The sequence below is a fragment of the Marmota monax genome, unplaced genomic scaffold (assembly GCF_021218885.2).
Source record: "Marmota monax isolate L192 unplaced genomic scaffold, Marmota_monax_Labrador192_F-V1.1 WCK01_AAM20220418_F8-fsc00018, whole genome shotgun sequence".
Taxonomy (NCBI): domain Eukaryota; kingdom Metazoa; phylum Chordata; class Mammalia; order Rodentia; family Sciuridae; genus Marmota; species Marmota monax.
Genome location: NW_026692201.1, coordinates 6,556,290 through 6,844,647, shown reverse-complemented (window position 1 = coordinate 6,844,647; position 288,358 = coordinate 6,556,290). Strand labels below are relative to the sequence as shown.

At 40.9% G+C, this 288,358-nt stretch overlaps 3 protein-coding genes, 1 long non-coding RNA gene and 2 pseudogenes across 6 annotated transcripts in view; 3 read left to right on the top strand and 3 right to left on the bottom strand.

Annotated features, from left to right (window-relative positions):
• The window catches only part of Arsb (arylsulfatase B), a 183,912-nt gene extending 158,403 nt beyond the window's left edge, over positions 1-25,509 (top strand). The window contains exons 7-8 of the mRNA XM_046427610.2: positions 22,101-22,223; positions 23,372-25,509. Coding sequence (XP_046283566.1) covers positions 22,101-22,223; positions 23,372-23,637 — 389 coding nt within the window. The 3' untranslated portion in view covers positions 23,638-25,509. The remainder of the gene's footprint in view (positions 1-22,100; positions 22,224-23,371) is intronic.
• Positions 6,464-8,437, bottom strand: LOC124081427 (zinc finger protein 639). Its single transcript, XM_046427616.2, has one exon. The coding sequence runs from the start codon at positions 7,983-7,985 to the stop codon at positions 6,528-6,530; it is 1,458 nt and encodes a 485-aa protein (XP_046283572.1). The 5' UTR covers positions 7,986-8,437; the 3' UTR covers positions 6,464-6,527.
• On the top strand, positions 12,274-12,395 carry LOC124082881 (U2 spliceosomal RNA; annotated as a pseudogene).
• Positions 15,763-18,743, bottom strand: LOC131423632 (uncharacterized). The gene is made up of 3 exons (XR_009225439.1): positions 18,600-18,743; positions 17,583-17,661; positions 15,763-16,483 (listed from the first exon to the last, which is right to left on the bottom strand). It is a non-coding gene; the product is annotated as an uncharacterized LOC131423632 (long non-coding RNA).
• A 101,339-nt stretch (positions 25,510-126,848) lies between the features above and the next one.
• Lhfpl2 (LHFPL tetraspan subfamily member 2) lies at positions 126,849-282,265 on the top strand. 3 transcript variants are annotated; one of them, XM_046427592.2, is made up of 6 exons: positions 126,849-127,210; positions 139,250-139,325; positions 170,963-171,199; positions 205,268-205,328; positions 261,471-262,120; positions 278,361-282,265. In XM_046427592.2, the coding sequence occupies exons 5-6, from the start codon at positions 261,691-261,693 to the stop codon at positions 278,615-278,617; spliced, it is 687 nt and encodes a 228-aa protein (XP_046283548.1). In that variant the 5' UTR covers positions 126,849-127,210; positions 139,250-139,325; positions 170,963-171,199; positions 205,268-205,328; positions 261,471-261,690; the 3' UTR covers positions 278,618-282,265. The 3 variants fall into 3 exon arrangements, with proteins under 3 accessions (XP_046283548.1, XP_046283543.1, XP_046283559.1); XM_046427587.2 differs by lacking the exon at positions 170,963-171,199; XM_046427603.2 differs by lacking the exons at positions 139,250-139,325; positions 170,963-171,199.
• Positions 250,606-257,290, bottom strand: LOC131423629 (small ribosomal subunit protein eS25-like; annotated as a pseudogene).
• Positions 282,266-288,358: the final 6,093 nt, after the last annotated feature.

The following is a 288,358-nucleotide window of genomic DNA, read 5'->3' as shown; positions in this document are numbered from 1 at the left end:
CATAAATGCAGGGTTGGAGCACCACTGAAGGGTCAGGAGGCTGACAAAGGAGCTCAGGTGGAACCAGTCAACCTGACAGAGCATCTTTTCTGGGCTAAGTACCACTCACTGTGGAAAGCACTTTGTTTGCATCTTCTCACTTGGAGACTGGAAAGGAGGACAGTGCCCAGGGAGAAGGACATGCCAAGTAGACAAGCGAGCTTTCTGCCTGGATTGCCTTTGTCAACACCTTCTTTACCTTTCACGTTGACCTTGTCCTTGTTCAAGGAGCACCACCCTCCCTGATCCTTCCCAGGGTCATTTGCTTCTCCTTTGGAATCTCCCCGCCCTCTGTGCATTTAGTCATGTAGGCAACAAATGTTTATTCCAGTACTTTGGAATTTTTGAAGTCTGAACTCAATTATTTTCTTATTACCTGCTAGACTGGTTTTTTCATGGTGAGAGTTCAGTATCTAGCAGATATCGTGATCAACAGGATAGAAATTAGTTGAATAGATAAATGAATAACAATATTTAAGTTATTTATTCAAGATTCAATTTAACCCCAAGCATAAGAGACTCTCCCATCAGCCCATTTCAGACCCACGTGACTTAATTTACCGGCGTGGTCATGAGTGGAGGATTCACTGAGTGGTTGTTTTCTGTTTTTTGGTTTACATAGTTAAGTTGACACTCCTGGCTAATGTCAGACATTAACCAACTGTTGACGTTCCCTATAAAACAGGCACATTCTCCGCATACTTATTATACACAATTCAATAATGATTAACATTTGAACTCTGTCTAGGCTGAGCAAACCACATCAAAGCACCTTTTTTTCACTATGACTCTTAAAATATCAAATATGGACTGAGTGAGTAGGTGTCAGAGAAATTGACTTTGTAAACTGAAAATCATAAACTTAGATTCATTTGAAATCTGTCATGTGGAGTGCATATATATAAAAATTATGAGCATTTTGGTTTTCCCCTTGTAGGTAATAAATAACAGCTGTAATATTCCTCCTCACCTTTTTCTGATTAGCTTCGTGTCTGGTGTATTTTTTCTGACACTCTTGTTAACATCGTAAGGATTTCACCAAGGACAGACAGGATTCTAAATAAGGAGTGTGGGTGTAACAGAAAACTTACCTCAGTCAAGTTTGAGTCCAGAAAGGAGGAGAATTTTTAATGGTAGTCAGGCTGCCCTGTTTTACTCTTCCCCAGGTCAACACCAGCAGAGCTGGCAGGTTCCAAAGAGCGGGAGTACCTGGGAAGGATAACGGGCATGTGGGCCCATCGCCCTGCTGGCATGGCTCCCCAGACCCCCTCTTCCCCATGCCTGTGCCCATGTGGGTGCATCCAGAATGCACCCTAGCCACAGGCTTCCACTTGGAGTCAATGAAGCCCAAAGGATCCTCTGGGGGCTGCCAAAGGTGACCCAAGGTGGAGAGGTTAGACAGCTCTCCTTTTAGCTGTTTTATGTAGGGGATGACTGCCCAGAGTTTGTTTGGAGGGAAGATTTGGCCACATAGTCTGTAAAACACTGCTGTCACTGAATTGTGTGATTTCAACAACTACTATTTTAGTAATAATAATAATAAATAATAGTTGACATTTATTGAGAGCTTACTATGTGCCAGGGACACTGCTAAAGACTTTTGATGTAATATCTTATTTAATCCTCAAAAAAAAGAAAAACCTATGAGATTGTTACTCATTTTAATCATGAGAAAACAGAATCAAGTGCCCATGGTTATAGGATTATTAATTAGAAGAGTTGGTCAGGGGCTTGGGCTAAGCCAGAGATCTCAATCCCTTGCAATCACAACAGTCAAGTAGCCCTGGCAGCCTGGGTAACTAAAACCCAACACAGAGATGTTTACTAAGTGCCCGTTGTGGTCAGGCATTAAATGACGCTTGAACTCCACTTAACTCTGAGCTTCACTCTACTATTGTCCCCCATGTCCTCACCTAATTTTGGAAAAGTCTGACAAGCAGAGAGGCAGATAAGTAAGGGTGGAAGGAAAAACTGTCCTGACACCCTCCCTGAGTGCCGGAGCCCATCCAGCGTTCTCCTCGCCCACCCGGGCCTCCCTCCCACCACCTCGCCTTTCCTTTTACTCCCCTCCCCCTCCCGTCTTCTTTCTTGGGTGTTTTCTTTTCGCTTCCCTCTTTATTCCTCCTTGTTGCTCCCTCGTTGCTTCTAGTGGATTCTCCGTTGTCACACCAGGGCAGGTCACAGCCACTCCCACTGCTGCACTCGTGTGTGCCCTCTGTTTTCCTTCCCTAGCATTAGACCTGGGGCCTCAATAAACACTTCACATTTTAATTTTACTTCAAGGGTGTATATCTGAAGACTGTTGAATCCATTCCATTGTTTCCCCAAAATTATGGCTGAATTAGAATCGTCTTTTTGAGCCAAGAACCCTGGTGTTTTGCTGTTGTTTAAACAGGGCATAAGACCAGAAATGGGGAACCTGCCCATAAAATTAATGGCAAGCAAAGTGAGAATCCGTGAGAGCCCTGAGAGCTTACAGTGAGCCTGAGAAACAAATTCCCATGGGGCGGCGGGGATTGATTCCAGTAGTGTGGTCAGATATTTCGAAAAGCCACAAGAAATGTTTATGCTGAAGTTAAAGTTGCAGCAAAAACCATATAATGATTATTTCTGGTGTCTAAGGTTATGTACGCTACAGGACTTCCTGCAACTTTGTGCCCCCACCCACATCCCACTTTACACCCCAACCCCTGCATCATTACCTGAGCCCTGCAAATCGTCATCACCATCACCATCACCATCACCATCATCATCACCATCAAGTGCCTACTCAGCCCTCCAGTTGCATCCTGGACATCATTTCTTTAAGGAGACCGTTTCTTCCCCCCCTCACTAATCTAGGTTTCCCTTGGCAGCTGACCTCACAGTGTTACAGGGTTGGGTGGTCAGGTGACCTAAACCTTGATGGCTGTCCACACCTAGGTTCAACCTAAACTGAAAGGATTTCTTTGGGTTGGTAGATTGGTTTTTGTCTATGTCCCCAGTCTGATGGCAACTGCAGTGGGAATTTGAGAGACCTGTAACTGGGGTCTTGACACCTAGGAGCTCATTTACTCCTCACAGTCCTCCCGTGGGCTAAGCAGAACTTTTATGCTCATTTTGCATAGAAGGAAACAAACAGAGTGGTTCAATGACTTTATAAGACAACAAAAAAGAGATTGCTCTCAACACCACTAAAATGCACAGTGAGTTCTCTGAGTTCCTTTTCAGAACTAAATAGTAGTGGCATAGGGCAGGACACTGCTAAATTCCAAGGAGTTTGCACCTCTCAGTTTCCAGCTGGGGCGGCCATCCATGCTGCTTCTTTAAAATTTTAGCAGGAAAGGACATCAGCTCAGGTTTTGGAGGGTCACAGAAAAATATTATTTTTAGATCCACCATGCTTTTTAAAATAGGAACTAAGGCAACATTATACACACTCACACCCAGCTATGTATGTCTTTACCATGCAACAAGATGACGAGGCCACCTTGACATAAACCCACTGTCACTGGACATGTGAATCCATGAGCAGACTGGAGATTGGACCCGCACGTGGGCCAAGTGCCTCTCTCCAGCTAAGACTGAATGTGCTGTGGTCCCATGCAGAAAGCCAGGCTCTGGGCTGTGGGCTTCTCACTAGCTGGCACAAAAAGGACCTTAGTGACTTGAACTTCACTTGGAGTTTGGAATTGTTTGAACTTTTCACTAGATTGACCAGGAAGAAATGACCAGCCAATCTAATGTTTAGGGTAAATCAAACTTTACTGTAAACTTTGAGATAATTGATTCCCATAATAAGCAAATAGGCTATTCTTTTATAAACTTTAAGCACAAAAGTTGAAGGTGGTTATTGCTACTTAAACCTAAATCACGCCTGTTCACTAAAACCACACCTGACAAGATTCTATATTAGAAAACACATTGAAACTAAGCTTGTGGAAAGATTGGGAGGGTCTCTGACGGTCCATGTGCGTGAGCGTTACAGTAAGTAAATATGTCCACATCAAGCTTGAAGATGGCCTCACACTGGCAGGAAGGGCAAAGGATCAGTGGCAGAATGAAATTTTAAACTGACCTTGGTAGATTATAACAATGATTAAAAAAAAAGAGAGCTCAGTGGAAATGAGTGGCAGGACACAAATCACAGGACAGAAAGAGAATAAACCCTGAAGTGACAAATCATAGCTTTCATCCACAGACACTATTTTCCCCAACCCTATTCAAATTCTGGAACATAAATGAGGGAGCACGTATAGGTCCTCCCCAAACCCAGACCCTAGAAGTGGATTTGTTTTCTGTGTGGTTTTTAGTGTTAGGTTTTATTTCATTTTTCTGATATAATAATGACTTCTGCCTAATTTACTCAGGAAATAACCTCAAAAAAAGAGAGAAAAGACTTGGGAATCAATCTAACAAAAGAGTTGAAAGACCTCTGTAACGAAAACTACAGAACACTAAAGGAAAAAAAAATGAAGAAGACCTCAGAATATGGAAAGACTGCCCATGCTCCCTGAATAGGCAGAATTAATATTGTCAAAATGGCCATACTGCCCAAAGCACATAACAGATTTAATGCAATTCCAATTAAAATGCCAACATCATTCCTCAAAGAAATAGAAAAAGCAATCATGAAATTCGCTTGGAAAAATAGAGATCCAGAAGAGCCAAAGCAGTGGTTAGCAAGAAGAGGGAAGCAGGAGGCATCACAATACCAGACCTTAAACTATACTACAGAGCCATAGTAACAAAAACACAATGATATGGCACCAAAACAGACATGTAGACCAATGGTACAGAATAGAAGACACAGAGACTAACCCACAGTTATCTCATACTAGACAAAGGCACCAAAAATATTCACTGGAGAAAAGAGCTATTCAACAAATTATGCTGGGAAAATTGGAAATCAATCTATAAAAAATGAAATTAATTAAAATGAAATTAAATCCCTATCTCTTACCATGCATGAAACTCAATTCAAAGTGGATCAAAGATTTAGGCACTAGAACAGAGATCCTGCACCTAATAGAAGAAAAAGTAGGCCCAAATCTTCACCATGTCAGCTTAAGATCTGACTTCCTTACAAGACTCCTAAAGTGCAAGAATTAAAATCAAGAATCAATAAATGGGAAGGATTCAAACTAAAAAGCTTCTTGTCAGCAAAGGACACAATCAATAACATGAAGAGAGAGCCTACAGAATGGGAGAAAATCTTTACCACACACACCCCAGTTGTTTATAATCTCTAGGATATATAAACAACTAAAAAAACTTAACACCAAAAAAAAAGCCAAATAACCCAGTCAATAAATGGGCTAAAGAACTGAACAAACACTTCACAGAAGAAGAAATACAATTGATCAACAAATATATGAAAAAAATTTCAACATCTCTAGCAATTAGAGAAATGCAAATCAAAACTACTCTAAGATTTCTTCTCACTCCAATCAGAATGGTAATTATCAAGAATACAAGAAACAATATGTTTTGGTGAGGATGTGGGGGAAAGTGTACACTCATACATTGCTGGTAGGACTGCAAATTTGTGCAATTAATATGGAAAACAGTATGGAGATTCCTCATAAAACTTGGAATGGAACCACCATTTGACCCAGCTATCGTACTCCTCAGTTTATACCCAAAGGACTTAAAATCAGCATACTGCAGGATCATAGTCACATCAATGTTAATAGCAGCTCAACTCACAGTAGCTAAACTATGGAACCAACCTAAGTGTACTTCAACATATGAATGGATAAAGAAAATGTGGTATATATACACAGTGGAATATTACTCAGCCTTAAAGAAGAATGAAATTATGGCATTTGCTGGTAAATGGATGGAGCTGGAGAATATTATGCTAAGCAAAATAAGCCAATCCCCCAAAACCAAAGGCCAAATGTTTTCTCTGATATGCAGATGCTAATTCACAATAAGGATGAGGGGGGCTAGGGAAAAATAGAGTTACTTTGGATTAGGCAGAGGGGAGTGAAGGGAGGGGAGGGGGTATGGGGGTAGGAATGAAAGTAGAATGAATCAGACATTATTACCCTATGTACATCTATGACTATACAACTGGTGTGATTCTACATCTTGTATTCTCAGAGAATGAGAATACAAGATATATATATACTTCATATACATATGATATGCCAAAGTGCATTCCATTGTCATGTATAACTAATTAGAAGAAATTTTAAAAAATAGTGACTTCTGCCTAATTTTTTTTTTTTTTTTTTTAGTTTTTTCAGTACATGTTTCTTCTCAATTCATAAAATTGAACCACATGCAAGACACCAAATTACAGTCACCAAGAATGATTAAAACTATATACTACCATGCAATTGAATACCACAATTAAGGTATAATTACATACTGGAAAATGTTACTTGTTAAAAGGCAAATCTCATGTTTTTAAAATTACCCATTTTAACATCTCAAAAAAAAAAAAAGGTTGAATTTATTATTTCACAAAAACATTATGTAAATCAAAATAAAGAGAATAATCAAGTTGTTTCATGGACTGGAAGGTGACTTATTAATTCCCTTTCATTTCCAAACCTCATCAAGCAGTCACTACATTTATGAGGCAAGTCAGCCGAATGCTTGAAATCTAGATGAATTTTAAGATCTTCAATCTGTCCTGTTGAATATTCGCAATATTGACATAAATAAATCCCTTCAGATAGATGTGAATTTAAATGCTTGCAATATTCTAGCATACTTGAAAAGCCTTTCCCACAGTCATCACAAACATGAGGAAATATTTTAGTATGTTCAATAGCAACATGCCTGTTAACATTTGTATGAAGTCTACTCCGAAAACCACATACTTGACACACAAAGAAGTTCTTACATTTGTCAAAGGTAATTTTGCTTAAGAGGCTGTATTGTCCGTGTTCTCCATTGTTATACTTATCGCTTAGTTCTATTAATTTACACGCATGCTCATTTACGACATGGCTATGCAAGTCTTCTGGATCATTTGTTTCATGTTCACAGAACTGACACAAGTACTGTTCATCACAGCTGTGCTCCTGGAAATGCAGGTAGAGTTCGCTGCTTGAGGAGAACTGCACGTCACACTGCTCACACCAATACAGGTGATCACTAAAGTGGGTGTCTGCAATGTGCTGGCTGAGGTTCTCAAAAATTACTGTCCTGTAATCGCAGTATTTACAAATGTAGGGATCTTCTTCGTGTAGTTTGGCATGTTCAATCAGAAGCATATTGGTAGAGAAGCTTTCCTTACATACTCGACACACATTTGAATCGGTACGTTTATGCTTCAGGATCATATGCTGTTTTAAATCAGAAAAATATTTACTATTGAATTCACAAAGTTCACATTTATAGAGGCCACTGCTATTAGCTCTCAGTAAAGGCCATTTCTGCTGAGCAGTCACATTCAAAGCTTGGCTCTTGTCAAGAATTTTACAAAGCTTAGCTGGTGGTTCTTCATCAGTTTGGTCTTGGAGGCTCTCAGAGGAATTGTTTTCTGTCTCTATGTCATAATCCTCAGAAATGGCATGCACTTCTACAGCAATGGGGACATCTTCAGCGGTGTGAACTTCTATAGGACTCTCCTCTTGAGTTTGCTGGTTGATTGATTCGGGTGAATCACACTCTTCATCACAAATTTCTACATCAGCAGATTTTTCTGCAGAAAAGGCAGTGTGGTCTATAATTCTAAGCACAGGACTGGGAACCAGATAGTTCTGATTTCTGTTTCTGGCCTTGATTCCATCTGCAAATTTTGGCAAGTCATTTGATGTCTCGGTATCAGAATCATCATCTTTGTTGTCAAAATATTTTAAGTCTGGCTGTCTCATAGAGCAGACACTGTAACAATGATCAGAAAAAATCCCATTGAATCCATCTGCAATTCTGCTTATTCCAGAGGAATCTGAATAACGAGAAGGGTGTAAAGTCTTCCTTTTTCTTTTTTTAGGATACTCATTCATATCTTTTCAATTTGGTATAATTCTTAATATTTCAGTGAGGAAAAATGAATTACAAAGTTTCCACAGGTGGTAAAAAAAATACCTCAATTTTACTGATGAAGAAACATACTCAGTGAAAGTCAAGTCAACTAAGAAATGGCAAAACCAGAGATGCAAATACATGTCTTCTGATTCCTGGACATTGAATAACTCTAACTGTATGTGGGTACATCTTCATGGCTAAGCACTGCCACCACCAAGTTACATCTTGTTTCCAGTTCTTTCTCGGCCAACAATTGTAAGGAGAGGAAGACCGTCACCTAAAAAAAACGTTTCCCCGGGCCCCAGCCGGCCCAGGCACAGATGAGGTGGCTGCGGCCGAGCGCGGGCAGAGAGGGCCGCAGGCGGCGGGCGACGCCGCTCAGGCCCTCGCGCTCCAGGGCGCTCTGTCAGGACCGGCCCTCTCCCTCCCGCGCGCCCCAAGCCCGGCCGGCTAGGCCCCAGGCCCAGGCTGCGCGGCCGCACTCACCGCCTCCGACTTCTGCCTAATTTACCCAGGAAATAGAATTAAAAGAAAAAAATACTATTGTACTGAAGAGATGATCATTATTGCAAGACATTATTACCTATGCCATATAGATATTGCAGGGATTAAGTAATCGTATTTTATGTTTATGAGCACATAGTTAAGTGCTTATAAGTATTGGCCATTACTAATTAAACATTACTATCTTTAATGTTGATCATGTTGACTGTAGTTTTACAATACAGCAGACGCTATGCTAAGCATATGTGTGCCTTATCCCCCCGACTATTGTGAAACTAATTTATAGAAAGTGAATTGAGGCATGGGAAGTTCATAAAGTTGCCCAAGAGGGCAAAACTGGTAACATTAACTGTTTTAGTCAGGTTCCTTTTTTTTTTTTTTTTTGGCAGCTGTGATCAAAAGACCTGATAAGAACAATTAGAAGAGGGAAAGTTTATTTTAGGGCTCACAATTTCAGAGGTCTCAGTCTATAGATGGCCAACTCCATTCCTTAGGGCTGAAGATGAAGAGAACATCATGGTGGAAGAATGTGGTGGAGGGAAATAGCTCAAGAAATCACACCAGGAAGCAGAGAGAGATGACTCCACTCACCAGGGATAAAATATATACCCCAAAGGCACACCCCCAATGACCCACCTCCTCCAGGTACACCCTACCTGCCTACAACATCACTCAGCTAATCTTTATCAGGGGATTAACACACTGGTCGGGTTAAGGCTGTCATGACCCAATCCTTTTCACCTCTAAACCTTCTTGCATCGTCTCACATGCGCTTTTGGGGAACACCTCACATCTAAACCATAACAGTAACATTTATCACACTCTCTATATTCCGGACTTAGTACCGAACATCTTCAATGCATCATCACGTTTAGTCCATATTATATTGTGAATTACATACTATTATCCTCATTTTACAAATGAGGAAACTGAGGTTTAGGAGGTTCAGCTGGCCTCAAAGTCACACAGCCATTGAGGGAAGGAGCTGAGATTTGAACCCAAGCAGCCTGCTTTGTACTGCTGTGCACCGTGGCCTTCTGGGAGAAGGGGTGGTGGGACCTCACTTGCATCACACAGTCCTTACCTGCACCTTCATGACTGTCCTAGCACTGCTTTCCTCCAGGGTCAGAACAGCAAATCCTCCTAAGTCCCATTCTCTGCCCATGCCCAGCTCATTTCACTTGAGCAGCGTTTCAGAGAGAAGGTGACCTAGACCATCCTGTTTACCCCTGCACCGATGCTGGAGATTTCCCACCTCCCAGCCCAAGCCCTTGCTTCTACCCCTAAAGCCAGAAGATCCCCCTCCCCATGGAAACTTGGCCTTCAGAGCTGAGGAAGCTGTGTTAGAAACATTCCGTATATTGAGCCCAAACGGTATCATGTACCTTAGTCTCTCTCTGTGCCTTCGTTTCCCTCATTTATAGGATGAGGGATGGGTGGATTATAAAGGGATTAAATTAGATGCAAGCTAGGGGCTGAGGTTGTGGCTCAATGGTAGAGCGCTTGCCTAGCACATGTGAGGCACTGGGTTTGACCCTCAGCACCACATAAAAATAAATGAATAAAATAAATGTATGATATCCATCTACAACTAAAAAATATTTTTAAAAAAAATTAGATGCAAAGTGCTTAAAACAATGCCTAGTCCATTATTACATTCGACAAATGTTAGCTGTTATTACTATTATTTTTATTATCACTTCTCCATATTGTTTCTGCTCCTGAAAGTTTTATAGGATGATTCCAGTCCTTTTGAACTCCCCCCTTTCACCATTTTGTCAGCTGCAGCCTGCCCTTATCTCCTTAGATCCAGGACATGGTACTTGTCTTCTTGATGACCTTGTAGGCTTCATCCTGTATCATTCCGTTCTGACCTACATGCATCGTCAAGAACTGCCCTTCCTGGATATTGCTTAGGGACATCAATATCCTCTTCAGAAGCCAAACTGGTTCTTGCTTGCTTTCATATTAGGGTGGATTTAAGTTTCTCTCTTAATTTCTTGCCAAACCATACACACGTGCTATTTTCTTTGGGCATGAAAGCTTCCTATCTTCTCTGCACTTCCTCTTCTTATTTGCAGCAAAAAAAATTTTTAAAGCATTATGTAATTAAAAGCTCCAATGTTTGGTTATACACCAAAATGTTAATAGCAACTAATAAGCTTACAATTTTTTTTTAATTTTCCCATTCATACTTTTCTGTATTTTTCAACATGTGTATAATAGGATCTGTAATTAGAAAAAATAATGTGTTTTATAAAAGTACAATCATAAACTATTCTAGACAATGATTTCCAAAGAGTCAGGAAGATGCCTTATGCAACCTAGAGAGCAGGGTTGCCTTTCATGAAAATCAAGAGTATCCTTAGGCATTCCCCATTTGGTGAATCCATTGCCTATGACTAATCTGTGTCTTTCAAACTACATGTTACCTCAGACACTTCCTTCAAACAAAAATTAGAAAAATACACTATATTTAGTGGACACCACAGATTGTTGCTTACAGATTGAATTGTTCTGTAGCAATAGAGATGAGAACCTGGACCCCTACTGACCAACTCACCATCCCCTCTCAAGATAGCTCTTGAGGTCTGGAACTCTTTCCAGATGTGGAGAGCTGTGTTTTCCACCTCATTCTAGAGACTTGAGCTCCTTCAGATTTTACTCAGATTAGGAGCACTGTAAATTTACTACACAGTATGTAAGATAGGGATATCCTTCATGTACCCTAAAATTTTCTGCTAATATCCTTTTTTCATGTCCCAAATCAATACATATGGCTAATTCATCTTATGACTGAGTATTTCTGTCTGATCAGAAAGTTTTATTATCTCAGAGGTGGCTTTCAGCTCAGAAGAAAAAGAGAAAGATATATTTGTTTATGCTTCTCTCTTAGTTTTTCCATAGTTAGAAACTCCATAGTTTCTGCCCAGAGGTTAACAAACCCAATGGCCCTTTCTTATCCATCCTGCTAATGGATGGAGTGTTTGGTACTTCTAATTTGTGGTCTGAAACCCTCTGCTCTCTTGGCTTCTGTGATGTCCTGTTTAACCAGTTTTCTTCCTCATATTATTTTCTTCTTCTCTACCTCACTTGCTGACAGCTTCTCTTGGCCCCTCAGTGCTCTGTTTCTGGCTTTCTGCTTTGCTTCAGTCAACTAATCCATTCCCAGGGTTTGGTGGTTACTGCATGGTAGGTGGTATTCAAACCAGTGTGTGCCTTCAGTCTCTGAGACAGGGTCCAGTGCTGGATATTTCTACCTTGAGTTTATCCAACTCCTCAAGTCAGGATGCCTAATGCTGGACTCATATTCTCCGCACTATTTCCTGCACCAGCATCTCTATTCTACCAACATCAACAATATTCTAATCTTAGAATTTTAATTATCTTGCATAACCTTTTTATCATGAAATACCTTGGATTGCACTTTCGAAACTTCTCTTAGATCTCTTTGCTCATCACTTCTTGTCATAGAATTTCAGAACAAGATGGTTTATTACCACATAGTTGTTAACCAACAAATATTTCTTAAATTTAGATCTAGTCCAACTCCGTCACAGAAGTTTTAAGTTTGTTCACCTGCTAAGAAAGCAACCCCTCCTCTCTATCATCCCAACTGTCTATTCCATACACTACCAATTTATTAATGAAAACACCGATTTAATAATTCAATATTTCTTATACATAGAGATACAAAATTCTCAACAAAATACTGACATATGGAATCCAGAAATATATAAAAAGGATTATATGTTAGGACCAATTGCTTCTTGGCCTTTTGGCTAAGATCAAGTATAGTATCTGTTCTTATCAGTTTAATATGTCAGGACCAAATAAGATTTACCTAAGGAATGTAAAATTGGTTTAATATCTGAAAATCCTATATGACAAATTATAATAAATAAATAAATTTTTTAAAAAAAGATCTGAAAATCAGTTAATATAATATACCGTATCAATAGAATAAAGGACAAAAACACAAAATAATCTCAATAGTTGCAGAAAAGCCTTTAGACAGAATTCAACACCACTTCATGATAAAAGCACTCAAACTAGAAATAGAAGGAATCCTATTCAACTTGATGAATCCCATCTACAAAAAAACCCTATGATAATATCACATTTATCTGTGAAAGACTGAATGCTTCCCTCCTGAGATCAGGAATGAGACAAGGATATCTGCTCTTGCCATTTGTATCAGCATTATACTGGAGAGTCTAACCAGGAAGTTTAGGCAAGGAAAAGGAAAAAGGACACTCGGTTAGCAGGGACATAAAACTATTAGGATCTTGTATATTAAAAAACCTAGGGTTCAGGTTTGAATGCTTGCCTAGAATGTTCAATGCCTTGGATACAATCCCCAGCACTGGAGAAGAAAAAAGAAAAACCTAATGAATCAACTGAGAAGCTTTTAAAACTAACAAACAAGTTTGGCAAGGTTGCATAATACAAGAGCAATATACAATAATTATTTATATTTCTTTTTTTACTGATTTTATTATTTTTTAAATGCACGACAATATTGGAATGCATTACAATTCTTCTTACAAATCTAGAGCACATTTGTATTTCTATAGAGCAGCAATAAACAAAGCAAACATGAAATTATGAAAAGGGTCACATTTGCAATAGCATCAAAAAAGAAAAATGGTATTTGTGGATATACAAATGACGGTTAGATTTTACACTCTAAATGGATGAATTGTATCCTATGTGAACTAGATCTCAATAAAGCTCTTAGAGAAAATAATCCAATCTTTAAAGAAATTAAATCCCTCTTTTGTTCCCCTGTTGATTAGAAGAAAAAGTGGTAATTCCTACAGCCCAGTATTTAGCACTTTCTTGAGTTTGTTTCACCCATCTATCCAACTATTTACCTTTGCCTCCTGCAACAGCTACATTACTTGTCCTTCAAAGACACTAAATTGTTGGAACTGTGTCTTCCATTCTTCAGTCTAAAATTCCCATCTGTGCATCCAATTTTTATAGTCATTTCTTGCTTCATTAAGCTTTTCTGTGGATTCACCACCCATGTGCCAAGGCATTGGGCTAAGGCTTTGGGTTGCACAAGTGAATCAGGCTTAGAACACACCGTCAATTTTATTACACTAAAAGTGGTGTGTGTTGGCAGATGGCACACAGGTGCACTTTTTAAAATCTTCTAAAGTCCCGTTTCATCAGTTTTTCCTCTGTGCTTCAGCCATTATCAACTTTTTCCTACCGTGATCTTTTAAGATATTTACCATTAGGCCTCGGTCACATTCTGCCTCATATGTAATACCTTATCCCTTCATCTGTAATACTTAGCTTCCTGTTTAATTTTTAAATTGTATAAAGCTCATGTGTATTCATTTTCTGTTGCTGTTATAACAAATCACCACAAACTTAATAGCTCAAATTGACACCAGTGTCATCCGATAGTTCCATGGGCCACATGTCTGACACAGGCCTCCCGGGGCTGACATCAAGGTGTTGGCAGGACAGCATCCCCTTCTGGGCATTTAGTACAGAATCAGTTGACTTGCTTTTTCTCAGCTTCTAACAATGGTCCCATATTACTTAGCTCATGGCCTCCTTCTTCCACTGTCAAAGAGAATAGTGTTCCATCTCTCTGACTCTTCTCCTGCAGCTAAACCTCACTCTTATCATCACAGAAGCAATATTCCTTGCTTCTGTGGACTCAATAAGATTAGGTTGGGCTCACCAGATAATCTAGAATAATCCACATCTCAGAGTCCTTGCCCTTAATCATGTCCCTTTTGTCATGTAAGGTAACACATTCACGGTTCTAGAAAATTAGGGTGTGGACATCTTGGGGGACCCTTATGCTGTCTGCCTCACCCTATCTTAGACTTCTTTGTATTGCGTAAGAATCTCACACCGTATCAATGGATGGATAAAAAAGTACTAACAACAAAAATGACAGCTGAAACTGGGGTAGCTATATAAAGAGATATAAAGAGTGAAAACATTATTAAAAGGGCTTTTATCCCCAAATAATGAAAACAGCAGTCAACCAGAAGTCACACTTCTAAATTTGTAAGAATGTAACAATATAGTCTCAAAATGTGTGAAGCAAAAACAGACAGAACTAACAGAATAAATAAATTCTCAATTGTGGTGACTTTTAACAAAACTCTCTCCGTGACTGATAGAGCAAACAAAAATGCCCATAAAGCTATAAAAGGTTTGAACACCAAAGTGAACACACTTAACTTAAGTGATTTGTAGATCACTGCACTCAACAACTTTGTGTGTCTGTGTGTTTGTGTTTTAAATGAGACTGGAACATCAAAGATTGACCATGTAGTAGACCATTAAGCAAGTGTCAACACACTGTAATGAATTTAAATCAAATACTGCAAATCTAAAATGATTCTAAAATTAAATGTTTATTAAAAAAAGAATAGATATGTCCTGTGATGGTAGTAAAATCAAATCAGAAATTAGTAATAATAACTGGAAAATTCTCAAATATTCATGTTTTCAAATAACTATTTCAAATAATCAGAGTCAAAAAAGAAATCACAATGGAAGTTAGAAAGTGTTTTGAACTGCACTAATGAAAATACATATTTAAAATTGCATGATAAAAAATTAGAAAATAATTGATAGTATTGAATGTATGAATTGAAATTAAAAAGTGCTAAAAATCAATTATTCAAGAATTACAGAAAAGAGCAAATCAAGCCCAAAGAAAATAGAAATAATAAAGATACTCTTCAACTCCATCAATTTATCTGCAAATGCCATAATTTTATTATCTTTTAATGCTGAGTAATATTCCATTGTGTATACTTACCACAATTTCTTTATCCATTCATCTATTGAAGGGCATCTGAGTTGCTTTCACAGTTTAGTAGTTGTGAATTGTGCTGCTATAAACATTGATGTGGCTGCATTACTATAGTATGCTGTTTTTAAGTCTTTATAGTATAAACTGCAGAGTGGGATAACTGGGTCAAATGGTGGTTCTATTCCAAATTTTGTAAGGAATCTCCATACTGCTTTCTAGATTGGTTGTATCAATTTACAGTCCCACCAGCAATGTATGAGTGTGCCTTTTCCCCCACATCCTCGCCAACACTTACTGTTGCCTGTAAAACTGTCATTCTGACTGGAGAGAGATGAAATCTTAGATCTTAGTTTTGATTTGCATTTCTCTAATTACTAGAGATGTTGAACATTTTTTCATGTATTTGTTAATCACTTGTATTTCTTCTTCTGAGAAGTGTCTGTTCAGCTCCTTAGCCCATTTATTAAATTGGGTTGGTGTTTGTTTGTTTGTTTGTTTTTGGTGTTAAGCTTTTTGAGTTCTTTATATATCCTGGAGATTAGTGCTCTGACTTGTGTGTAGCAAAAATTTGCTCCCAAAATGTAGGCTCTTTCTTTAAGTTATTGATTGTTTCTTTGCTGAGAAGAAGCTTTTTAGTTTGAATCCATCCCATTTATTTATTCTTGATTTTATTTCTTGCACTTTAGGAGTTTTATTAAGGAAGTCGGGACCAATCCAACATGATGAAGATTTGGGTCTATGTTTTCTTCTATTAGGCACAAAGTCTCTGGTCAAATTCCTAGGTCCTTGATCCACTTTGAGTTGAGTTTTGTGCAAGGTGAGAGATAGGGGTTTAGTTTCATCTTGCTGCATATGGATTTCCAGTTTCCCAGTACCATTTGTTGAAGAGGCTATCTTTTCTCTGATGTATGTTTTTGGCACCTTTGTCTAGTAGGAGATAACTGTATTTATGTGGGCTTGTCTCTGTGTCTTCTATTCTGTACCATTGTAAGACCCATGTAATTTTTAAAAAATGTTTTTAATCAAAACAGTACTTGTACACAGTGTGACATCAATCACATCAAACATATATTTTCTTTGTGCTGGGAACATTCAGAATCTCTCTAGGGCTGGGGAGTAGCTCGGCGGTAGAGTGCTTGTCTAGCATGTGTGAGGTCCTCGGTTCAATCCCCTGTACTATGGGGAGAAATATCCTGTTTACTAGCTATTTCAAAATAGCCAACCAGTTGTTGCCAACCATAGTTATCCTAGTGTGCTATAGAACATTAAAAGTTTTCCCTTCTATCCAACTGCACCTCTACACCCATTTACCATCCTCTCTCTACCCACCCTCCACACCCTTCCCAGGCTCTGGTCACCACTATTCTGTTCTCTACTTCTTTGAGATCAACTTTTTATTTATTACATATAAGTGAGAGCAGGCAGAATCAATATAATCTTGATTCAAAAACAAGGAACATTGCAAAAAAGGAAACCATAGGCCAATTTTTGCCTTGAGCATAGATGCAAAATTTCTTTACAAAATATGGATAAAGCAACATATAAAAGGAATAAATATCATGGCTAAAAGGGATTTATTCTAGAAATGCAGTGATGGTTTGACATTTAAAACTCAGTCAATATAATTAATTACATTAAAGTATAAAAGAATACATTCTCATGTAGAAAAGGCATATGCTGAACCTTAACACCCATTTATAATTTAGGGAAAAAATTACTAAATGGAAATAGAAAAGATCACCTTTAATCTCATAAAATGTATCTACAAAAATTTTATATTGAGATCATACTTACTAGTGAAATATTAAAAACTTTCCCCGAAATCAGAAATGAGTCATAAAGTCCTACTATCACTACTTTCATTCAGAATTGTGCTAGAGATTTTTTTCCAGTATCATAAGGTAAGAAAAAAGAATAAAAGATGGGAAGTTAATCTATAGGAAGTATTTTCATGTGACGTGATAGCATGCATAGAAAATCCAAAGAATCTATAAAATTTGGGATTAGAAAATCCAAAAAAATCTATGATCTATAATTGAGAAATAAATTTAGCAAAGTCACTGTAAATAAGATTTTAAAAAGCCAATTTTAAATAGCAAACATTTAGAATAGTAGTATCAAATTATATCAACCTATTATGAATAAACCTAACGAAAGTGTGACTCCAGACAAAAAAATCATAAAACATAATTAAGAGAAAAGTTTTTAAACGCCACGTAAATGTCAGGCTTCACTAGTTTCATTAATTGTAAAACTCAATGTTTGAAATACTCACCCCCACAATTGATCCCTAGAGTCAGTACCATCCTGATCAATATCCCAGCAGGCCGTTTGTGAAACTTGACAAGCTGATCCTAAAATTTACATTGAAAGTATTAAAGGCCCAAAATGATGAAATCAAATCTTGATGAACAACAGACTTGGGGGACATATGCCAATAGCTGGAAAAACTTGCTGTCATTCAACAGTAAATAAGACTGTGGCATTAGCACAAGGACAGACAACAGCCCAGCTGTTCGGGATGGAGACTCCAGAATTGTGCCCTCCGGTGCAGGAACCACTCACCACATGTGACAACTAAAATTAACTAACATTAACTCAAATCAAGTGTTTAGTTCCGTTCTGGGGATGTGGCTCAAGCGGTAGTGCGCTTGCCTGGCATGCGTGCGGCCCGGGTTCGATTCTCAGCACCACATACAAACAAAGATGTTGTGTCTGCCGAAAACTAAAAAAAAAAATAAATATTAAAAAAAAGTTTCTCTCTCTCTCTCTCTCTCTCTCTCTCTCTCTCTCTCTCTCTAAAAAAAAAAAAAAAAAAAAAAAGTGTTGAGTTCCTTGGTCGCAGCAGCCACATTACATATGCTCATGGCCACACGGGGCCAGTGCCTGAAATACAGGCAGCCTGAGTTCAGAACATTTCCATCATCATGGAAAGTTCTACTGGATAGTGGGACTCCACAGACATTCCATGTTCATCACTCTGTGTCGAAATATTGTTTTTGACAAAGATGCCACTGTAGTTGACTGGGAAAAGAACAGTCTTTGCAATAAATGGTATTTGGTCAGTGGAGAACTGAGGAGAGTAGAATTCTCGTATATTGGAATAATATATAGCAATAAAAATGATGAGGTACTGGGAATAGCTGGATCCCAGCAATGTAGATGAACTCACTGACATTATGTGGATCCAAAAGCAGCCAGAAATCAGAGTAACGTATTATATAGTTCCAGTCATGTTAAGTTCAAAAGCAGGCAGAATGCCTCTCCTAGTTAAAATCAGGACAGCAGTTACCTTGGGAAGAGGAGGGAGTACCAAGGCTGCTGGCAGGGCCTTGAAGTCCCAACAAAGCACTGTGCCTTGAGTGGCTGATGTTTTCAGGGGACGGTTTCCTGTTCATCAAGCTGCATGCCTGTTATTTGTGTACTTTCTCTATGGGTGTTATAAAAAAAAATTGTTTTCTAGAAACCTGTAGGATGACACAGAAAAAAAATAATTTCATTGATTAAACAAAAAATAAAAGATGACATTTACCTCTAAAATTTTTAGATAAACAACAGTTTTTAAGTCTGAACATATCAGATATAGGATGTGGACAAATGGGAAATTGCCAATAGGAGAGCTGACTTGTATACATTGTAAAGTTGGGAATGTGTGTACCTTGCAACTGGACGGTTTTAGTTCTAGACACAGACCCTAGAGAAACTTCAGCACCTGTGCACAAGGGGATGTGGACAAGTATTCACTGCAGGATAGCTAATAATAATAAATAATTACAATAGTTAAAACAACCTGAGAGCTGGGGTTGTGGCTCAGTGGTAGAGCACTTGCCTAGCATGTGTGAGGCTCTGGGTTCAATTCTCAGAAGCCCATTCTGTAAATAAATAAATAAATAAAATAACAATATTGTATCCAACTACAATTAAAAATATTTTTTTAAAAAAACCTGAATGCTCATCAATAGGGTAATAGAAAAATATGCTATGTTTATATAGTGAAGTATTGAAGAGGAATATACGCATGTACATAAGAGAAATATATGTATGTACAGTGAATGAGAACGTTGCAGAATATGTATAACACGTACATTTTTAAACTCTGAAACAGTACTGTATACTATTCCTCAGCACATAGTCTTGCTACCACATTTTACAGTGACTGAGCAGACACTGGAGTCAGGACAGCAGCAGCCTATGGAGGAGTGTGGGTGAGGGACTGGGATTGAGGAGGGGGTTAAAGGAGTCTCAACTTCATATTTGTTGCCCAGTTTTTTAATTTAAAAAATTAAAAAGCAGGACTAGGGATGTAACTCAGTGGTAGAGCGCTTGCCTAGGGGCCCTCACTTTGATCCCCAGTATCCCTCCCAGATTAAATTAGATTAAAATTTTTTAAATAAAGTAAGCAAATATAGCAAAAATGCTATCTGTTCCTCCTGGGTTATATTATTCTTTATCATTTTCTCTTTGTTTCATTTCTCAAGATGAAAAACACAAAACTGAGATAATAGTGTCTTTCATTGTTTAGTCTTAGCCTTATTTATTGTTTGGGTGTTTTATGTTCCTGTTGGTGTTAAGAGAAAAAAATGTATATAAATGTAAGTATGATTGAGATGGCTGTTTCCCTTTTCTTGTTGTTTATGTTCACAAAGCATGCTTGTTTTATTTAACATTCTTGGATATCAAAACGTGGCTTTCATTCAAACGTGTGAGGAATAAGGCATGAGGGCTCCCAGTTGTACCACAGTCTGTGTCCCGAGAACCCACTTCCTGTGATAGACAGCCTCACACACTTCCACCACCAGAAGCATCTGTTTGTGTTGGAGCCAAAATATTCACAAACAGAGAAGAAAGAAGTCAAAAAAGATTTTCCTCTTTGGTGCTACAGATTTATTTCTGTGCAATGACTTAAGAATGAAGCTCTGAAACCACCAGTGGTTTACTGGATCAGTCTCTGTATGTGTCCACAGGGTCAATTTCAAAGGCTGACAAAGAACGGGTCTTCTGCCTCTTCCACTGCTAGCTTTCCTTCCTGCATCAAACTTGCATTAAAACCCTGGGGAGCAATAAAATCCTGCTTTGGGGTGAACTGGGGCACTCTCAAAGTCTTTTTTTTTAATTTGTGATGGGGTCTCACTTGGTTGTCCAGGCTCATCTTGAACCCCTGGGCTCAGGCGATCTTCCTGCCTCAGCCTCCCAGGTGCTAGGACTACAGGTGCTCACACAGTGCACCCAGCTTCTCAAAATGTTTTATAAAAGGAAGATAGATGGCTAGTTTCACCACCATGTGGAAACTGCACTTTTATAGACATACCACACACTGTGGCAATTAGTTATTGGGCTGGTAATTCAGCAACCTTCCAAAGTGCTCCCAAGACAATTGCTGTGACCATATTTGAAAAGTTAACAGAGGAATGGTAACTGAAAACAGACTAAATATTATGCAGCTAGGTTCTGAGTTGAGGCTTTGAAATATGCTGACATAGGAATAAAGTGAACCTCCATCCCTTACCTTCATAGATCCACCAGGGTCTTTAACTAGAGTTGAACTCCCACAGCTCCTTATACCCTTTTCCCCAAGGGCAGGTGAAGGACGGAGTTAGCCAAAGAAGGAACTGAGCATGCTCAACCTAGACCCTTTTTGTATGTCTAAGTCTAACTGCATCTCCTAGATATATATAAGCTTTCTTCTCTGCTCTTTGTACTCCCGGGAGTCGAGTGGTTGTCCAGCAAGATCAATGGTGCTAGCCAGGCATGATGGCATACACCTGTAATCACAGCTGCTTTGGAGGCTGAGGCAAGAGGATTGCAAGTTCAAAGCCAACCTCAGTAAAAGTGTGGCGCTAAGCAACTCAGTGAGAGCTTGTCTCTAAATAAAATACAAAATAGGCTGGGGATGTGGCTCTGTGGTCAAGAGCCCCTGAGTTCAGAAAAGATTAATGGTGGTGACGAGGTCTTTCTAAGTCAAGGGTCAGTTATTAGCAAGGTTTCTCTGGCATGGATCTGAGGCTATGTTCTCTCCAATTGACTTTATCAGTAACAAAAGCATTATTTTTAGCCCCATCTGTCTTGCCTCTGCCTATTAATTGGTTCCAAACTCAAGAGGGAGTAGATATTAGTCATTGCTTCTCCTCAGAAGCATGACAATTAATTACTACAAGACCTCAAAATGATAAATTAATGTATTGCGTGATACCAACCAATAATTTGTATACCAAATTTATTCTTATACCCATAGTTATTCTGTCTGAACAGTTAACTGAACATTGCTCACTTACTTTTAGATTGCGTAAGTGTTGTTTTAAAAGAAATATATATATGTTATTTTCATGGTGTGCTTAAATTCTCCTGCCTTGAAATAGACTGCATTAACATATGCATTTTAGAATTTATTACACTATCTACATAGATATAAGTATCTACCGAAAATGTATTTAATTTGTACATTTAAGAGGAAAAAAAACACCAAGATTCAAAAAAGCAACTCACTGTGCTGTAACACAACACTGTTCTGCAATGGCCAGCTGCACATTGGCAGAACGTAGTGATTTTAAGGATGAATTAGTATTCTAATCTCTTTGGGATTTCCTTTATATTTGTGGTGGTTTATGACTGACATTTAATGTAACTATAGCTTTCTGTTTATATTTAATAAAAGATTCATTTCTGTGGTGGTACACACATTTGCACTCCACTGGTGAATAAAAGCTACTGTTCAGCAAGAAGGATATAAGATGCTGATTTATAATGACATGTTCCAATAACAGCAATCTAACTCTTCCAAACTGTTTCTTCTCAGGTCCTGGAAGCAGCATGGCTCCGGCAAAGGATGATTCTTCTCTTCCCGAGTATTCAGCCTTTAACACATCTGTCCATGCTGCCATTAGACTGGGAAATTGGAAACTGCTCACAGGCTTCCCAGGTAGGATGCTTAGCTTAGCCCAGGTCCCTTCCTGCAGTGAACAGGGCAGGGCTATGTCCTCTGGGTAGTACCGTATCTCCAGTCTCACTGAATCTTGGGATTGTATTCCCTTGGCCATTTCTCTGGGAAGGGAGGACTTTATCGCTCTCATTCTAGCCACTTCCCATCTCCTCCTACTTGGCTCCTCAAGGCTCTAGGACCCACCACTCCTCTCACTTTGCTGAGATACCTGAAACATTAACTCATTATTCAGATCTTCTGTGGTCCTCCTGATATGTGCCATAAGAAGACAAGGAATTAGTCAAGGTTTTCTTGTCCCACTCTAAAGACTGTTCCCAATTACACGGCTTCCATTGTTACCATGGACCAAGTCAGCTTCCCCACCACAACATCAAGGAAAATGTACTGAAGTAACTCCTGCATTTTGCAAAACTTATCTCTGGGGCTACTAAATCAGGAGCTAATGAGGAGGAATGGTTGAGATTGTTCCCTCCCCACCCCACCCTCACCCTGCAATTGAGAATTAACTATAGCAGGAGTGAAAGGAAGAAATTCCATTCAAATGCTTCATGGAAAATATGGATTTCAGGTATGTGTGGCTTTGCATCTAGCTAGCAGAGAATCTCTGAGAGCTAGATCAACCAATGGTGTAGCTGGGGAAGGAGGCAGTTTCGGTTTCCCTGATGGTATTCTCTAACATATTTTACAGGGACATTTTGTAAATGGTAGTAAGATGGCTAAGGCTGTGATGCAGTTAAACAGTGCTTATAATGGGGAGGGGGTGTTCTTGGTATTTGCAGCTAGGTAGATCATTTGGAACTGTCCTGTGGAGTGTAGAACATTCTAGCATCACTGGCCCATGTCCAGTAGACACCAAGAGCACCGTCACCCCCCAATCATGTGACAACTAAAAATTCCCCCTCACAAATGTGCACACATTTCTAGATGTCCCTGGTAAAAAAGCAGCAAGACATGTCTCACTAAAGCACCAAATCAGATTCTGAAATGAATCTAGAGATAGCACCAAGCACCACATCTTTTTCAGATATCCACACCCACAAGCCAGTACAGCCTTGTCCCCAGAGTTTCCCCAAGATTAGCAGTTGCCTACAGTGCTTCCCCAGTAAATGATTTTGTTTCTTTGCCAGGCTGTGGTGCGTGGATCCCACCACCAACTCAACACAACGTTTCTGAAATACCCTCATCGGACCCACCAAGCAAGACCCTCTGGCTCTTTGATATTGATCGGGACCCGGAAGAAAGACATGACCTGTCCAAAGAACATCCCCACGTGGTCAAGAATCTCCTTTCCCGCCTTCATTTCTACCAGAAGCACTCAGTGCCTGTACATTTCCCAGCGGAAGACCCCCGCTGTGATCCCAAGGGCACTGGCGCATGGGGCCCCTGGATGTAGGATGTCGGGAGGTTGGAATGCATTTCTCTTGCAACCTGGACCTCAGTTCTTGAATCATGCAGCCTCTTGTCCCACTTGTCCTCCCACTCCAGGTTCACCTGGCCCTTCTAGTGCTCTAAACCACACCACGGAGTCCAGTATCAACCCTAGTGCATTTAAGAAGCTGATAAAATCTGGAATGCTCCTGCCATGGGCTGGAGCTTGTGTCTGCAAGCAGGGGTGGCTGGGTTCATCTGCTCTTGCTAAGCTCCGGGACAGCTGGGAACTTGACATGGGAAGTTCTCATTGAATCCTAGAAGCTGGAGCAGCTGGCTCTTGTTGCCTAGCAAGTCAGACAGTAGATTTCCCTCTGCCAATAACCAGTTTTATTGGAGTGACTCACATTTCTTATAACGAATGAAGGGAGCAGACAAATTGTTAATGGTTCTTTTGGCCGGGAGTTCTGTCTGTCTGTGAGAGATCTTGCTCAGGCCTTCCATGAGAATGACCCCCGTCGGCTCACCCCTCAATTACTCATCTTATCACCAGCATAAGGCCCACTTCACTAAGGTCAACACAGCAAAATACCAACACCTTGGTTTTGGTTTTTACAATAAAGAAATTTTTTTAATACTATATTTTTCCCCAGCCATTGCTCATTCTGTCTAGACTTCCTGTCACCTCCAACTGTGACTCTTTACCTGCCATTCCTTTTGACTTCAGTGTCCTGTGGGAAGGCCACTTTACCACTCCACTCTGAGCACTCCTGAGTTTTGGAGCAATGCTGAGCCTTGCCTTCCCTTTTTCCTATAATACTAAAGCCAGAGCCCTGCTCAGAGAAGGTGGCCAGGTTGCTCTGTGGTCATGCCCAAGGGGGACCCAGGAGAGGGCCAGGTGGAAGATGCATGGGTCCATGGCATCTGTCTGCCAAGGTTTCTCCTTGAGTTGCATGGAGGTCATCATCAATATTGTGGTTTTAACTCCTGATATATAACAAGTTGCACTGCTATTCCTGAGGAGAGACTTGTAATACTATCTTACTCTATAATATATCGAAGTAAGACTATTGGAAGGATATGGTGCTAGAACTAATGACATTTATTTTCTTTACCCAACACCTGGGTTGGCAAACACCTGGCCAAAATGTCCCTAGTCACCCCAAAGCCTGTGGCAGATAGCATGAACTAACTGAGCCTGAATGTTACTCCTGCATCCTTCCAGTCCCAGGGTTGCAGGTAGCCATTAGTATTCTAAGATTGGAGGTCACCACTATTTGACACTTGTTTGTTCTCCCTATTGTACCCTCAAAAGCTATCCCCAGTTTTAGTTCCTTGTTTGCTGTGTATACTGAGGATGTTCTATAGTCAAAGAATTTAAAGAATTTTAAGGAGTACTTTTAAAAATCTATCATTTGAGATTTTATTTTATCCAGGATATAACAAAGTCTCATTAGATTTTCTGATTCTATACAAGGAGATGAAAAGGTTCATGTCATTATTAGTGTATTAATGTTACTTCTTTCCAAATTTGCTTACCTTTAAAGAAGATTTTGTTCATTTGTGAGCTTGTTTTTCTTTGTTACTACATGAGTCTTCCAGATTTGAGGGACAAAATAAAAATAATCATTTTAAATTAAATGATTTAAAATAAGTCAGCTGTGGATATGGGGCTCCTATTGGGATGATGAAAAAGTTCTGCATTGGGGTAGCAATGACAGCAGCACAACATCATGAACCCCCTCAATGCCACTGAATTGTATACTTCAACATGGTGAAAAAGGCAAATTTGATGTTATGAAGACCTTATCACGATTTTTTAAACTTGCCAATTTTATAGTTCATGAATTATACCTCAATAAATCTGTTACATAAATAAATAAATACATGAAAATTATCACAGTGAAAAAAAAATGTGTCATACTTTGCCCTAAGATTATACACTATAAAGTAAGGTGTTGGAGAGAGGTCAAAGAAGAGGTGGAGCAAAAACAAAGCACTAATGGAGAGTATCACCCTGACCATCAATTGCCCTTATGATCACCAAGGACAGGTAGATGCAAACAGCTGTGTAACAAATTGTCCCCAAATTTAGCAGCTTAAAATAAAACACTTTTATTTTTTTATACATAAGATGAGGGTCAGAAATCTGGAAGTAGATAAGCAGGGTGGTTGTGACTCCTGGTATTTTTGACTCAGTAGTCAAGCAGTTGAGCAGGGCTGTGGTCATCTGAACGCTTGGGTGGAGTTGAAGGCTTTACTTCTGAGATGACTCACCAAGGTCTTGGCTTCAGGCCTCAGTCCCTTGATACATGGGCATCACCGTAGGCTGCTTAAAGGTCCTCAGATGGGCAGATTATTTCTAGCAGAGCAGGGAATGTGGAGAGAGAGAGCAAGCAGGGGGCTAGAATGCGTTTTATGACCTGGTCTCCACAGTCGTATACAGCCCTTGCTGTTGGGATGTGGTAGGACCCTTAGTAGGTAGAGCCTGGTGCAAGAAAGTTAGATTATAGGAGGCACGCCTGGAGAAGAATTCTGGAACACTGGTCCCATGACTTCCTCTCTTTTGCTTCCTGGCCACTGTGAGGTAGGGGCGTCTGACACACTTCATGATGTGCGGCCTTGACACAAGACCCAAAACAGTGGGCCAGCAACCGTGGACTGAAACCTCTAAAACAGTGAGACAAAATAAATGTTTCCTCTTTATAAGTTGATTTGTCTCATGTATTTCTTTCAGTGACAGAAAACATGACTAACGTATAATTAAAAAATACTATTTTTTTGTTTTTGATTTTTTGAGTGTTTGCTATATACCAGTCAGTGTACTGAGTTGAGAGGATTAAAAATAACCAGAGGTGATGTTTGTAAAGATCATTCCTTTTTTTTTTTCCCCAGTATTGGAGATTGGACTCAGGACCTTGCTGATGTTGTACAAGTGCTTTACTACTGAGCTAAATCTCCATCCCCTATTCAATCTTAATTATAGGAGGATTACTTTGTTTTCATCTCTTCCATTTTTTCAATATCCAGTCTTTATCCAAACATAAATTATTTAAATTAAGAAAATAAAAAAGGAAGAATTATTTTAGGTCTTTTGACAAGGCACATTGGACAACTAACAAGTGTCCATCAACAGGAAAATGGGATATATAATAGTGGAACACTTTTCAGTTGTAAAAAGGAACTGAGCTCAGGAGGCTGAGGCAGGAGGATCCAAAGTTTGAGGCCAGACTACAACTTACTGAGACCCTGTCTCAAAATAAATAAATAAAATTACATATAAGAGGTTGTGAGGGGAATGGGAAAATAAACAAGGAGAGATATGAATTACAGTGGATGGGGTAGAGAGAGAAGATGGGAGGGGAGGGAGGGGGGATGGTAGAGGATAGGAAAGGTAGCAGAATACAACAGTTACTAATAGGGCATTATGTAAAAATGTGGATGTGTAACCGATGTGATTCTGCAATCTGTATTTGGGGTAAAATTGGGAGTTCATAACCAACTTGAATCTAATGTATGAAATATGATATGTGAAGAGCTTTATAATGTTTTGAACAACCAATAAAAAAAAATTAAAAAAAAAAAAAAAAAGAATCCAGAATCACTGGAAAAAAAAAAAAAAAAAAAAAAAAAAATAAATAAATAAATAAATAAATAAATAAATAAATAGAAAGGGTTGGGGATGCTGGTCAGTGGTAGCACACCTCTGGGTTCAATCACCAGTGCTACAAAAACAAAAATAAGAAAGAATGGAATTCTAATACACTTTACAATATAAATTAACTTTGAAAACATCAAACATGAATATGGCCAATGCCACTAAATTGGTTGCAGTGGCAAATTCTATGTTATCTGTGCATATCTTATCTCAATATAAAAGCAAACACATGGTGGGGGGAGTGCATCAAGAAATTCTGAATTGGGAGAGAAGAGAGCATCAGAAGAAAAAGTAGCTGGGCTGAAGGGCTGTAGCCTATGTTACGGAAAGTAGCTGCACTTTAATTTCTGATATAGATTGGACTTCCAGGTAAGACAAAAACTAATCAATGGTGATGGAAGTCAGCATATTTGTTTCCTTTGTGGGAGGGGAGATTGGCAGAGGAGGAGCCAATAACCTTTTGAGGTTCAGAACATCTTACCCTGGTTGATCTCTACATGGGTGTATGCTTATGTCGAAATTTGTTGAGACATATTCTTGTTACTTACTCTACAGTTTATATCACATATGAAATTTAAAAGTACTTTTAAATAAAAACAAAAAATAAAAACACCTGCCCTTCGAGCAAAATGAATGCTACAATATTTATCTTTTTGTTTTGACAACCAAAATGGGCTTATAAACACAACTGTTTGTAAATAAACATTTTCAGTGCTTCAGGGAATTCATTATTTGAAGAAACCTTTTTGAGAATCCATTGGTAAACACAAGTTTAGGTCTTGTATTTGCAAAGCCTAAATGCATGGATTTAGATTTCCTAAGTTGAGCCTTCACTGTTCAGGTTTTCCTGATGGGTTCACATGCATATGTGAGGGTCTGGCAGAGGAGGATCAGAGACCAGGCAAGCCATACCAACATATCTGGAGGTGGAGCCTCGCTGCCCAAGTTGTTTTCAAAAGTGATTCACATTGCAGAATGTATTAGAATGTCATGCCCTCTTATGGCTAAAAAAAATTCCAGTATAAAATAGTATAATGCTAGTATAAAAAATATTTTATATAAATAAACATAATGTATAAATATTGTGATATTTTATAATATATATTATATATTTTACATATTGCATATCATATGTAATATATATTATATATAATATGTGTTTATATATAAAATAATATATTCTAGTATAAAAAAATATTCCAGTATGCCATGTTTTGTATATCCATTTATCTGTTGATGTGCACTTGAGTTATTTCTCTGATGTGCCTTATAAAAAGATATTACAATCTAATTCTTTACTGTAATGCTCTTTCCAGCCTGATGTAAGAATCTTCTGGCCAATATATCGACTAAGTATATTAAAATTGTTCTTATCCTCTGCAGTGATCACTTGAACTTTAAAATCCATTTTTTTTTTTTTTTGTCCAAGTAGAGAATAGCCATGGTTTGTAGATTGGTTCATTTTTAGGATGTTGAAAAGCCAGTCTGTTCACCCTGACCATCACCCTTATGATCACTAAGGACGGTAGGTGCAAACAGTCTAGAAGCAGTCACCACCTGCCTTTCACCTTTGCCCTGTTGCCATGGGAGACACTCACCTGAATGGCACCTCCCTGGGGCCCATTTAGAAAACTAGAGACATTTCATTCTTAAAGTAATTCACAAGAGGAACCAATCATTGGTTTCCAGATAGTTCATAACCTTTATTACTTTTCTAACAAAGGCGTTAATACAATATCACTGTAACAATTTTTTTTAAAAACAGAAAACATACAACAAAAAATTAATCCATAAACTACTACCTACAGACAGCTCCATTGACCTTTGACACCTCTCTGTAAGAGAGCAATCAAGTGGTGCCTTCCTAAGTTTGTCTTTGTGCCCAGATGAGTTCTCACTAGAGATTTAAGATGGTAGATAAATAAAGTGTCACCTCTTCAGGAAATCCTGATTTTAATCTTATTAATGAAGTACAGATGTTCCTAATATATTTACTCCCCAGGTCTGGGGGTTAACACACACACTCCACCACCTGCTTGCTTTCCTCCATGAGCCTCCAGAGGGCGTCTGGCCACAGAGGGGCCAGTGTGATCAGTCAAGCCAGCCAGCCAGGGGTCTGGCCTCTAGTTCAGATCAGAGTCTAACAGAGTCCAGCAGAGGAGGAAAACACACACCTTCCTTCCTCAGGTAAACAGGTAAGTAATTTACTGAGTTTTTGTTTAATTCAATGAATCAAAACTTAAATTTGCTGTTTGTAGGTAATATGCATTGGAGGTGAAGATGGGATACAGATGCCAGGCATGGTATACCTCCCCAAAACAGAGGAAGAGGGTGCATCAGAGGAGACCCTGCTCCTAGGATGCTCACCAACCATGGAGCTCAAAGGTCAGGGGGCAGATAGGAGAAGGTCCCAGGACAGGGCCTGAAAGAGGAAGGGCTTTGTGGAAGGGCTCTCAAGTTGGACATATATTGCTTCCAGCCTAGTAAGAAAATTCACATTTTTTTTTTTTAACATCCTGAGCACAGTGAGTTCTTGTTACAGAAATCCTTTCTAAAGTGAAAACCTTTGATTAGAGCAAGCTTTGAATCTGTGAGGGAAGTTGCTGGTGGGATTTTAACAGGTTATTCTTTGGTTCCCATAGAACATCTGGGTTTCTCGGTTCTTAGGCCACAGCTTGAGTGAAAGTGTTTAGGTTTATGACATAGGACTGATGGAAATATGTGTCCCGCCCCCACTACGAGGATTCAGGACTCCTGGACACGGAGAAGGGCCTTTCTCAGTGAGGCCTGCAGTGCACTATATCTGAGGTCCAGTGGGAATCCTGCCCTACCGAAAAAGCCACTGAAGCTCACAGGGCTGGAGGAACCCCAGTAATCACCTCAGCCTCACAGGACATTCTAGGTCACTCACAAAGGCCCTTTCACTGCTGGAAGTCAACATGGGACTTATCCTTACATTCTTCACTAGAATAAGTACTCCAAAGCCACGCTGTTTAAGATTGCCATAATGAAGGGAAAACAGTATCATTGGTAATCATAAAAATGCAGGCAATGAATAAAAATTGCTCTCAAACTTGGAGTAGAAACTATTTCTAGTAGAAGAAAGAGAATTGAAGAGTGAATAACCTTTGCACTAAGTGACTCAGTGTCACCAATGCCAGGTCTGTGACTTGGCAACACTGCCTGGAGCCAAGGAACCTCCCAAGGGCAGAGACAGCCTACTTTGGGTTCTGGGTGGTGCCTTACAGTGACTGGTAACCTCACTTCCTAATGTCACCACTCCTCCTGTGCCCTCCATTCACCATTTTCTTTAAGAAGAGTAACAGCTGCACTTTTTTCCTAACAGTTTGTTTTGGTTGTGCACTAGAAATCCTAAAGCAAAGGCAGGATTCTAAATGAGTGAAATATATAAACACAATAGGAAACCAACATACACTTCTGCAATACGGTAGAAAATCACAGAGGATCCCAGGAAGGCAGAAGACAAGAAAGCCAATAAACAAGTTGTAGAGGCAGCAATACACTGAGATGGGATGTTTGGAAGAAATAACTCAATAGTGAGAGGAGAAAAAAGAAACAACATGGAAAGTTTCTGGATTAAGGATTTCCCTGATCCTGGTTCTAATCCCCTTTCCCTAGTTTAATTTCTGGGATTATGATCTCTGGTCCCCTGGATCATAAGGCCCCCTTCCCAATAGACTCCGTGTCAATGAGGCCTGGGATTTGCTCCTATTCTGCCCCACCTAGGTGTCCATGTGGGCTTCATCTGGCTCCAATTCTCCACAACCTCTTTGGATTCTGATTTAGCCCATCATGTACTCCATGTCTTGCTAACTACAGAAGCAGGGGGAAGGACTAAGTTTTTTCGAGAATATACTATATGCCAAACACTGATGACTTTTCCAAACTAAACTTACCTATTAGGTAACTGTTTTTTGCTTTTTTTTTTTTTTTGAACTCAGGGACATTCAACTTCTCAGCCACATCCCCATCCCTATTTTGTATTTTTATTTAGAGACAGGGTCTCACTGAGTTGCTTAGTGCTTTGCTGTTACTGAAGCTGGCTTTGAACTTGTGATCCTCCTGTCTCAGCCTTCCAAGCTGCTGGGATTTCAGGTGTGCACCACTGCACCCAGCTGTTTTTGCCATTTTGCCATTACTCTCCCATGAAGTTAGTAAGGCAGTGAGTTGGAATTGCAGCCAGACTTCTCTTAACCCAAAGCCTCCACTTTCTATTGTGCTCCTCTGCATATAAGGACCCCCTTGTCCCTTTCTTTCCTTCCCTTTGTCCTGCATCTCTAAGAACAGAACATAATCTGTAGGAAGTCCTGTTTTTGCATTTTCCCCAGGGAGCCTGTGGTGAGTGATAGTCAAAGCTAGAGTTTAAGAACATCAGCATCACAGAGGCTTGTGAGGAACGGGGAGCAGGGGAACCCAGGAGTGGACTGATACTGCATTTAGCCAAGAAGCAATTACAGCTGAAAGTACAAAGGAGTGGGATGGAAAACCCAACTGGGGGCTTCCAAAATAGAAAAAAAAATTTTTTTTGAAAATAAAATTTACTAATGTTTTTCATATACTTCATATGAAAATCGCCTTCCCACAGACAGGTCACAGAGGTTGTTGACCATCTGTGCCCTCATCTCGGTGGAGCAGGGACAAAACATAGAGCACATGCTGATCTGGAAGAAAGGTAAGATTTACAGGTGGATTCTTGAAGCTCTCTCTGGCTACAGATGATAGTGCTGGCTTGAAAATGAATTGAATATGAAGCTAGTTCTGTGGCCAGTTGGCATCCACCCCACCTGGTTTTTAATCTTCAGTTGGCACTAGTTACCTTCTTGATGATTCTGGAGGAGGACCAGGTTGTTCCTCTAAGGAGCTCAGACTACTCCCCTTCATGGAAAGTCAGCAGGACCTCATTCACCCTGAGAGGAGGAATAACAAATAACTCAGCTAGGTGGGATATTTTTAAAAGTTCTGTTTGTACTAATTGATCTCTAGGTGTCAGAATGAATGGAGGTAAATCAGATGCTAGCCTGCATATGTAGACTTTCTTGTAAAGAATATTGCTTAATGTCAATCTTCAGTAGTGTAAGAGATCAGGCCATAACAAAGCCTATCAACTTCATCAAAAAGCATACATATGGTGGCATACACCTGTAATCTCAGCTACTTGGGAGGTGGAGGTAGCAGGATCCCAAGCTGGAATTTGGAAGCCAGCCTGGGTGACTTAGCAAGACCCTATCTCAAAATAAAAAGTAAAAAGGATTGGGGATGTAGATCAGTGGTAGAGCCCTTGCCTATTATGTGAAAGGCCCCCATACCACCACAAAATACATATATGTATGTGTGTGTGTGTATATATATATATATACATATATATATACATATATATGTATGTATATATATGAAAATATGTTTTTAAGTATCAGACTATATTACTTGCTTTACCCCTAAAAGTGGTAACTTCACTTCTAGATGTTTCAGAATGTCTCAGTAGAATGTCCATCTTTAGCAATATTGAACACTAGCTATCCTTAATCCTTAGGGTTTAAAGGAAAACCTTTACCTAGGGAGGATTTGGGGGCTTGAGTATGCAAATCTTCTATCTTAAAACTAGAAAATAAAGAGTATTGCTTTGTGAGGATCTCTCCTTGAAAAGAGGAACAAATACTATGTTTAGATTCAGACAGTATGTTTTGGTTTGAAATGCTCTGTAAATTAAAGAAGTCTCTATTGGTGAGCATGGCTTGGGTAGAGAAATGCTTTGATTTCTAGTTAGCTAAATGTTGTTGCCTTAAGTAAAAAGTTACATAGTTGAGCCATAACTTTTACTGGTGGGAAGAGAAATGCCATCAAAAGGTAAGTTCTTGCTTCTTGGCAACAGTCCTGGGGAGTCAGCTCCTGTAAACAGAAGCTGAGCTAGGGCTGCCCTAGACTTTGCTGGTGATGGCCCCAGCACAGGCCACCTACTTAACATGCAGAGCCAAGCCAAGGTCCAGCTAATCCATCCCCAGGTAGGGGAAATGGACTGTCTCAGGCAGAAAGGGCAGAATGGAGGAGCAAGCAGTTGGCGCCGCCATCAGCCTTTCCTCTTTGGTTACTAAGGTTTTACACATGATCTCACCAGTAACTTGAACTTGACCTTGTTTTTACCACAGTTTTGTTGTTGTTGTTGTTGTTTGTTTTTTAGTATTTTTTTAGTTGTTGATGGACCTTTATCTAATTTATTTATTTATATGCGGTGGTGCTGAGAATCGAACCCAGTGCCTCACACATGTGAAGCAAGCACTCTACCACTGAGCCACAACCCCAATCCCTACCAGCAGTTAATTTAAAATTTTAAAATTCTTGCTGACTTGTCAGACTTAAAGGTATTACATTATTTTCATTGCATTTCTTTCCCTGCCTGTAGACTGAACTTTCCTACATATTAGTCACTGTCTCTTTTTTTTATTAGCCTTTTGGCCCACCCCCTACTCCCCAAATCTCCCTGGCCCTATCGTAGAGGGGTAAGAGTGGACAGGTAGCTGAGAGGATAGTGTGAGGGACGCCAGCCTTTGGGCCTGACCTACTATCTGTTGGGCCTCCAAGTTCAGATGATACATCTGAGTGGTCACCTGCCTCTGCTTTCTATTCAATCCATGCAATGGTGCAGGAGGTGGGACAGTAAAGAGGTGGAAGGGAAAAGGCCAACTCCTTCTCCTTTCTTATAGACATGTCTAAACTGAGACTTGTACGCCTTCTGATAATAATAGAACACTAATAATCTGGGGCTCCTTCAAAGTGTGCTGCTCCTTTAATACTGCAATATTCTATTATAATAGGTCCCAGGGTGGAGGGTTGGAGAACTGGAGAGGGATCGCCATGGGTACTGCCTGTTTTCTCCTGTGATTCAAGGTCTACAAGTCTGGTCCCAGCTGGCACACCTAACTTGGCAGAACAAAAGCCCTGCTGACTGTCCTTCTTAGAAGTCAGGATAATAGCAACTTGTTCCTTACAAAGCATACCCCTTGGTTTGATGCTGTGCTCACCCCAAGAGCCATATTTCACCCACTCCACACAGACTCCCTGAGAGGAGTTCTGGCAACCACAGCTGTAACTGCAACAGTGGTTTGGTACTTTGGGGGCCTTTCTATGTGGGCCAGCCCATCCTGAGTTTGGATTTACCCTGAGACCCCTGAAGTCCCTTTCTTCTTAAGGGAACCTAAGGGGAAGTGGTCATTGCCCTCTGTATAAATGCCTTATTAAAAATGAAAAGTTTATCACACTTTTAGCCTTTCCCTTCCCAGAATGAATAATCTGGCTTCCTTCAATCTGGCCTCTGTACATTTCTCAGCCTCTGCAAGGCTTCTGGGCCTTAAATATGATGGTCCTGTGGTCAAATCACTCTTCTCTTTTCTCTTGGCTTGGCTGACTCACCCTTTACGTCTAAACCTAAAGGCCCTCTCTGGGACAGTTTCCCTAGCCTGCTGAGTCAGAACTGGGTGTGTCCAACTTGCTCCTCTGGTGGGAGTGGACATCACCTTGTTCTGTGGTATGTCTTATGTCTGGATCATTTAGTGGAATATCTGTCTCATATTCCAGTTCCTGGCACTTGATTCTAGCAGAAAGAGTGTTCAATTTATTGAATTCATAGAACTTACCTATCTTTCAATTATAAGATGGCATTTTAGTCCTGGATTTCAAAGTCTGGCCCTTGCTTCAAACCCTGCCTTCCTACCTGCCTGTGGAGTTGACCCTGCCCCCACAGTGGCTCTGCAGTGCGGCCTGTTCCAGAGAAGTCTGTATCTGGAGGCTTGGCTGTCTTCAAAGGCCCTGTCGGTCTCTGCTGGAAGGATTTGTGCACCTTCATCAAAGCAGGGCAAACCATTACACTCTCCAGACTCCTGAGGCGACTTTTGTTTACCCTGGGATGTCCTCCAAGATATCAGCTCATGGCTTCAAACACTTTTTATGGTCTCCAGATTTGGATAGACTCAGATTTTCCCCTTCATCTTCCAACCATTCCCTAAGATTTTCCTCCTTTATTTGTTCATGCTTTATTACAAATGCTTTTCCATGTGTGATTTTCCCTACAGAAAACTGGCCTCTAGCTCACACCAAATGAGGAGATAAGTCTTACAAATGCCAAGGACTAGCTGCAAAGGGCAGATGGCATGTTTCCTGGTGCTGTTTGGTTATCAACCACTCTCTACAAAGGTTTTCTCCTTCCACACCATGGGAGTGGATTGTTTTGGGGGGATTAGATACAATGAACTAGTGGTATCCTTGAGGAAAGTGAAGTCAGAAAAAAAAATGTTAAAGATACGAGTTGGGGTCAATAGAGACACAAGTTTAGTCGTCTGGGTGCAGATGAGGACAGACTGCATCTTGGTGAAAAGTATAAGGCACAAATGTGTCCAAGATTTACACATTTACATTTTTTGAGTACCTACTATATATGCCAGTGTCTGGCACATTATTAACAGAGAGGCAACGCATGATCCTCATGCTCAAGGTGCTCCCAGTCTGTAAGGACAATGAGAATACAGAATGGTGGGTGTTGTGTACAGGTAGGAGGCACAGATAGGGGCAGCAGAACCATTTCGATGGTACTTACTTTTGGTGACCTGGTATTGCTGGTACTGACATGGCAGTAGGACATAGGAACCCATTTTTTAAAATTTCTATCTTCCAAAAAAGAAAAAAAAAATCTAAACCTAATGATCCCAGATGTCTTAGGTAGTCATGAAGTTTGTTTGAGATTCTGATATTTTTCTCCCAGCTGTCCTTAGGAGTCAAGAAAATGGTCCCCACACAATGCCCCCTGCCCACCCTAATTATCTATTGCTGTGTAACTAATTGCCATAAAATTACATCTAAGAAAAAAAACACAATTATTTATCCCAGTTTCTGAGGGCCAGAATTCAAGTGTGACCCAGCTCAAGGGCATAGTGATACAGCCATCTCAAATAATTATTAGGTGAGGGGTGGGCAGGATCCAAGAAAGCAAGAGCACCCACGACAGAACCCTGATCATTTGTTACTTCATCTCTCAGAAATGACACCCCCTTACTTCTGTCACATCTACCTATTGGAAGTCAGTCACTAAGTGCAGCCCATACTCAGGGGAAACTGGGGTCAATCTTCAGACTGCCTACTGTGCCCCTCCACCCCAATCCCATTCTCTTCCCTATCTCATTGCTCTTCTTCCCAATTCAGGATGTGCTTATGAAAAGGACTAGTGATTGCCTCCCTCTTTTGTGTCACTAGGAGTGTGGAATATCCATAAATCATTATAGGCCATGATGATGGATGTGCTTCTTGTAACGGAAGCACAAGCCCTCAGCCGTGCCAGCACACCCTCCTAGAGAGGCCAAAAGCCAACGCTGTTGCACTGAGGAGACAGGTAGATTTAAAAAGAGGTCACTTCTGAAGCAAGTGGCTAGAGGGGAGCTCTTCTGTAAAATAGGACTTGAAGCCTATTCCTTGATGCTACTAAGTAGTCTGGTTGGGACTCAGAAAGTGATATCACAAAGTGTGGTACTCTGGCATGCTGAATACTTTGAGATGAAGGAAAGGGGCTCAGAAGCAACATCTTCCTGACCTTCTCCTGCCCTGCTCCCTCCCCCAAGGCAGGCCATAATCATTAGAATCCCTCTTCCCCAAGGTGAGTCATTTGGGGGTGGCTTTCCCCTAAAGCCAGCCATAAAATCTAGAGGACATGGTAGCACACACTATAATCCCAGCTACTTGGGAGGCAGGAGGATCACAAGTTCAAGGTCAGGCTAGGCAAAACTTAGACCCTGTCTGAGACAAAGAGAGAGAGAGAGAGAGAGAGAGATCTAGTAGTATTTCTCCATCTTTTGGTGTAAGAGCTTCTGTAAAAAATATTCTCTGACTTAGGTTGTCTGATAGTAGGTCATAAGACACTTATTTAGAAGGGAACTTGCCTCATACTGGGAGGAAGGAAGCCTGGCCACACAGAGAGGTGGAGAAGAAGATGAACAGATAGGTGTTGCTGACCCCCCACCCCCTCATATCCCCATTAGATCACACATTTGTGTCCAATCACATTTCTACATTGCTGTCCATTCTCCATCAAACCTAATCATAAAAACAGTTTCCCTGAGTCTTTGAGTCTTCAATTCTGAAGTCTCCAGTGTCACATTAAACTATGTTTAAAGAAATTCATGATGCTTTTCCCTTGTCCTTTGTTATAAGGCATGTTGGCTGTGACCCTTATGATAGGGGAACAAAGGTATACCCCATTTAACCCCCATGTCTGTCATCTTCTAAAAATGCTCACAGTTCCCGTGAAGGCTCAGGGCTGAAGATCTGTCTTATAGAAGAGGACAGTGTCTGCCCAATCTCAGGGCCCATATGGTCACAGAAGGTGTGTTAGTTAGCTTTTAGTCACTGTGACTAAAATATCTAACAAGATCAACTTAGAAAAGGAAAAGTTTGTTTTGGCTCATAGTTTCAGATGTTCAGCCAACTCCATTGCTCTGGGCCCAAGGTGAGGCAGAACATCATGGCAGGAGGGCTGCGGCACAGGAAAGCTGCTCTGTCCATGGCAGCTGAGGACAGGAGAGAGAGAGACATAGAGACAGAGAAGGAGGAACCAGGGGGGCAAGATATAATTCCCCAGGGCACAACCCACCCACCGCCCCCTCCCCACCCCGTGACACCTCCAGTTTCACCTGCCTAAAGTTACCACCCAGTTAGTGAGTTAGTCCATCAAATGGATTAATTCACTGATTAGGTCACAGCTCTCATAGTTCAATCATTTCACTTCCTGCTCACATAGGAGCTTTAAGTGGACACCTCATATCCAAACCATACCAGAAGCCAAACTGCCCTTGGTCCATTCCCCACCTTCCCCTCTACACATAGCCACCCCCCAGCTGCTTCCTGGCTCCTCTCAGCCCCAGGTCATCACCGTCTTCTGTGAGCTCTCTGCTGGCTCCAGGTAGTCCCTGCCTCCATCTTAGCTGGGACACAGTTAAGGTATAACTCCTCCCTAGGGACTGGGAGAGGGCCCTGGTTATTTTAGTGTTCAGTATCAAACCCCACAGTTAGCAGGTCACATGGGAAAGCAAAAGCTGTTACAACATAATGTCAACTGATGATTCTAACTTACCACTTTCACGGAAGGTATCCCTATGCATGCACTATTCTAATTAAACCAGCTTTCTTCTAGTCATCCAGCTGATTTTCCAATGTGGTAAAGAGGCAGAACTATGATGAGAATCAAATGCACTTTAGTGAGGTGGGGCCGTGCAATTGAAGCGGTTAGTCCCTAGATGAAACCATTAACAAAGAAGGAAGGATCTGGCAGAATTAGAGCAGTCAACAGTGAAGGAGAGAAAATTGACAAGGACATGGCACAAAAGACTGTTCAAAACAAGGCGATTTGAATATCAAAGATGGAACAGAGGCCCTCAGGAAACTAATGAAACTCTTGAATGTTTTTGCAAAAATATTTCTCTTTATTTTCCTGTCTTTGAATACAAAATGAAGGAAGACGTACTGTGTATCATGTCATACTATCAAACTGCTAAGGCAAAAAAAAAAAAAAAAGATTCATTCTTTTTCTAGATTGAGAGTACAATCATACACATCCATTTTGTAAAATTGCTAAAATATATTTTTATGATTTTTAGCTGTATTGAAGATGCACTTCTAGCTAGGCCCACCACACCACCACCACCACCACCACCACTATTTACCATGACATTTTCAAAGAGCTTGGCAGTGAGGGAAGGGATGCGGGGTTGAAGGTAGGTCTAGGGAAGAAGAAAGGATATTTATTTATGTATTTAGTACTGGGGATGGAACCCAGGGCCTCATGCATGCTCGTCCCCAGCCCTGGGAAATCACTTTAGATAGCAGCATCAGGTAACAGGATGTAGTATGTTGTCTCAGTTGTCCCCCAGAGATTCAAAGCTGAGGTCAAAGGATGAAGAGCACCCACACATTCTGAAGAGTGGAGCTAAAGGAAGGGCATCAGCTTGCTAAAGAGAACCTAGGGGTTCATGAGAAGGTTCGGTGAACAGAATTTGTAAGAGGAGCAAGCTTTGCCTTTTCCCTCCATTTCCATTGAGAAGGGGCCCAAGAGAACCTCCAGGTAGGGGGTTCTTGCAAAAGGGGGAGGCAGACTGTTCTTACACTTCACAAAAGAGAAGCTTGTTGAGTGGGAAAATACTTTGGCCTGTGTAGTGGTGTTGTCAGATGAACACCAGGGATCTTGGGAGAGCTTACCACAGTCTCCTTGCCAAGTCTCCTGGAGTCGTGGGGCACAAAGACAGGCGCCTGACTGTCAGGGAGCTCTGAAAGCTGGAGGCTAGATGGAGCCCAGTGGCAAGGTGAAGGGAAAGAGGGATGCAGGGTGGAAGGTGCTTTTCTGCTTCGTTTTTGTTGTTGTTGGAGGTGGTGTTGGTGATATTGGTGGTGGTGGTATTGGTGGTGGTATTGGTGGTGGTGGTACTAGGGATCGAACCTCAGGGGCACTTCACCACTAAGTTACAACCCTGATCCTTTCTATTTTTTTTTTGTTGTTGTTGTTGTTTGTTTGTTTGTTTAATTTTGAGAGAGGATCTCACTACATTCCTGAGCCTGGCCTTGAATTTATGATCCTCCTGCCTCAGCCTTCTGAGTCACTTGGATTACGGGTGTAAGCCACTGCACCTAGCTGTTTCCACCATCTGAAAGTATCAAAAAACAAAACTGCAACCCATAGAGTTTGGAGATTGAATTGACTTTTATTTGTGATCCCAGAATCAAGCACATTCCCTAATTTCAGTCTCCTTCTGATGAGCCGAGCAGAGGAGTTTGGCTTTGTAGGCAGAAGCAGCCAAAGAAAGCAGAGAAGGGAACAAATCACAGATTGATGAGCACCAGATTACTTTAGGTGACTTTCAAAGCAGAGGGGACTTCCTTATCAGGCCAGCTGAAACTAACTTGCTAGGGGATTTGGCTGTTATCTCTCTCTCTTCTGGGTTCTGGGAAGGTTGGGTAAACAGCAGCTGTTGGTGATGTGGAACTTTAGCATGAGTGACTCTATTTTGGATTGTCTGTTGCAGCCTACTGAAGGAGCTCAGTCCAAATCAGTGCCCTCCTAGACATTTTATTTAACTAGAGATTAAAGATGAATGGGTTCTCATGGGCCAAGTGATAGACAGAGTTATCAGACCAGTGTTCAAGTTGCAAAAAGGATATGAAAGGCATAAATGGCATTGGATCAAGGAAGGAAACTGTGACTATCAAGTTAGGTGTCTCAAAAATAAAATTTAAAAAGTAGGGGTGCTGCTGATGTAGCTCAGAGTTACAGCTCTTGCACAGCATGCTTGAGGCTCTGGGTTCCATCTGCTGGTACTAGTAAGCAAGAAGAAAAGAAAAGAAGAATAGAAAAAAGAATGATTGAGGGTTTTAGCCCCTGACTTTAGTGTGAAGCCCTAGCCCTGGTGTTGTGTTTAACATTAGTTTAACATTAGCCACACAAACTCTGGCCTATGGTAGGTAGATCTGAGACTTAGATCCAATAGATGTTGTGGCCCCCATTCCACGTCTTCATCAAAGAACAAAGGAGATAGATATGGGTGCAGACAAGTGATTAGTGGAGGGCCAGAAAGGTTATAGTTTACTGCCTTCCCAGTGGGTGATGAGGATGGTGAATAGCAAAACCATCTTATGGTTCAAAGTGTTTGTATAAACATCTCACTAAAACAACAAGCCAACCAGGTCTTCTGATGCCAAATCTGGGTACAGCCCCCAGGTTCTCTATTACTCTTGGCTACCCTGACCTAATTCTTTCACCTCCCGTCACTTCACGCAGCTAGATCTTCCACAAAGTAATCTTTACCCAAACATTAGCCCAAGTGAACACATAGGAGTTTTCACAGCTTGCAATGGCTTGAATGTTTGAGACCCTCCAAAATTTAGGTTGAAACTAAGCCCCAATGCAGCAGTAGTAAGAGATGGGGCTTTAGGAGTTGATTAGGCCCTTCCCTTAAGGATGGAATTAGTGTCTTATAAAAGGGCTAGAGGGAATTAGCTAGGCCCTCTTTGCCCTGTCTATCACCAGGTAGCTGGGCTGGAGACCTGAGTTGGGTTCACAAGAGCTGGCTGCACCAATAACTTAGGAAAAGAGCGAAAGAAGCACACAACACACAGAAATACCTTCTGCTTGCAGGAATCAGGGACAGCTCTTGACCTTACAGGTCCATTGGAAAGAGAGAGTGAGCCACCTGAAAATCCTCTATTTCTTGGGGAGAAAGATATTTGAGAAAGTTCAACCCAAATAAGGCAAGGGATTGGGTTTCAGAAGGTTTCTTGGTGATGTCCTGCTGTCAGCAGATTTAACTGACATCTCGGAAAGCCACACCCATCTCAGGTGCTGTGTGGGATCAAAGGCCGAGCGAGCAAAAAGGACCCATATGTCACATAGTCCAGTCAGAGTAGCAACATCAGTCCAATCCTCTCACACGCTCAAATGCTCACAGCTCACACACACAGCCAATGGCTGGCTCAAGATACCTGTCTTCTCTGCCATTTGGGGACACAACATTCGTCCCCTTTAGAGGACATAGCACCAAAGTTACAGCATGGAAGCAGACACTGGGTCTCCACCAGACATAGAACTCACCAGCACCTTGGTCTTGGACTTTCAGCTGCCAGAACTTTGAGAAATAAATTTCTGTTCTTTATAAGTCAACCAGACTTCGATATTTTGCTATAGCAGCAAAGAAGAATTAAGACACAGTGGCCACCATTGAGGGGATCCAAACAACAACTGGCAATTTCTTGATATTTATCTCCGTGACTCAAACTTCTATGCCATCTGTGGGCAACAGCTCCAGCTTGGCCAGCCAATGTTCAGGTTGACATCCTTTCCAGATCTGTCACGGAAAGGGAGACCCATGGTGCCTCCTGGCTATAGACAAAGAAATATTCTTGATGTGGGGATTGACTTGTGAAGATTGGTATTGAGGACACTTGGCCAATTGTCCGGTTACATTTCTTATGCCCATTTAACTCCCAGAGGAATTGGGATGTGGTCGTGTACCATCTGTCTCTCTGATTCCCTGATATAGTTGGCCCCATGGTCTTTTCCCTGGACATTCCTCTTCTCAAGTATCACCATTACGACACATCTGTTGGGGGTTATTAGTGCATGATGTAAAGGGGGAGACGCACAGAGTTCAAGTTGGAAAAAGAAGGTGAAAGGCAGAAACTGCGCTGGATCAAGGAAGCAAACTGAGATTGTCCATTGAGAGGACATTTTCCCACTTTGGTTCAAGTCATCTTCAATGCTGCCCTGACAAAGGAACTTCAAAAATGTTTCAAGCAGCTTATGAATTAAAAGATGCTCTCCAGGTCAACATTTGTCTGGGTTGTACATTCTAATGTGTTCGTTCAAAAGTTGGTTGTGGTATGGCCATAATCTATGCAGTCCTTCAAGCAGCACTCTAAAAATGAAGGTCTTCCAGCTGAGATGATAAAGTATGCATCTTTAAATGTGGATACAGAATCCAACTTTGTGCTAACTATCTTCAAACTCTCCAATCCAGAAGAAGATGGAAGTTTTTTGACACTAAATCAACAATGCAGTTAGAGGTCAGAGGTTCAGAAAAATCCAAAGTAGTTTAGGTTGGACTCGTACATTCAAGGAGTCGATCGTTTTGACCCCAGAGTGAAGTGCAGTTACTGATGCTGCTAGGGGAGCTCCACAAAGAAAAATGGCTTTGTTTTGAAGGTAGCAGTTTTCCTGGGTGCTGTTCCGATATTTACCTCAAACAGAGGCATCCTGCACTGAGCAATCAATAAAATGCAAGCCTGGATGCAATTCGTACTCAGGGAAACTATTCTGAATAACCAGAACAATTAGTCCAGGAAATTGTCCTAAGTGCTGTTGCCATTTCTTTCACTTTCTATACATTTCAGCAACAAACCCAACAGTCTTGTCTGGACTCCATGTTAAATGTCCTGGACCTAGAATTGGGCTCCGCAGGTTTGACGTGGTGCTGGAATCACCTCTCAGCAATACCACCAGACTAGGTCTAACCTCCCTATAAGACAACTAGTAATATAATAACCCCTGTGCTGACCTTGGGGTCACATGCAACTGATAAGCTATGACAGGGAGTGAACAAAATGTTTTTCTCCAAAAATGTTAAGATTCTAATTTGCTCTTTTTTTGTTTGTTTTTTCTCTGACAATATCTCCTGAAAGAAGCTTATCTTAGTCCATTTTCTGTAGCTATAACAAAATACCAGAGGTTGGATGCTTTGTTAAAAAAAAGGTTTATCTAGCTCACAGTTTTGGAAGCTAAAAGTCCAACACCAGTCCCCACAACTGTTTGGCCTCTGGTGAAAGCATGTGGTTGCATCACAACCTGGAGGATGGCATCATAGTGGGATTGTAAGCAAGAGAGAATAATCACATGGTGAGACAGGAAGCCAGAAAGATTCAGGAGCCATACTTACTCTTTTATAACAACTTGCTCTCACAGGAACTAACAAGGATCCTGCAAGCCCCTTCTGAGGGTGATGCTCCCACCTTCCACCAGGTTCCACTGTCTCAACATTGCCATACTGAGGACCAGTACATGAACCTTTAGGGGATACACTCGAGTTACAGCCAAACAATAGTAAGGCCCTTCTGAATGCCATGGTGTGCTAGAGAGGTATCTTGGCATCCTGACTTTTGAGATAAAAACTAGTACAGGCTCATTTGACATTTCCTCAGGTCCCAGTAGACACAAGACATCCTGGGTATATCAGAGGCTCCTAATCTTGGTCACTGAGAACACTGCCCAGCTCCAGGGTGACACTGATGCCGCCCAGTCTACATCTGAGTGGTGTCAACAGCTCTCTCCTCTCATGAAAGCCACACATGAACAGAGATTCGGGTTGATTCCCCTCTTAATTTTAGAAGAAAAGAAAAACATGCAGGGTAAAGACCCATGTTGCCAGGCTGATCATTTGGCTTTTGCCTAACTCCTGACCTCATGAGAGGTGGAGGACAAGCCTTGGTAAATATTAGATCAGTTTTTCCTTTTTGTAAACACAACCTGAAAAAAATGTAAACCAGCTGAGTTGGCAGAGTCTTTGCCTGCCCCCAGTGCTGGCGTCTATAGCATCAAAGAAGGTTTACTTAGTGGCATTTTAACTTGGGTTTCCTGCACATTAATTGGGAAGAAGGTGAATTGATAAGTGGAGGATGGAACTGGGCTTTCTTTTACACAGTTCACCCAAAATAGTGCTCTTACAGAATGTAGTGAGGCTTTGTGTAGAAGACGGGTCTCGGGGTAGAAGAAACCTCATACCACAAAGTCCTGGCTGTATCCTCATTTGAAAATGGTTTGTTTCCCTGGTCCTCAGCCCTGAGGAAGATATAAGACTGGCCTGACATTTCAGATAAGGTTCTGGGATAGCAAGGTTTTCTTCTCCAAAATTAAGGTGCTAAGAAGCCAAAGGCATGGTTGCTCAGGTGACCCCCTTGATGACATAGACCACTGCTTGTATTTGTGGCTTTAGATAGTTTGAGGCTCTTCCTTTAGGTGTCATATCCTATGGCTGATTCCTCTACAGAATATAGAGCACATGATGTACACACTTTCTCAGTCATGCTGTGGCACAAAGTATGTTTAAAAGATTAAAATTCATTAAGTTGTTGGGACGCCAAGATCTATTGCTTTTATATCTAACCCAGGGAATGCCGTTATTTTTCTCCATCTAAATCAGCCTGCATACCTTCATTACGCACCTTCAAGGAGGGCAGCGCTTCTGTTCAGCCTCACCTCATGAACACTTCCCTGCTGTCCCTTGCTCTGGGAAAACTTCATTAAGGAGATAGCAAACTGTGTGAGATGCTAATTAACAATGCAAGGCAGGATGTAATAAGTGCCAAGTGAGGAAGGATGGAAAGATCTGTTTTTGGTTCTGAGGATTGAACCCAGGGGTACTCTACCACTGAGTTGCATCCAAAGCACCCCCCCCTCCTTATTTTCATTTTGAGACAAGGTCTTGATAAGTGGCAGAGTCTGGCTTTGAATTTGTGATTCTCCTGCCTCAGCTTCCTCAGTCACTGGGATTCCAGGTGTTTGCCACCACAGCTGACTTGGAGAAATTTAATGGAGGAAAAATGAAGGGAAGGTGAGAAACAAGGCTTTCTCTTTCTATGGGGATACTGTCTCTGTCTCCAGAAGGAAGAATCTGGGAGATACAGGAAAAAGAATTTTAGCTCACCAATAGAAAGAAACCAAGTAACCATCTGTTAGGGGCTGGAAAAGGACTTTTTAACATTGAGAAAACCAAATAGCCCAAGACTGGATTGGGCCTACAAAACATGACTGCAGCTTACTCAGTCTGGACCACCCCCCAGGATCTGTACTGGGCCTCAAAGGATGAATGGCCTCTAGCTGGGTAGGCTGTCCCTCCCAGTGCTCCCAGACTAACCACCTCCTCATCCTTGGAAGAGCCCAGCCTATAGCAAAGCCACTTCTATGACAACCAAGGCAGGGACACTTAGCAAAGAATCCAAGATGGGTGTATTTGCAGTATACTTAAGATGTATGTATTTCACTGAATGTAAGTTTTACCTTGAAAAAAGTCTAGATAATGATATAAAGAATGAAAAATATGTCTATCCCATGTTTAAAGTAAGATGGCTAAATAATGGAAAAGACATAGATATGTGATAAAATATACATAGCAAAATGCTAGTTGTAGCACCTAGGTGGCACGTTTATGGGTATTTACTGTACAGTTTTCAGCTTTTCTATGTTTGAACATTTTTAAAATAAAATGTTGAGGGAGAAATCTGTGTAGCAGTGTCAAAGATGGTAAATGGCTTTTGGTTTTCACAAACTGGGAATACCACAGAATATTTTAATGCAGGGTTATTGAGCTCTCCCTGCTCAGTGAGCATTTTGTATATACCATCTCATTTATTTATACAAACACCTATGAAGTAAGTACCATCATCTTCACTTTGTAGAAGGGCAAACTGAGACACAAAGAGGTCTACCCAGAGTCAGGATTTGAACCAGGTCTGACTAACACCAGGACCCAAGACCATGACCCCTGACCACACTGGACACACAGATGAGGACACTGTGGACTGGTACCCAGTCTTGACTGGGAGGAAAGAGCTCTGCATTCAGGGGAAAGTGGGGAGGACAGAGGGACCACTGCCTGCCAGAGACCGCCTGTCCCTCCCTCTAATAGGTTTCCTATGGGTTTGGTCCTTTAATTGTTCATGGACACCCAGATTGCCACCTGGAAGTTTTATGCTGGGTTCATCCCACATTTTTTTTTCTTGTTTTTTTTTTTTAATTTTATTTAAACAAGAAGATATTTGACTTGAAGGGAAAACTCTAATATTCTTCTTTTAAGCGTAATTTTTCCCTACTTAGAGACAGATTGCTGTACATGTAACAAGTTACTTGTATAAAAGTTATAAAATTTATCCTTGCTTTTATGATGATAAATAAAAAACATTAAAATTCTCTAATCTAATGAGGTCTGCAAGAATTTGTCTGTTTATTTGTTTTTGTTTTTTTTTTTTTTTTTTGGTCTGTTTGTTAGAAAAATAACTTAGTGGAATATAAACAGCTTCATGAGCATGCTCCAATGTAAGAAAAGGGTATTTTCACAAAGCAGTAATTTTTCTCACCCATCTCCATCTAATATTAATCAAAACATGCTATTGACAATTGTTATGGTTTGGATGAGAGGTGTACCTCAAAAGCTCATGTGTGAGACAATGTAAGGAGGTTTGGAGGAGAAATTATTGGGTTATGAAAGCTTTAACCCAATCAGTGAATTAATCCCCTGATGGGAATTATTGAATGGTAACTGAAGGTGGGTGGGGGGTAACTAGAGGAGGTGGGTCATAGGGGTGTGTCTTGGGGTGTATATTTGGTGAGCTGAGCAAAGTCTCTGTTTCCTGATCATCACGTGAGCCTCTTCCCTGCACCATACTCTTCTGCCATGATTTTCAGTCTCACCTTGAGCCCTGAGGAATGGAGCCATCTGTCTACAGACTCAGATCTCTGAAACTGTGAGCCCCCAAATAAACTTTTCCTCCTCTACAATTGTTCTGGTCAAGTCTTTTAGTCACAGTGGTGAAAAAACTGACTAAAACAACAATCTAGTTTTTGTGTATGTGTGTTTTTTTAATGTGGTTGCTTATGCACATACACCAGTTAGTTGATTTACAATAAAGGAATGGGGAAGGGGAGATAAAAGAAAGAGAACTACAGAAGTACCCAGGATGTTGTGGAACCAAAGGGTGGTTTCCTAAACAAGACTGTATTCTTGTTTGTAGGAATGGAGTTCTGGAATAACTCCGTTTTTATAGACTCCTATCTGGTAGAACATGCCAATCATATCTTCAGCCTCTATTTGCATGAAGGAGGTATGTCTGTTTCATTGATTGGCTGTCCATCAAATCAGAATCGACCTGTCTCATTGACTAACCTTGTTCACAGTCGGCTCTCATGAGCTCACCAAGTAGTTGGGTACCTTTTAAACTATACTACAGAACCATCCTGCCCAACCCATGGTCAAAATCAGCTGTTTCCAGTCTCCACTCCTTCCTTGGGCTTTTTGTCTGCTAGGCTGAGTACCCAGGGGTCTTCTCAGCTGCTGTGCTTCTCAAAAGAGGCACTGAACTTTTCCTCCCTGAATGAGTTTTATGTCTTATTGTCCCTTGGAGTTCTTTCCAGTCATTTGCTGAATGTATGAAATGGGAACAAGGCTCTCCTAATCAAGTCCTTGAGGTAGTTTTCAGCTCCCTCATAGTTTGCAAAAAAGAAAAAAAAAGTCATTGAAAATAAAATACTCTAACCCCTGCTATTTCATTTCAAAGTCCCTACCGCCCTACATACTTCTTGTGTGAGTTGTGGAACCTTTTGCAATGACCCCGGGGAGCTGGGCAATCAGCCCTGGGTGTTATTTCTCAGGAGAGCCTTGGAATCCCAGCTCAGGCCCGGCCACCTGCAGACCTCCTGGGTTGTACAACTCTCCTCTGCCATCTGCTTAGTGCTCAGATTCAGCTTGTTGGGGGCTTCCGTTGCTTACTTCCCCTTTCCTTCACTTTTTAAAAGGAAGGGAGGAGACTGCTTTCCAAATCTAGAGAAAAGGAATTAGATCCCAGCTGGGGAGCTTGCCCACCCGCACTCCAAGAGTTCTTGGGGCCCATCACTGCCCTGGAATAGAGAGCAGGAAAAAAAAAATTTTAAGGAATTTAAAGTTCCCAACACCAAGAAATGATAAATGTTTAAGGAGATGGAAATGCTAATTACCCTGATTTGATCATTATGCATTGAATATATGTATGAAGTTATCATACTGTATCCCATAAATATGTACAATTATGTGTATAATTATTATGTCAATTAAAATTTTCATAGTTAAAAAAAAAAGAAGCAGTTTAGAAACCAGTGCCAGGGAGTCAAAAGGAAATTTCTAACGGCTGGACCTCTGGGTCTTTGAAATTGGCCCTCAGATAGCCCAGAAGTCAGGCCAGCTGAGGAAGCATGGCTTGTTCTAGATTATTCCCTATAGGGCCCCCGAACCATGGTCATCACAGGGTCACTGTCCTGTTTGAACTGTGGAGGTGTTCAGACTTCACCAGATCACATGGTTCCAGAATGATACAGGTAACAAGGCTGTCATTGGGCTCAGCACATGGGATCCCTCATGCTGGACTGAGTCCTTCAACTCTCCCAGAACATTCCATGGAAGACCCAGAATTGTACTCAGCCCATAGAGCCTTCAAAGCCTAAGAAATGTGAGGTCAGAGGTAAAAGACTTAGAAACATGGGAAGGAATCTTAGGGATGTTAAATCCAACCCTTTTTTTTTCCTTTTTAAAATTGTGGTACTTATACATAACATAAAGTTTATCATTTTCAATGTTACACAGCTATCACTACTACCTGTTTCCAAAACTTATTCAACATCCCAAACTAAATTTGTAGCCATTAGACAATAGAACCTTCTCCTTTTAACAATGAAAAAAAATTTAAAAAGGACCAATACTGGCTTAATGTTATATAGCTAGGACAAAGATCTACAATCTTGGAATCAAAATTACACCATCTCTTACACAATCTGAGTCCTTAAAATAAGGATTTAGGACAAGAGTTGTAGCTCGAAGGCACAGTGCCTGCCCAGCACAGTTAAGGACCTGGGTTCTGGGTTGAATCTCTGATACTGCAAGAAAAAAAAAAACAAAGGATTTAAACATACACAGACACATACACACTTCCCCAGCACTCACCTGCTTGTTATGAGGGCCACACTTTCAGAAGGATGTTGGCAAACACGCACAGGATATGGAAGAACCTAGAACCTTGATGTTTATAAATGGAAAAAATTGATGATGGGGAACTCAGATGCTGTCTTCAAGGTTCTAAAGTATAGTACGGAAAAGAGACTCAACTCATCTGGTTTCAAAGGGCAGGACCAGGATGGAGGATGCAAGTGGCAGTAAGGTCATTTCTATTGGAAATGTGGAAGGATGGCTTGATAACTACAGCTGCAGGTGCTGAGCTCCTGGCAGCTAGAGGTACGCAGCAGAGCCACTGGCCACTTGTCCTGGCCTGACATGGGAGTCACACAGTTGAGAAGGTTCTAACTCTGTGAAGGAGTGGGGAGATGATGTGAGAGGCTCTTGGATCATCCTACCCCGCACACTGCTGGGCTGAATGTGGTAGGCTGGAGTCCAGGAACCTTTGATGAGAAGGTGCTCACAGAAGCTGATGATGCACAGGAAACAGTGCTAGAATGGCTGGACTGTGTACTCTCCAACCTACAGGTCATGACCTGACACGAAATTAATTTAGTGGGAACACCTAGCAATTTTCAAAAATGAAATAAAATTGAATACAACATATCAGAATATAACACAAAGGGCAAGGGCCAACAGATGTTTAGCAAGAAATACTTTGGGCTATATTGTGTGTGTATATGTCTGTACCAGGTCAATATAAAATGTATGGTTTACTATGGATTTATTTATTTTTTTAATTTAAAAACTAAAAGCCACAAATGGGTATGGTGGCTCATGCCTGAAATCCCAGGTACTTAGTAGACTGAGGCAGGAGGATCGCAAGTTCAAGATCACCTGGGCAACTTTTTAAGACCTTGTCTCAAAATAAAATTAAAAGGGCTGGGAATGTAGTTCAGTGGTAGAATATTTGGCCTAACAAGTGGCAAGGCTCTGGATTCAATTCCCAGTACTGTTAAAAAAAAAAAAGATTAAAAACCACTGCTCAACCACACCACTACTTGATGCAAAGCACAGAACAGAAATGTCCAGTCTTAACAACGGGTTACAAGTTTCTAAAGAAGTCACATGCCAAAATAGGTAATAGTCTCTGGACTTGTTTTTGTCTGAAGCTCCCGTCTTGGCCCAGCACTTGGGCCCTTAGGGTAACAAAGTACATTAATTTAGCCAAGAGCATTGTCAAGAGGTGGAGAGAAGAGGGTATTTGACTTTTGTTAATCTTCCCTCTTGTTAAGGAATTGTGAAATGAATTTGGGTCCCCAGAGATAAACCTCAAAGATAGAAAAATAAGGGTTTATGTAACCCGTGTGCACACAAAGCACCCTGATACCCAGGTCTCTTGTGAAATTATTCTACTCCCTCATTCCTTAATCCAGGGACTTTGTTCTCCTTGGGACAGGACTGTGCATGCATGTTGGTCAGATTCCCCTGGAGGCTATAATTAAAAGGGAACTGCTAAGAAGTTCTAGAGACGGTTTTGAATGAATAAGCAAATCATGGAGTGCAACTTTTTGGACCATACTGCACAAGAGGATGTCTGTAGTAAGACTGAGAAATAATTATCTATAGCATAAATATGTGGTGTTTTCAAAACTAAGGGACGCTGCCACCAGTTCTATGATGACTCGCTTTCACAATGCAGGGTGTGTACAGTGGACCTGTTTTTTGTAAAAACAATATCCCTTCCTCATTCTGAAATCAGCATGAACCTTCCTCTACTTCCTATGGATGGTCCTCCCAGTCCTGCTACCCACTACACATGGTTCTAGTGTAGATGCCCATGACAGTATCTTGCCCATCCCCTTGTTTTCAGTGATGGTCCACAGAGAAGGCAAAAGATCCAAGTGAGGTCAATCAAGGTCTTTTCCTTATTCTATTTATTCCATAGAATAAAGCAATAGACAAAAACTTAGTCTTTCCTATGGGTTGCTAAGCTCGGAAGCCACAAGTTGGAGCTGTCTTTGGAACCATTCTCCTCTAGCCATTGATAGAGTCAGAGAACTACAAACCTGATGTCAGTCATGATATTTGCAAGGCCGGTTCTAATTTATCCTTCCCAATTATGTGAATGAACATATAAGAAGATGTGAATTTGTATGGGTTTTATTTGTCTTTTGCTTAAGTTAGTGTGAGTTGGTTTTTGTAATTTATACCTGAGAGAACTTCTTCAGCATGTGTATAATGGAATGGGTACAGAATTTAGAGTGAAAAAAAAACCTGCGTTCAAATCCTAGAGCCAGTTTTTATAACTGTGTTCAAAATATCTAACTTGTCCACACCTCAGTCTCTTTATCTGTATAATAGGAATGAAAAAACATGTCCCTCAGGGTGTGTGTGTGTGTGTGTGTGTGTGTGTGTGTTAGTTACTGGGAATTTAACCCAAGGATGCTATTATGATTTGGATGTAAAGTGTTCCCCACAAAGCTCCTATATTAATGCAGGAATATTGAGAGGTAAAATTTTAGAATATGAGGGTCCATCCTACTTTGAATGAACTAATGGAGTGGTTTTAGGACATAGATGGGGGAAGTGTATCTTTGGGATATGTCCTGGAAGTAGTTTTCATCTTCACTGTGGTCTCCTCTCTCTCTGCTTATCAGCTGCCACAAATACAACAGCTTTCCTCTACCACACTCTTCCTCCATGATGTTCTGCCTCAACTTGGGTCCAGAGCAGTGGAGTCCGCTTACCATAGACTGAACTTCTGATACCCTCATCCCCAAATAAGCTTTTCCTCCTTTAGGTAGTTCTTGTCACATATTTTGATCACAGCCACAAAACACAGGTGTTCTACCACTGAGCTACACTCTTAGCCCTTTTATTTTTTACTGTGAGACAGGGTCTTGCTAAGTTGCCAAGTTGGCCTCAAACTTGTGATCCTCCTGCTTGGAATTACAGGCATGTGCCACTGCACACAGCCCCTCAGAATTTATGAAGTTTCAATGAATTAATTGTGTGGAAGCGATTCATATAATGATAAAATGTTGCCCAAGTGTTAAAGATATTTTTAATCCAATCACCTTTCTTTTTATAAAAAGAGTTTCCATCATGTACCTTGTCAGTCAGTATGGTATAGCCCAGGGAACTGCTGTTCTGACCTCTATCATCATAGGTTGTCATCAGAGAAAATCAGAATTCCAGTGCTGATCATTAGTCACTGTACAACTTTAAACATACGTCTAACTTTTCTGAGCTATACTGTTATCCTTAATAAAATGAGATTTAAAAAAAAATCTGCCTTGGAAGGCTGTTTTTAAGTACATGAGGGTAATGTAAACTTTCTAGTAAAGCTCCCTGAAATGGGTGAGCTAAGGAGCAAGCAGTGTTTCTTTTCCTTGAACCACCCCTGACAGGTGCTCTGAGTTGGTGCATGGCTAAGACCGTGGCTTTATTTTTCACCAAACAGGAAAGAGGAAAGAACATGGACAAGACTCCTCCCTGAGGGCTCTGACTTGAGGGTGGCACACTCTTGCTTACCTTTCTTTAGTGAAGAAGCAGTCACAGGAGCTCACCTGGCTTCAAGGGAGTCTGGGAAATGTAGTCTCAGGCTGGATAGCCATTCTCTAGCTACACCTCTCAAAAGAGAATGGATTTTGGTGCAGGGCCACAACATAAAGAATAGAGATAATGCATGTAAAATGCTTAGACTGCTTTCTGAAACAAAGTATTAGTATATATCTTAGTAGTTGGTATTACTAATTCTCTCATACAATAGGAATTAGCAAAGAAAATTTTTTCTCAAGTGAAGCCACAAAATGACCCTTTCTAGGAAAAATGTACTGATCTCATGATCATAATCTGCCAGTTTCCCTTGGCAGCTCAGAGCACATTTCTCAGCCCTTTTCCCTGAGTCTCCATTCCTCTGCCCCAAAGAGCTTCTATAATGCTCCCTAGAGTGACAATCTTGAAAGACAAGTCATGGAGACAGTCAAGTCCCATCTGCTAAAATGCCCCCTTACTTTTCAAATGAGTTAAGAATGGAAGACAACTATAAAAATGATGGATGAACATTAGATTTGCTACATTTCCCAGCCTTGTTTTGGCTGCACTACAAATTCATGCACATCAATGTGGAGACCCTGGGAGTTTTTGTGTGTTAACTCTGGCACTGACTCTCTCCTACCTTGCTGGCAGACTGTTGGGAAGGGGGTGGGTAGTAGGCACCTGGTGTAAGAGGATAGCTGAGATTGACTGATGGAAAACCATCCAATGTCATAAATAATGCAGACCTAAGTCCCATTAGCTATGAAAACCTGCAGCAAGAAACTAATGAAGTCTTTAATTATAAAGTCCTAGTTATTTCATCTCCCAAGGAGGCAGGCCTCCTAATAAATACCCTAGCAGAGGCCAAAAGCAAGGGGTGGGCTGTGTTGTATAGCTGGTGGAGACCACCCAGAAGGCAGAGATGGCAGAGCAGCCAGAGTGTGGCTTATTCATGACCTCAGCAGATGGAATGCCAAGAAAATGGCATTCCCCACTGCCCCTCTCCTGTCCCTTACCCCATCCTCTGGACTGCCCAGAAGCTTGCAAGGAATTGGGCCACCGTTAGGACAGCCTGCCTGCACTTGGTTCATCCTCAAACCTTACCTGGCTCCTTACCCACCTTTGAGCATCTCCATGAGTAATTAACTAACAAAGTCACCCAGGTGAATAAGGACATGGTTTCTTCTATCTTGCTTGCTAGTTTCCACCTGTGACCAAATGCAAGCATTGCTATGGAGGGAGGAAAAAAAAAAGAAAAAAGAGGGAATGCTTCTCTCCCCTACATGGAATATGAAGAAAGATGGGGGAATTAAGAAGCACTTTTTATATACATCTGGTTTGGGAGAAAGGGGACCTGCTTAAGACTGTGTGTACACATACAATGTAAGGTGGAGGAAATTCTGATCACCTGGGCTAATATTCTTTTGCTGAAAGATCTAGAAACTTGAAGCCAGGTTACATTTACTTATTTGTTTCTAGTTTGACTGCCTCACAATATTGCCCCTCAGTTTTCCACTTCACTTCACTCATCCCCAGAGAACTCAATTAATTGCCTTGTTACTGACACAGTTCAAATCTCAAGTCCAAGAAGTCTGTCTTCTGAAGACAGCCATGGCGTTTGGCCCACCCCAAGCCTGTTTTCCCAAGGATGGAGGGAATCAGTACCATACTTTGGAGGAAGGCGATCAAGAGAATGCCATGTCATTTGAAAATCAAAAGCTAGGTAGACTGCACCATAAGTTTCTAAGGTAAGTTCCCAAAGAGAGGAAGCCTGTGTAAGAAACTTCAGAGTCCCACTGGGTGGTATCCATGGAAACTGCAGGAAACAAAGATAACAGGCCAGCCTTATTCCAGGCCTTGGAGGCTGCCCAGAGTGACTCTGAGCTAATCGAAAGTGCTCAGCAATGTTCCTACACAATCTGTTGAGACACTTGCAATCCTGGAACAGTTTTTGCTTTGGCCTGGAGCCTCAGAATCCATCCAGCCTGTGATTAATTGCAGGAAAGATCCTGGGAAACAGATCAGGAATAGAAAGTGGTTTGTATCCGTGTGATCATTAAATTTGATTAAAAGCGGGACTTGGCTAGTTACATTTTGAAGACATTTTCTAAAGCAAGTTCTAAAAACTGGTTCCCAGCCTTCCTAACCATGAACTCTCCTTGATTTTCCAAGTAATATTTTGAGGCCACGTTACACATAAGGGCCAGAGAAAGTGGATCAAAGTAGCTGAGTGGATTGGGACCTTGCAGGTGGTAGTGTGGGAACAGAAAGAGTTCCAGGTTAAGGCAGTTGGTGAAAACCTTCGTAAGTATCAACAGCAATGAGTGGCTTGTCTCTGTTTTAGGAAACAGCAGCATAAAAGCAAACCTCAATTTACATGTTGGTTATCTCTTGCAAATTCATATGAACCAAGTTAAGAATTTATAACATTTCCCCCCCCACCCACACACACACACAGTTGCAATGCCAGAAATCCTGATATTTTCAGTGTCACCTTAGATGACAGTTTTTCTGGAAGACTTTTGTGCATCCACCTGGTCTGCTCTGAGGACCACCTGTCTAGGTGCCCTCTAGCATCAGAATACACCCAGTTCATGCTTATTATGCTCTTATAATTTTGCTCCCGTATCTGTACCCTTATGCATGCTAGGCAAGTGCTTTACCACTGAGCCACATCCCTGAGCTCACTCTTATTCTCTTATTTTTTTAATAGATGATACCCATTGTTCTCTTCTCCCATTTTGATACAACAGTACACCCAGCATGTGACAATTCCTAATCATTACACAGATTCCCAATACTTCTGTGGGAAAATGCATTTTGGCTTCCAATTGGGAACTCAGATCACCAAAATTATGTTCAATGGAGATGGTTGTATTCTGCCATCCTTCCTTCTCCGACTCTAAGAGAGGGCTCTCATCTCTTCTTTATACAATACCCCTGTGCACAGTATATAAAGAGAAGTATCACCTTGGGTCACAGCAGAAAGGACTCTATACCCACATTCACAAGCACAGCACTTGTATCCTGGGGAGCATTCCTTGAGCAAATAGTTTTGTATCCTAGGAACCGCTACTATTCTGTCCTTTTTTTAAAAAACTAACAAAACAACAACAAAAAACTTTCTCCTTCTCCCTCTCCTCCTCCTTCTTTAAAAAACGGGAAATAAAAGACAGTTTTGAACTTTTATTTTTCTCTTGTAATAGTCATTAAGAATGCTTTGTTCTCAGTCTCTTTTCAATCTGCACTTGACCAAAAAGAAATAGCTATTCCCATCCCTTTGAGAGCATCTGCGTCTTTTTAAAAAATACTCTTTCCTTTGTGCATTCCTTAGCTTTGCTCTTGCCATCTTGTGATATGCCAACACAATTCTTTCCATCACTAGTTGCATTTGCTAGGGGAAATTTTTGTCCTAACAGTCAGGACTGTGGACATTTTTAACTACTTAACTGTTAGCTGATGACATTGTTTGTTTAGGGCAGGAGGTTGGGAGAGAGCAAAGGTATAAGAAAGTAAACTGAATAAATAACAGGAAAAGACAAGTCTACCTTGAAGGCAACACCTACCTCATTTACATTTAAGAATATTTACATAGCCAAAATACCATAAATAGTGAATATTAATTTAAACAAAATATAATTATTTGGAAGGATGAGATGTGGGGAGAAGAGAAGGGATTTATTTTAGAGGGGTGGCATATGGAAGGTTTAAAGACTCAAATTAAGCTCATCTAAGTAGAAAGTCAGTAGATAATGCTCCACATTTTAAAATTGAGCATTCCCCTTATTTTGATATATGTTTGTTCATTTTATGAGGACTGTCTTAACTTTATTTGTCACTGGGACAAAAGCTGAAGAAGAACTATTTAGAGGAGGAAAGATTTGTTTTGACTCACAGTTTCAGGGGTTTCAACTCATGATCAGCTGGTTCCATTGTTCTGGGCCTGAGATAAGCACAGCATCAGGGCAGAGGGGCATGATGGAGGAAATCTGCTCAGCCTCTGGCTTCCAGGAGAAGAGAAAGGGAAGAAGGAGCAAGGGAAAAGAAATACCCTTCTAGAACACAGCCCTGTGACCTACTTCTTCCAAACGTGCCCTTCTGCCTACAGGTTCCACATCTCCCAGTAGTCCAATCAGCTATCACTGGATTAATCAGCTGATGAGGCCAGAGCCCTCAAAGTCCAATCACCTCCCCCAAAGCCCCACCTCGGGACATTGCTGCACTGGGGACTCAAGCTTTCAACACAAGAGTCTTTAGGGGATATTCCAGATCCAAATCATAACAATATCAAAAATACTTTCAAATGTCCATTATGATTTTTTCTTCAATCCAGAGATTATTTAGAAGCATATTTCTTAGTTTCCAAGCATTTGGGGGTTTTCTAGTATCTTGTTACTGATTTCTTTTTATTTGCAATTGGTTGGAGAGTATATGCTACATGACCTCAGTCCTTGGAAATTTATTGAGTCTTACTTTATGGCATACATATATATTCAGTTTTTCCACATCTGCTTTCAAAAAATATATACCCTTAATTTGTTGGCTGTTCTCTCTTGCTACCAAGTTATTTGTTCATTATATTGCTGAAGCCTTCTATGTTCTGCTAATTTTTGTCTGCTTGTTCTCAGTTACAAAGTGTGTTTTAAATAACACTTTTGCCAATTTTCCTATTTAGTTCTGTCAATTTTTGCTTTATAGTATTTAGAAGATATTTTTATGTGAGTATGAACTTAGAATTGTCTTACCTTCCTATGAAAATGTACATTTTATCATTAATTGTACCTCATTAGAGATGGTTTAATGATACCCAATATCAATCAAACAATACTCATTTTCATTGGCATTTATAATGTATTTCTTCACCTATATATTTAATTTCAACATTTTTGTCTTCATAGATAAATAGATCAAGTTCTTATAAGCATCATTGAACAGTTTTTTTATGCAAGTTTGAAGATCTTGACTTTTAATTGCCTCATTGCCTTGTGCACAACTACTGCTATATTTAAGTTTATAATATTTTTAAGAATTTCGTCATTATTCTGATTTGGTCTACATTCTTTTTTATCCTTTGTTTGTGTGTTGGGGGTTTTAAACATTGTCAATATTTCATTTCTTTCTCTTTCCTAGCTTGAAATTATATCATCTTTTATGTGTAGATAATAAATGCGTTCTTCACAATTCAGTTTTGTTATTTTCTTTCTCTTCCTGAATAACATAAGGATCTTAGTATATTTTAATTCTATTCATTCTACCCATCGCTTATATGCCATCATGGTCATATATTTTAATTCTAGACCTATTATTAATATGCCAGTATTAGGCTAGAGTAACATTTTTCAATATTTTCTTGATTCCTTCACATCTTCAAACTCTATATTTCTTTCAGCAAAAATAATATCCTTCAGTTTAAGTCAGCTAGTGACAAATTATCATGGGTTTTGTTTGTCTAAAAAAATATATTTCATATTCATTCTTAATACATTCATAGTCACTTTTTTTCAATGATTTAAAGATAACATTTTATTGCATTTCTGTTACTCTGAATGTCTCCAGCTATGTGAGACAGTAATTGACTGACAATAGCTTGAAGAATGAAATCATAGAATTTCAGCATAACTTTTGTGGTAGAAATGCTACCTGGGCACATACAGATCAAGCACTCCTAATTTCTCCTAGTAACAGTCATTTTACTAATAAAACCATAGGTACCAGGCACTAGAAATAGAATAGTGAAAAGTTAGACCTGTTCCATGCCTCATAGGATTCATGTTCTAATGAAGAAATGATTTTATAATTTTTTAAAAAAGGGTACAAAAGTTATATGTAAGTATACAAAAAGGATATAACAAACAAGATAATTAAAGGTCGTGCTGTATTATCAAGGAAATAAACAGGATGATGTGAGAGATTAAAATCAGGAAGGACATTTTACACAGGGAGAAAAGGAGTGTCCAAGGAAATCAGTCCAGCATGAGGGCTGAGACTAAGCCAGTCATGTACACATCTGAGGAAAAGGAAGTCCAGGCAGAGGGGACAGTCACGGGGAAGGATGGGGTCAAGGATCTCAAGGGAGGCCATGCTGGAGTAGAGAACAGGAGAAAACCAAAGAAGAGTTTGGGAATGTGGGAAAGGAATTGGGTTTTTTAGGGACTCCAAGAACTTGGTAAAGGTTGTAAGTGAATCTAGTCATAAATGAGTAAGTTGTCAGTGTGTGTGACTGCAGTGATCACAGGATCCTCCCTACAGGGCCAAGAAAAATTTGCTGGGCTTGATCTCTTATAAACTCTATAAAGGTCTGTTGCCTATGACAAAGTCACCAAATCACTAAACCCAAAGTCAGGATACCTGGAGGATGGGCCTCAGCTGTGTTTGTGGTAGAGCAGTCTTAATGGTCCTGCCAGCCCATGCCGTGGGGCTCTTACCAAGTCTGGATGAAATGGTGCTTGTGAAAACACTTGTCAACAAGGGAGACTGCATGGACACAAGGAGTAATTCCTTTTATTTCCAACACAATTTATCTCCTGTGATGAATGATTTTTCCCCCTTTTGTCCTGGAGATCAAACCAGGGCTTTTGCAAATGCTAAGTGCATGCTCTATCACTGAGTTACAACCCCAGCCCCTTAATGATTAATGACCATTTCAGAGAAGCAACAGGCCATCTGGGCACCCCACTGTGAATTTTAAGGGGAAAATCAAAAAGTCCCACAACTCCATGAGGATAAGGGGAAGGCGGCATTTTCTTGCTTGGATTTTTTTTCTCCATTTCTGAGGGGCTGGTGTCATGCACAATACTAGACCTGGGCTCTGATTCCTTTTATCTCAGTTCTTTCTGCCCATAAGGACTCACCTCCACCAGGTGTATTGCCTGGATCTGACTACCTAGACCAGGAGGCAGGAGAACAGGGTTTGGTCCCTGTTGTCCCTTGGTGACCTTAAGAAAGTTACTTACACTTTGATGGATAAATTGTTCATTTGCAAACAGAGCTGATGATCTACAAGGCAGTAGTTCAAATTATTTGTGTATTCCTTAAAATAATTTGAAAAGCTGCTTTCTCCCTTTGCAGCTGCAAATATATGTAATTTCCAACACATAATAAACATGGATATTTTTAAAACCTTGCTACATCATTCTTCAACTTGAATCCAAACAGCCATTTTATACCTACCACTATTTTTTCCCCCTTTGGCATACTGGAGATTGAACCCAAGGCTGCTTTACCACTGAGATATTTTAAGGCAGGGTCTCACCAAATTGATGAGGGTCTCCCTATATTGCTGAAACTGGCCTTAAACATGGGATTCCCTGCCTGGATATCCCAAGTAGCAAGAATTATAGGCACGTGTTGCCCTGCCCTGCTCTACCATCTTCATTTTAAAACTGTATCAGTAAATTATTCTTTAACATAGAAATTTTACATTGTCCTTTCCCTTTCTTCTTTTAACTGTTTTATTGATGCATTATAATTTTACATAATAATGGACTTTGTGGGGCTGGGGATGTGGCTCAAGCAGTAGCGTGCTCACCTGGCATACGTGGGGCTCTGGGTTCGATCCTCAGCACCACATAAAAATAAAAAAATAAAGATGTTGTGTCCACCAAAAACTAAAAAAATAAATATTAAAAAATTCTCTCTCTCTCTTTAAAAAAAATAATGGACTTTGTTGTTACATATTCATGCATACACATAATTTGGGCAATTCATTCTCCAATGCCTCCTCCCCTGTGCTTCCTTCTCTCGCTCCCCCTGGCCCTCTCTCTACTCTATTAGCTTTCCTTCTATTTCATGAGACCTTCCCCCCTCCTTTTTTTCCTCTCTAGCTTCCGTATATGACAGAAACATATAACCCTTGACTTTCTGAGTCTGGCTTATTTTGCTTACAAACACTGTTCCTGTCCCACTTAGTTCTCTCTTCTATTTTAAGATAATCTTAGCCCTGGTAAAACATATCAGATGCTTAAAAGTCTTTATCTTTAAACCACTTGATCATTCTTTGATGCAACAAAAGTTCGTAAAATTAAAAATTAAAAATATTTTCTTTAACTGTAAAGACCCAAGGGTAAAAAGAATTTAAATGGGGTTATTGCCACAATTGTTTTGACAATTGGTTTTAAAGCAAGTTCAGCTATGTGTGGATGAGTATAATTTATCACATCAATTTTCTTTTTTTTTATTTTAATGATATTAATGCTGAGGAAAATTATTTGTAAAAATAAGTTCATGGCAATGGAAGGAATTTTCTTATTGCAATATCACTCATTTCTCTGAAGTCCTCAGCTGTACATAAAAAGTGGCCCTCATGATCTGTTATCAAAATAATTTGTAATGTTCCTTCAGCTGATGATTCTATAGGCCTTCTTCCAATTTTTTTTTCTTAAATGAAAAGCTTGAAAATTAACATTTTGAAGAATTGGATTTGTAAAAGGATTTATTTCCCAATCTTTAAAGTCACTAATTTACTCAAAGTCAATGACAATATTTTGAATTTTTCTTTTGTTTGACATCTAGGAGTTCTTTGCACTGCAGACAGTGCACCAGAATAAAATGCAAGACGGGCATTTCTCACTTGTCTTATGTCACTTAAGATAAGGAAGGCTGGGAGAGAATTGAGTGAGAAGCTAGAACTAGCCTGGCAAGGTGCTTTCCCAGACAGACGAATTTTAGGTAGATATTTTATATCTGGAAACGGATCCCTTAACTGCCTAACCCATGTACATAGAGCCTGAAAAGAAAAGCTGGCTGAATCTTCAGGATTACATATTCCTCAGATTGAAGATCTATCTCTAATTTCTAAAAGTTCAGACAGAGTCAAATTAAAGCAAGACCATCTGCTTGCCAGGCACATTGGCACATATCTGTAATTCCAGCTATTCAGGAGGCTGAGCCAGGAGGATTGCAAGTTCAAGGTCAGCGTAGGCTCCTTTGAGATCCTTTCTCAAAGTAAAATAAAAAGGGCTGGGGATATAGCTAAGGAATGGAACATACCTTAGGTTCAATCCCCAGTACTGAAAAAAAAATCTGCTAGAAACTAATTTTTATGTTAATGTTATTTATCTATTTTTGATCAAGTAATACATTGATATAAAATTTGAGGTGTTAAAGTAATAAATACAGTGAAGTCAGGCACAGTGGTGTATGCCTGTAATCCCAGCAACAAGGGAGGCTGAGGCAGGAGGATCACAAGTTCAAAGCCAGCCTCAGCAACTTAGCAAGGCCCTAAGCAACTTAGTGAGACCCTTTTTCAAAATTAAAAATAAAAAGAGCTGCAGATGCAGCTCAGTAGCTAAGCATCCCTTGGTTCAATCCCTGGTACCAAAAAAAAGAAGGAAAGAAAGCTATAAATACAATGAACCTCCATCCCATACACCCACTCTGTCTCTCAGCTACTCATTCTCTTCCCCAGGGAATAGAGAGAGAGGTCAGAGGTTCCTAGTATAATTACAAAGATAATCTTTCTGTTTATGCAATTAAGAACAGATATTCATTTCTTCTTCCTCTTTCATGGTTGCCACTGTTTTATACATTCTGCCTTGTACCTTTTTGTTGTTTTGCTTAAGGTTTTATGTTGGAGTTTTTTTTCATATCATTTTACATATACTCTCATTCTTTTTTGGACAGTGCACTATTCTGTTGAATGTTGTAGTGTGCTTAAATGGGTCCATATTTATGGCTTTTTAGGTTTTTTCTAATAATTCAATTTAAACAATGCTGTGATAAATATGTTGTATGTGTCAATATGAATTTGTGTGAGTATGTTTATTGGGAAACATCTACAAGTGGACTGTCTGAAGAAAGCACTTGAGTTTGTATTATTTTGATTAGACATCACCAAACTGCTAAGCTCTAAGGCAGATGTACTGATTTCCTCTACCAGGACCAAGATAGGAGAGAGTCTATATTAGTTATCTATTGCTGCATATCAAATCACCACAAAACATAGTGACTGACTTCAAACAACAGTCATTCCATGTCACTCTACTTCTGTGGATTCAGATGCAAAAGCATTTGGATGGACCATTCTGGTTTGGAATCTCAAGAGGTTGCTTTCCGATGGCAGTTTGAGCTGGATCCTTCTGAAGACTTCTTCACCCACACATCTGGGGCAGGAGTGGGAATGGTTGAATTGCCAGGCAATGGAATATCTGGAACCAGTTAGGTAGCTCTTTCTATCTCTGTGGTCTCTCCATAAGATTTGTCCAGGTAGGCTGATTTTTTCCCATGTGATTCAGAGCTCCAAGGAAATCTGAAGGTGGTGGTTGGGGGGGGGGAGAGAGAGAGAGATATGTGCAGCTGGAACTGGGTCCTTTTTATGATATAGCCTTTGAAGCACGTTCAGGACTAAAAGGAAAGAGAGGTGTCTGGAACGTGCAGTTTAAGGAGGTGTTCTTTTCTATGACTGAATTTGAACTTGTATGACCCTGAGAATGAGTGCACCTCTCTTGCCTTCCCCTTGTCCTGGCCCAGCTTTCACATAGCATCCTGACACATAGCATCCCTTCCATACTGTCCACCAAGAAACCTACAGGATCACCTGGGTGCAAGGGAAGGAGTCCTAGAGAGAAGGCCTCCATCTTGGTGGGAATAGTGGAGGTTCGTCCCACTGAACAGAGAGCATGTTGGGTGTATTTCCTCTGATGAGGAAATGGTAGATTGTTTGTATATCTGTTTTCAAAAATAAGCTTCTTTTTAAAGTGTAATTGAAATATACTATTAAAATAGCATTTCTCTATGAGGGAGGTAAAAATCTATTGAGGGTTTACTTCCTCTTTGTCTATCTCCACAGTTTTTGCCCATTTTTCTATTTTCTAGCATATAGATATTTTTCTACAAGAATTTGAGTGTGTGTATGTGTGTGTAGAGATAGAGAATGTGAGTTACAAATACTTTCCAGTTTATTATTTACCTTTTGACTTTGATTATGATCAGTTTTCCATGCAAAAAATCATTTTTGCATATTATTTCCTCATTTTTCCCACTCCGTGTGTGTGTACACAGGTGCACACATATGTATCTATTTGGTCTGTTTTGATTTTTTACCTTTGATATATTCAGTACCGATTTTACTCTAAGTTGTGAATTAGGGATCCAGATGGCTTTTTCAATGGCTACCTGGTTGATTGGAAATGTCATATCTATGATACCAAGTTCCTGAGATCTATGTTTACACTGCTTTCATTCCATTCATTTATTTGGATCATTTGTATGTGACAGTGCCACAGTGTCATTAAGTATTGTAGATGTGTGACATATCATTTAATAAGACTACTTTCCCTTATTTATTTTTATGGTTTTGTTGGTTCTTCTTGTTGGCTTATTTTTCATGAAAACAATTTCTTAGGTTAGTTAAATGTTACTGGTCATTAGGTGATTAGGATGAGTGAGTATCACTGGGATGTTAGGGATTTTTTCTGAACATAAAAGAAGGAAATGGGAGGTCACCGGTCATCCTAGAAAGAAGGCTGTCCTTAGAAGGGAAAAATTCAATCTCAAATCTATAGAATATTTTGAGGATTTGATCCAAACTATAATGATACTTGAAGAGAAATGACACAAACTGATAAAGATGAATGAGGGAAAATCCTTCTTATATAATCCTTTCCCTATTTTAAGAATTTAGATTTTGGTGTGAATCCTTGCCCAGCATGCATGAGGCTTTGGGTTTGATTCCCAGCACTGCCCACCTCCTGCACCCCCCGACCCAAATGAAGATGTAATGCCAAATCTCTCAATGTAATTTCTCTAATTAGGAATCATACATAATATTTAATTGTTTACCTGTGGCACTGTTTCCACATAATTTGGCTTATTTTCCTTACGGTAAAAGAGAAGTGAATGAGACTCAGTCATAAAGGATTTATTCACCAATATTTTAGGTTTTCCAAATTTTTCAACAAACCAATAAATCTGATGAAAATCTCTAAGAGCCACTTTTTGTTACTTTTCCACTTCAGTTTGAGGATTGTAAACACATTTCTATGTTCTGACTAATGTACAATAATATTTAAAGCACAGGACTTGGCTTATATTGGAAATTTCCTGTGGAAGGGATCAAAAGCACTTTGCTATTGTTCTCTTCCCATTCTCCTGGGATACTTGGAGATCCTGCAGAGTCTCTTGTGGTAGATACCACAAAAAAATGTTCTGGATTTGCAGAGGTTTCACTATTATTCTTTAATAATGGGTCTCAGGATTTCAATTGAGGGAAAACCCAAAGCTCAAAAGTTCAAGTAAGGGACGGGGTAAGGGGGTGTAGCTCAGTGGCAGAGCTCTTTCTTAGAATAAGTGAGACTCTCAGTTTCATCCCCAGCAACACACACACACACACACACAAATTCAAGTAAAGCAGGAATAAAAATCAAATGAAAACTGAAATGTAATGACCTTATAATGGATTGAAATTGTGGTCCAAAAGGAAATGCTATGTATTAACCCCAGCACCTGTGAATGTGACATTATTTGGAAATAGGATGTTTGCTGTTGCCATTAGTGTAATGAGCTCATCCTACATAGAGAGCAGGCCTTCCACCCAATGATTAGTGGGTTACAAGAGAAAAGAGAAGGAGATTTGACACACAGACATGCAAGTAGAGATTAGAGTGATGTGGCTACAAGCCAAAGATCAGTAAAGATTGCTAGAGAACTTTGGAAAGATAGAGAAGAGGCATGGAGTGTGTTTCTATAGTATGATTTATGGGTGTCCCAAACCTTCTATCTCCAGATAAATTGTCTTGCTCATGGCTGTAGCTATAGGGTCCAGAGCAGTGTCTGGCATGTAGTAGGTACTCAGCAAATATTTGTTGGCCCGAATGAATGAACAAACCTATTGCTGTGGTTGCTCCTTTGCTTTCCACATCCGGAGTCTATGGACCATCACACATGCTGAAATTTGACGAGGCTCCAGAAGGGACCAACCCTATGATACTGTATATTCTGTATTTCAGACTTTCAACCTAGAGAACTATAAGAATATATATAAGAATATAACTATATACAGAGAATTATAAGAATAACTTTCTACTATTTGAAGCCATACAGCTTGTGATGATTTGTTATGGAGGCCACAGAAAACAAACACAGACAGTTTTACCAATCAAGAGAGGCTGAGGAAAGGTATCTCCAGTCCCCTAGTTCATCCCTGAGACACCACCATTCCTTACTGTCCTTTTTTTTTAGATATTTATCTTTTGTAGTTATAGTTGGACACAATAACTTTATTTATTTATTGATGTGGTGCTGAGGATCGAACCCAGGGCCTTGCATGTGCGAGGCAAGCGCTCTACCACTGAGCCATAACCCCAGCCCCTTAATGTTCTTTCAAGATGAAATCTCAGCTGACCTCAGCTATAGGGAGATTCCCGGACACAATGCACCTACACATGAGAAAGCAAAGAACATTCACTTCTAGTTAGTGGTTTCAACTCCAGGTCTCAGGCATAGAGCAATTCTAAAGCAATTTCTTCCAGTCTACATGTGAAGGTGCTGGGGGTGTAGATCAGTGGTAGAGCACATTCTTATCATCCCCATGCCAAATAAATAAATAAAATCTATACTCTGCTTATAGAACTGCTACTTGTATTTATCAAAGCAGGCCCAAAGGATTAATATATGAACTATTAAAATGTCACTTAGTAGAAAAGTTTTAAAAATCTTTCTGCCTCGGAAATATAGCAATTCTTTTTCTTTTCTTTTTTTTTTTTTTTTTCTAGTACCAGGAACTGAACCTAAGGGGATAACAACTGAGCTACATTCCCAGCTCTTTTTAGTTTTCATTTTGAGACAGTGTCTGACTAAGTTGCAGAAGCTGGCTTTGAATTTGTGATCCTCCTGCCTCAGCCTCCCAGGCTGCTGGGATCACAGGTGTGTACCACCGACAAGCAATTCTTGATTTTTAGATCTCTATGTTGTAACTTAGGATTGTATGTGACATTTGATCCCTGAAAAGGATATTTTCTAGTTTAAGGTAACTGTCGTTTTTTATCCTTTTACACTTGTTATCTCCCGATTCCAGCCAACCATTTATCCCTCACCCCCACCAAAAGAAAGCCTGCAGGCCAGTGTTCTCATTCGGTTGTTTAAAGGGCTTAGCAAAATTATTCACTTGAGAATTCCACCCATCAAATTCAACATTATGGGATTGATGTGTTAGGGAAATTAAAAAGCCCAAATTGGCCGTCTTCCAGTCCCAAACAAAGTCAAGACCAAGAAGTCTCCCAAGGAACAACAGAAAATGGACTACTTTGTGAGTTAAGAGGCCAGCAGTTTTCATTACTTCCCACCAATGCCTCATCAAATTTCAGCATGTGTGATGGTCCATAGACTCCGGATGTGGAAAGCAAAGGAGCAACCACAGCAATAGGTTTGTTCATTCATTCGGGCCAACAAATATTTACTGAGCATCTACTACGTGCCAGACACTGCTCTGGACCCTGTGGCTACAGCCATGAGCAAGACAATTTATCTGGTTTGGGACCCCATAAATCATACCATAGAAACATGAAGTCAACCCTGGAGAAAAGACAGTCAAAGAACCTTCTGGCAAAGGACATAATCACCAACTCTCACTGCCCTCAGTGCTCCCTCTTACAACCATCCTGTTAAGCAAATACCACCAATGGCAGGAACTCAGTGCTTCTCAAATAAGACTATCCCTCTTGTCGCAAAAGAAAACTTTACAAAGGGGGGACAAAGCCTGGGGTCATAGCGCAGTGGTAGAGCGCTTGCCTAGCGTATGTGAGGCACTAAATTTGATTCTCAGCACCAGCACCACATATAAGTTGTTTTTTTTTTATAAAAAGGCCCATTGACATCAACAACAAAAATGTTTAAAAAAAAAGAATAAATAAATAAATATAAAAAGGGGGAGGAGTGGTGCTGTACAGCACTTGCCTAGCATGTGGGAGGCCCTGGGTTCAATCCCCAGCACCACCAAAACCAAAAACCCTGTGTGTGTGTGTGTGTGTATGTGTGTGTGTAGAAAAGGAATGAAACAAAATGTCAATACTTTTCTGGGAGGTGAGGTTTTGAGTTATTGTAATTTTTTGTACTTTTTTTGTATTTTTAATATTTTCTACAGTAAATATGTAATATAAGTAGAATGAAATTTTATTTTAAAAAATCATTTAAAAACGGGTCTTCCATGGTGATTGACTGATCTGCTTTTCACTGTAAAACAAAGGTCTTTTACTTGTAATAAACAACATTCAGAAAATGTTGTTGGCAAATATGCATTCTAGAACCACTCTGTGGTATTTTTGGTTTTGTTTTTTGGTTTCTTTCTCACATTCATTCTCTCCCTCCCCCACCCTTGGTTTTTTTTTTTTTTTTTTTTTTTTTTTTTTTTTAACAAACAACAAGCAAATCTTCATTTGCATCTGAATAGTTTGGAAAAAATAGAGGAATCTACCAATAAACATCCCTTTCCCCTAAAGGATTGCAAAAGAAAGGGGCATTAGGGCAAAATTCAGGGAGAAATTGAACACTGCTTTTTAACGCACAATCACATCCAACTAAAACTGCTTTTCAAGTGTTTGGAAAATTTTCAGAACTGATCAAAAACAGTTGCACATATCAAAATGACCATGTAGAAAACTTAGGTTCTAGGTATAAGATTTAGGGAAATAATGGCTGGAGTAGATTTTGCAACCAATGGGTATCAAAAGAACTGGATTAGTTTTCCAATAAACATCTTAATGTTTTTTTTCCTTAACTCTGTTGATGGGTGATCATCAGAATTTGTTTCCTTCTAACCTGAAGGAAACCATGTAAACATACTGTTTTGATATCACTAGTGGGTTTAAGATCCTAGGGTAAAAAAACAAAACAAAACAAACAAACAAACAAAAAAACATTCAACTCAACAGATTTTAAGACTGGCTTGCTTGAGATGTGGCTTCCAAATGAGCCCTGGGATGGGGAGGGGTCTCCCTGGAGACAGTGGGAACACTTGACCTATCAACAGTGACTGTTGTTGACTTGGAAAGTGCTCTTTGATATAACAGAAGAAAATATTTCAAAACCAAAGTGGGAAGGGGAGGATTGGAAGGATTATTGTCCAGGATTTATGATTTTATGATCCATATTTTTCCCTACCCCAAACTCTAATTTAGTCTTACACAATGATGATTCCTTCACAGTTCTTATGGAAAGCACTGGTTTAAGTGTTACTCTTTGAGGGGAGTCACTTCCTGGACGTCCCTCTCACTTTAGAAGAAAGATAATTTTATGGAAAACAAAACTTGGAAAGATTGATTCATTAAGCTTCATGATAAAATATTTGATATTCTCTAAAATTAACTTTAAGTGAACCCCATGTTGCAGGCTAGCTTGTGACCTAGTGACCCCAAAATGCATTTATCTACTGTTGGACACAACTTCTTGGTGGTTTGGAGTGTTCTTTCTAGCAGCCTAGTTTAATGTTCAAAAGCTTAGACTCCCTTGGGTTCAAATCCCAGTTTTACCACTTACCCATTGTACGACCTTGAGCAAGTTACTTATCTTTCTGTGCTTTCATGTTCCATATCTATAAAGAGAAAATAGTTGCTACCTTATGCCATCAGCATTAGGATTAAAAGTGTATAATACATATAAACAATTGAGAACCATGCTTAGCAAACTGTAAATGCCATGTAAGAACCCTGTCCCATGTTAATTTTTGAACTTAGCCCTTTCTCTCTCAAAATGTATGAAAGCATAGCTGTTGTTTTTGAAGCTGACATTATCGCTGCCTAAAAGAGTAAATATTTTCTCTGAGGTTTCTAATTTTGATCAAATAGAAAATCTGGCATTAGAATCAGACTATATTTTAAAATCACAGATTTTTTTCCTATATAGATTTTTCTTTTTTCTGTGTGGCTAATTTTCAAATGTGACATATATGACTTTTTTTTTAAGAGAGAGGGAGAGAGAGAGAGGGAGAGAGAGGAAGGGAGAGAGAGAGAGATAATTTTAATATTTTATATGACTTTTACAACCAGGCATGTTACAACTTTTTTTTTTTTTTGGTCATACTGTGGATGAACCCAGGACCTCACACACCTGCTAGGCAAGCCTCCTCCACGGAGCCACACCCCCAGCCCTTATGATTTCTTTACATGGGATACAGGCTGAGACTGTGTCGACCTTTTTTCAAGGTAACAAAGCAAGGAGACTAAGTGAGACCTTAATCTAAACCTGCTACGGGAATCACAGCGCTGCCCCGGATATCACGTCATCCTCCAACTCACTCCAACTCCTGTTTCCTTTCTTCCTGCAGCTGTCTGTTGGGTGTAGGCCCTGGGAAATCACCTGCTAACAATAACCCCTTTGCCTTCCTGATCTCTGTGAAGATCATTCTCCCCTGGGAGAGGAGAACATCTATTTATTTTGTTATTTGCTTTTCTTTTCCTCCCCCTCCCCCGCCTTCTCTCTGTTTGTTCACTTTTTCTTCCAAATTGTAGTTTCCTTCAACTCCTTCTAAAGTTTTAGTGAGATTCTCTTCTCTTCCATTCCCTCCTCTGGAATTCCTACTTCCTGAATCCTGGTGCTCTGTGCAAGCCCTGCTTTTATTTTTCCTGTGCAGGTCGTCTGTGCAAATCTCTCTAGTTGGAAGGTTAGTACTAATGACTGCGCAACCCCATTAATGCAGCCTCCCCTCTGTGGAAGTTTACTTTTCTGGTTCAGTGTCTTTTACAGGGGAGCTTGTTAAGAGCCTTTATTGCTTGAAGAACGTGCACCTTAGAACTTTTAAGATTTTCTGATTGTGCACAGGACAGGCCTGGCTGAACCATGACAGCGGAGGCAAGCTCTCAAGCTTTGCCAAAAGGCTCTGAGTGCAACCCAGGAGGTCCTGTGTTGGGGATTTAAAAGCTAGTGTCTGCTTAGCTGCCCCAGGTCTGCAAGAAACCATGAGGATGCAGCAAGCCACAACTGGATACAGATGCAGTACGGCCAATGTTGAGGACTGCATCAAGGTCAGGGCCCCAACAGGGCTGCTGTGAGCTTGAAGGTGTCCTTGCACCAGAAGTAGAAAAAGTACCCTCTTCCAGATCCCCATTCTGAGGGAATAAAAATCTAGGAATGGGTCCCTATAATGGTGACAACCAGACAGACTTGTTTTTAGCTTCTATCCTAGCAAATAGCATTTATAGGAAATTTGGCTGTCCCCAAATCCTTTCTGCATCCAGCAGAGACTGGGGAGGGGTCATGATCCATTTCTGCTAGAGTGCAATACCAGTCACAGATCTGAGCAGCTCTCAGGGGCTAGGTTTCCTGCCCCCGGCTGGGTTTCTAGGCCCACTCTATATCAAATGCTTCCTCTATAAAGCCCACCCTGGGAACAATAGTGCCACTTGGGTGTCACCGGACTTGTGTTTCCACACAGGGGATCTCTTCTGCAATTGTGTGTGTGTGTGTGTGTGTGTGTTGGGGGAGGGGGCGTATATCTTAAGGGAGCTAGAAGCTGCTCAATGAATGTGGAATCCCATTAGAGAGCTCTGGAGTCAGAGGGACAAACCCAATGACCCTACCACAGGGCTTTCACCCAGGGTGTAGGATTTCTAGATCAGGAAGAACCAGATGAAGTATCCTCCCATGGCCAGAAGTAGCCAGTCCAAGGAAAGAATGTGCATTTCCCATCAAGAGGAGGAAAGGCATCCTTGGGGTTCCACTAACTCAGGCCCAGTCCCCTAGTCTTGCCTAGTCTTGGAGAGGCCAAGGGTCCCCAGCATATACACCCTCAGAACAGGTTCTCGCTCCCTAGCATGGCTCTGGATGAAGTTGGCCTCCTCTTACTTCCTGATTCTTTGTTATCAGGACTTCACACCATCCACTCACCGGTCAGTACAGTCATCCCTCAGGGGACAAGTGAGACTGCGGCTTTGTTCCAGCCTAGTCTCTCCTAAATTAGAGCTGAACAGGGCTAGTATCAAGCCAGTGATGTAGAATTGCAGCAAGAGTAGCCAGAGCCCCTCAGGCCTGGGTCTCCCTCTTCCCTGCTGGGCACAGCTTATGGGAGACCGCCATCAGCTCTGTGATTCCACACCCTGAGTCACTGCCACCCTCTCTCCTGGGCTGCAGATCTAGGAGGTAACATCCGCTGATCAGTCCAGTACCTGACTTTCATGACACCCCTGCCCGCTCTCGCCCTCAAGAGTCCTGTCTGATTTTCTGATTTCACTTGCATCCTCACACAGGTGAGTGTGGCAGGTGTTGTCATCCTCGTTTTACAAAGGAGGAAACTGTGGTGCAGGCGGAGGAAAGGACATTTCTATGGGTTGATGGTGGGTGAGCAGCAGGGATGGAACAGACCAGGATCATCGGGCTCCAAGTTCAGCCCTGTCCTCACACTTAAATAAATGTCTCTGCAGCCAGAGCTGGTGCCTGGGGGCAGGGACTGTGCTAGGTCTTCCCTTAAAGCAAGTTTCCTCTTCCCTCACCAGGGCAGCAAGCAACATGGCACTTCAGTAAATATTTATTGAATTTGAGACTCCAGGTCCTTCCTCTCATTAACAGTAGGAAGGAAGATGGGGAGTGGGGAGCCCGTGAAGGCAGGAGGCCAGGGAGGCAGATCTCTCCCAGATCTGCCCAGCCAGAGCACGTCTTGTTCATTTATTGGAAGAGTGTTTGTTCCTTGGACAAATGTTTCATGAGCTCCGATTCACAAATACACAGGCACATGGATCTTTTTCATTTCCTCTTACAATATACAGAATTATGTTGCTAAAAACCCCTTCCTGCAATCCCCGGAGGTGGGGACGGTTTTATGTACTGATAGAAATCTTGAAGGCAACTAGTGAGGCTGAGATGATGCTCTGAGCCTGTGAGATCACAGTAAGGTCATTGGTTGCCCGCCCCTTTCTCACTTTACCTCCTCCTTGGCAAACAAACAGCAGCATGTGAACATCCTGTAAAATAGTCTAGGCTGCAGATTCTTCAGCTAGGTTCAATTCCCACTGCATCCTTGCTGGCCAGTGGTTACAGCTGTGCACCTGCTAAGAACACAAGGCCCTAGGGGCCCACGTCACATCCCAGTTAAACCATTTCCCAGCCACTTTGAATAAATTACTCAACATAAATCATCTTCCATGATTGCTGAAAGGGTCAGGAGTAATTTATGTAAACGGTTGACTCAGGGCTCAACACCCTGATTATTTTGTATAGTTGCCATTGTTGTTATTGTTAAACTCCACCTCTAATATTCTTTCTTCTATCCAGGTGACAACTAGCAATTGTAAAAAAGGAAACAACAAACTCCTAAGGTAATCATGTCCTCTTCCTGTTAAAAGTCCTTTTGCTTTTTATGTATTTGTCTCTTAGCATCACATCCCTCTTCTCATAATTAGCCTACATAATGAATAACCACAAAGCCTTGGTGACATATAAGGTGAGCATTTTTTGCTTGTGCGTTTGGTGGTCCCCTAGGCAGCTCTGCTGGGGTGACTTACACATCTCAGAGTCCGCTGACCCTGGACTGGGTGAGTGGACTCTGCTCCTGGGCCTTTCTTCCTTCATCAGGCTAGCCTGGCACATTCCGAAGACATGGCAGAGGAACCCAGGAGAGTGAGTGGAATCACACAAGCACTATTTGATCCTATTTGGATGTTGTTGCTGACATTCCACTAGCCAAAGTACATAGTCATGTGGCCCAGCCTGGTTCCAGGAGTAGGGAAATGGACATCTCTTTAGTGAGAGGTAAAGGATGTTGGATATAAATACCACTCTCATCCTGGTCCCAGATGGCATTAGGATCACTCTGCAGGGAAGATAAGCTCTCCTGATGGCAATTCCAACATAGTGAGAGTGTACAAGTCAGATTTTTTGAAATATTTTTTAGTTGTAGGTGTACATAATGCCCTTATTTTTATTCATTTATTTTTATGTGGTGCTAAGGATCGAACCCAGTACCTCACCCACGCTAGGCAAGCACTCTACCACTGAGCCACAACCTCAGCCCCAACAAGTCAGATCTTCATCTCCATTAAAGAGCTACAAAGGTCTCTGGTTAGTGTTTAAAACAAAATATGTTTACCACAATTGTTTCTTGTTTATTTATTTATTTGGTGGTTTTTTGTTTGTTTTTTTTTTTTTTTTAGGAAAGTATTAGGAGACAATTCTTCATGGGTATATCCCTCCCCCTTTATGTTTTATCAGAAGAGGCATTATCTGTGTCAATGTAAAACAAACAAACAAAAAAAACTACTCTGCTTTAAAAGAAAATACTTTGAACCAAATATGAATGACCACGCCCATTTTGGATTTGAATTACTTTGAATGACATGTTTCACTATGGAAGAACTTTTATAGTCACAGAACAAGGAAAGTCATAAAGCAATAAATTTCTAATTACAAAAGCCAGGGAAATCTCTTCAATAGTTTTTAGATATTATAGCACCTTAGTTTTGAGACTGGTGGAGGCTAGAGATTTAAAAAGCTTAGTGATACATTCTAAGAAGTTTATCTACTAGTTACAAGAACATTAGGTCAGATACAAAAGGTACATGGCTATTAAATGGCCTAAGATACCCAAGATAATCTTGGCTCCTCGCCTACAAGATTCCATCTCTCCACCATCATGATGTTTTAATCAGCTAAGCTTAAATATTCTGCAGGATCTTGAATATAGATTCAGCTTCTTCAGAGAGCTTCAGTTCACAGCTGTTACTTGTTCCTAAATATATTTTCAAGTATGTTTGTTTCATTTGCATTGATAGTAGGGAAGCTGTTTCCATAATAGCTGTGTTTCCTGTTACCAACCCTGGTGCCTACAAAGGACAGCCACCATCAGACTTCTAAGACATCTGTGCCTCCCTCACCCTCTCCTGTCACCACACTGGTGGGGGAATGTTCCTTCCACCACTCTGAAGGACAGAGTTCAATGGTGGCTCTTGTGGTCTTGTAGAATAAGTCTATTCCATCATTCCCATGTATCCGAGCTTTTGACCTCTTCATCAACCCTATGCTAAGCAATTCTAGCATTTCTGCCTTACTCAAGTGTATTATTTCTTAGTGAAAGAAAGACAATCTCAGGTTACATACTGTGTGATCCCAATTACATAACATTTTTGAAATAACAAAACCATAAGATGGAGAACAAATCAGTGGTTGTCTGGGGACAGGAATGGTTTGTGTGTTGGGGGTTGTGAGGGGGATGGTGGAAGGGTTGTAATGAATGCAAACACAAAGAGAAAGCAAGAGGTTCTTTTGTAGTGATGAAGCAGTTCTGTACCTTGTCTGTGGCAGTGATTACACACATCTTTTAATGGGATAAAATGACAGAGAATGAAATTTTTATCTATACAAACACCTGCACAAGTATTTTTGTTGTTTGTTTGTTTGTGGTACTGGAAATGGAATCTAGGACTGCTTTAACACTGAGTGACATCTCCAGCCATTTTTATTTTTACTTTGAGACAAGGGCTGACTAAGTTGCTGAAGTTAGCTTTGAACATGTAATCTTTTTTCCTGAGCCTCTCGAGTAGCTAGGATTACAGGTGTGCACCACCATGCCTGGCTTGTGCATTGCTGTTTATAGCAGCTTTATTCATAATTGCCAAAAATTGAAGTTGACTATGCTATTCTTCAGTATGTGACTGATAAACTTTGATATTCTAGACAATAAATTATTATTTTGTACTAAAAATTATTTTGTACTAAAAAGAAATGAGATCTCCAGTCATAAAAGACATTGAGGAGACTTAAATGAATATTACTAAGTTAAAAAAAAAAGTTTATCTGAAAACACTACATGCTGTATTGTTCTTTTTTTAATTAAAAAAATTTTTGTAGTTGTAGATGGACAGAATGCCTTTATTTTATTTGTATATGGTGCTAAGGATCAAACCCAGTGCCTTGCACATGCTATGCAAGTGCTCTGCCACTGAGCTACAGTCCCAGTCCCTGTATTGTTCTTCTATAGGTTAAGTATCTTATCCAAAATGTTGAGACCTGAAGTGATCTGGATTTTGGAATTTGGAATTTTGCATCCATACTGGACTGGGGTATCTTGGGATGGGACCCCAGTCCCATAATATAAATTTATTTATATTTCGTGTATAACTTATATACACAGCCTAAAGATAATTTTATGCAATACATTTAGTGCAATGATATTTTGACCATGACCCATTACATGAGTTCAGGTGTGAAACTTTCCACTTGGGGATTTTAAGATTAGGGATGTTCCAATTCACAATAGCTAAACTGTGGGACCAACCTAGATGTCCATCAGTAGATGAATGGATAAAGAAAATGTGTTTTATATGGAATATTACTCAGCAATAAAAGAGAATAAAATCATGACATTTGCAGGTAAATGGAGAATATAATGTTAAGTGAAGTTAGCCAATCCCATAAAACCAATGCCAAATGTTTTCTCTGATATAAGAAGGCTAATTCATAATGGGGTCGGGAGGGGAAGCATGGGAAGATTAGAAGAACTCTAGATAGGGCAAAGGACAGGGAGGGAAAGGAAGGGGACAGGGGTGTAAAAAAGATGGTGGAATGAGATGGACATCATTACTCTAAGTACATGTATGAAAACACAAATGGAATGAATATATTTTGTATACAACCAGAGAGGGTGGGGATATTAGGAATGCTCAACCTAATCTTAAAATCTGAGATATACATAATATTTTGGAAAAGGAAAAACTATGGAGACAGTAAAAGAATAGTGATTGTTAGGAGTTTTCGGGGAAGGAAGGGATGAATAGGTGTGGCACAGAGGATTTTTAGGTCAGTGAAACTGTTCTGCATGATACTTCAATGGTGGAGATATTGTCTGTCATTATACATATGTCTAAACCCATCGAATGTGCAACACTAAGACAGAACCTGAATTTAAACTATGGACTTTATTTAGGCAAATAAATAAATGAAGTCTATTTTTTAATTTGCATAGAACTACTTGTGAACATGCACACACAAGTGCGTGCACACACACACACATATACATACATAAACACAGAGAGATATCAGTTTAAAAAAGAATGGAGACAGTAAAATGTATAACTTAGTTAGCAGTGATGTTCCATTCCCTGGCTTTGATATTTGATTGTATAGCTATAGGATGTTATGTTTGGGGGAAACTGGGAAAAGAGTACATAGGACTACTATTTTTGCAACTTCCTGAGAGTCTATAATTATTTTTTAAAAAAAGATTTTTTAAAAAAACAATTAACTCTTTAATTAATCTAAAATACTTTGTATGGGTATGATGCAAGACTCCACATTGATTTATATTCACATGGTCAACCAGTATTATATCTTGTTAATTTTTCCCTGACCCACTAGTTTGTGGAAATCCCTATGGGACTTAAACTCTTAAACATCCTGGCATCTCTTTCTCTTTAACCTGACACTTGTACAATGGTTCTTGACCCTGTACCAATATCATACTGTTCTAATTATCATAGATGATAACATTAGTTATTGATTATTGCTCTTACTAATAATAAAGAAGTGGAGGAGGAAAAAGAAAATTGATGTTCTCTGAGTACTTACTAGGATCGACACTAAGATCTTCATGTAGATTATTGTCATTTAATGAGAGGTGTCATAGCTGGCCTGTAGGATTCCCAAGGCTTTTTTTTTTTTTTAAACCTACTATAACATCCTGTCTCTTCTCTAAAAAAAAAAGACAGCAGTCAGGTGTGGTGGTGTGTGCCTGTAATCCCAGCAGCTCTGGAAGCTGAAGCAGAAGGATTGCAAGTTGGAAGCCAGTCTCAGAAATTTAGTGAGGCCCTAAGCAATTTAGTGAGATCCTATCTCAAAATAAAATATAAAAAGGGCTGGGAATGTGGCTCAGTGGTTGAGCACATCCACTGAGCACAACCTGGGTTCAATCCCCCAGGACCAAAAAGAAAAAAAGAAAAAAAAGACCCACGACTTATTTTACCTATTTATTCTTCTAGTTCAACTTACAAGATCATTTGGTCTTATTTTGAATATAAAATAAACACTTGATGCTTTGGTTGCATATATTGACATTTATAAATTAATTTTGAAAAAATTAATTTCTTAGTTGGGAGCATTGGCACTGTAACCCCAGATGATAGGGAGGCTGAGGCCAGAAGATTGCAAGTTTGAGGCCAGCCTAAGCAATTTATTAAGTCCTTGTTCCAAAATGAGAAATTTTTTAAAATGGCTGGAGATGTAGTTCAATGAATAAGTGCCTGCCTAGCAAGATCAAGATCTTGTGTTTAGTCCCCAATACCACAAAAACAAACAAACAAACAATACAAGAATCAAAGAAATAAAGTTAACTCTCTTGTTAACATTTTCCCCAAATTGTTTTCCATGCTGAATAAATTTTTTAAAAAAACAGTATTTAAACAGTCCACCACTGATAGACATTTAGATATTCACCCTTTCCCTATTACCAGTGAACATACCTCCTTATATGAAAATCCAAAATCCAAAACCAAATGCTGACATGATGTTCAAAATGTTTTTGATTTTGGAACATTTTGGATTTTTGATTTTCAGATGAGGGATCCTCAACCCGTCTTTGCAAATACCCCCAAATCCAAAACACTTCTGATTCGAAGCATTTCAGATCAGGGACACTCAAGCTGTATAAATATTGTGAAAAAGAGTATCCTTACACATATTTTTTTTCACATGTGTGCAAAAATATTTATACATTAAATTCCTAAGAGTGAAATTTCTGGAACTTCTGGAGCTACATTTTGGTACAATTATAATTTTGGTGTTTTCCAAATTTTCTTCTACCACCACCACCAACAGACCAGTGCTCATTTCTCTGGGGCCCCTGTCAGTTCCAATCTAATAAGTGAAAAGAGTATTTTATTATAGTTATAATTCTTACTTCTCATGTTATGAGTAAGGGTGATCATGTGTTGCTGACCTTGTTCTTAACCACTTATAAAATGCTTTTTTTTTTTCACTAAAGGATTGTTCCTTTGGCTTCTAATATGAACTGCAATTTGCTCCATTCCCAATCAAATATCTCCTATATTTTTTCTAGTGATTTCTAGTACTTTTCAGTCTTTCAACTATCAGAATTTATTTTTGTTTGGATGGCTACCAGTTGCATATATATGTAAAAAAAAAAAAAAAATATATATATATATATATATATATATATATATATATATATATATATATATATATATATATATTGTGTGTGTGTGTGTGTGGTGCTAGGGATTGAACCTGGGCCTTTATGCATACTAGACAAGCATTCTGCCTCTGAGCTACATCCACAGCTCCTAAAATCATTTTTTAAATGAACCACTTTTTTCCCTACTGATTTGAATTGCCAACTCCTCTGTGTGTGTAAGTTTCTGTTGTGTTTGAGTCTATTTGTGAGCCTTCACATCTGTTTCATTGAACTCTATGACCCTACATGTATCAATATCACACAGTTTTGCTTATTACATTTTGAAAATATATTCTATTAAAGGATAAGGTTTATGGTCTAATTATTTTTCCTTTTCAAAATAGTGAAATTTTTTTTGTTTAACTGTTTTTCTGAGAACACACCTAAGGCAGAGACCTGGCTTTCGCCCTCACTTATGAAATTTCTTCCCAGGCCCTAGTCTTCAAAATCAGATTCTCTAAGTCCTTGCCCTCTGCACATTTAGAAGGTGGGTGAGCAGAAATGGAACCCCCTGTATCCATTTCCCTTTGGCGGGGACTGTCCTAAAGGCTTCTCCCAATAGTGTTTCTAGATCCATCCTCCCCTGGACCAGGCACAGAGTTTAAAGTACTTCTCTTGTTCAGGTTCTCAGAATAAGTTCTGAGGTTTGATGTTTTTCTCCAACTAATGTCAAATAGCAGGCCTGTAATTTTTCCCAAATTTAAGAATATTTTCCCCTGGCTTCCCAACTGGCTCAGACTTGTGAAAATATTCTCAATTTCAACTTCACTTCCTCTAACATTGTGCAAGACAGTGTGTGGCAAACCCTCAGAATATTAAACGTTTCTGACATTTTCACTCTGATGTGCCAATTTCTCATTCAATTCTTTTTTTCCTTTTTATGAAGACAAGTTAGAAGGTAATCACTCTATAACCTTTGGCTTTGTTGTTTCTTTTTCTTTTTTGTGCTACCCAGTCCAATTTCCTTATCTATCACTCTTCTCTATTGATTTTGGATGGTTCAGTGTTTGCCTTTGTGCTTTGCAAAGAGCACCATTGATTTTGAATAGATCTAGAAACGTTGGGAACTTCTGGCAACATAACCAATCTTAGTGCTTCTACTAAAAGCATCGGACATTGCCTTACAGATGGGTTTATTGTCTCAGTCTATGATTATGAAAATAAACACTGCTGACAGCTGTTGGCAAAGACCTTCAGCGTTGTCATCTGACAATTTATGACGACAAGAGCCAGGAGTGACCTGTAAAATGTCCTGTTGAACCACTGATGGCAAGTATGTACTTAATATCAGCTCCAAAAAATAGGATATGGAATAATGGAAAGAGAACGTGGGATGGAGAATTCGAATGTGGTGTGATGTGCTCTGGCCAGGTGGAATTCCTCATGAAGCTCTGGAGAGAAAACCTGCTGAATAACTCATAAAGAGAACATTATAGCACACAGACTATTTTGGATTGTTGCTAGATGATAAGGGCCAAAGAGAATGTGGACTGTGAAGACTCCCTTAGCCTTTTACCTTTATTCTGTGCAAATCATCCCCCAGATTTTTACCCAATCCCTGGAGCAGATCATATGAGAAATTAGGTGGTGAAAGGACATACATTGGGAAAGAATGATAAAAAAAATGTTAGTCGTCCCCTGGCTGAATGACCAGATGTTGAACTGTTGAAAATTGCCTAAAAATATGTAGGCAGGGTGACGGGGAAGAGCTCAGGCAGCTTCCCAGTGACAGAGATGGGGCCCCAGCACAACTTTGCCCAGGAGATGTTTAAGGTGCTCGCTGCTCACCCACGTAAAGCTGCCAGGTTGACCTGCCCAGCCAAGTGTCCTCCCTCTCTAAGGTCATCCCCACCAGCAGCTCTGCAGGTGGACAAGTAAGAAGGAGCTGCTCCTCCTACAAAGCACTCATGGGCTAAAGTATTCGAGGCTCCCAGAGAAAGGGACCAGACCAAAATAAGAAACGCATCTGCCCTTTGATCAGCAGGTGAAACCCAAGAGAGCATTTATTTGAAAATGGAGTTCTTATTTTCTTGGGCTGTGGAGCACAGTTTAGATTTACCTTCCACGTCATTTCATCATTTACTGACGAAAGCAACAGTAAATTCTACCATTCTCATGAAGGGAAAATCTTAGTAGCAACTAAGGAAAGTGCTCACATGTGTGGGAAGGAATGAAGAAACGGGTGGCTAACTAGTGAGGGCTGGGATGATGAGTCACAGGTCTGGGAGCTGATTCACCTGCCACTCAGGCAAGACTCTGTCCTTGGCAAACCCTGGAAGGGAGAAGGAACATCATGGACATTCACCCGTTTCATCCCAGGCTGCTCAGTCATGGTATGTTCTGATTCGCTCGTGCCTTGTATCTTCCTGGATATTCAGGGAAAGCCAGGGTCCTTTGTCCAGTTACAAGTCAAACATCTTTTTGAAATCATCTTATTCTTGATTGCCATCTGATGGGTCATTTTCATGTTAGTGAATTTATGTGTCCTGGGCTGACCTTCTGTTATGGTTAGATATAAGGTGTCCTCCAAAACTCCTGTATTCATGCAAGAATGTTCAGAGATAAAGGGATTGGATTGTGACAGTTGTGATCTAATTAGTTAATCCTACTTTGAATGATCTGACTGGGAGTTAACTGTGGGCAAATGGGGCAAGGCTGGAGGAGGTGGTGCCCTGGAAGGGTATTCTTCCCTGTGGCCCCTTTCTTCTCTCTCTCTCTCTCTCTCTCTCTCTCTCTCTCTCCGTCCCTCCCTCCCTCCCTCCTTCCTAAATATCATAAGGTGAGCTGATTTCCTCTGCCCTTCTAGTATGATGTGCGCCTCACCTTGGACAAGAGCAATGAACTCAGCTGACCATGGACTAACCTTCTGAAACTATGAACTAAAATAAACTTTCCCTCTTCTAAGTTGTTCTTGTTGGGTATTTTGGTTCTAGTAATACAACACTGACTAAAACACCTTCTAGCCTCCTGGCTCTTCCTCAGCCAAAGTGGCCCCATCTCCTCCCAGTGTATTGCATACCTTTGGGGTTGGGGGCTGGATGGGGGAGCAGATCAGGTGTGCTCTCTCCTTTGGTTGAGCACATCTCAGGCTGCAATTTGCCTTACCCAACTCTCTATCCTTATTGCGAAGTGACTCATATTTACTCTTGGTGGAGTTTTTGAAATCTCATAATCTTATCACATTCATTTCAGCTTATCCACAGTTTTTATCTCACCCAGTTTGAGTGAAAGAATATAGAAATGGGATCACCTAGGATTAATCTCAGTTCAGGGAGTAAAACAAATCTTCTTTAACCTAATAAAGGAGACCTACCAAAATCCTATTGAGAATGGATAAATAAGTAGATGATAGTATGTTCTCATCAGTGAAAATGAATGAATTATAGTTACACAAAATAAAATGGATAAACCTTAGAATAAATGTTGTGTTAAAAAGAATTATGTCCCAGAATCTATCTAGCTACTTTATAAAGATAAAAATCTAGATAAATAGGCTGAGGATGTAGCTCTGTGGTAGAGTGCTTGCCTTGCATGTGTAAGGCACTAGGTTCAAGTCCTAGTACTACCAAAAAAAAAATTAGTTATATGACTAGATAAATATCACAGGGGCTGGGGATATAGCTCTGAGCTGGGGATATAGTTCTGGGCTGGGGATATAGCTCAGTTGGTAGGGTGCTTGACTAGCATGCACAAGGCCCTGGCAGGGTTCAGTCCCCGGTCCCACATAAATAAATAAATAATAATGATATCACAGTAATATGTCTGAAACACTGAGTATGTATATTAGTTCCCCATGGCTGTTATAACAAATCACCACAAACTTGATGATTAGAACAAAAGATTATTATTCTCTCACAGTTCTGGAGGCTAGAAGTCTGAAATTAGTTTCACTGAGCTAAAAATCAAGGTGTTGGCAGGGCTGTGCTTTCTCCAGAGGCCGCAGGGAAGAATGTGTTCCTTGGTTTTTCCAGCTTCTTGTGGCTGCCAACATTCCTTGGTTGTATCACTCCGGTGTCCAATGCCATGGTCACACTGTCTTTTGTCTACCCAAATCTTCTGATACAGTTACAAATGTCCTAATAAAATGGACCCATTATTAGGACACTTGTAATTGCATTTAGGATCCAATGGGATAATCCAGGATAATCTTCCCATCTCACAATTCTTTATTTAATCACATCTGCAAAATCTTCATCATGTAAGGTGATATTCACAAATTCCAGGGATTAGGATATGGATATCTTGAAGGTCCATTGTTAAGCCTACCACTACACACACACACACACACACACACACACACACACAGCATTTCCTGGAATGATACATACTAAGCTCAGAATCAGTGCTGGAACAGACCTACCTGTACAGGCTTGCAAGAAGTAGCTGCCCTTTTCTTCCCATTCTACACATAGTTACTCCAGGTTTGCAACTTGAAATCAGTCACGTAGGGGCACTTGCACTATGGAAATCAATAAGTACTGCAAATCAGAGCTTTTTAGCAGGGAACTGGCTTACTCTGTCAGACATACAGTTACCTTCTTGGTGGGTAACATAGAAGGGTGGGTTGGGATTTGATAATGCTCTATCTTTTAAACTGGGTAGTATGTTAGCAGGTATTATTTTTATTATGTTTTGAACTTACATGGATTTTATACATACTCACAATATTGATTTTTTTTTATTTAAGGGAGAAAGAGAAGGCCACAGAAAGTTTCTGATATTTGCATAAAAAAATAAATATGACAATACCAAGTTCTGGTGAGGATACAGGGATGCACCTCCACTGCTTGTGGGAGTGTAGAATGGCACAGACACTCGGGGAAGTGGTATGGGAGTTTCTTACACAACTGAACAAACTCTCACTATATAACCCAGCAATTGTACTCCTGGGAATTTATCCTGGATAAATGAATTTTTCTGTCTACAAAAAACCTGGACATGAGCCACATTGAACCTTTACTTTTCATGGCCCCCAAACTGGAAATAACCAAAATGTCCTTCAATAGGTGAATAGATAAATGAAACATTGCATTTAGTTATTGACACACACATACAAAACTTGGATAAAAAGCCAGTCATAAAAGGTCATAGATTAGCTGGGCATGGTGGCACATGCCTATAATCCCATCAGTTCAGGAGGCTGAGACAGAGGACTGCGAGTTCAAAGCCAGCCTCAGCAACTTAATGAAGCCCTAAGCATCTTAGTGAGACCCTGTCTCTAAATAAAAATATATATTTTTTAAAGGGCTGGGGATGTGACTCAGTGATTGAGCACCCCTGGGCTTAATCCTTGGAACACACACACAAAAAAGGGGGCCACATTCTATCTGAATATTTGTATTACATTCTCAAAATGACAAGATTATTGCTATGGTTTAAATAAATGTCCCCCAAAGACTCATGAGTTAGAGCTGATGTTACTAGGAGGAGGTGGTGGAAGCTTTAAGAGGCAGGGCCTGGTGGGGGGTATTAGGTCGTGGCGGGTGCACCCTTGAAGGAGATGGTGGGATCACAGCCCTTTCCTCTTCTTCTTTTTTGAGTCCCAGCTGTGCCGTGAGTGAATTTGCTCCCCCACACATTCCTGCCATGATGGGTTGTCCACATACCAGAGGCCTAAAAGCACAGATCCACCTGATTATGGGTGACTGGAACCTCCAAACCTGTGAACCCAAACAATACTTTTCTTATTATAAACTGATGATATCAGGTGTTTGTTACAGTAATGGAAAACTGACTGACACAGTTACAGATGGAGAACAGACTAGTGATGGTGAGGGATTATGGATGGCAGGGAAAAGGGGTAGTATTTGTAGCTCTAAAAGGGCAGCTTACAGGAGATCTTTGTGGTGATGAACTATTCTACATCTTGATCTAATTGTAATTTCAGGAATTTGCACCTGATGAAATGGAATAGAACCGTATACATACATTATACCAATATCATTTTCATGTTTCTGATAGTATTCTACAGTTACATAGATATAACCATCAGGGAAACTGGGTAAAAGGAACAAGGGACCTCTCTGTACTCTCTTTGCAACTTCTAGGGAACCTATAATGAAATTCACCCAAATTGAATAAAGGTAAAAATTTCAGAATTTTTTTTTAAAAAAAGGTGAAAATGTGATTGTTTTTATACCGCCCTCATATACAACACCTAACTTCGGTGGCTAACATCTCTGGTTTCTTCCAGGGTCATTCTGCCAGTTGTTACCACGTGAGCATGATGTGAAGTGTCTGTTTCTTCTGAAAGTCTCCCCTAAGAGACCTTTCACCCTTTCTCCCCATCTCCCTGGCTATCTGCTGTGTTTATGCAACTTCTTTCTTGCTCTCTTCGCCACACCTTATCTAGAGAAACCACACCCTAATCTTCCTATCACACTCTGTTCATCAGAACAGGTAGCAAGCAAACACAGTGTTTCTTCTGTATTGTGACCTACTAGAACTTTCCTCCTGTACAGCCTGCTTTTAAATCCCTGTTCAAACCTGCCTGGCTTCTCGTTATCACCAACTCTAACCTTGGGGCAGCTATTTAAAAATATTTTCTGACCAAAGCAGCCCGCTGAATTTGGTGTATTCTTTCTCATTCTTTCATTATCATATGTGGACTTTCCCTAGCCAGATTGCTGAAAATAACTCTGTTTCTCTTCTCTTCCAGTAAATGATTTCTAAGATCAATAACATTCCCTGAACAGGCCAGGGAATTCCAACTTTGACAAAACCATGGGTAGAATGAAGGAGGGAGGGACTCAGAGATCAGGGACTCTTGCCTTAGATCCTTCAGATACCTTGTCTGAATGTAGGGATCTTGCGCCCCCACATACCACACAAGGGATGCTACCTGGTACTAGGTGCCTGGGCGAGATTTCGGGCTACCACCATGCCTCCCACCATCTTCTTTCAGTATTTCTACTGATTCCTACTGGGAACCAGTGTCTGTTGATGACATTTCTACTTTTTGTCTATAAGCTTTTCTTCTTTCTGTAAAGTGATTTTTAAAAAATTTTTATCTGTATGCTCAAAGTTAAAGTCATACTGTACCATACTTGTGAAGGAGGACAGCATTCCTCTACCAAATACTTCATCCCATGACCCAGAGACAGCAACTTTGATCTCTTTCTTCCATTTCTCCTGATATTTGCCATACTTACACTTCTATTACAGACTTGAAAATGTTGGACATTGTCTCTTGACATTCTAACTAATGATGAGAATTCTACCCTCTTGCTACCTTCTCTAGTACAATATTTGCCCTACCCCCAATTCAATAGCATAATTCTTTTTGTTAAATTGATATTTAGTTTTTTCATTTTAATGTTCCTAGGTATGGCAAATAGTATAGTATTATTGTATTTCTTCTCTTTGACAACTTTTTGTCTTACCTGTAGTTATTATTTGCCTTTTCTTTTTCTTAGCTTTGACTTACTTGTCCCTGTGCTTTCTGAACTCACCCACAGAACTGTAAAATGACTCTTAAAAAACAATTTTCTCATGGTAAAACTTCTCAGATTATCTCACCAGTTTTTAAACCTGGAGGTTACTTTCTGGGACCCTAAAGTCTTTCTAATAATCAGGCTGGTTACTCTTAAGACCCACTGCAAAACCCTCATTCTAGGATTTTTCTTTTCTTCTTTCCCATATCATGTTCTGTGCCAGTTTGGTTTCCTCGAGAAAGAGATACCAAGACAGAGTTAAGAGTATAAAAAAGTGATTGAGGAATACTACCTATGAAAGGAAAAAGGAAGAACAGGATTAGCAGGGGAGCTGTTCACCTATGTTGCAAACCTGACAAACCAGCACAGTGGGGAGAGCCAGTGCAAGCAATGTCCTTTAGAGAGACTCTACGATGGGTAGAAATGGGCAGGTCCTTTTATCAACACTGTGCCCAGTTGTTGACTAAGGGCCACCCCAAGAAGAATGTGACCTTGGTTTGAAAACCAAGGCAGATCCCAAAGGAGTTACTAGCTAGAAGCTGTCAGCTGACCACACAACTTTCAGTTGGGTGGCAAGTCATTTTCTCAAGGGAGTCTGAGCAGTGAATTTCCAGGTTGGCATAGATCCCGGTTTGTGAATTCCATGTCTTCTTTTCTATTTTGTGCCCTCATTTTGGCAGAGTCCATTCTCAGTCGTTTCTCGAAAGAACACTTTGAATATGAAGTGTTTGAGACCTCGAATGTCTAAAAATGGCATTATTCTATCCTCATACTTGACATTTTGGTTGCATAGAGAACTCCACCTCCTTTTGACATAATTTTATTGACACACTTTGTGGTCTTCTGGATTCTGATGTCCCTGTTGATAAAGCTGATGCTGTTCTGTTTCCCGTTCCTGGGAGTCTCAATTTTTACCCTGCTTTTTTCTCTCTCTGAAAACTTTAAGGCTCTTCTCTTTATTCCGAGGGTAATCACCACTCTAAATTAAAACTATGTGACTTAGTGAGTCCTTTTTATTTATTAGATTGGACACACAATGACCATGTTCAGTCTGGTGAATAATGTGTTGAGAAATATGCTGTATTACCTATTTAGTAATTTTCTTCATTTAATTTTTCCAGTCTTTCTTAAACTTCTGTTACTCAGATGTAGAAACTTTCTGTATTGACCTACAAATATTTTTGATCTTTTCTTTCCAATTTCCTATCTTTTGTCTTTCTATCAACTCTCTGAGAGAGATTTCATCTTCTATGTTTTTGAATCTTTAATCTTGGCTATCATGGTTCAAATTTTCAAGGGCATTGTGTTAGTCAGCTTTTTGTAACTGTGACCAAAATACCTGATAAGAACAACTTAGAAAAGCAAATATTTATTTTGGCTCATAGTTTCAGAGGTTCAGTCCATGGTCAGCCAAGTCCATTGCTCTGGGCCCAAAGTGAGGAAAAACATCATGGTGAAATGGTGGGCAGAGAAGCACTACTAACCTCATAGAGGCCAGGAAGCAGAAAGAGAGGGCCACAGGCATACCCTCAGTGACCCTTTTTCTCTAGCCACACCCCACCTGCTTACAGTTACCACCCAGTTAGTCCATTCCAACTTGGATGGACTGATTAGATTATAGCTCTTACAGCCCACTTGTTTCATCTCTGAGCATTCCTCCATTAACACAGAAGATTTTGTAGGGGGGCACCTCATAGCTAAATCAGAGCTGGCACTTTTTCTGATCTCTGATTATCCACTCACAACATCCTGTTCTTATTTCATAGACATATTATCTCTTCCCTATCTTTGAGGATATTAGAAATTTGTTTTAATTCTCTCTCTGTTATCTCTATTTCCTCCAAGTTCTTTTATTATGTATGTTTTTTTTTTCTCATGTTGAAGGTTTTGCTTAAATACTTCGTGATTTTTTGTTGTTTGATCAAGTTTAAAACTGAAATACTGTAGAACCCATTGAAAGGTATATTGGTGGGGCTTTTAAATGGTAGGCTCTGCCGTCATTTTGTATTGCCATGATAAAATACCTGAGAGTGGGTACTTTATAAATAAATGAAGTTTATTTAGCTCACAGTTTTGAAGTCCAAATGCATGGCACTAACATCAGCTTCTGGTGGGGGCCTCATGTGTCAGGAATTCATGTGAAAGACACAGAGAAGAGCAGGGTCATGTAGTGAGAGAAGAAGCAAGAGAGCAAGCAGAGGGAGGCAAACTCACTTTATAACAACTGGTTCTTGAGAGAGCTGACCCACTCCTGTGAGATGGTTATTAATCCTTTCTGAGGGTGGCACTCCATGACCTAAGCACTTTCCAGTGGACCTACCTCGTAATGACACCACCATCTTTCAATTCTGTTACAATGGGGATTGAGCTTCAGGCGCAGGAAACTTTGGGGCACAAACCATATCCAAACCAGCATTTTCCTTCAAATGGGGCTCTGGAAATGTCAGGATCTATAGGTCTTTTCTCTGGAATTTTAAAGTTTCTTCTATAGAAAAAAACCCTCCAGTTTCTGCATGAGTGCCCCAACCCACGCTGCTATTGTTCTGAGCGCCAGGAAGGGAGGGCTGAGGCACTCTCCACTTGTGCACTGATTTTTACTGTCTCCCTGTTTTCAACAGAAGACAAATCCTCTCCTAGGATCTCATATTCTGGAATGAGGAGACTCTAATGTTCAAATTTTCCAGAGAATAGCCTGTGTGGTGGCGCGCACCTGTAATTCCAGCTACTGGAGAGGCAGAGGCAGGAGAATCACAACTTTGAGGCCAGCCTGAGTATCTTAAAATAAAATTAGGAGGCTGAGTTTTGCTTGGGTGGTAGAATGCTTACTTAGCGTGTGTGAGGCACTGGGCTCGAATCTCAGCACTGCATATAAATTAATAAAATAAAGGTCCATAAACAACTAAAATATATACATATATTTTAAATTTTTAAATTAAATTAAAAGTGCTGTGTGTATAGTTCAGTGGTAAAAGTGCTTGCCTAGCATGTGTGAGGCCTTGGGTTCCATCCCCAGCACCATACCCACAGTCTCTCTCATCTTCTCTCCCTCATGAATAAATGTCTAATTTATTTATTTATTTATAAATTAGACATTTATAAATGTCTCTTCCTCCAGAAGAAGGAAGAGGAGAGGTATGGGGTGGTGGTGGTAAAAGTCACAGCATTACAAAATTTCTTTCTATAATTTTCCACAGTCCCCTGTTTTCATTTCCATAATTAACCTACAACTTCTAAAGTACCTAACACTCAGATTCCTGAGACCTTCCACGTTTCTGTGGTGTGAATTGGCTCTACTCTCACTGGGCCTCCTGCTGTCAGCACTTGGATCTTGGGTTCCTCAGCTCTGTTCTATCAGTCACAACTCCTATATCCACGTCTTCCAAACCTTTTCTACTTGTAAGTGGAACTTCTCTACTTCTAAGTGTCTCCTTTACTTGGTGAGGGGGTGGTGGTGTGTGTTTATCATATTTATTTTTACTGATGGTCTTTCAGACAGAAGAGATATAAATGCATGTTTTTAATGTACCATGTTTAATCGAAAATCCCTGACATGAATTACCATTAATCTTACCGGAAGATGCTAGTCATTTCCCTTTGCCTTTATTCCAATTCTTGTGAACATTCAAGCATCCCTGTGACACATTTCGGGAAAAATCACAGTTCCAGCCTCCCATGGCTCACTGGCAATGCTGTTTCCTTAATTATCCTAGATGTGACACAGTGTTCTTTCTGCAATGGGTATGTTAGTCAAGATCCATTTGGTTCTTTTCCTTGCTCTCTTGGCAGGTGTTTTGCTATAACTTCATTTTGTGATTCATATCCCAGGCTTTGGTATTTAAGGGCAGAATAGGAGTGATTGCTGTGTAATGTCCTAACTTCTCCATAGAAATCCAGATCATAAGCCCCAGGATTTTTAAACTCAAAGATGAAGGGCTGGCTGCTTAGAGAGAGTAAATGTTTTCACTAAAAGCATAAGAACAATCTTTTCACAAGCACAAAAATGTGCTTGCCTCCCACCTTTTCCAAGAGCCATAAAATTGCTCAGAGTGAAAAGGACTTCAAATGTCCAATGGAAAACTCAGATGGTGTTTAGAGCCCTGCTCCCCACTCAGCCCTCAAGGGGCGGAGACTGTGCTTGCCGCACCTCTGGGAGGGAAACCTACTCCCCCTCTAGGCAACCCCTTTACCTTTTTTGTCTTGACTCTTCCTAGTTTTTCATCTACCACTGATTATGTGCCCAGCTGTCTGCTAAGAACTTTGCAAACACTTCATTCAATCCTCACCACAGCCCTAGAAGTGTTGTTACTCTCGTTTTGCAATTGAGAAAATCCAGAGCTGTACTGCTTGTCTAGAAGCACAGCCAGACAGCGCAGCACCAGCAGGTGCACAGCAGTGGGTCTGGATATGAGTCCTTGCTCTATTTATTTTTTCTTTTGTCAGCCCATGATAACCCCTCCCTCGAGTTTCTACCCATCGAAGATGTTTTTATCCTTTGGAATCATAGGGTGAAAGCCAATCCTCTCTTGTACATGAGCACTCTAGCTATTTCAAGATGTTTATCAGATGTCCATTCTACTCCAGGCTAAAGTTTTCTAGGGGGAAAAAAAATGAGAAGAGAAGATCAATATCTGTTTTAAAAGTATTAAGTGTACTTCTCCCTCGGTTTCTAAGCTGCTTTCCTACTTGAGGCTCTGGTTCAAACTTCATAACAGGACAGGCTCTGGATCTTCTCAGGGTGTGGTTGGAAGCTGCTGCCCAGGGATCAGCTGTGACTCTGCCCTACACCCACCTTTGCAAAGAATCAAAATGCGCCTGTATGGGCCCAGATCACCCTTGACTTCCTGGCATAGCCAGCATGTCAGCCGCTAAAGGTACCCCACTTTTAATGGACTTCTTTCAGGAAGAGATCCAGCCAAGTCCCAGATCAGTAGTAATTGCTTAAAAAAAAAGGGGGGGGGTCTTATGGACTTTGTTGTGTATCATTAAAGTAGCTTCAAATTATAGATTCCACATTGAACAACTGCATATATAAATCTACCTAGATTGCACAATTCTTTATTTCCAAGTAGGTTTGTTTCACTGTGCTTTTGCCCAAATCTGTCTGATCATAATTCCTAGGAGAACCAGTGAGGTGGTGCATGCCTATGATCCCAGGGGCTCAGGAAGCTGAGGCAGGAGGATCACAAGTTCAAAGCTAGCCTCAGCAACTTAGTGAGGCCCTAAGCAACTTAGTGAAACCCTGTCTCAAAATAAAACATAATTTTTAAAAAGGACTAGGCATGTGGCTCAGTGGTTAAGTTCCTATGGGTTCAATCCTTGGTATTAATACTACTACTAATAATAATTCCTAGGAGAGCCAATGTGAATTATTAGTAAACCTTTCTCCAAGGGATTCTCATGAGTTTGAAAAGAAAGCATTGCTCTGAGGAATTCATTGCCTGAAATTCTATTCCTTGTATGTATTTAAAACCTAGGGGGCTGAGAAGGTAGAATGCTTGTCTAGAATGTGCAAGGCCCTGGGTTCAATATCTAGTACTGCACAAAATTAATTAATTAATTAATATTAAATTTTTTAAAAAATTTAATTTGGAAGAGAAACAGAGTTCAATGAAGTTTCTAATGGTTAATTTTATGTGTCATCTTGGCTGAGCCACAATGCCCAGATATATGGTCAAATATTATTTTGGATCTTTCTGCAAGAGTATTTTAGATGAGATTAACATTTAAATTGGTGGTTTTTGTGTAAAACAGATGCCCTCCATAGTGTGGGTGGGTCTGATCCTATCAGCTGATGCCCTGAATAGAAAAAAATGATTGCTGTCATGCTTTCAACCCCTGTCACGAGTGAATCCTATAGCATGTGACTTTGAACTTGAATTACAACACTTGCTCTCTCCTCAGCCTGATTGCCCATCCTTCAGATTTTGGACTTGATAGCCTTAGCCCTCATAATTTTATGAGCCAATTACTTGAAATCAATCTCACTCTCTCTCTTTCTCTCTCTCCCTTTTGGTTCTGTTTCTGGAGCATCCTAATTGATATTAAAGTCAAACTTTTTTTTAAAGGTGATAAATCAAATAAGAGCTACTAATCTCTTTTTGGTGACTGGCTGCTGTTTTAGAAACATTTTGAAATATTTGCATCGCAGAGGGGAGTGGATAAAATATTGGAAAAGAAAGGAGGGGAGTTGTAGTATGCAGAAGGGGTCTGGATGACAAAGTTAAAAGGTAATTACTGCTGGACACTGTGGTGTACGCCTGCAATCTCAGTTACTCAGGAGACTAAGGCAGGAAGAGCGTAAGTTTGAGGTCAGCCTGGAATACAGCAAGGCCTTATCTCCAAATAAAATTTAAAAAGCGGGGGATGTAGTTCAGTGGAAGAGCGTCCCTGGGTTGGATCCACAGTACTACCTCTAAAAAGTAATTGTTGCTTTAGGAGTCAACAAAAAGACTGTGAAAACCTTGCTTTAACCTTGCTATGAAAAATAGCCCATAATCAGATACTTCTAGAAAGCAGCAGGGGCAAAGACTGAGTTGGGCTTTTTTTTTATTAGTCCTCAGATTAACCGTGGGCCTTGTGCGTGCTAAGCACATGCTCTACCACTGAACTGCAACCCTAGCCCTATTTTTAATACTAGATTTTTAAGTCAGACTGACAGATAATTTACACATGATAAAACTCTCTTTTAAAGTAGAATATTGCATGAGTTTTGGTAAATGTATAAACTTGTATAACCACTATGACAATTAAGATGCAGAATATTTTATCACTTTGAAATTCCCCTGAATTCCTTTTAGTCAATTTCCTTCACCATTTCCAACCCCTGGCAATCACTGATTTGTTTTCTTTCAGAACTGTATACTTTTAAATTTTCTAGTTCCATTAAATGAAGTCACACTGAATGTGGCTTTTTATGTCTGACATCTTTTACTCAGCATAGGTTTCTAGAACTAGGTTCATCTAACATGGTTGGCATGGAATGATAGCCTCTCCTTTGTGTTGCTGAGTGATGTGCATGTATCCATTTATCCATTCACCAGTTAATAGACATTTGGGTTGTTTCCAGTTTGAGGCTATTATGAATAAAGTTGCTATGAACATTCCCATTCAGTACTTTTGCAGACATGCCTGCATTTCTCTGGGTAAATACCCAGGAGTGGGATTGCTGCCTCATATTCTAAGCCAACACTTACCTTTGAAATATATTGCTCAGTTGTTTTTCAAAGTGGCTGGATCATTTTAGATATGAATCAACAATATAGTGCTGAATGTTTTTGAAAAACAAATTCATTGTAGACAAATATACAAACACTTTTGTTCTGTGACATCAGCACCGACATAGAGTCAGTTTTGTGAAAAATAGTAATTAAGAATGCTGGTCCTGGAGTTAGATTGAACTGGGTCCATTAATGATTTCAACAAAATTGCTTCTGTAATTTTGGGTAGGTTACAAGCCTATTTCTTTCTTCCATAAATTGGAGATAATAACAGATCCTCTCTGCTTAGTGATGTTATGAGGATTAAGTGAAATAAAATACATAAACTCCTAATGCAATGCCTGATACATAATTTATGATTAATGAAAGTTACTGTTGGGCTGGGGATATAGCTCAGTTGGTAGAGTGCTTGCCTTGTATTCACAAGATCCTGGGTTCTAATTCCCAGCACCACACAAAAAAAGTTACTTTTATTATTTTTATTACCTTCTTTGAATAGTGTTTGTTGTAGTAGGGTTTTACCATATGAGAATATGAACCATGGACTTAACATCTTTGCCGTTTCTTTTAGAACTCAGGAAAGCCACAATAAGGTGAAAAGGATGTTTTGTCATTGATGCAAGATATTTGTAGTTATTTGGAATGAACAACTGGCAAATCATTTTATATCTTCTCTAAACTTTCTGACTTCAGTTTTCTAATTTGTAAAGCAATAATTCTTCTCCCATGTCTCTCATATATTTAATTATGAAAGACCAAACATTTTAAACTGTAAAGTTTAAACATTTGAAAATTTTAAACTGTAAAGTGCTTTATCAATATTTGCCACCAATGAAAGGTTTAGAGGAAAACTTTCATAAGCTATGATTTAATTAGAAACTTAAGATAAAGGTATCCTTTTATAAACTTTCTGCTTCTACCGTTGACTGGGGAAAAAAATAAGCTGATAGCTGGAGAAGGTTACAAAAAGAATCTTTTGATTAAAATAAAAGATGTAAGAAATGGATATTGCTTGAATATGGTTTGTCCCTTCTGAAGCTTATGTTGAAAGTTAATCCCCAATGTGCTATTAAGAGGTGAGACCAAGTGGAACTTGAAAGAGGTGATTAGGGCTCTGCCTTCATGGATGGACTATTCCAATCATGTGATTAATGATTTAATGAGTTACCTCCAGTGTAGGGCTGCTCTAAAAGCCAACTTCCTTATGCACTTCCTTATCACTGTCTTATCATGTGATGTCTGTGCTGACTGAGGACTCTGCCAGCAAATGCAAATGCAACACTATCATCACCAAATGCAACACTAAACTGTGAACCAGAACTATTAGTCAAAACAAAACAAAAAGTTATGCTCTTTTTTCTTTATAATTTACTCAGTCTACGGTATTGTGTTATTAGCAAAAAAAAAACAAGAGTAAGACAAATACCAAGAAGGCCAAGCTACCACTTATATCCCAAACCAACACCAATATAAAAAGAACATACATAGCACGTTTCACATGCTACAGAAAGTCAACAAGCTGAATTCCCTGAAATAATTTAGTAGCTACAGAAATTTGTCAGTGTACACATCCAAACATCTGCTTATGGTTGTGCATTTAGAGGACACATGAATTTGAATGATGCCACTTGAAGTTCCTTTTTTTAACCTTTAACTAATTAATTGATTGATTTTTATGTGGTGCTGCAGAGAACCCAGTGCCTCACACATGAAGGCCAGCACTCTACCACTGAGCTACAGCTGCAGCCCCTTGAAATTCTTTTTGAGACCCTAATAATTGTACTAAAAGAAGAAGAGAAAAAGGAGGAGGAGGAGAAGGAGAAGCTATTTACACAATGGAATTTTAGACAGTACCAGGAAAGTTTTAATAGAAATATAAATTATTTAACTCTGCTGGAGCCATGTGGGAGAACAAAATATAAAGTACAAAATTGCATTTGGGAACAGAAAGGTTATATGTATTCAGAATGGAAAAGAATTAATTGTGCCTTCCATAATTTATGAGAAGTGCCAGGCAGTTAGCCTAAGCTTCTAAATCGTGTTCTCTTTCTTGGGACCTGGCAACTGAGGGTTTGGTCTCATCCATTTTGTAGAGGAAATCCAATTTTACCCTACAGAAAGGGGAGGGGAATGAAGGAGACCTTTTTTATTATTAAATATTTTTCAGTTGTATATGGACACAATACCTTTAGTTTTTATTTATTTTTATGTGGTACTGAGGATTGAACCCAGTGCCTCATGCTTGCTAGGCAAGCACTCTACCACTGAGTCACAACCCCAGCCCAGAAGGGGACCTTTGACACGGCTGCCCCTCAGACTCATCACATTGATGTGGATTCCCAATAGTAGACACTTAGCATTTCTTATTTAATAAATTACTTTTCTACTAAGTGAAGTTGAGCATTTGTCATAAGTTGGTTTTAAAACTCAGAAGCAATGAAATTTTGTTTTAAATTTGCTAATGGATAAATGCAGTCATCTATTATTTTTTCCATGTATTTAGTGTAGACATTTTGATATTTGCTGTAGTCTGAAATTAGCATGTATGGACACATATACAGAAAACACATTTCACCCAGAATGCAGCCTAAAATGTCACAATTCAGAAGCATTCACTGAACATCACCTCATGACAGTCACTTTCACAAACATGATCACATTTCATTCTCATGACAACTCTGTGGAATATGTATCTACATCATCATACATTTTTACATATATAAAATGTGTAATAAAATTGATATTGAGAAAATCAAGCTACCTCATAGATCCCCAATCCAAGTCTACCTGAATGTAAAACAAGAATACAGACTGAGGGTGTGGCTCAGTGGTAGAGTGCTTACCTAGCATGCACAAGGCCCTAAATTTAATCCCCAGCACCCCCCATCACACACACACACACAAAACCACACAGCAATTTTTACTTGACAGTAAGTCAATGAGCTGAATTTACTGCAATAATTTAGTGGCTACAGGGGAATGGTTTGTCATCCTCCTGGTAATGATAAATATATATGCACATATTTATTTAAAAATTTTTAAGTATATATGACATATATACAGTAAAGATATAAAATGATTAAATATATACCTAAATACACACACACACACAGTGAATAATACACACACATATATATGGTAAGTATATCTGTAGTTGATAAATATACAGTATAATATGTGTATTATATTTGTACAGATGAAGAAACTGTGGCCCAGAATAGTAAAATAACTTTCCCAACATTTTTCACATCTAGGAAGCAGGATAAATGGAATGGAAATTCATGTTCTGCCACATGGAACAAATGTATATCCCAAGAACTAAAGACATGAAAACTCTACAAATACCATATTTTGATATGTGAGCCCCAGGAAAATTTCTGGGATACATTAATTATTCTCTGAGGAAGTCAACCTCAAAAGTGGAACATCCTTCTCCTGTATCACTAATTTCCTTAGTATCCTGACATAAATCTGTAATCCGTAAATATCTCAGCATATCTTGAATTTATTTCTGGTTCCAACCCAGAATGACTTGTGGGATAATAAGTACTATTTAAGTTTATTACCAGTTGTGTTATTTATTCACTAATTGCTTTCAAACATTAGTGTTTTCTGAATATAGGGTACACATTCTCTCTTTAACCATTCTCTCAATATTTCAACAAACTTTGTTCATATCCTCCCCCTTAATTAAGAATATTCAATTTTGGGGGAGGGGTAGGGGGGCTGAGGATTGGATTTAGGGGCACTCAACCACAGAACCAGATCCTCAGCATTGTTTTGTATTTTATTTAGAAACAGAGTCTCGCTGAGTTGCATAGCACCTTGCTTTTGCTAAGGCTGGCTTTGAACTCTCAATCCTCCTGCCTCAGCCTCCTGAGCTGCTGGAATTAGGCATGCACCACTGTACCCAGTGAGAATATTATATTTCTAAGTCTGTCTGAATCTGTCCTTGCCAAAAGCCTCTTGACTGAAGAAATTGACTCTGAGCATTCTGCAGATAAAAGAAAAGCTAATACTTTTAGCTGGGCTCTTTAATAGGCCTCTTACAGTGGGGTGTTCTCTCTCTGCCCTCTGACCTGCAGGTCCACCTCCATACACCTGCTCCTCCCTCTGCCCACTCCAAAAACTGATGATTTACTAGTATATATGAGTTTCACACTGTTAATAGGTCACAATTCTCCTCCCTTTCTGTTGAGTGATATTTTCATCTTAGATAGCCATTACATTAGGAAGAAAATTTTGAGCAGAATCAAGCAAAAGATGTGGCAGAATGAGAAAATGAGCACTTTATTTGACAGCCCAAAGTGTTGTGAATTGCACATGTAGTGGGTATCAGAAAAACCTGTAGATTCCTGGGCTCAATCCCAGACCCACAGAATGAGCATCTCTGGGGTAGACTCCAGATATCCACAATTAACTAGGTTCCCTGGAGACATTCTGATACAAGTGGTCAGAAACACTGCAAGAATATGATGTGATAAAACCTATCTCCCCTGGAAAGAGAAAGCTCAGCTGATCAAAAGCTCATGTTTTTCATGGCCTCTCACTTGTGGCAGAAAATCCTACTTGGCGCATGATTGATTTGAGGGGCTCTTATCCTTCTGGAGAGTCTAAAACAAGAAACAAAACCAACCCAACCCAGAATCTACCCATCTAGTCATATAAAGACTGCCTGAAGGAGAAGCAACATTGGTTTACCTTCTCGTCCAGGATTTGAACTGACTTTTTCAAAAGTCAGTTGAAAAAGATGATAGAATTTGAGATCTGTGAGCTTTGCCTCTAAAGAACACATAGAAAACCCTTGTTTTTTGACCTGAGAAATGCATAACTGTCCCATGCACAATCAGATAATCCCTAAAATGCCTTTCCCCTGGTCTAACTCAATTCAGATAACTGCATTTGTCTGTGAGAAACCCTCAGAGAAAACATTCAGGCCAAATGATCTCATGCCTGAATTTTGCAAAACAATATGTGCACAAGACCAGAATTTATATCTTCCAAAGTGTGCCTTTCCCAAATCTAGCCTCAGGGTGCTCTTCAACAACGTGGTTTCTCTACCACCTCTGAGTCACTTCCTAGGCCTGGATCCAGGGCAGCTTGCAGACCCCTGGCCACCACAGAGGCTACATGAGAAAGCAGTTCTGTTCTATATCTAGGAATGGCGTCTTTTAAAATTATTTTACGCTTATCTCACCCATTTCACTATCCCAGATGTTTTTAAAAAGGAGTTAGCATGGATAAAAGCAATGTGTTTTTTCCCCCTCAAAATAATTAACATTTTCTTATTGTGCCCAATTGAGAGCAACATCAAAGATGTGGTGGTGAAAATGCCTGACAACCCAAAGATGTTAGAGTGGGCTTGAGCAAAACTGTGTAACTGTTTGCTGCCCTGGGGGATTAACCACCTTTGTACTTGCTTTTGGAAGGGAGGGGTAACCAAGCTCTACCTGTTTTGTTTCAGATTGGTGGAAGAAGTGGGAAAAATAGTTCTGAATTGACCCTTCACCTCTGACCCCAAACAACTGACACTGACACTTCTTTGCATTTGTGTATATTAGACAATGTCTTGGTGGTTGAAAAACATAGACACCATTTTCCTAGTTGTCACTTCCAGAAGGGTTGCCCTCTATGTGACATGGAAGATATCTATTGAGGGGAGCAGTCGAGAGTGTTACTCTGTGCCCTGTCTCAGGAGGGGAGGTTTCAACTGTCAGATTTAGTCCTAAAAGTGTCCTGGATAGCCTACAGAATGGGAGAGAATCTGTCATTCATCTGACAGAGAATTAATATCCAGAATAGATAAAGCACATAAGAAAAAAAAAAGACCAAAAGAACAAGCAGTCCAGTTAATAGGTTGGCAAATGAGCTGAAGAGACACTTCTCAAAAGAAGAAACATAATTTGCCAATGGTTACATTAAAAAATGCGCAACATCTTTAGCCATTGGGAAAATGTAATCAAAACTACAAGATTCCATCTCACCTGGTCAGGATGGCTATTATGAGGGAACAAAAATTAGCAAGTACTAGCAAGGATGGAGGTAAAAAGGAACACTTATACACTAGGTGTGGGAATTTCGGTTAATACAGCTATGAGGGAAATCCATATAGAGATTCCTCAAAAAACTAAAAATATGATTCAGCTATATACCACTCCTGAGTATATACCTGAAAGAATCAAAGTCAGCATTCTGTAGAGAGACTTGCATACCCATGTTTATTATAGCACTATTCACAATTGCCTAGTTATGGAATAGCCTAGATAGTCATCGACAGATGACTAAATAAAGAAAGTGTGAGATATATATTTATCTCCAAACACACACGCACACACACACACACACACAAAATGGAATGTTACTCAGTCACAAATAAGAACAAAATTATGTCATTTACAGGAAAATGGATGGAACTGGAGATCATCATATTAAGTGAAATAAGCCAGACTCAGACAAGTATCACATGATTTCTCTCTTATTTGTGGAATCTAGTGTGTGTTGGGGGGGGAGGGCGGGGAGATGACATTAAAGTATAAGGGAGCCTCTTGGAAAAGAGGAAGGGAGGGAAAGGGAAAGTAACAGGGAGGGTAAATGAGATCAAAGTCTAATTATATGCATGCTTGAAGATGTCCACAGAAGAAACAAAGAGAAGCTGGGTCCCTGTCATTCTGTATATTAACATATATTAATTGTTTTGTACAGCTAATTTGTACTAGTAGTTATAATAACTTTAAAAAGTGTTCTGGAGACTGATCTGTGTCCCCCACAGGAAGACACAGCCAATCTGAGAGCTACAGGATGATACCACTGGGTCTCAAAGACTCAACACATGGTCTACTGCAGATACCTCTTCTGGTTTTGTTGTAAGGTCTGAAATCCCACCGTAGGCAATTTATGTGAATTGGTATAAGTCCTCTGTGAGTGGTCCATAAGAATAAATTGGGGGCCTAGAATGTTCTTCCTATAGTCCTATTTTTTTTTATCTTACTCAACGGGTCCTATAAAAATCAGATAATGCCTCCTGCAGAAAGCTATTCCATTATTGGCTCCTGGCCTGTGTATGAGCCCTTATAACCAAATGCAGTGTAGTCACTTCCTGTTTGTGGATAGTATTCTCTACTGGCTTATTCTGTCTCCTTCATTCATTATTGTGACTCCACTGGGCCTGACACCTTGACTAAAGACTTATTTGTTGAATGAGCCCCAGTATCTTTGACTATAAAATGACAATGGTTATAATGCATTTCTGGGTGTGTTTGTGAGTAGGAGATGAGATAATTCATGTCAAATTGTTGGAAAAACATAAAGCCCCTGGTGCAAATGGAAGTCACTGTGTTAGTTTTCCAGGACGCATAAAAGGGGTCCCTGAAAGGGGTCCCTGAAAGGGGTCCCTGAAAGGGGACATACAGACCTTACCCACTTTGAATGTTTTCCTGGGGTCAGTTTTAACTGCACACAGAATCACACTGGGAAGAACTTTGCTCTGTCTTTATGTCAAGATCCTTTGCTCTGTGTAAATCTGAAAGAATTTAACCAGGGGTGGTCCCAGAGCTTATTCATTTTATAGAATGAATAACCAGAGGTTGGAAAGTCAGACACTAATTCTCACAGAATCTGTTTAATAAGTAGTTTGGTGGATAATTGCATTAATTATTAAAGTTGAGAGTATGAGGTAATAAGCAAGAATTTGCTCAGTACCTGTATATACCAGAGTGGAAGGTTGTAGGGAATTATTAGAACCAATGCCAGAAGCTGCCTCCTCTCCCAGGCTGACCACAGCTGCTTGGAGAGAGGTGGTTTGCATATTTTTTATGTGGTTTGGGGGATCTAACCCAGGGTCCTGTGTATGCTAGGTAAGTGCTTTACCACTGAGCTCTACCCAGCCCTGTCTGGACAGACATGGAAAGCGGTGGTTCAATCCTTCTCACTGTGAAGAAGTAAAGCCATGGCTGAGCTATGCTGTTGGGATTGACAGGAGTTTGGACAGAGACTCTGAGACTGAGTCTGTCTTGGAAACATGAACTAGAAGAACCTGTGCACACCAAAGCAAAGAAAGCCAGTCTATCAAAAGACATAGAGAGGAGGCTGCCATTTCACCAGACCTGTCTGTGTGTCAAGGTCAACACTCAGAAAGGGCATTTTATTTAAAACATAGATTAAAATATGCTGGAAATGGAGAGGGTCATAAAGTAACACACTTGTATTTAAGACTAAAAAAAATAAATAAATAGAAAAAAATCACCATGCTTACTTACGGTGAATGCCAGAGTATATAATAATTTGTGTGCTAACACTAGAGGCACTTTCCGACTAGAAGTTCAAGTTCTTTATCAAGATGATAGTAGTATCTTATTAATTGGTAAGCTCATAGGAAAAATTAATTGCCCAAGATAAAATTCAATGTTCTGTGAATGGTGGGAAATGGAGGTAAAAGGGGACTCATGCCAGCCTGAGATGGAGGGGGTGACAGTATATCTGGCTGTGGTGTGAAGCTGGTAGACAAAAGGGTTTCATGGGATGAGGGTGACAGAGGTGGCTGTGACCAACAGTTCACCCATGCACAGCTAAGACTTCAGTGGGTTGTACGTATTGGACATAGTTCTCCTCTAGAGAAGAAAGGACTCACAGGGAAGCTGGCTGCCTGTCATTCTGTAAACACAAAATACTATGCTGCCTTTACAAGACTTGCATATGACAGGTCTTTACATCTCAGGACTTCCTGAAGACTTCCCCCCTGAGTTGATATTTTTATTTTTGTGTTTTTAGTTAAGACTTCAAAGTGCCTCCTCTTTTACTTAAAATCTTCTGTGCTCTTATTCACGTCTTTCTTTCCTTTCCTTGTCTTTAATTTTCTTTCATTTTCTCAAGTATCATATATATTTTCTTGCTTTTGCTTTTCTTTCCTACCAACCCCCTTTTTGCTTTAAAATTTGCAAGAGGGAGGAAGAGCAGGAAGAAAAGATTAACATTAAACAGATTCATGAGGTGGGATGGAAAGGGAGAGAAAAGGGAAATTGCATGGTAATGGAGGGAGACCCTCATTGTTATACAAAATTACATATAAGAGGTTGTGAGGGGAATGGGAAAATAAACAAGGAGAGATATGAATTACAGTGGATGGGGTAGAGAGAGAAGATGGGAGGGGAGGGAGGGGGGATGGTAGAGGATAGGAAAGGTAGCAGAATACAACAGTTACTAATAGGGCATTATGTAAAAATGTGGATGTGTAACCGATGTGATTCTGCAATTTGCATTTGGGGTAAAATTGGGAGTTCATAACCAACTTGAATCTAATGTATGAAATATGATATGTCAAGAGCTTTATAATGTTTTGAACAACCAATAAAAAAAAATTAAAAAAAAAATTTGCAAGCAGAGAGAAAAAAAGGTAACCTCCATCCCCGTGTATCTGCCTTGCTTGCTTTTTGACATGATCTTTATGCCATTGCAATAGTTCAAGCCCACTGCATCTTAGAGCAACAATATTTAAAGTTTAAAAGAACTGTAACCCTGGGGCCATTTGCAGAGTGCTCATTCTATAAGCACAAAGTCTAAGTGCGTTTGAATGTCAGCTTATCTCAGATTCCCATTTGTGGTTCATTTAAATGATAAGTAAACTCGATTTATTGCTCTAATCTTGTACAGACTGAACTCAAGATCTGCCTGAACATTGCTGGTCCTCTTCCAAGTCTACATAAGTTCCAGGGATCACCTCCCCATAGCTCTTCACTGTGATCCAAGGTTCTTTATCTGCCAAATTGTGTATTATGTGGGGAGTTTGGTGGTGCTGGTGGTTTTCTTTTCTGGCTACTTCTTTACATTCATAAACAAAAAAAATAAGCTATGCAATACTCTTCGCAGTAGGTAATCAAATCCATCCATCCTTTCTTTAATTGAATGTTCAGTGCCTGCCATGAATCCAGCACTATGCTTGATCTTGGGGAGGCAGTGACGACACTCACAGAAACATGACAATCCAGCTTCTCTGCGGGGGCTCACAGTCTAGCAGATGTCTCACAATAGGTAGTTATAGGGTCGGGACAGTCCTGAGTGGTTCAGTTCAACACCATCTCCAAGAAGAGGTTTACATTATTCAGAGATTTACATAGACATTCTTTAATGACATCTCATTCTCGCTGTCATTGTTAAATTTGACTGTTTCTTTTTACTCTTAACTGTAAGGAATCCCTTTTGTTTGGCCTTCTCCGAAAGAAAACTCTACATGTGTTTTTGTAGGCAGCTCTCTAGCTGACCTTTCCTATTTTTCCATGATACCACTTATCCCTTGAATGTTCTTTTCTTCAAGAGTTACTGCAGACCTCTTGAACATCCCTGAACACCTAACTTGTCCCTCAGGGGCTCCCTTGATTCTAGTGAGATTAGAGTGCTAGGATATATTCTGAATAAAATGGAAAAGACTTTAAAAAGAGATTTTTAATTTTCAGGGACAGGGGAAATATTTTGTTCTAGGAGTATAATGTGTATCTTTTTAATTTTTTTGAAAATGCATTTATTTTCTCATTAGAGTCAGTAGGTTAAAAGAGGTAAGGAGCTAAGAATTACTCTGTGTGTGTGTGTGTGTGTATGTGTGCGTGTGTTCACGCACAGTGCTGGGAATTGAACCTGGGGTGTTCTACCACTGACCTACACTTCTCCTCCTTTTTACGTTGTATTTTGATACAGAGTCTTGCTAAGTTGCTGAGACTGGCCTCAAACTTGTAATCCTCCTGCCTCAGCTTCCCAAATAGCTGGGATTACAGATATCTACCACCACAACCAGCTAGTAAGGCATTTTTCATCAGCAACTTTGAGAGACCAAACTGGGCTAAGTTTTATACAGCGTACAAAAGGAGGTTAATTCCTGACCTTAGGCAAATGAAAGGCGTCATTATTTAAGCCGTGATGCTATTATAGTTCTGTTTCCGATAGCCCTTTATTGAAGGGTGACTACCTGCTTAAGTACTTACTGGGATTTAGAATCTGACAATGTTATAACTTGGCCTCCATGTCCTGGTTTAGTATCTCATCCCATTCTTTTTTTTTTTTTTGATTCTGAGATCCAGGGGTCCTGTACTACTAAGCTACATGTCCAGGCTTTAATTGTTTGTTTGTTTGTTTATTTATTTATTTCTGAGACAGGGTCTCATAAATTGCTGAGGGACTGGCTGAGCTGCACAGGCTGGTCTTGAATTTGTGATCCTCCTGCTTCAGCCTCCTGAGTCACTGGGATTACAGGTGTGGGCCACTGTGCTGGCTCCTATTACTTCTTGAGGAAACCTTCTAACACATACAAAGGCTAGTGCTTCTACCTTGGGACTGTCTTTGAATGAAGCTGCTTTGCAAATCAAAATTCTCTATTTGAAAACCCAAACTGCCTGCTTCCCAATCCAAATGGACAATAAGTACTATATATATCCCTCATATATTGATCCCTTCTTTCTTTCTATTCTTAAAATTTTACCTACAATTCTATAGAAAGTTAATTACTTCCCCATAGATGTGATCTGGTCATCAAATCTTTGAGAAATGTAACATCAGACTAATTTTTGTGATTGTCTTTGGAGGATGTAGAAACTAAACAAGTCACCCCCAGTCATTCTGGGGCAGGATTCCACAGTAACATCTACTTTGAGTTTCTTTTGCAATTTACAAAAGTGACCAGGACTAATGCTTTTGGACACCAGAAAGCAATTGCCTCCTCCTAGTGTGAGAGAACTAATTGTAGACAGAGCAAGAATCTGCTGTAGAAAGGCTTTCATGTCAATGTGACCAACGCTGGATGTGGGTCATGTGATGGATGGAGTAAAGCCAGCGCTGGGGATCCAAGGCAAGGATATAGGGGCAACTGTGAATTCTCTAATACAGTAACATCCATAAGCAAAGGTAAGCTGCGTGAGTGCAGGACAGAATTTGAAAGGAGGTCAGTTCAGTCTAGGTGAGCAGAGAGCTGGGGGCTCAGAAGTGGGGAGAGGGAGAGATAAAGTCCGTGACAGTATAGAGGACCCATGAGCTGCATTTCAGAGATCTTGAAGACATTGCTTTCATTTGAAGCGAGAGACTGCTTCTGATCTAGGCAGATAAGTTAAGTCTCCAAGGTCTGGATATTAAAAGGACAGTCCCCAGACTTGGACAGTGTGCCAGAAGTGAAAGAAGTGACATTCAGAAGAGGAGCTATCCCAAGATGGAGACAAATGAAAAATCAGGAGACTGGAGCAGGCAGGAGGCAGGTCTGCCGCAGAGAGACAGAGGAACTTCTTGAGTCAAGTTTTAATCATGAGTTGATTCCCTTTATACCTCTTTCCCAAGGTAGTTGGATGTTTTACAATGGCCAAGCTGTGTGCTTGCTGCAGGGAAAGGGTCTGATGGCCAGGAACCCTGCCTATCCTCCAAGCTGTCCCACACTCTGAGGACTGGCCTTGGGGTGGGCTAACTTGACAGAAGTTGACCAAGAAAACTCTACAAAGGTGTCTTCTGTTTGAAAACTGCCTGGGGTGCCTATTTCATCACCAACTCATGCATTTCTGTGATTCCACCAGTGATAGATATTTTCTAAATAGAGGAACCAGATCCTTCTGATAAAACATTCATTGAAACATTCCCACCCTACCGCAGCAGGAAAAGTCCTCCAGCCAGAACATTTGATTAGAAACAAATTAAGAAAACCCAAACAGTCTGCTGGTCCATGGAGTTTCTCTCTCTCTCCTTGATGAGTCTGGGTAGGAGGCCTCCTGGAGGTCTCTCCCCTTAGCAGACCCCATCCAAATGCCAGCATCTGTCTCCTTTCCTGCCCTAAAAGCATCCACCCCCAACCTTCTCCCCTTAATTCACTGAACACCTGCTCTATGAGGTCAAGCTGGAGGCTTGTAAAAGGAGCCTGAAGCACAGCAACCACTTGCTGTGTGCCCACTGTGAGGGAGCCCTGTAGCTGCCTAACACAGAGCTCTTTGAAATGCCAATCCTTACAAGAACCTTGTGGGACATTTATGATAACATTAGTTTTAGAGGGAAGGAAACTGAGGTTAAAGTTGTTCACTGATATTCAGACTTAAGTGGAAAACAGGAGTTTCTAACCCAGGGTTATCTGATTCAAATTAATAATAGCTAATGTGTTAAGTGTCTATTGTGGGCAAAACACTTTTTAAGCACTCTACATGTACCCACTCGTGATAATCCTGAAAAATTATTTTTCTTCTTTCGCCAATGAAGAAACAGAGGCACAAAGAGATTAAAAACCTGTGTGAGATCACTGTTATGTGGCATAGCTGGAGTGGAACCTGGATATGTGATCTAGATGCCTCAGCATGGGAAATCCTGCTTGGCCTGCCTTGGCCTTTCCAAGTGGTGGCACAAGTTACATTAAGTGGCAATGTAGGATGTATGTTGTGATAAAAAATTGAGGTGTTTCTCAAATGATTATAGAAATTTAGGGGTCTCAAAAGAGATGTATGAAAGCCATGAGGATTCCCTCATGGAATGTGCTCTGTGGGTTGGTCAATAACAGGTACAGAAATAGGCCTTGAGGGGATTTAAATTGGAGCAAACAATTTTTACTAACACGAGGAAATGTTTAGGGCATGGTGTTGAGCCAAAAAAGAAAGCTATGTGCCTATCTATAGTACGATCTCAATGATAGAAAAAGATGCATAAAAATTATATAAGAAACTAAAGTTCAGTTTTTAAAAAGGATTTTAAAAGTTTTAAGTCAAGCAACAGTAAAGGAAATTCTTCTTTTTTAAAATGGTAATGAATGTTTTTACTTTTTATCTATTTATTTCTATTGTTTTTTTGTTTGTTTTTAACAGATTTATTGACACATGATTGATAAACTAGAATGGTACATATTTAAAGCATCCCAATTTAAAGAGTTTGGACATATGCAAACACCATGACACTGCAAACACAATAAAAATAATAGATATCCAGCGACCCTCAATGTTTCTTGTCTCTTTTCTTCATGGTAAGAATGATTAATATAATATACAATCTTTAGTGTGCATAATACTATATTGTTAACGATAAACACTGTGTTTTACAGTGGATCTCTACAAATGATTCATTTAGAACATCGGAAACTTTAAACCCATTGAACAACTCTCCATTTCCCCTCCTCACAGTCCTTTCACTGGTATATAGAATAGCATTATTATGCTTTCACCTTCTATGTGTCTACCTATTTTGAAAGGTTCTTATAATTAGACTCATGAAGAATTGTTTTCTTTTGTGCTTCTATCCGTAGTGTTTTGATAGGAACTCTTTGTATTGATTATTCAGTGATTGCTCTACATTAAGTGTACATACCCTGATAGCTGAAGTAAAAACTGTATTTTTCCAAGGTAGTTTTCTAATTATGTAGCTAAAATATTGAAGACAATTATGACCGGGGGAGGTTGGGGGACATAAAAAGAGGTAAGAATATCATACTTGAACTGACAATATTTTTACTGTTTTTAATTTTTTAAAAATAAATGACTGTAGAATGTATTACAATTCTTATACTCATATACAGCACAATTTTTCATATCTCTGGTTGTATATAATGTATGTTGACACCAATTCATGTCTTCATACATATACTTTGGATAATGATGTCCGTCATATTCCACCATCCTTGCTAACCCTCTGCCCCCTCTCTTCCCCTCCCACCCCTCTGTCCTACCTAGAGTTTGTCTATTCCTCCCATGCTCCCCCTTCCTACCCCACTATGAAACAACCTCCTTATATCAGGGAAAACATTTGGCATTTGTTTTTTTTGGATTGGCTAACTTCACTTAGCATTATCTTCTCCAACGCCATCCATTTACCTGCAAATGCCATGATTTTATTCTCTTTTATTGCTGAGTAAAATTCCATTGTGTATATATTCCACATTTTTTTAATCGATTCATCTAGGTTGGTTCCACAGTTTAACTATTGTGAATTGTGCTGCTTTAAACATTGATGTAACTGTGTCCCTGTAGAATGCTGTTTTTAAGTCAGTAAAGGAAATTCTTTATGCTCCTATAGGTTTTTCTTAATTTAGCATAGTTCAAAGTAGATTTTTTTGAGCCCTTCCTGTATTGGCAATTCAGTGACAAAGGTGTCGCATTCCCTGGGAAAGTCTGTGTTCTAGGTGGTGCAGGCTGGCTGGGCTGTGAAGTCTTCTCTCCACCACAGGCCCAGTCCTGGGAAAGTGGCCTTAGCCCCGCCCTATTGCAAACTTTGGCAGTGGGCATAGGGTTACAGTGTACACTCTCCTACCTTCTCCTTTCCACCCCTAACACCTATCACCCAACCAAATTCTTGGCATAGAGATGGAAATTTAGTATTTGTGGACTAAACATACATCTATCCCTTTTACTCAACAACAACAAAAAAATGTTCCTTAAAGGTGAACAGCTCTGTTGCTAATCATTAACTAATAACCTTGAACTTTGTATTTGTCCTTTTTGATGTTTTCCTTATAGCAGTGTTATATGTGCACACCCACAGGAAAGCTTTACTGCCTTTCTGTCTCACCCTTCCACTTTTCTACTTTTGCAAGATAAACAATATATTTTAATGTCACAAAAAACTAATTGATTTGATTTCAGATTTCACATAGGAACTAGCCTCTAAAAACTACCACATGTTGAGTTTTGGTGTTTTATCAAAGAACATCCATGACTATCTGAATATCCATGAAAATATACTTTTTTTTCCCCCAACTACACATCTGTGTAAAACTGATTTTTTTCAGCCAAACAACACTGCAACAGCTTGAATGCAGAGGAAAATATGAGCATCCACTTCTCTTTTGAAGCATACATCAAGGTGATTTTCAAAAATATAAAACAAAGCCTTTCTTACCACTATTTTTTTTGTTTCAGAATTTTTAAACAATTGAGATAAAATTCACATAATATAAAATTCAAAATTGTAGCCATATTTTAAAGTTGATAATTCTGTGGCTTCCAGTATATTCACAAGGTTTTGTAACTGTCACACTACCTAATTTGAGAATATTGTCAACAAGCCAAATGGAAACTCCATACTCATTAAGTAGTCCCTTCCCATTTCTCTCTTCCCCCACCCCGTAGCAGCCACTAATCTGCTTTCTATCTCATTAGATTTGCTTATTCTGAACATCCCATATAAACAGACTTGTACAATTTGTGGCCTTTTCTGGCTGGTTTCTTTCACTTAGCATATTTCCAATGTCCATCTGTATGGAAAAAATGGATCACTACTCCATTCCCTTTTATGGTTAGTATATATTCTGTTGTATAGGAGGAGTAGCTTCTTAATTTTTAAATTTTTATTTGTTGTTTTTAGATATACATGACAATAGAGTGTATTTTTACATATTATACATACATGGACTATAACGTCCGGTTCTTATTGTTGTACATGATGTGGAGTTGCACTGGTCATGTATTCATATATGAACATAGGAAAGTTAGGTCTGATTCATTCTACTATCTTTCCTTTTCCTATCCCCTCCTTCCTTCCCCTCATTCCCCTTTGTCTAATCCAATGAACTTCTATTCTTCCTTGGCCCTCACCCCCCCCCCTTGTGTGTTAGCATTCACATATTAGAGAGAACATTTGGCCTTTGGTTTTTTAGGACTGGCTTATTTCATTTAGCATGATAGTCTCCAGTTCTATCCATTTACTGGCAAATGCCATAATTCCATTTTTCTTTATGGCTGAGTAATTTTCATTGTGTTTATAGACAACATTTTCTTTATCTATTCATCTGTTGAGGGGTACCTAAGTTGGTTCTATAGCTTAGCTTTTGTGAATTGAGCTGCTATAAACATTGATGAGGCCATGTCATCATGTCATGATAGTATGCTGATTTTAAGTCCTTTGGGTATATGCTGAGAATGGAATAAATGGTTCAAATTGTGGTTCTATTCCAAGTTTTCTAAGGAATCTAGGAGGAGTAACTTCTAATGTTCTATAGCACAAGAGGATAACTTTAGTTGACAACAATTAATTGAATATTTCAAAATAGCTGGTAGAGAAGATTTTTTAATGTTTCCAAGACAAAGAAAGGATATGTTTAAGATGAAGTATGTGTCAATTATCCTAATCTATTCATGGCACATTGAAATATCACACTGTATCCCACAAATATGTACAGTTATTATGTGTCCATTAAAAACAAAAATATGTTTTAAAAAAGCTCCCCAGATGATTCTAACATATAGATGAGTTCAACACCATTGGTAGCAAGTGCCACAGATGAGAATAAAAAACCTATGATAAATTTTTGCCAGTAACAAAGTAATAATAATATTCCATTATGTGTGTATACCACATTTGGCTTTGACATTGGGTTTGTTTCCACTTTTTGATTAATGAATTAAGTTGCCATGAGCATTCATCAGTGTATAAGTTTTTGTTTGAACACCTGTTTTCAGTTCTCTTTGGTATGTACCTATGAGTGGAATCATCAGGTTGCATTTTAACTCTGTGTTTAAGTTTTTGAGAAACTGCCAAACTGCTTCCAAAGCAAAGACATCATTTTACCTTTCTATCAGCAATGATGAGAGTTTCAATTCTCTGAATCCTCATCCATGCTGGTTATTTTCTATTTTAAAATTATAGTCATCCTAGTGGGTACAAAGTGATATCTCATTGCAATTTTGATTTCCATTTTCCTCATGACCAATAATGTTGAACATCTTTTCATGTGCTTATTGGTCATTTGTATATCTTCTTTGAAGAAATATCTATTTGGATCCTTTGTCCATTTTTTAAAAAATCAAAATGCTTGTCTTTTTGTATATTCTATATACTATACCTTTATCAAATATATTATTACAAATATTTTCTCCCATCCTGTGGGTTGTCTTTTTACTTTATAACAGCGTTTTTCATGTACAAATGTTTTTAACTTTGAGTTTGTCTATTTTTCTTTTATTTCTTGTGGTTTTGGTATGATATCTAAGAATCCATGACTACATCCAAGGTCATGAAGATTTGCTCCCATGTTTTATTCTCAGAGTCTGATAATTTCAGCTTTTACATTTAGGTCTTTGTTCTATTTTGAGTTCATTGTCTTATATGATGTGAAGTAGATGTCCAACTTACTCTTCCACTGGAGAGTTTCCCATAAACTGATCATGAGATATTGACTGAAAAGTAAGACTTGGGTCAATAGACCCTTGGTCTCTGCTGGCACTTCCCACTCAGTAAATCTATTTTATCATGTTTTCTCAATACAAATAAAATTAAACCAAGAAACAGATCTTTTAAAAGCATTTCCTTACCATCAATTGGCATACAGAATCTTTGGTTAAATTTATTAGAAGAATGATCTATAACTAAGTCAAGGTCTTGCTTAGGGCTTAGGCAATAAACTGTGAGGTGAGAAACCTGGTGATTCTCCTACTCCATCATTACCTGAAATGACCTAAGATAATTGTTGAAGTACCAGAGCCTTAGTTCATACTTTGTAAAATGTTGTAAAACTATCACTGATACTTTTAATGGAGATTTGTGACACTTAGGGTTAAAAAGAGGTAATAAAACTGCTAATTCATTAAAATTTATGTACATAAAAATAACATGCATAAAAATCTGAATTCATTAAAATTCACTGGCATTATTGACTTTGTTTTGCACCATAGAGAAATGAAGGAAGTGAATATATTTTTCTCAAAGTCATTTCATGAGCCTATTGCTTGAAGAACAAATCATCTCTAACATTAAATGCATAACCCATCTTTTACATTAAAATGTTAGCAGGAGACTGGCCTTGTTACCTTCAGGCACTGGCAAATTTCTTCCACTTACAATATCATTATGAGCCTAGGAGCTTTGAGAAGTATTCTGGAGAGAGAGAGAGAAGCTGTGCTTTTGGCCTTTGGCCAGGTTCAAACAAAGAATAAGAAAGATTTAACAATTTGTTTTGTAAGTTTGAAATGTCTCTCCTGAATTCCTTTTCTGTTATCAGTAAACATGGTAGTTGCTTGTCCTTGTGAGGTCTCTGAGGTTAAAAATGTACTTTCAACTATTGTTTGTTTTTGAACAGGCATATCACATTGTTTTTTTATTCTATGCTGAAGTGGCTACTTTCTATCAGGTCAAAGAAAGTTCAGGTTTCTAAGAGAACTTTGAACCAACAGAATCCCACATAAGAAGACAGAGATGGTTGGTGATGGGATTTTGTTTTTAGGGCACTTTTATTGATTATTTTTTCATGTTATTTTTGATCCCATCAGTAATCAATAAATAAAGCATCAAGAGTTGCTCTAAAACTTTATATTGACTTGAGAATCAATAATTCCATTAGGATTTGAGAGACTTTTCTGGCTTACAAAGTTACAAAGCTTCCTTAAAGTAGTAGTTTGTATAACTGCAAAAGAATAATAACTCAAATAGAGTGAAAAATTTTTTGTTGTTGTTATTTAGTTGTTTGCTGACTAACTAATGAGGTGATGCCCATTAGGAATACCAATTTGACGATTGATGTGCTTTATTTGTCTGCAAGGTATATGTCAATGATATTTGATTCAACACAATCTGGAGAAAACTTCTTCTATCAGAACCTAGACTGTGATGTCCCCTGGAGGAATCTGTAGTAACACATTCCATTTGACTCAAAAGTATCCAATGAGGTTTGTCAAATCACCTAATGTTTGTGCAGTCTGAGTTTTTGTTATCTTCTAGTGCCTGAAGGCCTGTTCTTGACCTGGGTATCAAGAAAATTATAGATAGGCGCAACTCCACAATCTTGTGGCAAGGGGGAGGATTTGACACCTAAACTTCCAGGAGGGAAGCTCTAGTTTTGCATAACCTGTGACCCATGGCCCTTTCAACTAATGTGAGCGTATGTCACATTCACCGTGGTTCCATGGTTATCCGGCTATATTGTCCATGTTTGCTGCCCCTGTGGGGCACAATCTGCCGTGCATCACCTAGCCTGCAGACCTGGGCATCACCCTTGACATCTTGTCCTGTAACTGACCACCCAATCAGTGCTGCAAGTTCATTGCCACCATCCATCTTGGTATACATTCCACTCCGGAAGAGAGATCTTTCCATTCATGGTCTTGTTCACATTTAATCTGCCTCCTCACACAGCAGCCAGATCAATCTTTCTGAACAAGATCAAGTCATTCTTAGAATTAATGCCCTCTTTGGCTCCCTAGAACCCTCAATTCAAGCTTCTTCATATAATTCATAGACCCCCTCAGTGGCTCTACTAATATCCACCTCTGCGTACCCCAAGTTAATCTCTTCTCATCCATCCCTTTTCCTCTCTCTGTGTTCTTCAGCCATGTGTTCTCTGATGTTTCAGGGTCTCTATGTATGAAGTCTCCTTTGTCTGAGACTTCTGTTCACTTTGTCAATTAGTTCTTTACCACAATGTCTCAAAACCCAGAAAACTTTCTTTAATCTCATTCCTCTCCCACCACCTGTTTTGTGTTGATGGACTCCACTGGTATTTTTACCTACTTTCAGCAAAGAGCTTTTGCCTAGATTCTTCTCCCTTACTCCAAAAACCTGAATGCCTATAGAGAATGAGGGCATGTAAACTCTGGGATTAACATTGTGTGCTAACTGAATGCTGTGTATTACAGCTATTTAAGTCTGATCCCACTGGTAATCAAAATATGCATTGATCTTCACTGAACTGCTTCCATTCCTGGATTTTAAGCTTTTTGATGATGGAAGCCACGCTTTGTTACCTTTGTATCCCCTTTACATACAGCAAATGGTCAGACAATGTTTACTGAAGTTATTCCTGGTTGTTGAGTACACAACCATTTATCCTACAACTTTTTTCTTTTAAAAAAAAAATTGAGGGGCTGGGGTTGTGGCTTAGCAATAAGTGCCCACCTAGCATTTGGGAGGCACTGGGTTTGATCCTCAGCACCATAGGAAAATAAATAAATTAATAAAATAAAGGGATTGTATCCAACTGCAACTAAAAAAATAAACATTTTAAAAAATGAGAGATGTTTTACATACCACAAAATTCATACATTTTTATACACACACACATAATAGAGTATATTACTCAGCCATGGGAGAATGACTTTATGGCATTTGTTGGTAAATGGATGGAACTGGAGACTATCATGCTAAGTGAAATAAGCCAGTCCCCAAAAGTCAAAGGTAGAATGTTTTCTCTGATATGCAGAAGCTAATTCAAAATAAGGGATGTGGGGGGGGGTGTCAAAAAACAAGAATAGAAGAAAGATCAGTGAAGTAGACCAAGGGGAATGAGGAAGGGAGGAGAGATGGGATAGGGAAAGACAGTGGAATGAATCAGACCTAACGTTCCTATGCACACATGTTAATATACCACAGTGAATCTCACCGTCATGTACATCCACTAGACACTAATTTTTAAAAGTATAAGTAAATAGCAGGAAGACTAGTGGAGGGGAGGTAAGAGGGTCAGGGAGGCAGAGAGTGGAAGGGGAAGTACGGGGGACTCAGAGAAGAAGAAGAAGAAGAAGGAAGAGGAGGAGGAAGAGAAGAAGAAGGGGGGCACCCAGTTCAAAGAGGTTAGGCTTCCCAACATCACCCCCAAAGAAATCTGTACCCATTTCCCCTACCTCAACCTCACTCCAGCTCTAGGCAACCATTAATGTATGTTGTGTCTCTGTGGATCAGCCTATTGTGGACATTTCATAAATAGAATCATACCTCATGTGGTCTCTTATGTCTGGCATCTGTGTTGCAACAGTTTCAGTATTTCTTTCCATATTCTATTATATGTGTATACTATATTTTACTTGTCCATACCATATTTTATCAGTTCATGAACATTTGGGTTGTTTCTGCCTTTGGGATATTACAAATAGTGCTGCTATGAACATTTGTGTATAGATTTTTTTTTGTTTTTGGATTGGGGATTGAACCCAGAGGCTTAACCACAGAAACATATCTGTGGTACTTTTAAAATTTTTTTTACTAAAGAGAGAAATAGAAGAAGATCTTAGAAGATGGAAAAATATACCCTGTTCATGGATAGGCAGAACTAACATCATCAAAATGGCGATATTACCAAAAGTTCTCTATAGGTTTAATGCAATGCCAATCAAAATCCCAACGGCATTTCTTGTAGAAATAGAGAAAGCAATCATGAAATTCATATGGCAAAATAAAAGACCCAGAATAGCAAAAACAATGCTAAGCAGGAAGTGTGAATCAGGCGGTATAGCGATACCAGACTTCAAACTATACTACAGAGCAATAGTAACAAAAACAGCATGGTACTGGTACCAAAACAGGCGGGTGGACCAATGGTACAGAATAGAGGACACAGAAACCAATCCACAAAACTACAACTATCTTATATTTGATAAAGGGGCTAAAAGCATGCAATGGAGGAAGGATAGCATCTTCAACAAATGGTGCTGGGAAAACTGGAAATCCATATGCAACAAAATGAAACTGAATCCCTTTCTCTCGCCATGCACAAAAGTTAATTCAAAATGGATCAAGGAGCTTGATATCAAATCAGAGACACGCCGTCTGATAGAAGAAAAAGTTGTCTACGATCTATATACTGTGGGGTCGGGCTCCAAATTCCTCAATAGGACACCCATAGCACAAAAGTTAATAACTAGAATCAACAAATGGGACTTACTCAAACTAAAAAGTTTTTTTCTCAGCTAAAGAAACAATAAGAGAGGTAAATAGAGAGCCTACATCTTGGGAACAAATCTTTACTCCTCACACTTCAGATAGAGCCCTAATATCCAGAGTATACAAAGAACTCAAAAAGTTAGACAATAAGAGAACAAACAACTCAATCAACAAATGGGCCAAGGACCTGAACAGACACTTCTCAGAGGAGGACATACAATCAATCAACAAGTACATGAAAAAATGCTCACCATCTCTAGCAGTCAGAGAAATGCAAATCAAAACCACCCTAAGATACCATCTCACTCCAGTTAGATTGGCAGCCATTATGAAGTCAAACAACAACAAGTGCTGGCGAGGATGTGGGGAAAAGGGTACACTTGTACATTGCTGGTGGGACTGCAAATTGGTGCAGCCAATTTGGAAAGCAGTATGGAGATTTCTTGGAAAGCTGGGAATGGAGCCACCATTTGACCCAGCTATTCCCCTTCTCGGTCTATTCCCTAAAGACCTAAAAAGAGCATGCTACAGGGACACTGCTACATCGATGTTCATAGCAGCTCAATTCACAATAGCAAGACTGTGGAACCAACCTAGATGCCCTTCAATAGATGAATGGATAAAAAAAATGTGGCATTTATACACAATGGAGTATTACTCTGCATTAAAAAATGACAAAATCATAGAATTTACAGGGAAATGGATGGCATTAGAGCAGATTATGCTAAGTGAAGCTAGCCAATCCCTAAAAAACAAATGCCAAATGTCTTCTTTGATATAAGGAGAGTAACTAAGAACAGAGTAGGGTCAAAGAGCATGAGAAGAAGATTAACATTAAACAGGGATGAGAGGTGGGAGGGAAAGGGAGAGAGAAGGGAAATTGCATGGAAATGGAAGGAGACCCTCAGAGTTATACAAAAGTACATACAAGAGGAAGTGAGGGGAAAGGGAAAAATAATACAAGGGGGACAAATGAATGTCAGTAGAGGGGGCAGAGAGAGAAGAGGGGAGGGGAGGGGGGATAGTAGAGGATAGGAAAGGCAGCAGAACACAACAGACACTAGTATGGCAATATGTAAATCAATGGATGTGTAACTGATGTGATTCTGCAATCTGTATATGGGGTAAAAATGGGAGCTCATAACCCACTTGAATCAAAGTGTGAAATATGATATATCAAGAACTATGTAATGTTTTGAACAGCCAACAATAAAAAATTTAAAAAAAAACTTATTGTACATTATACTGGAATGTGCACTACCTCATTACAAAGAATACATATCAGAGTAAGGTGAGTTTGTTGCATATTATCTCTATTATACAAGGCTATTATTGATCAGCATTTAATACAAATAAATGTATGCAAAGACCTTTTGTATGTTGGCCTAGAAACCTAATTATATTTTAGACCTTCCTATAAACAACTTAGAGTCATTTGTATGAAATAGTGTGTTTGAATGCTATGTTAAAAAACTGTATTTGTCTTACAGCATTGGGTAATGTTAGTATTTTGCAAACAAGAGTAATGAGGAGAAACAGAACAACCGCCTGTTCATCTAAGAAAATAGGGATTGTTTGAGGAGAAGCAAAAGTAAAATATAAATGAATACAAATATCAGAAGATTTGAAAAAGGTAGAAGAAAAGAGAAATAAATAAAATACATTGTAATGCTCATTACCAATAATAAATATTAAGTATATGAAAATAAAAGTGTCATTGATACACACTATAGGATAATGTGTATGTCTTACCAAATTCACAGGAGGCATGAATAGGTACTCAAGTTCACATTAAGTATGATATTAGTAGATGTACCTTGGGGAGATGATTAGGTCATTAGGGTAAAGCCCTCATTAATGAGATTAATGTACTTTAAAAAGAGGCACAAGAAAACTCATTCTCTCCTTCCACCTTGAGAAGACACTGGAGGGCCCCACCTGGAAAACAGCAGACCCACACCAGAGGCTGAATCAGCCTTAACCTTGATCTTGGACTTTGCAGCTTCCAAAACTGTGAGAAATCGTTTTTTGTTGTTTATAAGCTATCTAATTTATGATATTTTGTGAGAGAAGCCTGAACAGATTAAGTCAATATAATAGGGTTAAATTATAATAAATTATTTTCATCTATAAAAATAAAATAAAATAAAATAAAATAAAAATTTTTTTATTTTGAGATAGGGGCTCACAAATTGGTGTAGGACCTCACAAATTTGTTGAGGCTGTCATGAACTTGAAATCCTCCAACCTCAGTCTCTCAAATCTCTGGGATTACAGGCATGCACCACTGTGCCTGACTTTGCATAGATTTTTGTGTGTACATGTTTTTATTTCTCTAGAATATGAAGGAGACAGATTTATGGGTCAGATAGTGGGTTTATGTTTTACTTTTTTGGGGAATTGTAAGAATATTTCTCAAAATGACTGCATTATTTGCAATCCTACCAACAAAGTATGAGGATTTCAATTTCTCTGTATCTCCAACACTTGTTACTATCTGCCTTCCTTATTTTAGAGATTCTAATGTTATCTCATTGTGGTTTGGGTTTGCATTTTCTGGATGACTAATGCTGTTGAACATCTTGCCATTTGCTTACTAACTGGCTGTTTGTATATCTTCTTGCAGAAATATCTGTTCAAATTTTGCCACTTTTAAATTGGGTTGTCTTTTTATTGTTGATTTGTAAAAGTTCTTTACATATTCTGGATACAAATCCCATGAAAGATAAATGCCCTGCAAATATTTTTGCCATTCTGAGGGTTATCTTTTCACTTTCTTGATAATGCCCCTTTGTCACACAAAGATTTTCAGTTTTGATGAAGTCTAATTTATATATTTTTCTTTGATCATTTATTTTCTGGTATCATATCTAAGAGATTATTGCAATACCCAGATCATGAAGATTTACTCTTACGTGTTCTTCTTGGAGTTTTATAGTCTTAGCTTTTATATCTAGGTCTCGATCCATTTTGAGCTAATTCTTTTTGAATGGTATGAGGTAGGTGTTCAAATTCATTCTTTTGCATGTGAATATCTAGTGATGTCAGTTCCACTTATTGAATAGACTCTTCTTTCTCCATTGAAATGTCTTGGCACCCTTTTGAAAGTTTTTGATCATAAATGTGAGTGTTTATTTCTGGACTCTCAGTTCTACTCCATAAATCTGTATGTCTTATTTCTTATGTTTTGAGTATCATTTCATTAAAAAAAAACAGTATAGGAAAGCTGTACTGCTGGCCAGTTGGGAAGGTTGACCTCTTTGAACTGGGTGAAATTCCTTTTGCAAGAGTATGGGTGTGGAGTGGAAGGAACAAACATGTCTATTCGGCACATTTTATATTAGGCATTGCAGGAGATGCTTGCACATAGATTGGAATGATGCTAATGCAGTAGGATAATCCCAAGTAGGAGGCATATTATCCTTTGAAGGTGAGAAAACCAAGGTTTGGATAGGTTATGCGACTTCTCTAAAGCCATTTAGTAACTGGTAGATTAAGTCAAATTCATACACAGACCCTAGGACTCCAGAGCCTGTGACATTTTCCTACTGAAAATATTTTCCAATACTGCTGTAATGTCTATTAGAAGTTATGGACTCCTGAAATGGGAGAGAAAAGGTGAAAATAAAATTTTGAAATGTTACTAAAAAGAGAGAAAGAAAGAAAATGCCCAGTCTGGCTGGGCCCAATTCAGGAGCCACTTGTCAAAAGAAATGAACTTTATTTTTAGAACCACACAGGCCAAACAAAACACCTCCTCAGGAAAAACCCTCAGAGCCCAACTGCCACCACCGGCTTCCCACAAGCCTCTCAACCTCCCCCACTCCTCCTGCTCTTGAGGCCGATTGGCTGGGTCGCATGGGCGGAGCCAAAAAAAGTCCCCCAATGAGCAGCTTGGTAGTCTGAAAGGGCAGGGAAACAGCCCAATGAGCATCATCGCAGAGGAGCCAATCAGCTAGATGTTGCTGGGGCCTCTGTGAGCCAGTCATCAGCTGGCAGTCTGAAAGTTTGCTGGGGCCCCTTTGGCTGTGGCTCTCAACATCATACATCTAGGAAACATCTCTGCATGTAACAAAGAGACTTGAATTCACGAACATCAAACATTTTTCCTCATGACACCTAGAAAATTAAAAAGGCATCTATAACTATTTTGAGTTTTCTAGTAGCAAAATTTCATAGGATATTTAAACAGTCTTTGACAAAAAACTAGTTCACTTTCTTGATGCTATCCCTTTTTCATCTCAATTCCACAGCTTATGTTGTTCTCATTTATATGACCTCAAAAGTGATTGAGCATTATTTTGTACAATTGACATAGTATATCCTTTTCTGCTAGAAGAAAAACTAAAACTAATCTCAGCTGTATGGATTGGCTTTATCCTTAATTCTTGTTTTTGTTGAAAACCTATTCAAGGTTGTTTTGAAATGAACATAGTAGTTATAGTAGTTGAATGAGTTCTATGTGAAACAGTGCAAGATTTAAAACTGAGAAAAATATGTGAAGTCAGTGAAGCAATGACATTATTTTTGCATAATTTGTGTGACCCAGAGATGTTCTATTTTTGTTGTTGTTACCATCATCACCATTTTGAGGGCACAGAGAATAGTTTCTGTGTCCCAGAGTCTGGGTGGAAGTTAAGTTTCTACAATGCAGTTTCAACCATGACAGAAACAGAGTACAGATCATTCTTGCCATCCCTTGTTAATTTCTACCCTCACTGCTTCTGTGGGGCAAGAGGCTATTGCTTTCCCTGAGTGAAGACTCTACACCAGATGCTTAGATTGTCCAGTGTCTCTTATGCAAAGATTCCCATGATTCAATTCCTCTTAGAAGTTACTGCCAGGAAAAAGTTTTCCTGACTTGGACAACTATGATTCTTTTACCAGACCATGAGAACTATATCATTAATTGTATGACATTCTTGTTTTGGCTCTTGGAAGCCCAAAGCTAAATGCAATGCTTGACTGTGGTAAACCAGGATCCTGGCAAGAGGCTCTCTTACCTTCTGTTATGTCAAATAAGAAAGAATCACCCAGATCCATCTGCAAATAGGGAATATGCTTGCAATAATTTTTTTAACCCACAGTAAATAATGTGTCTTCTAACTCTAGCACTAAATGAAAATAAGATGCCCAAACTAGCAACTGCTAGTTTTATGGATTTAACTATTTTCTTTATCTATTTATCTATTTGCTTTAACAAAACACATGAGGCTGCATACTTCTTAAAGAAGTTTATTTTTCTCACTGTTTTGGAGGTTCAGGAGCATGATCCAACTTTTGCCCAGTTCTGGTGAGGGTCCCCATGACTGAATCACATGATGGTATCATGGGAGGACATGTGAGAAGGAGAGATCAGGAAGACAAAGAGTGCTGGGGAAAGAGACATTTTTGTCTCTTGTTCCTTTATATTAACCCCTGTTTTAATAACTAATGAGAGTTCCATGAGAATTCCATTAATTCTTTCTGAGGCCAGCCCCATCAATGACCTAATTAGTTATCACCAGATCCCACATCACAAACTGGGGACCAAGCTTCCACATATGAACCTTTGTGGGGACACATTTGAAACCACATTCAAGCCATAGCAGAAGGTATACATTTTTGTGCTTCTTGTTTCCAGAAAAAGGAATGGGAAAGAGAGTAAAAGAAAAAAAAATTTCTTTGCAGGCAAGATTTTTAAATTGGAGATTATTTTTTTTTAATTGTGGGCCAGATTAAGGACAAGTATTCTCTTCACAGAATAAAACAAACAGTTTCCACAAGTTTTTATTTTGGTGTTGCTATTGAATCATAATGAGTATTTTTAATGAGGGTTAAGAGTATAACCTTCTCTCTTAGGGGTTCTGAAAGCAAAACATAATTTATAATAGCAAAGATAACGCTTTTGAAAGTATACATCACAGACCAGATTCATAGCGCTGTGGTTACACGGGACAAAGGATGCTTTCTCTACATGGTTTTATGCCTGTCATGAATACTGTAAGACAGCAAATTTTCCAAACTTCTTTATATTTTCTACCTCTTCTGAGAAAACAAGTTTGCAATACAGGAAAAATGTCTGTGGGAGAAGATTCAGCATGAAAAACAAGTTGGTTAATTGAATTTGCCCGTTAGATGTTATTCGACAGCAGGGCCAGGGTTGTGGCTCAGTGGTACAGTGCATGCCAGGTTCGAACCCTGGCACCAAATAAAAATAAAAAATAAAACAAATAGAATAAAGGTATTGTGTTCATTTACAACTGAAAAAAATTTTTTAAAAAGATGTTATTGGACAGTTAAGAATGTTACAGATTTTATATGCAACTTATAGAGCAATATTCTGGTAAAATATTCTCATTGTATGGAAATTTCTACTTCAATTCAAGGGTAAGCTTAATTAGATGAGGGCCTGTGGATCTGTTATAGTAGTGGTGACATAAGGAGCAATGAATGGAGCACTTTCTTAAGTTGAGTTTTGCTCGAGTCACATGGAGTCTAGTTTGGGAATTAGGAGTAGGAACACAGACTTTATTTTTTAGGAATAGTTGGTGGACAAATTAAAACTTCTGTTTCATGTATAGAAGAAGAGTGGGCCAGGAGGGAGAGACTGTTGTTGGAAGATGAAAACAGCTGTTTTCCATTTTTTACAGGAAGAGTGCAAATGCCCAAAGTTCTATTCGTTTATTTCTTTTATGATTTAGCTATGGTGAGTATTTTGAGGGCCATATTTTCTTTGGCTGGGCTGCAATGTGGACAGTGTCCTTAACATCCATGAGGGAAAAAGAAGTCTTCTACAGATCATTGAGATGTCTGGGTGCCTGACTTGCTCCCTCCCTGTGTTGTGGTACTGGAATAGCCCCCTGCCTATTACACTTATGATACTCATTCTCAGCTGGAGACATTTTGTCAGCCTCATTCAACAAACAGAAGTTCCTTGATAGTGGGATTTCAGTAAAAATAGGGGACTTTCTTTTGTATTTACCAATTTCACTTTTTATCCTTGACTTAAAAATTGCCCCTTTGAAACAGAAATGAAGATATGATATATCCAAGTCTATTTATTGGTGACTTGACAGCTCATTTCTGGGGCCAAAAAGGTGGCTTCTATCTCACAGAGGTCAGAGCACTGATTTTATTCAGTACAGTCCTTCAAATCTTTGTGCTCAAAATTGCCTTTTCTCAACATTTTTTTGTAGAAGAAAATGACAGATTCTTACATTCAGGGACCAAAAAAAAGCAGAAGAAATATCATTTTTAAGTCAGTGACTTTTCACAGCCCCTGTTGGTGAATTGCAAATTCAGCTAGCTTCCTTGAAGAGATTCTTAGCTTAAATCATCTAGTTTTTATGTAATATTCAAAAAGTAGTATTCAATTTGATTTCCAAATTTGTGTTTAGTATTGAAATTCTTAAAAAAAGTTTTAGTTGTAGATGGACATAATACCTTTATTTTATTTATTTATTTTTATGTGGTGTTGAGGATCAAACCCTCACATGCTAGGCAAGTGTTCTTCTACTGAGCTACAACCGCAGCCCCTAGCACTGAAATTCTATGATCATAACAGTTTTAGGAAATATCAATCTCTCAGTGTGTGTGTGTGGGGGGGATAGATTTGAGAAATAGATTTTTATGAAGATGAATAGCCAAACTTAAGCTAATTAATATTCAGTATGCTGACAATCACAAAAAATATAAACCGCTTTTCTGCTATGAATGTATATTTTATTTAAATACCAAGCTGATTCACTTTCAGAAAGAATAGGAAACAAGGAGTTCACACATGAAAAATATCTAACCCTGCTCATGGGGGAGGGGTATAATGTCCAAAATGATCTGCACCAACAAGTCAGTTCAGAATCATACATTTTAGTCAGGCACCACTGTAATTTTACCTTATGACCTATCCAAGTGGCTCATACTCATTTTCTTCCAAGGCCTCCTTGTCATTTGACCAAATTCTGCAGACACCCTTTAATTTCCTCCTCACTTATGCCTCACAGTGTTTCTTGAAAATTAGATTGAGGCACAGAGTAAAAGTAGCATTCACAATATTCCAAAGTTCCTTCTTTCTCTGGTGATACCTTTCCACTGAACTTAGCAAGTACTTTCTTTTTAAACTGTATCTTTTAGCATCTTTTTCTTTCTCCAGTCTTCCTCTTTCCTAATTTGTTGCCTCGTGTTAAGTATAATTTACCTATCATTCAGACATAATTTAGATACAATTTATCTTATCTTGCTTTGATGGTAGCCCAAATAGCTGAAATCACAGAAACATATAATACCACCAAATGATACAAATATCTAGTGATGCTGTGTTCAAAACCCACATTTCTTTTTCTTCAATGATGCCTCACCAGTGCCTACAACAGTCCCTGGCATATACTGTAGTTAAGTGCTCAATAAATGTGTGGAATGCAGTACAGTCTACTCTGTAAGCTTAGAATTAAGTATGGTCTTCTCTTACAAGGGTGTTTCTGTAATGAGAGCATTCATAACACAGATTAACTCATCCATGACCTATAATATAGAAGGAAAGGATTCTAGTGAAATGGGGGTAGTTGTGTTCATTCAGATGCAAGTGTTCCCAGTACTATAATGTATTGCACCACCAAGTAACAGCAACTGCAAAACAGAGCGGAATGCATTGAGATGTGGAGAACACATGGTGCTGGGTCTGATGCCCATTTGCTCTATGTTCTCTATCGAATTGGTTTGGTCATGAGTTCCAACTTGGGAGGGTTTATGGGAAGAGGGTGCAGAGCAGAGGGTTTTCCTTTTATTGATTTTGGGTTTTTCTTCCCCACTCAGCAACCTCAAACTAATCTTCTTACAATCTCTTCAACAGTTACCTTCATCACTTTATAAAGGTAAAGCCCTATACCTATATTTACTGTAATATTTATTAGGAATTTAACATGGCTCATAAACTCTGCTAGTATGTGTTTTGGAATGGATGCTGTTTTTGTTAATGCTCTGGTTGCAATGTTACATAGATTTTGAGTAATTTATTCCTAACCTTATTTGCCCCATAAGCCCTGTTAACTTGAGAGTGTGATTTTTGCAAATGGGAAGAACACATACATCCTTTTAGGGTAGAAATGCAGTGCTGCAAACTTCATTTTCAATGAAGACAAGTGGGATTTGGCCATGGGAGATGTTCTGGAAAGAGCACCAGCAACTCCCACGTGAATAAAAGCATGGGCCCTTCTATGGGCAGGAGAGGATTCTCTGACAGAGTGCCAGGATCTGAGGCTCTGACGAATGGGTAATATGGGATGGAGCAGTTGTTGCATGGTTTCGAATAGTTGAGTTTTTAAAGAATTTAGAATTTTCTCTGGCAAAATGCCTGAAAGAATTTCTGGAGCAAGAAGTTGACTACCCCCTGTGGTGTTCTAGAGGCATTAACCTGTAGATACGGCAGATGGATGCAAGTGCAGAGAAGGGCAGAGTAGGTAGCCAGGCAGGCCACTGAAAACAGACGGTGGCAGAGGACTTGGAAAGGACGGGTAATTGGAAAGAAGTTAATAGTGAAGAACCAGTGAGAACCCACTGGGGAGGAGAGGGTCCCAAAATTGATTTCTGATCTGGGTCTGTGTGAATCGGGGATAGAAGTATTCTTGACAAGAGGCTGAGAAGTTGGGGGAAAGAAGGAAGTCTGACAGGAAAAAGAAAAAAAAAAAAAGACAAAGAAGGGTCTGCTTGGTTAAGTGCTGTGTCCCAGCGTTTCAACCACAGTGAATACTGGCACTTTAGCTAGGGGCCATTTGACTTTTGCTTCCACCCCTGGGGGCGGTGGTGGGGAATAGTGCGTGAGTCCCCCCTCTCTGGACAAGGATGCCTTTTTAGACTGTTGCGTTTTGGATATTCATCGTTCAAGTTCCGACGGAGGAGGATGTTCCAGGATCCCAAGCATCCTTCTTAGGAATACTCCGTAACTACTGGCACTGAGTTTCCTCACCTAGAGCCTCAGGACACGGAAACTTGTTAGTGGATCTTCCTCTGCAGAAGACAACGGACCCCAGCCCACTTTCCCACTTCGGATTCCTGGGGCCCCTGGACTGACGCTTTGGCAGTCTGGCCGGGGTCGGGGGAATTGCTCCCCGCCCCCAAGGGCCCGCTTTCGGCTCCAGGAGCGCCCCTCTCACCCAGGGCTGCGATCGCGCCGCTCCCCGCCTCTGGAGCCCAGTCGTGCGCACTCCCGGCGCTCGTGGGACGGTTTCTCAAAACTGCCCCCAGAGGTTCCCCGGCCGGGCTCAGGGGACTCTCGCACAACCCCAGAGGCGCCGCTGCCGCCCGGTCGGCGCAGTGACCGCTCCCGGGCCCCTGCGCCCCAGCCCCTCCTCCTGGGGATCCCCTGTCGCCAACACCCTCCCGGGCCTCGCAGGACACTCCCCTACGGAGGCCGGGCCTCGGCTGCTCGCCCGCCCGTCGGCCGCCCCCGCCCCGCCCCGCGCCCGCCTCGGGAGAGCCCCGGGCTCCGACCCCTCCCCCCGGACGCCCGGCCAGCGAGCGGGACTTCAGCGGCGATGGTGACTGGGCAGCGGCGCGGGGCCGGGCCCAGGGCTGGGAGGCTCGGCTACCTCTTTCTCTCGCTGCCCCCGCCCCTCCTCCTCCCCCTGTCGTGCTAGCCCCGGCGGCGGCTGCCCAGCTCGGCGCTCTCGCCTCGCCGCCTCCTCCCCCACGCCACGGACCCTCTCCCTCCCCGCCTTCGCCCCCTCCTCTCCCGCCTACTCCGCTCTCCTCCCTCCTCCTCCTTTCCCGAGCGGCCAGCCGGGGCACGAGAGAGGTGGCAGTGAGGAGGCGTAACGGAAAGCCCCTGCTAGGGGAAGGCTGCGGGCTCTGAGCCTGAAACTGCGCTGAGGCCGGGTGAGTTGGAGACGCCGGGCCCCGCGCGCGCCCGAAGCCTGGCCAGGTGGGCGCCGGGCGGCGCACGCGGAGCCGTCGCGGCCGGCAGAGCCCGGGCTGCGAGCACCGCGGCGGGCGCGGGAACTTCGCTTTGCTCCCCGGGAGCCCGCCGGGCGGGAAGGGGTTCGTCTTCCCACCCGCTGAAGGTGCAGCGGGACGGGTGTCGGATGCCAAAATGGGAAGGGAGCCGTTGCTTCTCTCCGTGCCACAGCTGCCGGCCGCAGAAGTGGAAAAAGTTGTTCCTGGAACGGCGTCTTCCAGGCAAGCCGGCGCGAGCCCAGCTCTACCGCCGCCGCTGGCGGGCTTCGACCGGCGGCGACTGCGGGGCTGGTGGCGCGCGGGTCCTGGGCGCAGCTTGGCGCCGGGCTGGGGCGCGCCTGGCACCGCGCCCTGGGGCCGTCCCGTGGTCATCCCCGCCGGGCCTGGTCTGTGGCGTGTTGGTCTCGCCGGCCACAGACGTCAGCTGCTTCTCTGATCTAGGCTGCATTTTTGTGGGCAGCGCAGTGATTGGGGGTGCGGGCTGGAGGAGGTGGGCGGAGAGTGGGGAAGACCACATCTGGGATGGGTGAAGGGCTGCGAGAGATTCTGTGAGTTTCCAGGCAGTTTTCTTTTGTGTGTGTGTGTGTGTGTGTGTGTGTGTGTGTGTGTCTGTCTGTCTTTTCTCTTCCATTTAGAGGTCCAGTGATCTTTGAATTGAGAAAAACGGAAGGGTTTTCTTCAGTCCGGTTCAACTTTTTCATTATTTCAGGAGAGTCTTGAGTTTGGTGAAAGTCAGAGTAAGGACGAATTTATCATCCGTCCTGGTCCTCGTTCCTACCGGGCCATTTCCTGTAGTTCCAGTTTTCTCTGCTGTGATTGTGCTTGTGCCTGTAGGTTACCCTCCGTGATCCACACAGAGAAGTAGAACCACGTAGACAAGTGTGTGTTGGAGTCAGAGAGTGGAAAGGTGGGGGGGAGCCATAGAGTAACCAGGGTTATTTGATGTGATGTTTATAATCTGCACTTGTTGCATTTGCTTTACTGGCTTGAGAGCTCTATCCTGCCAGGTTGAAGAGGAGTCGGAGGCTCATTTCTTTGGTGATTTTTCTTGGTATTCCTGATTCTTTCCTTTTTGGTTCTCTTTTAAAGGCTAACCCCTTTAAATTTAAGAGAGAGAGAACACATCTTGTTTTAATCAGCTTTTTCATCGCTGTGACTGAAAGACCTGACAAGAACAATTTTAGAGGGGGAAATTGTATTTGGGGCTCAGGGTCTGAAAGGTCTCAGTCCATACAGGGGGACTCCATTGCTCTGGGCTCAAGGTGAGGCAGAACATCAATGCAGCAGAATGTGAAGGAGGAAAGCGGCTCAGGACATGAAATCAGGAAGCAAAGAGAGAGATTCCACGCATCAGCAACAAAATATGTACTCCAAAGGCATGCACCCAGTGACCCACCTCCTCCGGCCACACCTTACCTGACTATGGTTACCACCCACTTAATCCCTATCAGTGGACTAATAGACTGATTAGGTTAAGGGGCTCATAACCCAATCATTTCACCTCTGAATATTCTAGTATTGTCTCATGAGCTTTTGAGGGATACCTCATATCTAAACCATCACCCATGTTAAATGGGAAGATTAAATGTTTTAAAAATAAGATAAATAAAATTGAGATTTTTTTTTTTTTGCTGTTGGAGTGATAGACTTGTTAATAGTCCATGTTCAAAATCTGATGCTAATGAGACATTTAAAGGGTTTAAAGTAATACCAGATAAAATACTATCTTAAAATAGTATTATAGTGTTATTCCCTATGTGGTTGCACAGAGAGCAAACAGCATACCTGTTATGATTTGCAGCAGGTGCAGCAAACATTTTATACCAGGAAAAAGACATTGTGAGTTGTAGGAAAGGAGGGGAACTCATTTGTCTTCAGAGCATTCCAATTAGGAAGAATAATTACTGCAAATGAACATTTGTGAGTGTAATTTGAGTCATGATATGTGAGCCAGTAATTTATCTATAGGAAGGAAGAAGGATCTTTGTAGAAGAGAGCAAAGTGATGCCTTTTGGAAAAAGTAAACGGACACAATTTAATTGATGGCACCTGCTGACAGCAGAGATGGGTAAACTTGAATTAAAGAGATTTGCTCTACGTAGGGTTTGGGTGGAGAAGGGAGGAAAGATTCATAGTAGGTGATGATAGTAAAACTGTGTGTTGGAGTCAGAGAGTGGAAAGGTAGGGGGAATCCTAAAAGCAATATTTATTCATGCTCCACCAGTCTAATTCTTGGGCTAATTCCTTTTTTTCCTCACATTTTTTAATTGGTACATTATAGTTGTACACAACGATGGAATTTGTTGTTACACATTCAGACATGCACACAATATAACAACTTGGCAAATATAATTTCATATATATGTATTTTAATAAGCATTATATGTAGCTTCTCAGATTCATTACTGTAAACAATTGACAAAGTAAGAGACCAAAATTTAGGAGACAGGTTCAGTCTGTTGAGTTCCCAGATGTGTTCTGTTTTAGTCAACTTTTTCACTGCCATGACCAAAAGACCTGACAAGAACAATTTTAGAGTAGGAAAAGTTTATTTTGGGGCTCAAGGTTTCAGAGGTCCATCAACATCAGGCTCCATTCCTTAGGGCCTGAGGCCACACAGAACATCATGGTGGAAGAGTGTGGTGGAGGGAAGCAGCTCAACATCACACCCGGAAGGAGAGAGCTGTGCCCAATAAGACAAAATATATACCCCAAAGGCATGCCTCCATGGACCTACCTCCTCCAGCCACACCCCACTGCCTATGATTCCCACATAGTTAATCCTGTCAGGGGAATCAATTTAATTTTAGTTTAAACCTTTTTATTAACCCAATCATTTCATCTCTATAAACTTTCTTGCATTGTCTTAGTCATGAACTTGTGGGGGACACCCAGTATCTAAACCATAACATAGTCATTTATTACCTGAACCTAGTTATTTAATTACTCTTTGTCTCAATTTCTATGTCCATATCATGTTAGTGGTAAATAGTTTAATAATCACCTTGAGACATTCTTGTAGTTTTATCTTCTCAGGGGGCAGATGCTGGAGGATCACAAGTTCAAGGCCAGCTTGGGCAACTTAGTGAGACCCTATCTCAAAATTAAAAGGACTCGGGATATAGCTCAATGATAGAGGACCCCTGGGTTCAATCCCTGATTCCCTGCTCCCCCAAGTCACCTTGAGGATTAACTGCTAACTTTCATAGAGGACATAGCATAGCTCCTTACCCTAAGTGTCAGGAAATGCTAATGATTCAGTATTCCCAATCCTCAGGAAAAAGGGAAATGTAAAGATACCTGACTTTAGGATATGCAACTGAGTGGAGGCTATACCCATGCTCATGATCATCCACATCAGGAACACCTGATCTTTCTAGAACTTGCAGGCTACTTCCTTTGGCCCTTCCTGATCAGCCTTTTCTGGACCTGCATTTCCAGAGAGTGTGTAGTGCTGGCTCTGTGTGGGTCTGAACTGCAGCACCGACATGACCTGTAATTCCAGGTCTGACTGCCCTTGCAGCGGCAGATTCCCAGGTCCCTTCAAAGTAAACATCCAAATTTCTTTTGAGAAAGGAAAAGGAGGGGGAAAAAAAGCCATAGTTGTGGATATGGTTAAGTGCTTCTCTGGAGAATTCTAAAAGCAATATTTATTCAATGCTTAGTACTCTTAGAAAGATACATACAAGTAAGTAAATATCTAATCTCCAGGATTTACTCCCAAAAGCAACTTTAAAGTATGTGTTGGGATTGCCTAATAGCAAAGTGAACAAATGACATTCTTAGCAAAACAGCATTTTTATAATAAGAGTGAACTAACTATGTTGTGTATTGCTCCTTCTACTTCAGAGAGCGTGCCTGTTTGGTTATTTATCCATTCATTCATCCTATCATTCATCAAATACTGTTGCAATCTCTGTCATTGTCCAGACTCTGTTCAGGGCTCTATTAATATAGGAAGAATCAAGAGTGGGCCTCTCCTCTCAAAGAACACACATTCTCATGGGACAGACAAGCTCTGCATGCCAACGACCTCTATAAGCCCTGGATGCTTTTTGGTTTGGAGGAGTCTGCACAGGGAGACCAGGGTGCTGGGCCTAATTCCCTTCCACTAGCCAGCCTGATCAAGGAGAGATGATCTGGCTGTGGCCGGGAGTGGTCATAGCCAGTGGATCATAAGGATAAGGAAGACCCATTTCTTCCTTGACTTTATGAAAGTATGTATCTGTACATTGAGACATGGCTGAGTAGAACCATCAGCCAATGAAACAAATAGTTTTAGGTGCAAGGAAAACAAACAGTTTAGAAGTGAGACTTCTTAGTCTTAGAAAGGCCAAGGAGTCAAGGGTAGGATCTGATCCTCAACTTACAAAACCAGGGAAAAATCTCATCTGGCTCTGAAATACTTGACTGTTTTGTTGTAGAAGGTGTGAGAAAACTTGGTTCTTCATGCACCTTCAGGGTTGTGGTTTTTTTTCTTTCTTTTTCACAACTTAAAAATTAGAATAATACATAAATATTATGTTTGGAGTCTAGAAGGCTTGAAAAGGTGTAAAGCAAGCAGGGTTTTTATAGTAGTTGCTTGGACTACAGTCAAGGTTAAGGTCCTGTGGGTGGGGAAGTACTTGAGGGTGTGGTGTCTAGGGAGCTGAGCAATCTGAACTTCATCTTGAAGGCTGTTTGGAGGGTGGCTTTGTAGCATGTGAATGCTGAGGTCCCAGTGTGCTCCAGGACCACAAGATGGGCTGGGTGACCAGGAGGCTTGGGGGACAAGGTGAGCTGAGAGGCCAGTGCAGGAATTGTGGCAGGACTAAGCGAAGAAAAGAGGAGAGGCTGACCGTACTACCTGGGCATCTTCTGGGTGGGCTTTCCTGAGAGGGAATTCACAGGCACTGGAGTGGGTCATGACACTTTCCCTGAAGTAAGCAGTTGTGGGAACCCCGTTTTAAAGGGGGAAGATGGTGAGGAATAATGCATTTAGTTGAAATGGAAACTGAACTGTGAGGCTTCTGTGGAGAGATGTGCAGCCCAGCATGAGATACAGAGGCAGGAAGAGAGGTTGGAACTAGAGACAGGTGAATGGAGAGTTCTTTTTGCAGCAATGACAGGTGGTTGCAGGGAGTCCTTTCTGTCTTGCAAATATCATTGAGGTTTACTGAATAATGCTGGAGGTGAGAGTAACTTGTGTCTTTAGGGCTGAAGTCTTCTTTTTAATCCTTTCAATAGGTGTAATGGGATAATCAAGCCCCCCACTTTGGCCCCAAATGACCAGGCTTCTACTGATGTTATTCTGCAGTGAGATCATTAAGAAGGATGTACATAGAATGGTTCTGAATGTGTTGGGTAGCTAGGATATATAACTGAAAAAGTAGATTCCACAGGCACATACATATGAGTTACAGTCTTTGTGTCCTTCCAAATTTATATGTTGAAACCCTAACCCACTATTTAATAGTGTTTATAGATAGGGCTTTTGAGAGCTGATTATGTTTAGATGAGGTCTTGAGGGTGAAACTCCACATGATGAGATTAGTTTTCTTATGAGACAAGAGAGACCAGAGCTTGGTCTCTTTCCTGGCATGTGAGGACACAATGGGGATGATTAATCGTTGTCAGTCTGTATAACCAGCAGTGACACCTCATCTTACCCTTTCCTACTTAACTGGGTTGGAAAGATGTAGAATAAAAAGTTTTAACTGGTTATGTTGGATTAGTGGGATTATGGTGAGTGATTTTTTTTCTTGACTTTTTTATTTCTATGTTTTCTGAAAGTAGCATCTATTTTTTTTTAAATCAGAAGATTTGGTGGGTTGTCTTAGTCCCCCCCCCCCCAAAAAAAAATACCAATGATTTTGGTCACAGTGTTGTTCATCTTACATCTGTGATGCATACATTATAAGGTAGTCTCTGTCATTAAACAGTGAAAATTCTTATTCATTATAAATATAGTTACAAATGCTGGAAGGCTACAGGAATGCAACTAGAATTGGGTGCTGTGACCCAAAGCTAGAATGGAACAGCTTCCTCCAAGCAGTTGGGAAGACCCTGCTCCATAATTACAGTGGGCATGTTTTCATAAACAGCTGAAGTGTGATTTGAGAGATGTTTCTGTCTAATTGATAAGATGTACTGAATTAAATAAATACTGCCACGTTAATTTTTTTTTCTCTTTAATTGTTTAAATGTTCAGTAGAACCCAAACCAGTGAGATCTTAAATATCTCTTTAGCAAAAACTTCCTCACATGCCCGGAAAATTAAGAGGGGCTCCTTTTCCTCTACTGATTCTATTGTTCAGCATTTTCTTTCTTTCCAAACTGAGCTGTGTTGTCAGGGGCACCTGGAGTTCAAGCTTCCTTTCCCCTCCACCCCCTGCCCCGGGCAGGCTGCAGTTGGGCTGAGCTTCACATGTTGTTTTCCAGTTTTTGAGGCATTTGGCCAGTTGTTTAAGGAAGGTTCTACTTCATTGACAGTAGCCCCATTTAATCTTTAGATAAGTGGAGCATAGCACACACTTATTAAGGACAAAATAACTTAACTTTTTTCTCTTGCCCATAGAGATAAAATTTTCTGAAATGCAAAATAACAGATTGGATAGTTGGGGAATTATAGTTTACCAGTAGGGCGTGTTTTGTATTTATAAATGACTACCATCTACATATTCAATGTACAGTTAAGAAAAACATGGTTCATAACTTTAAATCCGAGATCACATCCTTTTTATTTAAATGACCCAGAGTCCATTTTTGGAAGATGATTCCACATAGAGAGAATCATGAGGTATGTCTAGCAGGTACTTACTCTTTCATTTGCTCATTCTTATAGTAGTCCTTCTAGGGTTCCACTGTATTGGAAGTCATAATTTACCAACCTAATTACTGACTCTGCATGGACTCAGGCTGTAATAGGGAGCATGATGTGCCGACTTGAACAGGGCACTGTAAGTCACTTTTGATCTGAGTCCTTTAGTAAGTGGTGTGTTGAGGTTGTCTGTACATTTTTTTTTTCTGACTTGTGTTTAGGTCGATAGTTCTTTCCTCTATTAGTCAAAAATGGGGTAGCATCAAAAGAAGTGAAACTGATACATAGAATAGTTAAACTGTTGTAAAGCCAAAAAGAGCTGTAGCTGGGGACAGTGTGGGTGAAGAGGCCAGCCACAGTGGTTAATGAGAACCCTAGTGGTGGAAAGGGGTGACAGGCTGTATATGCACCTGTGTGGCCAGGTGGCCAGGGAGGGTTATCTAGGATGGTCTGATCAACTATACTGGAGTGAGGGTGGGGTTGCTGCTTCTCGTGACCTGAAAAGTAGACCTGTGGGCTCTAAGAGTATGCAGACTTTCTTCACAGCCACCTTGGTCAACAAAATTGTCATGTTTTAAAAGCTTTTAAAACACTTTTTAAAATTAAGAACTGCCATCTGGTTAGATTTTTCTCTCTATATATATATTTGATCTTTAAAATCTTGACCATGGAACTTCCCATTTATTCTCATAAAATTGTAGCTTTCTCAGTTCTGGCGTGTCTAGCCTGTCCAGATAATTTTGAATTCTGACCTGGTCGTCTGACTTTTCAGCCTTCCTTCTGGGCTGTATGTTGTTCCTCCGTCTATTCTGCTCACTGGACTTTCAGGTCCTTTGGGTTTACTGGTACCGCTCTGCTCAGCCTCGCCTTGTCATTCCCACCAACTCCTCTTAGTAACCGAGGCTGCGTCAGCCTTTGCAGGCAACTGGAGGGCAGAGGGCTGGAGTCTGTGCCAAGATACAGAGGAAGCTAATCATGCCCGTGACCCCGACCTCATTAACATTGTGTTGGAACCCAAAGAGCCAGCATTCCATGGCATTGTTTGACTTTGGATTGTCTCTACTGATTTATGGTCACGGGATCCATATTCCTGCCTTCTAAGGGAGGCAGATATAAGAGCCCAGTGAGAATGGGAGAGACAATTGGTACTTCCTGCTTCTTTTCAACTCCCTAACAATTGGGCTTTGGATTGTCAGCAAGTTATTGGGTTCTGCTGGTGTTGATTTGGCCCAAGACAAACCAGGACTGACAGGCGTGAGTAAAGAGTGTGAGGGAAGAAAGCCTCTTGAGTGTGGGGTGAGGAGGGTAGGCTCAGGTTCTGTGCGTAGGGATAAAAGTCTCACACTGGTCTTCCATATCCCTTCAAGCAGTGCTTCTCTAACTTTGAGTGTGCATTGGCATCACCCAGAATCTTGTTAAAATGCAGTCTCTGATTTAGCAGATTTGGTGGGGCCTGGGAGTCTGCATTTCTAGTGAACTCTCCTGGTGATGCTGCTCAACTTGTGGAGGAGACTGGTATTTTTAGAATCTGCCTGAGCATAACAATCACCTGGAAGCTTTGTTTAAAAAATAGAGTTTCCCGGGACCTACCTTGGAACTCAAAAGTCAGAACCCCAGGGAAGCAGCTTGGGAATACACAGTACTCAGCACCCAGCAATTGTCAGTCACATGACGCTGGGGTAGGAATGAGGCTGCAGAATAACCAGGTGGAGGCTGAGACCTGTAAAGGCCAAACTTTGCCTGTCAGGAGGGGCTGTATCCTGCTACTTAGGGCTGGCCTCTGCTGGCACTCGACATAAGACCTCAGTCCTGGCACTTCCTTTTGGACTTCTAAGGGCTTCCAGGAGCAGCTATGCAGAGATTCCCATAATCCTTAGGGCAGGATGATTTTGGGGGTCTTCCTGTTGAAACATGGTTAAGTTATGAAGTTATGGGGGAGGTATTTTTTGTTAAGTTTTAGTTAAATTGATTTCCTCATTACATGTTATATTCCATAAGTTTAACTAGATAAAGAAGGCTCTAACTTCCTTCAATTAAATCTGCATTTTCCCACACTGTATAACTTTGAAGTTACGTGATTACAAAGTTTTTAAAAGTTGCCCATTGTTTCCTCTGGAGCATTATTCTGAAACTGGCCTGACAGTTGCTGGGTGCTGCTAGACATGTGGACTCCCAATCTGCTTCCCTGGGGTTCTGACCTCGAGTTCTGAGGTGGGTCCTGGGAATCTATTTTTTAATATTTATTTTTTAGTTGTAGTTGGACACAATACTTTTATTTCACTTATTTATTTTTATGTGGTGCTGAGGATTGAACCCAGGGTCTCCCATGTGTAAGGGGAGTGCTCTACTGCTGAGCCACAACCCCAGCCCGGGAATCTCAATTTTTTTAAAACAAAGCTTCTAGGTGATTGTTGTGCTCAGGCAGGTTCTAGAAATACCAGTTTGGAGAAATATCACTGTAGAAACCTGTTCATCTGAGCCTGTGATATTGGCCCTGGCTGGGGCATACTCATCTCTGGAATACTTGGTTGTGAAGGGCTGTCTCTTTCCCACTGGACAACTTCCCTTCTTATCTTGACCTGTTTTGTCATTACAGACAGGCTCTTATCCTTGATAGAACCAAATGAGAGAGCCCTTTGTCAACAGGGTACGGAGTCAGTTCCCTGAAGCCTTTATTTTTAGGAAAGTTTTATAGACACTGATTACTAAGTCCTTTAGGCATTCTCAGAGATATTGGGCTTTGAGCATTGAGCCTCTGCAGAGAAATGTTTTAAGAATATCGGACACTGACTTTTCTCACCTGTTTCCCTGCTTTGGCTCAGACCTTAGAGCTAATGAGCATCTCCTTCTGAACTAATGGATAACCAAAAGTGGGTACAGATGGGCCCCATCCTCCCCGGACCAGCTCTGTTCTGATTTAAGGGAATTGGGAGATTAAGTATCAGCTTTCCACATCATTATATCAGCATTAACCTCCACTTCTATAGATGCAGGATCCATCTCAGCTGCACCCTAGAGGCAAAGTCAGCTTATGAAACACACAAAATGAGAAATGGTTGGTGCGACGGGATGGGCGCGGTATAGCAGGAAGCCTGGGCACCACAGGCACAGGGGCAGGTGGGGAAGCCTGAAAGTTGCAATGTGTGGATGTGGGGTGTCATCCGCAGCGAGGAAGTTGAATTTCAGCAGTGTTGCTTGATGTGCATTGGAGTCCTCACTGTCCCTGTACCTCTGGGGTTCTGTGGCCTGTTGTCAAATCTTGCAGTTCAGCAAGCCACGTGGCCTTGGCAGGAGGGGCACACTGTGGAAGCTGAGTGTGTATCCATTCACTCACTTAATGATTGTACTGATCTGAAGACTGTTTCTTGAACCATTTTTTTTCCCCTCTAGTAAAGGAAAGCAAGCGCTGTGAAACAAACGAGGATGTGAGATTTTTACCTGCATTTCACAGAAATATGCTTTTTCAGGGGAGGGAAACATTACAATTCAAAGACAGATGTAGCTACACAGGGCTGTTCTCAGTCCTGAAGTACTTTATGGCTCCTGGGTGGCATTGGTGTCTTTGTAACCACACGGTTTTGTTCCACACCCCAGGAAGAAACTTGACCCTCTAATAAAACCACAGGAGCCTTCTGGGATAACCTCACTGTTTCATTCCTGGAGTGGTCAGATTCTGTATCTAGGTGGGAGGAAAAACATCAAGAAGGACAGGCATGTGTCCACCTTATTTGAAATTTCTCAAAACCAGTGAGGGCTACATTGCTTGGGGAAATGGAATCCCCCTGCAGTGCCATTTCCCTGTGCTCTAACCAGTTGGTCTTCAGTGCTAGGAACTGATCCAAGCCTCCACAAAACCAGCTTTGTGTATTTTCTTTTAAACAGAAATGGGCTTCAAAGGCCCCAGAGAATGTGAGGACTTGAGAATAGAGTTGGTGTTGGGTTATAAGCTGGGCCAGTTCCATCCTCTGTCCCTCAGAGCTGTCCTTTAGCAAGCATCAGAATCACCTGGAAGAGTTGGTAAAACACAGATTGCTGGGCTCTCCATCTCAGAGTCTCTGAGTCTCCAGGTCTGGTATGGTGGGGAATTTGTGTTTCTAACGGATTCCTAGGTGATGCTGATGCTGCTGATCTGGGGACCACATTTGAGAACCTTTGTGACCCAAGGCACTTATTGACCCCCGAGGGTGTGTTGAGTCAGGCCGACTCTATTCCTGAGGTGGGGGGCTATGGGTGATGTGTGCTGGTGGCAATCACCTCTCACTGAGGAACCTGCAATTTGGAAACATTGGTTCTCTGGAGATGCTGGAGGGAGCCCTGGCTCCACCTCTGATCACGAGGGTCTTCCTTTTGGTCCTCTCACAAGCAACCAGGGATATGGCACTTTAGGTAGCTAAAAAGAGTGGTCATTGCCTTCCTTCCATCCCATTCTGCTTTCTGGTGTTGCTGAAAGCCTCTGAACCATGCCTTTCTCCTATACCTCTCTCACTGGCCTCAAGATAATATCCAATTCTCCTGAAATAACTGTAGGGATTTTTGTCATCTGAAACTCTCCAGTGGTCACCAACCGTTTCTTTTGTGACTCACTCTGTTCTTGCTTCAGGGCATCTCATTGCCTCTAGTATGGTCAACTCCAGCTTTTCAGGGCTCATCTTAGCCCTCACTTGCTCTAGAGAGTTTCTTTTATCTCCCCTGGAATTAGCTGGTACCTCTGCAGAGGTTCACATTTCACCTTGTATTTCCCTTGCTTTGATTCCTATCATCTGTATCAAGATCAGGATTGCTACCTGTTTACTTTTCTTTGTGGATTATAAGCTTCCTGAGGGCAGGGGACCCAACACGTGTTCATTTGTGTGCCGCCAGGCATGTAGAAGGTTCCCGGCACATAGAAGACTTTCTTAATTCTTCTGTGAAATAGATACTACAGCAGAGGAAACTGAGGCATGGTAGATTATGTACCTGGCTTACGATTGTCCTGTCACTGAGTCAAACTCAGGATTCTCACCTAGGACTATTTGCTCCAACCCCTTGGCCATGTGTCACTGGCCAAGTCTTTTGCTCTGAGGCTAAAGATCCCTAACTGTGGTCTGCAGTTCTCTATGGGGCCCATTAAATGATAGGCTTCTCCAAATTAACAGATGTGGCTTTTTCCTGTTGTTTTTCAGGTAAACTTGTAAACTGACTGTTGAGTTCACAGCTGACCTGTACCTTCTGCATTTCATTAAGAAGCACCTCAAACAGGTAAGGAGTTGTTTCCAGGGTTCACTTATGCCTAGGTGACTTGTCCCAGAATGGTATGAAAATGCACTCTGATGACCACCCAAAGCTGTCATTCATGAGAAAGAAAATCCTTGAATGTAGGATATCATTTCCTCTATGAAAGGAGGAGAATGGTCCTCTGCCTCTGTTGTGAGTTACTGGAGATGTTTAATGGATGCTAGTGAACTTCTCATCAATCAACATTCTTTCCTTCTCCCCTTCATTTGGAGCTGTGCTTTAAATTCCTCTTCCTCAAACTGGGCATGGTGGCACACACCTGTAATCCCAGCAGCTTGGGAGGCTGAGGCAGGAGGATCATGAAGTCAAGGCCAGCATCAGCAACTTAGTGAGGCCCTCAGCAACTCAATGAGATCCTGTCTCTAAATAAAATATAAAGGGCTGGGGTTGTGGCTCAGTGGTTAAGTGCTTCTGGGTTCAATACCCAGACCCACCCCCCATCCCCCGCAAAAAATTCTGTTCCTCATTTAACAACCACCCAAAAGTTTACCTATTATTTATTAGATCATCTGAATGAGAGGCACTTTGGAGTTTAGCCTTTTTCCAGCTATCTACTGAATAAATAGCTGTTTCTCTATCCCCACACAACCCCATGCTCTTGTCATGGAGTGCTTTGCTAACTTGTTTGTGCACATCCTTTTTCCTTTAGTCTGTGAGTTCTTTTCTCCCATCTCCCACCTAGCATGGTTCCTGATTGGAACACATTTTCAATCAATAAATGAATGTTTGTCTGAGAAAAAAAAATGCCCTAGTAAACTGAACTAAGGCATAGCCCCCTGACACAGGGAATATCGTAATGTGATTCTAAACCAATTAAGTGATTTGTAGAGTGCCTTATGGATTAATTACCTGTTTGCTTACATTACCACACATAATTGAAAATTACCATAATATAGTTAAATCAATAGGAATTTAGATTCTTATCCCTATTGAAAAGTATAAAAAGTAAGGCTTTTTTTTTTTTTTTCATTATGTTTCTCCTGAATAGTGTAAGTGATGCCAGGTCATAGAACAGTGATGGATAAATGACAATCCATGGCCCTCAGCAACCCATCCTCTTGGCTGCACTCAGAGAGACAACATTGTTAACCAGACCCTGGGAGTCCCAGCATCCCAGCCGTTGGCATGCAATAGGATTGAACATATATCTAAATGCATAGGCAGGTAGGGAGGAAATAACTGACTTCCCCAATTTGGAAACCTAAAGGAAATAAAAATGTTTCTCAGTGGGTTGCGCACTTGCTTGAAACATAGCCTAGATTTAAATAATTTAATGAAAAGCTTTAGATAGGTATAGGATATCATTTCCTACATATATGTTTTTATTTTCTCCATACTTAGTAGGAGGGGGATACTAATTGGCTTGAGGTTGTAGAGCTTTATCCTGTGGAATAGAAACCCCCAGGGTGGTGATTCACTTGAATGGGACCTGGATCACTTCAGAAGTTGGTGGATGGTCGAATTCACTGAAACCTGGGCTTGTATTTAAATCTAACCAAAGACTACTTTTACAAAGGAGAATGTGGCCTTGAGGTTTTGCTCCTGCCTCCTATCTTTTCATTCTGCTCAGATAGCAGTCTGACTCATTGTTCAGCCTTTCCAGTTGCTGTTTTGGGCCTGTGCAGCCCTGGAACAAAGAGAAAGAAGTTGTCTTCCCATTTCTGTGTGTGCTTTCCACAACCTAATAGAGGTACCTGGCCAACAAACACATGTCAAAGCAATCACATATCCATGGTCCTCTACCTGGTGCTGATCCTAGCTGTATAGCCACCTGGAAGATAATTTATGAACAACAAGCCAGTAACAGAAATTTGACTCCCAGCTGACTCCCTCATGGTCTTAAAGTTTCCTAGGGTTTGAGTAGATTTGAACTTTGCCCAGGAATTTCCAGTCTCCATGGAATCAGTTTGTCTATCATACTTGGAAAGTAAGCTAACAAAAATGAAATTAAAAGGCTCAGATGTTAAAATATATGAGTGGGGCTTTAGCCATCTTTGGAATTTGAGATATTCCTGAATATTTGTGTTGCACTATGCCTGAGGTGGCTATGTCCAGGGCCCTTGTATCTGTGCTTCACCTTGCCCAGCACATGAGGAGTGCTTACCAATTTATAATGGCTCTCCGTACCTTATGTTTTATAAAATAGTTCTCCCAGATTTGAAAAAATCACAATGAGATAAATCAAGAGGTTAGGTTATTGGGCTGGGCCCCTTCCCACAGGTCTGTATTCAGGCATACTTCACAGAGGTCTCTAGCTTAATTTTGGCTACTCAACATCATCCTACTTAGAACACCAAGAAGGAGTATAGTTCCTCAGTTCCTAGAGCTTCTGAACTTGGAATATGTCTTTCGGACATGTACTATGGTGTTATTCTTTCACTCAGTGAAATGTTTACACTTGCTAAAGATGGGACTGTGAGTGCCTCATTAGACAAATTTATAAATCAGAGTGTTTTTAATAAAGTTGTTTTGGTATGTTGACCTTGATCCAAAGACACTATCTTGTGTGGTCCCCTTATGTTGCAAGTAGGCTTTGGGAACAATAGGAATAGTGACAACTAGTGGACTCAGCAACTGGTCCACTGGCCTTGGACACCAGTGTTATTATCATCCTGAGTTGTGATTGACAGTTTCTTTTATTGATGAAATGCTGGAAACAGGTACCAATGCTTAAATAAACAAACAGGCTCCAATCAGGATCAGGTTTTTGTTGTTGTTGTTTCTGGGTGAAACCTTAATGATCAGCTATAGTTCCTTAAAGAGGAAGCAAAATCTCCAAAATAGCCTTTCAAGTTTCAGTGCAAAGCTGGCTCCTTTATTGACATCTCTGGGAAAACTCTGCTGTGTTCCATTTCCAGATCTCAATCGATGCATAATTTAGGAACCACTTTTTCCTTGGATCAGGTAACTTGTCAGCTGTAATTTGTTGGCTGGTTTGTCTTATCCACTGTAGGGGTTTTGTTGTTGATTTGAAAAATTTACAGGCTCTTTTTTTCTAGGAAAAGTTGATTTTTAGTAGAATACCTTGGACTTTTTACTTTACAGGACTAGAGGTGTTGTTTTAATCACTTTCATGGCCTCTTTTAGTTAGGAAATGACTTCCCCATTCCTTGGGGTCCTTTTAGGGTTATGGTCCTGAGTTTAAAGGAAACTTTTTAGAAAGCTAATTAATAAAAGCAACTCTTCCCAATAGACAAAGATAGCAAAAAAATTTTCTCCTTCCATCTCTTTTAATGATAAATCACTTCCATTTTATGATTCCTTTTCCCTGTAGATCATTCTTAAGATGAACAATTTCTGAAATTCCGTTTTCTCAGGTTCCGTCTTCAGATCTGGTGAAGCCTTGGTCTGCTTCCGTTAGCCTCACTCATGCCGATGTTTCCCCCGCTTGGTGGTGGTGCCCACTTCTCTTCTATCTCTGCATCCAGTGAGAAGCCCTCTTCCCTTTATGGCTGCAATCTGGAAAAGAAAACAAATAGCTGAAGCTCCCATTGTAGCCCAGCAGGCTGGGGAAAATAGTTCTCATTCTCCTTATTTGTGGGTTCAAAGTGCATGTAACATTTTATGGGGGCGATCAGCCCTCCCAAGGTGCTGGCTTGAGTGGGCCTGTGTTTTCGCCTGGTGGACAATTAACCACGCTGACCTCCTCCTTTGCTTCGGCATTTCTGGCTGAGTTGATGCTAATGCTCTGAGAAGGGGCTGCTGCTCCTTTGAGCAGAGCACCAGGCCAGGGTGGGGAAACATTTGATCTTGTTCAAAGGGGATGTCTCTGAAGCATGAAGATTGAACTGATTGTGACCCCACCCCGAGGAAGGAGAAGCGCCCGCTGGAGAGCAGACCAGGAGGAAGAAGCCCCTGGTTACTAATCCCATTGGCCTGTGGGTCTTCAGGGTCTCATATCTGTTTAGAGGAGAGAGAATTGGGGTGGAAGGCAATAAAGTAGGCCTTAAAGAAAGGGGCAGGGGGTAATTTTATCTAATTTTGTGGTTGTTACAGAGGAATAAAAGACAGGAGATAATTTCATTAGCCCCTGTGAGATCTTTATTACAGTGATATGGCATTTTGGGAGGTGACTGTTTTCTTCCTGGTAAATCTCGAGTTAGGTTTCCACAGAGCCAAGGAGGGGCGGGGAGCCACATACCCTTTAAGTCCCTGTGGACGGGAACGTGTAGTTGCTCCTGTCGTAAGTGGGAGGCTGGGAGCTGCGAGTCCCAGTTTGTGACTGCCAGCTCCTCAGGCACATGATGCTCCAACTGAACCTGAATCCATCAGGCAGGTGATTGCGTCTAGAGCTGGGATGTTTGACCTCTGAGGAAAGCTCATTGATCATCTGTTGCTGACCTGACTAGTTTGGGGCACGATAGTCATCCTGCACATTCTCTAGAGCTGAGCATTGTTCAAAGCCTTCAGCTACATGATGGGAAATTAGCAGAGGAGGGGGAGCGGGTGCCTCGGTGCCTTCTGTTTGCTGAGTACTGTGCTGTTCACAGTGTAGGCTCCTATCTGTTGCTTTTTAAAAGCCCTGCTGGGTTGGCAGGTATTCCTATCCATGTTTACAGAGAAGGCAGTGAGGCAAAGACAGCTCATGTGATTTGCCTCAAGTCTCCCTGGAGGGAAGTGGGGATCTGAATTCTATCCCTGGACTTATAACATTCAATTGAAGCTTTTTGTGTCATCATTAGAAGAAACGGGGGAGGAGGAGGAGGAGAAGGAAGAAGAGGAGGAGGATGCTAAGTTTTTTCTGAGATGGGAAGATGGTGGTGAGTGGACAGTTCTATGTACCAGCCACCAGCTGGCACCATTCCCCAAGGCAGCTTGGTTTCTTTCTGAAGAGGGGCAGAGTGACCAGGGCAGGGAGACAGGGGATGGAGGGGATTGGCAAGGGGAGTGGGGAGCTGTCAGTGTGACGGACTGTCCTAAGCATACTGATGGCTGATTTCTTGAGTGCTTGTGATCGGGAGGGATGGCGGCACCCACTGTCCACCTCCCTCCATTCACGTTCTCATTGTCGGGTTGTTTTCTTGTCTTTAGCATCTCTTCCTCGACTCTGTAAATTTCTGCTTAATATTTGTGAACTTAGCTCTGACAAAAAGAGAACCTCTGTTGAGATGTGATAATAAAAACTGTATTAAGGATTAAAATGTTAAGTAAACTTTCAACCATTGCTTAGGTTCATATAGTTTGTATAAAAATCTGTTTTCCCCATTGATTCAGGAGATATTTCTCCCCCTCTCAGTTGACCATAGAGGCTGTAGATCCCTTCCTTTCTGGTGGGCATGGTGCTCTTAAGAACTCGTAGAGGTGAGAAAGTGCTATTTGTTTTCCTGAGATGTCATGGTTTGTTGAGGGCGAGGGGTAGAGAGGGTAGATCTTCACTGGTTTCACTAATGCTTCCCCAAGTCCCGAGGAAGACTTTCTGCCCTCTGTTCCCTGGAAGCAAGAGTCCTCTAGCTTTGGCCCTGTGTGGTTCCTTTCCTTCAGGACTGTGGCTAATCAGAAGTTGGCTGCACTTCAGTGCCTCTTAAAAGCTTTTCTCTCTGGCTCTGTTCAGGAAGTTGAAGTGCAGTGTCAGAAATGATGTGAGTTGATGAAGAAGAAATAAACAAACCCAGGCAACATGTGAGGAAGACTTGGCAGCATGGCTGCTGTTTTGCTGTAGTTTTGATCTGAAGGAACCAGGTTTCCTCCACGTGGAAGGTTCCTGGGCCAAGAGGCCTGAGATGTGCATGTCCGTTGGTCTTCCAGATTAGGGCACCTCTTAGTCTAATGAACTCTGGGATGAAAACATGTAGTTTATGGTTGGCAGAATGGAGATAAGCCACATGGCTGCAGCCAGAGCTTTATGAATGTGGAGTTAAAATAGCATCTGTTCAGGGGAGCAGAACATTTCAGAATACTTTAGTCCTCTCTGGGCATCATTGCAGAAAGTGGAGAAGAGGAGAGCTGGGAGGGACTTTGTAGAGCTTCTTGTCTGAGCCCCTTATTTCAGTTTGAGATCCTGAAGGACTTGGTGGAAGCCCTGTGAGGGTAGGCACCCTTGTCTGTCTTATTTACTCACCTTCATATCTCTGCTCCCTGGTGTGTATAAGGTGCTTAACATGCGTTTGTTAAGTGAATGAATGCTGGAAATGAAAATACCACTTCTGACTCCCCGTCTAGTGCTCTGAGATATATATAGGCTGCAGAGTCCGTAAGAAGGGGTGCCAGGTAGCTTTTATGTAGTTAAGATTTTCTTTAGATTACATATCGGTTAGAAAATGGAACTGTAATAAGATCTAGCTGGTTTGTTCAGGTTGGTGGTGAGTTTCAGGGAGAGGCGGACCTACTCAGGCTTGGCGGGTAGGTGGCCACATTGCTCTGCACCAGGGACCCCTTTCACATTGGGTTCCATGTCAGCAGTGCCCTGGGGACTTGGGTGCCTCTGCCTCCCTGGAGGAGTTGGGATGACTGTGGAATATGTGGGCTGAAGTTACCCCTCTCCCTAAGCTTACCCTCCCCTGTGTCCCAGTGGCTGCAGGTGTGACTGCGAGGTCCCGGTGTTGGAGACTGTGGCAGCAGGAGAAGGGCTATGTTTTCTACAGGGTATCTACTGCTGTCCCATCCTATTTTGAGAACTTCAGACTTGCTGTTGTGGGCCACAACCAAGGAAGCCAGGTCTTGCAGTGGGCTGTGCTTAGAAACCCATAGTGGGAAACCCGGTGTGGTCAGAGGCCACACCGCTGCTTTTTAGGCTGGCCACTTAAAGCCTTGCCATTTGTTTACCTCCCTTATTTAACTTTCTGGTTAATTCACAAACAAAAAAGAGATTTATGATGACAGTTTAAGGAAGTTTTAAAATTTAGAATAATTATAGGAGATTAATTCAGGATTAAAGGTCGCTAAAGGGAATTTGTAGTCAAGAAAGTTTCTTTAAATTCACGAGTGCTGACCCGAGGAGACATGGCTTTTTGCCATTTGGTAGGTTTAGTCCACGTACTCAAGTCTGCCCTCCCCTTACGGCTGAGAATGTGTCTCTTTAAATGGACCTTCAGGCTTCACCACTTGCCTGTGATGTTTTGGGGGAGACAGTACTTTCTCTGGGCACTGCTATAGTTTGCATCTGGAATGTCCCCCAAAGGCCTGTGTATTAAAGGCATGGTCCCCAGCCCCTGGCACACAATTGGGAGATGGTAGAAGCTTTAAGAGGTGGGGTTTATGGAAGGGGATGTCCTCAAAGAGGATAATCTCTTTCTATTTCTGGTCTTGCCTGTGAGGTTAGTGACTTTCTCTGCCACATGCTTCTGCCATGGTGTGTTTCTTTGTCAAAAGCAACAGGATCAACCAACCCTGACTGACGCCTCTAAAACTATGAACCAAAATAAACCTTTACAGGGCTAGGGGAGTAGTTCTTTGGTGGAATGCTTATACAAAGCCCTGGGTTCAGTCTCTGAGAGCTGCAAACAAAATAAGAGAACCTTTCTTCACTTTAAGCTGCTTTATCTTGGTTATTTGTTACAGTACAAAAAGCAGACTAACACAACTAACCATTTTCATGGGGAGTTTCCGTGCTACCTCTGGAGGTACGGGGGGAACATGGTACCTTCTGGAACCCCCTTTTACTATTTGCCTGACTTCTGTTATCTTTCTATGAACTCTTCTTTCTCCCTAGAAAATATATAGTAGACAGCCCATCTCCTGGTGGTACAGAACACCAGCTGTAGTCAAACACTGATTGAAGACTGCAGAAAGAGCCGGTTGGGTTCCGCCTTTTGCTCTGTATTAAACATCACAGGGCTTCTTGATGTAAAGCTGGCAGGCTTTCTGCAGGCCAGAGGTCAATCTGAGCAGGTCTCCATAGCAGCAAGAAGAGTTATTACTGTTGTCTGGGTTATTAGAACTTGAACAAAAAGAGCAAACTTAAACTCGCTCAGTGGCAAGTGCTTTGTTTTTTTGTTGAGAGGCTTTGAGAAGTGATTTTGGGGCAATGTCCTTATAGTGTGGAGTTCTCGTGGTGGCTATTATTAGTGCTGAGATAGTTATGTGTGAGTTGGTCCTGTTGCGTGGTGCTAGCAGAGTGCTTGGGAAGAGTATAGTAAATATTTACTTGATCCCAAAAAATCCTATGTGCAAAACCCCTATAAATTAGAAACAAATTAAGAATACATACATGCTGATAGTTTATTTGAAAAATGTGGTTTCATTCATTCATTTATATATGGGGATTCTTTTCATCAGGATTCTTGAAGGTACAAACAAAATTGAGGTGGAAATACCCCATTCTCTCAGACATGATGAGCCTTGAGCTTTTATGGAAGGTGTTTTAGAACCCTGTAGTGGAAAACTACAGGTTTGGTATTGCTGTTGATGAAAGCAAAACCTTTCATTTAAAATTTATTTGCCAATTTTATTGCATGTGATACAGTTTCAATACAGGTGTTCTCCCTCTTTCTCTCTCTCCCTCTCTTTCTAAAGTGCTATGTGACTTTATAACCATAGTGACAGAAAAAAGTTAATGGAGAGCAGTAGTGCTTATGTTTACAAAATCAAATGCTGAAATGCCTGGAGTTCTGTATTCATAGAATTCCAACTCACTAAAAACTAATGCTGTTAGCAGATTGGCTTATATCCATAGTTTTCTTATTGCAAAGTGAAGTAGAATGTGTGTACTCCTTAATTACACCCGAAATAAGATATAAATCACTTAAGTACTGTTTTCTAAAGAGTAGGAGTGAAAGAATCAAAGTTTGAGGCTACTTTGCAAGAATTTGCTCCTGTTTTTACAACAGAAATCTGAGAAGTCTTTAATCTTTTCTTCCATTTGTATTTTCTATATTTTCTCTAGATTTCCTTGCTTACTGTGTATACTCTTTTCCCACAACTAGGATAAAATCCCTGATTGTCACCCCCACTTCATCACCCCTCTTGTAAGGCTAGATTCTTGGGGTCTTAATGAGGGGACCAGGTTCTTCCCCCAGCCACACCACTCTCAAAGGAGTCTCATTCTGTATCCTCTTCTCCTTTCTGAATCCTAGCTGTAGTTCAGAGACAGCCCAGCTCAGCCTGAATCTAAAGACTGTGCATTTTCTGTACCCTAAAAATGTCAGTGATTATATACATAGGGTTAGATTTTGTTTGGTAATTATGTAGCCTCTTAACAATTTTTACCAACTGAGAAATAATGGAGAACCTATCTCAGACTCTTTGGAGAGAGAATGCTTGGGAGATAGCTCTTCCCTGCTCCGTTTTTCTCAGTGAAGATGGTCTCAATGTGTGGTGATCCAGCCTTGAGAATTGGGCAGACTTGAGGTCTGATCTCTGCTCCCCACTCAACAGGCTTGTGACATAAAGCATGAGGACTTAGTTTTCTCATCTGTAAAATAGGGATAATCACGCCTATTCTGTGGAACATTATGAGAACTAAATGAGGTAATCTACGTAAGGCCTGTTTCTACCTGGACTTTACATAGTGGGAGCAAGTCAGCTTGGAGTAGTCTGGTACCTCTTGCAAGCTTCTCCCTAATAGTTTCCCTGTGGCTTTCCAGGGTGCTCAGAGTATTGTAGCTAAAGTTGTTTTTGGGCGTGTAGCATGTATTGCTTTTAATTCCTGTCACTCTGTTCATGACAGAGCTTGTTGGTGAGTTTCCTGGTGCCCTGTGCCTTGTATTATTTACCTTTGCTCTAGAGGAAATTGGCATTTATTGGGACTTCCTTTGCCTTTGGAATCAAGGGACTTCTAGAATGTGTATTTTGATGGGAGTTAAAATTAATAGTCATTTAACAAATTAAGTTAGCATTGTGGTCAGATTTGTTAGAGAGAGTGTGTTTTGGGGGTGGAATACCTTCCTGGTGAGTGCCAGTCTTGGTGCTGATCTGCTTTGTGGAATAGTCAAGACCCTACTTTCTGGGCTGATATCTTAGTTGGGAAGGGTGAGGCAAAGCCCCCAGATTGTGTAAAAAAAGTGTTTATGTTTGTCCTGGGAGAATAGCAACATCTCACACACCATTAACAGGCTTGGCCTGCCAGCAGTCCTGTGTTACAGTATTCAGCAACCTAGCAGTGTAATTTATTTTCTTCAGGGAAATGTGGTTTTATGTGCCCTGTATCAGTGTCATTGAAACCTTGTTTTAAGAGGAAAACAGCAATTAATGTTTGGAAATAGGAAATAGCTTTACAAATTTGTGGTGGAAGAGACCCAATAAAAATGACTATCAGGAGTTCCCTGAAGGTGTGTGTAAGAGTTTATAAATGGTGTTTTCTGTCTAGTAACTTGGCAGCTTTTGATTTGTAAGTCTTAACTGAAGTATGACTGCCCAGACAGCTGGGTCTGTGAGGGTATTACGGCAAGGAAGAAAGTAACTGCATGGATACACACAGGCCAGCATCTGTGTCATCTTAGGGACAGGTGGCAGAGGTCGGGGGTGTGTTTGGCCGGAGGAGGCCATGTCTGTGTCATTGCTGCTATTGTTCTCCTGCTGGGAGATGACAGATGGAAGAGCCTGCACTGAAAGAGCAGCTATTAATCTGTAACTCTTGGTTTGCTTGCACCCATGCATAAACATTTCAGCTCTTATTTTAAGAAATGAAAGACCACAGCATGTGGGAGCCACTAAGTACTGAATCCTTAAAGTTGATTCTTGTGTGTGTGTTTGTTTTTAGTATTACTGATGAGTCTGAGTTACCTAAATTAAAAGTAACTTTTTTAAAAACTTTTTTTAGTTTTAGATGGACACACTATCTTTGTTTTGTTTTATTTATTTATTTAATGTGGTGCTGAGGATCGAACCCCGTGCCTCACGCTTGCGAGGCAAGCGCTCAACCGCTGAACTACAACCTCAGCCCCTAAAAGTAACTCTTCATTATTGTGTTAAAGAATGGTTTCATGAAGAGAATTAGTTTCAGACTTTTAGTTGGAGAACTTTTTTTTCCCTTGGTGGTAGTGGGTTTGAACTGCTGTGGCTCTACCACAACAGAGCTGTATCCTCATCCCTTTTATTTTTTTATTTTGAGCCAGAGTCTCGTTAAATTGCTGAGGCTAGCCTCAAACTTTTGATCCTCCTGCTTCAGCCTCCTGAGTAGCTGGAATTTCAGGCTTATGCCACCATGCCTGGCTTTAGCAGGATTCTTTAAAATGAGATATTTCTGTGGAGCTGCAGCATATGTGTGTGTAACTCATAGCAATTAAACTATACATGCATAGTTCAAAACAGAGGGAGAGAAATAACGAAATAATGTGGAACTGCTCAGCAGTCAGCTCAATGAGAGAATGTGCCTGAGAACAGGATTTATCAACCTTGGCGCTATTGACGTTTTGCAGTGGATAATTCTTTGTTGTGAGTGTTGTCCTGTGTATTATAGGAGGTTTAGCAGCATCCTAGCCTCTCCTGACTGGATGCCAGTAGAACCTTTCTCCTTTAGTCAGGATACTGAAAGGTGTCTCCAGACACTGCCACGTAAACGTGCCCTGGGTAGGGAGAGGGCATCACTGTCCAGGCTGCAAACCTCTGCCCTGGTGTGGCAGGGATAGAGGTGCTTTTCAGTCTGTGGCTCCCTTTGAGGATCTTTGAGATTTTCTTTGCAGACTCTAAAGGATGGCTCTGAGCCAGTTAGTTCAGAGCATTAAAGATTTATTCCTCAAGGAGAACAGCCTCAGTGAAATCTCTCCTAGAAGTTTGTCAGGGCTATAGACATGTAAAGAAAAGTGATTGATCCATTGACACAAATCTTTTTTAGCCTTTTCAGTTCAGAATTTCTTGGTATTAATGGTCTTGTGGCTGATTTCTAAACTCTGAGTTTGTTTAATACTATTGTGCTACATCTCTGCTGTTTTGATTGTTTTTTTTTTTTTTTTTTTGGAGGGGGGTGGGGGGAATCATTCTGGTTCCTTTTTGGGCTCAGAGTCCCGAAACAGGCCACTCTGAACCTATTCACTACCAGGCCTAGTATAGCTTACCTTTATCAGGGTTTTTGAATTATTATTATTATTATTATTATTATTATTATTATTATTATTATTATTATTTTTGTAGTATGATAGAAGAGGTTCTGGATTTTAAAATAAAATCTCTCTCCTTGACTCTGGGTGGGCTGTCACTACTCCTGAGTGTGACAGAAGTGTGCCACGTCACTTCTGAGTCTGGATCACGGAAGGGCACACAGTTTCTGCTTTGTTGGCTGGAACGCTGTTCTAGTCTGGAGCTGCTGTTTACGAAGCCTGACTACCATAAGACTGTTATGGCAGAAGAGACCCCGTGCCAGTGGGTAGTCTCAGCTGAAATCAGTCTTTCAGCCATCTCCACGTGTGAATGGAGCCATCTTGGATCCTGGAGACTAGACATCCACCAGCTTAATACCAGCCATGGCCTCTGCCATTGCCACAGGGAACAGCTGCTCCTTGCTCAAATTCTTGACTCATAAATGTGAGTCACTATTAAAAATTGTTGTTTTAGATGACCCCTGGGGGAAAAAAATCAGTCTCTTCATCTGTGTTCTACTGAAAAATTTATCCTAGAAGCTTCTTGAGATGTAGTTTTTTGTTATTCTGAAGATTTTTTTTTCTTTGAAGAATTTCTTTTTGAGAGGCTGAGGCTGTGGCTCAGTGGTAGAGCGCTCGCCTAGCACATGTAAGGCACTGGGTTCGATCCTCAGCACCACATAAAAATAAATGAATAAAGTAAAGATATTGTGTCCAACTACAACTAAAAAAAATTTTTTTAAAAAGAATTTCTTTTTTAGTTGTACATGGACACAATACCTTTATTCTGTTTATTTATTTATTTATTTATTTATTTTAATGTGGTGCCGAGGATTGAACCCAGTGCCTCACACATGCTAGGCAAGCACTCTTCCACTGAGCCACAATCCCAGCCCCTGTTATTTTGAAGAATTTTTAAAGAGTGATCCTACTAATATATAAGTTCTGCCCACTTTGTTGACTTCGGTGATTTTTGGGTATAGTCTATGAAAATATTACCAAATATTTTAATTATAATAAATATGCTTAATGGCCACTATTGAACAACAACAATAAAGGAGATGTTGCTCTGCTTTCATCTGGATGCAAGAGTCAGAGCCCTGTCCTATCCTGTGTTATTGCTCTCATGTCTCAAGGCAACTCTGGACCCTCCCTGAAGTTCATAGTTTGAATATTTTGAAATTATTCTTACAAGGAGAGATCAGTTTGTCTTAAATTCAGGCCTGGGGTTTGTATGCACTTTAAAAGAAGTGTCTAAAAAATGGTAAAAGCAGCACCTGTGCATGCAGAGAAGCACATCTATGTACCTACTAGCAGATATAACAAACTGTCCTTTGGGCTGAGCCAGTGGAAGGAAAATAATTATTTAAATGTGTCTCTTTCTTACAAGAGTAGTAATAGTTTTCATATAAATGTGAAGTTACCGGAACTTTTAAGAAACCCTAGCAATGGCATAATACTTATCATAAGGAGGGACTGTGACACTTCAGATCTTGAGACTGTGTAATGAGTGCTTCTGGTAATAGGGGCTGGCTTCAAGAAAGTCAGGATTAGTAGCCCACATGCAAGGTTTTCCTTATTTGGGGCAGGTGGGCTGGTAAGCTACCTTTTAGCAGGTGGTTCCAAAATTCAAAGAAGTCCAGCTTGTTAGAGATGTGGACTGTTCATCCTGATGTCAATGGGAAGAGTCGGACTCATATCAGGAATGTCTTTGATGTTGCAAAGAGAGCAACAGATATTTTCTAACAAAGGCTATGAAGGATTACCAGTGAAAATCAGACTTCCCTAGGGTTACTGTGAGGATCTTCCATATCCTCAGTTCTTTTTGCATCTTTTTCTATCTTCTCTGAGTCAGTAAACAGACAGGGATTAGGAGACATAAGAATTGGCATAGTTTTCTGAAATTTAAATGTGACTGCCTTGGGATTCTTACTACAATTCACTTTCTGGCTTTGAGTTTTGTGTAAAATGCCCTCAGAGGCAGTCTATTATCAGAGTAGTTACTAAGGAAACCTGGAAAAAGAGATTTGGGTTTGCCTTTGTACTCTGAGAATGAGGAGTAGAAGAACAGAGAATGGAGTGAAGGAGGAGGACAAGGGGCTGGGGATATGGCTCAGTTGGTAGAGAGCTTGCCTTGCATGCACAAGGCCCTGGGATTGATCCCCAGCACCACAAAAAAAAAAAAAAAAAAAAAAGGACCAGTAGTACTTCTGAAATGCTAATACTGCCTCCCATAGTAGAGGGAAGTCAAAGCCTTCTTCAACATGTGGTAGAGAAAGTCTTGAACTTTGAGTTATAAACTGTGACTAACCAAGATAAATCAAGCTGGTAGAGTCACATGGTTAGAAGACCAGGCTTTGGAACCAGCTCTAACAATTTACCAGCTGGGTGATCTTTGGAATGTTACTTGAAGTCATTTTTGTGTTAGTTCCCTTGTTGGTAAATTGGGGCTAATCATACCTCTTGGGTTCTTGTGATGGTAACAGAGATGAGAGGTTTGTGTGTCTCATATGGTGAGAAGCACATCTATTAGTCTGATGTAGAACTGATTTTTAAATATCAGAGGTGGAGTTTAGAAGTAAATTCTTTCTGTTTAAAATGATTGAACTTTACACAGAGCCTCAGGTGTTCACGTGTGGGTAGAGTAAGCTTTCCTGCCATCTCCCACTCTCTTGAGTCCCAGGGGGAGTTTCCTGGCCAGTGGAAATGGATCGAGTTGCTCCAGCAGATTCCTCTTTCGGGCTCTGTTTCCTCAGGGCAAATGGAAATACCCTTGATTCTTTTGTAAATAACCAGGCAAACTGGTCACACTGTCCCAAGCGTTGAGAGTAACTAGACCAGATTCAGGGCTAAGATTATTCAGGCATATTTCACTCACAGAGCTGTTTTAAACCCAGAGGCAAACCCTGTCGTCCACTAATATTCCCAACAGCATTGGCACCAAAATGAACTTCAGTCATCAAGCATTATTTCTAAAGCCTCTTCTTCGACTACTGTATCCAAGGAAACAAAGTGTTATGAAGTAGCATTTCCTTAGGGTGTTCTAGGTTGTGGAGAGGATGTCGCCAGGGCTCTCTCAAAGTAGTTTACCATTTCCCATTATCCTCCCCGTAATCAATCCTTTGGAGACCCCATTTGTACCCCACCTGATGAATCTGAGTCAGAAGATGGACATTTACCCAAGACCATTCAACCAATAAACAGTAGAACTCGATTTTAAATCATAATTTTGCTTGATTCAAAGTCCGTTTTAAATCATTATTCTGGCTAGCCTTAATATGAAATAAGCATGGATAGTTCAATTTGAATTGATTTAAAATTTTCACCCTGAGAATTATAAGCAAAGAAGAATGAAGATCACTGATGACAGAAGGTTGATCATATGTAAACAGAAGAGAGTAATAATTTGTATCTGTTTTACAGCAGGTACTGTACATTTGTTAATATATTTAATCGTGCATCTTCTTGAGCGGGCATTAGACCTATTTTCATAGAGAGGTGATAGAGCCTCAGTGAGCATAAGAAACATGTATGAATAACGCAACTAGCAGGTGGCAAAGTAGGAATGTGAATCCTTCTCTCACCATGCTGTGCTTGAAAAGCATGGGGAGCTTTCCTTGCCTGTTCCCTTCCAGTTACCTCTAGGGTACATGGGGGTAATCCTGAACTTGTGAACCAGAAAAAAAAGAGTACATGTTCCAAGTCTGTCATGGTCTTATAGAGCCAGCTGCATCCATTTTCTTCTTTTTAAAATTTTTTGTTAGTGCATTATAATTATACATAATAGTGGAATTCATTATGCATTCATTTCTTATCCAAGAAATTTACCCTTATCATAAAGAGAGAAGCAAGCCCATAATAGAGGTAGAAGGCTGATAAAGGAAGCATGACCTCTGCCCTTCTGGGGAACGTGGAAAAGGGCTTATAGGAATTTCACATTCTGTACCATCAAATGTGTCAGCTTCTGTGCACAACTGGCCATCCCATGGAGCTGCCTCATCCGTTCATGCTTTGTCTGCCAGGTGTGCGTTTGGTGGAGATTCCTGGGGAGAGAGGCTGGTGAGTCTCTGTCTCAGGCGATTCGTGGACCATCCCATGTGTATTATGAAGGGTGGCCTGGGCTCAGCTTTCTATCAGTAGGAGAGTATAATCTCTTTAGCTCCCGGTGCCAGCCTTAAGGGCTCTTTAGCTGTAGGACCAAGTGCTGCTGTGAAGTGAGGCCGGTGCTTCCATGACAGCTGCTGGCACCAGGCCCCTGGGCCATCACTCTCCACAGGAGCCAGTTTTGTAGAAGTGATTTGGAGAATCAGGGGAAGGATAGGCAGCCTTTGTGCAGAGGAAATGTGCCATGGGTAGGTAGTTGACTGCTTATTAGTTTACTCTTTCAGCCAAATTATTTTTGTTGCTGTTAAAAATTAATTTTAATAATTGTTTTTGGATCAAGCTGTTGAATACCTGAGCCAAATTTTCATGCCCAATGAACTTTTATAGCAAACTCTCCTCTCTTTATGGGATTATTATGAGGATGATATTTGTAAAGTGCTTTCACCGCTTACAGGAAGGTTCTGGATAAATGGCAGTCATATTTTCAGAGTTTTGGAGAAATGGTTATACAGTGGCATTCCAGTTCTGAACGGTGCAACTCATACTCTGCTATTAGTGACTCACGCTAGTGGCTATTTTCTTATTTTTAATTTCTAAATGGAAATTTGGGCAAAAGAATGGGGTGATTGTTATGTTTGCATAAAATTATTCAACTAGTCAAAAGAAAATCTCTTTAATTTGAAAAGAAATATTTTCACGGTATGAGAATTTGAATAGTAAGTAGTAGACAGTAGGAAATGCTCCATTGTCAAGAGTAGCTAACTTTGTATTCATTGGTCACAAAATGTTGTAGTCCTTTATTATAAAATGCTTTTTTGTCTGTTCTTTTTTGGAGGAAACAAAAAAAATAAAAATAGTTTGGTGTGTCATTTCAGAGAGAAATTCATTCCCTAGAAAGGGCCACCTTCCCAAGGACTGTGGGATTTTAGTGCGTGAAGCACATCCCGTGCTTGTGTGCATCTGAGCGCTGGTCTGTGCCACATGTGGGAAAATGAAATTAGAACTTCCCTTTGTGGCTTTAATATATTCTGAATTTTAACAACAGATCTTCAGTAAACACGGTTTGAGCTCCCACATGACTCATTATACACACACCAGCTGTCTGGATTGTTAAAAATGTAAATTAGACTGCAAATTAAACTGCATTCACTCCCTTGCTTAAGACCTTCTAATTGTCTCCTGTCACATGTAGGATAGAAGACAAATTTCTTATGCAGACTCAATAGTGTGATGTGGACCTGCTGGCTTCATTGGTCCCTTTGTAACTCTTCCTGTGCTCCTTCTCCACCAGCCTTAAAATCTTTCTTGCTGGTCCTCAGCCACCACAGGGCCAGCACATTGTGGCTGTTTCCCTGCCTGGAATGCTCTTGTGGTCTCTGGCAGGGGGTGGAGGAGCTCGGTATCATCTTGTTAGTACATCAGTTATTGAGAAGGAAGCCCAGAAATCTCATGGGCCAGTGTCAGCTGATAACCTGTTTGCCTGCCAGAACACAGCGGCTGACAATGGACAGAGCTGAGGGCCACCTGGAGTTCTACCTAGAAAGCTTTCTTCTGTCTCAGCCCATGTGGATATTGCCTGCTCTGCCCTGTCCTTGCAGGCAGGTCACACAGTTCACAGCTCCCTGGGCTTGTCTGCTCATGCTGCTCTGGGCCATTTGGCTGTCCGCTTTCTGATGGCAGAGCAGGCACTCTATGCCTTGCTTAATGAGCACTGGTGTATGTTTGGTTTGGTTTTAGACTAGTGTCTTGGGAGAATTTATATCTCCTACATTTGTTTGCTCACTTGCTTGTAGCAATTAATGAACTTTAATGAACTTATGAACTTTTTTTCCCCCAATAACAAAGCATGAAGCCCTGACTGCACTGAAGTTGCACCACCTCTCTCTGCTTCTGGCTTTTTGAGGAGAAATTTACCTGTCCTGTTAATGCCCCACAGTGTGTCTTTCTTTGCTTGGGGTCTAATCCTATTTTCTCTTTGCCACATGACATGTGTCATAATATTAGTGTATCCCCTGCCTGTGGACAAACCACATTTTCAACATGGATTAAGAATTTTGGGGGGAATGTACAGGAGAAGGAGGTGTAGGGTTGGGGAGGGAGCAGAGGGACAGGGCAAGAGAAGGAGGAAAAGCAACAGCCAGGTCAGCTCTTGCTGCTTGAATTGTTAGATTGGATTTTGAGGATAGACTACATCAGGACTTCTGATGGGGTGGGTACTTTTCCTTGGAGTGTGTTTGTGTTTAAAGACCTTTTTGCTTATTATTTTCTTTGCTGATGCACCTAATGTTTGGAATACATGAAGCATGTGAAGGATGCCTTCTGCCTCCCCTGCTCCCCCCCTCATCCTCCAGTGAAACTAGAGTTCTTGGATCCCCAGTGGGCCCTTAGCTGTCGAGCGCAGTCTTGCTGGTGTTTGATGGGCGTGCTTGCGATCTCCAGGCTGAGTCTGTAGTAGTGGCCTGCTGGTTGCATCTATGGGAAAGTGGAACAGGCCTAAGGCATCCTGGCATTTCTCTTCTCCTATTTCCCTCTGTGAAGTCTCCTTCAGCAACCATTCCCTGCCCAGATGGGGACATGTGTTGAACACTGCGTTCCCAACTGGCCTTGTTTTTTTTGAAATAGGACATACTGTCCTACTGTGCCCTTGGTGGAATCCTAGAGACTGCCCAGGAGCTCTTACTGTGAGGCAGGAAAACAGGCAGGTGCTAACAGTGGTCCTTTGGGCTCAGGTGGGATCTGGCTGGAGGTAGCTCTGTCCTGCTCCATCCCACGGCAGTCCTGGTAGGTGACTCCAGTCCTGACAGAACTGCTTCTCAGGGCAGGGGCTTCACCAGCATAAGGATCGGGGCACTTCCATTTGGGAGCCTCTGATGTAAAACAGTGCATTTTCATCCTGTGAATAAAGGATGACTATTTATTCTTCCCATAAAAAGATTGTTTCCTTTTTAAAAGGTACATTGGAGACTTTTTTCCCCCTTCAAACTGAAAGGGTTTCTTATTTTTTTTTCATAGTGTTTATTATAGTCAGTTCAAAAAATATACAAAAGGACGAGTGTCCACCATGCGTCTCTAGAGATGGTTGCACCTTCTAGCAATAACTGTTGCCCACATTTTGGATGATCTTCCTGTACACATACACGCAGCCTTAGATTTGAGATCAATGTCATAAAACGTTTTTTTCTTCAGGATAGATTTTAGCAGTCTTTCTCATGTCATAAATTTAGAGACACCTCATTTTTAATATCTGAAGACTCTTACATTGTATGGATGTGCTGTAATTTGTTAAGCAATCTCTTATAGATGGAATTTTTCCCGGTTATGAAAATGCTCCATTAAATATCTTTTGTACTACATTTGTCTAATTATCTCGTAGAGTAAATGGACTAAAAATACTGAGTTAGAGTGTGGCCATTGTGGATATTCATGCAGGTTGACATACTTACTTATAGAAAGGTTATACTATTTTTCCCCCTATAATGAAGGAAAGCCTTCTGCTGACTTTCTTTAATGTTGTTTTCTAATATATTTAAAATGATTTAGTGTCCCAAACTTTTTAGGTACTTCTTCTTTTTTTCCTTGTTTCCAATAGAATATTCAAATAACTAAGTAGGGAGCTGTTTAATTATTATTGTAGCTTCAGTAGTTAAGAACCCAAACTGTATATCCAGAGTGCATTTTCCCCTGTGTTGTCCTGGTATGCAGTTGTGTCTTTTCCTGACTTTAAGTAATGGTCACATAAAGGTTGTGATTAAAATGGTGTAAGATTGGCAGCCATTATGAAGTCAAACAACAACAAGTGCTGGCGAGGATGTGGGGAAAAGGGTACACTTGTACATTGCTGGTGGGACTGAAAATTGGTGCAGCCAATTTGGAAAGCAGTATGGAGATTTCTTGGAAAGCTGGGAATGGAACCACTATTTGACCCAGCTATTCCCCTTCTTGGTCTATTCCCTAAAGACCTAAAAAGAGCATGCTACAGGGACACTGCTACATCGATGTTCATAGCAGCACAACTCACAATAGCAAGACTGTGGAACCAACCTAGATGCCCTTCAATAGACGAATGGATAAAAAAAAATGTGGCATTTTTACACAGTGGAGTATTACTCTGCATTAAAAAATGACAAAATCATAGAATTTTCAGGGAAATGGATGGCATTAGAGCAGATTATGCTAAGTGAAGCTAGCCAATCCCTAAAAAACAAATGCCAAATGTCTTGTTTGATATAAGGAGAGTAACTAAGAACAGAGTAGGGTCGAAGAGCATGAGAAGAAGATTAACATTAAACAGGGATGAGAGGTGGGAGGGAAAGGGAGAGAAAAGGGAAATTGCATGGAAATGGAAGGAGACCCTCAGGGTTATACAAAAGAACATACAAGAGGAAGTGAGGGGAAAGGGAAAAATAATACAAGGGGGAGAAATGAATGACAGTAGAGGGGGTAGAGAGAGAAGAGGGGAGGGGAGGGGAGGGGAGGGGGGATAGTAGAGGATAGGAAAGGCAGCAGAATACAACGGAAACTAGTATGGCAACATGTAAATCAATGGATGTGTAACTGATGTGATTCTGCAATCTGTATATGGGGTAAAAATGGGAGCTCATAACCCACTTGAATCAAAGTGTGAAATATGATATATCAAGAACTATGTAATGTTTTGAACAACCAACAATAAAAAATTTTAAAAAAATGGTGCTTTGCGTCAGTCATTGTTTTAGACAATCTGTCATGTTCCATATTTTCAGGTTACTCTTAAAAATTACCTTTTGGCGATAAAAATGCTATTTTGTAATTTGATGGGGATTTTGAAAAATCATGCTGAGTTCTTATTTGAAGTTGATCTTCAGGTGTGTATTGTAGCATTTCTACTAAGGAAGCACTGCTTTCCGTGACCATCTCTGGTTTCTTCTAAAATGTTTTCTCCAGGCATTTCAGTCTGTGAGAGTCTGCCCAGGTCCATGTGATTAATGACCTGTTGTCCCACTTCTTTGAACTTTATCTCCTTGATCTCATTTGTCCATTCCATGGTGCCACCGGACATTTTTCACCAGTTCACTGCTTATCTTTCTTTTACACTTTCTTGAGTTCATCTAGTGATAAGGATATCATGTATCTTCTTTAAAAGCTTTTTTAGTGTGTGTTTTTTAACTGCCCAGAGTGATGTCATATTTAACATTCATTATGTTCTGCCTTTGGACATTATACAGATTGACCACAGACAGAGTTTGCTTGTTAAGACTTGCAATAACAAGCAAGGTGTAGGTACCCATAGCTTGTGCACACTGGTATAGGGGGGTGGCGGGTTACCAACTTAGTTTCATTATAAACTTATTTGGAATTTGAAGGGATACTTATTGGAGAAAGTTCAGTCAATACATAAAAGTACAAGTGAAGTGCACACAATGCCCTTCCAGGGAGAATTCCACCTTTTAGTGATATTTTAATGATCTTCATGCATACACACACAGCCTTAGATTTGAGATCATATAAAACATTGTTTTATGGGAGAGTTTTTCCATGTCTTGCCTTCTTGCTAGGTAAAGCCTTCTGGAGGTCATAAAGTTTTCATACTGAACTTTGATTGAAAAGACTGTGGTTACGAACTAGAAGGATAGAATGGGATGACTAGTGAAGAGGCCACTCTAGGATAAAATGGAAGCTTGAGGTGGGAACCAACTGGATAAGATACATAACAAAGACGTTCTCAGAGAGGTTGCCAGAGTAAATATGGAAAATTTTATTTGTAATTAAGTTGCAACTTGTTTTTAAACATCCTTTATCCATGCATTAAAATGGCAAATAAAACCTATGAGAGAAGGTAAACCAGAATTTTGGGTGGGATTGGTAAATGAGATAGGACTGTGATGGGGCTGCTGTCTTGTTACACCAGTTCTCAGGCTGCATGGTGAATCAGAGTGCCAGGGACTTCTAAGGGGGATGTTGCCTCAAGTGGCTCAGCTATCTAGTCAAATGCCAGGGTTATTGCTGGAGTTGGCTCCTGGGGTTAAACTTATGTCCCCCTCCACCCCCACCCCAAGCAAACAACTAGATTTTCCCAGTGTCTGTGTTTGCCCAGGGTGAGTTGTATGGAAATGCTCCTCTTCGGACACTGAGGTACTATTTAATGAACTGTTCCATTAGTGCTGTTTAATAACTCAAATCCTAGTGCAGTAAGTGGTATTTAATTACTGACTTTTTGAGTCACTGGGGAACCATTTAGTAATTACTACTTCATTGCCATTTAATAAATTTCTGTCTTGTACATTAAATAGCACTGAGTAATAATTCACTCCCCAGTCCCCAGTGGCATAAATAAGTTAATGCTTCTTCTAGAGATGCTCATGTGGAACCATATCGTCACTTAGGCATTGGAAAGTAAAGGTACAATAGAATCTTTCAAGTTAGGGGGCCCTAGACTTTTGCATTTCATGAGCGAGTTTTTTAAAAAAAATGTTTAGAGACTGACATAGGGTTATTAACTCTTTGATTTTGTTACCTTTTATTTCCTCAAGAAACCCTACACAGGAGCACATTGCCTAAGGCATAGTGAGCACTTGATACAGTATCAGTTGAGTTGAATCAAGCTGTGCATTTTAATTCAGAATTTGTTGCTGGTGACACTTGCTTAACTTGGTTATTATTTCATCAGACCTCAAACTGGACAAGTTAACTATATAAAATGTGTTATGGAAAGTGTTTCACTGAAGAGATTTCATTTTAGGTGGGAATTAAGAGGGTTAAGTAGCATATTTGAAAGCTTTGGAAGAACCTTGGACCAGATTGTAAATGTAAGGTGAATAATTTTCTAACTGACAGTACTATGGAGAAGAGATGATTTATTTTGGGATTATATTAAATTTTGAAGAGTTTAAAGATGCAAAAATGATTTATCTGAAGATAATTAATCAGCAAGTTGTTGTGTCTTGATTTCTGAATTAAATTTTGTGACAGATCAAAGAGAAAGTGAATCAGTAAGAATGATTTAATTAAAATTGGTACTTTAAAGTAGAAGCATTAAGGCACTGCCTTTTCTGTGATTTCACCCATCTTAGAAGCCAGACATTTTGCAAGATGACTTGTCCAAATTCTATCCAGTTCAGGTATAACATTGTCATGGGGGTGACATAAACATCCTAAAAATCCTAATATGTATTTTGAAGGATGGTGGAAGGAATGATTGACAGCCTGAGGCCCATAAGACAGATCCCTGGGATGAATGATGCTCCTGTTGCACCGTTTCCCACACACAAGTCTCGCTCCAAGGCTGAGAATGCTTCTTTTGTTCCTAATGCTTACCAGCTTTTGAAGTTACATTAATTGCCTGAATGTCCTGTAGGCATATTTGATTTGCTGCATTTAGAGAGTAAAGCAATTAATTATAACATTTTTTATTAAGTTGCTTTTCCTAATAGTGCTAGAAATATAATTTATACCCTAGGCATGTCATGGCTTCTGTATCTAGTTTCAGAACCCAGTAACATGCAAAGTCTCCAGTGAGGCTGGACAGCCTTTCCTTACGGGTAGGAATGGAAATCTCCAATCATATTTTCTAGTAAAGCAAATTGTGGGAAATGAATTTTCAAGTACATTACTTAGTATTGGTTAATTCAGCAAATTAGCAGAGTGCAAGACTGTAAACACATTGCTCAGACATAAAGTTAAGTACATTCTGTTAGAAAATTTACCGTGCCCTTAATCCTAGTGGCTTAGTGCTGTGCTTTAAGTAAAAGGGATTTAGGGAATTCATAAATGCAGGGAATAGAATAAACAAAAAGGATTAAAGGAGTGTTTCCTGAGCAGCGTTGGTATGGAACTGCGTACCTTGTTACTCTCCCCAGAGATACTGTTGACTTTATTTTAAAGCCAGCCTTCATGAAGGTACTGAGCAGAAACATTGAAAAAATAATTTCCGTAATCAGGGAGTACGTGTGATGTCATGCGTAAATGTTTCTTTGATCACATAGCAGTCTATTGTTGATCTCTGCTTTTTCGTTTTTTGTTTGTTTTCTGATACTGGGGATTCAACCCAGGAGTGCCTTACTACTGAGCTACATCTGCACCCATTTTTGAGTTTTTTTGTATTTTGAGATAGCATCTCCTTGAGTTGTTGAGGCTAGCCACAAACTTGCAATCCTCCTGCTTTAGTCTCTGTGTATCTTTGTTCTGGTTTTTCACAGTTCTGTTTCTCCAGGAGCTTTACAACTGTAGCAACAGTGTGTTGTAGCAGAGATTGAACTTCCATTTATTTTTTTGTTGGTTTTCTCATGGGTTGCTTTTTGGTTTTAAGTGGCAGGTGCCCATTATTGTGGTTATAACACTTAGAATTCTTGTAATTGTGCATTACATATATCTGCATTAGACACATTCTGCTGGTTTTGGTAGCCTATTTGGTATTTCATTATTCTGTGTGTGTCATAGTGTGCTTAACTAGCTCCATATTAGGGCATCTGAACTCTTCCCAGTTTGAGGCTGTCATAAATAATGCTGCTGTAAACATCTTTAAGCTCATTGCTTTTCTTCTCTTGGGATCCCTTCTTGGGATTGTATTTCTCCAAGGAGGAATATCTGGTGAAGGGTACAGACTCTTTGGTAGTTCTTGTCTTGTGTTGCTACTTCCCATTTGCTTCAAAAGACCTCTGAGAAGATACAACGAGAAAGGAAAAACAACTATGAGGAAAAGGAATTGTCTTTTTTACAGGTAAGAAAACAATGCCTTTCAGATACCTAAATCAATTTTGCTTACTTGGGCTAATCAGTGATTTTGAGCACAGGCTGTGGAATTCAAATCAGTTACATAGCCCCTTTGAGCTTCAATTTCCATTGGCATAAAATGCATATGATACTACCTGCCTCTTGGTGTGTGGTGGTGAGGTTTCAATGAGATGATGTGATTTTACAAAGTCTGATTAATTGGCACAGGGTCCAGCTCATAATCAGTGCTCATAAATGAGTAGTTGTAATGTGTTCTGGGTGGAACCAATGGCAGTAGATGCCCAAGTTTGGTTTCATTGGCAGGTCTGTTCTCCAAAGGCCTTGCGTGGCCTCTAGGGGTCCTCTTGATGTATTTTACTGTATTTGGGGCAGAGTTCCTCTGCCCAGGACAAGTTCAGATTTTAGTATTGATGGTGAAGGGCCCCTGTGAGTTAGGCAGACTCCCCTATAGGGAGATACGGGTTCTTTACGAACAAAGACTACTCTAATAAGACTATCAACAACAACTATACATACATTTACACACACACACACACACCCACGTGTGTGTGTGTGTGTGTGTGTGTATCTTTTAAAAAATAAAGGGTATCAACCAAGCCTAGCAAACATGCTTTTCTGGTATCATACTTTTTTTGTTCTGGGGAAAAAGAATGAGAAGGATGTGTTTCTTTCCATATTATATTTTCTTAACTTGAATAACTGGTCACAAGAATTTTGAGTGGTTGGGGTTTTGTAGTTGTTGTACCCTTCATTTTTTTGTGACATTGACAGAAATATTTCTACCTTGTGACTGGCTGATTCTGAAAAGTCAGAGAAATACCAACATCATTTGGGCCTTAGTTTTTCTCTTTCTATTTTCTTCCCTTACCATTATCCCGGCCTTTAGCTTTATGTTCACTTTTTGGATCAATGATTTTTCATTCTCCAAAGTATACAACAGATATTGCTTTTATCTTCTGGAAATTTTATTGGAACCACTTTTAAATGTGGTAGCATATTTCATGAGTGTTTTTTGGGGCAACATCAAAAGTTGTGTATGAGTGTGTATTTTTTCCACATGAACATTAAAAAAAATAGTTATTAAATTTTGGTTTTAAAGAAGACTACCCCACACCCATTGACTCCTGCATGCTGAAGTCCAGCCATGACATTTATGATTGTTGGGCAATGTTTAATGAGGGATGTGGTGACTACAGCTGTGTTTCCATTGCTGGATAAACTTAGACTCTGAGGAAAATGATTTTCCCATGAGGAGACTGAAAGGTTGGAGATGGGTGTTCCCTCAAGCCTTCATTCCCCAAGTTCTCTGGCAAGTTAGCCTGATGAGAATGTAGCCAACATGGCAGGCTTCATCTCCTGTCAGCCCAGCCCTTAGGAATGCATGTAAGGAGTTGGATTTTTCCCCTTGTAGTGCTGTAGAATTCATTGGTGGTGAAAGTTTGCTAAATAGACATGGTTGGTAGTTTTATTAGATTTAGTCTTGATTAGATTATTTTTTTAAGAATGCACATCTGTCTTTGATGGAGTCTGCCTAACTCACAGGCACCCTTCATCATCAATATCGATTATATACTAACCTGAGGATAATTCACATTGTTAGAACTTACACTGGGCAGAGGAATTTAGTGAAGGACCCACAACTCTAAATTTGTGACCCTGAGACCTGCATTCTCAACAGTGGTTTTGCAAACGTGGTGGAATCATCACAGCTTAGTGAATCTCAAGGCAAAGCAAATCACCCCTTTAAGACAAGATGTTTGTTCTGCTACCTTACCCTCACAGAGGAGTCAAGGGTCCAAATATTTATCACTCCTAGTGACACCTCGTTTCTCCTTTCATCACCAGACCAAATGGCAGGAGTTGTTCTACTTAATTGTACTCATTTTTTCCTCTGGGGCTTCTCTGCCTGTTGTTACTTGATCTTTCAAACTTGAGTGCCTTCCAGCCTGCTGGGTTACTCAGAGGAAGGGTTGGGGCAAATGGTAATCTTGATGGTCAAGTGTTGGGCAGATTTGAATGTGATTTCCTTTTACTTTCTAGTATTTTGGGAGTTTCAGTTAACTTTTTTTTTTTTTTTTTTTTTTTAATGGCTAATTTGAGTTCAGACACAGGCCAAAATAAAATGTTGGTCTGGTCATCTGCTATTTATGTTCCATTGTGGAAAGTATTTTCTCAGCCAGAACATGTACTTTAGCTACCAACTTCCTTCACAGGATTTTGTTAGTAATGTCTCTCTGAGGGGGTAAGAATGTTGTCTGCTCACATTCATTAGTCTTTTATCTTTGAGAGTTTTATGATTTGAGTTTTGAAACTCAGAAAGTAGAAAAATCAGAAATTATCTCATGATCTGGGTTGTAACCTTTGTTTCCTTCTCATCACCCCCACTGATGAGCTTATGATGTTTCTCTCTGTTCTTTTGCTTTGAATCTTTGCTGTGGCCGTGTATTGAGAGAACACAACACAACAGGCGCTTTTGTTAGAATTGATGTGTCATTTGCTCAGTTGATAAAACAGATCCGTGATTTTTTTGAATTGAAAGACTCAAAGACAAAATCCTTATTTTGAAAAGTTTCAAAACTACTTAGTAATTTAGTAGGTGCAATGCTACCAAATTAAGTCTTTCAAAGTAATTTTCTCATACAAACAGTCCCTGCTTTATTTGCTGTCTTCTGTTTCCCCAGGAAGTAGCTCTTTCTGAAGAGTATATTGCCTGTTTATTGTTAAGTGAGAAAATAATTGCCAAAAAAATCTCAGTTAAGATTTGTTTGATTACGTAACTTTTTTTTTTTTAATCTGAAATCTTGCTCTCTGGACAATCACTTCAAAATTTTGTGTATTCAAGGCATTTTTTAAAGAGAACTCTGGAAGCCAGCCATAATTTGAGAAGTTTGAGAAATCAGATTTTAAGGGATCCAAGGCTGCGGAATGGCTGACACAGTTACAGATGCAGAAGGATGTCTTCCACTGTTCTTACCTTCATGCCTTTGCTTGTGCCAGGTCACAGCTAGACAAGATCTCCAGGCCAGGCACGAGGGCTTAATGCATTTAGTCGTGAAACAGCAAGGAGGGCCTGTGTGTCAATATGATGTTTTCTCCATTAGTGGAATTCTTCTTGCTAGGGGTAAGGCATACCCTAAAGTTGTTTTTGTTTTTAAGATGGACTTACTACCTTGCCCAGGCTGCCCTCAAATTCCTGGGCTCAGGTGATGCTGCTGCCTCATGATAGGTGCTGGCCACTGTGCTTGACTTTGCCCTTGGCTTTTTAAATCTTGTTTAAGTTTTTATCTCTAGGGATCATGAAAGTCTTTTTAAAAATCTGGTTTATATTAATTGAGAAAACAAAAATGTATCCAAACATTTGGGAGAGCAGGGGAATGATGCCGTGTAACCTATCAGTACTGAGGTGCCAAGAAAGGACTGGAGGGCAGTGCGATGGGCTGGAGTTAGGCGAACCAGCAGGTGCAGTGAGCTCAGCATTTCTTGGGACTGATGTTGGAAAGCTAGAGCTAACTGGACGTGGGTTGTCTAACCAGTCTGTTAACTGGCGTTACTGCACAGTGGGCCCTCCTTCAGCACGGGTTCTGTATCCTCAGATTCGACCAACGACAAGTCAAAAATATTTTGAAAAGTTGAATCTGTTCTAAATGTGTAGAGACTTTTTTGGTCATTATTCCCTAAACAATGTATAAGGGCATTAGCATTTATATTGCAATAGCTATTGTAAGTAACTTAGAAGTTATTTAAAGTATGTGGGAGCATGTGTATAGGTTTCATGCAAATACTGTATCATTTTACATGAGGGATTCAAGTATCTGTGGATTTTGGTATCTATAGGGTGTTCTGGAGCCAGAGAATACCCAAGGATTACTATATATTCAAATTTTGTGAAATAAATAGAATTTTCACGTTTGAAAGCTTTACGCACATATAATAATACTGACTATGAAAACAATATAATGCATCTACATGTTTTTACTCTAGAATATTATTTGAAATATAATACGGAAGAGAATAGCTTATCAAGTTATTGACTAATCAGTGGGTAGACATGCACCATTATCCATGGATCTCATTGAGGAATACCTTGAAAAGTAGTACTCTGGAACTCCTCCAGAATGCTTTCTCTACCAAAAGCAATCTTAGATCTGTTTTGAGCAAGTGAATTCAATTGTCATGCTGTAAAAAGAAGCTCATTGTAAGGTTACCATGACCCCAAAGATCCCAAATTCTCTCTTTTTATGGTGCTGTAAGTGTCTAGATAATGTTTTTCAAAAGTAGCATCTGTTTTGTTTAGCAAGTAGTTACATACAAACAAACTTACAAGTAGATTGTTCTAACAACTTGGTTTCCATTTGAAAAATAACACATACACATTTATAACACATAAAAACTGAAAGATAATACATTTTGCTTTGTAAAGTTTAAGAACTCATTTCATTTTTGAATAACCACCATCATTTACTAATGAGATGTGTCTACCTGGACACTGCCAATCTTGGAATTACATTGGATACTTCCAACCTCATTTCCTGCTCCACATTGATTTTCAAATGGTACTTGGTTTTTTTTTTTTTTTTTTTTTTTATCATAGCAATTGCAAAAAGCCCAGTTTTCCAAAGAGATGTCTTCAGAAGAAATGTAATTCAATCTGTGAATTAACTTGAACCAGAAGTTTGTATCATGTCCAACACTTTGCTGTGTTTTCCTTGAAGAATTAAAATCTCTCTGAGCTCCTGTGAGTTCACTGTCACTCAACAGGGTGCCTTAACACATGGTGAGGGAACCCAGGCTTAACCTGTGTTTGTTCTCTATAACTGAGTCAGGGCTGTGTTAAGGGGCTTATGTTTTTTACTGCGTTACTCAGAAGTTGGCTTCTGCTGCTGTTTAGTTTTGCAGTTGTCAAGTTTTGGTGATTAACACAAACGTTTCTAGGTTCTACATCCTGGATATTGACTCATTATATTAGGGGCAAGGGGGTGGAACTCAGGTGTCTGGTGATACTAATGCCATTTGAAGCTTGAGACACTGAATTCTACCATGGGTCCCTTGAGTTCAGGGACCGAGCGCTCTTCACTTACATCCCTTCCTATTCCTATAATACACTGTAAAGTACATTTAATGGTCTTTGTTGAATGCTGTTGAACTTATTGTTTCTTACTTCGATTCTTTCTCCTTCCCAACGTTATTTGTATTATACCTTCAAAAGAAAAACAAAAAGGAAGAATTGGTTCTCAGAAGTTTTGGCCTTCCTGAGCCTCCTGTCTTCAGCCTTTGCTGATCCACCCTCCCACTCCCCAGCCTCCTGCACAAACCCTGACGTCCTGTGGAGTCGGTCTGCTCAACCATGGTGCATTTTCTCCACTTCTTCTTGCTTCTCTTAATGAGATGTTGAATTTCCTAAGTGGGAAGAACTGAAAGAGATTTGGATTATTATCTAATACAGTACCCCCATTTTAAAGTTCCTGGTGAGAAAACACGGGGAAGGGACATGATGAATGTGAAGCCGCTCAGGCAGTGCTAGGTCGTGCTGGCCTTAGAATGCTTTGCCCCTGGCTCTTGCCATTCTGCCCCCCCCCCCCCATACTTGATCTCTGCAGTGGTGCTGGATCACCTGTGGTTTTTCCAAGTCCCAAAGGCAATTATGATATGGGAACAAAGGCGGAGACCCCAGTTTGATAATTTGCTTTGCTCACAAAATTACCAGTTATGTATTAAATATTACTTTGCAGTTTATTAGTCAATAGTTACAAATTGAATTCTCTTAAATGTTTAAATTTTAGTTTCTTGTGAATTTATAGGCTGTGGAACATAGCAAGTTAGTGTCACATTTTTTTGTGACTTAATGGGAAGAAGGCAAAAAACTAGGAAGAAGAAACTGTCAACATTATCATAAAAGGAAGAATTAGTATTTTCTGTCTTTTATTTATAAATGATGCCCTACCAGCATCAGAATGTGGTGTGCTAAGCTTTTTTAAGCCAGAATTAAGTTCCTCAGATATTCAACCTGGGTTCCAAGCTGAGGTCTGTGACTGTAAGGGGGCTTGACCTTTGGACAACTTTAGATAGGCATGTGCCTGTCATCTTGACACATAAACAGAGTTGGAATGATTAGAAAAGAGTCAGAAGGATTGCCCAAGGGAGGTGAATAATTTTTTACCATGTTTCTCTTTGTTACATTTCAGATGTATTTCAGAAGTAAGACATTTATATTAAAGGAAAACTGGGCACTATGACACTTAGGAAAGATTGAGAACTTTGTGGTCTGAGGCTATTTTATTCAAATGTTTGTTCATTCATTCATTCATTCATTTCTGCATGTTTCACTTAATCTATTCAACAGAAAGCAGGATCTCTCTGAGGGGTCTTCTGCAGCAGCCTCTTAACGTTTCCTAGAGGTCCAGCCTTTTGGAATGAGAACCCTTCCTCCTTCCATCTTTCTTGGGAAGTAAACTTATAGCTGCACATCTTTTCAGTTAACTTAAAAATACTGTTTGGCTTTTATTGTAAACATATAGATATTATAAACATAATGATATTGGGAAGGATTTACACTTAAAAGAAATGTGTGATATGAAGGTTGCTTAGTAATATAACTTCTATAATTTATTTCTTCAAAACAGCTGGGGAGCTCCTTTTTTTTCTTAAATGAAGAAATGTTTCAACTTTTCTAATATAATCAAACACAAATTTATCTTAAATCCACAAATAAAAGTTATGTCATTTAATACCATTATTATTCATTTAAGTTCCCTGCCTCGCAGACTCCCCTTTACCAGAAGTGCTTACAAGAGAAAAATGCTGCAAATTTGAGTTCCTTTTCTGGCTTTTCCTTGTCAGGAATCCGCTCCAGGAGAGGTGGAGTAAGAAAGAAGGAACATCTTAGATTCTCCTGGAGCCGTCCTGAATGGCTGGGAATGTTTGTTGTGTCTTCTGTCACCAAGACATTGTCCACTGTGATGGAAAAGGCACGCAGATTTCTGGTGGCAGAAATCCATCCACTCATAGCACTAGGATTGCCTTTAAGCACAGACGTGGCATAAACTGCATTTGACCTGGTGCTTCGGACTCAAGCCAGTAGGTGACTCATTATTTCAGATGTTTGGTTTGTGCTGTTAGAGTTGAAGCATCTGTAAGGAAAATAGAAAAGCCTGTTGTAAAAATATAATCTGTCTCCAGGAAGGAGAATCCCTGTGTCCTGACCAGAGGCGGGATGTCTGCTCATGGCTCGTCTGACCTGTTTTATCTTAGATCCTGGTTTGAAGCGGCTCTGGAAAGTGTTCGACAGGGCATGTTTAGATGGCATTACCGTTTCACATTTTCAGTGTGAGTTCAAAACATGAGTAGGAAGTTTTCTCTCTCATCCCTGAGAAATGGCAGTCTCCCCTGAGGATAGGCCAATGAAGGACTGAGGGAGAGGAAAGGACACAGGGCTGGCCCCCACGCAGAAGGCTGCCCTTGTCAGCTGGTTTCTCTCTGAAGATCTCAACATGCAATTTATATTCATTTTTGGAGGTTGTCCACTCTATATGTGATTTACTGATGATGGAATGTTTGCTTTCTAGAATCAAAGACAATTGTAAAATGTCAACTGTTTTTTATTATCTTTAACTTTTGCACTACATTTTAATGTAAAACACTCTACTAACTTGTAAAGACTCTCTTCTTTCTTGTGTCTTGATTCTTAATTGTCCTAGGAGAACACTTAGGAAAACCTACGGAATTCCTACCCAAACTGTGCGGTTAAGGAAGTGTTCAAAACATGTAGGGATCTGGTTGTGAACAGGTAGAACATTGCAGTTTAAACTGATAGCCATTATTATTTTATTATAGAATTTTGATGGTTAGATGGTGACTGTGTCAGATAATTGATTTCAGAGAAGAGATAGCTTCTGTTGTGTATGTGTCAGGAGCTGTATTTACTCCTCACAGATATACCAGACAACACAGATAATGGATAAAATGAATAGCTGATATCAGGCTAATGAGTCTGCCCAAGGCCACACAGCTAGCCAAGGAAGAGCTTTACATCATGCCCAGGTCAGCCTGACTTGAAGGACGTCTCCACAGTCGTGCTTCCCATCTCCCCCTAAAAGCAAGGGGAACGGAGTTATTACCATGTTTCATAGTGCTGAATGTTTTTTAAACCTTTCCACTGGTCTAGTGATACATAAATAGCCATTTTGGAGAAGCAGGGTTGCATAGTGGTTAAGAGCCAGGACAAGTGTGTGTGGCTCTTGAACTTACTAGCTCTGAAATGTGGGTCAAGTTCCTTAACCCTTTTCTGTTTGACTTCTTCGTTGGTGGATAAAATAGAGCCCTAGATTGTGAGGCTTACATGAGTTCTTGTCTCCACCGTGATAGAGTGGTTCGTAGTATGTTCTGTTCAGGTGTTTGCTGCTTTTGTATATTATCTGAGAGAGGAACAGGAATGAGTCACCCTCTCCAGCCCCTTGGCTTCTTACCTCATGGGGCAAAATGCCCCAGGTTCCCAGATGGAAAGCCTTCAGAGCCTGGGAAGGCTTGGGGCACAGTCACCAAAAGTGCTGGAGAGGGAGGTGCTCTTAGACCCCTACTCCAGGTGTCCTGTTGTGCCCCCCTCCCCCCTGCATGGGCCTTCTGTTTTCTTCCACACACACTTGTCTGTCTAGTCTACTTCCATAGGTTGCCTTTTCTCCCTAAAGTGCGTGTGTCCTCAACCTTGACCACATGGGCTATTAATATGTCATTGCTCATTCAAGCACTGATTTAGGGTCCTAGCCTGTTGTCCATATGTTTTAGCTAGTGTGGTGGCAATGGTATATTACAAAGTGACTTCTGGAGGCTGGGGTCAGGTCTGAGGACCTTGTAGGGCACTTTTTAAAAAGAGCTTTTATCATGAATATGAGATTAGGGAGTATGAAAGGAAAAGGTACCCTAGGGAGTCAGCATGGCTCCAAGGCTCAGACCCAGTCATCTTGAAATACTCCCAGGGACCCCAGGGCTGTGGTTCTTACCTTTTGTTCTTCCCTTTTCTTAATTCTGGGGCTGGGAATTCTCACCTCATCCCATTTCAGGGCAGTGGAGAGTCCTGTCTCATGAGGAAGATCAGAGAGTCAGGCATCCCTGGTGCAGAAACTGTCCTTCCCAGAAACTGACTCTCTGGGAGGAGTAATAGGTGTTCTTTTCAGTGCCCCTGTGAATGTCAGAGCCTGGTGGTGACCCAGCATTGCGTGAATAGACTGCTCTGACCAGGAAGCCTTTTTTTTTTTTTTAATTTTTATTTATTTATTTATTTATTGGTTGTTCAAAACATTACAATGCTCTTGACATATCATATTTCATACATTTGATTCAAGTGGGTGATGAATACAACAGACACTAGTATGGCAGTATGTATAAACGTGGATGTGTAACCAATGTGATTCTGCAATCTGTCCACGTGGTAAAAATGGGAGTTCATTACCAGGAAGCCTTTAGTGATGAAGATGACGTGCAAATTGCCCAAACCAGATATGAGACTGCCTGTTGGTTTTTGGTTCTGTTTTTTAATTGTGATAAAAATTGCCCAAACCAGATATGAGAATGCCTGTTGGTTTTTGGTTCTGTTTTTTAATTGTGATAAAATACACCTCGTATAAAACGTACCATCTTAAGGTTTTAAGCATACAGTTCCATACTTGTAAGCACTTCTACGAAGTTGTGCAACCAACACTGCCGTCCGTATCTGAAACTGTTTGATCTTGCAAAACTGAAACTCGGTACCTAGGAAACAGTAATTCCTTATTGCAAATCTCCTGAATTTAGAAAGAACAACAACCTGCATGGCCCAGAGAGGTTCAGCCGAGCATGTGTTTGTCCATTCCTGAATTTTTTATTTAGTAGAGGGGTGATCAGAAAGAATTTAATAAAAGTAAAAGTGAAGAAAGCAAAGATGTTTTTAAAGGGTGTGTTTGGTACATAATTGGTAAACTCTGATGGAAAGGGAAAAAGAACTCTCCTCCTCCCCCAGGTTTGAGAATTGATGCAGTTGACTCAGAAGTAGAACCCACATGGGAGATCTGGGTTTGCTGTGACTTTTTGGTACTCCCAGAGTTTGTTGTAGAGGTAGGGATTCCCTCCACAGCAGTTGCTGTGGATTTGCAGAGAGGTTCCACCTCCCATTTCTTTGAGGGAGGTGTTCTCGGTCCTTCCTGAGTTGGTCCCAAGGGAATGTCCTACCGTCTCTGGATACCTCAAGATTCTTCCAGAACCCTGATGCAGATTTTACTGCCATACACTGAATTTCCTGTTGGCCTTTAATTGTAGGTCAGTGTTGCTAGTTAAAAAGAATATTGTGGTCTGGGGTTGTAGCTCAGTGATAGAGCGCTTGCCTAGTATGCGTGAGGTACTGGGTTTGATCCTCAGCACCACATAAAAATAAATCAATAAAATAAAGCTATTGTGCCCATCTACAATTAAAAAATATTTTAAAAAAGAATATTGTACTATTTGCTAATTCAAAAGAATGTGTTCTTGACCACTGTGAAAACATCACCAAATGGGAATGGTCTGAAGGAAACCAAGTCTTTTCAGAAACGTCCTGTGTTCGCTGCCCCCTTCATAGTTGTCCTGTGCTGGCTCTTAGTTTTGAACTCAGGAATTGGCTCTCGGGCACATTGGCCACATGTTCCATTGTGTGTGCCCAGATGGAACCACAGGACTGTAAGAAAATTGGATGGATACGCATGCTGACCTATATTTTTTCGCCCACCATGTTCTAAATGTATCTTGTTTTTGCTTTTGCTGCCTTGGCTAACAAGCATCCCTTGTGTCCCCTCAAGGTTTCCATCGGCTTCTCTTCCCCTCACTCACCTTGCCCAAACAATACTTGAGTCTAACAAAGCTAATCATTTTTAAAAGGTTGTCTTATCAAACGATGGTTGGAGAGTATGGACTCCTTGAACGCACAAGGGTGCAGATGGTGACGTCAAGGATCACAGGACAGGATGGACTGACTGCAAGCTTTCTCTTGGCCTCAGGAATGACTTTGTGTTTCCCTTTGCCAGTCCCATTTCTACCCCAACCGTCCTGCCTCGCCTTTCCCAGATGATGTCATTGAAAAGCAATGGCAAATTATGACTCGTGTTTTCTACTAGGGCCTTAACAGACAGTTTATTCCCACATGTAAACATTTTAGTAAGCCTTTTGTTTAGTGACTCATTAATTTGATGAGGAAAATGTCCTAATAAAGATAAAGAAACTGTAAACTGTTTCAAAAGCTGCAGAGGGAAAAATGTTGGGGCACTTGAGGTCAACTACTTCCCCTGTTCTTTGAATTTCATTTGTTGTTTGGTCATGGGAACAGACAAATTGGTCATTTGGGGTTAGGTCCTCATCTTCGTTCTTTTCTGTAAACTTAAGCACACATGACCACGTCATGCATGTTTTACTTCCACAAGTTTCTTTTGTATAGGCAGGATCCATGGGTGGGGAGATTTTGTGAAAAGAGTATATCAGATTTTCCTCTTTCACATAAAACTAGTGCATAAAATGTGTCACTAGTTTGGAACTGAGAAATACTTGGTTAACTTTTATCGGTAAACAGTTTTAATTTTCTCAAATAAGACACAAACCCCCAGGTATAAAGGTTTGGAGATTGCTAAGTAGAATCAAGGCTCTAAACCTGTGGTTATGTGCACTTTTCCTAAGACATAATCTGTTCCTCATTTATATGAAAGTCTTGTAGAGATATTATGACTTTTATTTAGTTCTACATACTTTTGTTAAGGTTAACTATTTTAGTGTGGTTGATGTAACTAACTATTGCTAGGTTTTGTTTGAGTGTTTAATGAAGTATAAATTTATTTTATGTAAAAATGCCCTTTGCAACAGAGTATATTGACTTTTATTAAATCCAGGAATAACATCATAGATGTTTTGAAAAACAGTTGTCCTGCAATTTTGTACTTACATTTCAAGAGGCAGTGGTATGCTTTAGTGATTCTTGATCTCTCCAGGAGAAAGACCTGGTTGTAAACTGGGAGAAAAATTGAATAACATCCTTCTGAACTATGTTTATTAGAAATTTTACTTTTTAGTATTCAATAGTTGTAAAAATACAGAAAATTAAAAAGAAGAGTGATTTCAGTGTTATTAAAAAAATCAAGAGGCATGGTAAATTGACTTGAGGCTCTAAGTACTGTATGAAGAATTTGGATTTTGTTTGTATAATCAGTTAATGCTTTTATCTTAGTTTGTATCTGTTCTCTTGCCAGACTTTTTTTCAAGTAGGAAATATAATGATCCAAAGGTAACTTTTCATTGCAACATACCTTTAAATGAGTGCCCATTTTTTGTTGTTACTGGCTGGGATTTACTAGACTGGAAAAAAAAAAGATAGAGAGCTAGAATGAATTACTACCTCTAATAAAGCCACATATGTGTGAGTGTGAGCATTTGTATAATGATACAAGAGTATGTCATAGCAAACTGAGTTTCTTAATGATACAAATATGTCTGAGCTAAATATCTTTCTAATGACCTAGACTGAAGAAATGCTCTTTATAAAATGTGATCTTGTCTCTGACTCAGATCATATTCTGAAGTGACACCCTGTAGGGGCCAGGTTTAATTCTGGGCTCCTTTAACTTCTAGAATTTGCCAAATGAGCCTAGTCCTCAGTGCAAGGGGAGGAGCTACGTGATGGCCAGTCATTCATGCAGGTATTCAACTGACTGTTTTGTGCCCTGCTTGGGGCATACAAGGTGAATCAGGAATATTATGAGACCTCGAGGAACCAATATATGGTCTGGTGGAGGACAGACATGAGCCAGCACTTATCCTGCTAGAGGGCAAGGGCTGCTTGGAATCTTCACAGGCTGGACATGCTGCCAGAATCTGCTCACCTGTTTGTGAAGGGGCAGGAGAAGGAGGTCAAGAGTAGGTACCATTTGAGCTGAATGGATTAAGTTCAAATCAGTGTTGGAACCATATTGACTTTCTGAATTTTTAAGAGCAAATTTATCATTCCCTCTCTTTATATTGAGCAGGAAACTGGGTACAACAGAGCAGGGTCTGGATTACTCTGGCCTGACTTTGAATCCTGGCTGCCACTTGATACCCTCTTGACCTTTCTGAACTTCTCAAAGGAGGATAATAGAAATGTTGGTTGGGAGGGTTAAATGAGCTAGGTTAGGTAGCAGTACTTACCGCTCCCTCCTTTCTCCTTAGCACACTAAGAGTGAGTGGCTTGAAAATCAGGGCAGCTTGTTTTGAATAGTATCTGATGAAAGAAGAAAGCAGGGTTAATTATGAACAGTGAGAGTAATAGTAGGCACCACTTATTGTGTGGGGCACTATTTCAAGTGCTTCCCATTTGCTCACTCAGTCTCACACCGACTATATTAGGTACTGTTATCTCACCTTATAGATGAGAACTTTGAGTTTACAGTGGCTAAATCATTTTCATTAGCCTCGCCTCCTGGCTCCCAGGCTTTTAATTTTTTTAAAATAATTTGTTCTTTTTAGTTATACATGACAGAAGAATGTATTTTGACATGTCATACGTACATAGAGTATAACTTCCCATTCTTGTGGTTGTGCGTGATGTGGAGTTATACTGGTCGTGTATTCTCATAAGAACATGGGAAAGTTATGTCTGATTCCTTCTACTATCTTTCCCATTACCATGTCCCCTCCTCTCCCCCCATTCCCCTCTGTCCAATGTCCAATCCAGTGAACCTCCACTCTACCCTTCCAACCCTCCCCCTCCTGCCTATTGTGAGTCAGCATCCACATATCAGAGAGAACATTCAGCTTTTGGTTTTTTGGGATTGGCTTATTTCATTTAGCCAATCCAGTACGATAGTCTTCAGTTCCATCCATTTGCTATCTAAAGGCATTCTTTTTTATGGCTGAGTAATTTTCTATTTGTGTATGTGTGTATGTGTATATTTTCTTATCCATTCATATTTTCTTTATCCATTTATCTGTTAAAGGGCAGGTACCTAGGTTGGTTCCATAGCTTAGCTTTTGTGAATTGAGCTGGTATGAATATTGATGTGGATAAGTCAATGTAGTATGCTGGTTTTAAGTCCTTTGGATATATGTTGAGGAATGGGATAACTGGATCAAATGGTGGTTCCATTCAAAGCTTTCCGAGGGAGGATCCAACATGGCGGCGAGTGGGGAGGCAGCGCTTTCAGTACCTCCTCAACAATGGGGTCAGAGAGATGCATGGATACGCTTAGATTCGACCTGCTGAGATACTCCTAGCAAAATTCCACTAAAGAGAGACCGGCCGGGAATCGGTAGGATTTTTGGAGGTGACAGTTTGCCCTAGACGAGTGAATCTCCGCCATGCAGCGCAGAGGTCCAGACCCGCCAGCCGCTGCCCGCGCTACTCAGCGACTGTTGGCTGCCTGCACGTGGCCCCCGCGTCAGGGCGGATAGCCTCCGAGGCGCAGCGCAGCAGGAGCGGTGCAGGGACTCTAGGAAGAGGTCTCTCGCCAAGCCTTCATGAAATAGCGAACCGGGAGCTGAAACCAACCAGAGATAGACCAGTCCCACCCCTCCCTTCGGACACTCTGGCAAGGAGCCTGGGGCCCGCCATAGCAGAGAGGTGACATCACCAAAGTTCCGCCGACAGAATTCCTTCCCAGCAGAATCCACATTAGCAGGTGTGTGACTCCCACCCCCTCCAGATACAAGCAGCCAGGAAACCTCGGGAATCTCTCCGGGGGCGTGTCTGTAGGGAAGCAGAGGGGATTCCAGATCCCCACCTCCCCTTAACAGCAGCGGCGACACCCAAGATCTTAGCTGCCAGTTTCTGGGGGCGTGCCCACCAAAGGGGTCCGGAAAAATTAAACTGTTGGTTCCCAGATCACCCCACCATAGCACTGGGGCTTAGATGAATGACAGAGAGGGTGTTCATCGTTTGGGATATAGGACACGCGGTGGGGCTGCAAGTGTAATCAGATCCTTGGGGAACCACCTCTGGTGAACAGGACCTGGCTGGCTGGCTGGGAGGAGGAACAGGGGGAGGGGCCGGATAAGTGAAAGGGCTCTGGACTAACAGGATTGAGAGACTCCCAGGAGCCACCTTACAGGGATTTCTGTCAGCACATAGAGGGCAGAAGCTCGGCTCGGAGGGCACAGCTCCGCCTATTGGAAGAGAAGAAAATGGGATTCAGCCATAGAACAGGGGATGCCAGCATGGCAGAGATCTGATGTCATTGGAGAGCGGCCGAGGAGAGAACTTCATCGGTGCCAGCGGCGACAGAAACAGTTGGTCTCCTGGTAGGGAGGGTGAGTCACAGATACCCGAGTCTCTCTCGCTTTGTCGTCGAGCCAGAGGGGAGGAGCGGGGCCGCCGCCCGCGCCCGCAAGGTAGGCAGACCTGCGACCAACCTGCAGATCAGGCCCAGTGGTCTGCGGGCGTGGTAGGAGGGGCAGGGCGGCAAGGTAAGCAGACCTGCGACAGACATGCGGATCAGGCCCAGCGGCCTGCCAGCGTGGTACACACTTCACCCCAACTGGAGTAGGGGCAGAGCAGAGCCTTCGCCCGTGCCCAGATCAGGCCCAGTGGCCCGCCTGTGTGGTGGTCAAGTGACCCCAATTGGAGTGGGGGCGGAGCGGAACTGCCACCCGTGCCCGCAAGGTGGGCAGACCGGCGACCAACCTGCAGATCAGGCCCAGCGGTCCCCGGGCGTGGTAGGAGGGGCAGGGCAGAGCCTTCGCCCCCACCTGCAAGGTAGGCAGACCTGCGACAGAACGGCAGATCAGGCCCAGGGGTCCGCGGGCGTGGTAGACACCTCACACCAATTGGAGGAGGGGCAGAGCAGAGCCCCCGCCCGCACCTGCAAGGGAGACTTTTCAACTATACAAGAGCAATATAAATATATAGGGGGGGAAAAATTTCAAAAACACAACAGTTTCACCAAGAAGAAAGAAATGCAAGCAGTATGAAAAGACAAGGAAAGAAAGGACTACAAGCAATGCAGGTCAACTCAACTTTAGAAGAGGTAACAGCTGCAGCAGATGGAATGTCAGATAAAGAATTCAGGATATATATGCTTCAGATGATCTGGAGTATCAAGGAAGACATTAGACAGCAAAATCAGACAATGAAAGATCACTTCAACAATGAATTACACAAACAAATCCAAGAAGCAAAAGATCAACTATACAGGGAGATAGAGGTTATAAAAAACAAACAAACAGAAATCCTAGAAATGCAGGAAGCAATAAACCAACTTAAAAACTCAATTGAGAATACTACCAGCAGAGTAGAACACTTAGAAGATAGAACATCAGACAATGAAGACAAAGTATTTCAACTTGAAAAGAACATAGGCAGCTCAGCAAGACTGTTAAGAAACCATGAGCAGAACATCCAAGAAATATGGGATAACATTAAGAGACCAAACTTTCTTGTCATTGGGATACAGGAAGGTATAGAACTCCATACCAAAGGAATGAGCAATTTATTCAATGAAATAATATGAGAAAACTTCCCAGACTTGAAGAATGAGACAGAATCCCAAATTCTAGAAGCCTACAGGACGCCGAATGTGCAAAATTATAAGAGATCCACACCTAGACACATTATAATGAAGATGCCCAACATACAGAATAAGGAGAGAATTTTAAAAGCTACAAAAGAAAGGAAGCAGATTACATTTAGGGGTAAGCCAATCAGGATAACAGCTGATCTTTTAACACAGACTCTGAAAGCTAGAAGATCCTGGAATAACATATTTCAAACACTGAAAGAAAATGGGTTCCAACCAAGAATTGTGTATCCAGCGAAATTAAGCTTCAGGATGGAAGATGAAATTAAAACCTTCCACGACAAACAAAAGTTAAAAGAATATGCAGCTAGAAAACCATCTCTTCAAAACATCCTCGGCAAAACATTACAGGAGAGGAAGTGGAAAATAACAATGAAAACCAACAGTGGGAGGTAGGACAGTAAAGGGGGGGGGGAATAATCAAAGAGGAAAACAAACCATGGTAAGTAACATAAATAAACAAATATGGCTGGAACAACAACCCATATCTCAATAATAACCCTAAATGTTAATGGCTTAAACTCACCAATTAAGAGACACAGGCTAGTAGATTGGATCACAAAACAAGACCCAACAATATGCTGCCTACAGGAGATGCATTTGATAGGAAAAGACATACATAGGCTGAAGGTGAAAGGTTGGGAAAAATCATATCACTCATATGGACTTTGGAAACAAGCAGGAGTGTCCATACTCATATCAAATAAAATAGATTTCAAGCCAAAGTTAATCAAAAGGGATAAAGAGGGACACTACATACTGCTTAAGGGAACCATACACCAACAAGACATAACAATCATAAATATATATGCCCCAAACAATGGTGCAGCTATGTTCATCAAACAAACTCTTCTCAAGTTCAAGAGTCTAATAGACCACCATACAATAATCATGGGAGACTTCAACACACCTCTCTCGCCACTGGACAGATCTTCCAAACAAAAGTTGAATAAGGAAACTATAGAACTCAATAACACAATTAATAACCTAGACTTAATTGACATATATAGAATATACCACCCAACATCAAGCAGTTACACATTTTTCTCAGCAGCACATGGATCCTTCTCAAAAACAGATCATATATTATGTCACAGGGCAACTCTTAGACAATATAAAGGAGTAGAGATAATACCATGCATCCTATCTGATCATAATGGAATGGAACTGAAGATCAATGATAAAAGAAGGAAGGAAAAAGCATACATCACTTGGAGAATGAACAATAGGTTACTGAATGATCAATGGGTTATAGAAGACATCAAGGAGGAAATTAAAAAATTCTTAGAGATTAATGAAAACACAGACACAACATATCGGAATCTATGGGACACATTGAAAGCAGTTCTAAGAGGAAAATTCATTGCTTGGAGTTCATTCCTTAAAAAAAGAAAAAACCAACAAATAAATGATCTCATACTTCATCTCAAAATCCTAGAAAAAGAAGAGCAAAACAACAGCAAAAGAAGTAGAAGGCAAGAAATAATTAAATTCAGAGCTGAAATTAATGAAATCGAAACAAAAGAAACAATTGAAAAAATTGACAAAACTAAAAGTTGGTTCTTTGAAAAAATAAACAAAATCGACAGACCCTTAGCCATGCTAGCGAAGAGAAGAAGAGAGAGAACTCAAATTGCTAGCATACGGGATGAAAAAGGCAATATCACAACAGACACTTCAGAAATACAGAAGATAATCAAAAATTATTTTGAATCCTTATACTCCAATAAATTAGAAGATAGTAAAGGCATCGATAAATTTCTTAAGTCATATGATCTGCCCAGATTGAGTCAGGAGGATATAGACAACCTAAACAGACCAATATCAATCGAGGAAATAGAAGAAACCATCAAAAGACTACCAACTAAGAAAAGCCCAGGACCGGATGGGTATACAGCAGAATTTTACAAAACCTTTAAAGAGGAACTAATACCAATACTTTTCAAGGTACTTCAGGAAATAGAAAAAGAGGGAGAACTTCCAAATTCATTCTACGAGGCCAACATCACCCTGATACCTAAACCAGACAAAGACACTTCAAAGAAAGAAAACTTCAGACCAATATCTCTAATGAACCTAGATGCAAAAATCCTCAATAAAATTCTGGCGAATCGGATACAAAAACATATCAAAAAAATTGTGCACCATGATCAAGTAGGATTCATCCCTGGGATGCAAGGCTGGTTCAATATACGGAAATCAATAAATGTTATTCATCACATCAATAGACTTAAAAATAAGAACCATATGATCATCTCGATAGATGCGGAAAAAGCATTCGACAAAGTACAGCATCCCTTTATGTTCAAAACTCTAGAAAAACTAGGGATAACAGGAACATACCTCAATATTGTAAAAGCAATCTATGCTAAGCCTCAGGCTAGCATCATTCTGAATGGAGAAAAACTGAAGGCATTCCCTCTAAAATCTGGAACAAGGACAGGGATGCCCTCTCTCACCACTTCTGTTCAACATAGTTCTTGAAACACTGGCCAGAGCAATTAGACAGACGAAAGAAATTAAAGGCATCAAAATAGGAAAAGAAGAACTTAAATTATCACTATTTGCAGGTGACATGATTCTATACCTAGCAGACCCAAAAGGCTCTACAAAGAAACTATTAGAGCTAATAAATGAATTCAGCAAAGTGGCAGGATATAAAATCAACACGCATAAATCAAAGGCATTCCTGTATATCAGCGACAAATCCTCTGAAATGGAAATGAGGACAACCACTCCATTCACAATATCTTCAAAAAAAATAAAATACTTGGGAATCAACCTAACAAAAGAGGTGAAAGACTTATACAATGAAAACTACAGAACCCTGAAGAGAGAAATAGAAGAAGATCTTAGAAGATGGAAAAATATACCCTGTTCATGGATAGGCAGAACTAACATCATCAAAATGGCGATATTACCAAAAGTTCTCTACAGGTTTAATGCAATGCCAATCAAAATCCCAACGGCATTTCTTGTAGAAATAGAGAAAGCAATCATGAAATTCATATGGAAAAATAAAAGACCCAGAATAGCAAAAACAATGCTAAGCAGGAAGTGTGAATCAGGCGGTATAGCGATACCAGACTTCAAACTATACTACAGAGCAATAGTAACAAAACAGCATGGTACTGGTACCAAAACAGGCGGGTGGACCAATGGTACAGAATAGAGGACACAGAAACCAATCCACAAAACTACAACTATCTTATATTTGATAAAGGGGCTAAAAGCATGCAATGGAGGAAGGATAGCATCTTCAACAAATGGTGCTGGGAAAACTGGAAATCCATATGCAACAAAATGAAACTGAATCCCTTTCTCTCGCCATGCACAAAAGTGAATTCAAAATGGATCAAGGAGCTTGATATCAAATCAGAGACACGCCGTCTGATAGAAGAAAAAGTTGGCTACGATCTACATACTGTGGGGTCGGGCTCCAAATTCCTCAATAGGACACCCATAGCACAAAAGTTAATAACTAGAATCAACAAATGGGACTTACTCAAACTAAAAAGTTTTTTCTCAGCAAAAGAAACAATAAGAGAGGTAAATAGAGAGCCTACATTCTGGGAACAAATCTTTACTCCTCACACTTCAGATAGAGCCCTAATATCCAGAGTATACAAAGAACTCCAAAAATTAGACAATAAGATAACAAACAACCCAATCAACAAATGGGCCAAGGACCTGAACAGACACTTCTCAGAGGAGGACATACAATCAATCAACAAGTACATGAAAAAATGCTCACCATCTCTAGCAGTCAGAGAAATGCAAATCAAAACCACCCTAAGATACCACCTCACTCCAGTAAGATTGGCAGCCATTATGAAGTCAAACAACAACAAGTGCTGGCGAGGATGTGGGGAAAAGGGTACACTTGTACATTGCTGGTGGGACTGCAAATTGGTGCAGCCAATTTGGAAAGCAGTATGGAGATTTCTTGGAAAGCTGGGAATGGAGCCACCATTTGACCCAGCTATTCCCCTTCTTGGTCTATTCCCTAAAGACCTAAAAAGAACATGCTACAGGGACACTGCTACATCGATGTTCATAGCAGCACAATTCACAATAGCAAGACTGTGGAACCAACCCAGATGCCCTTCAGTAGACGAATGGATTAAAAAAATGTGGCATTTATGCACAATGGAGTATTACTCTGCATTAAAAAATGACAAAATCATAGAATTTGCAGGGAAATGGTTGGCACCAGAGCAGATTATGCTAAGTGAAGCTAGCCAATCCCTAAAAAACAAATGCCAAATGTCTTGTTTGATATAAGGAGATTAACTAAGAACAGAGTAGGGACGAAGAGCATGAGAAGAAGATTAACATTAAACAGAGATGAGAGGTGGGAGGGAAAGGGAGAGAAAAGGGAAATTGCATGGAAATGGAAGGAGACCCTCAGGGTTATACAAAAGAACATACAAGAGGAAGTGAGGGGAAAGGGAAAAATAATACAAGGGGGAGAAATGAATGACAGTAGAGGGGGTAGAGAGAGAAGAGGGGAGGGGGGATAGTAGAGGATAGGAAAGGCAGCAGAATACAACGGAAACTAGTATGGCAACATGTAAATCAATGGATGTGTAACTGATGTGATTCTGCAATCTATATACGGGGTAAAAATGGGAGCTCATAACCCACTTGAATGAAAGTGTGAAATATGATATATCAAGAACTATGTAATGTTTTGAACAGCCAACAATAAAAAAAAAAAAAAAAAAAAAAAGCTTTCCGAGGAATCTCCATTTCACTCTGCTTTCCAGTAGCTCTACTAGCAATGTATGAGTGTACCTTTTCCCCACATCCTCTCCAACACTTATTGTTACTGATTCTTGATAATCGCCATTCTGACTGGAATGAGATGAAATCTTGGTGTAGTTTTAATTTGCATTTCTCTTATTGCTAGAGATGTTGAACATTTTTTCATATATTTGTTGACCATTTGTATTTCTTCTTTGATGTTTCAGCTCCTTTGCCTATTTATTGATTGGGTTATTTTGGTTTTTGGTATTAAGTTTTTTGGGTCCTTTATATATCCTGGAGATTAATGCTTTATCTGAGGTGCAGGTGGCAAAGATTTTTCTCCCATTCTGTAGGCTTTCTTCGTGTTCTTGATTGTTTCCTTTGTTGTGAAGAAACTTTTTAGTTTGATAAAATCCCATTTATTGATTCTTGATTTTACTTCTTGTGCTTTAGGAGTCTTGCTAAAAAACTTAGTTCTTAGGCTAACATGATGGAGATTAAAACCTACTTTTTTTTTTCTTGTAGGCACAGGGTCTTTGATCTAATGCCTAGGTCCTTGATCCACTTTGAGTTGAGTTTTGTGCAGGGTTAGAGCTAGGGGTCTAATTTCATTTTCTTACATATGGATTTCCAGTTTTCCCAGCACCATTTGTTGAAAGGGTATATTTTCTCCACTGTATGTTGATGGCGCCTTTGTCTAGTATGAGGTAACAGTATTTATGTGGGTTTGTCTCTGTCTTCTATTCTGTCTTCATGTCTATTTTGGTGTCAATGCCATGCCATTTTTGTTACTATGGATCTGGAGTAGAATTTAAGGTCTGGTATTGTAATGCCTCCTGCTTCACTTTTCTTGATGAGGATTGGTTTGGCTATTCTGGGACTCTTATTTTTCCAAATGAATTTCATGACTACTTTTTCTGTTTATATAAAGAACATCATTGAAACCTTAATAGGAATTGCATTAAATATGTATAGTGCTTTTGGTAGTGTGGCTATTTTGACAATATTAATTCTGCCTATCCAGGAACATGGGAGATCTTTCCATCTTCTAAGGTCTTCTTCAATTTCTTTGTTTGGTGTTCTGTATTTTCATTTTGGAGGTCTTTCACATCTTTTGTTAGATTGATCCCACATGTTTTTTTGAGGCTGTTGTGAATGTGGTAGTTTTTCTAATTTTGCTTCCAGTTGATTCATCACTGATGTATAGGAATGCAGTTGATATACGGATGTTTATATCCTACTGCTTTGCCGAATTCATTTATGAGTTCTATAAGTTTTCTGGTGGTGGCTCTAGAGCTCTTAACCACCGGCGTGGCACTTTTGAAGAAGCTAATGAAGAAATAATCACATGACATATCATAATAATGATGACAGGAATAATAGCACCTTAGATTTTTACAGAGCTTCATGGTGGAAGAACACTGCTATGTACAATGTTGTATTTGTTCCTCATGAGAAGAAATAGGAGACGGTTAGAAACCGGATTAGAAAACCAGTGTCCAGAGAGCAAGTTAAGTTACTTGTCCAGCATTACCAAGTATGTGGCCAAACTGGTTGAAGAACTTTTTCCACTTGACTCTTTTGTTTATAGAATGAAAGGTAGAACCGTTCAGGAATCGTTTAATGGAATGGTTATTAAATTTTTAAAATACGAAACACGTACAAGAAAGTGAGTTATGTTGCCAAAGGTCACATGTTATGTTAGTGACCAACTATGATCACAAATGGCAAATCCAGCACCTGAGCCACAGCTTCGGAGTGACTCAGTGAGAGAGTTGGAAAAGTACTGATGTGTCTATACAGGGGGCTTCTTAGAGCTGCGGTATGTCCTCATGCTTTCTTCTGGGATTCTGGACCCTCACTTGCCGTCAAATCTTCTTTCCAAAGGTGGGCCAAGGAGAACACACCTGGAAGGAATATGATTGAGTTTCCCCTCCTGTGGGGTGGGGATGACACAGAGGGCCTGGGCCACCTTCTTCCAGTGCTGATTTGCTCTCTGGAAATTGAAGGCTCAGTGCAGTCTTTGGAGGGCAAAAGAGATGGGAAACCCAACACGGTTTGACCGACTGTCTCTTGGGAGTGTGTGGTGTTTTGTCTTGTAGCTGGGGATCTGGTTACAGATGCCTGTGATTATGGCCTTTGGCAGCAATTGTCAGAGAGACTCTTAAGATTTCCAAAGGCTGCAGAAGAGCAGATGTGGGATTAAATTTCAGGCCCTCTTACCCATAATGTCTTACATGTGGGCAGGGAGCATTGAGGATTCAGGCTGTTGTCCAGAGGTGTGGGGTGCAGACACAAGAGCAGAGATCAGAGGTGCCAGCGTTTTTTGCAGGTCTTCTCCCATTGTATCCTTTATCCTTGGCCTGCAGACCCTTTAAAGTGGTGATATTCTTCCATAATGGTTTGCTGGCAGTGTCTGCCATAGCCATTGTTTGTCGTGTTTAGTAAGAGGGATCTAACTGGCTTCTTTGCCAGCAGACATCACCAGGCAGATAGAAGGTGGAAAAAATGAGTCTCTGTGACCCACTTTAATTGACTGTGCAGCAGACAGTTTCATTTGGTATTGCTAGGGAAGTTTACGGTATTCATGCTTGGCTAGTTTGATTGCAGCTTTTCAAAAATCACATGGCAAGGACTTTAGATGACTATAAGAAACACTTTTACTGCTAATAATGAAGGACCAAATTGGAAGGAGTAGTTGTACTAATCCAGCAGTTGGTTGTTATTGAAGCAACAGCTGCTAGGTTTCTCCCCACTGCAAATAAAAAAGGAAGCTTATTGAGTTAAAAAAAATCTATTAAGCACTCATTAGACAGCAAAAAAGATTTAAAAGAATCTTCCAAGTCTTGGCATACGTAAGAATATTCCAGCTCTTATATTGAGATGTCCTTTTTTAGAAGTGCTAGAAAGCACAACTTATACCATGTGACTAAACAAAGAACCCAGAACAATCCTGGGTTGAACAGTGAGATAGAATTTAAGGATCACCTTTGTGTTCCCTAGAAAATCTGAAAGTTCTGCTGTTGTCTTGTGAAGTTGTCTACCTATTATAGGGGAGAGTGGAGCCAGGGGTATGTGCGCCTCGCTTGGAATCTCCATTAGGACACTCATGAGACTCAGTTGCCTGAGAGTGTTGAGGTTTTGTAATGACTGGGCAGAAGAAGGGCACAGAAGGCTGTGGTCATCCACCAGCTGCGTGGTGACTCAGTGCTCCTGGGCATCTGTTACTGCATTTATGAAATGGAGACACTACCTTCCTGTGTGCCACAGAGTGCTTCTGGAAAACCAGATGGCTAGCACTCCTGAAAGTGAGAAAACATGGAAATCAAATGGGATAACATGAAATAACAACCCCCATCAGCCATGTGTGGATGGCCTCCCCATTAAAAATCATCTTACTTAATCCTCCCAGCTGCCTCGGGAGGAGGCACAATGATGATTCCCGGGTTAGAGGTTTGAGTAACTTGCTCAGGGAAGACAGAGTGAAATAGACTGCTGTCAGCCTCCTGTGGGAGCTGGGCTCAGTGCTAGGCAGGGTCTCAGGGTTATGCCATTATAGCCTCAAACCACAAGTGGTACCTTATGGTACTTCAACCCAAGAATCCGAATTCCAGAGTTGATGTCATTCCTCATCCACAAGTCCTTTAGAGAAGTATATGAAAAACTGATCTCGTCACTCCTTCCACATTGAGTTCTGGGATTCCATGGCCTGTTACACCCTCGAGAAGTAGCATGAGAAGCGCCTGTGCTGCTTGTTAGTTCTTTGACCTTGGTCACGCTAATTCATCCTTCCATCCAGCCTCCAATTTCCCCATCTCTAAAATGGAATTCATGATCTGTCTGATAAAATTGTTGTGAGTGTTCCGTGGAGATAAGTGTTATTAAGTGCTTAGCATAGTACCTGGCACCTAGCAAGGAAGGGTTCACTTAGTACATAAGGAGAGGAGGAAGAAGATGGTGATGATGATGACAATGATGACGATTGTTACTGCCAAGGTTTCAGTGCTCTTGAGGTTTTAGTTGCAAAAGGTGCTATCTCCCTGGACTCAGGTATGGCTAGGTAGCTTCCTGGCTGAACACTTTGACCCTCTCCTACACACACCCAGAATAGTTTCCAAGAATAGCAGTAGCTTTTGAACCTCTCTCATCATCTGTCTTCTATTTATCCCCCATACCCAAGTTCAACCTTTGAAGATTCGTCTACCCCATCAAACGAGACAGCGAGAGCTGTGACGGGTGCTGACCCTCAGACCGTCTGAAGGTCAGTGACACTGAGGCTCTGTCCAGAGCTAATCCTTTAAGTCATTCTTTAAAGATTTATGAACCTTTTTATCCCCAGCAGAACCAGGCGCTTTATGTCGCTCTGTATCACATTTCCTATGACAGGTAGGGACCCACCTCCCTGCAAGAGCTCCCAAAGCTGCAGTCAGATCTTCCTTCATTTTCACTGCACATGTTCTAAATGGGCTGTTGCTCTGTTTCTCTTTGCTTCCCCTGAGAAGTTGTTCATCCCGGGTGGCTTTTTCTTCCATGTGTACATCCTGTAGGGAAACTGGAAAAAAAAATCATAGGCTTCTGTTCTAACTTTTTATTTTAATCAGAATTTTTATGAAAATCCTAAACTGACCAGCTCATTCCCTCCCGCAATGAAATCTTGAACTTAGAATGCTATCTCCATTTATAATGTCTTCCAAACAGCCACTTGCTGAGAGCCGAGTCAGCGTTGAGGCCAGATGGTTCCAACCTAAACTAAGATTAAAGATGAAAGATACCTTATTTAACATCTAGAAGTAAAACCTCCTTTCAAATCATTCTTAAAAAATTAAGCCTTTGATATTAAACTTAAGCCAATGAAACTTTGAATGGAATGGGAACAACATAGTTCCCTTGTTTGAATTCTAGGGCTCCTATTTAGGACAAAGTAGTCCAGAGACAAAGCAGTAGTCAGTCCAAATTAAACTGGGTGAAGATGAGCAAAGAACTTGAAATTATTTATTTATTTACTTATTTCCTGTCACTGCCGGTTTTTTGAATTTGACCACTGTAACTGTCCTCCAGCATTTTGCTTCTGAATCGTATACACAGGGAGAAACTCCAATGACTTGTTTGGTTTTCTTTCACCTAAAAAAAAATCCCATTAAAATCTTTGATTAGATATACCAAGTTGGAATATAAATGAAAAGAGTTCTTATTAGGTGAAATTCCAAACAGCAATTTTTCTGGCCTCCTACCAACCAATCAGTCCAGTCTGTCAACAAGTGAAAATTAAGCCATTATGATGGGTGTTGTAATAGATGCATCTTTCTACTTGACTGGTTCCTGAAATTTGAGAAAATTCCAAACATGGCCCCAGTTGGTTTTGCTGTCTTGACCTACAGTGTAGGAAAATGACCAGATTGCAACAAATAGTGAAATCATTGAACTTGGGTCTTTTGGAAGCCACAAAAGTGTCTTTTTACTTTAGTTGAGGACAGTTTTCATCTCTTTATTTTTGTAGAATCACACTCCAAAAGATAGAGGAAATAATCTACCCTTTGTACTGGGTTCAGGTTAATCTTTACTGGTTTTTACTGAGTGTACCTTCCCAGGAGGGCTTGCTCAAACCATAGCTCTCAGTGAATAGGTGCTTCCTCTGCTATTGGATAGTAGCTTCTAGGACCAGGAAGTAGGCTGAGAGTATGAGCCCCAACAATGCTCAGCTTTGTTTTTGAGGATAACACAGTTGTTTTGCATTGTTACAGGACAGGTTGCTAGGAACAAGCTTGCTACCAGGGACCCAGACTTCTAGATGCACTGGAATGGCATGGTGTCAGAAACCTTTTACCTAAATGATTCCTGAAATACATTTCCCAGTGAAAATACATATTTATCTTCCCCCTTATCTCTCGTTTGAGAAAAAAGCACTTGTCCTCTGTAGAAGCCCTCTTGGATAAGAAGTCTCTGGAATACATCTGATTAGACTCCTGTGTGTGTGTACTTGCCTAAGCTCTTCCTAAACATGGGTAAATGTGATTGTTGGAAATGAAATTGCCAAAACCTCCATATCAGAATCTTTCCTCTTACAAGTAAAGGAAATTATCAACTAAACCTTGATTGTAGGCACCCAACTCCAAACCTCCTCACGTGACCCCTACCAGAGAAAACCTGGACCCTACCTCACTTTGACCCTTAATTGGCAGAAAACGATTCTCTCCTCTCTTTTTGTTCCCCCTGAGGTCATAGCTTTTTCTGCTCTCTCTGTTTTGGAAAAACCCATGATATGCTTTTTCTTCTTCCTGTGATTAACATCTTATTTTTGTCAGAAAGACAACATGCTGGCATGTCCTCTCTTTACATTGATCATCTAAGCAGGTGAAGTGCAGATGGCCGTGCCAGAAAAGGGAGCCTAGCCCATCCCCTTGTGATGTTGCCCAGGTCCTTGAGGAACTGTTAGAACTCAGTTATCTTGGTGTTTGCCAGTTGAGGTCCAGCCAACATCTGTACTTGCTTTCTTTCCCAGAGGGCATGACAAGGAAAGAGAAAGAGAAGAGTTCAAAGAATCGAAAGCAGAATTTTCATTAGGATAACATTTAGGGTCAGGTAAACATCTCTTTCTAGTTTCATTGAAAAATTCCAGGAGGCCAAGGGCAAAATCTTCGGAAGACTTGTTTCAAGGAGTGTAATGTGACGGAAAGTTCACCTTAAAAAAAAAATGTAAGAAAACTGAGTATGATATTGCTTAGGAAACTCTTTAAAAAATTAAAGAAAAGAAGAAGGATACCAAAACCCAACAATTTCTTCATTTGGACCGTATGGAAGACCTGGAAACGATTTTTCTCAATGAGTAGGGGATATTTCTTCATTGCACGTAAATTACTTTCCTTTTTCAGCTGGTGAACTTGAGTTGTGTGTGCAGGCACCATGGACGTGGCTTGGGAAGAGCAGCATGCCTTAGGAATGGCTTCCTAAGTTCATTTTCCAGGGACCTGTGGTTTAGTGTGTAGTTCTTGGTTGTTCACTTTTGTGTTGTTCTAGTTTCAGGAAACCCTTTTTCCTCTACCAAGAGATCAAGGGGTAAGATGAATGCCTGTTTCTTTAGGAAATGCCTTCCAGGAATCATTTTAGGTACAACACTTCTGACATCATCTATTCCACTCCTTCTGGAAACCTAGGTGCCTTTTTTTTTAAAGAGTTGAACTCTTATTTAACTTAAAAAAAAAATTGAGAGAACAGTCTCCTTTGACGCTGAAGGAAATGAAACCACAAGTCAAGCTAGCAAGGGAAACTGTCGAATTTCTGTCCTGGAGATCTTCAAAAGTAGAACATAAAAATTAGTTCACTGAAGTAAGTCTGCTTGGAGGCTGACCAAAATGGCCTTTTGCAGTGTTCCAAGTTTATAAAACAATTCATGTTAGTATTCATATATCATTAGAGCATAAGTAAAATCAGTCCTTTGTAAAGCTGTCCTTTGATTCTTAAAATGTGTTGAGTTCTCCATATCTGTGTGTGGCTGTGTTTCTTATTTGCATTGTGGAAACTTAGGGGTGGGTGAGGCAGAGGAAGTAAGAGGGGTTGTCATTTTAGGAAATAACATTTGATCTTTTCAGAGAATGGCACTGAGAAGACCTGGGCTCAGACAGAGATGACTTGATTGAACATAATAAACAAACCCCTAAAGAACTGTACTTCAGCTTGTGGCTACTTACCAACCATCAGGTTTGCTGGCTTTGAATTAACAATAAAATGCAAGAGCTTTCAGTTCAATGTCATTGGGAGACCATAACTTTAAAGAGTTGACTTTGAAAAGATTATCTGGAGCAAGATTTTAAAGGTTTTAAAAATCATCTGGCTCCAGTATGAGCCTAGAATGATCAAAATTGAAAAGTTGAAGAAAAAGTTCTTTGTGGATTGCCAAACCACAGTGAGCATAGTTCTTGGTGACTTACTGTCCTGAGAACCATCTCCTTCTCCTCCTCCAAATTGTTCCCAGGTCCAGTGCCAAACACATGGTAACTAGCCAGTTTGCCTCCCACCTACTGACCCTAAAGAGGTACAGTTCAAGGGCTTGTGAGCACCTGTATGAAGAATTTGATTTCTTTTAGGAATGAGAAAAATTGAAAGCTGTTAGAGGTGCTCAGAGGATAGCAGATCAAAAGGCAAAACTAGGAGTCTTTTTATTTGTTTGTTTTTGTAGGTAATTTGTGAGAACTCTAATTTCTTCCATTCTTTTTTGAGTAAAGATTTAGGAATTTAAATTAGGAGATTAAGTGTGTGCTCTGACTTTGTTCTAGAAATTGTCAGTCGGCTTTTCCAGGGAGCTAGAAACTCCAATGCATTATCTTTCCTTTGTTTTTCTTCTTTTTGTCTTTTTGTTTTATTTTCCTGGGCAGGCAAAAATAAAGGCAAGAATGCTAAGCTATAACATTTGGATTTAGTGCTATTTTCTTTTCTTGTCCCATTTTTAAAAGGCCCCATTCATTAAAATAAGACCCTATATGTTTTTAGTCCTCTCTCGCTTTCAACTCTCCTTTTATTTGAAGTTAGTTCTGCCATGTGGTGGTTTTCAAGATGTTTATTTATTTACTGTGGAGCTCTCCCTTTCAAATGAAATCTTGTGTTTAACCTTAATATATGAAACAATAACCTGCCTCTGCCCTAGAGGTCTTTGCTCACCTCCTCCTGCCCCCCCTCCCTGAGACACACCTGAGCACCCAGAGTGGTGTGGATTACTGGTTTGTAATCCTTGGCCAAACACAGGATTAGGAGGGAGTGTCTGGTTTACTGTCCCTTGTACTGCCACTATGGAAGCCACTTCATTTCTCTGGATTCGAGTTTGCTCTTTTAAGAAAACGATATCCACACCAGATTCTAAGGGCCTTCCTGCCTTGACAATCAGCAGGTCTGACTTATAGAGAGAGCACTGAGGCAGCACAGTGTGTGGTGACAAGGAACATATACAGAGCTGAGGGCTAAAGGAAGAACCATCGGGTTCCAGCATGATTGGCCTTCAGTCTATGCAAAGGGAAGCTCAGGAACCCAGGCTGGTGTGTGAGCAGTGTTATCTCTGAGGAGAGCGTTTTGATTTCAGTGAGGCACCTGTAACCCTCGAATACAGAGGAATCTTGTGGAGAAAGGGATTTAAATCTGTTGTTTACTGTGGATATTGAATTTGCTGGTAGGTGGTTAGCTATGGATAACTAGAGCAATTTTTACTTACTAGAGAAAATGACATCCCATCACTTTCTTTTTTGTTATTGTTGTTAGAAGGGACGCACACATCTGAGATCTAATTCAGGAATCTGCAGCCAGTTAACACATCTGGTCAGAGAATGGAGACAGTAAGGCCAAGGTCAGGGTTCAGCCACCATGTGGGCCAGTTAGCTGGGCTGGGCTCTGTGGCTAGACTGCTTTTAACCCTGACCCGTTGCTTCTCACGTACGTGTCATGGGTCACAGGGAGGGGTTAGAAAGGGCATGAAAGTAATATCTGAACTCAACCTTTCCTCTTGGGACCTTGGAGAGCCTTTGTCCTGATAAAAGAGGGCTGGGCCATTTTATCTTGGTATATGGGGGCTACCTTGCATACATCTTTTTTTAAAATATTTTTTTTTTAGTTGTTGATAGACCTTTATTTTATTTATTTACACGTGGTGCTGAGAAACAAACCCAGTGGCCTCATACATGCCAGGCAATTGTACTACCACTGAGCCCCAGCCCCAGCCCCAGCCCCAGCCCCAGCCCCAGCCCTACCCCGCCAACATCTTCAACAGCCAAAAGGAAAATCTGAAATACTCTCAGGAACTAAGATCTTCATGTTCACCATTAGTGGTTCTCCCTAGTCTGAAGACAAATCTTCCAACTCTGAATTAGAACAGAACCTATTGAGTTCATGATCTATATTTCATGAAGGTACTCTCCCCCTTAGGCCTTGGGAACTGGGAGATGGGCTGGCATTAAGAGAGAAATTAATTTCTGCTTTAATTTCATTGTTCTCTGTCCTTGTTTTGTTTTCTTCATTTAGTTAAATACCATTTTAAATTAAAAATCAGAACACTTAATTTTCATCTGTAAAAGAAAAGCACACAGCAATTTATGAAAGTTGCTTAGAAAAAGAATATGATTCCAGTACACACAATTCCCTTAGAGAATGGTTTTGTGTGAATAGATTTTGACTATAAACATGGGATAGTTTCTCTTGTTTCTTGGCATAAATACAGTAATTAATGTATGAGGCCTTGGCAGGATTTCATCTTTGCCAGGGAAGCAATTGGATTTTTTTTTTCTGTGAAAAACAGAAAAGTTAAATAGTTGAAAATAAAGTATCTCATGCACTTTTTTGATGAGAAAAACATTTGATTCTCTTATACAAAACTCAAACATTACAAAATGCTAAACCTCACACATCTGAGTCTCTATACTAACCTGCCCCATCTTCAAGATTATGATCATATATATATAAAAAAATTTTTTTTCCTTTTCCCCCCCTTGGTACTGGGAGTTGAATCCAGAGTTGCTCTACCACTGAGCCACATCCCCAGCCCTTTTTAATTTTTTAATTTTGAGATAGGATAGCTAAGTTGCTGAGGCTGGCCTCAAACTTACGATCTTCCTGCCTCAGCCTCCCAAGTTGCTGGAATTAGAGGCCTGCACCACCAGTCCTGGCTTTCAAGACATTCTTCAGCCAATTGTAGAGATGGACACAAAAATCAAAATTTTAAATCTTGTAATTTTTTTTCTTCATAGAATTAATTTGTCCCAGAGCAGTGGCTTCCAAAGTGTGTGTGTGTGTGTGTGTGTGTGTGTGTGTGTGTGTTTTAATGGTGAATCTTTTCTTCAAAAATTTAAGTGAAATTTTAACAGGAGAAAAAAAAAAAGCACCTGGGCACAGTAGCACACGCCTGTAATCCCAGTGTCTTGGGAGGCTGAGGCAGGAGGATCAGTTCAAAGGCAGCCTCAGCAAAAGTGAGGCCCTAAGCAACTCAGTGAGACCCTATCTCTAAATAAAATACAAAATAGGGTGGGGATGTGGATCAGTAGTCAAGTGCCCCTGAATTCAATCCCTTGTACCCTAAATAAATAAATAAATTAAAGCAGAGATACACTGACTGTAGCTGGTGAAGAGCTCTGCTCACTTCCTCTGTGGCCCCACCCAGCAAGACTTCGGGGTCCCTCCACTGGAAGGTCCTTTCTGCAGAGGCACTTGCCACAGGCTCCTGATCCTGCTGCAGTCATGGATATGTTGGTGTTTGACCTTGACCTCCTTGACTACCTCTTCTAAGTGGGGTGTCCATCATGCTGTTTATTTCCCATCATTGACATCAAGTGCTTATTTTTAGTTAAGCTATAGTTAGTTGCAAACTTAAAAGCCCACCACCTAAGCCAACCAGTATTTTTTTTTTTCTTCTTGAAACAGGACCTTTACATTTAACTCATCCTCTGAGTTTAGCTCCAGTGCCACATTTGTCACTACGTTTTAGTCTGTGCCAAGAAGTTTTTCTCCTCATGGACTTGAGTTTAAATTCATAATGCTAGTGTTTGTGCCTGTCATGGTAGATAAACATTTGTGTTCATGGATCACATAGGAATGCTTTTTTTCCTTTTATGTCCCATTCTGGGAAATTAAGTTCTGTATTTTTTTTTCCCCCACAAGGTAGTAAAAAGTAATGCAGCATTTCTTTCTTTTTTTTTAGTGTCAGTAATACTGGGACATCTCTTTAAACTTTGAACAGACTAGAGTAACTCAAAATCCTGCAGAAGAAAAACAGAACCTCATATAATGTTGTGTGTCCAAATGCTCATCATTTGGCACTAAAAGTAGTGTTTGCCAGTATTAAAAGGTGTTCATATGTTCCATAAGCATTTATCGAGTACTTACTATGTAGTTATTTGGCTAAGCCTTGAAGAGATAGATCAAATGTGTCACATGTACTAATTCCTTTAGTACATTCATCCCTACAAGGTATATGCTGTTATTTTTCACTGTACAGTGGCCAGCCACTTGACAGTCACCCTTACCCCTGGCTTCAGTCAACTCCCATTACGTCGTTAATTTTCCAAACTAAATTTCTCTCTTTCCTAAGTTTCAGACCAGTTGCTTGCTGGAATCCCCTCTGCCCGGTGGCCCAGCTGGGCACATCAAATTTCTGCTGAGCAAATTTTCCTCCCTTTTCCATCTGATCTTATGTTTCTGGGTTTCTAATTTGGTCAAAACACACAGATTTACCAATGGGTATTCACTGAGAATGTGTCCTTTCTCAGGTACTATTCCAGATAAGAGAGATCTATATCTCACAGGCCAAAATACATTAATGGCCATTCCTTAATGGAGCTTATGGTCTAGCAGATACAAAAACCATTAACTTCTAAAATAATACCCATGTCTACTTCTGTTCTTCTAGATAGCGCCCTCTCCCTCTCTTTCCAGCTGGCTCTGTGGATGGCCTCAGGCAGTGGTAAGAGTCATGGGGAAGATGAAGTGGGTGAGGAAGGCAGGCAATGCCAGGGACACATGGAGCATGTTGCTCTTTCAGCTAGGATGGTCAGGGAAGGAGATGACATTGGAATGAAGGAGGGGATGAGCCATGTGAATATCTGTGATCTGGAGTGGCCTGCTTCATTCTCTCTTAGTCTTTACTAGTCAAGGGACTGAGTTAGGGTCATTTGAAATGCCCATAGCTACAGTTTGTTAATATTGGCCTCAAGATGGATGAATGGACTTGACACAGGCAAATAAGCACATAATTATTGCTCAGTGTGGATATAACAGGGCTGTGCCCAGAGTGTGCACAAGTTCATAGTTATCACACAGGGCCGAGTGTGAGAGGGCTGCATGAGCTCGGAGGAGGCCTGAGAGAGACAAAAGCAAAAGGGTGTGCAGAGGAGGCCTTGGTGGAAGCTGGCCCTACGAGGGTCTTGAGTAAAGTCTCCTGTCTGGAATAGGAAGGATGCAGAGGCAACATAGTTATGGAGGCAGATGCCTTGAGACCTCAAAACTGAGTTTTGGAGAACATGATATCAGATTTGGAATCAAAGCAGGTCACAAAAGAAGGAGAGCCCACACCATGATTTGTGATGGGAAGCATTCTCCCCTTTCTTAAGGGGCAGTGGATTTGCTTTTGTTTTCCATATAGGTAGCGATTGGTACTAAGTGGGCCTCATAAGGCTCCATTGCTGAGGGTGTTTTTAGGATTTATTTTTATTGATTAATTATACTGTACGTTACTGAGCAAAAAGTATTATCATAAGCTTTATAAAATGTTTTATTAAAAGTTCATGTACCCTTTGTTCTGTCATGATATTTGCATGTTTGTTGACATGTAAGTGGTAAAAACGTATTCACAATGTTCTCATGTAATTAATATTTGAAGTGATTTTATTTCTCCTGAAATTCACTCAGAAGCTACCGTTACTTGAATGTAAATGATGCAGGACTTCTAGGCTCCCTCCAGTATAATTGCAGATCCCCGTTTTAGCTCTGCCTCACCTACTCATCTTATGTCAAATTTTAGAAAAGCTCAAAGAGTTTGATTGTGTAGACTGAAACTTAAGATATAGATATTTCCAGAAGAGAGAGCAGTGATCCCGGGCATTGCTATGTCGACGATGGCCACCAGACCTTCATACCAGACAGGTTATTAGAGAGAGTTGCAAAAGGTGCCGAGAGATTGCTGAGCCTGATGCCATGTGAGAGAATCCATTCCTTCGGAGGAGCAAATAATGCTCTGTTTGTCATGGTCTTCGCTGTGCCTGGCAGGGAGTAGGTACCCAGTCAATATTGTTGACTAGAGAGGGAATAGAATGATGGACAGATAAATGCTTTTATGCATTTGTAAGATAATGAAAAAGGTAAATAGGTAGGCGAGTTGGTAGTCCAAACACCTTTAGAGCTGACCTTGCTTAGATGCAGAAACTCCTGGGTTTTTTCCTTTGGTTTCAGGAGACTTACAGGAAAGGCATTTCCCAAGGGATGAATTGGCTTTTTTTAATGGTGAAGCCCCTTCAATGAGCTTTGCCTGTGACGATGACACACTTCCAAATGGAGACATAGCGATGGCATAAACATTTGGCATGATCAGAACCCTTGGAGACATATAAGGTTTTTTTGGAAAGCAATGCACAGGTTAGTATCTGAGCTTGAAGGGGTTTATAATTGATAGCTAACTTAGGAGCAGGGTCCTTACTTGCAAATATATACTTTGGTCTGTGTTTGTCCATAAATAACTGTTTGGAAATCTTTTTAATGAGCAAATATTCTTTATTTTTACTTCTAATCTTATCATCTGTTTTTCAGAAACATTGGTCTGTTATTAAAGTTTGTGCCCAGACTTGGAATGCAGACGGTGAAGAACTGTGAAAGAGAGGGCTTATCAGATACACTTATAGTCCCCGTTGATTTCTGTGGCTCCCTGTCTACCCTGGCCCACTCCCCAGGTGTGCTGCGTGTACCCTTCTTGTTGTAATGGCCAATGCCTGTCCATCTTAAGTCATCAGTTCTTGAACAAGTTGTTGGTGTGTCCTATGTGGCTCACGCTTTGCTGGTACTTGACAGTATTCACAATAGTTTTGGTCTTACAAAATGATCACACATCTATATTTGAGATTAAAAGAAAAAAGCAACAATATTTAGTCACTGTCATCTGGAGGAGAGTTTTTCAGAATTACCTGAAGAGCTCCTTAACTGCACACTTGCCTCTGTCACCCTATTCTGCCACCCATGTTATAAGGCTGTTCTGGGACAGAAGAAGTTCACAGAGGCTGGTCTGGATGGACGCTGGTGTTTTGGAAACACCCCCACTTGAGGTTTCCCGCTGCATTGTGCAGGGTAACTAGTCCCCCCATGCATCTTTACAGCCTGCTAATTCATGTCTACCTCCTGTGCTTTCTTCTTGTTCTGGAATTCCCACTGTCATCTTTGCTGAATGATCGTCTCCATTCTTATTAATCCAGTATTTCTCTTGTTCCCATAGTCTGCCTTTTCTGCCAATCTGTAGGGAATGTTCTTACTGCAATCACCTGTTGTTTATTTCTGACCTCTGTGTCCTGTGCTCTACACTATTATGTGCAAGAGACTGAAGCAGAGAGGAGTAAGCTAGAATTAGTTTTGTTCTCAAGGAGCCTGTAATTTCTTAGATTTATAACTAGATATTGGGGAAGGGATGACACTTATATGTATGAACATGGTACCAGCTGTATGTAAATAACAATAGTAACATTTTGATGCACAAACCTGGCACACTAAAATGCAGCGTAATTGAATCTGACTTGTTGGCACATCTATAGGCTCTTCTCTTGTACCCAGATACTACATTTAAAACGTATTATCTGACAACTTCATGTCGATTCTGTAATGTTGCATAACAGAGTATTGAGTAAAAGGAAGTTTTTATGATTAGCAGCATTTGACTTAGAGTTTATGAGGTCTTTGGAAAGTTGAAATGAATCATTCACCACTGTGGTTAAGTGGCAAGACAGGCATTGTAGAGGTTCAAGTTCCCAGCATCTCACATGAGTGAACACCGTCCAGCCTTTGGCAACCTGCCACTTTCTGTGCTTGGTAGACAGGTTCATGAAATTTGACACCTTTATGTCTTTCCTTGAAAATCTTGCAAGCTTCAGCAATCATTCAATGGTTGACCCATTTGTGTTAAACTCCTGTTGTCAGATTCAAGTGTGAGATTGTCCTGGAAGAGTTGTCAGAGAACGTATTTCAAGCAACCCCCACCCCCTTCCTTTTTCCTTTAATATCTACCAGCCTAATCTTTAAGGCATAATTTATGCTTTGGGTGCAGAAGCGAGCCACTGCTTTTTTATGTTTATTGTATTGCCTCCAACTGCCCTTAAAATGTGGACTAACTTCCCCAAACATTTATTGTATCAACAAAGCACACTAAAGTAGGATTTGGATAATCATTCCTTTAGTTGACCCATGTGAACAGAGCCTCAGAGAACTTTCCTACCAAAAATATAAATGGCTCAAATTGGTGAGTTTAGATATTTTGCTGTTAGCTGATCTCCTTTGCTCCTCACCCCCATGCTTTGTTTCATTGGGGCCCATCCCTGCCTCTGTCCATAATGAATAAATATAATGGTTGAAGTCATAATTTTTTGGTTGTTGGGTAAACAGCCTCGCTGGAAATGCCCTGACCTTTAGAGTCAGAAGTCCTGGATTGAGGCCCGACTTCTTGCTTTTACTAGTTGTGTGATTCAGCCTAAGTTGCTTAAATTTCTAACCCGAAAAAATGGGAATAATAATGATGTCTGTCCCCACCCATGCTCCATCCACTTTCTACTCATAGTGGGTTCTACTGAGAAATGAATTGAAAAGTGCCACATAACACACTGTGCTCTTCCATGGAACTCCCATTCTTGCCGTGGATGGATGTAGGGAGCCACCTTGGGTTCAGGAAAGCATTCTTCTTGTTTGAGTACAGTTACTGAGACTTCTGGACCACTGTGGGGACCACTCTGTTTATTACAAAATTCTTTTTTCATTAGGCTGAGATTTACCCTTGTAACTTCCAAAGTCATTTTCATTCCTTGGTTCTGGTTTTACTGAGTAACATGAAACGATTCAAAATTGGGACATTTCAAGTCTTGGAAATTTGTAACTGAGAAAGGGGTCTTACAACTCTGCTTCCTGTTTTTCCACAACTCAATTCAATAAATAAGTGCCAGTGCCTGTCACATGGGTGCTGTGCTTAGGCTCAAAAGGCAGCTATTGTTTCTTCCCCTGGTCTCCGGAAGTGGAACAGGAGGGCATGCTACCCAAATGGAGATGAATGGGATGTAAAAACTTATTAACTCCTTAATGTGCAGAAACACAGTGGTTTTAATTTTACTTAGAAGCTTGCTGGAATAAACAATGCCTGCATTTATTGGGCTATAAATAATTTAAATGGCAACACAGAGCAATAACATACAAAAATGAAGGTGAAACAATAATAAATGAGGACCAATATTTCCAATTTCTATATAAACCTGTATATTTGATAACCATTAAGTGAAAAAACATAATTTCATGAAAAATGGGAAATGGCGACATGGCAACGTTAGTAACTTGGTGTGAGCTATACTTAATGTAGTTGCCTCAACGTGAAAAGACAATTCAGAAGTATCTTCTCAGGGATTAAAGGTACCATACACTCTTGAGTTACATATAGAATCTAACCCCAAAATCCACAAATATAGAAGCAGTACTAGATTTGAATTGAGAAGTGCCAGGTTCTATTCTTGACGTTTGTTTCTGAATTGCAGTGTGATTTTGCAGAAGTCCGAACTCCTCAGAATTTCAGTTTTCCTCAAATTTAAAATGAAACTAAAAATTTCTCCCCTTGCCTGCATTTTATCATTATTAGAATTAAGTGTGATCATGTGTGTGGATTGGATCTTAACTACTTCTTCTGAGTCTTGTAATTTTTGGAGAGTTCTTTAAACATCTCTGTGCCTGCTTCTTTATCTTTAAGATGGGGATAATACTAGTACCCACCTTAGGGGTTTTGTGAGTTTATCCCATCAAACTCATACATGCATGGAATTCAATTTCATGATCCCCCTTTTCCCTTCCTCCTCTGTTCTCCTTCCTCTGCTCTACTAGACTTTCTTATGCTCAACTATTTATTTATATTTGATTGGTTCTTTTTCCTTATGCATAAAGATGAAGTTCTCTGTAGTATATTTACATATGCATATAACACGATTTTTTAAGAATTTATTCTGCACTGCCTCCCATTATACATCCCTCCACTCTGCTGCTCTATCTCCTTCTACATTACTGGTCTTCCCTTTACCTTTATTATATCCCATCTTTTTTCCCCCTTTCCTTTGTTTTATTCTGGTTTCCGCATATGAAAGAAAACATTCAACCTTTTGAGTTTCTGAGTTTGGCTTATTTTCACCTAGCGTGGTATTCTCCATTTCCAGGCAAATGACATGATTTCATTCTTTTTATGGTGGAGTAGAACTCCAGTGTGTGTGTATTTATATATATACATATATATGTATATATTTATGTGTGTGTATGTGTGTGTGTGTGTGTGTGTGTGTATATATATATATATATATATATATACACACATATATATAGTGTTTATATATGTGTCTCTGTGTGTGTTTAATGAGATCAACCCAGATGCCTGTCAATAGATGAATGGATTAAGAAATTGTGGTGTGTATAATTTAGCTGTTGTGAATTGTGCTGCTATAAACATTAAGGTGGCAGTATTGCTATAGTATGGAAATTTTAAATCTTTGGGGAAAATACCAAGGAATGGGATAGCTGGGTCATATGATGATTCCATCCCTATTTTTTTGAGGAATCTCCATAATGGAAATGGCATATTATTTTTTAAATTGTAGTTGTAGACAGTTAGAATGCCTTTATTTTATTTATTTGTTTATTTTTATGTGGTGCTGAAGATGGAGCCCAGTGCCTCATGCATGCTAGGCAAGTGCTCTGCCACTGAGCTACAGCCCCAAGCCCAGAAATGGCATATTTTTTTAAAGAATATAAAAATAACACACTATTTACCAACCAAATTCAGTAAAACAACTGGCTGGTTTAATCTTTCATATTGCTTTGATAGTTTCACAAGATTTGACTACTTTGTCAAAAAAGCTTAATCATGATACAAAGAATTTATTCCTAAGTGTCTTTTTTCTTCAGAGCTTGTGGGTCAACTTTACTTATTCTAGGAAATGCTTTTAACATCCATATGAGTTTGGAAAACTTTAGGTAGGAATCAGTATGCCACTCTGCCTTCTTTGTTATTGCTAGGGTCTTAATCTTTGTCTGGAGCTTTGCTCACGATGTGTGTACAAAGAAAAAAAAATTCTTTTTAATGTTATCTTTGATTTTGAACAGTAGTAAGATTCAAGAATTTCTGTGACTCATTTTGGGAGCAATGAAATGTTGATCAAGAACTCCATTTATAACAGACCCATTCATAATAATCCTAGTGATTTATTTCACAGAAGCCATGTCCAGATAAAAATAATGGTCATGAAATTGTGGGCAATGCTTAGAATTTAGCCAGAAAAGAACCATTTAAGAAAAAAAATTATAGTTTCTCTGAGCTATTGTAACAAAGGATTTTATGTGTTCAGGATTTATATTTTTTAGATATTTATTTTTTATTTAAGTGACTTTTGTGTAGTATCTTCAAGTTATTTCAAAAGTGTTATGATTTCTTTAGATTGAGGAGCCTTTGAGCCATGTACTGTGCTTCTCAACCTTAGGAACAGTTAGATTAGCACTGGTGCTACTGATATTAAACTATCAGGAAAAAATGTGGTTACTTATAGCTTGCTATTAACTTATTTTCATTGTCGGCACCATTTGAAAGTTTTGATTATAGAAAATGTGCATGTGGGTATTTGGGGAGGTAATGGCTTACACTTGATAAAGTAGAAAGTGCTCTTGAGCAATACCACATGGTAGGAGAGAAAGGGCATGATTTGGAAACCTTGGATCTTTGTGATATTGGAGAAGGTCCTCATCTGTCAGTGGACACAGTGCTTGTCTGGAAAGGTTGGATTGTGAAACCTAAAACAGTCCAAGATGTAAAATAAATTTTCAACAAATATTAACTATAGTATCTTTTATCAGAAATTTGTTCTATTTATTTTTAAAATTTCAAGCACTGCTGAAGAGATATTTTGGGATTCTTTCAGTTTTCTTTTTGTTTTTTCTTTCCTTGCATTTTAGTTCCTCACTGTACTGGGAAAGCAGTGGCTATATTCTAAGGCAAATTGAACTATTGGTGTGAGAACCACTATTTGAAGAAAAATCACGTATTTTATTTTAATAAACATAAAATTGCATGGTAAGTTGTTTTTGTGTGTTTTTTCTTTTTTTAAAAAATTAACCTTTCATTGAATTTTTCCTCTAGGTGGCATTTTTCTGAAGTTGTTCATTGAGATCTCTCTGTATTCCTGCAAAACTTTAAATACGTAAGTAAATAAAATCAGACATCCTTATTGTTGGTGATTGTTTGGAAACACTTTCTAGGTGGGTGGCAACTTCCTACTTGAGAAAGATGCCAAGTTTCAAATTTTTGGACCCTATGTGATAAGCACTAATATTTTTAGGTTGGAAACTCCTTTTGCTTGTGCATGCATCAGGGCTATAAAGGACCCAGTGAAGTTTCATGAATGGTATTGAATTTAATGCTATAATTTCTGTGCTTCAATTCTGACATTGTTTTGTCACCATTTACGAAGAAGTTTCAGAGCTCTTAAAAATGGCCTTCGTAGAATTTAAGTTGTCTTTCCTTTTGAACTTCTTCTGGGACCGTTTTACCATTGGTTATCATATTTCTCAGAAAGGGGAAATAGGAATGGCCAGTTCAAATTACCCAATTTTAATACTTGATCATAGTTTTCATGCAGAAGGATTTCCAAAATGAAAGTTATAAAAAGTTAACCAAGAGGTGTTTTATATTAACTGAATAGATTTTAATTTATAAGTTGCTTTTGGAAAACACTAGTAATAAGGGTTGAGTAATCATCTGGCTGTATACTTTAGTGCAAATTAAGACAATGGGTAGTTAAATAATTGTCCCTAAAGAATGTGATCCAGGTCTGTTTCTCAAAAGCCTGTTCAACAACCTAGATGCCCTTCAATGGATGAATGGATAAAAAAAATGTGGCATTTATACACAATGGAGTATTACTCTGCATTAAAAAATGACAAAATCATAGAATTTACAGGGAAATGGATGGCATTAGAGCAGATTATGCTAAGTGAAGCTAGCCAATCCCTAAAAAACAAATGCCAAATGTCTTCTTTGATATAAGGAGAGGAACTAAGAACAGAGTAGGGTCGAAGAGCATGAGAAGAAGATTAACATTAAACAGGGATGAGAGGTGGGAGGGAAAGGGAGAGAGAAGGGAAATTGCATGGAAATGGAAGGAGACCCTCAGGGTTATACAAAAGTACATACAAGAGGAAGTGAGGGGAAGGGGAAAAATAATATAAGGGGGACAAACGAATGTCAGTAGAGGGGGCAGAGAGAGAAGAGGGGAGGGGAGGGGAGGGGAGGGGGGATAGTAGAGGATAGGAAAGGCAGCAGAATACAACAGACACTAGTATGGCAATATGTAAATCAATGGATGTGTAACTGATGTGATTCTGCAATCTGTATATGGGGTAAAAATGGGAGCTCATAACCCACTTGAATCAAATTGTGAAATATGATATATCAAGAACTATGTAATGTTTTGAACAGCCAACAATAAAAAATTAAAAAAAAAAAAAAAAAGCCTGTTCAACCAGGGCCCCTAGAGGCCTCGTTCACCCATGGGAATGAGCTCAAGCCAAAGGACCCAGGATATGTGTGGATTCTGGACCAACTGTTTCCTGTGCCCTACTCTCCTTTTACATCATTGACTCTCCTAGCAACCCTGTGAAGTAGGTGAAAGCCAGAGAGGGTGTCAATAACTTGTTCAAGGTCACATACCTAATTATAGGGGGTAGAGCAGGAATTTAAGCCCAGAAAGTCTGATTAGGTTAAAAAACAAACAAACAAACAAAAAAAACCACCTCTCTAGGAGGGCCAGCAACGTGCAGAGGATTTACACAGAGTCAGCTCTCATTTGTAGAAAGGCCATCTTTTTGGCTTACTGATTTTGGGGAAGGAAAATCTGCTCTTTTGTCACATTTTGGGTTATTGATTTCTCAAGTGTTACTACAGTGTTCTAAAAACTAGTACTGTTAGGTTAGGAAGCTTGGGTCTTTTTATTTTTTATTTTTTTTAATGTCATCTGTAAACACTTGTGAGTTATAAAATGGTTAGAGCTGAATTCATTCTCATGGGAAGGTGAGGGCTGACATGAAACAAGTGGTGTTCTGAGCAGGCTAATCGTTGGTACTATATCCATCTGATGATCTTTAAATATCTACTTTATATTTATTTAGTGGGGATGGGAGAAGCTGGTTTCCTATTACTAAAGATTATCAATAAAAATGCACATCTTTTCCTGTATGTTAAAAATAAGGGAATTTTTTTTTACATGTGATTTTTTTGAACCAAGTATTCATAAACCTGTTTAAAATTTGGCCAGCCATGACTTTGCCATACGTTGTTCAGCTCCAGAATTTCCAGGTGCCTGTCAGCCCATTTTTGCTCACATTGTTCCTTGAGTGAAGATATTCTCAACAGAGACAGGTTTGTGCTGTGGGGAGTGTGTGTATTTTCATACAGAGGCACCATCACTTGAATGGGAACAGGAGCAACAGCCACATTGCCTGTTTTCTTATCTTGGGCACCCAAGTTAAGTGTACCTGTGTTCCGCATGTATGCTGGCAATGGTTGAGTCTGCCCATCCTAAGTGGTTACCCTGTTACTCCCTTAAGTCCTCCTCTCTGAAGAATTAGTCCCATAAAACCAGCTTCTTCTGTTTCTTGTATTGTTATGTTTTAAGTTGTGACTTTATCCTATACAAACTTGATTATCAGGTCAGACAGGCACTCTTGTTCTTACATTCTGAATTAATGGCATCTGAATTATAATTTCCTGTTATTTACATTGCATTAATATGGTGGAAGTGTCCTCTGGATTGCAGTTTAAGGAAACCCTTGACATTGGCAATCCTAGGGAGGCATCCCCCTCTATTGGACACACACTTGGCCTGGGATCTCAGCTGGCTCTGTGGTGTCAGTTGTCTGTGTGACCTAAGGCAATTTCTGTACTCCATGGCACTCCAGATCTCTTTACTTGTGGATGATCTCTTCCTTCTTAGGTGTTTTGGAAGATTGATTGAGGTAAGAGGGAGAGTATGTAGTTTTAGATAGTCAACAAATCTCCCCTTGTTGGCTCCCTGACTTGGGTTTGATGGAGAGGACACTGGATATGAACTCTGAGACTCTGCTCTTCCAGGTACTCATCATCGTGCCTCGAGGGCAAACATCTCCCCTCCTGTGCCTCATTTGGCAAAATGGCAAGGCAATACCTGCTCTGTTCTGCCTGCCTGCTCAGTGAAAATTGTAGGACGGTTTTGAAAAATGGGAGTTTAGGTGTATGGTTAGTTTAAGGGAACTTATACTGACAGTACTACCAGGCTTTAAAAAAACAAAAACTAGTCAGACTTTCTGGGCTTGAATTCCTGCTCTACTCCCTATAATTAGGTGTGTGACCTTGAACAAGTTATTGACACCCTCTCTGGCTTTCACCTACTTCACTGGGTTGCTAAGAGAGTCAATGATGTATGGAGAGTAAGGCACAGGAAACTAACACCTAGTGAATCTCAATAAATGTGCTTGTAAATTTGTCAGGACCCAAGAAAGGAGGCAGAGAAATGGGCTCCAAAAAATGTCCACAGTTTTAAAATCCCTAGAGTTTGACCTTTAACTTGTTGAGCTTTCTTTTACACCAGATTTTAATTTTTTTGCTATTTTGGAATCTGAGAAGATAATCTGAATAGACTGAAGGTAACCCTGCAAGGAGTACTCCCTTGTCAGAAGAGCACATCCTTAGGAGTTGGTGGGTTTTCTTCCTGAGTGGACTGTGGACAGTCTTTCCTCACCTGTGGAATTCTTACTGGGACTGACCAAATGTACAGAGTGGAGGTCTATCTGGTAGCCACTACCATGTATGGCTACTGAACACCTGAAATGTGGCCACTGAGGCACTGTAATTTTATTTTATTTAAAATTTAGAATAATAGTTCATTTATTGGAAAGCTTGCAAGTGTATTTGAAATAACTTGAGTATGCAAATCTATTCTTTTAGCTACAAATTTTACAAAGTTAAAACCAAATCAGTTATTTCAGATGAAAATTTTATACCCAAACTGAGATGTGCTGTAAGTGAAAAATACACAGCAGGTTTTAAAGCATTAGTATTAGAAAAGAGAGTGCAAATATCTTGTTCATAATTTTTATATCTTGCTATCCTCACACTTTTTTCAGATTGAACAAAAGTGGGAGAGTGAGCTTCCCCATGTTATAAGCTCTATCCAAGAATTCATATCTCCACATTAAGTAGGAGCCACTCTCAAGTCTTATGAAGAATCTTTAAAGGTCCCAGCAGCTCCGGAGACTGAGGCAGGAGGATCGTGAGTTCAAAGCCAGCCTCAGCAAAAGCGAGGTGCTAAGCAATTCAATGAGACACTGTCTCTAAATAAAATACCAAATAGGGCTGGGGATGTGGCTCGGTGGTCAAGTGCCCCCAAAAGAATCTTTAACACAGGCAGCTTTCCTTTGTGTAGCTTAACTGTTATGCTATAGATGTTCCTAAATTCTAGTATCACACCTAGAATGCACTACACCATCAGTTTGGAAGCAGTTAATGGAAATGGACAAGCACTTAATAAAAGAGGTATAACAACTTTCTCCCTTTACTGAAGGTAAATTGGACCAAATAGATGGTTTCTGGATAGGAAAATAATAAAGCACAGGTAGCAATTTTCAAGATTTAACAAAAGCAAATCAAAGTACATTAAAGACGTGTAAAGTGGATGCAGTTCTTATTTATCTTTTACTTTTCATTACCTGTATGTTGACAGCTTGTCTTTCTTCTGATAAGAAATCCTTGTTACAGAAGACTTGGGACTATATTCCCACATTTCTTATACTGAAGTGAGTGCTGATTCACTGGGGGCAAATAAGTCATTTTCTTCTAGATGACAGTTTGTGAACCAGTCTCCTGGGTCATGGCGACCCATGTATCCATCTTGCTTTGTGTTTTTGTGCTCTTTCTGATGGATTGTTGCACAGGGAATTCTGCCCCTCCATCTGATGGGATTAGTTCACAAGGGATGTTCTGGATGTCAATAAAAGCATAGTTTTGTGATGGAATGTCTGTGAAAAAGGCCATGTGCAAATCTTCCGGTACAGTGATTCACTTCCAGTTGGTTATTGCTATTGTCTTTCCACCTGCATGAAGACATACCATCATCCTCACCTAGGAAGCTTTTTTATATTAATGAACTCAGCCGAGTGAATATACCCTGGGATAGTATGGAGACATTGCCCTGACTGTGACTATGAAGAGCATGTGTGTTTTTATATGAAGCTTGCCACCATAGGCAGGTAAATAACTATATACATTTTTATTTAGTATTCAATTTTTAAAAAATAATTGTTCATGCCAAACTGCAGCAATCCTTGCTTGCCATTAAAGGGGGTAATAATATACCTCTCAAGTTCTTAGATCCTGCCCTGTCTGCTCTTTAAAACTTTCCCTGACTTCCTAACTGAAACTGACTTCTTCTGAATTAAATATTGATTTAATCTGCATTGCCTTTTTGGATCAATTCAGTCACCACAATAATGATTTTGAAATCTTTCCCTCTCTTGTACTCTCACATAGGGTGGAACCACTAGTCATACAGTGATCCTGTCCTTCCAGACAGCCTCAGCACCAGCATCCCCCAAGCCATAGGCCAGCTACTTGCCACATAGCTCGGGGCAAGGGTACCAGGAAACGTGTAAGGATGGGGCCATCTCCAGTCTTCTGCACCTTACTGTGCCATCCCAGAACAGTCTGTGAAAAAACTCTCAAGGCTATTTGCTAAGCTCAGATGCACTGGAGATTTATCTGATTTTGATCCAAATTGTTCTGTTTAGATAGCCAAGTTGTGTTAGGAAGTGGACACTGGCTCAGGTCGTCTCTTTTGCCTTTATTAGAAATCTAGTGTTTCTCTTTTAATGAGCTGGTTCCCTCTTGCTGCTTCACGACGACAGTTCTCTCTCCTTGCTTCATTCTCAGACCGCATCCCTGGCTCAGTTGAAGTTCAGTCTATTTTTCTCATCGTGTTCATGGAGTCTGGATTGGAAAGACAATGTGAGGTGGTGGTCAAGTGCTTTCATGGATTTCTCATTATTTAAGGTCAGGGTCACCAGTTTGGGGCAATTTACAGCCTATATCAGGCATATATAAGTCTATCCATTTGGACACTGATAGGCATTTTGATAAGAGAGGGTTGCAGAGAAAGTCACTGTGACAGACCCTACCAGTTACATTTTTCTTGAGCTGCTCTGATAGTCTATGTTGTGTGCTCGCCTATTTACAGCATCTGCCCACAGGTCACACTTTGATCTTCCCTAGTGCTCCTGAACACTGTTACCCTTCCAGAGCCAAGCATTAGACCTTGCATACTTAGAATTGCCAAAAGACATTTGTATGTGCCCCTCCCCAATTATCCAAAGAACCCATGTTCATACAGAAAAGCATAAGCATGCATGAGAGAAAATCTTTCCTTTTCCTTTTTAGTAGGGCCACCACTATTAATGTAATGGCCAAATTTCTAAGAGTACCTCTTCTTCCATGTTCTGTTTTTCAAATGGTAGAGCTTTGTCACAACTTTATATTTGGTGATTTTTTTTCCTTTTTTATTATGTTATAAATATTTCTCCATGTCTTCCTTTCTTCTTTGTTTAAAAAGAAAAAAAAAGCATTTTAATTTTTTTTTCCAGTACTAGGACTTGAATTTGTGGGCACTCTACCACTGAGCCACATCCCAGCCCTTATTTTTATTTTTTTAAATTATTTTTTATTTGTTCTAATTAGTTATACATGATAGTAGAAAGCATTTTGACACATCATCCATAAATGGCGTATAACTTTTCATTCTTCTGGTTGCACATGACGTAGAGTCATACCAATTATGTAATTATATATGAGCATAGGGTAATAATGTACTATTCATTCTACTATCCTTCTTAACCCCATACTCCCTCCCCTCCCTTCATTCTCCTCTGTCTAATCCAAACTATCTTTATTCCCCTCCCCCGTTATTATGAATTAGTATCCACCATCAGAGAAAATATTTGGCCTTTGGGTCTTTGGGATTGACTTATTTCTCCTAGAGTGATATTCTCCAGTTTCACCTGTTTACCAGCAAATGCCACAACTTCTTTAAGGCTGAGTAATATTCCATTGTGTGTGTGTGTATGTGTATTACAATTCTTATTTTTTATTTTGAGAAAGGGTCTCACAAAGTTGCCCATCATAGCCTTGAATTTTCCATCCTCTTAGCCTCCAGAGTAGCTGGGACCACAGATGTGCACAACCATGTCTGACTGGTTTAATATTCTATCCTACAGCGTATGTCTTAAATCACTTTAACTTTCTTTCTGTCTTTGACATTTGAGTTATTTTCTTTTTACTTTTTAAAGACTATATATAAAACTTTGGATATACTTCTATAAATGGCATTATTCAGATGTGAAAATATTCCAGGACAGTTGAAGTCTCATTGGTAGTATATGAGAATGCTTATTTTATGACACCCTGATTGGTAAGGAGTTAAGATTCTTAAATCTCTGCTGGTTTATGAGTTGAAAGTGGCATTTCATTTTAATTTTTACTGGTGTGTGTGTGTGTGTGTTTTCAATAAAACTTTATATATGGGAGCTGTGGTTGTGGCTCAGTGGTAAAGTACTTGCCTAGCATGTGTGAGGCACTGGGTTCAATTCTCAACACCACATCAAAATAAATAAGGTCCATCAACAACTAAAAAAATATTTAAAAAAAAAAAACTTTATGCAAAAGGCAGCCGTTGTGTTACAGAGTGTGCAGAGGCTTGTTAAATAATAGATGGGAAGGGGATGGGCAGAAGGTGGTCATCATTAATTCTTCTCCCTCCCTCTCCTTCATATTCCTTCTAGTGGCAGCCTTCTTTCTTTAACTCTTTCAAGTACTTTTGGCTTTTTATTATTAATGAAATGGAGTATTTTTCAAAATCTGAATAACAATTTGTGTTTTTTTTTCTCTTTTGTGAATTGTTTGTTTGTGTTCTTAAATTCAGGCAATATTGTCAATTGTGAAAATGATGATTCTGACATCCGTGACCTTGTTTCATTTTCCTAGAAAAGTTGGTGGATGCATAATTCTGCATTTTATTTTTTAAAATTATTTTTTATTTACTCTAATTAGTTATACATGACAGTAGAAAGCATTTTGACACATCATCCATAAATGGAGTATAACTTTTCATTCTTCTAGTTGCACATGATGTAGAGTCATACCAATTATGTAATTATATATAAGCATAGTTATCTATGCATTAACTGTTAATTACATATAAAATTATCCTGCACTTCAGAACAGCTCTAGGAATTAGAGAAATGCAAATGAAAACTACTCTAAGATTTCATCTCACACCAGTCAGAATGGCAGCTAAAAGAATATAGACAACAATAAATGTTGGCGAGGATGTGAGGGAAAAGGCACACTCATACCTTGCTGGTGGGACTGCAAATTGGTACAACCAATCTGGAAAGCAGTATGGAGGTTCCTTAGAAAACTTGGAATGGCACCATTTGACCCAGCTATCCCATTCCTTGGTCTATACCCAAAGGACTTAAAATCAGCATACTATAGTAACACAGCCACATCAATGTTCATAGCAGCTCAATTCACAACAGCTAAACTGTGGAAGCAACCTAGATGCCCTTTAATAGATGAATGAATAAAGAAACTCTGGTATATCTATATAAACAATGGAATATTACACAGCATTAAAAGAGAATAAAATTATGGCATTTGCAGGTAAATGGATGCAGTTGGAAAATATCATGCTAGGTGAAGTAAGCCAATCCCGAAGAACCAAAGGCTGAATGTTCTCTCTGATAAGTGGATGCTGGTTCATAATGGGGAGCAAGGAGGCATGGAAACAATGGAGGAACTTTGATTGAGCAAAGGGGAGGAAAGGTAGGGAGGGTGCATGGGGCAGGAAAGATGGTGGGATGAGATGGACATCATTACCCTAGGTACATGTATGACTGCACATATGGTTTGACACTAAATTGTGTACAACCATAGAAATGTAAACTTGTGTTGCAGTTATGTACAATGAATCAAAATGCATTCTGCTGTCATATATACCTAATTAAAATAAACAATTTATTAAAAAAGAGCTCAGGTATAGACATGTCAAAGAGATCACAGCTAGAAGTTTTTTTTTTTTTTTTAAAGAGAGAAAGAGAGAGAGAATTTTTAATATTTATCTTTTAGTTTTCGGCAAACACAACATCTTTCTTTGTATGTGGTGCTGAGGATTGAACCTGGGCTGCACGCATGCCAGGCGAGCGCGCTACCGATTGAGCCACATCCCCAGCCCACAGCTAGAAGTTCTTAGGTGGCTTCTTGGTTGTGGCTGCCATTCACAGCCCTACTCCATGAGCACTCCTGCCCCATCTCATCCAGACGTATAGGCACCCTTGCAGGCAGGCAAGGTGCACCTACCTCTGTTAGAAGAATAAAGCACAGTAATGTGCTGGGCCATAATAAAATGTTCATTGACTTCATGAAATGCCTCTTATCTGCTTCTTCTCTCCTGATTGGTCTTCTCTGTTCACTTGGCCGACTCCTTTGTTTTCTGCTTAATAACTGATCCCATGTACTCCTTGGCCCCTTCTCTCCCTCATCTCCTTGCATTCTCTGAATTATCTAGCCCACTCCATGGCAGCTCTGCTGCCATCCACAGCTGGTGCTCTCCAGATCAAACTTCTCCTTCAAGCTGCAGACCCCTGAAGCCAACTGTCTGTTGGGCACCTTCCCCTAATGTCCCACTGGCCCTTCTAATGCAGTGTGCCCCCAAATAAACCTTCTCCTCCTCTCTTCATGTGCATCCCTGTTCTTCCTGCCTGCATCTGGACTTTACTTCTTGAATTAGTGAATGTTTTCCTAATTAAATATATTCTTGCCAAATGGATAAATCAGATTTCTTGAGAAGAAACCAAAGTTGGTATTTTGCAGAGCATGCTATTTCAATGGAATCTATTTATGAATTCTTTGTTGGGAGTGAATCCTCATTTATTAGTTTACCATTTATAGGATCTTGAATTTTTTTCACCTACTTTCTTGATTTAAAATCCCATGACCCTGAATAGTGTCTAATGTACACAAGTCAGGCGAGAGCCTCTAGACAGTACTTTCTAGTTAGAGGGCTTTTGCTTTGAGGGCTTGACATTTTTTTCTTTGAGTCTTAATTATTTCCATATTCTAATATGTATTGTCTTTTGTAAGGTTGGAAGTATCCTTTATTAGTTAGTTTTTTAGCTTACCTCCCAGGGAACTCGGGCAAGAAATACAAATATTTTCATAAGATTCTTCGAGGGAATAAAATTAATATTTTTGAGAATGAAAATATGGTGACTTATCTCCTAAGGATTGGAAGACTTTATTAAGATAGCAAAGTATGCTTCCCTAAGGGTAAGTTTGTTTTCTTAAGGGCTTATTGGAAATGTGGTGCTGGGAAGAATAAAAGGAAATTTAATACCATGGAAGTTGGAAACAGCCCCTGAAACCCCAGTCTGTTTTAGAACACACATAACACACTAATTCCCAGAGATTTAAGACAGCTCAGTTTACTTCCTAAGGCTGTCAGGCCCATTACGATGGTGACACGAAATGGTTCTTCAGCACAGATGTGCCATGGCAGGGCTTTAAATACCAAGATTTCTTTTCTGCACCTGAAGAAGGGGCACCCCTTGGTCTGCCTTCCCTTGTCTGTGTCAAGTTGCTTGCTTTGGGTTGATACTTCTCCAAGGTTGGGTTCCTCAAAAGCAGACACCACTGATGCTAAAAAGTTAAGGAAGTGGGAGGGAGAATCTGAGATGTGTCTAAATGTTGTTCCCCAAATGACACATGCCTTAATAACAACTCCTGACAAACCGTTAGAGTAAATGGAACAATGGACTTATCAGGGATCCTTATAGGGTTGAAGTTTCCTCAGTGCTAATCAGCCCACAGAAGTAGGCCCACAAGGAAATTACGATATTTTTTCCAAGCAATCAGGTCTGGAAGAAAACAAAAAATCTGTTGGAAACCTGTGGCCAGCCAAGTTTGAACAGAGCCAGCCTCATTAGTTGGGGAAATTCCTGGGGAAGGAAAGAAGGTGGAATCCAGCACTGTTAGTGGACCTACAGAACTCTGTGCTGTATTTTTCTCTTTCTTTCTGTTATGCTAATGTGAAAGCCTTAACATCATAACACAGCAAATGTACCCTGATAGCCTGTTGGCTTTTCCACTCTTGTGGGATGCGATTGGAGCTATTATGTGATGCTAGGGCAACCCAGAGTAGGAAGGTGTCCCTGTCCTTAAAGAGCTCCCTATCTAGCTATGAGTGGACAAGTAGAGAAGTCACTGCCACTGTGGTAAACCAATTATATTAGGGACAAAGGAAGAAACAATTAAATCTACCATTGGAAAAGGTATTGTAGAGCTGTGGCATTGAATGGGGACTTGAGAATGACAGAGATGAATGTGGGCAGAGGAGGCATGGAAGTGCAGCATGTGGTCAGGAAGCAGTGAACGGTTTGGGGTGACTGAGACATGGGTGAATAAATTGCTGAGAAGGCAGGCAAGAGAGGTCAGGCTTGAGCCTCCTGAGGGCCTTGCCTCTGTTTTTGACATCTCTCCCATACAAACATCAAAAAGTGCATACCATTTGTGGCAGAACCATTTCTGTTGACTCATATCCAAGCCCCCATGAAGCATCCCACCATTGTAGTAACAATTTAGGTGCAGAATGGTGACTAGAACTTAGAGAACTTGTATGGGGTTCAAAGTTCTAAAGTTACAGCCTTTTGGTAAAGACACCAACACTTTGCATTAAGTGACTTACTAGTGATACTATAGGATCCATGAATACCTTGTTAAAGGGGAAATTGATTTAATTTATGTTGGTGGTCAATTTTACACATAAAATATGGACTGGATGTAGCTTAGTGGTGAAGTGCTTTCCTAACATACACAAGGCACTGGATTTGATTCTCAGCTCCACTCAAAAAAAAAAAAAAAAAGATACAAACACACAGATACATATACACACAAAAAATAGCCAGGTGTGCCACATGTCTCTGATCCCAGTGACTTGGGAGGCCGAGACAGGAGGATCATAAGTTTGAGGCCAATCTCAGCAACTTGGTGAGACCCTCTCAAAATTCAAAAATAACAATAATTTAAAAGAAAAGGACTGGATCTGTAGTTCAGTGCCCTGGAGTTCAATTCCCAGAACCAAAACAAAAACATAAAATACAATTTTTTTCTCTATTTTCTTTTATTCCAACAAGCTCCAAGTGTTCTATATTTCTGGAAATGTCTAGCTATATTCAACAGCATGCAGAATTGATTATATTTATTTTTCCCCGATTCCTTCCCCTCTCTGCAGTATATTTGTCCCACAGTATTGTGGATGCCCTTGGCCCTGTTGGAGAGGTACACCTGCTCTTAGTTACCTTCAGTACATGGATTCAGAAAGGGAACAAAAGTAATAAGTTGACATCAGGTTTCCCCCATATTACATCATGCAGCTAATCTCCATCCCTTTGTTTCTTTGTTTTTTGTTCCTGATGGAATCACTGCATTGGTAGAGGGGAAGAAAATTTAACATGGTGCCCAGGTCTTGGGCCATTGCTCAGATTAATTAGGAGCAGAAGCTGAAAATGACTCATAGAAGTCAATGGTAGGTCAATTGCTATCTCACCAAATCTTGGACTGGCTGACCTCTAACTGCTTGAATTCGAAACTACACATAGAAGCTGGAGATCTAGCTTAGAGCCTTCACCTAGCACACCCAAAGCCCTGGTTTAGTCTCCAACACCACAAAAAAACAAAACAAAAACCAAACGCTGCATATATATATGGTTTGATCCATTCTCAGAAAGGCTCTCCATGTGTCTTTGCTACAGAACAAGCAGTCACCTTGTTTATCACTTAGACTAACGAGTGTACTCACGATTCTTTCTCCCTTAGGAATTTCCACTTCCTCTTTCATCATTTATGGAGTATTTTTTTTCCCATGGAATTCCCCATTTTTCTGTAGACTCACTTTTGTTCCATCTTTTGGAATTGCAGTCAGGTTTCAAGAAGGACATGTTTCCCCATCAACTTTGCAACACAAGATAAAGACTTAAAATATTTGACAACACAGAAAGAAGCAAGAGGATCTCTTGAGTCCATTTTAGTAAATTGGCCACTGACTGTTGGGTATCTTTGGCTGAATTACTATTCTTTAGTGAGTGAGTGTAAGAGTAGTCAATTCTGAGAAAAACTATTCCAAGCAGCCCGATGAAATTCTGTGTACCTCTTGTCAGTCACTGTCCCCAATACAAGAGTGAATACCAAAGGGAAATAGGGTACTTTTTTTACCCTTGGGTTTGGCATCCAGCATCACAGTGTGCCTTCACTGTGTGCTGCCCTCTTCTCCATGCAGACTTGGTATCTCAGTTTAAGGAGATTGCCCTCGATGGCTATGGTCTTGTGAGTGCTCTTGTCATGATAACCCAGACCTTTGATTTGGCCCTTCTCATATGAATTGGTCACTGTCTTTGCAACCATCAGGGTCTCATGAATAGAGTATTATTATTTTTCCTGTCCTGGCTACTGAAAACTGGAGAACCTGGTTTTGAGGATGGATGATTTTTTTCTTTTCCCCAATTGAGCCAAAAGTTGTATGGGAAGATACAGGTTCATGGCCAACAGACAGGTAAGAAGTGGTTCTTTAGTGGCTCTTTAGCGCCTTGTGGAAGAAATGCCAGTAGCCTCCTGCTCTCTGTGGTTTTGCTGTTGTCACTGAAGTTGAAACTTGGGAAGTTTCATTAGAGTGCATCTCAACATTCATTCTGTAGGAACCAAGACTTCTGTCAATCCTCAAAACTATCATAGCTGAAGAAAAAGATGCTAAGGCTTTGTGCGTGTAACTTTCAGGAATGTTTTCCAAGGCTAATCAAGATGATTTTTAGTGAAGGTTTCTTTGTGTCTAATTCCCTGAGGGGTAACTGGGATGATCATCAGTCCAATAACCCTGACTCAGAACTTGCTCTATTGTGTTAGACTTCCATGTATTAGAATGTAATGTGGATATGTATGTGACATTTCTGGAACATCTCATAAGACCAATAAGACAAAATATGCTGAACTAGAACTGTTCAAAAATCTGAGATTCATGACTGGTCTTCCAGAATGTTGTTATAGGAAAATGGTCTTCCTTCGCTTCTACAGACTTGTTAATGATTATACAAAGTTAAACAGGATTTGTTTTTATGATAGGACCTCTCAGAGACTTCAGCATTTGTTTTTATTACAGGACCCCTCAGAGACTTCAGCATACTAATGTGTGCAAAGGCTCTTCAAGAGTCAGAAAGAGGATTCAGTCTCTGTCCTGGGGTCTCCTTAGACTCAGGGACTGTGACCATGTCCCAGAACTCATGTCACTCTGGCACAGTTGGGAGGTAATGGCATGGGGTTGATTAAAAATGGTCACACATTCTTTTTAGCTCTTGCCATCAAGAATTGGAGTCTTATTTCCCTATCCCTTGAGTCTGGGCTGGCCTTCTGACTTGCTTTCACAGATAGAATGTGACAGAAGTATTGTGTAAGTTCAGAGCCTCAGCCCCAAGAGAGCAGGCAGCTTCCACTTTTACCCTCTTGAAACATGTCTGAGACCTCCATGTAAGGAAGTGGTCTAGCCTCCAGGAGAGTGAGGGGTGTCAAATGATAGGCCACTGCCAGTTATGGGGCTCCCAGCGCTGATGACCTGGCTGGATGCAGGGCATGACTGAGCCCAGGCAAGACCAGTGGAAGAACTGCCCAGCCAACCTCAGGAATCATGAGAAGTAATAAATCATTTTTTTTGAGGCACTTTATTACATAATAGTAGTGAATGGGTACGCCAACGTAAACACTACCACCCAGCAAAAGCTTTGAAACCAGACAGAAAAAAATGTGTTTTTAAAATCTAATCTGATACATTAAGGAGGTTTTTTTTCTGGTTTAAGATGAGATTTCTAGACAGGGGTTTTCCAGAAACCTGAGTCAAGTGAATAGTTAACAAGAATGTAATATGTTTGGCGGGTGACGAACAGCACCAGAAAATGACACCCGCTCCCAGCATGAGTGACCCAACAAGGCCGAGCTCATGCTGCCTCAGGGAGGTTAGAGGAAGTCATGGAGAAGTTTTGGACTGCCCTCAGGGACAGTTTCCTAAAGGCTATCTGACAGCTACATGGGAGGGTGACTGTGTCACTTAGGGCTCATTCTTATAGCCTAATAATTAGGTTAAGCAGACACAGCATTGGGTACAATCCATTTGCTCCGCTCGTTGACCAGCTGTGGGATGTGAGGCCTTTCCAGTGTTCCTGTCACAGAATGGGTTTAATTATTCCTGGTTCCTAGGAGCAAATCTCATTTGCAGATGGCACGAGGGCCTGTTTTCAGCAGGTAAGATGTAGAGACCTGAGAGGGAGACACGAGTGGCGGGTGCCTGGGCTGGCGCAGATCCTTAGACATGACGTCTGCTGTCTCCTTGGTGGAGCTGTTTACGTGGAAGTCAGTCGAGGCTGCAGCTGGGAGGCCTCAGCCAGAGTTCCCTCCTAGTTACATCCAGGCCCTAGAATGCTCAGACTGGAGGATCACAGCATTCTTGCCACAACCACGCTGGCCCCGGTGAGTTGGAAAGGATCAGAAGGATCCAGGAATCATGGGAGTTGGAGCTGGAAAAGACCCACTTGGTCATGAAGCTTCTTCCTGTCATGGCCAGACCATTCCCCTGGGACACCCTACAGTGCTTTGTAAAAGCTGTTTCCTAATGACTCAGGCTGGGAGTCTTCCAGCCGTTCCCTGGGGAGGCCAAGCGGCCTTTTCTGAGGAGGAAATATTTTCCTCACGATTGGTTGGGATTTTTTTTTTGTTGGTTGGCTCCAGCCCCATTACTCCTGGCTGGTCTCCCTCAGACCACCCTGAACAAGTTCCCCCTCTACCTCTTGGATTCCCACACTTAAATCTATGTCATGCTTCCGCTGAGCAGCAATTAAATCCAGGAGGAAGGGCCTGCTTCCTAGTCTTGCACTTTCTGAAGAAGTGACTTTCCCCAGCTGCTTCATTATTCTGAGCCCTTGCTCGGAATTTCTCCCTAATTTTTTTTTTTTTTTTTGGGGGGGGTCCTTGTTTCATTTCACATGTGGAAACTGTGCTTGAACTTCATATCCATTGTACTTCATATCTACCACGGGAATGGCATTTTTACTGAAAATTAATTGAATTTTTGAAATGACTTTTTGCTAGACTGGCTCAACCTTGGTTGACATGTTGTTGCTTAGTGTGTACAAAGAGCTGTCAGTGGATTATGGCTCCTCCAGAAGCTGATAATAATGACACCATCCACACTGTACTGGTTGGAATAGCTACATAAACACTGTGTTCCTAGGACATTTGGGGGGTTGGGAAGTTGATGTAACTCAATACATGGTCTGTAAAAGAAGGAAACTAAGTATCTGTGTCTGCCAAGCTCACAGCTATGTTGGGGATGTTTAGAAAACAAGTAATCATGGTTTGTGGGTCTCCGACTTTGTTGTTACTGATGAAGCCAAGCACTGACTGCTAGGATCTTACCAATGGTCTCTACCAGTCAGTCCAGCCAGAATTTATAGGCTGAGATTGAAGTCAGAAGAGAGGTTTAAATTAACATTTTTCTGAGCTTGTTCCACAGAGTGTTGCAGTTCCTAGGGGCATTTTGGGAGTGTCCGGGAGGCAAAGGGAAGAGAACCTCTTATTAACCCCCTACAGCTCTGATTTAATCTGTTTCATGTAAAGAACTGGGATTGTTTGTCAGATTCTGTTTGATAAATAGTATTACATGTTCAGAAGGAAAGTTTGCAAACCACAGGTTCAGAGAACTGACTTCTAGTAAAAACAAACAGAGAGAAAAACCTCTTCAGCCCAGCAACTAACGATTACATTTCTGGGATCCACATAGATCAATCCACAGACATTTGAAAGCAGTAGAAAGCGAAGGACTAAAACAAATAGATGTTTCTGTGTAACTACAGTGTCATCAGGAAACTCTTAGTCAATATAAACAGGACATGCAGACTGTGACCTTTAAGTGGCAAGAAAAACAAGAGCCCAATTCTGGTCATCGTGCAGGTGACTGCCAAATTGTCTTAAATGCCAACAAGTACTGGAGGTTGAGGTTAGTAAGAATCATGCAATAACAGCTTCCATTTATTGAGAGCTTTCCATGTGCTGGCACTGTACCTGTGTGCGTGTCACACATGGGGAAACAGAGAGGTAGAGGTGAGTGATTTGCCCAAGGTTATATAGCTGATAAAGTAATGGAACTAAGAGTGGGTCCCTTTGACTATTTATGGGTCCCTTTAAATGCTCTGCTTTATCACCACTCTCTAAATCCCTTTGTATTTTTATCACATGCACACACATCTCCCTCTAATGGTTCTGTTGAGTCCCTAAGGATGGCAAGTTTGAAAAATTGTATTGCTGTAGTTACAACTTTATGATCAATCCACTCAAAGATTGCTCCATCTAAGACTGAAATTTAATGTTGCATGTAAATTGTCCTCAATGGCAGAACAAAGAATAAAGAGAAAGGGAGTCAATAATCTAATTTTGACACTGCATATTGATACCAAGCAGGCATGTACAGCTCTCAATGTATATTTGTGCCTGGTCTTAATGACTCTTCGATGGCCACTTCAGAGTTTTTCATGGTACAGCAGAAATTGGAACTCTGGATACCATAGCAGTGGGTGACATTGCCAAGGTAGGTGAGAGTGCCCTATGTGTAGGTTTTAGGTTTTAAATGTTGATGTCTTTCTCAAATGTTACCTTGCATCTTCAATTCATCCTCTCTATCATGGCCTTTCCCAAAGGCTGATTAAGTAAGGATAGGTCTGTTTTTAAGGGTCTTCCCTTGACTGACTTTATGCCCTTCCAAATGTGCATGAACAAATTCCTTGTTCTTGCCAGTAACCAGGTGGTTCAAGTAAGTACATTAGTTTTTCCTGAAATTTCTCTGTTATTTACCTCTGTTGGAGCAAAGTGGACCTCCTAAGGAGTGAGTTTAATAGGCATTTAGGTTTGTTTTTTTAGGTGCATTTGGAAATGCTAGGACTGTTTGAAAAACCATTGCAGAGCACATCCAGGTGGCTTGAATGATCCACCTCCTCGCATTGCACCAAGCCTTTTCCAACAAGGTGAAAGCTTGCGGTGGGTTTCTCTCAGGGACTGAGCAAGGCAGAGGGTGGAGGGAGTTGTGAACTGATGTGGGTGCTTGGGAAATATTGAGTAATAGTTTTTCAAGCCACAAGGACCCCTTTTACCTAGCAGAAATTCATAAACAGTGCCCTGGTGGCTTAAAAATGTCCATGCTCTTAGACCATACTAGAGAACCCACACACTGGAAGTTCCACCCCTGATTCTGTAGCAGATGATGACGACTTTACAAAGCCAGGGCCTTACATGTTGCCTCCGGGGTGGGGGTGAAGGGGTAGTGTGTTGGTCAGGAGGTCAGGAGGGAAAAGTTGCTGAATAACAACTCAGCTCTAGTGAATCAAGTTCCAGCTGGAGGAACAGCAGTGCTCTGTGCACCATGGTGGACCCAAGTGGCTGCAAGAGTGTATGGTCCACCTCATGGTGACAAGCAGCTTGTAGGTGCTTTCCAAAACATCTGTCTTAAAGAGGCGGCTGAAATTCCTACAGGGGAGTGTTTCCATTCATTGTCCATGAGAAATGAGAGTGAGTGGGAGTAAGTGCTATACAGATCCAGAGGAAATGAGTCTGCTCTCCACTTGGGATTACAATACAGATGAATTCCATATTTTGGTTAGGGAAATGTTTTCTTTGGGAAAAAAAAAAAAGACAAGAAAAGTTTAGTTGCTGACCCAGTTACTAGAAAGCTGACTGAAAGGCAGTTATAGGCCTGCTGAAATGGTTGTTCCAGTTTGTATTTTGTTGTGTGTGTGTGTGAATGAGAGAGGGAGAGAGAGAGAGAAAGAGAGAGAAAGAGAGAGAGAGAGAATGAGAATGGTCTAGAACTTACTGGCACACTTCTGCCTTTGGCCCAACTTTCCTACCAAGGTGGCCGGACACTGCTGACAAGCTGCTTTAGAACTGCTGTGGTCAGCAGAACTGCGGATCCTTCACTACATCTGCACAGATCCATCATTTGAGGATTCAAGCAAACGCAACATATTTATCCTATTAACAAAAATTGCAACAGAGGTTTGCCTGGCTAAATTTTTGCTGTTAAAAAAAGAAAAAAAAGATAGTCATATAAGAAAGCAGCTATCATCCTGCTAAGCAAAATAAGCCAATCCCACAAAACCAAAGGCCCAATGTTTTCTCTAATATGCGGATGCTAATTCACAATAAGGCGGGGGCGGGGGGTACTAGGGAAGAATAGTGTTACCTTAGAATAGGTGGGGGGAAGTGAGGGGAGGGGAGGGGATGTGGGGATAGGAAGGATAGTAGAATGAAACAAACATTATTATTGTATGTATATATGTGACTATATGACCAATATGATTCTGTAACATGTACACTCAGAAAAATGAGAAATTATGTCCCATCTATGTATATCAAAGTGCATAAATACATTCTACTGCCATGTATAACAAAACAATTTTTAAAAAGGATGATACTTGTGACAATTCAAAATGAGCTCTGTTTTACCCTCTGAAGTGTCATTCAACTGCAGAGCTGCTGAGTGTGGCAGTTGTGTGCAACTATATGGTGTTGAATGTGAAGTCCCTCATGGTTCCTGTACTCATAGAGTTTACTGACGCTCCTAAGGGAATTCACTATGCCTGGAGAGCTGCTTTTGTGGAGACTCTGAATTGGCAGGTCAAGCCTTCTCATTGTTTCTCTGATATGGGGGGTGGTCAGTGATTGTCCTCAGTCTCTTTCTCAGTGCCCTTCACAAGAACCAGGGACAAGAGTGCTTGTGTGCGGCCTCCCCACCTGGCCCATGGGCCCACTGGAGGTGGATTGGCCTCTGAGCGTACTATATCCCTGCCTGGAATTGCAGGATATAAGCAAAGGCTCAGATAGATTCCCCCTGCCCCTTCTCAAACTGCCTGTTCTGTTCTGCCCTCATCTACATGCAACAATGGCATTGTCTTGCCTGAAATTTTGTCCTTGTTGTGACTCTGCCCAAATCTCGCTATTGCCCTTAGTCCTTCAGCTGTTTCTGAAGGTGACCTATCTAGCTGAAAAAGACTCTTTCTTCAGTCCTGCATGGTCCTTCCTGTGCTCTGAAATTTCTGGAGTCTATATCCTGAGGGTGGCTGCCTTGAGCTGTTCCACTTTTGCACCTGCATACAGGAGGTTGTGCCCAGTCTGAGGCTTGTCTTTCCAGCAAGGCTCAGGGCAAGACCCTCCCACTGTGATCTTTCCTTGAAGAGGGGCTGCAGAGGAAGGATACGCATGCTGAAGATGTGCAGCTGGGGAGCTCAGGGAGCTCTGTGGACATGTGCTGCCTGTTGTGGACAGGGCCTCACCTAAGGAGGTTTCCTAGGGAGCATTTCCCAGGTGTGATGTCATGTGGGGGTTGTGAAGGTGAGTCAGAGAGGACTCTGGCTTATGGGAATGTGTCTAGTGACACATTCTTTTATATATATATACTGTATATATAATTTTATATATATATATATATAATTTAATTGTAGTTGGACACAATACCTTTATTTTATTTATTTATTTTTATGTGGAGTTGTGGATTGAACCCAAGCACCTCACACATGCTAGGTGAGCGCTCTACTGCTGAGCCACAAGCCCAGCCCCTAATAACACACTTTTAAATCTCCACCATGCCGTGGAAAGTACTCATGGCATTGAAGTGGCACAGATAAAGACCAGACTGACCCCCCACCCCACCCCATCCCAGGGCAATAGTCTAAAGTGAAGTTTCCATGGAAGAGGTAGCCTTGAGCTGGACTTCGAACAGCAGGCACAAGATGACTTGTGGAGATGAAGGGGGAAAGAGACAACAGCATCAGTCAAGCATGGAGCGGGCCCAGCAGGAATTCTGCTTAGCTGGAGCTGCTGAGAGGAGTGTTCAGTGCCTCCCAGGATGTAAACTGAGCAGCCATGGCTGAGAGGAGCCCTCCAGGGGATCCCTGGAAGTCCCAGGAAGAGGTTTACCAGACAGAAGGACAAGGGCCATGTATCATGGCAGCTGTGGGAATGGGTGATTTGACTGTGCTCCTGATGGGCCACAGCAGCATTTCCCATTCAGAAAGCTGAGCCTCTCAAGGGACGTACTAGAGAAAGCAAGCCCCAGGGTAACATGAGGCCTGTTCAAGATTATTACCTTTTTTTTTTTTACCTTAGTGACAAATCAGAGCCATAACACAGTGCTAGAGAATCTGTTTCTAAAAAAATGTGGAAGTCGTTGGATAAAACATTAATGACAATAGTCTTTAATAAAAACAAACCCAAAGGTCACAGAGCTATTAAATTTCTATAACTTAAGGATTCTAGAATTACAAATGACTTGTCTTGTATAGACCCTTGCCATAATTCAAACTCAAAGCATTCTAATGTTATTTCTAGTACAGGAGTATATTTTTTAAAAAGGGATGCTTTTTAAAAAAAACTGAACCCTGGTGTCCAGGTCTCTGCCATCTGTGGTCTAGGTGGGCATGAGGTAATGACTGCCCTCTTCAAAACAGGTGTGCAGGTACTCAGGGTGCCTTACTGATTACCAATCGTGAACTGAAAGTTGTCTTTTGTGTGGATTTGTAGCACAGTCTTAATGGTTTTTTTTTCCACTTCTTGAGTGTTATTGGAGCCCCCATCACTAGAAGGCTGTAATCTGTTTTAGTAACTGATTTATCAGGTGCCAGCTGGTCACATAGCCCATGCAAGTGTGTCTGAAAGGGACCCTGTGTTCTTCCTGAGAACTTTGTGACTGGCTTGGCCAGGGGTGATGGGCCAGGATCTGACTTTGTGTTTTTCACACCAGACTATGAAGTGGCTTCCACAAAAGGGCCTTGCATTTGAAATAGGAGGATAACCTCTCATGGTTTCCATGTTCCAGGGCTGTGAAGACCCTCAGAGGAGCCCCATAAGGCCTTGACTGTTCTATTGTTAACAGTGAGAGAATCCTTGAGAGATGTTCCTCCCACATGCTCCTTCCCTCTGGGTGTTGACCTGCGCTCTCTCCCTGCCCACAAGCTACAGGGACCAATTGAGCAGGCTGTTCAGTCTGTCCTGAGAGCAGGTGCGCACAAGGCAGGGGGGTGGGGTAAGGACGTTTGGGAAGGTGGAGCTGCAGTTAATTAAGCACTTTCTGTAAGGGGTAGGTGGGGAGTTTTCTGTTCCTTTGTTTTTAATGATAATATTGATGTCATTTTTCCTCATGATTCTCTTTAGCAGTGCTAGGGCTCAGCACTGGGCACTCACTGAGGACATAGGAATGTCACAGACATTGGGGTTTTTCCTTGTTTACTAAAGACCCAGAGTGTCGGATGGAAACTTTCTATGTCCCCATAATAAGGTAGGGACTCCCCACAGGGATGTGCAGTTTGTTCAGACAAGTGCATTGTTCCACGCGGACCCCAGAGCACCTCTTCAGAAAGGCCTTGTCTGGCCCCTAGAGAAGGAGCTGTTGTCTGGTGCTGTGATTAACACTGGAATTTTATAGCTGGTTTTGTTTTATTTAAGTTAAAAAAATTAACTATACATGTGTATGGGATATAGTATGATAGTCTGATAGGTGTTACACTAGGTAATGATCAAATCAGGATAATTTGCATGTCTGTCTTTAAACATTTCTTTATGTTGGAAGACTGAACTCTCTTCTTATAAATTATATATACATGCATGTAAAATATATTTATTTTCAATTTACCTAATAAAGTATAAACTAGAGTTACCCTATTGTGCTGGAGAACCCTAAAAAATATTTTTCCTAATTGTTGTAGCTACTTTAATACCCCACTTACAAGTCAAAGCTGGTTGCAGAAGGGCAGCAGCAATGGGTACTTGAATAAGTGCCCTAGGTCACAGTGTTAGGAAATCGCCCTACTGCTGCCTCCAGGCCTAGAGATACTAAAAATGAACTGTGTGGTTCTCCCAGACAGTTCCTGTTGAAGGCAGTTGGTGTGAGCCCATCCTGGTTCCTGAAAAGGACAGCTGAGACCAGAGTCTGAGGCCTGTTGAAACCAGCGACTGAATATTTTAGAACTGAGAGGAGGAACTTGCATGGAGACCATTGTTTTTGGAAAGGCACATCATGTTTCTTCCACCAGTTTTGCAGTGTTGGCAGATAAAACACTGCAGCCCAGAGATCATTACCAGTCCCATTTTAGGGAAGCAAACAAGACAGTGACCCAATTTAGTCCCCTTTCATTTGTGAAAGCACATGATTTGATTCAGACAGAACCAAAGACAACTTGAAGAGTTCCATTTCATAGTTTAGTTAACATAAAACATCTCTCACCAAACAGGGAATGGATATTGGTGGGCATGCTGTGTATTATGTTTGCTACGTTGCTTTTCGCTTTGCTTGTATAAGATGATAAATGAAAAATAAGGGGTCTGTTTTGCCTAAAAGAAGGAAAATGCTATGCATGCCTCTGTGTGTATGTGTATTTTTTAACATATTTTTCAGTTGTCAAGGGACCTTTATTTTATTTATTTATATGTGGTGCTGAGAATTGAACTCAGTGCCTCACACATGCCAGGCAAGCTCTCTACCACTGAGCCACCACCCCAGCCCCCGTGTATGCATATTTTAAAAACTTGTTTGCAGCATCTATGCTAATCACATTTTGGAGGCCTGTAAGTTTTTCTGGAAAGTGACACAGGCTGTATGAAATATTGAGAGAGCATTAAATGCTGAATTGTTGGTCTTAACTAAATACAGTGTGAGATCAGAGAAAGGAGAGATTTGTGTGGGCTGAAATGGAATTCAAAAGTATATCTTAATGATTTTGAAAGGAGGCAAATAAAAATGCTAACCTTAAAAAATAACAACAATGAAAAGTTTGGCTGGTTGTTTTAGAAGTTGTGTGTGGGGGTAAGGAGAATGCGAAGCATGGCTGTAGCAGCTGTGTAGTTTTAGGACTTGTTCCACCAGCCCACACCTTCAGATGCAGACGTGGGCAGCATGGCCAGAGACCCCCACAGATGACAGTGTCTCATTCCCTACCCTAGGTGATGGTGTGGAGGGTGTGACAGCTCTGTTTCAGTGGGGCAAGGGGTGGTCAAAGGTGATAGAAAAGCCAATCAGCTAACAAGTATCTTTTGAGTACCAACTGTGTGTAACAATAGCAATAACCACCTTTATTGAACACATGCTATATGCTGAGCATTTCTTTCTATTTCTTACAATTACTCGGTAAGACAATAATTCAAGTGCTACCGTTATTTTTACAGATAAGGAAAGAGGCTCGGGAGGGTTATCTTTGCCCATTTGTACTGCTATAAAAAACGACCTTACGCTGGATAATCCGTAAAGACCATAATGGATTTCTTACATTTCCGGAGGCTAGAAAGCTCAAGATCTAGGTGCCAGCACTGGTGTTTGGTGGAGGCTGCTCTCTGCTTCTAGGATGGTGCCTTGTTGCTTATCCTCACCTGGCCCACGGTGGAAGGGCAAGAGAACACTCTCTTCAACCTGGAGCCTTTCATAAGGGTACTAATCCAGAACCCTCATGACTTAATCACTGCCAAAGGCCACACCCTCTGAATACTACTGTATTGGAGACTAAGTTTCAACATGAATTTTGGAGGAGACACCATCACTGAAACCACAGCAGGGGTCTGGTGACAAGCCTCAGGTCATCGCACTACAGTTGAACGGTAGAGCTTGCAATCTGAAGTAGGTTACGGATGGATTGCTCGAGTTTTGAAGGATCCTGCTTTTTGGTGTGTGGTTGGTGGCCAACCATTGGAGATAGAAAGGGTAGGTGGTGTGTGGCTGCAGACCTTCGGCAACCTGTGACTCTCAGAGGATGAGGCTGGAGGAAGCTCCTTCTGCATGTACTTCTCTTCCCTGTGGGGTCCTGTGGGTAGGGAGACTGTGCCAGTGCAGGTGTGGTTGCTGACCTTCAGAGTCAGTGAAAGGAACAAATGAGCAGGTGAAGGTGGTGGTGGTGAGGGTAGCTGTTGTTGATCTGGGGAGGTAACTTTGGTCTCTATAGTGGTATAGTCACACATTCGGGCAGGCAGTAGGTTGAGTAGAAAGGCTGGGTAAGGCAGGAGGGAGTAGTGGATCCTGGGATGAACTGGAGAGTCTGTGCCATTTAAAATGAATAGCCACTGCTTAGCTCTAGCCATCTGGTGACATGTGGAAATGTGGGCCCAGGATTGTTAAAGGTAGTGCTTATCAGCCAGAAATCTGTTTTGTTTTGTTTTGTTTTATATTGTCCTCCAATCTTTGAATGTTTGCTACTAGTTTAAAAAAATGTAAATGGATCCATTATTGTAGATAAGCTCCAACTTGAAACCTCTGGAAAAGATGGAATAGAAAAAATTGGGACAGACAGGTTGGAAACTCCAAGACAAGAGACCAGGATACAGGATAGCAGGTGTTTCTCACTTGGTGGACATATCAAGTGACAGCAGCCCATACCAGCATGTCTTAAACCTTGCTGTGCATATGAGTTACCTAAGAGCTTGTTAAAATGCAGATCCTGATGCAGGAGTAGCAGGATGGGTCTGACATGCTGCAGAACTAGGGCCTCTGTTGAGAAGGATGCTAAGGCAGAATCTAGGCTGCCATCTAGGGAAAGTACTGTGATGAGTTAGTGCCATCTACTGTGAGCAAAGAAAAGGGAAGTGCCTCACATGTTACCATCCCTGTGCTGCACCAGACAATGAGGTAAATGCTATCTTACGGTCATTTCCAGGGTCCCCCCAAAAGGCAGAATTAAAAAACACAGCTAGATGAGAAGCTTAGGAGCTTCATATCCTATTTATGCACACCCTTCTGCATTTAAAAAAAAAAAAAAAAACTTGGACTCATCTCTCTATCATCTGGGAAATTGGGATTAGACTATTAAGCTTTCAACTTGGGTGGGATAAAGGGAGAGTTAACTGATTGGCTTTCCCTTCTTTCTGCTGTGTGTTGAGGGTGAAAAATATGTCTTGCATATGTTGGTGTTCTGTTGCTTCCACGTGGCTTGGCATCCCTTCAGCATGGGATCCGTGGTGGGAGGAAAGGGTGGGTGCTGAGGAAATTGTTTTGAGCAGAAATCATCTTGTTTCCATTCACTAAGAGCTGTTCTTGGAGCCCTTCTCCAGGTCCCCTGCCTGTGTTCAATGCCCTTGGAATTGTATGCCAGGAAACAATATGATCTTTCTAATTGGGCAAGTGGGAGGAGGGACTGGGTGAGCCAGGATGGGCCCACAGTTGATGCCTAAAAATAGATCTTTTTCCTTATGAATAAACATTTTTGGGGATCAAAAAAGCCTTGCACATTTTTGACTGTCCTGGGCCAACGTTGCCTTCACAAGTCAAGGGAAGAGGCCAAGGAGACCAAGGCATAGGCAGGTGGGTGGAATGCCAGCCAGCCAGACTAAGATCGCCATGGTGATTGGGCCCCTTGGAGGAAACTTCAGTGGCCTCCAGGGAGCAGAGGCCATCTCAGATCTGGGGCCAAAGTACATGTGTAAGGAATGAGTAGGACAAGTACAGTCAAGGACCAGTGCTTCTTAAACTTGAATGTGTCTATGAACGTTCAACAGAGGTTCTGATTCAGGGCGGCTGGCGTCTGAGTTTCTGTGGTTCTCCCAGGCTCCCTGCTGGTCCAGGGAGTACACGATGGGTTTCAGGGCCTTGGAGTGCATCTGTGATCACCAGGCTTTGAGGAAGGGTGAAGACAGATAAGGAAGTTAGTCTACTCCGTTTCCATTAAATTTGGCCTAAGCTGAGTGTTGGAGAGTTATTTTTTTTTTTTTTTAGCATTGTGACAATGTTTTTGTTGCCTGATGGTGGTGACACTTTCATATAATGACAAGACTCTGAATTTATGTGTTAGAATTTTATTGGCAAAAATGCCTGTGGTTGGATAGCATCTGAACTTTATGGATATAATGACTAATTCATTAAAACACAGCCCTGGGCTAGTTGATATATAACCGAGATTCTTGTAACATAATGGAGCAGATTTGAGACCAAAGCTGTAAGGACAAAAGAATAGCCCAGACATTGAAGCTAGGAGGTAAAAATCATACTGACCATCTTAAAGCTTTTACAAGAAAGTAGGTAGTTTGCCCTTTGGGAAGGAAAAGACATTCCCTGAGAAGCCAGTGTTCTTACTGGGTTCTGAAGTTTCTTGGAGAACAAGTTGGTTGAGAGAGATAAAAAGCCAAAACCTGTGCTGATTCTTTTTTTTTTTTTTTCCTGTTGTTTGGTACTGGGGATTGAACCCAGGATGTACTGTCACTCAGCAACACCCCCAGCCCTTTTAATTTTTTTATTTTGAGACGGAGTCTCACTAAGTTGCTGAGGCTGGCCTTGAGTTTGAGGTGCACTTGAGCTGGTTCTCAAGCTTTGGAGATTTATTCCAGAGGCAAGGGTTAGACTACCCGTCTCTCTCTCCCTGAAGGAGTTTCTCTGGGTAGGACTTTTAGTTACGTCTGGGTGATCTTTGTAGAGGAAGCCCAGTGAGCTACATTTTCAAGGGTCCCCCCTTCATCCTTGTGTGACTTCCACATCCCTAAGGGAGAATGCCTGCACCTTCCTGCCCCTGCCAAGGATATGAATAGTCAGTCTGACTTCTACAACTCTGGGATCAGAAGGCTCCAACTTGTGACTTTGATTATATTGAAATTGTTATCAGTTCACATCAGAATCTGGTGCTTCTTGTTGAGTGGAAATGTTGTGGTCAGGTCCAGGAAGGAGCCTGCAGCCTGCCCGCCCCTGAGGTATGATGTGCTGCCGTAGTGCAGTCCAGTGGCCAGAGTCTACCGTATGTTGTGGCTGGTGTTTGGAGGTTTCAGAGGCACTCCCAGCCACAGGCTTGGCAAGGGAGCAAGGACACAGCCTCCCCCACTTATCACATAGGGAGTGCAGGGTCTGGAAGGCATCTGCAGATGGAGAGGCTGTGCATTAGCAGGAGGAGTGGGCCTGGGGAGTGGGAGGGCTGTGGCTATTCCTGAGAAAGGGTTTCTCTCTCCTGGCTCCTTTCTTTCCCCAGGCCTGCCTCAGTTTCTCTGGGTAGGACTTTTAGTTACGTATGGGTGATCTGTGGCCGTGGTGGGGAAGGCAGTCCTAGGTCATCCTTATTCTTTTTTACTACAGTGTCATGCTGGCCACTGTGTATAGTGCCTTCTTCCCTCTGGGAAGCACTGGGGAGAGAAGTCACACAGCAGGAAGGAAGGTAGGAAGGGAGATATCTCTGCAACAGAGGTCCAGAGGGGTTTCCGAGGGTCGTCTGTATCTGCTCCCCCCGCAGCAGGGTTGTTCAGGTTGAGCTGGGTGGAAGGCCCAGGCCCCACCTGCCTCTGTGGCAGTGTTCTGGTTCAGGATTCTGTGACACCTTGGCAAGCCATCTCCTGTGCCATCATCACTCCTTTGTGGCTGGCCCTGTGGTGTGTCCCAGGGTTCAGATGAAGCAGTTTTGAGACACTAGAAAATGGGCTTTCTTCCTAAGAAGTTGATGATCAAACTTGTTTAACTTAGAACAAAGTGCCACTAAAGCTTTTTGCCGTGGTCTTATAGTAGAGGGCGGAAAACAGTATTCTGAGATTTGAAAAGCTTCGGTTGATATGGCTCTGGGACTTTGGCAGTGCTTCTCCCTGTGCCTTGTCCCAGCCTCTACCGCCTGATACATGACGTGGCAGGAATGGGGAGTGTTACCAGAGCAGTGTGAGGATGGGCAAGGTCACTGAGAGCTATTTCATGGTTCCATTTGCTGCTGATGGGACCTCCTGACAAAACAGCTGGCTTGGGCAGAGGAGGCCCTGGGCCTCGAGGATGGCCCAAAAGCCAAAGCTTATGCCTTGCTTCCCCCAAGGATCTGAAGCTGCCTCAGTAACATGGGAAGTAAGGAAGATGGACCCCACATCAGCAGTTCTGCCTTTCTGTTCCTATTTTGCCTTGAATCAGATGGATGGTCAGGAAAAGAAAACCCAGAAGTTACCAAGTGGTGGGGTGAGTCAGTATCAGGAAGGGGTGAGGTACCAGGCCACGCACGGAATCATAGAGTCATAGTCTTGGAGCTGTGGGAGCTCCTCAACAGCTTTCTTTTGATGGATGGCCTCACTATTTATGCAGGATCCAGGCGAGGTCCCAAAGAAGCAAAGCAGCCTGCCCAGGGATGTATGACTGGAGGAGGAGCAAGTTCTGGACTCCCAGTCTGGTCTTCCCTCCTTGGCACAGTGATGATTGCAGGGGAACCCATCTGTTTCCTGCTTCATCTGAGGAGCTCCTGCTAGGTTCAGACAAGGGATGCCAACCTCCCCTGTTCTCTCAGCCTTTGGCTGTCTGCTTTTCCTCTGGGAGGGACTCAAGGGTTTGTGAAGCCAGGTCTCTGGTCCAGCCACAGCATCTCCCTTCACCCACATCACACATTTCATGATCACATTAGCCACAACTACCCAGCTTCCCCCTCCTGGGCTTCAGGGGACCTGCTCTCCTGAGCTGTCCAAGAAGGCTGTGGAGGCTCACAGCTAGAGCATTGGGGGTCTCTTTCTCCACCAGGCTTGGGGAAGTCTGGGGCCTCTGCTCATCACTGTACTAATAGCATCTCTGGCATCTTTGTTCTTTCTTTCTGAAAGCACTGGTTTAAAATCTGAGGCAGGGTCTGCAGGTCTGGAGAGAAGTGACAGACCTCATTTTTAAAAAATTTAATAAAATAGCTTTAGTTCTGGGAATGAAAAGAAACAATTTCAGGTGTTGATAAAGGCTTGGCAGAGTTCTTTTCCTCTTTTGAGAGCTGATCCTACAGATTAGGGTTTTGGCAGGACTTAACCCATACAGGCAAGGGGAAATGTAAACGATGCTTTCTTTCCTTTTCTTGTGATGAAATCAGGGCCCTGACCTTGGAACAGGAGCCTCTAGTTCAAGCACTGACATCTTCCTAATCATAGGAGGCCCTCCACCCCCATCCTTTGTTCAGGAGATTGAGAAGCTCTGCTTCTCATGATGTCAACAGCACATTTACAAACTAACACTTATTGTTCCTTATGATTTCTTCTCATAGGTATTTTTCTCAAATTTTTTAAGGAATTGCATTAGGCAACTCTGTGTTCATATGGTTTTAATTACTCTCCTACTGAATGGAACAAAGCTTCATTTGTTTTAAAATACCTTACAGTACAGGCTTAATGTTTAGCGCTCCCCAATATATCTTAATATAGGGGTGTTCTGCTTTTGCATGGGTGTAGTCTCAGGAATGGGAAAGATGGCTAGTTCTAGAGTCTTGGTTTTTGAAAAGGTAGCACCAACTTAGACCTAAGTTAATATTTGCTCCAGATGAGCAGTAGATCCTAATGTCCTATGGAGGTTAGTGGTTTCCATCTCCTTGAGCCCATGGGTAAGGTTGTGAGTGAGCAGACTCAGCAAAGGAGGGAAGAAGAGGCAAGGCCCTGCAGTCTGTTGGCCTGCACCGGGACGGCCTATTTGGTGCCACTGGATTTTCATGGTGTGTCCACTCATCACCACTTAGCATTAGGGGAAAGCTTTCTAATTCCTGCCCTTCCCTGGGTCTTTCTTCTCTCATTACTTTTTAAAAAACTAGTTAAATGGACTTCATAGAAATAAAAGACACTAAAATAAGTTAGGGTGAAAATGTTAGTACTTTGGTCCACAAGATGGAAAGAGGGGTGTTGAGATATTAGTGCTATTTCTCTAAAACATTTACTGAAGGTGATGATTTTACCATTGTGTTTACCTTGTGTGTGTGTGTGTGTGTGTGTGTTTGTGTTTGTGTGTTTGTGTTTGTGTTTATATCAGTTAAGAACTGCATTTGTCAGTTGCTGAGACCCAGTTGCATTATTTTAAGCAAATTAAGAGTGTTATTATTTTCAGGTAACAAGAATTCCTGAGGTAGGTGGATTGGGAAGTTGGCTTCATGATGTCATCAGGTACCCAGGCTCTTTCTTGTTCCTCCACCATCATTAACACAGGATTTTCATTTTCTGAGTCCCCCGCAGTTATGAAATGGCCCTTGGAGCCTTTGTACTCACAGTAGGAGACAAGTAATTGTCAAAGCTGAGCCAACTCCCTTTTAAGAGCTTTCATAGAAGCCCCTTCTCTCTTAAACTCTCTTCTTCCACTTAAACTCATGGGCCACCATACCTGCAGAGGATATGGAAATATAGACCTTGTGGTTAGACCATTCTCTCACTCCCACCCAACTAAAAAGTAGGATTTCCATCAGGTCAGGACTAAGATAAAGCAAGTAAGGCATTCAGCTTTGTTGTAAAGTTTAAAGAGGCACCAGAAAACTCTTATGCATGTATCTTTATAGCCTCATTTAATTTAACTATATGCTATGAGTATTTTTGCATTGTTACAAAATCATTTTAATGTCTGCATTTTATTTCATGGCATAGATATAAAATAAATTAATAAAGACATTTCATTTTGAAAAAAGATAAATGATGTTTTAAAGCAATGTAACAGGCCATATTGAGGCCTGAGGGAAAGGGAATTTGATATTTTGTTCATTGTGAATTTTAAATTAATTTTGATTTTAAGAACATTGCATTTTGAAATATTATGTATCACGATTAATCTAGTTTTTGCATACTTTCAGTTTTGTGCCCCAGCCAAGTGCCTCAATTTCCAGTACTGACTGTAGGCTCTCTTAGCAAAAAAGGGGAGAATGATTGGGTGGGAACCTAGCAGTCTCTGAAAAGGAAATGTCACCCATTTCTTTCCCAAATCCTAATCCATCTCTGGTTGGGGAATGAGTAAACTTGGGGGAACACCACTGGCAGGCTAGCATTTATAGAGCATTATTCCTATCACCTAAGAACTGATCAGAAACTATCCCAGTCTTTCAAGAGTAAATTTGTGGCATATGTTCATACAGTAACCTCACCAAATCTGTGAGGGACACATTTCAAGATCCCCAATGGAGCCTGAAACCTCTAGATACTACTGAAACCTATATATAATTATGGTTTTTCTATATATGCAGATCTGTGATACAGCTTAATTTATAAATTAGGCACAACAAGGGATTAGCAATAACCAATAATAAAATAGAGCAATTGTGCTAATATGCCATAATAAAAGTTATGTGAATATGGTTTCTCAAAATAGTACTGTACATACTAACAGGAGGGCATACACTTAACAAAAGGATGACTCACTTCCCAGGAAGGACAGAGCAGGATGGCATGAGATTTCATTATGTCACTCAAATAGCACATAATTTAAGTAAGGCTTATTAATGGTTTATTTCTGGAATTTTATATTTCACATTTTCAGATTACATTTGACACAGGCAACCAAAACCATAGGAATAAGAACCAAGGATAAGGGAAAACTACTGTATTCGTGCCTAGAATTCTCAAGCAGGTTTAGGTGCTGTTGGATGAGTTGGTGTGATTAGTCTTTTGGGCAGTTTGGTGTCCATGTTATAATAGAGACTAATAAAGTCTGATTCAATAAGTACCCATGAGGTGTAGAACTGATGAGAAGAAGCACTGACTCAGAACACCTTATCAGCTGATGTAAACTCAGCGCAAATTACCTCACTAATGATAGCTTCTTCTTCTGAAGGGAATAACAAATACCTCACGTTGGGGGGCAGGGTTCTTCTAGCCTCTTGCTCTCCACATGGAAATACCTCGTGGAGTTTATGGATTAGCTTGATTTCTTGTGGACCTTCTTAGTAGTTACATTCTTCTTCAATAAACTAAGACCATATGTGAAATGTGAAACCAAAAGGATTGATGTAACCTGATTATTAGAAACATAGTATAGAATTTTTTTTTTAAGTTGTAGATGGACACAAAACCTCTATTTACTTATCTTTTTTGTGGTGCTGAGGATTGAACCCAGGGCTTCACACATGCTAGGTGAGTGCTCTACCACTGAGTCACAACCCCAGCCCCATAGTGTAGAATTTTTTCATAACTTTTAATAGTCAGAATTTCAGAGAACCTCATTTTAAATTTCAAACAATTTTTAAATAGTTTTTTCTAAAATTATAATTTTGACAAAGTTCTACTGAACAAAATTCTACACTGTTCTATAGTGTTTGTCTATACATTGGAGTCTCCTTAAGTGAAAATAACATGCCCACTGGCTCTTATGACAACCTGGTACGGACAAAATGGCATTTACACCATCTGCTGCACTGAGAGTGGGTTTGGTTTTGTTTCTTTCATCTATAAGTTTCCAGAAGTTTGATCTTTAGGTAAATTTTGTAAAATATTTTTTCACAAGTTATTAAATGAGTTAATACCTGGTATACAAAGATAAGTGCTTTTGGAAGAGCTGCTGTATTCTTTTTTTTTTTTTCAGGCCGGGGGTTGGTATCAGGGATTGAACTCAGGATCACTTGGCCACTGAGCCACACCCCCAGCCCTATTTTGTATTTTATTTAGAGACAGGGTCTCATGAGTTGCTTAGTACCTCGTTTTTGCTAAGGCTGGCATTGAACTCATGATCCTCCTGCCTCAACCTCCTGAGCTGCTGGGATTACAGGCATGCACCACCGCACCCAGCAAGCTGCTATATTCTTGAGCCTGATTTTTGCAATGATATCAAAACAACAACATTTTGAGGCTATGATTCATACCTTGATGCTTTTATACTTTCTTGCATTGCACAAAGTCATGATTCAGCTGTCAGATGATTTCCCTTCTCAAGACTCTAGTGTTGCGAAAATTCAGTGATTTGTTTCACAAATCCTTTCATCTATCTCTCCGTGTAGTGATTTCTGTTTCTAATGCTGCGAGCATTTTCTCATCCAGCTACCTTCCAGTCTCAGTGTATAACCTGGCTCCATCCTACACTAGCCTCTGTTGCCTATAAGACTGTAAAACACCTCTGGGCACTATAGCTCATGCTTGGGACTTGGGAGGCTGAGGCAGGAGGATCACAAGTTTGAGGATAGCTTCAGCAACTCTTTGAGACCCTGAGCACCTTAGGGAGACCCTATCTCAAAATAAAAAGGGCTGGGGATGTAGTGCAGTAATAAAGCACCCCTGGGTTCAATGCCCAGTACCAAAAAAGAAAAAAAGACTGCGAAGCACAAAACACTTTCAGGAGGCCATCTGTGGCTTCAGGGGGAAAGTGCTATGCTTTATCACTTTTCAGCCTTTCACAGGAATGCTGTGACAGTAAAATGAAGTCACCAGCAAAAACTCTTTTCACTTCTTATGAAGACACTGCTACAGAATTCCAGGTATTGGTTATGGGTACACTTTTAAAGAATAAAGGTGTTTGCCTTTGACAGGATCCTACCAATTAATTGCTTAGTTGGTTGCTTCCAGTTGGAGAATGATATTTGTTTTTAAAAGTAAGCTGTCATTTGTTAGCATTAAACTAGTTAAAATGGAAAATCTTGGTGGTCAATATTAGCATCTTTTGAATGTTGATGTTATGATTATCCTAGATGTTGGAGGTAATGTTCTGTGTTTATTAATACACATAAATGTCCAGTGCCTCAGTTTCCCCATTTGTGAAACGTATTAGTAGCATCTACTTGGAAGCAGTGAGGGAGTTAAATGGCAATGCATTCAGCCGGTATATACTTACCACAGTGCCTGCCATCTTGGTGGACCCTGAAAATGACACCATTGCTGTTAGTTATTGCTGTAAACATTTTGTAACCAGCTCGCAAAGCATGGCCATGAGTTAACATGAACACAGTTAGACAACCTGAGAGCGTAAAATAGGCAGAGTGTGAACAGGGTTTAGGACAGAAGCATTCATCCTGGAAGGTGCTTGAACTGGGAAGCCTACAGCAGGTACAGTTCAGTGATTAAGTGCCCATGTGAAATGAGTGGTTTAAACATTTCAGTATTGCTTTCTGTTACAGAGAGGATAGTTACCCTAAGGAGAGATCTAAAGTTGGTTTAGAGATTAGAATTTCCTGGCAGCTATCAGGTTCAAAAAGTAAAGATGGGGGATTATCAGGCCTGAGAAATGAGAGACAGGAGCAGCAGAGACCAGTGACTCTTGGGTATTACTCTTCATCATCGCAGCGCCCATCCTTTGCCTACATTCTTCAGGATTCAGAACTGGAAGCCTGTTGGCTTCACTTGCTCATCCAGACTGTCCAGTAAATTTCATGCATCTGATCAAATGAAGCTTAGGAGGGGGACTGAAAGGGGAAACTAATTTTTTTCAGTTGAATTATACTGTTCGGCCTCTTTTGATGGGACTAAAAACCATTGTTAAAATATGAGAATTTCACATTCTTCTTTTTCCCCTTCTTTTAATGTCTGTGAAGTCAAATCTAAAACCTGTTCTTTGGCTACACTGGAAGTGCAGTGAAACTAGCTTTCTGGACTCTTCCAGGCAGAAGACTTTGTCTATGAAACGTACAAACACAAAATGGTCAGGTAAAGTGACAGGACCTGAGGCTAGTCCAAATTTTTTATCTTTTTGAATTAAAAATTGTCCCAAGTGGCTGGGACATGGGAGGCCATGCCACCCAGGAGGCAATCCAAAAGTCAAGTTGCCATTCCTTGGCCTTCTTTGTACGTAGGTTCTCTGTGACTTCCCGTTTGAACCTTTTGGGGCGGGGGTGGGGGGTGGGGGGCAGAATATCATTCACACGAAGAGCTTACCCAGAGCTTGATCTTAAGTTTTGCTTCCTGATTCCAGACAAAATTGAGTTAAAAGCAGAGTGCTGAGTCCTTTTGTTTTTCTGTCTCCAAGGTGCCTGGCTCCAAGCAAATCCTCCCGCCAAGGCTGGAGTGCACTCTGGTTACTAGGTCTGTGTGCTGCTGCGAGCACAGCATGGAAATGGTGACTTGACAAAACGCTGGCCAGGGAAATACACTTCTGCTGCAAGCAGGGCCAAATGTTTCCCAAATGAATTCTGACAAAATGAATTTAACATTCAACCTTCTGGAGTTTCTCAGAATAGTTTAGGACATTTTAAGTCAACTAACTATTTGTTGCCTGTTTTGCAAATTTCTAGTGTCTCCTACCTTTGGGGTACTTTATTTATGTCAAAATTTTTTTTTTTTACTTTTCTAAGCCATGATGGAAATTTTTATCTTATGACATTTACCCTGGAAAGTAAATGCCACTGTGGTGGTACACACATTTGATGTTGGGGTCACATGGAGGGCACTTTGTGGCCTGCCTTCAGAAAAGAATGGAGAGCTGTCTTGTTTTCTTCGTCTGATTCTTAGAATGCATTCAACTGACAGCAACATAATAGCATATTAGGGTAAAAAATGGCTCGCCTCCAGTGAGTTTTTACATGGGCACAACTTGGGCTCAGAATATTACAGTTAGGTAGGCGTATTGTTGGACAGTGATATGTGCAGCCTTACACACTGGGCACAAGACCACAGCCATTCTGAATTATTTATTCTTCTCTAGTGAAAGAAAAATGTGGTGCATTTGAATGACATAATAGACAACTGCATGCTATTGAGATGTGAGTATAACATGAATCAAAAAGAAATGAAAAAAAAAAAAAAAAAAGGGTATTTCACTAAATAGTTCCAGGCATTGTATCACAATACTTGGTTATATGTTTGTATGACTGATTAGGAGATGTATTCCACTTAGTGTTACATCCTGCATGAGTTAGAAATTCAAGATGATTGTTCTTTTTTAAAAAAAAAATATGTGTTTTTAGTTGTAGAGGACACAATACCTTTATTTTATTTATTTATTTTTATGTGGTGCTGAGGATCAACCCAGTACCTCATATGTACAGGGCAAGTGCTCTGCCACTGAGCCACAACCCCAGCCCCAAGATGATTGTTCTTAACAGCTTACTTCAGACTTCAGCTATTGGATGGATATTGTGTATTTTCAAGCCCAAGAATATTTGATGGCCTGTGGCCACAGTGTTTGTGTTCTGATGATTCCATCAAAGCCCAGCAAGTGTGTGTGTACCAGCTGAGAGTGCAGGGGCCAGGAAGCACTGTTCTGTGACTCTGGGGATTTAGAGGGCTGCCTTGGGCCAGGGCTGGTGTGGGAGGCCAAGAAGTTGCTTTTCCAGTTTCCATAGGGCCTGGGGGACCACTGGTGGAAGAGACCCGGGGTGGAGGCTCCTAACCTCTCTCCATGCAAGAAAAGCCTGGGGAGGTCCTGAGTAGCTCTGCCCTTGTCTTCCTCAGGCTCAGCATGTGGACAGGAAGGAACTGCAGGGCAGCTCTTAGCCAGAGAGTCTCTGCAGTGCTTCCACCTTCCTCCTGCTCTTCTGTCTTGCTGTGTTATTTTCCTTCTTGGTGATAAGACTGTCCTCATCACCCTCCAGTGGCTATTAGCTATTAATGCTTGAGATACTCAACTTTTGCCATAGTATCTTCTCCCTATATTCAGTTAGGTTATTTTGACTTATATTTTTTTAAAGTTTTTTTTTAACAAGATATGAATTCTGGCTGTCTCTTCTTTGTGTTGGGGTATTTCTCTTTGTTTTATAGCTATTTTCCTACTTCATTTCCCCCCCCCCCCCCGCTTTATTTCTACTTCCCCTTTCATCCAAGAAGGGATTAAAACAACTTGATTTCCATCAAGGTTAGCATTAAGTGTTTCTGACACTCTAGCCAGGAGTGCCCCTGAATGGGCTGTGTAGATACGAGATACGTAGGCTGTTTGTTCTGTCAATGACCAGGGGAATGACTGATTTTCAAAGCCATGGGTTTATGACTCTTAACTTTTATCATGGTTACCGTTTACTAAATGCTTACTATGTGCCAGGCTCTGTGCAGAGCACTACCCACCTGTATTTTCTCCTTTAATCTTCATATCAACCCTACAAAGTTGAAGGTGGTGTCCCCATACTCAGCTGGGGAAATTGAGTCATGGTGAGGTTAGTTACTTGCCCCCCTTCATTCTGCTAGTGTGCGGCATAACCAGATCTGAGCTTTAATCATAAGTAGGTACCTTCCAGAGCAGAATTATCTAGAAGGGGAATTTGGCAATGTCCAAAGACTTTATTTTTGGTCAAAACTGGGAGAGTTCTACTGGCATACAGTAGGAAAAAGCTAGGAATGCTGCTAAATACCCTGCAATTTATAGGACAAGCCCCCATGACAAAGAATTATCTGGCCCCAGTGTTAAAAGTGCTGGGGTTGGGAAATGCTGTTATCTAGATGTAGCGAAGAACATTTCTGCTTAAGAGTTAAGGGGTACCATCTAAGGGATCTTCTGAAATTTTTGTTATTTCAAAAAAATATTCCTTATTTGCATAGTTGTAAGAAGTATTTTAAAATTACTCAGTAGGGAGAAAAGGCATGTAACTGTGTACAGGAAGGACACATTTCATGAAACCCTGAACTTTAGGAATTCAAAGGAGTCCTGACAGTTGTACCTCTGTTGTGATAAGATTATTGGAACAGAGCCCTGCCATTTGGATAATTACTCCAGACATTTTCCCCCGCTTTGGTTCCTGTTGAGAGGCTGCATAAGCATAAATTCTCTGTTAGATGTCAGCAGGAAATTTTAGAATTGTGAAATTTGTTGTCTTGGCCACATTTGGGTCCCATGAGTAGGAGTGTCTCATATGGCTCCATGGACCATGTGCCTGAAAACCCCCATGAACAGCCCAGGGAGGCTGCGAGGCTGAGGAGCATAATGAGGAGCAGAATCAAGGGCGAGCCAGGCTTTCATTGCTCCGAGAATGAGGCTGGGTGTAGGTTTTGTGTGGAGCAGCCTTAATCACAACCTTCTGTTTTTGTGTTCCAGTCCTGTGCTTGGCCCCTCTGCTCATCAGGCAAAACCGAGCTCTCCCTGTTGGAGAAGTTTAAGGTCTTCCTGTTTGTCTGAACTCCTGGCAGCGAAAATGTAGACATCTGTGCGTTGTCCTGCTCATTTCCTTCCCTGCAGCCCCCTGCGTGGCCCCCCAGCAACACCTACACCATTGTGTTGTTGCCACTCTTCCTCATTTCGACCTTGCACTAACTGCCTGTTTATTGTGCTGGCTCCTCAGATAAAGTACTCCCTGGGACATTTTTTTTTTTTTCCTTTTTTCTTTTAATTAAATACTTGGGGCTTTAAAATTGAAGATTGAGCTAAAATGCAACACACAACATTTGGAAGTGCATCTCAGGCCACAGTGAGGCTGACTTTTAGTTCCTGCTTTTCAGTCACATTACTTCCTTTTAGGGTAAAATGTTTGTTTTGTACATGAATGTCAGGACAGCCCCTAGTCTCTGCTACTCTCCTGGAACAGACATGGTGATCCCTAGCTTCCCACAGTGCCATTGTGAACCTGTGCCCTCACACATGCACAGGTTCACACATGAACACACTTGCTTGTGACAGATTTTTTTTCTTTCCCATTACTTGACTAACTTGTGCAAGCATCCTACAGGTGGCTTTGTAAAAATGCAGATCTGCTCTTGTCACTTTTATGCTGAAAATATCATAGCCTCTCCCCCATCATAATATATAAGACAATTCGAAATCCTAAGCAGCGTATTTGATCCCTCATGATATGACTCCTCTTTCTTCTCCTGCCTCCCAGGCTTTCTTGATTTCCAACTCCTAACATACAGAATGACATTCACTCAGCATTTGGCTCAGTGCAGCCTGCTCTGTCCCACCCCAAGCAAACAGGGCACCAGTAGCACTAGGCTCCAACCACTTGCTGATGTATCAATCTCCCAACCAACCCAAGGCCTCTTGGGAATCGAGAATTTCACTTTGCCTTCTCTGCAGTGGCTCAGAACCAGGCATGTGGCCAGTCTTCAGAAGTTACTCTTCATGGTATATGAACATGGTTTGTCATACATTCTCTATCTGGTGGCAGTAATGAGATCAGTTCACTACTTCACTCCCAGACTTGGCCTTGTGTTTTCTAGGAAGGCCACTTAAAGTTTATTTCTGATGAGGAAATTAAGGTGCCTATGGATATTAAATGTCTTATATAAGATGAAAAACTTGTCATTTTCTCATACACATTCATTGGAGCCCCCTCCTTCCTCCTGAAAAGGTCTCACATGATCAAGAGCTGAGAAATTTATTTGGAAGGGACAGATTGCAAAAGGGGTTGGAAATTCCTTTTGGGGATCATATTTTATGCTCACAAACTCTTTCCCTGGTGGGGTCATTTATTTTTTCCTGAGCCAAATATAGTGTGTACCTGTTTTATCAAGTCCATACCATTTCTTTGAATGATTATGAGCTGCATTTGCACCAGCACCCCAGGACTGAGAGTACTGCCCTCGGCAGCAGACCTGCCATGTATCACCCCCAGCCTCCTAAAACACCGTGTGGATGCCATGTCAAACGGTGCATGTTAGTCTCTTAAAACCACCTAACCTGATGCATTCTGGGAATTTATTTCTTGGTAGGATTTGAATCAGAAAGCTAGACTCATTTGAAAGTCATCTGAGTTCCTTGAAATTCATTATAATGAATACACCAAGTAAATCTGTGAACTAAAAAGTGATTTTGAATGGGTCAGAAGGGGTATGGGAACCTACAGTTACTTTTAATTCTTCCTTTTAAAATCCTTCATGCTAAATACCTAGCAAGTATGCCTGGATTAAATATCATTCATCTTTTCAGCCTCCATTTCTACCACACACACACACACACACACACACACAGATCAATAATTTGTTTTGCTCAGAACATAAGCAGTGTCAGCATGGCCCGGCCCTTTCAATTTCTTTTTTATTAATTAATTAATTAATTAATTAAAATTAGGTATATATGACAGCAGAATGCATTTGATTCATTGTACACAATTGCAGCACAACTTTTCATCTCTCTGGTTTTACACGATGTAGCATTGCACCACATGTGCAGTCATACATGTACCTATGGTAATGATGTCCATCTCATTCCACCATCTTTCCCGCCCCCATACTCCCTCCCTTTCAGATTTTTGTAAGAAGTGTTTATGCAGCCATCCAGCATTATCCAACAGACGCAGGAAATTTCTAGCTTTTTCCCCAGTTGCTACTCTCTGTTGACTTCCCAATTATGTTCCCGATAAAGCCTTATCATGGTTTTCTCAGGATTCTCACCTCTTGGTACCACCTTTCCCCACAGTGGGCACACTTGAGTTCTTGGTGACCTGGTTCCATTTCTCAGTGTCTTGGTTTCTATTATATTTGTGCATTTCATAATTCCAAGTTTTACAACAGTTTCTAGGACCAGGATGAGTCTCCTTGTGTCTCCCCCCACAACTTCACCACATTGCCTACTCATCCTTCAGTACAGCCTGGACAGTCACAGTGTGAACAAGTTGGCAAGCTGGTTGGTTCTGGCACCAGGCCTTGCCTGCCTCTGAGAACTTCAGGGTATGGTCCAGTCAGAGTCAGCTGTAGATGCTCACAATGACAAAAAGGGTTGAGAAAGGCATGTTAATGTGAGTTCTCCAATTTAGGAATGCTCACTCCTTTTTTAAGTGTTTTCTAGTAGATATTTAATGAGCCTGATTTTCAAGAAAGCCTGAAGTTTAGTGAGATAAAAAGAGAGGATAAATCAAACATTATGAGCCCTGATTTTTAAAAAAACAAAAAACACATCTATTTTTGCAGAATTGATGCAGTTTCATCACTTACCTCAGAAATCCACCATCTCTGCCCTCTGTTAGGAGTTGGGCCCTTGGTTTCTTGAGGTGGAGTGGGGGCCAACATGTGCACACACTACATTTACCAGGTTACTGTCCCCCATGAACCCACCCCTCCAAGGTCTGCATTTTTATTCCTGCCCACATCACAAAGGTCTAATATAGGTTAGCTCTTGTTTTTATGAGTGGCCTTCACTAAAGGCAGATTGGAGCAAAGGTCAGAAAGTTAGGAGGAGTGGAGCAGAATGTGTTCGTGAGCGTCCTGTTTGTTGAGCTTTACTCTCACAGACCACCTGCCAGTTGAGGATGTGTATGGCTGACTGGCAAATAATTTGTCTTACCAGAACCTCTTACCCCTGATCTTTGCTGTCTGCAGTTATCATCATAATCAGATTAATACTGCCTTTGACAGCATTGTGGCCAAAATTTTTAAAAGAAAAGAAATTTGAATCTATCCATGATCTCATGGATAATGCCAAGTAAAATTGAAAATCAGTTTCATGTCATCTCAGCAGCTTCATCACCAGGCTTATTGGGGTGGAGCATTGCATTCTTGAAAATTATTTGAACCATTTGGTTGATTATAACAAAATGACAATTTATTGGCTCATTAATAAAAATAGATTTCAGAAATATGTGCCCATCCGTAGGTGTAAATCTGTCTTCTGGGGCCATTTATAACTGATGAGAGAATTGTACTGCTTGACTTTGATAATTCACCAAGGAACAGAGAATCAGTAGCAAACATTAGTTTTATTGGGCAGTTTCTTAAAATTTGTTTTGAAATAAAAAGGATAACTTGACTCTTACCTGAAACTAAAGCACTTAAATAGAAACCTCCCATATTGCTAGCTTCTCAGCTGGAGAATTCATATTAATATGGATTTTTAAATCAGTGGGTGCTTCTCTTGACATATATGAGACCAAAATATAAATACGTTTTGAAAAGGGTTAAACCTGTGTATTCTACCCTGTCCTATGGCATATCACTGACACGTTCTTCATGATCCCTAGCATTTTACTTGTCTGGAACAGGAAGCAAAGTATACAAGGAAGAAAGGGCCCTTTTATGACTTTGGATTTTTTAGAGCTAAGGAAGGGTCCTTTAATCGTAGGGTCTATCTCTGAAGGTAATGGTAGAGGGACCTCAATTTTAACTGTTAACTCAAAGCCTGGAGCAGGGAGTGCTCTACTATATTCCCAAGAATGAGAATTAGAGTTGGGTCCCTCCACACACACATAAAGGTAACTTGCGGGGGTGGCCAGTCTAGCCCATGTCTTTTGGCCAAGGCCTTTGGACAACTCCTTGTGCAGTGACCAAGCATTCCACTTTCCTTGTCTACCAAACTTTATGGTCAGATATGGCCTTTGGTTCTGCTATCCCCAAGCCTTTGTACTTGACATTCCTTATAACCTACAGGGTTCCCTTCTCCCTTCCAGTCTGAGGTCTCCCTCTCCAGAGCATCAGGTGTAGAAGGAACCATGAGCCTGGGTTCATGGGAGAAGGTGATAAGAGGTGATCATGGGCTTGAAATGAGTGGCTTTTGAGCTGAAAGTGACAGAGGTGATCTTCAGATCCATCACCTTTACTTTGTACCTGAGCTATTGAAGGCAGAGTAATTAAGGGAGCTGTGCCTGGTCACATGCCTGTTAGCCAAGAACCTAGGCCAAAACTTGTGTTTTCCTGACTTCCTGCCTAATGGGCCCCCCTCCCCGCACCCCTGTACTTTGTTATTAGACAAACTTCAGTTTAAAGAGATATGATGATAATAGAAGATGATTTTTGTGGCCTTATGGAGACAAACAGAAAAGTAAATCTTAACCAATATGATGATAGTCATAATGGTTCCTACCATGTATTGGTACTTGGAATAATCCTTGACTTTATATGCACAGTTTCATAATCCTCGTGAGCTAGATACTTTCTTCACTCCTGTTTTCCTAGAGATAAGGAAATGCCTCGAGTGAAGTCCATTGCCATAAAGGCAGAGCTAGTAAATGATAGAGCCTGTTTTATAGCATTGAAATAGGGCCTTACTGCTCCATGACTCCTTTTACATGGGGAAAATTATTGTTTGAAGGTGAGTTTAATTATTCACAAGTCAGGTGGATCCTAGAACAGGAAGATCTAAATGGCAGAAGGAATAGCTGAAACATGAACTCAGAAGTGGCTGTTTGTGCTGGGTGGCAGGCTGGGAGGCTCGGCTTGTATAAGCATTGTCCTCAGCATGCTACAACATCCCTCTGTGTAGGTTTTGTCAATACCCATTTTACTTACATGGGAACTGAGGAATAAGGGCACGACCATGCCCAAGGTCATACTGGCAGGAGCTGTATTCAAATCCAGACAATCTAGCTTCTGACTGAATCATTCTGCCATGCAGCCTTTCTGGGTCAGCTCCTTGTCCTGGAAGGGTGGAGTAGGAGGTTTTGTCCTGTGCACCATTCTATAAGCCTGCCAGATCCTCCTCAAAGACATTGTCTGGCTTCCATTTTATGCAGGGACCCAGAATTTTCAGTCACTCCACTTGTGGGAGAACTTGGCTTTGGGATACAGGGAAGAGGAATTTTGCTACTACATGTGGATTCTATGGTGACCAGAGCTGTGGGGAATGGTTTGCTGAAATGAAGTCTTAGTTCTACCCACCATGAGGAAACATGTATTAGCATCCAGGGATATGCTCCTTTTTATGACCTAACTAAAATGCAGTCTGTTTTTTCCCCCATTGATTCCCCGGGCTCTCTTGCTTCCCAGCTTTCTTTCATTGAAGGCCATGTGGGTTCTCAGGGAGTCATCTGCTTCAGGCTGACTTGTGCTGGGAAGTGATAGAAATGGCAGGAGCCTGCTGGACCCTCACTGCATCCATAGCACTGAATGTGTGAGCGAACAGGGCCAGTCTTCCTCTTTGCCTGCCTTGTTCATCAGCTCTTACAGTTCTTGCAGGCTTCCAAGTATCTCTTCCTATAGGAGTGAACCTAAAGCCTCTTCTGCCCAAGCCTTTCAAACACTTTTGCTTTTGTGTTTAAATGGCCTGGTCTTCTGGCACCTGCCCTCTTCTTCTGAGACACCCAATTGAACTTTCTCTTCCCTCACTATACCTCACTATTGTTGAAGCTGTAATAAGAAGTCATTTTTCCCAGAAAGAGCTTATCAGATCCTATGAAAAAGTACAGGGATTCAGAATTCTCAAAAATGGATTTTCTTTGACCCTCTTGAACTCTGAGCCTGCAGTGATTTCATCTAGGTGGCCAGGAGGAAAGCTCACTGGGCTCCTACTCCCATTGTGCATTCCTGAGTCATTAGGCCAGCTCAGTACTGCAGGCCAAGGATTTTGCTTGAGTTACAGGATGGCTCTGGGTTTCCAAATACCTGAAGCTGTTGCAACCATATGTTGAACTGGTGTGCATCCCTGTGGAAGCTGCCATTCAGCCCATATGTTTTTAAAACAGAATTTGAATCCTAAATATCTTGGGAATTCCTTAAGTTAATAAATGAAGAAAGTTTAAACCTGTCTACGGTTTTGGATTTGGCATTCTCATTAGGGGAAAATTAAAAACTGCTGCATAGCTTGATCTCCAGCTATGAATCATCAAGATGTACAATGTTGGGTAAACTGGGTGTGGATACAGCTTATGGATCTACATTGCTGGGTTGGTTTTTTTTTTCAAAAAACTTTTAAAAAATATTTATTTATTAGTTTTTAGGTGGATACAATATCTTTATTTTATTTTTATGTGGTACTGAGGATCGAACCCAGTGCCTCAAGCATGCTAGGTGAGCACTCTACCATTGAGCCACAACCCCAGCCCCTCAAAAAACTTTTTTAAAGTAGCATCACAAGTGTGTGTATTCCTAATAACACAATATTTTATGGATCTTAAATCTGTGAGAGAAATGGGGCTCTTGAGAGGGAAGGTTTTCAATACATAAAATCATACAGAACCTTGTTGTGAATTTTCACCTTGTACATTACGGTCTTTATTGCACTTGTATTCAATACATAAGGCTTAGGCCATTTTCAGATCCTTCTCAGCTCCTTGGCTCTCAGAGGGTGACCCACAAGACAAGGCAGTTCAGACGTTAGGCTGCATCTGTCTTTGGTTGTGAAAAGCCAGCAGTCATGTGAGTGAATTAATCAGTGAACATTTGAGTGCTGTATCACCTATGTTAGATTTAAGTTCTTTGCTTTTAAATCATCCTCCAAACTTGTTACATTCTACTGCAGCTTAGCAATACTGGTTAGAAACAGAAGTGACCTCAGGTTTAAAAAGAAAAAAGCAAGTAACTATTAGCATTGTCTTGGGCCAGAGTAAATCCCAAATTAGGCTCTTGGTGTTTAAGAATATGAGTTGTCTTACTGTTAGACTGGTCCGTGGATACTGTCCTTGGGTGGGTAATTAGAAACTCATCACTCTGCTGATAACTTTTGCAAGTAAACTCAAAGCTTGTGGCTTTGTGATGTGCTTGCAGTGTTGTTTTAATGGGATTCTGAGTGAGGCTGCTGCTGTTCCAAACTGCTTCTGCCTTTGTCCTCCAGGAAATTGCTGGGAGGGTATTTCAGCTGGCAGGTGTGGGTCCCGCACTCTGGGAGTCAGGCAGCTAGATGGTCCCCTCAGCCTCTGTAGAAGGAAGTTTCTGCTGTACTTCTCTCCATACCTGTCACTGCCTTAATAGCCACCTGGGACTGGGGTTAGCAGGCCAGCTTGGACATCAACCATTCCTGCTTTCTTCTGTCAGTATCACTGATGGGTCAGATGTTGGGACTAGTGAATGTACAAAGAAAGAAAAATAATTTTGCTATTTTTTTATTACCTATGTGTGTTTCTAGATTAACATTCTTGTCTCTTAAAATTTTGGATTTATAAAATGATACCATATTGTTGGGGGTTTTGTTTTCATTTTAAAGGACTTGTTTCAGAAGGGAGCAGTACCTAAATTAAAACCTGTCCACAGCACTGGGCCTCATGAGTTAATGAATGACTTCTCATGGAAGCCACTAGTTTTCACCCTCATGTCACATTCTTGTCCTTCATCTCTGAAATGACCATATTTCCAGAAGGAATATTCTGACTTGATGGTGGAGGTGGCATGGAAAAATGCAAAGTGTGGTCCCAACTCACTAGTTCTAGCTGGTGACTCAGCTTTCCACTCCCTCCCACTTACTGGGAGATATTGGCCTGCTGGGCTTCCTAGCTCCACAGTCCAAGGTCCAGGGCCTCAGTCATCTCCACCGCTCTCCTTGATGGCTTCCTGCCCTGCTCTGCTTGTTGACGTTCTCACTCCAGCCCTCTTGCCTCTGTTAGTTGGAAGGATCTGGTCTGATGCATGTTGGAGACAGGTCTCTGAGACACCTGCATTTTGGTTCTGTGCCAAACACCTGTACCAACTGGTCCATGAGGTGTCTTCCAAGCTTCCTGCTGGGCAAGCTTCACTTTAGACAAAGCCCAGAGCACTGGTCTTGTAGTTGCTGGAAGACAACTTCCTAGTACATCCCTAACTGCAGGGGCAGGAGGTGGCCCAAGCCTCTTCAAATATAGCTCTCAGGAGAACCACGAGTGGAAGGAGGAGAAGCAGTCACTCTGAGCAAGTTGTGACTCATTTGGTAAGAGATGTTGGACACGCCTAATGTGGGAAAGGATCTTCAAACTGAACTCTGGGAAATACTTCTGATGTCCTCACTTACCCAAAAGGGAATTTTTTTTCCTTTCTTAGTTAACTTCAAACACATTAAGAACAAAGTTTTTATTAAAGCAGCTTACCTAGTTGAATTATACAGTGTGTGCTTCTGAGACTGTAGGCCACACTTGACTATGTCTCACCAAGTGACCTTTAATAATCTAAAAAAAAAAAATCTTTCAGAGGATGGTGACATTGAATTGAACCTGACACCAAAGAGAGGAGGAAGCAGGAGCAGGTGTTCTGACTCAGCCAGGGACTCCTGTCCTCAGAAGAGGTGGCACTTGATGTGACCTATTTGGCAACAGCAGAAGTTTGGGGTTTTGCCCACACTGCATGTCCATGTGGAGTAGCTGTACCTCTGCTTCATGTTGTCAGGGACATGACTGATGAAGGGGACTCTGGGATTTTTCAGATGTTATGGCAAAGGAAAATGAGAATTCATGGGTTGCTGCTCAATTTGGATGAGCTAAAGTAGGTTCCATGGTCAGTGCTGTCAATGGGGTGGGTGGAGAAATAAAGTCCTCTTCCAAGGAAGGATAGGGAATATTTGAAGCAATGATACCATTACTTCAAATACCATCTTTCACAGAGCTTTCCCCAAAGCTTCCAGTCCAGACAGGGCTCTTATTCTAGTTGATCATTGGGTTTTCTGGTGTTCTGAGAGGTTGTGTGAGAGACTCAGAAATAGCAGGTGACATAATCCTCCCCATTGCTCATGTTTGGGGTTTGTTAAGCTGCTGGAAGGGAACCTGGCTGATGGCACTGTATGTTGTGAACAAGCAGTGATTCTTTCTGCCTCTGTATAGAAGGGTCTACAAACCTGCAGTTGCTGTGAGAATGAATGTTCATCAGTGTTCTAGAAGGCAGAGAGGTACCCAGCTGTCTGTGGAGACGAGCCAGAAGCCCATTCCCTAAGGACTAATAATTCTCAGAGTTGAGTCATTTGAATGGAGAGTGTTTGAAGCTTCCCCCTACAATAACAGGGAGTTCAAGAAGGAAGTTATAGCTCTGGATTTTTTTTTTTAATTCTCTGTTTTCCACCCTTATGACTTTTTGCCATTAAAAGTCTGTACTTTTTTATTTATCCTGAAAAGACTAAGCTTACTTTAAGGCCTTTGCCTGATATCACAGAATTCATTGTAAACTTGAAAGATGCTTTCTATTTAAAATTATGTAAAGCAGTGACATTAAAAGGCAACTCTTGAAATTCAAGTTTCAATTTCATTAAAACAAACCAAAAAAAAAGCTTCTGACCCATAGTGTGTATAGTCAGGCATAGTGCCCTGGCTAAATCAGGCCTTAGTCTCTGCCTTGAAGTTCATCTGTATAATCCTTCCTGTCTGGCAGACCCAGAAGGACAGACATATGAAGACAGACTCATTCTGGACACTTTTAGATGAGGGCAGTTGTAGCAATAGCAGGTAAATATAAAATATGTAAGTAGAACTTCAGAAGTCTTAAAGAATTGGTCATTTAGAAAATAGGATGAGAAGACCTGTTATCTCTGGATGCAGCTGCCCTAAGGCAATGGTGGGAAAAGGACCCCTCTAGAACTGAGTGCTCAGGAAGCAGACCCATTAGACACAGGAAGAGTTGGAATATGGCATCCAGAAAGGAATCTGGTACAGACCAGGACTGGTAAATTAAAGAACAGGCTTGACTGAGCAGGAGGTGAGGAGGGCTCACTGGGTGTCTCCATGCCAAGAAAAAAAGAGATCATTCAGGTGCTTTTGGGGAAGGGGGCCACCCAACAACTGAAACCACCAACCAGTTCAAGGGGAGAGGGAAGCATCCTGAACAGGAAGCTGAACTGGGTCAGGTAAGAGTCAGAATGCCTGAGAATCTCCTAGGTCTACTTCATGAATTTCCTACATTTGGAGTGACTGAGGTGTCCACCAGAGCATGTACTGAGTGGCCCACCCACCTCTGGAGGAGGAGAATTTGAACAAAATAAGGTGATATGGCCAAGTTTGCATAGGCAAGTCCAGATAAAGCAAGTTAACAGCACAAGAACTCCTTGTACTTATAAGTGGGGAGCTCCATTTTGCTATTTTCAGAATAGTTATTATTGAAAACAGAAGCTAACTTTAACATGTGACCCCTGGAGAGGAAGGATCCATAGCACTGTTCCTGGGTCAATGGCAAGTTGGGCTCCACAGTTCTGTCATTGTGTCTGGGACATTCACACTAGAATGTACCTTAAAACTTATTTTTATTTTTCAAAAGACAACTAAAAATGTATTTAGCTTAGTAGATATTGTGAATGTCTATCCAGATCATAGAACACAGCATGCTCATTAGAAGAGACGTTTTTAAAATGTTAAGATTATAGACATTTATTTTAAGTTGCACCTGCGTGTTTAAAAACTGCTCTCTGAGGAAGCAGGGTTTCTTCACATCCATACTACTGACTTTTGGGGCCAGATCATTGTTCATTATGGTGGCTGTCCAAAACACTGGATGTTTAGCACACCCACTCAAAGTTGTAACAACACCACTGCCTCCGGACATTGGTAAATGTCCCCATTGGCAAAATTGCCCCCATTGAGAACCACAGTTTCAGTGACTTTCCAGCAGAGTCAGAGGTGGGATGGAGGAGAGGGGCTTGTCATGGAGGCTCAGGAAAGGGTAATGACAAAAGCAGGAGGAGCTGAACATGCTTAGAATGTCTGTCACTCAAAGAATAATAAATATTAGTGCACTTGCATCCTCCTGTTCAACAGCATAGCATCAAGATGTTTTCATTTCTGTAGCCAGTGTTTTATGAAGTGGCCAGAGTGAGAGTTCACAAAACTTCCTCTGGTAGGTGATTTTAAAAAAGGATAAAAGAAAATGTTGTGCAAGGCACCATGCATTTTGTACCAGTGCTGCCCGTTGGTTCTGAGGTTGTTTGTGCTCTGAAGAGAAGGTCCTGAATATTTGGGAAGCTCATTCATGCCATCTGAGGATTAGCTGAGGAACAGCTGCCCTCCCTACAGATTCACCCTTCCTCAGCTGTGCAGAGGACAGGCAGGCTGACCACTGGCTGTGTCTTGATGGAGCCGGGCCACACTCCCCCTGACCTCTTTTCTTCTACCTGCTTTGGACTGCTTTCACCTCACTGTGGAAGAATCTGCTGGGAGATTGTTAGAGACACAGTTTCCGTTACCACCTCCAGGACTCTAGCGTCAGCGGATGGGGACCAGGGACTTAGGCTTCTTCAACAGCTGTCCCTGTGTCCTCCTCTAGGGGATGCGGGGGCGGGGGTGTGTGGTTCAGGGATCACACTCTAAAAAGCAGTGCCCTAGAGAGTCTTTCCAAATTTCAGAAGCAAAAACACACACATTCTGCTTACCTAATCTTCTTATCCTTGTAGAAGACCCTGGGATGGAGGCCTTCTTGCCTAGCATTTAACTTGTATAACTCATGCATCTGAGAAAGATGTTAATAATAAAAACAGATATTGGCCAAGAAGATTCCAGTGAGCTGGCTACAAAATACAATATGCTTAGAGATACACTGATTATTTGGGCCTCATGGCTCAATGTAGTAAATTTATTAATAATTGGAGCTTTTTAAAAAATTTAATGAAGGTTTGTTTTTCCAAGTGTACAGTTGGTTGATCTTCACCAGTAACTGGGGCATCTCCGCCCTTGGTATTTCTAGTGTAAATTACTGAAGCCCTGTGCTTTGAAACCCATTTGATAAGCTTTGTGCTTTGAAAGCAGTTTGATAAATCCTTTGCTGAGAAGCATCTGAAGGGCTGCTCAGACCAGGGAATGACTCTTCAGTCTCTGAGTGCATGGTTGGGAACTTCCTTACAGAGTTTGTCATCAGTAGTTTTGTCAAATAAGACTAGGTTAGTCAGCTTGTCCTGAACTTTGACATCTTCTTTTTGGCTCTGTCCACAGCTTTGTCCACTGGGTCTTTGTTTTTCTTGGTCAACTCTCTGGCATCTTTCTTGTTGAACTCCTTGGGCAGCATCATGAAGTTCAAAGAGCATCAGGGACACTGCAACCTCACAGGGATGTCAGGAAAAAGGGACCGCTGCTCACAAACAGGACCAGAAACTCCACCTCAGTGCTGGTAGTTTTTAGTGCTTATTGCACCACAAACATCGTGCTAATAATAAACTAAGCACACATAATGATCAGTTAGTGACATAAGTTGGGCCCTGTGAATTAGAAGGTATGCTGGGGATTCTACACACACATACTCACCTTTGCTCCTTGTGGCTTGTGAGCAAGGTGCTACTTGCCTTATTTTGGAGGTAAGGAAACTGAGACCTGCAGAGGTTTGATGTAAACAGCCTGAAAAGACCCAGAGCTGAGATTTGGTCTTGGGTCCGTTTATGACACTGAAAGCGTTGTGTTCTCCCCACTCACGTAGTTTCATGCAAAAGCCAATGTGGTACTTCCTGGTGCCCACTGCCCCTCTGGATGGGCTGAAGGGCAGGGGTAGTGGGAAGAGAGCAGTGTCCATGGAAGCCAGGTTGTCCTTTTGAAAGGAGGCTCTGGAGTTGGAGGAAGGGCTGTGGTCTCCAGACTACTGTTAAATTGTAACTCTGTTACATGAAAGCTTTTCTCTCTTGTAATCAGCATTCTCTTGGCTCAAGTAAAACTCTCCAGGGAGGGGCCACATCTCTTTTAGGTTGTTATCTCCCTCCCTAGGTCTACAGATTTTTTTTTTTTAATAAAACATAGGTCCATTTCAAGGAAATACAGCACACATTTCTGAAAATTCCTCTTCAGCTTCCAGGATGGCATCTCTCAGAATCCACCAGGAGGGAATCTTCAAACATGCAGGGGCCTGCCCAGACCAGCCTTCACTCATTCCCCACTAATTCTGACTCTTCCGGTTTGGAACTAACACACATATGATGTGTATGTGTGTATATAGAAACACACACACACGCACACGCACATGCACACACATCTATGCATAAAATTATTCTGGTTCTGAGGTGCAGACCCAGGAATGTTCCTTCCAGTGATGTAGTAGGAAGTGTACGGCATCACGATTTTGGATTCTCTGTAAACTTGTTTAAGCTGAATCTGAACTGGCCTTTGGAGTTAACTTGTTTCTATGAAACAGATGATACAGAACAAGTTTAAGTGACCTCAGGAGAAAATATACAGATCTAGGTTGTTGGATATCCTGTAAGATAACTGGCCTAGTATATTCAAATAGTTAATATTGGGAAAAGTAGGGAGGATAGATCAGGGAGGAAAGACTATTCTTGTCTAGAAACCAACCAAGTACAATGCATGAGTCATGGTTTAAGAAAAAAAAATGACTATAAAAAATGGAATGAGATATGGAAATGGATTAGGAGTATAGATTAGGCATTGGCTATAAGGGTATTATTGTCACTTTTCCCAGTTATATTAATTTTTTTGTGTTTATAGAGGAAAATGTCCTTATTTTTAGAATATGTATGCTAAAGTATTTAGGGATGAGTATTCAACATTTGCTACTCATTTTTAAGCGGTTCAGAAAAAAATGTGTATGCTGTAGATCAGTGGAACAGATATAGGACAATGTTAGCAAATGCTGAATCTGGGTGTTGGTACATGGATGCTCAATGTTTATTCTTTTTTTTTTTTTAATAGAAGAGAGAATCGAGAGAGAGAATTTTTTAATATTTATTTTTCAGTTTTTGGTGGACACAATATCTTTATTTTATTTTTTTTATGTGGTGCTGAAGATCGAACCCAGCACCCCGAGCATGCCAGGGAAGTGCGTTACCACTTGAGCCACATCCCCCAGCCCCTCAATGTTTATTCTTGTCAACTTATATCTGTGTTTGAAATTTTTATAGTAAAGTTAAGAAACAGAACCCAGGTGAGCAAGCAAGGTAGTGCTCTTCAAAACACTGTCTTAGCCATACTCTCTACTGTTCCTGTCATGCTGGAAAATGGGGGCTATTTGCAGCTCTGACTGATGTTCTTCTAGTCTTTCTCCACCTTCTAGGTGGAGGTGCACTTTGCTCCTAGGTTTCTATTCCTGTAACCTAGTCAGTGGGCACCGCCTGGTTCTGGCTACATGTGTACTTTCCCTTCCAACTGACAACAGAAAGGTGCCAGAGATGGAACCCAGTGATCCAAGCTACAAATGCCAGCTCAGAGCTACTCACCACCTTCTCCCTTCTTGTAATTAGGGCAATGTGAAGGATGTATCAGTATACTACCAACGACCACAGATGAGCCTTTATAAACTCCTCTTTTCTCTCTGTTCTGTCAATGAAATTGTAGATTTCTGCATGATTCTAGTTTTCTGTTTTGTTTGTTTGTTTGTTTTTGTTGTGTGTGTGTATGTAAGTTATTTGCTAAGAGGGTTTATGTTGTGGACCTTTGTGACAATTGTGACATTATTTTCTGAAAGTCAGAGGGCTGTCCAAATTACCCACAGTCATCAGGGGTGTAGTAATAAAGTCAGGTAGCTTAGAGGAAAAAGGCATTTAGTGACCCATGGAGAGAAGACTTTTACATGAAATGGCATTGGGGCCTTGTTTTATGAGTGTGCTTCATGGAGCTCTGAGGAGGACTGTGTCCAGTTTCCCTGCTGCTAACAAGGATCTATAACAAAGATCTGTTTCCCCTTTGATAGAAATGTTGTCTCAGCAGGTGCCTGCCTTTCTGTGCATATGGCCTAACTGGGACACTTCATATGACTCAGACCATTCCAGAAACCCCCTGCTGCCTTTCCAGATTTCCCCTTGTCCCAGCACCCTAAATTAGACTTCATTTGAATCCCCAGGAAGATACAGTTTTAGTCAGTTAGCCTTGCATATTGTGGCTGTCCTCTGATAGCAGCAGTTAGTAAACATTCAGGAGAGACCAAAGCATCTTATCTCCAGTTCAAAACAGAGAATAGAGGCCACATCCCAGCCATTCTAGTGCAAATACAAGAACTGGTGATTGTTTTAGCACAAATAGAGAGGGAACTATATTTTCTGAGCTTAAGCATGTGGGCCTTTAAATTGTCCTACCTCCAATTTGACATGGACCACTTTGCTAAGCCCAAACACCCCATCATCTTCCTTGCTTATGAAGTTTCACAGCATTTCTCATGGGAAACTGCAACCTACTTGCATTCCTGACCCCAAGCTGAGCTTGCTGACCAGGACAGCGGACACTGTCATAGCCATTAAGATACAAGTCACCTGAGAGATTGTAGAAGAGTCCTGCAGTTTAGCACAGGAATTAATATGTATATTCACATTGAAAAATTGCCATTAACTAGAGGGACAGGGATGGAGAGGGGCTGATTACATAGCAAATTGGTTTTCTACTGAAGGAAGGAAGTTGATACTTACAGAACTCTTATTCTGCTGGGCACTGTGCTGAATGCTTTAAGATGTGCTTGTTTCTTCCTTACACCCATCTTGTGTGCTAGATACCTTTACTGTCTCCAGTGTATAGGTAAACCCAGGTGGTGGTGGAAGCGGCTTTGGAACCCAGATCTGAGGGACACTAAAACTCCCTCAGTGGAACACACCACCTCTCCCTTATCCAGTGCTTAGCACAGCCCCATTGCACACACACATACACCCTGACAATTAGGTCCATATGTTCCCTGTATTACACTAACTATGTCCTCAAAATAGCATCTTGTGTAACAACAGTGATGTGAGGAGTTTTTAAAGACATCATGATTCATGAGAAGAGTAAAGTCGCCACTCACTAGGACCTCAACCAGCAGGCAGAGCTGATGCTTGGTGTAAAAACAGGCATGTTAAGCTTTGGCACTGGGCTTCCTTATTTCCCTACCCCCTTCCCTCTTAGATAGCTCTCTGCCTCAACAGAGCTCAGTATGCTGAGGAGTTCTTTGTAGTTCTCATGGAGTTGACATAATAAGATTGAACACTCAGAGAAGGGCCATATGCCCAGATGTCAGATATGCGCATCTTGATTCTGCCTGACCTTGGAGAAGGGGCAGAAAACAGAGCTGCAGATGAGCACTGCCAGCCCCTGATACAGGGTTCAGGCTCTGAAAGAGGGTTGAGCCACTGGGGCAAAGTCCTCTGGTAATGAAGTCATTTGTCCTCAGGAACAGAATGAGCCCTCTGTGAAATCAGAAACAATGGGCATGTTGAGTTCCAGACCTGGGGTGAACTGAAGCTAAGGCAGAGGCACATGTGATGAATTGGGACAATTCAAGAGATGCATTCTTCATAGACAAGTTTCTGTTGTCAACAAGTCCACTCAGTTGTAATCATAGTTAATGGTCATTAATGTCTCTGTTTTGAATATTTTTTCCTAGTAAGCCATGAACTCTTCTATGAGGTTTTCCCCCTTCTTGAGTTTTAATTAATATAAATCATTTTGTCTAAAATAATATGAGAAATAGGTGAAAGATAAATTTGGGTAGCAATATTTCGTTTATTCTTTTTCATGGGTTTTTCCTTTTACATTCTCATTTACCTAGGAAGCAAATAATTTTATTTCTCTGCTAGTAATTTCATTTCCAGACAATAAAAGTTGGAAATTATTTCTCTGCTGCCGAGCAAAAGTTTTTGGTGCAAGTTTTCTAGAATTTAGCGTATCTAATACCAGAACAGTAGCCAGAGTCCAGCACACTTTAGAAAACATAGCCAGTCTACTGACATAGTTCACTGTCTTGATCTGGATTCCTGCACTGCCTTTTCCCTCCCCCCTTCCCTAATAAAAGATAAGAGATCAGGAGCCAGCTGCTCCCGAGAGTTCAGCACCTGAACTGTGTCCCCTGTATGACTGGGTGCCCCGGTGGGTGCTAGCGCCACTCTCTCCTGCTATGCTGCCCCAGTTTTGAGCCTGTGGTCTCAGAGAAGTGGAAACAAACCCCATATATGCTAAGACCGGTTATGCATGCTGCCTGGGGACCAGAGTGTGGTAGACACCGTTCTGTCGCTGACCGGACAGAGCGGGAAGAGCGGGTGGAGCAGGGACGCGGAGCCGAGGCGGGAAGGTGGCCGGCGTCCCGCGAGGGGGCGGGTGCAGCCCGCGAGTGTGTGGGCTGCGCGGGGCGGGGCCTGGCGAGCCGCTCACGCCCTCCGCTCTTTCCTCTGCTCTAGGTGAGGCCGCCGCGGGGCTGCTGCCGCCCAGCGCAGTACTCGGTGTCACTCAGCACGAATGCCGCGCGCCCGGGACCGCGCTGCTGCCGCCGGCCGCGGGAGTGAATGACCACTGCTGCGACTTCCTTCTCAGCCTTCCTGAGCAGCCTCCCGCCTAGTCGGCTAGCTGTTTTGGTTGACCCCGTGGATTCCTGCCTCTTTCTCCGCCGTGAACATCAATATGTGTCATGTCATTGTCACCTGCCGCTCGATGCTCTGGACCCTCCTGAGTATTGTGGTGGCCTTTGCGGAGCTCATTGCCTTCATGAGCGCGGACTGGCTAATTGGGAAAGCTAAGAGCCGCGGCAATGCCGAGCCGGCCGGCGCGGGCGGGAGCCCCTCTGAGCCCTACCACCCAACTTTGGGCATCTATGCCCGCTGCATCCGCAACCCCGGCGTGCAGCACTTCCCGCGGGACACGCTGTGCGGGCCCTACGCTGAGAGCTTCGGCGAGATCGCCAGTGGCTTCTGGCAGGCCACTGCTATTTTCCTGGCCGTGGGGATCTTCATTCTCTGCATGGTGGCCTTGGTGTCAGTCTTCACCATGTGTGTGCAAAGCATCATGAAGAAAAGCATTTTCAACGTCTGCGGGCTCTTGCAAGGAATCGCAGGTAAGTGAGCAGGACAGAAGGAAACAGCTTTCACTCCAGGGAAACAGACTTCCACTGCAGCTTGGCACTTGTTGATTCACACTGGCTTCTTGCTGCTTTTGAAAAAGACCTTCCCTTTAATGAGGTTTACCTGTGTTAACTCTTAACCCAGGAGGAAGACCCCTTCTCTTGTGTGGCCTGAACTTCCTCATGGCTTATTCCCTCTAGGTCTAAATTATTGAGTTTTGTTTGAGTAACTACTCCTTTTTGCTTTCTCCATTCAATTAAAATCATGCTTTCCTTGTCACTGCATCTGCTGGAAGAATGGTGGTGAGAGTGAGTCCCACCTGCACCAAGTGTTCTGCTAAGGAAATTGGTGTGGGTGTTCAATAGGAAGCCTCCAGCCTGCTCCTGCCACCCTATGGTTTCAGCGTTGGGTAGGGAAAATACAGACTGGGAAGGAATTAGTATCAGCTGCTCTGTGTTTAATGCTGTTCTGATTTAAATTGTCTGTCTCCTGGAGCTTGACAGAATGTTCTGTGCACTCAGATCAGAAAATGCAAGCTAACTCTTCCACTTTCTGGCAGTTTCTCACTAAAGAGCTTGTTAGAAATGGGTGGGAAGAAAAGTATGAGCTCTTTATGGTGATTCCCCCAGGGAAGGCTGTGAGCTAAAGGAAAAGATTCACTGCCCCCTGCACTTTCCTAGACTTCCTCCAGATTGTTGAAAGGTAGATTCTGAACCAAGAGAGCAGCAGTCTGTCCCAAGGGACAGCTCAAAGGACTCTGTGTGGCAGAAACACACAGAAAGCTGTTGGAAGACATCCCATGGAAGTGGAAGGAATGGACTATTGCTTTAATTTTGCAGGGGTGGGGGTGTTTTAACTTTTTAACCAAGATACAAAGGGGGAAGAACAGGAATCCACTTACAGCGCTAAATGAAGGGCACAGGTGATTCCTCAGCAAATTTAAGAGAACATGGGCCTCTTTGGTGTAAAGATAAGTGTTGAGCCGTGTGTCCAGGGCTGCAAAGAAACAGACCCCAAATGAATTAACTCTACTCTGCCTCAAATGCTTGAGCTCAGCAGGGCTTGCTTCCAAATAAACAGACCAAATGACAGGGTGTTTTTCCCCCCAAATAGCTGATAAGATAAAGTTTGTTTCTCAAATCTTAGGGGGCCCATGTGTGGTGTGCATTTACAGGAAAGAGTAGACATAAAGGGCCAAGAGAGATGATGGAGATCCTGCTCTACATTCTGATTTGCTTTCACGGGGGTGAGGGGAGTACTCCATTCAGACACCAGGGCCTTTAAACTTTGTCTCAAAGAAAAATCTTAGGACCCTCATTTCTTTATCTGCTAGGATCAGCCATATCATGAATGACCAAAGCAATCCTAAGCACTCACAGAATCCAGGAGGCCAGAATTCCATTTTTCAGCTTTGCCACTAACTAGCAGTTCTACTTTAGATGAGTGTACCAACTCCCTGAACATCAGCATTGCTATTCTGAAAATATAACCTTACCTTTAAATGTGTATTTTTTTAATCTTAGATTTCTGATTCTGTAAAATTGATTGTCCCCTTTCTATTTACTTCTGAAATCTGAAGTATATCCCCTTGGGTTTGGCATTTCACCTTCCAGAAATGTTAAATAAGAAAGATTTTGAGTACAGAATTCACCCCCCCTACACACTTTTTTTTTTTTTTTTTTTTTGGTTAGAGGTCCCATCAGACACAAAGTACCTCAGGTGTTTACCTTAAAACTTTTGTAAAGTATTACCAAAGGCTTTTGAAAAGTCAAAATAAACATGTAGATAAAGTGAAGCCAGCACACATAATTTATAAATCTCGTTGAAGATCCCTGGTTGACCAGAGAGGAGGATTTGTTTAACTTTCCCTCACTATGTTGAGTTTGCACATCCTCCATGATTTCATGCCTTGGTTGTGGTTTATCAGTATGATGGTATGCAGGTTAGACTCCTGGCTTGCTTCTCGAGGAATACTTCTCATCACTACTGATCTGCCTTCTAGCAAACCATTGGCCTTTTACATCATGAGGTGGGACATCTTGGGCCCCAACACCAAACCTGTCTTTTGAAGTCATTAAGAAGCAACATAAACACCCTTTAATTTTGTAGGCTACTAATATGCAGTTTTGAATAATGGATTAGTCCAGTGAATTCCACCTCTACAAGTGTGGATTAGTCTTAACACATCTTTTTGTGTTCTGTTTGTAGCTTCACATAAATGGTGTGTCATTTATGTGAAGTACATATTTCTTAGGTATTATTTGTACACTCCAGTGAGGTTTTCTAGCTTTTCTCTAGGCATAAGGCCTTTGGGGAGAGGAATTGAGAAGGAGGTAAGAGTACACCCAAGGGGCCAGTCTGCAGGTCATTTGTCTCTTTCAAAGTTTGAGTTTTCTAAAGAAATTTTAACTTTCTCTCCACACTACTTAGACAGCATCTCAAAAATTCTGAAATTACTCACAACTTTAAATTGGCAGGAGGCAGAGATTCCTGTCTTGTCACTCTGCTCTCCAGGGGCCCCTGAGCACTGAAACCCAGGAAAGAAGTGGTTTCTTTTCCCTTTGCAGCCTAACACCACACCTCAGCAAGGAAATAATAAGAAAGATGGACTAAGCCATGTTTCATGTGTTCAGGGGCACTTTCTGCGAAGGGATTCGGTGGGCTTTCTCCCTGATGCAGGTCCTCATCAGGCTGTTCAAGCCAATGCAGGCAGCAGCCCTTGTCCTGAATGGATGGCCAAGAAAGTTGCCATACCAGTGTCCAGAGCAGCTGACTTGCTTTTTCTTCTGCCAGCGTACTGTCCTAGCACCTGGTCAGCCCAGCCTCAGCCAAGGACTTGCAGCTGTGAGCACCAGTCTTTCCTTTCCATGCCTCCCCGCCCTGCCCCCCAATCCTGAATCTGTTCAGCATTGAGACAAATGGTGAGAAAGGAGGCCGTTGCCAGAACAACACAAGGGTTCTTTAGAAGTACACTGTGGCTGGGTTTCGTCTTACAACTTGTATTTTGGCAAAAAAAATGACATTTTTATAAAATGTGACTAGATGGAAAATTATATAGACAGCATATTCCTTTGCCACACCTAATTTTAAGGAATAAGTAGACCATAGGGTTATATAGCCCTGTCAATAAAAAATATAAATCATTAAAGTCTTGATATTAGAAGTTAAGTGTGAAAGAATCAGCTAGCAGTGGAATTCCTACCTGAAATTACTTCAAAAAGAAAAAAAAAACAAAACGATTGACTGTTAACAGGTAGAAGGATTTGCCTTTGAGGCCTTGCCTAACTGGGGCACCAGCTGACACATCCTCATGGTGAACCCATGGTGTCCAGCATTCACTCTGGGCAGTAGTTAAGAGTTCACACCTGGCCTTAAAGTGGCTGTGAAACGTTGGCCAATTTGCCTCACTTGTTTAAGCCTTTTTTTTCACTTACACATACCTCAAGGCTGCTTTGAGTATTAGATAACACAAGGAAGACTCCAGCACAGCGCTTGCCTACGGTGAACGATGGCACCAGATGACAATACTTATTAAATATTTCTGCTTTCTTGACAAATTTCAAAGTATATTTTTGGGGTTTTCTAGAATTGCTGCATTCTGAAGAATAGGAACATCTTTTATAATCGTAGACTTGATTTTGTTCTGTTCACATGGTAAATTCATTATATAACAGTCTGCCTATGACAGGGCTGCAAGGTGAAGAGCAGTCCCGGGGCTCTGTGTGATCAGGTGTGCAGGTGTGTCTTCAGATCTATCTACCTCTCTCTCTCTCTCTCTCTCTCTCTCTCTCTTAAGAGCAGAAGGTAGTAATAGAATCAATAGGAAAACAAACCTCTTCCTCCCACTCCGTTTCCTCCTGTCACACACTTCTCCATTCCTTTTCTTTCTGGAGGCAGCTTCCACAGTTGAGTTTTGATTGCAGGTGGCTTCTCAGACTCCCCTGGCAGAATAAATCACAGGCTGATTGGTCTTCACTAGGTGAGGCTTGGCCAGGACTTGGCAGAGCCAGAAACACACGTGGGTTCATATCCCTCTGGGATGCATTACAAAAGCTGGGTAATCAGCCAGTGGGTTGTTTTTGTGCCAGCTGTCTTCCTTAGGTTGTGACCTGGATGTAATCCACAGTGAAACTGTAGAATGCAAAGATCCAGGTTTTCCATGACAGCATAGTGCAGTTTGTTTTTGGAAGTGCATGCAGGGCTCTCTTAGAAGTCCATGGAATCCCCAGTGACTCAGGTTTGGGACAGAAGCCATTAAAATGAGCTCAGGATTTGGCTCAATTGTGCTGGCTGGGCCTATCCCGCTGGGGTTGCCATGGGGGTTGGACTAGCACTTGAGCTGTGGGGCCTGGCTGCCTGCTGTCTTCCAGTCTTCCCTCCCATGCTTGCTTCTTTTGTCCTGTTGATGCTCACACTCTACATTCCCTCTTGCCATCATCTGTCCATGTGGGTCTCAGTCCAGCAGGATTGCCTCAGCAAGTTGCCTCACCAGTCTGATCAGCTAGATTGGGCTAGACCTGGCCTCTGTAGGGCAGGGGTGAAGGGGTGTGGTCAGGGGAATTGCTCTTTGCCATGGTGGCCAAGGGCCTGTGGTGGTGGGGGCGGGGAGGGAGGTTCAGCTTTCTTGGAAGTGAGCAAAATGATTGAGGGTGAAGAAGGACAATATGAAAAAAGAAAATAAGACTCTGAGAAGATGAGCAAATGGTTTTGCCATTGCTGCGTGCAGAATTGCTTTTGTCCAGAATCTGAGTGGGTATGGAAGTATAAGTGGGTATGCAAAATATATCACAACCATCTAGGACTGGTATTTCTTTTTCACAAGGTAGAAAAAATAACCTTAAGTATCAAGGTGATAACCACAATCCAACCTAGTCCCAGCCTTTCATTTGGACTGATTCCCTCCCTGTGCATTAACTCCCAGGCAAAAAAAGACTAGACCAATCATTAAAGATGTGAGAAAGGAGACCAGAAACTCAGGAAGCACAGAAGAGTCCTATCCCATAATTTTATACCTAAAAGATTCTCCTAGCTTTCTCTTTGACCTTGGTTGCCTAACTTCAAAATGTCCTCAGAGAAGGAGGCAGAGGAGTGTGAAAGGGGTGTGCCCTCCTTTTCCTTCTCAGTGAGAGCCAGACACTGGAGGCTTCTGTTTCACCAAAAGGGACTCCTGATTCCTCTAGACAGATGATGCCTCCACCAGAAATCAGGTCACTAGTTCCATGTCTGAATCAATTTAAGAATTCCACAGATAGGACACGTTGATGAGTTAGTTCATCAGTGTTTAGTAATCCCTTGGGGTAAAGAATGTAGAGATGGTATGGTAAGGCAGGCCAGAATTAAATTTTAATTCAGGGAGCTGTTTTGGGATGCCTATTATATGCAAAGATTTGAAGGCTTGGGTCTACAATTTCTTGAATGTCTGCATTCAAGCTGTCTTAGAAGGTCATCATTTTATAAACTATACCCTAGAGAAGCAAAAAACATGTCATCATGTATAAAGGGAATAAAGAGCGCAATCATGTCATGAGATTAAAAACTACTTCCTAAAGCAGATAGACAAAGCAGGCATTAATATGAGCCTAGAGATTGGGATCTATTTTTAAAGAATCAGTTATATGGTCTAGAAGGAAAGTACAACCTTTCTTAAAATGAAGATATAGCAACTGATGAGCAAATAAAATGTGGAAAGTGGTTTGCCATGGTAACCATTTAATTGTTGACATAAATTATCACAGAGCCATGGATGATCTATGTTCAAGTTACATTAACAAGTAATCCCTTAAGCATGGCTCTTAGTATTTACACGGCAGTTCAGGCTCTCCTTCAGGAGCTGAGGCAGTGGTGGCATTCTTCTAAACAGTAAAGCCACTTTAAAATAATTCACATTTCTTATAAAGAACTGTGTTATGGCACAGTCAACCACATTTATGAGTCCACTTATTATACATGGTCTTCCCTGTAGCTTTATTAAATATCTACCAATCTGTCTTTTTAAGACTAAATATAAAAATACACATGTTGAGAAAAGCCAGTATCAAAAAACTTTAAGAATCAGTACAAATACGTGTCCACAACTTGATGTAACTTCAAATCAAGATGCAGAGGGGCTGTGTGTTCAGTGACAGGAGGCCACCACAGTGGCCTTCTGTTGACAAGATGGCACCTGGATCTTGTAGTAATTATTTAACATTATCTGTACCCAGTGCCCTCAGCAGGCAAGAAGTTTACTTATTGTCTGGAAAATTTCATAGCTTAGTAACAAGTTTTTTAAGAAGTGTCTTTCATGTGTTATGCTGCATTCTATGAATTACCAAACTGGTGCTATCATAATCCTACATGTCAGGTGAATAATTTTATCAAGAAAATATTTCATAAAGTTCTTCTAGTTGCAGATAAGCAGTTTAACAAGCAGCTCTCACTCTGAATGTGAAATAATGCTTCATCACCAACTGCTGGGAAGGAATAATCTGACTAAATTAGTTTGTCAGAATGCATTTCAACAATTTTAGGGTGAAGCTTAAAAACTGCCAGGGAGGTAACGTGCACATAAACAGCATTGCAGGGAAAGATCTAGGGTGGCAGTGAGGGGCAGCTGCAGCTGAATCTTATAGATTGTGTCGCCACACACCCTGAGGGCACCACATGATTCTTAATTGATAGCCATTAATTTTGAGTAATTATAACAGAAACTTCCTCTGGGAGCCTTGGTTATGGGTCCTTTTATGATAACTATGCTCTGTCATCCAGAGAATTCTATTTAAGCAGCTCTGCCATCCTGTCTCCACCCCCACCCCAGAGAGTATTTTCCTTGTCAGTTATACCATGTAAGTGTTTATAGCAGAAAATGCATAACATGCTAATTTCTCTAGGGAGATGGCATAAGGATTAATACAAGTTTTTTTAAAAAATTATTAACACCTTCAAGTATCAACCAGCTCCTTTTTCTCCCTTTTCCCTCAGAAAATCTTATTAGAAATCTCTAATGTTATGATTAATCCTGTACTGAGCTGACAGGTGGATATAATGTATTCCACAAAGACAAGCTAGTCATCAGCTGAAAACCCTTTCCATTGCTGGTGGACCCTCTGGCCTCTCATTCCTGATCTGGCTCTTGAAGCAAATTACTAAATGGCAAAGTTGGGCCCTGGTCTAGCTTGTCCATAAATTCTTCAAACTTTTAAAAGGAGATGCAATGACATTTGCAGCTAGACTCCAAGAAAACTGAAAATACTGTTTACCTTGGTATTTGCCCAGTAATAGGCTTCTCAGAAAGATATCCCCATCTTCACACAGATGACCCTCCACCAGCACCCAGAAGGGCACATCGACCAGTAGTTGCTGCCTTGAACAAGTGCTTGTCTACTCTGTTGAGATGCCCACTGTTCCACAGCAAAAATGAGGCCAGTGTAATCAGAGATCTCAGAACAAGATGTATTCAATTTAAAGAACTATTGGTTTTTATTCTCAGAACACATCCTTTGTGTTAAAATATTCTTTTATGAAACAGCGAGAGGGGATAATGGTTATTTTTGGTGTCCTTTTATTAGCAAAATAAAAAATGTTGGCCTCCCAGTTATTAGCAAACCATTTTATTTAAAGTTTTTACCCATGAAATTCTTTCTAAATTGTATATCATGTGTGTCTTGTCTTCTGTGTCTACCACAGAGTATAGGGAGCCTACCTGACTTGGTGAATGAGGATCATTGCTGCAGAATGTCTCCAGAATCCCTGCACCTGGGAAGCATATGGTGCAAGGATTTTGGAGCATTCTACACCATGCTCTCTGGGACACTAACAACCTGATGGCCAATTTGATGGATAGGGAGCTAGGTGTGATAGGATGTGTGTGTCCTCCACATTGTCTTTATAGTAGCTGACACTTTGCCTTGAGATATTGTGAAAGAGAAAATGTGCCCACCTACCAACAGTTGACGCCCCACAGATAGCTGAGGGACGTCCAAAATGACTTCCAGCTGTCAGCACGCAAGATTCATTAAATAAAAATTTAGATAGAAAACTGAGAAGGAAGCTTATAGGTAAGTGGTAACTGGCTGCATAGGAATGTTGGTTGACTGTGTACACCAGTTGCCAAACCACACAAGTGATCAGGTGGCCCCAGATATAGTTACCTCACTAAACAGGTTATTCTATTGGAAACTGAAAAGCCCACCCCGCCCCCCCATGGGTCTAGGAATTGTCCTCAGGGCTATCGACAGGAGTGGACCTTTTCCTGGGCTGTGGGACAGCCTGCATGTCCTGTGTGCCTTCAGTGCCATTGCTTCCCTGCTGACCTCCGAGACCGCCTTGCCTCTCGTGCTGCTGGCCTGGTCCCCCTCATTCCTCGCTTGTCCGCTCATCCTCTTGCCTTCCGTCGCCTGTCACTCTCCTGTGTTCTCCAGCTCTCCCCACACCCTGCTTCCCTCCCAGCAGTACCCTGGCCAGTTCTACGGCAGCTCAGTTGGCCTCTTCCGCTGCCCTCACCACAGCCAGGCATATGTGGAAACAGTTTCAGTTTATGACTGAAGTTAGGCTGATCTCTACACAACTGAAAATTTATTACACTTAATCGAATTACTTCCTTTTTCTATGTGCTTCCCAACCAAGAACCGTTTTCTGCAGCTAGCAAGGAGGTTTTCAGAGCAGCAGTTAAGCCAGGCCCATGGTTTGGCCCCTACGTGTGTTTCAGCAGTCACAGCGTGGGTGGAGTTCTCCTTGCCCTAATTATCAACCCCTAGGATTCCTGTTATCTACCAAAGCTTTTCTTCCAAATAGTTTGAAAACTTGGCAAGAACTTTCTACAGTGGCTTCACTTACAAATGTACTATAATTGTATCACTCTATAGCTTTTTGTTAATTTATTCAAACAACAAATATTTACTAAGCACATACTACACACCCACCATTGTTCCAGGTAATTGGGACACAAAGAATAGACTGCACAAAGTTCTCTATCCTCGTGGAATTTACATTCAAGCTGATGGGGACAGACGGAACAACATAAGTGAATTGTTTGTATGTTAAAAGGTGATGGGAGCTATGGGTAAGAAGGTGTGGCTAGGGCAGAGAGGTGGGTGTGCTGGAGTGGCGAGAGGGCATGCAGGATTTTAAATTAGGTAGTCAGAGTATGATTAACCAGGAGACAATCAAAGCCTTGAAGGAGATAAAGAAACTGGCCATATGAATAATCGGGAGAAATAGCATTCCGGGCCCTAATGAAGGCCAATCAGTGCTGCTGATAGGCTAATGTGGGCTTTATGAGAAAGAAAGCAGTCCAAGATGATGTCAAGGTTTCTCACCTGAGCTGGTGTGAGAACTGAATGCCGATTGGCTGAGATGAGGTCAGTAGGGTGAAGAGCAGATGGTAAAAGTTCAGGTTTGAACATAATTTTCAAGTACCTTGTTAAGCATCTAAGGGTCGGTCAAGTAGGCAGTTAGATATGCAAATCTGGAGTTCAAAAGTGGTGATGGGAATTCAGGAGACAGTAGCATGAGGTAGTATTTAAAGCCACATGATCCCATGTGATCAATATGGAGAATGTAGACATTCAAGCGGACAAAGGACTGCACCCTGGGCACACAGCATCTGGAGACTGGGAAGGTAAGGAAAAACAGCAAAGCTACTGAGAGGGAAGAGCCAGTATGGCTTCCCATCTGGAAGCAGAACACTGGCAGGTGTTTGAAAACCCATGCAGGGATAACTGTCCTTAGTTTTCCTTTTAACTAATGCATCAGTACTTGTTAAACTTGATGACCAAAGCTGACACCCTTCATAAGCTTAAAATGGTTTCTGAGCTGTATCCCAGAATGGGGTTAGATATGGAAGTCCAGTCATTCTCTTGCCTGGCTTGCGGGGTTCATGTTAGAGAGATGGTCACCTGGGTTGAGGGACCCAGAGTGTCCTCTTTGGAACTGTGCTACAGTGAACTGAGCTGGGTCAACAGACTGGGGCTCAAAATTAGCACAGTGACCAGGGTTTCTCATAGCGGTGACATTTGGACTGGGATGTGGGCGGGTATTTCCAGGTGGATGAATACCCAGCAGGTTGGCATAAATAGGAGGGCTTTTTCAGGGAATAGTGGCATATATTCTTGAGTATCACTAGTCTGAAAGAAACCTGACAGTGTCCCGCTCCTTTAACCTTCCCGTGGCTACTCAGTGATGCACCCAACAGGGCAAGGAACCTGTGAACACTCAGTGGGCTCCTCCAGAATTACTTCCTGAGCCGCATTCCCTCATCGATCCTTCGGGCCCACTCAGTGGTCTGCTGGGCATCCCTCTGCAGACAAAAGGCGCTTCATGGCTGACTCAGTAGAGGTCCCCAGCACTACAGCTTGCTTCGGCTCCTCCACACGCAGAACAGATGGCCATCTTTTGTTCCCATCCTTAGAAAATTTCCTTTGTAAACTGAGGTCTAGACAGTTGTGATATTTAGTCTGGAAGCCTGTGTGAAGAAGAAGTAAGGGTGCAGCACCTGAGACTCGCTCAGTTATTCCACATAACAGGACCTGGCTTAGGGTGCTCACTTTCCAGGTGGTAAAAGTAACTTGCTTCTGTGTAAATGGCAGATGATCCATAAACATGGAGCCTCAAGTCCAGTCCTTTGACCAGCAGAGAGAGTAACGATTGTGTGATTGGTCTGGTGGGGAGGAGCAGGTGACAGAAAATCAGGGAAAGGCTGTGAGCTTTCCCTCTCTCTCATACATGAGCTGAGGCTGAGACCTAGCTCCCCTTCCTAGCTCCCTGTGCTCTAAAGCTTGAGTGGCCCATCTTCAGACCAAGTGACATATTGCTCATGGTATTCAACAATGTCTAGCCTTCCCAAACTTGAGGATTGGCAAGACTCTTCAGAGTTCTCTTCCCACTACAGGGGTTTGATTAAAACTTACATTGGATAGCCTGCTGTTTGGTTCCGGGCAGTGATAAGGAAGTTACCTAAGATGATTTGGGGGCTGGTCTTTTCCCAGTCAATGCCGAATGTTGATAGGAAAGCTGGACTGTGTGGGGTTTTTTTGGTGTTAGTTCCCTCTGTTTTGAGCACTGGGGAGGCAGCAGTAGTGAACAGTTCCTACCTACACGAAGACCGTAGTCTAATTATTTGAGTTAAACCCAAACCAAATGCTTAGGTTCCACAGAGAGACTCTGAAAATTCCTGTGTGGGTCACTAAAACTGGGGGGAGTATAATGTGACTAAAATAGCAGAGGACGTGAAAGGAGTCACACTGGAATAGCTGGTGCCCCATAAGGGTGAGCACCATGTAGAGGGTTATCCTGAGGTTGTCAAGACTGTCTAGCTTGAGGTGGCATCTGAAGGGTAGTCCAAGTGACTAGCCATCAGTTTCTTTTCATTTACTTTTTTTATTCCACCAATAAGGTTGAATCATGCCCTAGGTGACCCCAGGATCAGCAGATGCTGGCATCGTCCAGCTTTCTTGGTATAGTGAACTGGGAGGCTTTTAATAAGAGATGTTAGGAGGATGTCCCTCCAGGATAAGGACATAGTACTGTCTAAGACACATCCTGTCAAGCTGAGCCACAGCACAGGTTACCAGCTCTCCAGGTCACTTAGTGTTCTTTTGGTGGTGACTCTGTTGTCCTTGGCTCCCAGCCAGTATTCCTCCCTGCATTGTCCCCCTCCCAGCCCAGCCTGCTGTATCTCAGCCAGGCACCAAGTTGAGGTCTCTGTTAGAAGAAAGCAAGTGCCCACAGCCTGCTCTATTGCCTTTTCCAGTACCTCACACCAAACATGCCCAGTCTTGGGACATTTGTTAGGTAGGGCCCAGGGATACTTGCCCAGGGAAGCTGCTCTCAGTCTAAGAACAGTATAGACCCAGGGTAGGCTGGGCACAGATGAATGGCTGTACGTTCCTCATGACTAAAACACTCAGGGTCACTCCAGGGGGACTGGGCTACATGAAATAACCACACAAGAGACAGAGATACCTTTTGGGGGGGTTCCTGTGATGGCTCCTCTGACCCTAAGGGTCCACAGAAAGAGAGCGAGAGAGAGTGCTGAGCCCTTTTTATTGAGGAGAAGGCATTCAGATGAGGCAAGGGGTCAGGTTTCAGGGGTGGAGTCTAGCTTCCTGATGTCAGCTGTCAGCTGGTTGACTGACATCAAGGAAGGTCATACCCAAAGGCAGAGCAAGAGAAGGGGACACACAAAGGGCATTTCCATGGAACATTCTATCCCAAACAGGGCAAAGGCGTAACATTACAAAGGAACAGGTGAGCGTAGCTCAATCCATGGGGTGACAGGCCTATGTCTGAAGACACATTCTGCTACTTTGAGGATTGAGGCAATATCCAGGTCACTATGAAAGTGACTGACAGAGCCTCTCCAAGTATGCAAATTCATTCAGACTGGCTGCCCACACTTCCCTTGTCTGGGCTTCCTGAGGGGAAGGTTGAGTGTGCAGTCACCTGAGAGGGCCACCTGAATCACCAGTCATTCTGGAATTCCTTGGTAGAAGCAGCTTTATCTAAATACACAGAGAAGTAAAATTATTTAAAAAAAAAATTCTTATTTTCTTGCTTACCCAAGGGCTGTTTTGTCAGTTTAAGTTCCTGCATTTTCCTGGCACTGGCTGTGTTGATGACAGCTATGATGAGTGCTGGGAGCAGAGGCCACCAGTCAGGGCAGAGTGGACAGGTGGAGAAGCTGCTGAGGTGCATGACTATCTCAGTTGCCTGCCCTGGGCAGCATGTGGTTGCCACATACTGCACATTCCCCGGGGCGATGCACCATAGCCTGATGTTTATCACCCTCCCATTTGGACTTTCCTGTGGGCTTATATTCAAGCTGAAGCTTTTGACAAACTCAAGCATGACACCCTTTTGTAATAAGGTCTCCCTGCTGTCTTTTGTCACTAACTGATTAAGGCAATATAGCAGTATTAAGCTTTTAAGATGACTAAAGCACCCAAGGTATCCCATCTGTGCTCCTAGAAAAGGGAACAAATGCCTAAAGGAGGTCAGTGTCCTGGCTGGGCTCAACAGGCTGTGAATGTGGATCCAGTGCTATTAGGGGAAGGGCTCTATTATTTTAAACCAGCCTGCTTCCTAACAGGAAGTAGGATCCGAGATGCTGCATTAAGGTATTTCACGTATCCTACAATCAGCCAGAACCTAGCGCAGCGTGGCAGAGCTGGGATGATATAGTGAACTCCATGCTTTCTGTTATCTGTCCCTAATATTTTAAAATATATTCATTTTACATTTAAGCCACAGTATAAATGAACTGTGCAATTAATCCTTAATTGGAGCTACAAAATATGAACACTTTGGTCTTTTAATGGGAAAAGCAGTGCCCTTGCCCAGGGCCTCCACTTAGAACCTCAAGACAGAGGCTGTCTGAACAAGGGTGCCTTTGAGTCCTGTGTGGGTAGACATCTGATAGAAAGCCCAGTGGTGGTGTGTCACCTAGGAGTCTGAGGGAGGAAACTATCAAGATCTCATAGGTGAAGCTTCCTAGGAGACAAAGTGGGATGCAGACAGGATTAACTGGGGCTTGTCCAAGACCTTAGAAATACTTAAGAATCACTTTAAATCGTTTTAGAATTCCTGGCTGAGTAAACTTCTATTCAAATGGAGAACAGTTTATTGTTTCAAAGGTACTAAGTTATAGCCTGATATCCTTCCATCTTCCCAAACTATATCTTTCAAAATATGCCTTCAAAACTAAGCAGATCTGTTTATTATTGATGGTTAGACTTTGCTTGTGCTCACAGATGGGGGAGGTCTGTCAAAGGCTTTAACTTACAGGCTGCTGCTGGTCTATGTTCCAGCTTTGTTATGATTGTAGAAAGTACTCTTTACTGACTTTAAAATTCACAACCACCTTATGAGTTAAAGATGAGGCCATTTTATGGTGAGGAACTGGGTCAAGAAACTTTTCTTAGATCACCCAGCTCATAGAAGACGGACTGTAGATTCAGACCTTATCTTACTCCAAAGTCAGAGCTCTTAACGGCTTACCCACTCTTAACTTGGCAAGCCTCTGCTGTGACCCATCATAACACTGTTCTGGTCCCATGCTGACAGGCTTGCACTCTAGGAACTCCCCTGGTGCATGCTTGCAAGGCAGCCTCTGATTTGACTGCCGACACCCACCCCTAGACTGCTGGTTCTGGACTTTGCATAATCCAGAGGATGATCAGTTCACATTGTCTGCCCTGGCCTTGGGAAACTGCTTCCTTTCATCTCTAACAGCCCCTCTCCATGATGTACCATGCTGCTCTTCCTCTGCAGCTCTACGGGCACTCTGCACTTCCCTGACTATAGCCACTGCCTCCCTGGCTCCAGTGTCCAGACCTGTGGAGAAAGCAGTCCGGGGCTGCAGAATCAGAAAGACTTCTTGTGAACCACCCAGTGGTTCCCATGAGGTCCTCTGAGTGGAACAGCAAGATGAAGTGGGGACATTCAGACCCAAAACCACTGTAGTATTAAACTGCCCAGCTGGACAAGAAGACTTCATCCAAGGATGAAGACAGCTATGAAAATTGTGATCTATGGCTTGAAACACTGTCCCCAGTCTTCCTTCAAACCTCTACTGCACTTGTAATCCCAGCTACTCAGGAGGCTGAGGCAGGAGGCTTGCAAGTTTGAGACCAGTCTAGGCAACCTAGTGAGAACTTGACTCAAAAAGGGCTGGGGTTGAGCTCAGTGGAAGAGCACTGCCTAGTATCCACGAGGTACCAGGCTCAGTCTCCAGCACTGCAAAGACAACAAAAAAGTCCATACTGCCACAGATCCACTCATGTTCTCTGGGTGAGAAAGTTTCCAAATGACCTAAAAGCTTTGGCGTTATGAACCCAGAGAATTTCAGTTAAGGTAGGAAAAGAAAGAGAACTGCAATCTAAGATTTTTTTTTTTTTTTGAGAGAGAGAGAGAGAGAATTTTAATATTTATTTTTTAGTTTTCAGCAGACACAACATCTTTGTTTGTACGTGGTGCTGAGGATCGAACCCAGGCCGCACGCATGCCAGGCGAGCGCGCTACTGCTTGAGCCACATCCCCAGCCCTCTAAGATTTCTTTACAAGGGTAAAATTGATGTTCCAAGGTCTATGAAAACTAGGACTTTTTGGTTGATTGAGCAATTTTGTGTCATTTTGCAGAGAAGAGTTTTTTCCTGCCCCACATGATGCAAACAAACAAAAAGGCCTTTAAATAATACTTCATACCGAAAGTGTTGGGTAAGATTTGGAACCTTTGCTAATGAGTGGTGGCCAGTGCCACCACTGAGGGTGAGGATGAGGCAAGCCAGGCATCTGCAGTTGGGCTTCCACACGCACATTTAGAGTGAAAATCTGTACCTTAGTTGCCTCTCCCTAGTCCTAGCTCTGATGAGAACAGGCAGGAAAGACAGCCTTAAATTGCTACATCCAGTTGTTCAGTGAGCAGTAAAACCGGGAGGAATAGCAAGGTGGATGCTTACTGTGACATGGTGATGGGGTGGTCAATAAAATGGAGGCATAATTTTAGTGTCTACTCAAGGCTAAAAGCATCCAGACAGAAAATTCTTAGGAGGTTTACAGTCAAAATCTCTGCTCCGGGCATGCAATTAGTTATTGGTAAATACTAACAAACAGATTCCTTGTAGGCTTGTTGGAAGCAGTGACAATCAGGTTACGATCTGGTTTCCTTCAAGGCTCCTGACCCCTGTGTTTAACCAAGGTTGGGATCCGATGATTCTGTGTGAATTCTGTTAGACCAAGGTTGGCAAACTCTTTTCTGCAAAAAGCCAGATTATAAATATTTTGGGTTTTGTAGGCCATGTGGCCTACAGGAACTACTTAACTCTGCTGTTCCAGCACCAAAGCAGTTACAGGCAGCCCAGAAATGAATGGACATGCTGATGTTCCATGAAACTTTATTTATAATGCCACATTTGGCTTGAGGGCTTTAGTTTACCATGTCTGCACTGGAACAAAAGGAAATGTTCACTGTAATATTGTGCAAAGACATAGTAACAAACAAGTTAATTTGCTTTTCTAGAAGAAAGTATTAATGAATCCATGTTCCAACATGTACAAAAGTGGCTGAAAATAGTGCTAATAAATTGATACTTCCTGCTCAGGTCAGATGAGTTGCATAAAACCATCCCTAACACTTTCTATTGAAGAATGGGTGCCACAGCCCAAAGCCAGCAAATCAAGTAACTGTTTCTGCAGATCTGAACCTACTGTAGGTTGGAGCACCCGGGGGCTTCACCTGTTTTCTCTTCTCTCCTGCAGGCCTATTCCTTATCCTCGGTTTGATACTCTACCCTGCTGGCTGGGGTTGCCAGAAAGCCATAGACTACTGTGGACATTACGCATCTGCCTACAAACCTGGAGACTGCTCCTTGGGCTGGGCCTTTTACACCGCCATTGGTGGCACAGTCCTCACCTTCATCTGTGCTGTCTTCTCCGCACAAGCAGAAATTGCAACTTCCAGTGACAAAGTACAAGAAGAAATTGAAGAGGGGAAGAACCTTATCTGCCTCCTTTAGTTTGGAAGAGACATTAATGCCATTTTCTTTCTTGTGTAATGTTGTGAAACAGTCCTCATCCTTTGAATCATGTGGAGAACTAGCCTGTACCTATCAAAGCCACATTCCACAGCCCCAGGCTTTAGCAGGACCAATGAGGGGCAAAGTTACTGGACAGGAGGGCTGCAGTGCAAATGACAAGGGATGGAACGTGAAAATAGTCTGTGACCCTGACTGTAGTCAAGGAGTCCTGTCAGACTCCACCTCCCCCAGGGCTCCATGAAGGATAATGATCTGAATCATAAAGGCATCTGAATTTCTGATAAAATGGGAGACTGTTAGCCAGCTTTGCAGGCTGTTTTGAGGCACATTTGTGCCTCAAAGCTGCACACCTGTGAGCATTGGCCTCCGCATGCAGTCTAGGGTTGCTGTTTTGGTTTTCTGTGTAGTTCTTTCAAGGTGTCTCAATTGAAGACTAAAAGGAAGTCTGCAAATTTACTGGGGATAGAATGTGTGCTAAAGGACACAGCAAGACACTACTTCTTGCTTAGCTAACCAAAGGAATCAGCAGGGACAGTGTGGAAACTTGCAGTAGAACTTAATTTTAGGCTAAATTCAGGGTAAGGTGGATAAACAGAACTGTCACTCTCTAAGATTTTAGAAACTTTTGAATAAAGAAAGATTAAGGACCAGTACAATCGTGAGACTAAAACTACAGAACCTTGCCAGTTGAAGACAAATTCTTTCCTCTTCTCGGCAGACAGGCTAGGGCCCAGGCTGGTCCACTCTCCTCTCCCTGCCCCCCATCACAGTGTTCTCCCAGGATTAGGATTGTGCTTTGACTGCCAAAGGAAAACTTAACCCTGTTTCCACCTTCCGAGGACAGTGATCTCCAGACTAGCTGTGGCTCATTTAGATGTTCACTGGGAGGGACCACAAGAATCTCAGCATTTCAGGGAGACATTTTCTGTTTGGTGACCCTTAAAGTTAGCAGCAGAATGGCATTTTTGGCAGAAAAAAGGGAGGTAGTCACGAGAGTTAAGTTTCTGTAGACACTGATGTTGATCCTGAAAGCAGATTGAAATAACATTAAATTGCTGCAACCAAAGAGCTGCATCAAAGACTTTGTCCCCAGGAAAACAGAGTAGAAAGTTAATGCAAAAAACACAAACCAAACTAAACTCATCACACCTGCCCACACTTGTTTACAAGAACAGTCAAGCACCACTATTAAAAAGGATTCAGGTTTTTCATCTAGTTTCCTTAAATTTCTAATACATTGATTCAGGAAGATTGTAATCAGAGTGACCCAAGTAGCCAGAAATGACTTGCGAACACTCCTTAGCACCTGAAGGAAGTGGGGTGGACCTGCCAGATTTGAGGAAAGATTGAAAGTGTAGATCTCTGTGGGTTTCTTAATCTGCTTGCTTGAGGGTGGTTTTGAAATTTTAATAGTCACTAGGCCCCTTCTACTGGCAAGTTATTGTGTGGTACATCAGGTGTACAACCCTGACTTAGATTTTACAGCCTTGCCCTGGTGAATCATGTTAAAGCCGTAAATGAGTCTGGAACTAAGCCTTGTACAGAATAAATAAGTACTTTATTTATATACAGAACAGGGCAACTAAAGTATTATTACATTTTGTCCTTTGGCCTACACTAGAAACCAACTTATCTAACAGATGAAAGTCTAAGGATCAGAGGAGTGAGGAATATGGAACCAGGTCTTAATTTATCATTTTTAAACCAAAGTTCAAAGTAAGCAAGGTTTAAATCCTATCTTTTTCCCCCCTCAGAGAAATGTAAACAGAAATCCTCCTAGCAACCTCGGTAAAGGCTCAGGAAACATTAACCATCTCTCCAGCCACATGAAAATAGTCTATGGGAGCCACTGGAGAAGGTGCCTGTCCCTGATTGAATTTACAGTGTTCTCACTAAGGCCCTCTGCCAGCATGTGGGCAATACTTATCATTAAAAGCAATTTCCATCATCAGGCAAATTTTGATAAAAACAATTTTTTCTTATCATTTTTCTTTACGAAAGAGAGAATTTCCTAACACTATTTTTTCTTAAATCTCAGTCTCCTGCTTTAAAAATCCTAAGCCCAGAAGACCCCCTGAACATGTCTATCACATGCTCTTTGACTAAGTGGCAGTGTACCCCTCAATCAACCCGGTAATATTCATAAGTGAAAATGTGATCTCTCAGCCAGAATAAAGTCACTTGACAGTGTTTAGTTGGTTAATTTGAATGTTATAAAAGACCAAAAATGGCACATGCACAAACAAAACCCTAAGCCACTAAAAACTACTTGAACACTGACTTCCTACAACAGAGCAGAGGCTGAATTTTCTACCAGAGACAGAGATAGTGGGTCTTCTAAATCTTTAATCCATTAGACTGACTTTGGGATGAAAGGACCATCTAAAATCAGGCTTTCTATATCAAAACTCTTCTGCATGGCTCTTTTAAAAACCACTTGTTGATCCACTCACGTTTTTCTAATAAGTAGGACCATTACTACTAAAAGAAAAGTATAATTTATTTTGCCTGCATTTGTGCTTAAAAGTTCTATCGTGGGCTGGGCTTCTCAATGAACTCTAAGGCAGAAGTATTTGCCTTGGGGTTTGTGGATTCTTTAAACCTGTGTGCTAATTCAACAATGTTACATTAATTGTGTAAGGGTTTTTGTATAGTTTTCAAACATCTGTGGTGTAATGATCTTTGTTAAACATGTATTCTGTAAAGTGCCATAGTCTTTTTTATGTGTAGCATATTTAAAAAGTATATATATATATATATATATTTTATACATACACAAGTTGTGTGAAAGATGTGCAATAACAAAGGTGTATGTATGTTTTGTTTTTTTGGAAACTGGACAGGAGTCAAAACAGGGATGTTTCTGTTTTGGCAAAGGAGAGTTACACATTTTTGCCTTCATGGCCAAGTCAATAGCCCCTAACAATTTTAATGCTACACGAATCTTATGTGAAGAAAAGACTGGCATGAAATCATTTTCTCCTGGGTCTAAATTAAAATAATCATTATATTTATATGAAAGTGAAGCCAGCAAGCCAGGCCCAGTTAGTGCTAGTCTTTCATGTGAAATGTGAAGCTGCCATATTGCCTTTTCTGTTAGTGTGATAACTAGTAGCTGGTACATAATCACTAAGGAGCTATTTCTTAATGTGCTTTTATAGACCATGTTAATGCTAGACCACTATTTAAGGGCTAATCTCACACCTTCTTAGCCATAAGAGTCTGGCTTAGAACAGACCTCTCTGTGCAATAACACGTGGCCACTGGGAATCCCTGGCCTACATCTGTGTGTGGGTAGCAATGACTCCCAAGGGCCAAAAGAGTTAAAGGGATGACTGGGATTTCTTCTGAGACTGTGGTGAAACTCCTTCCAAGGCTGAGGGGGTCCTTAGGTGCTTTGGAGGAACTTGGCACCACTTGATATTCAATAGCCACTTGAGCCAAATATAAAATTGTATTTACAGCTGATGGACTCAATTTGAGCCTTCAAATTTGTGGTTATTCTACTATATTGTAAAGTAATACTTTGTTTGTCTAGCATTGATTAGGTTCCTGTACATACGTATTTTCACAATGTGCTCCCTGCCCTCCTCAGAATTGAAATTAAAACAAGATTTTGCAAACTCATTCTTTCAAGTCTAAGTATATTGGCTTCAATATGATGTGTGTAATTTGATCAAAATCGATTTTAAACACTAACATAATATTTCTGATAGAAAAAAAGACATTCAAGTATTTTCAGTTATTCTGTTACTAATATCCCTACCACAGGTTATCTTTAACTTAAAGATAAGTATATGTTTCTTCCCTAGAGAAGCATCAATATAATTTAAATAGGAAAAAAAACCTCTCATGTACTACACAAACACCTTAAAGTAAAGCTATGAGAAAAATGCTTCTAAATATTTCTTTACATTTGTGACAGAAAAAGTTAATGGAAGCCACATTCTCCTCTTCCAACAAAAGTACCAACCATATGGAGTCATCCTAAATCCACACTTCCTGAACATAATCCTGCCTGTAAGAGGCCTCACCCAGAATAGTTTGATTTCTGATTTATAAATTTAATGATACTAAATACTTTTTTCATAAACATATTCAAGTCTCCATATACCACGAAGCACTTACTATTTGTTAGAATAAACAAAAATGGCTATTTCTTTCCGTGGCCTAGGGCTTGTGACAGCTGAAAGTACATTTATGCTTTGGTTTCTAAACATACATGTCAGGTGCCAGGTTTCTAATAGAAATCATAATTAGAAGCTGGCAAAGTCATCCTCCTTAGTAAGTTTTCCAAGCAAATCATGATCTGAATAACCCAAGCAAAACTGGGAGTTTTTTTGATGCTTTCTCAAAAGTTAATCCTCAAAGAGAAAAGACCCTGACTTAAATTTCAGCAGAGGCTGAGGAATCCTCCCATGTGCTTTCTTTCCATCCTTAGTTTTTACCCAGAAGTTTTGCTACTCAAATTTCTATGACTAATTTTGGAACATACATTTGACTTATTCTTAGATCATCCCCTTAACTTCTTTGCCTAACAAACATTTAAGAACAGTATTACCCTAGACAGTTCTTTTATGCAGACCTTACTTAAGCAATTTCAAATAAATCAATACCTTTTCAATTCAAACACTAAAGGATAAGGGCATCGAAACAGACTACTCTTCAAAGCAGTAAAACCCAATAATTGTCCTAATTTCTGAGGCCCATCGCAGCCACTTGGTCATTGCTGAGGCCCTCCCACCGCTGCCCCTGCTATCTCCTTCCTCACAGCTTCCTCTCCTTACCCTGAGGAGTTCTGCAAAATAAGTCTTCAAGATGTGAGCTGCTAATTTTGCTTAGGTTCACAGGATACAGATAGAGACACAAATAGAGGAAATAGAAAAAACAAAACCATATGGGAAAGAGAAGTCAATCAAATAACATGTAGCTATTAGCAACTCCTTGGCTTTTTATAGCCAACATCATGAAAAACCTAACACCTACAGGTGAGTAGACCCTGAAGTGCCCATGTTTGGGAAAACACCTATAATGTATTTACAGGAGAAGCAAGCCCATTACGGCAGTGACAAGCAAAGCATGAACTAGAGATGTTAGAGCTTAAGAATGGACAGCCTAGGGACTGATCAGAAGCAATGGGGAGGGAGGAGGAAGTCCAGGATGACCGTCAGGTGTTTCGAGTAAGCTTTAGGTGGAAAGCGGCACAGTTGCTGGGATGAAGGATCTAGAAGGAACCGGGAGAGTGGAGCAGTGGGAGGTTCCCTGCAGGCTGCCCCTGGAGAAGTCCTGTGTGAGTGCGGGACAGACTGGAGAGAAGACCCACTCAGGGACAGGGATTTGGGATTCATCATCCCCATTGAGAAATGATAGTGTGTTTTGGTTATTATGCACTTTCTGTCTGCAAATATTATGGTAAGCACTTGATACTAATTCATTTATTCATCAAACCCTAAAAGGTAGAAAATCCTTATTTTACAGATAAGTAACTGTCACATAACTGACATTAGTTAAGTCAGTTTCCCAAAATCAGAAAACTAGTAAGTAGCAAAGCCAAAGCTCAAACACAGGTTTAATATCAGGCTGCCAAGTTACATTTCTTCTACCCAGAATGAGCAAGACAAACGGCCAATACACACACTGTGGGAAAACCAATACCTCAGTGTGGCAAACAGACTAACTTCAAAAGTGCTACATCACTAGATCACAACTGAGGAAAACACTGCTCTGTCCTTACCCTCAGAGCATAACTTTGTAAGTTCTCATACTTTTGAAGATAACACCATAGGTTTCAATTCATCAGTGATGATTCAGCTCAATCCTGACAACAGACACTAAAAGTAATCAGCTACATGACTGGCAAAACTTTTAAGTGATAGGCTTTCACAGTTTATATTAATTTTTTTAGTATAAATAATCTCTCATCTAGGATTAGTACCTATATGATCACATAAGAAGCATATTTAACCTAATAATTAAGGATTTTTTTTATCAAAGTTTCTCCAAACACAAAAAAAAATCAGAGGCCATTTAGTACACAAACACTAGAAGAGCAAGAACCAGGGAATCGCCTGCAGGCTGGAGGGCTGGCCTTTGGTCTAGAAACTTGCAACAACATGCTATAATTTTTTCCCTAAAGAATGGGCACAGAGCCAGGTATGGTAATGCACACCTATAATCCCAGCAGCTCAGGAGGCTGAGGCAGGAGGATAGTGAGTTCAAAGCTAGTTTCAGCAAAAAGTGAGGCACTAAGCAATTCAGAGAGACCCTGTCTCTAAATAAAATACAATAGGGCTGGGGATGTGGCTCAGTGGTTAAGAGCCCCTGAGTTCAATCCCTAGTACTCCCCGCCACCAAACAAAAAAAAAAAAAAAGAAAAAGAATGGGCATGGATTACTAGAAATGTGTAAAGATAGGAGGGAACACAAAGAACTGAAGAAAAGTGGTGCTGAGGAGCAGAAGCAGCCCCCATTTGGAAGGAGTCAGGGGGCCTAGGTGTTTCAGCTGCTGTTACCTGGCCCTTCACCATAGTCACTCATTGAGTGACCTTGAAGTAATCTCCTAGTTCTCTGAGAAAACGGCCAATAATGGAAGTCACATCATAGATTTGGTGAGACTGTAATATATGCAAAGCATTTCGTGTAGTCTCTAATATATTGTAAGTCATCATTATTAGAAGAAAACTCAAAGAACCTTTATCTGCCCAGACTAATATCATTTAGAGTTGCTTTAAGAAATTACATTTTGTGAAGGGTAACATAACTTGTTGCCAAAATCAATCTAAATTTACCTAGAGAGACTCAGTGGATTGGCTACCTGAGGCCACCATTTCTTTTTCCAGGATCCTGCAGGATCTGCTACTGGGGGTACAGGGCAAGCAATGCAGTTTTCCATTCTGTTATAGTAAAGCACTCAATTAATTATCTTTACCTTCGAGCTTTCACCAAGTAGACATCTTTGTGAATGCAGGATACACAGAACCCAAACAAACAGGTAGCATTGGCTGAAACCACAGCATGGGAAATCAGAATGCTCAGAAAACAGACTTCCTGATTATTGGTCAAAACTTACTGGCCTGGCTGGGGTTGTAGCTTAGAGGTAGAGGGCTTGCCTGGCACGTGTAAGGCACCAGATTCAATGCACAGCACCACATTAAAAAATAAATAAATAAAATAAAGGCATTGTGTCCATCTACAATTAAAATTTAAAAAAAAAACTGAGTGGTATAAGAGACTTTTTGGAAGAGTAACATCCAATATCGGCTAGGTCGTAGAGAAAGAGGCCCTTTTGTGCAGAGCTGATGGAGGCAGAGCTGGATACAATTTTTCTAGAGAGCAATTTGACAATGCCCATCACAGGTGTTCAGAAAACACATAGTTGACACTGTGATCTTTGTTAAGAACAAAAGCCTATGTCCCTAAAACTTAGCAACAATATATTCCTTTATAAATCACTTATAATTAAAAAAAAAAACTTAGAATGTAAGAGAATAATAAGGTTTTATGATGGCTATATAACTACTAAATGTTATGGAAATTACTCAGAAATATGAAAAGACTTTCATTATATATTTATATAGTAGCTGAAAAAAGGTAACAAACCATGTGTTTTTGATTAAGATCCTCTAGCTGGAAAACAGGAAAACAACTCAAGAGATCAGGGAGGAAGGAGGTCAACAACATTAGGAGGATAATGGGATGAGAGGAAGATAAGCAATAGGGCTTCGTATCAGAAATGGAAAGCTATTAAGACCTCTCCCATGCCCCCCTCTATCTGCCTCACTCACTTTCACGGCAGATCAGCGCTCTTGGTGGATCCTTCTTAATGGAAGAATATGGCTCCCCATATGGTCCAGTTCTGAAACAGTACAGACCAGACACATCTGCATTCAGAATAAAAGTTTGATGAGGGAGGCATGAGTGCTCTCCAGCTTGATGACATCCAGTACCAATGCAGTCTTCAGGGGCCCAAAGAAAGGGGGCTGGCTGGTGAGGGCGAGGGAAACATCCCTGCAGGATCTGCTACTGGGGGTACAGGGCAAGCACATTTCTTAGTTTTAGAAAGAAAGTTGTCTTCCTAGAAAAATTAATAGAAAAGTATAAACCAGACTTCAATAGAAGTTTTATTCATCAGGGTAAAACTTAAGCAATTTTATCTTCTTTTGGTTTTCTATAATTTATATTGAAATAAATAGTAATTGATAAATTTTAAAAGTTAGCTTTTATGACTGTCAGGTCATAATGATTATATAATATTAAGCAAAGGGAAAAACAAAATTTAAAAAAAACCATATGCTCAGAAAAATAACAGAAGAATATACAATAGAATATTAGCAGTGGTGTCCTTATGTAATAGAAGGGCTCGATTTTCTCACTTTTCACCTTCTGCATTTTTAAATTGTTCTATAACAGGTATGCATTGCCTTCATGCTAGAAAAACATCTGAAGCATGTGTATGCCCAGTGAGCCAAGTTTTTGTAATAAAAAACTAGAATAATATAGGGACCACTGTTCCTATATAACAGATAAACAACAGTGGGTTTTGCTGTTTAACCCCCGGCTCAACACCTGAAGATTGCTACAAATCGACAACAGTAATCCACTGCTACAGCCACACACCTCTCTCTCTCTCTCTCTCTCTCTCTCTCTCTCTCTCTCTCTCTCTCCCCACACACACACCCACACCCACACACACACACACACACACACACACACACCAGGAATTGAATCCAAGGTTGTTGACCACTAAGCCACATCCCCAGCCCTTTTTAATTTGGAGTCAGGGTTTCGCTAGGTTGCTTACAACCTCACCAACTTGCTAAGGGTGGCTTTGAATACAAGCTGGGATTACAGGTGTGCATCATCACACTTGGCTCATCATTTATCTTGAGAGTTATTGGCCCACAAAACTAAAGAGTTGAGGAGCTTCTCCAGGACTACATCCAAATAAGTACTGAAAATAAATGACAAGTTCAAAAATACAACTTGCATGCTGTGATTCCACAAAGAACTGTTTGAATGTAGAGAAGATAATATTCAGAGTAATCTTATAGAAATATCCAATAGTAGCATCATATGAAAAATCACTAGGTAGAAGGAAATCAACTATTTTCTGTCCCTACTAGAGAACAGATTAAATAGATTTAGTGTTAGGAGTGTTTTAACCATACCATCAGTCTTGTTGAGTGCAAAAAGCTCTGAGTTAAAAAATAAATTGGAATTTGAAGAAAAATAAAATTTAACACTTACTGCATTGCCACACGGTGGCTCCTGTGTTCTCTTGCCACTACAGTCCTAATGACATTTTTACTGTCTTACCTAAACCACAAAGTTAAATTATAAATGAAAATCCATAGAAAATGTGGGGAAACTAGAGAACAGTCTTTTCCTATTTTCCCAGAATCTTTGAATTAGATAAATTAGAGCTATCTATACATACAGGGTAGACAGGAGCAATGCCTGGCTGAAAAAGTATATGTAGACTTCTTTCTAGCTCTCTTTATACTGTGACAAAGCCTTAAAATAAGGTTTAAAAACACCTACCAATAAAACAAGTAAAATATGCCCTAAAATTTTAATGGAACTACTTCATTTTTCATAATACTTGACCACTGGAATATAGCTTTGGAATGTAATAACAAAATATTTTAAACAAATATTTAAGGTTTTATATATTTATGCTACTATGCTCTAAATGAATATATTTATACTATGGCACTTGAAA

What these genes read in the sequence shown, in the direction of transcription:
- LOC124081427 (XM_046427616.2), bottom strand. Translation starts at nt 7,985, where the DNA reads ATGAATGAGTATCCTAAAAAAAGAAAAAGGAAGACTTTACACCCTTCT.
- Lhfpl2 (XM_046427603.2), top strand. Translation starts at nt 261,691, where the DNA reads ATGTGTCATGTCATTGTCACCTGCCGCTCGATGCTCTGGACCCTCCTG. An exon ending in GCTCTTGCAAGGAATCGCAG is followed by an intron (nt 262,121 to 278,360) that starts GTAAGTGAGCAG and finishes TCTCTCCTGCAG; the next exon opens with GCCTATTCCTTATCCTCGGT.